This window comes from Argiope bruennichi, chromosome 5 (assembly GCF_947563725.1).
Source record: "Argiope bruennichi chromosome 5, qqArgBrue1.1, whole genome shotgun sequence".
NCBI lineage: Eukaryota > Metazoa > Arthropoda > Arachnida > Araneae > Araneidae > Argiope > Argiope bruennichi.
The window spans coordinates 1,297,949-1,541,741 of NC_079155.1; the positions used below are offsets into that span (position 1 = coordinate 1,297,949).

General features: G+C 30.3%; 5 protein-coding genes across 9 annotated transcripts; 1 reads left to right on the forward strand and 4 right to left on the reverse strand.

The window, feature by feature from the left end:
- Positions 1–52,030: 52,030 nt before the first annotated feature.
- LOC129969002 (uncharacterized) lies at positions 52,031–53,101 on the reverse strand. Its single transcript, XM_056083395.1, has one exon. The coding sequence runs from the start codon at positions 53,099–53,101 to the stop codon at positions 52,031–52,033; it is 1,071 nt and encodes a 356-aa protein (XP_055939370.1).
- A 17,510-nt stretch (positions 53,102–70,611) lies between these two features.
- LOC129969004 (uncharacterized) lies at positions 70,612–73,995 on the reverse strand. The gene is made up of 3 exons (XM_056083397.1): positions 73,619–73,995; positions 71,645–71,984; positions 70,612–71,475 (listed from the first exon to the last, which is right to left on the reverse strand). Exons 1-3 carry the CDS (start codon positions 73,993–73,995, stop codon positions 70,612–70,614), a joined length of 1,581 nt encoding a protein of 526 aa, XP_055939372.1.
- An 18,469-nt stretch (positions 73,996–92,464) lies between these two features.
- Positions 92,465–118,619, reverse strand: LOC129969489 (sperm-associated antigen 5-like). Of its 3 annotated transcripts, none has more exons than XM_056084085.1 (11): positions 118,511–118,619; positions 116,269–116,834; positions 113,504–113,761; positions 112,373–112,466; positions 111,139–111,490; positions 110,283–110,469; positions 108,628–109,277; positions 107,675–107,837; positions 102,451–102,636; positions 99,415–99,570; positions 92,465–94,860 (listed from the first exon to the last, which is right to left on the reverse strand). In XM_056084085.1, exons 2-11 carry the CDS (start codon positions 116,791–116,793, stop codon positions 94,747–94,749), a joined length of 2,685 nt encoding a protein of 894 aa, XP_055940060.1. In that variant the 5' UTR covers positions 116,794–116,834; positions 118,511–118,619; the 3' UTR covers positions 92,465–94,746. The 3 variants fall into 3 exon arrangements, with proteins under 3 accessions (XP_055940060.1, XP_055940059.1, XP_055940061.1); XM_056084084.1 differs by having other exon boundaries at positions 118,372–118,549; XM_056084086.1 differs by lacking the exon at positions 118,511–118,619 and adding an exon at positions 118,141–118,197.
- Positions 118,620–118,774: 155 nt separating this feature from the next.
- On the forward strand, positions 118,775–139,105 carry LOC129969008 (sorting and assembly machinery component 50 homolog A-like). 3 transcript variants are annotated; one of them, XM_056083400.1, is made up of 2 exons: positions 118,775–118,922; positions 137,534–139,104. In XM_056083400.1, the coding sequence occupies exon 2, from the start codon at positions 137,545–137,547 to the stop codon at positions 138,910–138,912; it is 1,368 nt and encodes a 455-aa protein (XP_055939375.1). In that variant the 5' UTR covers positions 118,775–118,922; positions 137,534–137,544; the 3' UTR covers positions 138,913–139,104. The 3 variants fall into 3 exon arrangements, with proteins under 3 accessions (XP_055939375.1, XP_055939376.1, XP_055939377.1); XM_056083401.1 differs by lacking the exon at positions 118,775–118,922 and adding an exon at positions 118,953–119,098 and having other exon boundaries at positions 137,534–139,105; XM_056083402.1 differs by lacking the exon at positions 118,775–118,922 and adding an exon at positions 123,295–123,417 and having other exon boundaries at positions 137,534–139,105.
- A 4,171-nt stretch (positions 139,106–143,276) lies between these two features.
- Positions 143,277–228,646, reverse strand: LOC129969486 (citron Rho-interacting kinase-like). Its single transcript, XM_056084080.1, has 40 exons — positions 228,545–228,646; positions 227,248–227,459; positions 226,897–227,072; positions 225,532–225,776; positions 223,094–223,187; positions 220,774–220,983; positions 216,528–216,684; positions 214,460–214,637; positions 213,696–213,951; positions 213,482–213,606; positions 209,029–209,191; positions 207,297–207,377; positions 197,436–197,648; positions 196,893–197,015; positions 189,731–189,826; positions 187,134–187,228; positions 186,869–187,001; positions 179,683–179,931; positions 179,146–179,199; positions 177,769–177,840; positions 176,387–176,503; positions 176,196–176,305; positions 175,473–175,556; positions 170,241–170,481; positions 168,203–168,343; positions 167,937–168,044; positions 167,652–167,811; positions 161,593–161,874; positions 160,793–160,958; positions 153,351–153,596; positions 152,860–152,968; positions 152,471–152,551; positions 152,238–152,385; positions 151,918–152,147; positions 149,452–149,560; positions 147,754–147,885; positions 147,479–147,559; positions 145,960–146,041; positions 144,459–144,656; positions 143,277–143,621 (listed from the first exon to the last, which is right to left on the reverse strand). Exons 2-40 carry the CDS (start codon positions 227,447–227,449, stop codon positions 143,486–143,488), a joined length of 5,883 nt encoding a protein of 1,960 aa, XP_055940055.1. The 5' UTR covers positions 227,450–227,459; positions 228,545–228,646; the 3' UTR covers positions 143,277–143,485.
- Positions 228,647–243,793: the final 15,147 nt, after the last annotated feature.

A 243,793-nucleotide genomic window follows, 5' to 3' on the forward strand; every position in this document is an offset into this window, starting at 1 on the left:
ATTTACTTTCCTAAGGCGTAATCGCATTTTCCAAGGCATTTGTTGTTGCAGAGATATTTTTTAAAGAAGTCCATGACACAATAATTTTTTCCTGTTTCTAATATGGTTTTAATTTTTCGCAATAGTAAAAATATAAAATATTTTCAAACACCAGTACGTAATTTTATTAACGTCATTTCGTACTTGCTTTGAAGCATTTGAATGTTAAATAATTTATGCTTGTACTCCTTTTTCCTCTGGTTTTAACTCTGTACTTAGTTAATACGTTGGAAGAACTCTCGCTGCACATGTCGTCTGAAAGCGTAGCATTATGCTTTACGGAGGCATCACATCTGTTTTTCCATCTGAAAGATATACGATAGATTTCTCACATCATATGACGCGTTCTTAGAAATGAATGCCAATTCCAAGAGATTTTTTCTTCTTACTTCGGTGAACATACATTTCTAATTTATATGTTTCTAAATGCTTACTTTATGAGTCTCTCAAAGGACGACACTATCTTACCTTATATAACAACAATTCAGTGAATATTTGTTACTTATACAGGGTGATTCAAAATTGATCATTCAAATCTGTTGGGAGGAAGTAAAGAAGGTGATAAAATTCAGCTTTACTATGCAAAAACCGCTGTGGATCTATGATTTCTGTTTGCGAATAGAAACGACTGCAGTCGGTCTTCATCAGACTTCAACATGGATCAATCTACACTGTTTCTACACCATGGATCAATCTACACTGTTTCTACACCATGGATCAATCTACACTGTTTCTACACCATGGATCAATCTACATGGATCAATGAACTGATGTGCGCCTAACATATGACAGAGGCAGGATAATTTAAAGAACACTGTATCACAACTACCGCAGCATCGCACGTAAACATCAGATTTATTTCCCGTCGATTCTTTTCTAACAGAAGGGAAAGGAGACGATTCGTGTATGAGATTCTGGTCGACGGCCGTGTGGATCTTACAGCAGGAATTTCTGTTTCTACTTGCAAAGTTCCTTAAATTCCTGGTTTTTCCCAACATGTTGGACATGTTCAATATGTTGTCGCTGTCGAGCTCGTGTTTTAGCTCAAGTCCATATTTTTAAGCATCTGATATCATGATGTATCAGCCATGAAGAGTTAAAAACGCTGTTTGGTTACCACTGGCTGTTTCTGTAACCTTTCCTTCAACTTCCAAGCATATTTTGGCTTCGTTTGTGAAATGTGCACCACTTTGTGAAATCGTTTTCTTTTGTATTTCCATTCCTAACTCAAACTTCAGAAAAAAATCGATTCTGATTCACCCTTTGTATTCATAAGAACGTCTCTAAGAAAAGCTGGTGAATCTTAATTTAGTTTATCTTTAGTTATATGCATGCCTCCGCTCTGTACTCAAGATTATTTTGGAACGAATTACAATTTTGTATCGTGATCAGACGATAAAGACAACGGCTAAACTACCACACATCTCTCGAAACTTTCACGCCACACTAGTGGAATAAAATAACATTTTGTTCCGATGGGCTTAATGTGAACGAAACCCTCTTACAAAGCGACTCTTTGGTGGAAGCGATTCTCGAACCCTTGACTCCAGACGCTGACACAGCACATAGAAACGATGCATTTGGCGAGATGGAAAAAAATGTGCGCTTTTCGTTTCTTTAATTGAGAATCTCATATGAATACCTTCAAAGGTCTTGAAATCAAAACATCAGATGTCGCCAAAGGCATTGCAAACCTCGAATTCACTCAGCAGTCAGCTGAACTTACGTAAATCAAAATGACGCAAAACATAAAAAAAAATTTCTAATATTTAAATTTGCATAATGTTAATAATAACAGCAGGTATGAAAAAAACATTCAAAGGAATTTTCCAAAATGAAATGAACTTGTTACAAAAACTACTTCTGGCATATAGAAGTGATGCGTATTATTATTAAAAATAAGAATAATTTTAATTATGCCGATAAATTCTTCAGATTTTTTTTAAATTTCAATTTCGTGTAATAATTCTGGTATAAATTTGCTATTGCATTCTTTGAACTGCTTTTCTCAATTTATCATTTATACCTTCTTTTAAAGCTAGTTTGGCTCCAAAACATTTTCAATCACGGGATGATAAAAAATAATAACAATAATTTTGAATGTTTGTCGAAGAACTGAGGCATAAAGACATTGATAAAACATTTTTTAGTTCAATTATTATCTTTGATATAATTTTAGCAATGTTCTCTTTTTCTCAAAATTTTATTACGTTTTACATTTAGAATCTTTAAGGCTTACTTTATGTAATTATTTTTATTGTAATATAAAAATGTTTTAAAGATGAAGATATAAAATCAAAAATTCAGAACAATATATTTTTGAGTTATCAGTTAAAAGCTATAGAATGAATGCAGTCGAGGAGCTAAAGGATTTATTATTTTACCATAGTTTTCGGTTGTAATTTTTATAATGAATTAAATTCTTAGACATGACCTAAAATATTTATGAAAGTTTTTATCTCTTTTAATTGATTTTCACTCAAAATATTGGAATATTTTGAAGAAATACATTGTAGAACACAAAGAATTTGATCTTGATTATCTATGATTTTAACGAATTACAGTCTTTTTGAAATTCTTAAATTTCTAAATAAAATATCATCAGAATATTCCTGAGTTCTATAAAACCATGATTTTGACCATAAAATACTCTCATGTTTAGTTTTAGGAAAATTCAAAAATATGAAATAATTATAATAATAATTGTCACAAAAATACGAAATATATAGTTTATGTACATTCTGTGTGCGTGTCTCAAACATATTTTTGAGGATAGGATAGGAAAGATTTGTTCGAAATTTTAGTTAGAATTTTAATTAATAAAATGTCAGGTGAGAGTTTTGAGATAACATATAAGTTGTAACAATAAAAAGGAATCAAATTTTTTTCTTTTAAAAATATTAGCATCGTAATTATTTAATCTTTTCTTAATTTTGATAATATTTTAAAAAATATTCTTTTGAATGATTTTTATCAAAAGAATATTTGTTGAAACGTTGCCATTCCAATAGAATTCGTACCATTTCCATTGTTTTAGCAAATCGCGTGATTTCCGTCCATTGCTGAAAGTTGAGAAAAAAATGAAATGATTCAAATTCCAATGTTTATAATCAGTTCAATCTGAATGAGGAATATGACTAAAGACAATTAGAAAATAGATAACAATTGTGTTTACAATGGCGCTATGATGTCATGAGGTTTGACTTCAATTGACAAGATTATATAAAATATAATCAATATCTCCGGCGTACTAATTGTTCGCAAAGGTGTCAAGTGTAATTATAAATTTTGAGGAAAAAAACGCCGGTAAAATTCTTCTGTAACACTATGCTATTTTAACTCTCACATTGCAAATATTAGAGTTAATGACCGGCCGTCCAGTATGCAATGGATTATATTTTTCTGGATTTTTTTACGGTTGATTATTTTTCTCAACTCTTCAATTCATGTATAAAAAGATTTTAACTTTTAAATTGCCCGAGCATTTTGAGTTTCTCAAGCTCCATAAAATTGAATTACCATAATTTTTGATCACGAGACTGAATAATATGATCACGAATCCAGAAGAAAAGCTGTATGTCTCATTTAGAAGCAGAAACTTTCCAGTTTCTTTTTCTAAATGAGACAAAATATCCATTTGGAATATATAAATAAGTAGAACAGGTTGCGAACTGTCTCTTTGTCTTCAGCATCTTCCCTCAAAGCACGTCGCTTGGGTTTCTAGTATCACACAGCTTCAAAATTGTAACAAAGATAATACTTTCCATCTAACTGCTACGAAAAAATAAAAGGTGTGAATAAATGAAAAATTCTCTATGTTTACTTATTTTTATTATTTCAAAATCCCTCAGCCTTTAATACTAAATATAATGCTAATCCTTAGCCTCCTTACTAATACTGCTTAAAGCGATTGCCTGCAATAAATAGAACACTTCTTTATTGACCAACCATTCCCCTAATTTAAAATGCTTCGTTCTCTCTTTAACTGTTTCATTGGATTTTCCACTTGATCTTTCAAACAGATTTAACGTGCTCTTCAAAATTCCTGAAAATTTACCTTGCTCTCTTCGCTCTGTTCTTTTCTATTGGATTCTTTGGCATCTGCCTAAAAGTTCCTTCGTAAAATTAATGAATGATTTTTATCAAATCAAAAGAGAACTATGCTACTCCAAAATATAAAAGAATTTTCAAAAGTGCTATCCTTATTCCTCTGCATAAAATTGTAGACCTTAACTTATTCCTTACATAGCATCAGTGAACCACAGTTAAGAACAATGCTTCTGAGCCATAAAACTAACATCTTTGCTAAGTCTGTAGCTCGACTATGTATTTTGAACGCCTTTTTTCCCGAAACTAAAATTTGACACGAAACAGCATTAACATTCACAGAGTAACATAATGAATTCCATCCATCAATTCATTGCGCTTTTCAGTTGTTGCGTTTTCATGCATACGAAAATGCAGACGGTCAAGCGTTTGTCTAATTCAGCTCAAAATTTGATAAATATCTACACTGCGGATGCTAAATCTGTAGATGAAATTTTATCTACCTCGCTTCATGTGTTTTTATAATTGTCGAGTTCATTGAATACCTGAACTGCAAAACAGGCTGATTTTTCTATGAATTGATTTCGTTCAAAGTTTCATAAAACTGAACAAATTTTGTCATATAATAAATATCAGTCGCACAGGTACCGCATATATATATATAGTTCGTAGAATACAAGCACTCACACGCAGACACATACACACACACGTGTGTGTGTGTGTGTGTGTGTGTGTGTGTGTGTGTGTGTGTGTGTGTGTGTGTGTGTGTGTGTGTGTGTGTGTGTGTGTGTGTGTGTGTGTGTGTGTGTGTGTGTGTGTGTGTGTGTGTGTGTGTGTGTGTGTGTGTGTGTGTGTGTGTGAATTTTATACAGGAACAGGGCTAAGCACTCTAGCTTTGTCTTCGTATCGCCGGTTTGCTCATTTGACAAGTGGCTGCAGTTTTCCAGCCTGATTTTCTAGGGAAGCGTTCAATTATTTCGTCAGCGGTGTGTACATTTGCTTCTGTAACAGTCGAACGGTGTCATCCGACAGTTCGGAGTTTCTCATCAACAACACTACCTGTTCGTTTGAATTTCTCGTGCGATTGCTTTATTGTAATCGGATGTGGATCATTAGCGACTTGGAATTTGCACTGAAAACTTCTTCTTATTGCAGTAATACACTCCCCCATTTGGTGAAATTCTGAAACAAGAAAAAAAATCCTTTCCTCCAACGAACAAGCTATTTTCGAAATTTTCAATCGGAATCTACATTTGAGCACTGTACTGCTCATCCAATTATAGAACATTCATTTTATTGTCGAAAAAGTAACTTTACTTATATATATATATATATATATATATATATATATATATATATATATATATATATATATATATATATATATATATATATATATATATATATATATATATATATATATAAGTAACCAAAAATATAAGCATTATGAAATTAAAATTATTTCGGAATCAAACTAAAAACTAAAAAAGTAAAAAATAGAAAAAAACACCATTGTATTTAGAGAGCGCAAATACAGCTACTACTAAAACACAGATGAATTTAGACAGTTAGTAATAAAAACCAGGTTAATAGGAAAAAAAGAATCAAAATTAAACAAAATAAAATAAGAATCTGACCTGAAAACTTTCTGAAGGGTCACCCTCAAGCAGGGATACAAAATAAGGGATTTTTTCTGTCAGGAATTCAGACTTTTGTCCAACAGTATTTACCCCTAGTGACCCGAAAATCCCCTGAAATTAAGCCTAAGAGATATACCATTTTTACAGAAAAGGAACAAAACAATGAATTAAAAGAATACGACCACTAATAAGCAAAAATAAAATAACATAAAATAACCATATAATAACTATCATAACCAATTATGAAAACAAAAAGGGAAGAATATACCAGCAGCAGACAAAAAAAATTTACATAAGGTGTCCCATTCATGTTTCCCGGGCCCTAAAATTGTTTTTGCTAACATCAGTCAAGGTAAAAATAATTGGAGGGTCTCAGCGCCATCTATTGAGTCAGTTAATATGCAACGGAAAGTCCATTTTTATTTTAGGCAAAGGATTAATCCCAAATCATCTCTTTTTTCATTAAAATATTAATATTGCAGTAGTTTCTGGAAAACTCGTTATTAGTTAATTTTTTTATGAAATTATTTGTTACTTCAATATAGGAAATTAGAATGAGAATTACAAAGTTTCGTTATTTTAAAGTTGGATTCATCCCTTTTATAGAAGATACCAACTCTTGTTTTATCATTAGTTATTTCGATTTTTAAATCCAGAAAGGTAGCCTCAAGTTGATTTATATTTCTTTCTGTTAGAATTAAATCTGTTGGATAGCAATTAGTCACAATATTGGAATTATCTAAGTTTATCAAAAGTAAGTCATACTTGTTTATAAAAATTAATTCCATTACAAACCTAATTTTCGGCAATATTAAAATTACATAATTCTAGCCAGTTATTTTAGGAATAACACCACTTAAATATTCGTCATATATTAAAGTACATACCTTTATTAATTTTTCATGAGGCAGATTGGTATATAAATTTTCGAAATCAAAGGTATTAAGTTTATTAATATTGTTATCTTTAAAAAAATCCTAAACTTCTTTGTTACTATTAATTATGATTTTCATCTTTGATTTTGTCCAGAATAATTTTTAAGTATTTAAAGAACTATTTTCCAGTATAGTAATTATAACTGCCAGTGCTACAAGTCACGAATTTGAATTTTAATGGTTTTTTATGAAATTTAACTGTTGGGAATAAATAAGGATAGTTTAGAGAGCAAGTCTTAATTTTTTTTTTTTTGGGGGGGGGGGGGGGTTCTGCGAAAGCTAGCATTCTTTTATCTAATTCCTTTTTCCCCGTGTTCTTTAAAATATAAATTGCATTAGAGTTATATTCATTAATTAATAGTTCTTTATAATAATATTTGCAAATTAAGCAGAAATTATTTGCTGATTTATCTATTACAGTAATAACAAATTTTTCTTTTAATTTTTTTATTTCTTTTTTTAATGTTTTGTTAAAATAACTTTCGCATTCTTTATCTCTGTCAATATCTGTATTCATTTTTGTTTTAATGTCCTCTAAAATTCTCACTTTCCATTCTCCGAAACCTTCTTGCTTACAACCGACCACCCTGCCACCAATGAACGTAGCAGTATCGAAAGGATTTGTTGTCGCCGACTGCTTAAGCATTGCCCATCCTTGCATAGACCGATTTGTCAAACTGACATTCTCTTCGAGGTAATTGGCCACAAAGTGGTGAATTACTGTCCTTCATCCTTATCTACAAACTCTCAAATGTTGGTAAAAAAAACTGACAATTTTTGACATCATGTCCTTCAGAGTTTTAAGATTACCTGGTACCATCAGTACTGTACTTAAGTCATTATTCAAAATTTTCAGGTTTTTTTCTTAACTCCGAGATTTCAATACATTCCTTTAAATAGTGGTAAACAGTACCGATTCCTCCACAAATGCATTTATTGTCCTGCATTCTTCCAAATATTCGGAAATATGCAGGAAATCTCCCATGTCCTGATATAATTTGAATTATCAGTGGATGGTATATTCTTATTTTTATTTCTGGATTAGGAATAAAATCGAAAGTTACTCTTCCGTTTTTGGACATATACCATCTGTCAAACCATTGCAGCTTTATTTCTTCTCTTAATTCCCATTTTAAGACACCATTTGATTTGAGGACAACCATATCAACACTCTCTTTCTGAGGCCACCAACTTTGCATATTGATCAGCCTTTTCATTACCATATATCACAATATGGGCCTTAACCCAACTCAACTCTATCCACTTGTTAGTTTTTACACTTTTTGTCTTTTCTTTTATCGTCCATATTTCCTTATTACAAATGTGAGATGATTGTATGGCTTGTAGGATTGGCAGAGAATCTGAAAAAAAGTGAGCACTTCTGTCCGTACTCCACCCTTTCACAGTATTCAATGTCCATCTTTAAAGCTTACACTTCTGCCTGGAAACTTGTGGCATGGTTCAATAATGTCACAAGACTTTTATCGATCTCTTTCTATAGTAGTATACTACTACTGCAGCTCCTACTTTATTTTCATCTTTTGAACCATCTGTAAAAATTTCTATTCCATCCATATCTAGGATTTTAATTTGAAAACCATGAATAAACCATTCTGCAGGATGTTATTCGAACTTGTCAAAATACATCTCATAATCTTTTTGGCTGAAGCATTTGTTTCCTATTTTAACTTTATTAGTAGTAGTTCTTATTTGAAATTTAGTGAATATTTCAGTTGCTCTAAGGTCCATTGACAAAATTCCCGTTATCACTTGAAGAGCATCTGCAGAAATGGTTCTATATGCCTCAGGCATAATGATGAGAGGGCGCCGTTGGATTGAATTTAATGTTTCTCTGATTTTCTTTAGCCTGTGTCCCCATGCTCCGTGCCCGAAAAGAACAAATGGCTCAATGTGTATTTCCTTCTCTATAAAATTTATCCGCAACTGTCAGTAGTTTATATGTTAATACATCCACTTTTTTCTTGACCTTACTAAACTGCGACGTAAATGTTAATTTACTGTCCCATGTAGCTCCCAAGTATTTAATTTGATTTGACACATTTATATTGTTATTGTCCATTTTTATGTTAGGCGGATCTGTTAACACATTGACTGCCGCATGACGCGCCAGTGCGTTACAGATAATATGTAATTGGACAAAACATCTATGTTATTAGATGAACCCTTCTCTGCTACAGTCAAGAGATAGCAAAGAAGGGGTCCTCTAACTAGATAGAGGACCCGAATACTGGGTGTGAGTCGTGGCAGCGAAAGTGTTAATTTTAAACGTTCTCCAAATGTAATAGGCATTTGAATTGTTTTTCTTTCATTAAACTCAAGTTTATGTATTTTGTCCCATTTTACTAGCCTATGAATTATTTGTTTTCCTTTAATTTCCAATTCATTTTTTTGTTCTTCCCGCGACTATTAGTAGCACATCATCGGCCTGCATAAAGCAGTTCACTGGAAGAATGATTTTAAATGCAGAATCATAACCAAGTTCCAGAATAACGGCCCGCTGCACGAGTCCTGTGGCACTCCTCTATCCATAATTAATTCCCAATTATTCTCTCCATCTTGGTAAATACATTTCCTTTCATTTAAGTAATCTTTAATCACTTCAAAAAGATTGATCGGGCAATTCATTTTTATAAGGGCATATAAAAGGCTTTTCCTCCATACGGAATCAAATGCTCCAGCTACATCCAAAGATATAACTGTTGTTTTTAGTTTTTGATTCATAGCGCCTTTTATTTTACTCCACAGTGCATTTTGGGCTGTTTCACAAGAGTGGTTATATCTAAAACTATGTTGATCATGATGTAGTCTATTTTGTGCCGTTAATAAGTGCTGTACTCTTTGAGTTATCAGCTTATCCAAGATTTTACTTGATGTTGTTAGCAAACAAATTGGTCTATAACATTTAGGATCCTCTACGTCTGTATTAGTTTTAGGAATTAAAATCAGTTTTGCAATCTTCCATTGATTAGGGAACGTACCTAATTCTAAGCACTTGTTGTATAACTCTAAAAGTATGAATGGATTCTTTCTGTTAATTTCTGCAAGCATCTCCATTGGGATGTTCTCTAATCCAGGTGTTTTCTTTTTAGCCATTTCATTAATCGTTGTTCTTATTTCATTTATTGTGAATATTTTATCTTTTTCCTTTGTTTTATATTCCTCAATACTTTTTCTCATTTTCTTCTGCTTTTTACTTTCTTGTTGGGACTGTTCCTCTTTGAAAAGGCATCTCACAATAGTTTCAATAGTTTCTTTTGTATTTTTGGCTTTTGTTCCATCCTGTTTTTTGACACCGCGCAAAACTGTTTTCCTTTTCATTTGATCTGCCGCTAATTTATAAGGTAGCTCAAAAGTGTTTATTCTCGTTATTTCGCTACATAACTTTTCAAAGCATTCTATACTTTTCTTTCTTAACATTCCTCTGTATATTGAATCATTTTTTTTTATAAATTTGTCTTCTCTTCATTCTCTCTTCAGTGTTTCTACATCGTTGGTATCTATTCCGCAAGGCTCTTGTCAGTTTTCTTTGTTTCTCCATTTCAGTGTCCCATCAGGGGACCCTGTGACGATTTGTCTCTTTACTGTTTGATCTTTGGCTAATTCCTTGAATGAATTCTGTAAATTTTTTAACCCATACTTCTAAATCTTTTTTAGGTTTAATCCTTTGCATTGTTTCTCTTATATTAGCATATTTTTCAGCCACCTGAGAACTAATTTTTCGAATTCTCCACTTCCTTAATTTACATCTTTCTGCTGAAAAACCTTTGCCACCCATATTAATTTGAAAATCCAAAAAGCCATGGTCACTCAGAGTACTTTGAATTACCTTCCAGCCCATTTCTTTGTCATGCAGGTCTTTATTTGATAAGGTGACATCAATCCAGCTTCTCCCACGTGCAGATTGAAACGTTGGCAATGCGTTTGGATCATTCCAAATAACAAGGTTCTTCTTAAAAAGGAATTCTATAAACGAGCCGGCTTCATCTTGTGGTCTATGATCGGGAATTTCATTTCCCAACAAACGACTATGAAGATTGAAATCTCCTCCAATAAGTATGGAGGATGTCCCCAACTGTTCAAACAGATTTTCATATTCTCTGCAGATTTCTTCTTTATTGTGAGCCGTTGAGAAGTATGCCGATACCATAGTAATTTCACTATTTCCCACTGATAAATTGGCTGCTACTATGTTTTCGCTAGTAAATCTTGTCAAAACAGAAATATCTTGGTTTCTTACTGCTATAATAGCCTTCCCGTAAGGGTGAGAAATTATTCTCCATCCTAGGGGAAGTCCTATTATTCTTCCTTTCATTGTATATGGTTCTTGTAACAAGTAAACATCTGGAATATTGTCTCGAAACAAATTTGGGAGTTCCTTTGTCGCATATTTACCCCTACCTATATTATGTTGAATAACACATCAAGAATTATCATAGAAAGGCTTATTATTCATAATTCGTCTGTTTAATCAACTGATCTCTCCCCCTGATAAATAGAGGGCAATTCTCCGATGATGCAATATGATCCGTTCGAATCATAATTTCTGTTCTTTTGCTATACTCTTTGCAGTTTCTGCATTCTGGATTTTGCTTTGTGCAATTTTTATAGTTATGCATTTTCAAGCACTTGGAGCAGCTATCTTCTTTTTGCATACATTTAGAAGGAACATGCCCATATTTGAGACATTTAAAACATCTAAAGGGTTCCACAAATTCTCTAAATCTATACGATCCGAAACCACACTGTAGTCTTGCTTTATCTTTAATTATTCGGAACGCTTTCGAGTCCAAATTTATAACCCAGTGAGACGAGATGCCTCTTCCTTTTTTCCTATATAGAACCCGAATATTCCCTATGTCATTGCTCAGCTTGATTTGATTGAGAAAATCCAATTCCTCCCTGGGTCTCTCACTCTTTCCCACATCATTTATAATGATTTGAGGCATTCTTATCTGTGAGTAGTAGCCTTGCATACATTTTGCAAATTTGTGTGACTGTTAACTGCATCTTTTAACTTTATTACCATTTCCGGTGTTTCAACTTGAACCAGAACTCCATTTCCCATTGCTAGTTCCAAACCCATAATTTTAATTTCCATCTCCTTTGGGCTGATAGTCGCTTCTAATGTCTTTCTCATTTTAATCGATGAGTCTCTGTAATTGGTCTAACCACCAGTGTGGGCAGGTTTGCTTTAGGTCTTAGCATTGGTCTTGTTTTATTATCGTTTTCATTCGGGTTTATCATTTTTTTGGGATTCCTTTCTTACCCTACCAACAGCTTTTTGGAGGCTTGGATCCTTCTAATAAAAGTTAAACCTGGTTTAAATGGATTTTTTTTTCCACTATGCCATCACTGTTTAGATTTTTAACCACATTTGCGAATGTTGGTCCAAGATTATCATCTGTTGAATTCAGTTTGATTGCTGAAGAATTTGACAAAACATTTAAAAAAAGTCTCTCAGTTCTTCAGCCGCGTTACCCTCAATCCTATATTTATTGATAATATTTCCAAATGTTTCCAATATTCCCAATGGTCCGAAGGGTTGCTTATTTTCCTCTGGTATTATTTCGTTTTCACTTGCATCCACACTCTTTGCCTTTTTAGTATTTGCAACACCATCATTTCATTCTTTCTCTTTGCCTTTACGAGGAAGGCACGGTCTTTTATCTTTAGGGCGATTTTCCCCTGTTTTCATTTTTACATTTTTCTTTTTCTGCTTTGTGGCCATTTGTATTTTGCTGTCTTTTGCATAGACGGTTCAATTATCTCATTTGAATCAGAATCCGATGATTTCTTTTAAAATTCTTTATATGTCAATCCTTTAATTGGAGTTGGTGTATCGGGGATTATCATTTCCACTCCTTTTAGCGTGTAAAATAAATTCTCATCATCAGTTAGAATATCGCTATTATCAGCATAGTGTTCTCTATCCATCTTATTTTTATCTGATCCAATTTTTTTTTTTTTTTAATTTTTTCACAAAGTCTAAATTTCTAGTGCAACAGAGAGTAAAGCTTAAGCCAGCTTTTAATGAAATATTTGGAAAACTTTCCAATTTTAAATTTGAATTATTAGAAACGAATGTAAAAAACTGTCCATATAAAATCTCAATCCATTTTTTCAGTAATAAAAAAACTATCTAAAGTATAACAAGAATTTCTTCTAATTAGATGCACTAAAGAGAACTGAAAATTTCCAAACAATTTTGTTGTCAACTAATATTCAACATATTTATGGACACTTTCCATCAATTGCAATTTAAAATTGGCAAAAAAAATCGCAAAATAATAGTTTGCACAATAAAGAAGTCTTTGTATACAGTAGGACAATATCCGAGTCCTGCAAATAGTCCATGCACTGAACGCAGATAATGATAGCAGTTCCTTAAATGGTAAACACACAACAAAATGGCCACCCAAACAAATGGGCGTTTCTGCCACAACTACACTTCAGAAAGTCAAAAACTTCTAAGATGCTAAAGAATTTTGATATAAAATTCAAAACCTGTTACCCCAGGGTTTCAGCTACAATTGATCACCACATTCACAGAAATGATCCATCATTTTTCATTTAATAGTCATATTTTGAAGAGCACAAGAAAATATCTAAACCGATCACTGCGGATCCGAATCCACTCATTCTCCGAAACCTTCCGCAGGTCAATGGTATTTTCTAGATAATTTAGCAATAAAAATATCCAAATCTTTTCCTATAGAAATTAAGATTTTATTATGGTTTATTTTTTTTCTCTTAATCTAAATTTAGTTCCTCTTTCCATTCATTCTCTTAAAGAGCTGGATTCAATCATTTTTAAATTACCTGTAATAATATGACCTTTATCCACATCTATAAAATCTTTATAGCTTTCTTTGTTACAGTTACAATCTGCTTTATTTATTTTATCTAAATGTTTGCTATGGTAATTATAATTACAAATTTGTTCCTTAAAGTTTATGTATAACTAAATACTATTGAAACAGTTGCTTTATCCGTTAAAGAAAAAAATATATTATTATTACGTACAATTTTAGGTAATTTTAGTTTTTCGAAGTTAATATCCAAGAATTTTATCACACAGAATTCTGTGTTTACATTATTTTTATTATTAAATAGTAAATCGTTTATTTCTAATACTAAGCTTACATACCAAGAATTATACATTTAGTGTACGAATTTTTAAACTTTAAATCACCGAATTTATTATTTATCAACCATTTAATTTTATTATTTCTAAAATCAAAAATACGTTTCCTAATTTTGTGAATGTTTTCACTATTGTGTTCCAGATTAATTCTAAAATTCCTCAAATATAATTTGAAAATTGCCAACTTTTCCTTTACCTCTTTTAAATCTTTTATTATAATTTTCTGTATTTCGAAAATCTTTAAATATATTAAATTTGTAATGAATGCAGTTATTGTTTAAATCTCCGTAATCTTCCCCATTTAATTTACTATTAAATCCATAAGGAAATAAAGTTTTTAGGTTACAAATATAAATATTTTCTATGTCTAATCTTTTGTTTAAGTCATTAACATTGTCTTCTAGAATGCAGATATTAATAGTATTCAAAGTTATGGTTTTGAAAGTGTTCTAGTTCAAAGTCAGCAGTCTTATTTTTTTATAAAATTTTTAATATCAGATCTATGGTTATTAATTCTTAAATTGAGTTCAGTGCTAGTTTGGCCAATATATTTTAAATTACATTCTAAACAATTTAAAAGATAAATCAAGTTTTTGTTTTTATAGAATGTTTGCAAGTTTGATATTTTTTTTATATGTTTAAGATTTTTATAACATAACAATTGTGGAAGTAACTTTTTGTCCGTGAATGCTCCTGACACAAAGCTATCCACAGTGCCCCTTGACCCCTGATTCTTATTTTATTTGGTTTAATTTTGATTCTTTATTTTCTATTAACTTGGTTTTTATTACGAATTGTCTATATATATATATATATATATATATATATATATATATATATATATATATATATATATATATATATATAATATAGACAATACGGGAAAAAAATGTCGAATTACAATGATTCTTGCAGAAAAATTATTCCTAAATATACATAAAAATAAAAAAATATTATAAATTTGATAAAAATTTCAGTTTATTTTGAGTGCTTTAATTTTACGATTTTTGATTATACTTCAAGAATTTCGATTCAAGAAAAATCTTGTTTCCTTTTAAATGCACACGTAAATGTGCTTATTAAATTGTTTCATTTTATCAGTAATATTATTTTTAATTAGATGCTTTAACATTTCAATGAATTCATTAATATCCATCATCTTGTAAAATGACGCTGAAACCTTCTGATTTTTTTAAAAATTCACTTTTGTAGTTCCCAATAACATTGGTAAAGATGTCTTTACATACTCAGTCAGGGTATCTTAAGTGAACCTTAGCATTCTAAGGTTCCTTAAGTGAACCTTAGCATGCATTAAAATGTTTAATTGAAAGCAAGCCATTCAGGGACAGGCTTGAGTCTGCTTCGAGCTTAAGACGTATCGCAGCAATGCTTTTCCTCTAGAGATGGCGCGTCAGTTCATCACTCTCCATTCATCCGTGGGTAACTATAATTAGCTGACTTATTTTATTATTTGAAAGCGCATTTAAAAATTGCCCAAAGGGACACATATCAACCGATTTAATCCTCACCATTTTTAAGAGGGTTTAACGGATAATAAGCATTTCGCAATGACAATGAGCTAATGCTTTTATTCCAGTATATTATATGTAAGTCAAACGATGAATGATGCGAAAACTGGAACAAAGGAACAACCAAATCCAACAAAGACAAAGGAAAGAAACAAGGGAGTTCTATAAAGATTCGAAAAAGACAGACGGTAAACAAACAACCAGATATTTTTTTCTCTAAAATTATTTTATATAACATTCGTTGCTCATAAAAATCAACAGCTGGTGCAATCAAAGCAGACGAAAGTGGATGGATCAAGCATAAAACATTTTAATATTACGATGTTAGATTCGAAATTAATTTTTAAGCAATTTAATAAAATTAGAAATAGCAAAACACTAAGTACAAATCAACTAAGAAGATTTTTTTTTTTTTAAGTTTTCTAATGGAAAGTGTCGTTAATGAAACATTAGATAATTCGAAAATGTCAATTGCTTCTTAAGTAGAAGTGAAAAATGCTATTCTGCAATTGTATCCTTGTCTGACAAACAAGAGGTCACTCTCGAAACCGAGAAAAATCTGCGCAGGAGTAATTCAGGGTCCCACGTACTTTAATATATTTATCAATGACATCCCTGGAATCCAGAAAACTAAAATCAGCTCATTCGCTGATGATATGATTCTGCTCAGCACAGCCAATCATCATGAATTCATCTGTACTACTATTATGATTGTGAAAGTTTGGTTGGATGGATGTTTATTAGTCAATCACGCCAGAACGGCTGAACGGAATTGGATGAAATTTGGCACAGAGATAGATTATAATCTGGAATAGAACATAGGCTACTATTTATTCCGGTTAAGTGCGTGGTTAATATATTGTTAATTAAAAACTAACTTTCCCGCCGAAAATTTTCATTTCCCTACAGCCAAATGAGAAAGGCTTCGGATGTTTTTTTTTGTTTTTTATTTTTCCCCCCCACACTAACGAGGTTAGGTTTAACATATTTTCTACCGATTAATTCAAATGATTGTGCTTAATTTCTTAGCGTTTGATGCATTTAAAATTAAACATTGCTAATTAATCGATCTCTCAGATTCATTCTGAAGTACTTTTAAATTACAATAAAGCAGAATAAACGAGATTAAAGTTTTTAATCTGCTTTGCGTTACCCCAACTGGCGTACAAAATTCACGCATTTGCGTTACGCCAACTGGCATTGAAAATTCACGCATGCGCAGTGTGTTCTGATTGTTGACAACTGTATTTTCATTTTAATTAAAAGTTTAAAAAATTATGTGTATTATACTGTTGTAGCTATATCAATCTCGATCGGTAAATTAAATAGATTTGACTTCATTTTAAAGAAATACGGACTTGATTTGCTGTTTTGTTTTATTTCAGGTACACAATATAAATAAATTGTTTTTAGGTTAGCCGTGTGCTTTTGTAATTAAATTGTATTTATGTTAGTTATATATTTTTCGTATATGCTTACAGTTTTAATTACATCGTTTTTATGTGAGTTTTAATATTTTTTATTTGTTATTATTTGATAGTTTTTCGAAATGCTTAGAAAACGCAAATCTAATCTTTCGAAAAGGAGTAATAAAGTTCGGGCTATGCAAGTAGCTAGAAGACCTGTTTGCAATTTTAGTGAGCACTTGCGGACTTCAAACCCCCTCCAGCTGTGGGATAAATACAAGGACGCTTTATCAAAAGATATCGTGCATAGGCTGGATGGCACTCACAATAAGCTAATCATTAACGAAGCTTTGGTATTGATTAAGGATAAAAGGATTTCCATATCTGGAAAATGTCTCACTGATATCGGCCTACCCCCACCGCAGCGTAGAGGTAAATTATCAAGCGAAGTTGTGAATGAGCTAAACTACGACACCGCGGTTTTAGAGCAGATCAAGGAAATGACATCACGATTACTTCCCGAGAAGTGTCAAGTCTACACAATTCTACGCCGAGTAAATAGTGGAGAGGAGGGATTATTCTTTCTTGACGCACCAGGGGGTACGGGTAACACGTTTGTGCTGAATTTTCTGCTAGCCCAACTTCGCAAGGACCACAATATAGCTCTGGCTTTAATTTCCTCGGGCATTGCTGCAAATTTGCTTAACGGTGGCCGGACTGCACATTCCGTTTTCAAATTGCCGCTTAATCTTGCAAGCGAAGATACCCCAACATGCAACATCACCAAAAACAGCGGCCGGGGAGTCTTCCGAAGAATTTTCCCATCCAGTGTCTACAGAAGATGACCTTATCATACAAGTTTTTCCCGATTTTGAGATTAATATAAATAATGAAGACTGGTTCCTCGAGAGTGCAGTGCTGTCGCCAGAGAACGAGTCGGTCAATAAAATAAACAAAAAAAATTTTAGACATGATCGAAGGAAATTCAAAATTATACACATCCATAGGCACTGTGATGGCTAATGACGATAGCACTGCCTACCCCGTTGAATTTCTTAACTCCCCAGAGTTAACAGGGGTACCTTCCCATAAACTGGAGCTTAAAGTTGGCATTTACGCTCTACTGATGCGAAATCTTGATGCACCCAGACTGTGAAACGGCACCAGGCTTCGTATAACAGAACTTGGCAGTACTATTATAAAAGCTACCATTATTACGGGAGGTGCTAAAGGAGACAGCGTTTTAATTCCCCGCATATCTTTTATTCCAAACATCTTGCTATAATATTGCTTCAAGAGGTGGCAATTTCCCTTAAAATTGGCTTTTACAATGACGAACAATAAATCTCAGGGCCAAATCTTAAAAGTGGTAGGCATTCATTTGAGTACTCCATGCTTCTCACACGGTCAATTATATGTTGATTGTTCACGTGTTTCAAGTGCCCAAAGCTTTCATGCACTGACGGAAAATAATGTCATTTAATGTTGTATACAAAATGGTATTGGAATAAAAATAAAATTTGAAATTTTCCCTTAGATCTTGGATCAATTATTTACAAGTTTCTGGATTATATCATATCAGACTCTGTTTTCAACAGCAACATAATGATACGGTTTGATAACAAATTACAATATGATCAAACAGTCAGTTCTCACACATACACATCAAAATTTCCACGTGTACGAAGTCGCGGGTAAAAGCTAGTATCAAATTAATTGCAGATTAACACCAACAAATGCCATACCGTATACTCCTCCTGAAAAAGAAGCCTTCCATCACCACCAAACTTGTTTCAAAAGACAATGGAGTAGCGATACAATTTACCATGGGGTCACCCTGGATAAGAACTTTCAAAAATCATATCAGCAAAATTATAAACAGCTATGAAGAAACGGAATATAAGCTTTATGCAATCTCAAATTACAGATCAAAACTTTCTCAGAAGAATAAACTATTAATCGGCAAGATCATATTGTATACTCCAGGATCTTATCTCATATGCATCACCTATTTGGGTGATTGCTACAATCACAGCACCAGAAATATTGCCAAATATGATTGTTCAGCAAATTTATAACATGCTTGGTTTATCAGAAACAATGACATCTGCAAAGAATTCAGCTTTGCAACATCGTAAGAATTCCACAGCATTCTTCGAGAAAATAGATAGAAACGACAACACAGCCATCAAAGAAAAGGAATCTTACGATTCGACGAAGTAAACCAAGAGACTCACCATCTCATTCGTATCTAAGTTTACGATAGCTTTAACACATCTTTTTGACTTTGAAACGTTATTACTGAAAAAACACTAATGTAAAATTCTGCTTCTTTTCGTTTCTTTTTTTTTCTCGTTGTTTGTTTGTTGATTTGTTTTTCTTTCTCTTGAAATATGAGTTACTACTTTTCATGAATCAATATTCATAAAACTCAACCACATGCTAAGTAAACTCAAAGCCTTGTTAATGCCCATATCATTTGCTCAGCCGGAAGGTTAAGGATCTTGAGTTCGAGAACTCCAAGACACATTCCTCAAAAGGCAAACTGACCTATTGTATCACTTCATGTGTTGCTGATGAATGAATTCCAAAAGTTCCATGTTCCGAAGGCAGATCTTATCTCAATAACTTCCTAACAAAATCTTCGTTTCAATAAATTGTTTCGAGATTTAACCTAAACGTAATCTAACTGTTAACTTTCTTCTGAAGGCGTTTCTTTGATCATTTATGCTTTTAAAAAAAGTCTGTTATATTTTTAATATTCATTTTATGATGTTTCATTGAATGAATAATAAATTCAAAAGAATTTATTGATTTTTCGATGGATGCCGTGTATATGTGGAATGCATTAAACAGATAAATATTGAAGCAATTAAATTGGTTTTTCAGTACCTGCTGTTCATCTAATTCCTTTTGAAGGAATTTTTATTGTATGGGCATCACCCCTTTAGGACATTTTCGATTCTTAAACAAAGAAAAATATCGCCATAAACAGCAAATATCGTCAGTTGCCTCTGCAGATGCTACAAACAAAAGAAGTTTTTTTTTTTCCTTACCTGATAGAGAGTTTCTCTGTATGAAGTATTTCTACAATACGAAAGCTATAACCTTTGCAAAACACGGAACGTTGGATACCCATAAAAAGAAATTCGGTCGCCAATAAAAGGTGATGGCGCCTTTTATTGGCGATAAAAGAAAGGAAACTTCTCGATAAATGTTGCTAAATCTTTTGATGTTTGTGCTTTGATTGCCTGCCGACGGAAGACCATTAATGGAAGAATAGCTTTCTGGATATATTTATTGAAATGTTTTCATACTACAATAGATTCATCTGTTGGGAGAGATAAATGGATGAAGACGACATCCCCTCCGTCTTCAACTTTCGAATTGTTTCTGTTGACATCCATTCCAATTTATTCTGGTAATATTGCGACTAAGTCACGAGAAAGTGCCTTGAATACGTTTTTTTTTTTTTTTTTTTTTTTTTTTTCCTCTCTCTCTTCACTAAATTTACAGTTAAAATTATATGCCTTTAGGGCACAAAAAATATATTATATTCTACAAACTAATCGAAGTCTTTTAAATAGAAAATTTTGAATGGCAAATTAGTAAAACTTATTCTTGATAAAATGCCTATTCTTTCCAGTTTATGAATTCACATCTAGCATATAATGTTACCTTTTTCATTCGATTTTTATAAATGTCTATTTCTTTAAAAAAAATTCTTATTATAATACATATGAATGCAATGAATTTGTCATATTATTTAATGTCATACACTTAAAAATCAAAAAAGGTTCCTTAATCGAAACATATTTGAATCGTAACAACTAAAAATACTTTAAAATCCAATTAGTTTTATAAATGTGTGAAGAATTTTTGTCAGAAGTAAATATCTCAAGATTGGATAATAACATAAAAAAATAAAAGTATATACTGAATATTTTAAACAAATTTTAAATATGGTAAATTTCCTAAAATCTTTATTCGTTAATGCCTATTTCATTCAGAATTAATATTCTATTCAATTAGAATGTCCTATTGTCCACTAATTAAACATATAATATTTGAAACGATTTTATCGCTAATATTTTAGAACCTTATTTGTTTTGACTAGTTAAGATTTCAGGATAAATTGTGTTCACAATAAGCCAACGTCCCCATGAGTCAACCCCCCCCCCGTCTTCTAATGATTTGGAACGTATTTTGACTCCTGTTTCTTGACGTCTCTCGAAAATTCTACATAAATGTGAATTCAAAACATTTTGAACGTTTGTCCCCATCATCTTTAAAAATAATTATGAATGGATGCGACTCATTTGATTTCAGCGTTATTTCTTTTAAATCCAGCCTGTCCCCTTGTTGTGGCAGTTTAAATCAGGTGATAATCTCGAAATCCTTTTGCAATTTATGGAGTTGCATTCACTACGCCAGCATTCAAGGTTGGGTTCTTAATAAATATAACGATAAACAACGCTTTAGACAAGAAAGAATTAAAAACTTAAAGATTTAAGAAAGTATGAGAAGAATTACTTTTTATATTTATTTAACCCTCACCAGCTTCCCCCAACCTAAAATCGTGTATGGTATGTGAAGGCTGGTAAAGAATATTCTCAAAGCATACATGCTACAAGACTATAAAGAAAATAAATGTTTCATTTCATTCATTTCAGTCATTCATTCAAATGACAAAAAAGAATCACGAAACTGAAACATACTGCATGCATACCAAAATTCAAAGAAATTTAGAAAATATTGAAAAAAATTTAATCAAAACTAACAACAAAAACAAAAATCAATACCGAACACTAACGAACGTGAAAAAATATATAGAAAATAATAACAAAAACAAAAAAAGTATATGTAAACAGAATATGTTAATTTGTGACACACTTCGAAATTCTAACATTAAGGATGTGATAAGAACATTTCATGAGAAGTTTTGAAAGGAGAGATTTGAAGGGAGCCTTCAGAGTTTTCTCTTTCTTGCTTCCGAATTCTGCTCTTCAAAAGAAAATGTTTAGCCTCTCCTTCTGCTGTTACCCTTTTCACTCTTCCAAGCAATCTCTTCTGGCACATTTTGAAGATACCCTGTCTAGAAAAAAAATCCGATTAAGGAATAAGTCACCTTTTAATCTCTTTGTGAGTTTTCAGAAAGAATCACAGAATTTCTTATAACTTTACCTATTATACCGTCCATACTTACAAAGGTCCTTAACTTTTTCTTTGTTTTTATTTCAGCATTCGAATTTTTTTTTAAATTGTAATCCATGTGTAATATTTTGCTTGCGATATTCATGACTTTCTCATTTACTGCCTGTTCCATGTGAATTTTTAACCAGCGTCATTTAATTTTTTTGCCATATTCAATTATTTAATTTCATTAATCATTTCATATTTTCCTTTTTTCATTCAGAGATTCCAAAGTGAGTTTTGAATCCGAAACGATTGCACTGTTGTTCGTTTGCTGTTGATCATATATCTAACAGCAAGTTTTATGAATAAAACATCAGCCATAAAGACCAAACAATCATCAGTCATTCTATATATTTTATTTTCAGATGCAATCTCATTAGCAAAACTTACAAAACCGCAACTGATCTTGTGATCTATTTTTGATCCGTCTGTTTAAATTATTTTCTCATTTTATTTTTCTTCAATGAAATTGTGAGAAGATTGAAAAACTCCGATAGAAAATTGTCTAATGCGAATGGGTCATTGGACTCAATAATATTAACTGAATTGTAAATGACTAAATTTCCCTCAATGTGGGTTATAACATTAATGTTTATATATTCAACATCTTCGTGAAGTGAATACTAGATGAATTTAGGTGAGAGTCTGATTATCATAAAGTTTATGACAACGTTAATTTGACTTCAAAGTGAAATACTTTCTAAAAGAACATAGACAATGGAACACGGTAGTCCACAAAATTCGAATTATTTTCAGTGATACATCTGAGGTTAAATTTAACGCAGTTCAAATCTAATAATAGGCGAAATTGAATAGAACTGTACCCCTTTCTTCAGACTCACCTGACTCAAAAAGATTATTTTTAAGTGTTTATGGGTAATCTTCCGCTTCAAAAATTTCCATTATTATTTCAAATTACTTATGTAAATTATTTCTATTTACTTAATTTGTATATGTAGTTTCCAACTGGATCGACTTGTGTGTCTTTAATCAATATCTTAGCATTGGACCAATATCTACTCACATTCATGGCTGTTCGTTGACAACTCGCTTATGTATTTGGCAGCAAGGGAAAATGACCATCAGTCTCCACTGAATGACAATAATTTTTTTCACCCAATGAAGCTGTGATTTTTTGGCTAACCAGGAGCAATTTATCTATTAGCCGTCTTATTTACAGCTATCAATGGTATAATCGAAATAATAATTTTGGTTGATCATTAGTCAGCTTCCAGCTTGATCGTTTACATTCTGAGAATCAATTTGGAGTAGTCAGAGCTTCACTAAGACAAAGAATGTTTTCCATATGAACAAAAATACGGTCTGATATTGACCAAAATGTAGACACACTTTTCCTTGCTTGTCCAATTTCTAAAACATTAAATTAAACAGGTTAAGACTTTGATCTGAAGAATTATTTTCGAGTCGTTTGCAACAACCTGAATGTAATTTTTTCTTACAATCATTTGATTGGCTTTAACGACAATGTTAGTAGATAAGAATGCTGTCTGGTGACATTTCTGTTGCATGAAGATGAGAAGAAGAGTTTCTTTCTATAGATTTAACTTAGCAACTTTGATAAGTTCACACAGCGCATCACTCATTATTTCGTTTGATTTTAAGACGAATGTGAGAGCAAAGTGAATCAATCAATCAAATTTATCTTTCAAATGCACTGAGAAAATTTAAAGAGAGGCTCAATGAAAAACTCCTCTTAGTTTAACTCATTTCTTAGAATTCCCTTCAGACTGAAGAACGATCAGGCTATTAAAACAGACTGCAATGAAGGATATTTATTGACCAAAGGGAAATATTCTGTTCTTAGCACCACTGAAATTTTATATACTCTCTCCCTAATTTTTTAATGGTTAAAGGAAGTTCTTGAAATGCACTCTTAATTCTTCCAGGCCTCTTAAACTGGAAATATTAATTCAGTAAGATCAGAGGAATTCTTGAGATAAAGACGTTATCGTTTGTTTACACTCTGATTCCCTTATTTTAATGCAAATTTATAATCTATACTCAACTCTCTCAACTACGTCAAAATATCTCTCCTAAGAAAAAACAATATATATGACAGCAGTATTAAAATATAAGAGGTTGATAAGTAGGTTCTTGAGAGGGTAGTCAGAAAAAGAAATTTTAAAATGTCTCTTGGAAACGCTTGTTACCCAAGAAATAATTATGTGTTAAATTTTAAGTTCTTGAGTCTCGTAGTAAGGAGATATTATAATGAATTTGTCATTGAGCTGTATTTGACTTTTTTTTTTATTTTGCACTAACCCTTAGCATTGCTGGGATAGATTTAGAATACGATGTTCATTGACACCCGAATGAATTTTTAAGCACTTTTCCTATTCTAATGATTTAGGAAAGAATATTCACTTCAATTGAATATCCCATGCTGATGCTGCTTTACAAATTCCTTTGATAGAGGAATTTGGGAACGATTCCGTTGAGAATTATTTCAAATAAAAACTGCTAAATCTTAGTGGGAATTTACTAACCGAATAGCGCCAACATTTTAATTCAATCGAGGACCTTCCAGCAAACAATACTAGAATAAATTTGAGACTTCAGACCTTTTGATCCGCTATTGAACCTGTGGTGATTTAAGACCACATTAAAACCAAGAAAGAGAAATTCTAGGGTCCATCTTCCCTATCCGATGGCGAATTCAGTCAGGCTGGATAACAGCAGGGGCAAGTGAAAGGGAATCGATAAATTTAAAAGGAACAAAAATGGATCTTCAATTATTACTTTTATCTGTTTAATATTTTCCGATATTGAATCCGTGTCGTCCTGTGTTCGTGAAGTATTTTTGATAGTAAAAATAATTAATGCAAAATAGGACTGACTATTTGATGCATACAACAACTGAAATGTGTGTTTGACATATTACTTTTTGGAATTTTCTTGTTTACGTTTTTCCTATTGCCTGCTCATTCATTATAAACCAATGATTTGTAATAAAATTTGATTTTAATGCAAAATTCCGAAATGATGCAAAGTTTAACTATGTGGCAACTGGTTGAGAAATGCTGATAGAAGCTATATGCTTCTCGCAATCATTCATAATTTAGCTATACCTTAGAAAAAAAGAATCAATTAGAATCTAAAATTAAAATGGAAGAGACAGGAAGGTTTTCTAAGGTTTCAGAACACAATTTATCATCAAACTTATTATTTTTTTTTGTGTGTGTGATCTCTCGCCAAATTTCGTAATACAGAAAATATAAACTATAAACTAATGGTGGGTGAAATGTATTTACCAATTGAACAGAAGCATATTTCAAATCAAAACATTTAACAGAAAAGCATAGCAGCGCCTAGAAGTCGATAGACCATAAGCGGTTATCTTAGCAATTATTACTTCTGAATTTAAAACCGTAAGGTGATTTTAGACATCAAATAAAACTATTTATACTTAATATCTAACTTAAGATTTACGCATTATCTTTTTTACTCCCAACAGTTGCTTTATATCTAATACTTTAAAAAAAATTTTAATTTTTAAAAGTATTTTTAAAAAAGAAAAAAAAATATGATTTAATATTGAAAAAAAGAAAAAAATTAACTATATTTGAAGAAGATATTCATGATGATGATTGATTTCGCTCTTGCTTCTTCAGTGAAGTCAAAAATCCAGTTGCATGAAATTATAATGCATTCAAGCAATAGCCAGATATATCTATAAAAAAGTAGAAGGGAAAAAGAAGAAATGAACATTTATCATGAATAAATTATAAAACATTGCATCGATGAAGGCATAGTTATAAAATAAAGAGATGGCAGTCATTTTGCCCTGCTAGTCGTCCCACCACGACGTTGGCTTTAAAACCTCCAACAGGGCAGTAGTCATTACAATATCAAATTCTGCGAAATTTCCAAGAAAGATCTTCATTTTCATTAAAAATGCACAAAGCATCATTATCATATTTATGTTTTAAAAATTACAGAGAAATGCGTAATTGGATATTTTACAGTATAATGACAGTAAATTGAGATATCTGTAATGAATAAAAGAAATAAAATATCTGAATTACAAATAATACGAATTTTAAAAATTAAAAAAAATGAAAAGGGAATTTCCATTGCCCTTTATTAAAAAGAATTTTACAAGTCAATCTGATATAAAATATTATATTGCCGCAAAAAATTAAGAGAAGTTATGAAATGGAATAAATTGTTGTTGAATGAGCATGAAACGCAAAACAGACGTTAACAAATGCAAATTCATTATAAAATTAAAATTAATACCATATGAAACAAAAGTTAATTATTTAAGACAAACAACAAAAGGAACAAGACGATTCAAATAATTTTAAAAGGTAATTTTTAAAAGGCATATAATTCTACGAGTATATTAAAAGGTGACAATATGGGAAAGAAAGTGAAAATTTTAATTTTGCATTGAAGTTGATAGAATAGAATAGAATTTTTATGGTAGCATTATTAATAATAAAATCACATGATCAAGAGATTTGATGAAACAATGATATAAATTTGAATTTTATTTCAACAATAAAGCACATTATTGCAAATAAAATGTCAAGATATTGAAATATTTTTTTTTAAATTATGGAAAAAATTGCATGGAAACAAAATTCGTAACACTGAAAAGCTCATATTTTTATTTTTATTCTGTACTGAATAAAAACAGATTCACATATTATATAATTGAGAGTTATTGCTTTTTTCAATTAATTTTTAATTACTTAAAAATCTAATTAAAATTTCGAAAAAAACTTTTCTTTGTGAGCTTTATCTGCCTAAGTACTGTATTGCTAAATTTCATGCTCGGAGCAATAATGAGAGAGTCAGTTATATTTGCCTTTTATGTAGGGGGACATTGATCAAGGAAACATCTTTCAGTTTGATCACTCTGTCTTAAAAGGGCGAATAAAAGATCACTTTTGTCACTGATGTAAAAAAATAAATAAAAAATCCTCAATATTTAAATAAGAAACTCCACGAAAGTCCACCATAAGTTAAAAACAGGACACATTTTTCTTCTTCTCGAACTTCATAAACAGTGAAAGCGAGAGAGGCGGTCAAATTCCAGCATCGAAGTTGGTGAGAAATAACATTCAGTGTTTCGCTCTTCTAAATGAAAGAGAAAAATATCTCTGAAGAGATACATCCCGGCGCCAGGACTCCCCAGAAATAACAACAAGGGTAAAAAAAGTTGGGTCGGATGGAAATCTGACAATCGAAGAGATTGACTTTTATATTGCTCGGCACACAAGATGTCGAGTCAATAAAATTCCAATTTCTGCCTTCTCTTCGCAGAAGCCTCAGGATATCGGGAGTTGAAAGAAAATATACTTCTTGAATGAGGAACTTAACTCTTCGATATTGAAGTTGAATCCTAAGTAGTGAAGGCCATTCGAGGCGTGGAACCTATGCTGGAAGCGCATACGAAACCGAAGATGGCAGATCTACTCCCATTCTCGGAGAAAATGCTCGGTCATTTCAAATTGTCACGAAAGCTACACAAAATTTCAATTTTCTTTTTTATATAAAATAAGCTTCTTTTGTCAACAAACATGTAAAACACTAACAAACAGTCGAGTTTGAAAACATGAGATTCGAAAAACCGAAATTATTATTCTTTGAATTACAGGTGAACGAAATTATCCGTTACTGAGCTATTGTCATTTTAAGCTTCGAGGTCTGGCAGATTCTATCCACAGTGTGAAGTACTTCTAACATTTGCAATTCTATATTTGCAATTTTGCATATAAAGATCAGAATTAAACTTCATTCTTTTCGATGGTTCCCTTCTTTAGTTAACGCATTCGCATGCCGATGGATGGATCGGCACGTTGTCATAAATTTCGAATTTGTGTTTATTGGATTCAAAGAAATTAAAATGTGGAAAATCAAAATGTTGAAATCGAATTTTTTGAGAACTACATTTTTTTTTTTTTTTGCATCTTTTGTATATTGGAAAAATTTCAAAACAAAAGAATATCAAAGTTCATAGTATTTAGATTGCCACAATGTGCGAGGTGTAATAGAAAGTATCGGAGTAATAAGAATTGATGACAGAAATATTTCAAGCATAACTATAAATGTAATCAACAAATCTATCTACGAAGGCTTTCGTTTATACAATCTAGTTGTACATTTTTAGAAAAACACATACACAATAGTTGGCTGAAGTAAATGTCAAATTACCTTGTCCCAGTATGAATTTCAATATGCCAAAACTACTGTTAAGCTAAGTTAGCCTATTGTTTCTGAAAATCGTAGCAATAACCTTTCCCTGATTTACTGGTGACTGTCGAGATCGTCAGACTGAAATAATCGAGAGACAACTATTAATATCATCGAACTCAAATGTGTCGCTGCATATTATTTGCTTATCCATCTGTACCGAAACATAACCTCGCAGCTTTCTGTTATGTCAGGCTTAGGAACTACAGACGGATACAAAAAACTCGATCCCGTTCACAGCACTATAGAGAAAAAAAAGTAGTAGAACTCAGAAAGCCCATTTCGATGGTATACCATTCAGAACACTTGACGTAAAAAAATGAGGAAAAGTTGAAAGATAAAAAGAATCAAGCAAAAAGGTTCGTTTCTTATAATTCTTTATCGTATTCATATTAACATGGTTAGATGTGTTCACTTTGCCCTGCCCACATAAAAACCTAATTAAATTTCAAATTATTTTTGAAATTTAATTACTTTGATAATTTGCCCCTAAATAAATTTTGTATCATTTTTAATAAGTTTTCTACAAATTTGTATATTCGTTAAAATGTTCTTTAGTTTTTTTCCTTTAAAATGGTTTATAACTTTTAAAGTATTAACAAGTCTTTATTTATTTTAGATTTCAAGGCTTACAATTTTTAGAGCTTTCTTTGATATTTGTTCATTTTGTGTCATGAAATATTGTAATTAAAATTTCTTTGAAAAGCATTTTCTTTAAAGAAATAGAAAAATTGACAAATAACTTGAATGAATTCATATTTTGGTGCTTATGACTGAATTATATCTACTGCAATACTGCGTCATTTACAATTCATCACAACTGTGATTCGATTGTTAAACGACGACAGCAGTTGTGTTATACAATCTTCCCTTTTCATTCTTTTCCGGTACACATTTCACTTTGTTCCTTTCATTCTGTTCTACAATACATACCACCGAGATTGTTTTTTTAACCACCGCTTTCTTTCTGCGGCACTCAATTTGAATAAGAATTTTCTCCTAGTATGAAAATTCCTGGTCGAAACAGACTTCCAGAAACAATATTTTCATCTTGTGTTTTTAATGTGCATGCATTATCACACTAAATTAAAATTTCAGTTTAAACCAGTTAAATATAACAAGTGCTGAAAAAAAATCATATAAATTTGTTCGGAGTGTTGTGGAATCAGGAACATAGATCTCAGATTAAATACTTCAATAATTGTTTGTAGTTCTTTATGCAAAATTTAATCAGCTTCAATCTATTGCATAAAATGTATGTATTATAATAACGCTTATTTTGAATAAATCCGGTGTGAGAATTTTTGTTTCGTTTTGCAGCCTTATTTCAAGAAGTGTGTTTTAAAATTTTCAACGAAACAAAATACCGAAGCATATTCCAGTGAATGAACAAAAATCATCCTATTCTCTCTTATAAATAAGGTATAAAGGTATTAAGGTGCAACAGCAGTGCGCAACGCTAGGTGTAAATGTTTGCAATTTTGTTACAGTTTGACATCAGTGATGTCCATAAAAAGCAGTTAACAATAAAAATGGACATTGATGATAATATAAATCAATAACCCCGAACAACATATCAGACCTATAACCACATTTTTTCACATCTGATCTCATTTCAAGTTTTCAATGAAAGGGGAAAGTAGAAATTTTCATATTCGAAAAAGTGTCGTGCATTGAAAGAAGCCAAATTTCACGATATGTCCCAACTAAACTCAAAACTATTCATGTATCATAATAAATAAATAATTGTGAAAAATGGTTGCATTCATCGTACGTACAATAAATATAACAGACTAAAAATGGCTTTCGTTTGGCTCAACTCGTTGTAAACTCATTATAATCGCAGGGCTTTAGGCTGCTTCTCCACAGCATAACTGCTTCCTTGTTGCCTTTTTACTTAATTATAATAAATGAAAAGTTTACCTGACATTAATTAAATAAATCATCACTTCGGTGATCCTTCTTCCCCACGAGGGACGGAATGCGATCGGAAAGTTTTTGCTCCCCAGACTTTTGTTTTCCTCTGCCTTTACCGATTTCCTTGGCCGCATTCATTAAGGCAATCGGGGTGTGGTATTGAAGAACAGTGTCCAAGAAAAAGAATAAGAGAGAAATTATCAGAAAGAAAGGAGAAAGAAATCAAAGGGTATTGGTGCCGAAGAAAGTGGGTTGCCTTAAAGATCCCGCCTTTCCTCTGTCACCCGACGCTTTGCTCCGACAGAAGACAATAGGTAATAAAAAATACCTTTAAGTCTAGAAACTCTTTCTTCGGCAAAATCTCGAGAACACAAATCAGTGTTACCGATTAATCGAGAATATTTCTTGGGGTCTGACCTCGACAACTAAAATTTTCAGGCGTGTCAGTCCTTAAATGATAAGATAACGTGAATATGGGTTTAAAGTAAATGTTGATTTAAATGTAAATAGAGATTGACTGGTTTTTTAATTTAAAAAAATCAACAAAATGAAATCTATCAGACATAACGTGGGATTTCTGCTAAAAAAGTTTATATATTTCAATATTTACCTCTCATTTACAAAGTCACAAAGTAATGGGGCCTACCAGTTTTTGTTAAGGCAGACAAAATATTATAGCGCCATTCTAGGGGATGTGTGGTGGGTCCATGTGTGTGTGCTTCGAAGGTAGAGCACTCCGTGCGTCATCTGGTTTTAATATTATTTTTTATTTTCTCTCAAAGAACAAACACATATGTACTGGTTTCTCCTAGGAATCCTCTAGGGAGGCAACTTAACGCTGTCCGGCGACAGGTTTTTACCTCAGATGTTAGCAAGGTTCCAGAGTCAAAGGATTGTATGAGACCTTGGTTCAAGGATGGATATAACCTCAAATAATAAAAGAAGACTTACCCATAACAGGCATTATCGGAAAACCCTCTCAAGGAGGTTACAGTGATCAAATGAATGCCAGGAAAGTAAAGAATTTACTTACTCTGTAACTCTCTTCTGAGCGGAAGGGGAATAATTCTGCTGGACTAATGAATTCGAAAGTCTAATTTCATCTATCTTATTTATTTTAGACAACGACCCATAAAACTTACCTCAGTCAAACAGTCTTCTTAAATGAATATTAATCTTTAATAATACTTCACTTATTTATATATCGGGAATACTGCATTCATTATTAGTACTATTTTAACTGTATTACCATGACAAAAATAATAAATTTAATGATGAGACTGAATTGCTAGAAGATACATCTCGGCATCTATCTTTAAAACACGTTTTGAGCATGTGAGATATTTGCTGAATTATAAGTTCATTATCCTTACTAAGCATAGCTGAAAGCCAGCGACTGAATTTAACAATGTCGAGAGAGAAATTTCATTCATTCTCTTCCTATTTAACTCCTTGTTATAAATGTGAGTGCGTTGGAGGAATTTGCCTCACTATTCGGATTCTATCGGTCTTTGTTGTTTCTCTACAGAAACGAAGATATTGGAAGCACATTCGAATTCCTGAACAGAACATCGGAGCATGAGAATGTTTTAAGTATCCGCGTTGCTTCATTTTTAAAATTTATTCCTGATCATAAAGCAATGAAAACATCCATCCAAAAACATATAATTCAATCCTATCTAAAATAGTCCAAGGTAGTATTGTAAAATATATTTTAACATATTCTTAAATTTTATTAAAATTATATAAAACTCATACGAAAAAAAAATTGGCATCACAGAACAGAATTTTTTCTTAACTTTAAGGACATATAAAAATATTCCATAAAAGTTTCTAGAGGGAGCATTTAATAAAGTTTTTTCTTCGTGGACATCTACCACTCGAGAAGTAACATGGTGCCAACTTTGTAGCTTTAGGTACAAAGGTATACTCTGTAAAGAGTTTGGACCAATAATTGTATCATTAAAGATCGTATCACGCGTTCCCAGGGATGAAATTTACAGATGGTAAACTAATCAATAAACATCAACTTATTAAAAACAATTCTCAAACATCTAATAATTTGCTGCTGTATTTAGTGACAGAACACTTAAAGAACACTTCCGTTACATCAATCGAGACTCTGAAACAACGCTTAATTGTTGAGAATCTTGCAAAAACACAAATTCTCTGAAATTTAATTTTGATATTTTATAATTAATTTCGCACAATGAAAAAGATTACATGGTATAAAAAAGTTTGCTAAGTATTAACTATCAGGTTGAAGAATCCTTTCAATGGCTCATCATTATTACTAATTGTTAATAATTATTACACTAATGAAGTTTTAAAAATGAAGAATAAATGTTAGATTTAATTTGGAAAAGTACTTGTTACTTTCAAAGTGCAATACATACCTACGTCTAGTTTAAAATAGTTGTAGAAATTAGTTTAATCCTTAATAATTCGATCCTTGGTTTCTCTGTGTATAAAGAAATGTTTATTATGAGAAAAGCATTTTCTAAACAATAAATAAAAAAGAATTGTACTCATTTGCTTATAAAATATTTAAGAAAAAAATTTTAAAACACAGAAAATTCAACTGCAGAATATTTATATGAAAAAAATAACGATATCCCTTTGAAACCTAAATAAGAAAATAAAATAATAAATCGTAAGAAAATAAAATATTTCGAATATAATTCGTCTTTGATGCAAAAGGCAAAATAATATAATATAAATAGAAAATAATGAATATGAAACTAATGATTTAATTTCTTGGATGTATGGAGAAGAAATTCATAGGAATATTTTGTTTTTATACGAAACATGGAATGACAATTAAACATTTTTGTTGCCTGTATGTCAAAAAAAGAGTATCCCAATATGTTATTTTTCCCTGACTCTAATATTTGTCTTTTATTACAAAATATCAATTGTAACTTTCATATAGACTGATAACATCCCTTACGTACTGAATATTCTTCAACTATGCGATGTCCGCCCGAAAATAATTCTGAATTGCTTCGATCCAAGATGCAAAAATATTTATTTCCAAAAATTGATAAAAGTTCATAATTACCGAATTTTTATTATTTGCCAGTGCGTGTAGAATAATGAAAATCACAAAGATGATCTGTTTTGCAGTGAAGCATTTTAAGGAACTTTCTAGAAAAGTAAATTCAGTCTATTAAGTTCGAGTGACAAAAAAAATTAAACTCTAAATACACATTAAAAATATAAAAAATTAAAACAACAAAATAATAATTTACAACATACTAATCAGAAGAGTAAAAAAAACTAGAGTGTTAAAACTAAAAATCATGGCTATAAAACAGAAACACATTTTTAAAAATAAGAATACTCGGTGTAAAATACAGTGAAGCTTCACTCAACGAATGATTCACATAACGAGCAACCCCCACCCCAAAAAAGGCTAATCCTTTAACGAGCGATGTTTTGCAGAATGAGTGGCCAGGGTACATCGTGACGTCACATACTGGATTGACCTGCATCAGTCTGTAGAGCGCTTGTTTGAAGCGAACCCTTACATTTACATGGAAGAAGTTTTGGCCGGATAGTATTGTCGAATACGACTCCGAAGGTTTTAGCAAGTGCGTGTGAAATTTTAATCAACGAAATTGTGTGGGTGGCAAGGGGAACCGCAACGACATCGATGAACTAGTGGAAGAACATTGTCAGAACTACCGAAGGACATGCGGAGCTGCTGCATTCTGTGTCATAGCAAAACTCTGAGGAGAAAATTTGGTCAGGAGACGAGGAAATAATAGAATCAACAACGAAACAACTTCTCAGTGAAATAAAGGCGTTACTAAAAGCATCAAAAAAGCTTATCATGCAGTCGCTGTGCGCGCTATGAATTCACTTAACGAAAATGTTGTTTCTCATATTCGACAAATTTTGAAGCGACATTGAAAAAGCAAATGTCTTTAGACAACTTTGTTGTGAATAAAAAAACATGCATTATAAATAATAAATCGCATTATTATAAATTCTTTGAGTATTTCTTTTCGGGACGTATTGTTTGTTTATCATTTTACATGGATTCCTAGAGAAAAAAAAATGTTTCTCTTCATGAACGTCTCACAGTGCAAGTGAGATGCGGAAACCAATGACACTCGTCGAGCGAGGTTCCAGTGTACTGAATTGAGATAAAATATAAAACAATTGTGATCCGAAGAGAAATAAATTATTCTGAAGCGAAAATTTCGTAACAAAAACATTGTTTAGCATTTGGAAGAGAAATTCTAAGAAACACGAACTTTTTCTATCGACAGAGTGAGACAAAAAAAAAGTTTCATGGACAAGCGAAAGAATTTCTCGAGTTCCTTGATTGAATCCGCTATATTTTCACTTAACTAAACCATGATTGTACTTTCGAATGCAAAGATGAATAACTGCGGGCTTTACACAGATGATGAAAAGGTAAAGAAGATTACCGAAGGCGACATGAAAAGAAGGAAGTTTGGATCGTCTGAGAAATAGATTAGTATGCTGTAAAAAGAAAATTTGTTGTTTATTCTTTAAAAGGTAATCCTGCGAGTTGCATAATAATCGCCTATCTTAGGAAAAGCAGAGAATACTCTTAAAAGTTTGTAAAAAGAAACTGGGTCTCCAAATAATCCCTTCCGAGCAGTCTATGTATTTTGCCAGAGATTTCCCATGTGTGAAATGAAGGACAACGGTTATGGAGAAAAAAGGAAGTAAATATTTTGATCACTTTTTAAAGTCAAACAATTTCTGACTCTCAAAGCAAGATATAAGTACGCAAAGGGAGATAACATAACAAGCGTGGACGGAATTTTGTAAAATGAATATTCTATTTGTAAAATGTAGAATGAAATTGCTTTTTAGAAGAATTTAAATTGAAAATATATTTATTAATTTAAATTATTATTAAAGTTAATATTTAGGTAGAATTTGCTAAAAATATTTTAAAGAACATTCTTGGCCTTATTTTTATTGTGCAATAATTATTTTTAGTCTACATGTTTGATTCGAAATTGAAAATTGCATCTAAATTAAAACTGCTGTTATGAAATTTTGAAATACTGATGCGACGTTAAAAATAAGATTTAGTTTTGGGTGAATCAAAAGGTCATCAAAAAGGTACGAAGATTAAGCTGTCGACAGCGGAGCTCCTAACAAACAGGCGTTTTGAAAAACTTTACCAAGCTCTTTGGAACTACTGTTTTTACATAATTGTCCTTTTAGCAGGTATAATTTGATATTTTTACCAATTTGTTAAGCTGATGCATAAATTGTAGGATTTTTTGAGGACGTTTGATGCTTTTGAATAGAAAAGTCATTTACCATCATTTAGTAGTTACAAAGCAGGCAAAATTATTACATAACAGAAGAATTTGTTTATTACATGAAGTTCAGTTTATTTGCCATATTAAGATTAACGCAACGAAAGCATGCATACACCATCACATGCAGTCCTGCATGATAATCTGCAGCTAATCTTATTTTCTGTCGTTCCAGATCCTATTTTTCTTGAAACTTCCAATTCAGAAAATTGTATGAATTGATTTCAGCTTAACCGACCATTCCTATTATTTATTTATTAATGCATCATTTTATATTTATTCAAACAGTTTTATTTCATGGGAAAATACTCTGCCTTTCTGATTGAGAGTTTGAGCAAAAATAATAAATACTTAAAGCATATGATGAAGCAGATATTAAAATATGCTTACAGAAAAATGATGGTGATGCCATCCAAATTCTAGATACAGCAAAGTTTGTCACTTTTTGAGGAAGAAAACTTAGAAATAACGCTAAACATATTATCATCATTTTAAATCAAATTTCTGCCTCTGTCGAATGCTAGAAGATAACACAGATGTTAACTGTTTTAAATCCATCTATTGTTTATAAAAATTATATAATTATATATTGTTTATAAAAATGTTCAAAATTGTGCGAAAAACTTCGGTATCAGTGTAGTCGCAAATGAAAAAATCTGCTTGATATGCTCTTACTGTGAAATTGTCATCTGAAAAAAAAATTAATATTTAAATTTTTTTTAAGGTATCAAGGATTCAAATATTGCAAATCTTTAACAATCAATTTTTAAAAATGCTGAATTTTTGCATAAGAAAATTAATACTATTCTGTTCCTGAATGAAGCAAGTATAATATGATTTGACACAATTTTAAATGATGCAACAGAAAAAAATCTTGGAAATAAAACATTACCGGAAGCACTACTTTGCTTGAATCAACCGAGCAAGAAAATGATATCCGAATCTGGCGAGAAGTATTGAGTTAAATAGATAACGGCGGACATTATAACAAGCCAAATTGCTATTCACAGAAACAGTCCGCAAATATTTCACGGCAGTCAATGTTGAACATCTTATCCGTAGCCAGCATCAAACAAAATCCTTCTACTCTGCAAATAAAACCAGGAGAAATGTTCCTCGGAGCAGATGAGAATGCTAATGAATGTTATTTCCAGTTCCGAAAACTTATCCAGACTGATTGAAAAGTGGGGGGACCAAAAAAGAACTTTGCTAAACTTCTCAAAAACAAAGAGCGGCGCACTGAAGCGTGACACTTTTAGTTCGTTTTGACTTTTGATGCGACAAGAAAGCTTTCGAGAATACAATGTTCAAGAGAAAAATAGAGCGAACTTCCCAGCATTAAATATTTGCTTCCGCTATTTGTGGGCCACTGTTTTCTTACAGCGTCATGCATGCAACTGTAATTTTTAAACAAATGTATTCGAAGTCTGCTGTGACCGTGATTTTGGAATGCGTTACTTTAAGGCTCTGTTTTGGATAAAAAAGAATTGTTATATTTGAAGTTTTTGTTTCACGCCAGAAAACCCCAAACATTTAAACTTAAATTAGGGTAGTAGATTTATAAACAAGTCAGAAGGATTTAAAAGAAAATAAATCTTTCTTCCTTTTGTTTTAGGCTTATTATAAATAGATTATTTATATTAGTTCTTTTTTGTTGTTTTTGTTTGTTTTCATGAAAGTTACCTGAATTCTTTGCATAATTTGCTATCGAAAGTTTTCACAAATAATTATGATATATCTATGCAAGTAATATGAATTGAGATAGTTAGAATATCAGAAGGAATATTTTAGCAATACAAAACAACTCAATAAAACAGTTACAAAATTAAAACATTTTCTACACAGTTATGAAACCCTCTTTGAGTTTGTCTGGACCTTGAAATTATTATTTGTCCCCACTCGTTAACCGATTATTTTTCAATTATGAATCATTCAGATGATTTTTCTCGTTTGACAGGTTTCAGGAAGATTTTTCTTGTTTCACAATGGACGGAAGACCCGATTATTGATAAAGAATGACTACTAAAAGATAAAATAAAAACGTATTTGAGGAAGCTCCGTGTGATAAAAAGTATTCTAAAGTTTCAACTTTATAGCATTAACATTATTTTACGGAGTTTCTTGGAATGCTTCCTTCTGCAACTGAGGGTGAAAGACAACGTTTATCTCCTTACGTAAATTCAAAATAAAATGACTTAAACGGAAACACTGACGCAATTATTAGTGTAAAATTTTGCACTGTAATTTTGTGAGTGTAAAATTTTGCGCTGAAAATTATTATTGATTGTCGCCCGCTATTCTTCTAAATATTTTAAATGTTTGAAATTGCAAACATGTGATTCATCTTCTTAGTTTATGATATCTTAGTATTAACGAAGCACTGATACAAATTAGTTCATAAACGTTTTCTCGCGCCTTGCAAACGGTTTCCCGCTACATCAAATTTAATATCCATGATTCTACCAAAATATTTAAAACAAATTACTTTTTCTTTTCAAAAAGACGTTATCAAATAAAAATGCAATTTCAAAATCCTATAGCAGAGTTTATTCTTATTTTGTGAGTTTTTAACATTTTCAATGAAAACGGTTACAATCTGTAACATAATAATAAATATTCTATGACGGGGCGCAAAGTTGTTGATCTTCTTCCATCTGGGTGCGATATTGTTGATTCGAAAATTCTCAAGCCAGGCTTCGTAATAATTGAAGTAGCAAATCTTTTACTGAAAAAAAATTAATTTTCAAAAAATATTGTGAGCGAAGTTTCACACAGAGAATATTTTCAAAACAACGCCAGGGAGCGACAACCGCTAATATTTACATAAAAGGAGGAAAGACTGTGTGATGCCGGGGTCACTGCGATGAAGATCCATCCTACATGACTGGAACAACTGAGATAACTGGATGTTCGGACGATTTTGCTTTTAGCTAAATAGGATTTCATTCTTCTTTATGTAGTTACTTTAAAATTGAGGCCTAAAAGATATGCCATTTTTTACAGAAATAAAACAATAAGTTACATAAAATACAACCTGCAATTCAAGCGAAAATTACAATAACATAATATAAACTATAAAAGAACATTCACAACTAATAATTAAAACAAAAAGGGGAGAACATACCAGCAGCAGGTAAAACATCTACCAAACAAAGTGGCCCATCATGTTTCCCGCGTCTTAATACTGTTCCTGCTTAGAAATGCTACGCCATTCAAAGTAATAAATCATTGGAGGATCTCAGCGCCACCTATTGAGTTAGTTAATATATAATGGAAAGTCTACTTTTATTAGTGTCAAAAAATTAGAAACGAATCAGCCCTTCTTTTATTAAAATTTCTATTTTGTAGTAGTTTCTAGGAAATTCATTAGTAGTTCTGTTTTTCATGAAATTATTTGTTGTTTCAATACAGGAAATTTTGTTATTACAAACTCTTTTAATCCTGTTAAATTGTGAGAAAATTAAAAATCTTGGAGTTTAGGTTAGAATGATAATTACTGAGTTTAAGGATTTTAAAGTTGAATTCACCCCTTTTATCGTAGATACGAACTAATGTTTTACCATTAGCAATTTCGATTTTTAAATCCAGATAGGTAGCTTCAAGTTGATTTTTATTTGTTTCAGTTAGAATTAAATCTTTTGGATAACAATTAGTAACAATATTAGTATTATCTAAGTTTACCAAAAGTAAGTCATCAATATATCTCCAACCGTTTATTAAATTATGTTTAATTATTTTTTTTTCCATCTCATAGTAATGTAGGAAAATATTGGCTAAAGTACTTGAGAAAGCTGTTCCCATTGGAATGCCCTTGACTTGTTTATAAAATTAATTCCATTAGAAAAGTAATTTTCGGTAATATTAAAGTTACATAATTCTAGCCAGTTATTTTTTGTAATAATATCGTCATTTAAATATTCGTCATATATAAAAGTACAGACATTTATTAATTTTCCATGAGGCAGATTGGTGTATAAATTTTCAAAATCATAAGTATTAAGTTTATTAATGTTGTTAACTTTTATCAAACTTATCAAAATCAAGCTTCCACTTATCAAAATCAAGCAAATACTCTTTGTCATAGAATTTATTATTTCAAATATTAATTTTTCGAATCAGATCATAATTCTATACATCGCAAATGGAATATGTATCCAGGAAGTTAGAGATATAAAAACATAATTAAAAGATATTAAATCCCCTCAACTAAAGTTATAAAGATCTATTTTTCACCTTTTCGGAATAGGGCATAATCACCTTTAATATAATATTCCAAAATCTGGATTAATATTTGCTATTTTAAAAACTCTCAACAAGATTCTTTCAAGCGGGGGGAAGAAAAAAGAAGAAGAAGAAGGTTGTGAAAACCGTTACAATTTGTTTTTTCCCTGCTTGATTCTAGTCAATACAAGTACTGTAGTGGCTTCCATACAATTATCGATATCTCTGAAATCTACCTTCTGTAGGGAGACATTAATATTTTTCTAATAAAATGTAATTATGAAAGAAAAATACTAACTAGTAGATAATTAAAATTCTTTGCTCAAACTTTTTTAGTTTTTAATTCAGTTTATAATTAGTTTTATGAGTTTATGTCCAGATAATAAAATTTTTCTGTAATAGGTGTTTCCAAGTTAGTTAGTTATTTCGATCTGAAATTACCAATCATTTTTTCTATTAATATATATCCATTCAATTAACTTGTCCAAAAAAAGCCTATAGTCAGAAAAGTATTCTGTTATTATATTATGATATGAAATAAAATTATGAATCATTTAATATAAACGAGCTGAAATGACATAAAAATGTCTTTTTACCGTTTAATAACTGTTTTAAATTGTATTTTTACCAATTAATTTTTAATATGCATAATATTTAAGAATTTAAATGACATAAATTGTAGATATATAACTGGGAATTATGAAGAGCTTACGCTTATTAAGAAACAGGCGCCTTCATTTTAGGAAATATTGGGATAATTCCTTCTTATCATTAGCAGCAATCATATATATCAAAAATAATGAAAGGATTGCTTTTTACAAGAATAGAATACAATGTCATGTCTAACATCAGCACAAAAATCTATAATATTTTACTTCTATTTATAAATAATATTTTACGAATTTTATACAATGTTTATAAGAATTGAAATATAGTTTTCAATTATCACTGGACAAAAACTTTAATGCATACAAAAAAATTTAATGAAAAGTTAAAGAAAATGATTGCAAAGAATATATTTTTAGAATAACAATACAACACCTGATTTATTTGAGTCGTCAAGAAGCAATTATCTGCAGCCTGCAATGGATTAAAATAATCTAATGTTAACACAATCGTAATCTTAATGTGTAGCAGAAATCGAAATGTTACAATTCAGAAAACACTAGTCAAATGAACAGCACTTTACTATAAAAATATTCCAAAATAAATCTTACGTGAATGCTAAAGGTGATACTGCAATTTGTTTTACTTATTAATTGATAAATTAGAAATATTATTAAGAATTTTGAGTTCAAAAATCCAAAACATGCGAGAGATCTTGAAAGTGTTCTTTGAGAAAAACAAAAACCGATTCATTGCGCATTCAAGTAGAGAAATGGCAGACTAGCTCGACGTTCATTACCCTATCTCGGAGGTCCCGCATTGAGCCGCATCACAGACACACAAACCTTGAACTCTTTGGCATATACCCAATACATACAATGAAGCAATTCGACCCCCAAATGGATTCAATTCGTATTTATTCTTAACTAACTTTTTATATTTTCATCACTCAAACTCTGAACACTATTAGTGATATTACAACTTTCAAATCCACATAGCTCCCTTACATGCTTTGGGCCGCGGTGGCCTGGTGGTAAGGTCTCGGCTTTGGAACCGTATGGTTTCAGGGCCGAAACCCAATTCCTCCGTAGAACTGTCGTGTAAGTGGTATTGGTGCACGTTAAATCCGTCGGGGCCAAATGTCTTCCCACTGGTGCGGTATGGAAATTTAAAGAGGGGGTGCCAGCTTAGTTGTTGTCCTCGTCATCTGATCGCGGTTCAAAATGACGAGGTCCGTCCCAAAATAGCCGTAGTGTTATTTTAAAATGGGACGTTAATATAACTAAAACTTAACCCTTACATGATTTTTAGGATTCGGTATCAAAGTAAACGCTTTGTTAATACAATTGTAAAATCGAAGGTAAAATTGCCGATAATCAATAGAGAATTGATATACTAGCTGCGAAAAACTTTTGCGACCATTTTTTTCATGGTTTAATATATTTATCAACTCCTCCATGAATCGACTCTAAAAGAAGCCTCTCTCTTTTTTTTTTTTTTTCTTTTTTTTTAAATTATGCATTGCATATACCAATCAGAAATTTAAGCTAAAAATAGAATTTGGTTGTTCCAGAAACAATTATTTTCAATTTTCCTTCACTTTCGTCTCACACTACGTGTAACAGCTGAAAAAAAAAAAATAGTGAAGCATTCACAACGAAAACAAAATATATTTATTTCACCAAAGGAAAAAAATAATACAAAACATCGCCATCAAAAAAATAAATTTAAACCCTTAATACTTATTTATATTTAAGAATTGAGGAGTTATCAAAATAACCATCTCAATATTTCATTTCTTCCGAGTATGTCCAAATTATTTCGAAAAAATGATGCATTAGCCAAAAATATTATTTTTCAAATCCACACTGAGCTAAGAAACCTTTGTTCATCAAAGTAAATTAAATTACGAGTCACTTTTAAAATATCTGTTTTAATCTTAGTGTATATTCTTTAAAGTTTCAGTTTTTAAAAACTTCACATTAATATAAATAAAAGTAATTGTGTCTATATACACATGTTTCACTTATGCGTCTAAATAATTGAATCGAATTCTGACAAATTTTGCAGATTTATTATTTAAAGATAAAAAAGAAAAAGAATATAGCAAACTTTTCAAATCACAAAAATTAACTAAATATTCATTTAATCAGAAATTGACGAAAGTTTTGCCCTTTTTATTCAATAACTTCCGATGAATTTTTTCAGAAATAAACATTTTTGCACTAAGTGAAAATTTAAAACTTTACCTTTCCAGAGAAATCAATTTTCTTTCTGGGCATTTCTTTTTTCAGTTGTTATTCCTTTTTTTTTTTTTAAAAATTAACGAAAATGATTTTGAGCAGAGGAAATATATATTTGTACACCTTAGATAATGGTAAGAATTTTACCTACTCCATCAATATTATTTTAAATTTATGTTTCATTTTATACATTCCTTTCTAACATATTTTCGATGACATTAAAGTATAACTTAATATTATCTAAAAGCAAAGATCAACCGCTTAGACGAAAGTAAGAATAATAAAACTTTACCGAGCAAATGAAACAGAGGTTCAACAACAGAAGAGGTTTTGGGATATGAGAAATTAATTAATTAAATTTTATCTTTCTTTCAAAGTAACTCAACAGAAAATTATCCCCCCCCCAAAAAAAAAATTTTTTTGTGGCGCCTTAAATTTCCAAATTTTTAAAACGAAACCCTTTTCATTTCAGTGCAATTTGTTTGTTATTTATTAATTTTAAAAATTTAGCTTAGAATATCCTTAAATAAGGAAGTTTGAATGCATTATTTTGCGCGGTAGTGTTAAGATTCCGAAGTCATTTATTATTATTTCTAAAATTTCTACTTGATGATGTGACTCGACTATAAAATAAAACTAATATTTCGTGAGAAATGAAATATTTTTTTATTGCTGTTGAATGAGAATGCATACAAAGAGATGTCGAGTAACATTGAAAGAAAAAAATTTAAAAAGTGGGCAATTAACAATTTGTATTAGGTAAACTTAGTTTATTTTCGTGTTTTTTATTAATGAAAAATGAACTGTTTAATAACTTGTTTCAAAATGTCATTTAAACCTTTCTTATATTTCATCATTTCTGAACAAAATTTTCAATGCAAATATGTTTACTATTATTAACTTATATAGAAAATAGGCTATTTCTGGTTTTAAAATCGTCTCTTTCAACTGGTGCTTTAATTTCAATTTTAAAAAACAGTTCAGACGATAAAAAGATTTTGCCGTAACTTTTTGAAGTGACTGCCAATTAACTCCGCAACTTTTGACCATGATAATGGCCAGATTCAAAGAAAATAAACATTTTTGTGTTGTATGCGTTATGTTCAAAAAGTTCCTCCCTTTCTCATCATGGCAAACTGCTAATTTGATGGGAGATGGTCTTTCTGCCACAAGGTACGAAGTTCGCTAGCAATTTACAGTGATGATCACAGTTACGATACAATGATTTACGATGATAGCTATTTGATGATGGTCCTCTAGATTCATCGACGAAGGATTGAGACAAGTTGCCATTAACCACTGGAGACGGGAGATAAAATAGGACGCTGTCGACGGCGCTTGGCTGATCATGTTACAAACTCAAGATGGAATAGTCCATTTAGACCTGCTTTGGATAGTCCTTTTTTAAGGAAATAGTGATGCTTTGTCAACACCCATTTTCAGGGTTAAATATCAGCCGTAATGTCGCAGTTCCCTTCCGGAACCAACATCTTTTATTTTTATTCGTCAGCATCGCCGTTGCTGACACAACCTTTTTTGCAAGAACGAAAGTCACCAATTTTGGCTTGTTAAAGTTTATATATTTGACGAATAAGCCCTAGTTTTCAAACCAATAAATGCAAAAACACCCAGTCGCCAAATCCATTTACACCTTCATACTTCTTGGAAAAATGAACGATACAAACACTTGTTTCAGTCAGTGGAAGTGGTACCCTCTAAACTTTCTTTCACACTCTCTTAAAAAAAAAGATCTTTTTCCTCTTCTTTCACATAAAACTACAGGCCTTGGGTAAATACACAAATTCCTTACATGTCGTTGGTCAGCGAATAGTTACGAAATATAAATCCAGTGAATCTGGCATCGTGATTGAATCTATGGCGAGACTGTATTTTAGAGCCTTTTTTGCCTGCCGATTGACCCCGAAATGACAACTGTCATAATAACATACCGAATTTCATTGATTTAAGTCATTGTGCTTGTGAGTTAGGGCTTTTATATGCATTATGAGTTATTGCTTATAAAGTACAGACAGGCAGACGGTTACCGCATTTATTTCAAACTTCAATAGATATTTATATTTTAGGTATTTAAACTATATACTAAATTTTATTTACCTAACTTTTTTTGTACTTGATCAGCTGAACAGATAGACAGATTTCATTTGAATGGATTTCGTTCAAAAGTTTATAATTTCAAAAAATAGATCGCAATTCCATATACAGTATAAGCTCAAGTCATTGTCTAATTATTGTGCTTACAGTTCAGTAAAACATAATGTGAAAAATATGTTTTTTGGAATCTGGAAGGTCTGGAGCGTTGTCGAAATCTCGAGTAAAATTTTTTTGAAGATTTATTTTGAGTACATTTAGAAGGTAAAAGACGTGAAAGGAAAATTCCTATTTTGTTACAGAAATTAACAATTCCTATTTGTTACAGAAATAAATCTGGTCTTCACAGTCAATACCCCTTCATTATTAATTGAATTTCAAGAAAATTAAAATCTAGAAATTAGATATACTGATACGTGTCTAATTTTTTACAATTCATTTTCAAGTCCGATGAAACTTTATGAAACGCATTAACATTACACCAGTCTATATGCAATTTCTTTTAATAAAATAATCGATGACATGTTACTAATAATTTTTGACATTTTGCTGAATAATAAAATTGTATAAGAAGAACAGAATAAACATATGAGTTCATATGTCCATAATTAATTCCTTATATAATTTTAAGTAATACATTTTTTAGGATTTCTTGAATGATAAAATTATAATTAAATTTTTAAAAATGTAATTCATAGTATGAGCAATTTAATGACAAGGTTTATTTTTTTAAAAATACAAGAAATTAAATTAAGATATATATAAATTTTAAACATTAAACATTACGACAATTTTGTACCTTATAAAATTTTATGCAAATTAAATTTTACTTAAAAAATTATACACGAAAGGGTTTTAATCCCATGTAGCACCCATCCAGTTATTATAAAGCATTATTATGATAGTATAACTTCCATAAAATAATTTTCAGTTATGACTTCAGAATATATTCGGCTTCCGACTGAATTGATTTTTTTTATTTCATATTAAACGTCTCCCGGCTTAAAATATCTTTATAAAGTAGCATGACAAACAAATGTGTTGTTGACATTATTTTATGCAAAAATCAACAACAATTATTGCTATGCAAATCCTGAAAGCATTTACGCTAAAGCGATAAGTGCTATGAATGAGTATAAATATTTTCTATAAAGGTCATTGCAATTTTGGAAGAGCATAGCCGTAAAACGTCCTGGCGCAGGCTTCTTCCCGGAAGTAAGCGTCGAAAAGTTTTTGGCATGCTTTCCGACACTTGGAATTGTGAATAACGAGGAGGAGGCCTCGGTTTTCTCAGATGGTGTCTCACTTCCGTTATGGAGACTCTCCTCGCCCCTCCGAGGTAATTTGCCTTGCTCCCTCGCAAAATACTCCGGGGCAATTGGAACCGTGTGGGAAAGAAGATAGGACGAACGCAATTTTCTGACATTTTCAAAAGTATTTTCACAACGGGTATTGATCAACCAGGTCATGGGAGACATCTTCAGCTGTTTAGATAAACACCGCGTCGGTTCAGGATCGCTTCGGTCGAGGTCTGTTTTTCTCTCGGACAAACTGAGCCGGAGTTTAAAAGCAAAAATCGGTATTCATGTATTCTAGTCAAACTTTTTTAAGCAGTGTTCATTGGTTACGTATTAAGGAAGTTTTAAATGGGAGAGAAACTTAGTGAGACATTTTTATTTTTGAGAAAATGTAGTATTTATTTATTGATAATCGGGGACTCTATTCGCTGCTTATTTCGACAGATCATCTGCCGTCGATTTTATTATCCTTTTTTTTTCGGATTCTTTCAATACACTCACAAAAGTTAGGTGGATGAAGAATATACAATCAAAATCTAACGGTAGTTCACGTGCATTTTCTATGAAGAGACAGTCTTACATTGTTCTCAGGATCCTGTAGAATGTGTATTGAGTTCGAAAATTCAAATGATGCGTCACATTTTACCAGAGTAAAAGTAGCCTACATTGATAGAAATGCAGGAAAGCTTGCACACAAAAAAATTCATCTCAGTTGGGAAATATTTCCAATGGTTATTCAGTAATATAAAGCAACATACCTTTTCGAAAACATAACCTATCAATGTAAAAGTTAATTAAAAACTGTAGAGAACAGTATTTTTTTATGCATTCCAACTCATTGAGCCATATGTGAATGAAGAGGTCGAACTTTTTGATTATCTTCTTGCCACTTTCTTTTGAAGCACAGATTCACGCCTCGAAGGAAGGTTCGAAATTCGTTTATATTGAAACTCGCCGTTGTCTTGTATTCACACTATTTGCCATTACGCTTCAAGCGGTCGTGGAAGTTTTACAAACCGGTACCAGCCCTCCCAAAGTAGCTCATATGTAGAGATGCAAACATACGAACTTTCCAAGAAACTGTTTCCAACAACAATTCATCATCATTAGAACAAATTAAATTTTCGTTGTTTTCCCTCACGCATCACGTGGATGACTTGTTTCTCATTCAAGCGAAACAATTATATGAAACCTTACTGAGTAGCAAGCTTAGTCTGTCGGATTAAAAAAAAAGCCAACATTCCAGTTACACATTCAATAAATTTGAAAAAAATTTAAGACAACAGAAAAGCAGTTTGAAACATATTTGCTTGTAAAGTAAAAAGAAAAGGCGAATGCTAAAAAGCGGATACGAATGTAAAATACGTTTCTAGAAATAAGAATACATGAAGTAAAAATCTCATTAAGATAAAATTATAAACAAAAACGGCACGAAGTAATCATCATCATAAAAATAATAATTCCGTTATAAAAACATCATTTAAACTAAGGAAGAAAATCTCTTATTTTAAACACCCCTGCGAACCTCCCGTTTATAAATTGCTATCAAAAGGAAGTTTCGTGGACGTAGAGATAATAAGAATTCGCGACTTTTTTTATTGAGTATTCTGATTCACTGAATGTTGATTACACTGTCGAATGCAGATGTTAATAACTGCTCTCATTATAACTCAAAATAATACAGAAATGAACACATTTTGGATGGTCTGTGGAAATAATGGACTGGAACGTGGTAAACAGAAGATTTGGTTTTATTATATTAATCTTAAAAATATTAGCAAAGGAAATATATTTTTCCTTCGTGAAGTTACGAACCAAAAGTTGAAATGCACAATAATTATATTCAAGGCCAGGGATTGCAATACCGGTATACCTGGATACCGAATACCGGTATTTTGAGCCATTTGTACAATTTTGTAATACCGGTATTCACAAGTTTAAATACCGTTTTTCGGTATTTACAAGAAATGTTTTAAATTGCATCCACTATATGTTCAGGGATCACCAACAGAGCAAAATAGTACACGTTTTTGTTTTTATGTCTCCCAAGCGGGCGAAATGAATTAGACTGTGAATACAAAGTTGGATCGTACAATCAAGAGAAGCGATAAAATATATGAATCATCCAAGGAGGCGAGTCAAAACTATCCTATTACAGCTCCGAGCGATACTGCACACGCGCAGGATTCATAGTCTGATTGATTGATTTGTGATGTTTTTTTCGCAATAGCCCCATTTGGCCATGCTGCGCCAATCCAATGGTAAAATATAAAAATAAGATAAAAAATAAGTTCAAATAACAAATTTAGTTAAATATAAAAGCTTATAGACCGAAAAAAATCTTATAAAAATGAGAATGCTTCAGAATTTTACAATTCCGGTTTCAAACAGAAAGCAAAACGGCAATTAAGAAAAGAATCAATGTTTGGGTACTATTGATCACAGTGAAAAACATATTGCACATACTAAATACAAGTATAAAATCTAATAGCCTTTAAAAATTTAAAAATATTTGGGTGGGGTTTTTCACCCACCAGGTCAGGCAGGTTCAACGAAGTTGAATAAAAAAAGCGAATACGTTGGGAGTTAAAATAGGTAAATTCAATTAAAATATGTTTAATAGTAAAATCCACATGACATGTGGGGCACCTCGGTACCGCTTCACCAAAAAGAAGATGTCTGTGCGTGAAGCGAGTATGTCCTATACGCAGGTGAGTCATTTTGACGTCAACCTCACGTACTGGGAGAACAGACCACAATCCAATAATTGGTTTGATGGCATGCAATTTATTTTCTGTTCGCAGATCCCACGTCAATTGCCAAAAAGAAAAAATGTGCTTAGCCAAAGACTTCTTAACATCGCAATAAGGAAGTCTCTGAGACAAAAAATTCGCTGCTGATTTTGCCATTAAATCTGCCATTTCGTTTCCAGCAATGCCAACATGACTTGGCACCCAACAGAAAATAATTTGAAAGCTCTCATCTTGTAATAAACGCAAGTTAAATAAAATTCTAACAGCAATTGGGTGCATCCGATTGTGATAGTGAGTTAGTGTCTCCAAAGCACTCATGCTATCAGTATAAATAAAAAATTTACGCTGAGTAGAAGGGGAAATTTTCTGTAGAGCATAGAAAATTGGCAACAACTCAGCAGTAAAAACTGAGCAGCAATTGTGCAGACGGTGGATCAGTGTATCAGATGGTAGAATGATTCCACAACCAACATGGCCATCTGATTTCGAGCCATCCGTGAAAATTGATGTGAAGGAAGAATACAGATAGCGATGATATAGAAACATCTGTTGGAAGACAGTCGGTGCTGTTGAAGATTTATCGAATCCTGAAAAGGGATTTAAAAAAGAAACTTGCGGTATATCCCAAGGTGGAAAACAAAACAAATCGGATGATTTAATAGCAATATTTTCAAGGCCCGAGTCATGAAGGGTTATTTTAATTCTCTCATTGAATGGAAGGATATGAAATGGACGGGCATCATACAATCTGCGAAGAACAGGCGGAAGTTTAATTTGACGAAAAGGGTGCTTTGACACTGACATGATTCGGAAATAATACGAAGCGGACAATTTGCTAGGCCTTAAATTTAAGGGCATTTGGTGACAGATAACATGCAGGCTCTCAACGGGAGAGGTACGAAATGCACCTGAACAGATTCGTAAGGCAGAGTGGTGAACTGTATCTAATTGCCACAAGACGGAAGCGCAGGCAGAACCATACACCATACACCCATAATCTATTCGGGATAGAATGACTGCTTCATAAATGAGGAGTAGGGAGGTTCGATCGGCACCCCAAGATGTTCTGGAAAGTACGCTCAGAACATTTAAGGATTTCTCACACTTCTTCCGCAGGTGCAAGATGTGCGGAAGGAAAGTCAACTTGCAATCGAAGATTATTCCCAAAAACCGTATTTCATTTACGACAGGAATCGATATATTACCAATGTTAATATTTGGATGCAAGTGAACGTTTCTCTTTCGGCAGAAGTGCACACATCGGCTCTTCTCCGGTGAGATATTGTGTCCGTTGTTTTTGCACCAAGCTACCAATTTATTCACAGCATTCTGTAATTGTCGCTCAATAAGGTTCATACTGCTTCCTTGGCATGAGATCTGAAGATCATCCACATAAAGATTTGCTTGTACAGATGAAGGCAAATGAGTTAAAATCTGGCTCAGATGAATAGTAAAAAGGGTAACACTGAGTACACTTCCCTGCGGAACTCCCTCAGCCTGAATAAAACTATTAGAATAAAAGTTCCCAACGCGAACTTTGAAGTTCCGATATGATAAAAAGTTCAATAAGAATATGGCCAGGTTTCCCCTAAAACCAAAGTTAAAAAGCGTAGAAAGTATGCCGTAGCGCCATGTACGGTCATATGCCTTCTCAATATCGAAAAATATGGAGACAAGGTGGTTCCTCCTTACAAATGCGTTGTGAATTTCAGTTTCCAGTAATACGAGGTTGTCAAAAGTAGACCGACCTCGACGGAAACCATTCTGCAACGTAGAGATGCATCCTTGTTTCTCCAATTCGTATATGAGCCGAGCATTGACCATTCGCTCAAAAGTCTTGCAAAGACAGCTTGTCAAAGCAATTGGTCGGTAGTTCAGAGGATTAGAAGATTCCTTTCGAGGTTTTAGAATGGGGACCACAATAGCCTCCCGCCATTGTGCAGGGTATGCCTGCTCAATCCAAATTCTATTAAATAACCTTAACAGGTTGCAAAGGGAAGTTTTGCTCAAATGGCGGAGCATATTGTATGTAATCCCATCAGACCCGGGACTGGAATCATGAGCATGAGATAATGCTGTTTCTAGCTCAAACATTCTAAACTCACAGTTGTATGGAAAGGTATTTCGTTCATTAAAACGCAAAGGCAGCTGTTCAGCGCGATTCTTAATTGCAAGAAAATCAGTGTTATACGAATCAATTGCGGAGACTTGTGCAAATGTTTGGCCAAGGATGTTGGCTACGTCTAATGGGGCAGAATACTTCACATTCCCTCTATTTAAAACAGGAATGGAGGATTCATGATATATCCCATTAGCAGCCTTTACCTTTTTCCATAGAATTTTGCTGGAGGTAGCGGATGTGATAGAGGATATGAATTGAATCCAGGATTCCCTCTGGCTACGACGGCGTATGCTACGAGCTAGTGCTTTGGCTTTTTTTAAAGCAACGAGGTTCTCCGTAGTAGGGTACCTTCGAAAGATGTTCCATAACTTTTTCTGCTGTTTGTGGCTGTCACGACAGGCGTCATTCCACCATGGTCTGCGAAATTTTCTTAGACACGGTGAACTTTTTGGAATAGTGGAAGATGCGGCACATATTATACTTTCAATGACATTTTTAACTGCTTCCGAGATGTCTGATGTATTGACCATTGTCTCTGTGATAGCTGCCATTTGAGAGAAAGCAGTCCAGTCTGCCTGCTGGAATAAGAAACGCGGAGGGCAATAAGTCTCACCGCCGCTATCAATATGGGAGACGATAATAGGATAATGATCACTATTATGTAAATCGTTGCTAACAGCAAACGTTAGAAACGGCAGAAGTTCAGGGGAACATATGGCCAAGTCAAGACTGTGGAAGGTACGTGTGGGTTCATGGAAGTACGTCTTTTCATCATTGTTGAGCAAACATAGACAGTTATTAGAGATGAACTGTTCTATTTGCTGCCCACGAGAATTTGTACTATTTGAACCTCACAACGTACTGTGGCCGTTGAAATCGCCAAGCAGGATAAAAGGCGAAGGAAGCTGGTCCACTAACTGGTCGAGATCTTGTTGACGAATGACATCATGAGGCGGTAAGTAAATACAGCAGACTGTGACCAAAGTTTTTACATGAACTTGTACAGCCACAGCTTGTAGAGAGGTGTCTAGGGTAAGAGGATTGCTCGGATATAAATTGGAAGTAAAGATGCAGACCCCTCCAGAACTATGAGCTCCACTGTCTGCATCTTTCCGAACACATTTGTAACCGCGTAATTTAATTGGGAAATTTGGCTTCAAGAAGGTTTCTTGAAGACCAAAACAAACAGGATGAAATCTGTTAATAATAGACTTGATGTCATGAAGTTTGGGCCGAATGCCGCGACAATTCCAACTGAGGAAGGTACCCATTAAGAGAGTAATTTGGGAGGAGAAAGAGAGGAGGCAGCTGTTGGAGTTGCATGATCATCGCAACTCATACCAAGCTCATATTCATCCTCAGACGGATGCAGTTTAATATCGGGGCTATTAAGTGTGTCACCAAAGATGGACTTCAAGTCCTTATGGACAACACCTTGCGTCGCTAACCCCAATGCGACGGAATTTTTTGATACAGAACTTTTTAGTTTCTTTCGTAGATCTTTTTTCGTTAGGCCACGTTTCGCCAAGTTTAATGTCAGCGAAGTCTGCGATTTGGATTTTCTTCTAATAGTTTTTGGATTATCAGTTTTGGTTTTCAGAGAATGTTCAGTATCGGAATCGGAAGTTTTTTCATTATTTGTTGTTTTCCTGGCATATTTTAAACAGTTCTCACAACAGCAATTCTCACAGAAAGTTTTCTTAACTGCCGAAGCATAACTGACACCAGGAGTTGGGGTTTGTGCCTTAACCCTGCGTCTGGCTTCGGGATAAGAAAAATCTTCCTTGAATTTTATTGTCATAACTTGCTTTTCCAGTGCCCAGAGCGGACAAGATCGAGAATATGAGGGATGATCGCCACCACAGTTTACGCATTTTTCTTCTGCTTTACACTGTTGGCTATCATGCCCTTTTTGTGCACAGCGGGCACATGTGAGAGACCCGCGGCAATTCATTTTAGAGTGCCCAAAGCGTTGGCACTGAAAGCATCTTAGTGGATTAGGAATATATGGCCTCACCGGTAACTTTATATAGCCTGCATATACGTACTCGGGTAATTTAGGAGCTTTAAAAGTTAACACATGATGTTTCGTCTCAAGTAGTTGTCCATCACGTCGTATGGAAATTCGACGTACTTGTGTAACACCTTGAGATTTCATTTCGGAAACAATCAACTCTACGGGAAGATTTAGTATTTCGCCGCAGGTAATGACGCCTTTAGAGCTATTAAGTGATTGGTGAGGGGTTACAGAAACTCTTATTGTTGCCAAGGATTTAAGTTTTTGTATCTGTTGTGCTTGCTTTCGAGAAGAAACCTCCACAAGCAAGTCACCAGATCTCATCTTTCGAATCGATGTAACTTCGCCAACTGTAGCATTTATAGTCTTTTGTACAAGAAAAGGCGAGACTGTTTCGAATGTTTCTTTATTTTCGGAAACTCTTTTTAATACAAAATATGAATCAAAATGTTCGTTGTTGAAGGAAATTGGTGCTTTATGATGCCCACTAAAGGGACCCATCTTGGGAGGAGCCATGCGATATTGAGGAAGATTCGGGCCTGACGGCATCGCCCAACAAGGGAAGGCAATTACCAGCTCTGGTCTTTCCCAGCCTCGGCATACACCTTAGTGCTAGCCGGAACCTATACGTTGGTTCCGGCTAGTTACCCCCGGGGACAGTGACCACCCTTAACGCCAAGCCCAAGGAGTAACCCCTTCGCTTGATCCCAAGCAGACTAGCCACTAAGGTGACTAGCTACTAGCCGATTGATGCACAGGGGACCACAGTGCACCACCCGTCTTTCAAATGGGTCGCCACGCACGGCAAACACGTGGGGTTATGGCTGTCCATGAGAAGCAAGAAGCAAACAGAGCGGCGACAGCTTCTCATGGAGAGCTCCCTCACTTGCCGTCGAGGGAAGGAAAAAACAGCAGAAAGCAGAAGGCGTAGGGGAGTTTGAACATGAAGGGAGTAAAGATCCCTGAGTACCTCGGGATTGGGACACCCGTACTCACCTATTGTAGGTGAGCCCCTGAGGGGCATTCATAGTCTGATATTCGTATCTGTGAAAACAAGGTTGTAATTGTGAAGATAGTGCGTAATATTTCGATAGTTTTTTTTAATGGGTGAGTCTGTTATTACATTGTATTTGCATATCACACTTTAGGTTGATTAAGTTGATAGGTGCAAATCAACAATTGTGCTATGCTCATGGAATTCAATTAGGAGTAATAGATGTATTATACCAAAAAAAAATAAAGAACAGAAGAATCCAAATACTGTGGATATAGAAACTTCGGATTCCGACTTTGAAGAGAGTGAGAGTGATATTGACAATGCAATTGTTGAAGAAGACATTGCTAATGAGGATGAAATATTAACCCATCAAGAATTGATTCCTATAATTTATAAATTTCGAAAATTTGTTAAGATATTTAAACGTTTTCCCCTACAAAAAGATGCCATAGTACAAAAATGTATACTAACTGAAAATAAAATAGAATATATTTCAATATTAGATTCTAAAATACGTTGGAACAATTTACTCCTAATGATGGAACGATTCTAATTTATTAACAGTTAATGCAACAATAAATTTCATGTTGCAGTCACTGAAAGGACAGCACACATCACTATCTGAAGAATTATATATTACATTGAAAAATCACACAGCAGAAAGGCATACCGAAATAGAAAATGTCTTACGGTATTTACATAATTATAATGATTTTAAAAATGAAAATGGAAAAGAAGAAAAGAGACTAACCAATTCAAATCTGATTAAATTTATAGTAAACTTTTTTAAAATTGTTTACCGACAAAACCTATCCACATTCAGAAGAATTCGGTACAGTTATTGAAAATTGTGATGACACTAATGTCGATAGTGAAAAGGATTTGTCTCTCGAACAAAAATTAGAATTAGCGATAAATAAAGATATTTCAACAAACCAAAATACAATACAGAAATCGGCTATATTCAAAACCATCCGAATAGAAATCGATTTATTTGAAGATGAAGGATTTAGAGGTAAATACTTGGAAAAAGTATAACACGCATTGCTAACAGTACCATCAACTATGCCGAAGATGCCGAAAGAGCGTTTTCGACAGCTGGTAATTTTTGCACAAAATTACTTTTCAGGCTTAATGACAGTACAATTGATGCATTATGTTTTTTAAGATCACATTTCAAAAATTTGTAATAGTACCACAGACTGAATAATGATATTTACACTTTTTTGTGATTTAACAAACTTTACTTTTTTGTGATTCTTTATATACTGTTATAATTTATAAGTTACAAATTACTTTTTGTGATATTTACTCTCTCTAATAAAACTGGAAAATAAAACAAAGAAACACCTGTATTTTCTTTCTTTTTCTAAAATTTCTATTACCGGTATAAAAACCGGTATCCCGGTATAAAGATCTAAAAAATACCGGTATTGAACTTTTGGTTCGATATTGCAATCCCTATTCAATCTATTATAACTATTGGAATAAAATGTAAAGATTTTCCACAATTTTGCAGAAAAAGTGGAATAGATAGTTTGAACGATTTAAAATATTACGCAGATTTTTCATTAAAGAATGATCATAATTTAATAAAAAATAGTTTCCGGTACTAATTCTCTACATTTTTTATGGTAATTCTAAAGTATACTTTCCATTACATGAAATTCACTTATTCCATATTTTTTCAGTCTTCAAACACATGATGAAAACTTTTTTAACAGATAATTTGAAATCGCCGCCACAATTTTCACCACCTCCTCCGATGATGAAAAACAATTTCTCTAGATGTGTTTCTTCAAATTTGGAATTTTTCGAAATGGATTAGACCTCAGGGGTCTTTCAGAATATCTCTGCAATATATTTCAGTAAAAGGTTCTTTATTCCTCAAGTTGCTAAAAATAACAGGATCATTCCTTTTCCAGTTTCTCTTCTCGATGTTGGTGATGAAGGAGACTTCCTGGTCAGTTTAATGAAATCAACTTTCACCAGCAATAATAGCATCAGCATTAAAGTGTGGCATCATTTTGCAGTCTTTGTTGTAACTCTCCGAACAAATCTCTTGAATAGTCTCGGAATCCACTCAGCACAAACAGTTGTCACATGTGCCGTGAGTGAATTTCAATAAAATGTTCAATCTTTCTGATAAGTCTTTTAATATGATTTGGGGATATTTCCTCTCTATCACAGTAGTAGTGTAGATATTCACTCCCGTTAAAGCGGTCAGCAGAATATCCAGTATCGCCTTTGAAGTACAAAAAACTTATTGTTTTAGCAATCTCTAGATTATGAATGACGAAATTATTAACCATCCATGTCGAAAATTTAAAAAATCTTGCACTAATAGGCAAAACACAGAAACATTTGCAGTACAACCATTACTTCACAACAGCAGTAAATATCATTAGGTTTCTTTTAAATATCGTGGAGTTTACAGTGGATAAAGAATGAGTCCAAAATTGGGTCACTTTCTGTAATAAATAAGAATTGTCCTCATTACAAAACAGTTGATCGAAATTTATTTTCTGCAATAAACGATATGTTTATCTACTTTACTCCATCTTCTGCAAAACTAATAATACTCATTTCAAAATTTTGGGATTTGTTCCATTTTTGAAGCTAGCAATTTATATATCGTGGCTTATTTCGATAACCTTCGATTATACACGGAGGACACCATTTAAGTAGAATAATTTTTTTTATCATTCATTACTTTTTTGCTGCCAGTTAAACTGATTCTTAAACAAAAATTCACTTATTTTACTTTTAAAAAATCTTTTATTTCATAAGGAATAATCTCCTTACATCATTTTAAGTTTGACTTTTGATCATTCCTTTTATTAATATTATTTAAATTTAAAAAGTGAGCCTTTAAACTGTTCATTCTTCTATTAGAGCTTCAGAATCCAGCATTTCTTCATCGTTTTTAAGGATTACCACCTGATAATCATTCATAATTTTGTTGTGAACTTTATCTGGTGCATCTTTTACTTTATTCAGCAACCCAAAGCTCTCGTGAAGATGCTTTGCAATCCCTTGTTATATTTTAATAGGGACCTTGTTCTGCGCTCCCGTTTATATCTAGACTTCTGAAACACACTTGTATGACTTGTTTTAAGCATTTCTCTCACACACAGATTATATTATTTTCTAAATATGCATTTCAAATTTTCAAGTATTTTTTTGTTTGCAACAAATGCCCGTTTCTTTTTAAATGTTTCAAGTTAATTGTTTTTTCCCTATAAAGAATTTATCAGATTCTGCAAAGTTTTTGCTATGTAGCTACTGACAGTTTCATCTTGATAGTATCAAACAAAAGATTTGGAATATGATGGAAGATTTGGCTTACAAATGAGAAGTATCTAATTTCGATGAAAGGTTAGTAAATTTCAGTTGAATCTTTTTCTTTTATTTTTATTATTGCAAAGTTTCTGGCTATTGAAATAAAATGCTAAAATTGTATTAACATTGCGAAACAGGATTAAAATTTAAATAGTCTTTGATAAGACTGTGATTTGTAATAGAATCAAACATTGAATTAGACTTCTGACTAAATACAATTTCGTTCTTAATTATGAACAATACGCCTGTGCGTGTTTTTTCCTTTGTTTGCGATTGTGTTTCCCTGCCTTCTTTGATGGTGGATTGTGCTTTACGATTATACTCCCCTGCCTCTGCTTGTGAAATCCAAATACTTGTCAGCATTTCTTAAATGTACCCTATTTTGAAATTAAATTTGCATCTTTTTTCCGTTCTAAGCAAAAATTGTGTTCCTTTGTACACTATATTATTATGCACAAACCCAGCGTGTAGTAAAAATAACTTTGTTTGCACTTATATCACCATAAGCACACAAAATAAGCATAAAATAAGCTTTTGGGGGGTAAGTTATTACGTTGAGTAAATCTGCCCTCGATTAGTCTTTGACGTGTGGAAATTTTACAACAAAGCAAAATAATCGGCTCCTTTTCAAGAATAAAAAGCATAATATTATCGACAGTAATTTTACTTTTTGTTACTAAGTTCATAGAATAAATGTGATGAAAATTCTAAATTCTACACAAAATATCCAGTGCTGTTGGATTCAACACAAGATATCCAGTGTGATAGATTATAGCATGCTCTCAAGTAAAGTTAGCCATTCGCTGAAGCGATCGATAAATATTTCACGGCAGCCAATGTTGAACATCTTATCCGTAGCCAGCATCAAGCAAAATCCTTCTACTCTTCAAATAAAACCAGGAGAAGGTTCCTCAGAGCAGATGAGAATACTAATGAATGTTATTTCCAGTTCCGAAAACTTATCCAGACTGATTGAAAAGGGGGGGGGATGAAATAAGGAAGAACATTTTCTGCTAAACTTCTCAAAAACAAAGAGCGGCGCAGTGAAGCATGAAACTTTTAGTTCGTTTTGACGGTGAGAGAGCCGTTGAAATACGCTTCAAGACTCGGCGGGGGAAAAAACGAGAAAGAGCTTCCTGGCGTTAAATATTTGTTTCGGATGTGAGAGTGCTGTTTCTGTATAGCTACAGACATACAACTGTAACATTCAAACAAATATTTTGCCACCACTGAAAATTTTACAATACGTTATTTCAGGATTGTGTCGTCAGTATTAAAAAAATATATATATTTCTTTCTCGAATGAATTCTGAAAACCAAACATTTTAACTTGAGTAAGGAATATCAATTGAAATTTCTTCAAATGAAATTTAAGTACAGTTAAAAATGGACGGTTTGTTGCACATTTATTATGAATGGAAAATTTAGAAGTCAGACGAAATTAATTGGCATTTAATAGCACTCGGTCTAGATTTTCAAATTTTCTGTGATCATAAAATTTAGATTACATTCTTATGGATGAAATACGTTGATCATATAATAATATGAATTTTCAACAAATAAAGATAACTCGATTATTTAGAGAGGAAACTATGGTACTATTTCAAAAAAAAAAAACATTACAAATTATCATGGATAAAAGTTTTTTTTTATTAGTGAAATAATGTTTTTTATAGTTCGATCATTAATTGTTATTATATTCATTATGGAATCTTAAAATAAACTTATTCCCTCAAATTCAATATCCAATTATACTACTAGCATGGACTTAAGACTTAAACAAATTCGTAGATCCGTTCATAAATAAATTCTGAAAAAATTACAATTTTGTATAATCATAGGGTAAAACACGAGTAAAATTTTAAAACTCTGCCGCATCAGAAATTGAGTGACAATTCTACTACAAAATTCCGTCTTTACAAACATAAAATAAGTCGAGTTGAATAAAAGTATGCTGTAGAAATAACTCGGCACTAGAATGGAAGACAACCGAAACGTGTTTTTCAAAATCAAGCATAAATAAAGTTCATGCATACCTTAAAATAAGGAAGCCTGCAAATAAAACTTTAAATTTGTATGTTGTCTATGAAAAGGAAACTGTTGCCGTACTATTCATTTCAGTTACTTTGCAAAGGTGTAAGAAAATTCTTTATTTTGTTCAAAAAGAAAACTGAAATGCAAGAGTGTTGGGGAAAATAAATGATTATTTTAGAACTTATATGAAAGTAATTTTAAAATTCATAAATAATTATTATCGTTTGCTATTAAATGGCCGTTTTTCTCTTCCACCCCCCTCTGCGAAGTTTATCAGCTTTTTATCTAAATCTAAACTCCTGTAACTCACTCGACGTAATTGCCACGTTGTTCAAGCGTTCTTATTGAATTGATAGTCGGAAATATGTTTTAATCAATTTCAACTTGGAGACAATTCTTTCTACAGTAACTGAAATTGCTACGAGAATCCATTGAGCAGTATATAAAATTGTAAATCCGGTTTATCTACAGCTGCAAGCAAGAAATTCAAGAATTTTCACAGGACTTTCAGTCTCCGGTGGAATAACAAGTTTTAGTTCGTCTATTCCCTCACAAAGTATACACTCTTCAATATACGCCAGTTTTAAGGTTATAATTTCATCTTTTTCATGTAGGAGAACGATCTCTTTCAAGTTTTCCTAGAGAGGCAGGTTTCGAGAAATGTGCAAAAGTCCGCCGCATAAATTGTGATTCAAAAACTTGCAGAGTTTTATATTACACGTGCGTCTATTCGTTGTTTGGAATTCAGATTCAACATCCAGACTTTTCACAAGCTCATTAGCATCAATCAAGGCTTCATTAAAATCGTTTCATCTGTATGCGCTTAAACACATAAGTAAAGATGTAAAGTTTTCGAAAAGAACGAAGCCCCCGACAATATTTATGACGCCGCTTCTTACTTACATAATTTACCTGAAAGAATAAAAAAATGTCGGAAAACAGGTGAAACAAGAAAATTATAATTACTCATTTGAATGAGCACCGCTTTGGCCCCGATTTTTGTGAAGCATCGCCAGTGTTGTAAAATTTTAAAGAACATGTTTGCAAAGCATTATTTTAATATCGGTTTAAGATTGTTATTGTTAGTATCTATATAGATATAACGCTAATGTATGTGGCCCAGAAATCACTCTTATTAGATATTGTCAAATGTAAACAAATTGCTATACGAAACGCTTAACCACTTCATTGAACGGTTTTACAGCCGCACTTCATTCGACACATTGCTAATCAAGACGATGCAAAATATTATTAGAAATGCTCTGAATAGAACTCACCAAAATTCTCTTTGATCAGAAGAAAGAAGATGCAAAAGAAATTTTTTTAAAGTAGGTGTTATACAAAATAATCGACCCTTTTCAACTGGGTCATGATCTATCTGTGCAAATGGATGATCAAATCTTCCAAATTATATCTGTATATTTATTGAACTATCTTAAATCTGCTAAAACAAAAAAAAGGCTTTTGAAAGCGAATAATGCAAATATAAGTAACGCAAACTAATGTAAAGAGTGGAATGTAATTAATTCGAAATTACAAGAGGAACTCGATTAATCCGAAAATTTCAATTAAGGAAAACTTGTAAAAACAACAAAAGAATGATGTCTTTAAAACTAAAAATGGCAAAGAGTCACTCATTCCTAATGCTTTTTTTTTGTTTTGTTTTTATAATTTTGATAATGGCAGTTTATAGTTTTGATAACGGCAAGTACATAATGAATAAATAATGAAAATTCAAAAATTGATAAAATAATACTGATTGATAAAATTTTAACGATTTTACTATAATAATTATCATAAACATATTAAAAATATTTTGAACATTCGGAAAATATTTACTGTCTTGTTGATTGAATGCATCGAATAAAATCAAGTGTGCGAGGAAATGAAGAACCTCAAAGAGTTCTTTATACATGATGACTAACAACATAAAGTGAAAAGGAATGCTCATAGAAATAATGAACACTATTTAGAGATTCAGAGAAAAATGTCTAAATTTGAAAGTCTTGATTCTAATCGAAGCAAAATAAATAAGACGATAATTGATAGAAAATCTGACTGGCCAGAGAAAAAAGAAATGGAGACGAATTTGAATTAATGACATTCCAATTAGCCAATTTACATTGTAATGATAATGATTTAATGCACTTTTTAAAGTACACACACACACACACACACATATATATATATATATATATATATATATATAGAGAGAGAGAGAGAGAGAGAGAGAGAGAAACAAAGCTTGTTTTAAACGAAATTTTTTTTTATTTTTTTTTTTATTGCGAGACAAAAATTGCTTTTAAAACCATGAGCTTTCATCCAAACGTTGCTAAGTTGACTGTCAGATGTGAACCAACTATGTACTCACCATTTTGCGCTTACCTGCGTTAGTATTGTTTAATGACCGAATAAGAAAACATACGTAAGAGAAGAGAAACATAGTAAAACACATTACGAAATGAAATGATTTCACGCGAACTGAATCCATTCTGTGATATTTCTTGCTCACCATACTGCCAAGTAGGTTATCCATCCTTAATATCCACTATTCAATATTTAAAGACAAGAAGTAATCAATTGGCAGTCAGCTTGCTGATGTATCATGAAAAACCTATTAATTGTAAAAGCAGTTTATGACAAGACTTTTGAATTTAATGCGAAAATATTCCAAACATCTTGTTTCCCTGTAGTGAAGTTAAAATTCGATTTTGTTCTAGGTATGATCTCTTGCTTGGTCAAGTAATCGAGAACTGGTGTCAATTTTAATAGTGTGTTTTGCAGTGACACCCTCTTCACTGCATTTCTTTATTTTCGTAATTGTTTATGAAAGTTCCATAAAAGAAAGTAAATTCGTGCCATGGAAATTTTTCAATCTAGGAAATTTTGTATCACAAAGGAGACATGATCAAAATTGCTATGTCACGTAAAAAGAGATCAACACTAGTTTAAGTAAACGTAGACGAAGTGCGATTCGCATTAGACATAGTACGCTTAGTAAACAGTTTCTACATTGATGAGTAAAGAGTGTTATTCACCTGATCCTTCACGGGCTGACTAGTTTGCAAGAGAAAAATGACGAGCTTCTCATTGCAAAAGAAAAAAGTTGAATAGTTTCTTTCGAAATTTGCTTTGTTTCGAAAGCTCTTGGGCAGTATAAATAAATAAAGAACCATTGATAATAACTAGTTATTTACATCAACTATTACCAAAATGGAAGCTGAATCCTTTATAAACATCCTAAAAATAGATAAATGCCGAATCTTAACAGAGTGCCCGATAAAAATTGGTATTCTGAGAAACAGTCGACAAATAATTCAATGTAATAAATGCTCAACCTCTTATCTTCGTCAGGTATAAAACAAAAATACATTCACTCGTCAAATAAGATGAGGAGAAATGCTCCACGGAGCAGATCAGAATGCTAATGATTGTTGTTTCCCAGTGCCAAAAACTTCTCCAAAATGGTTGAAAGAGACAAAAATCAAGAATTTATCTTCTGCTTAAGTCCTCAAAAATAAAAAACAAAACATCGATGCATGAAATTTTTAGTTCATTTCACCTTAGAAAAGGAGGGAGGAAAATTTCTCTTTGCTCTAAACAAATTCTAAAATTCATACATTTTTATTTTCAATTAGTCACCGTCTTTAAGGATTAGCTGTTACGTCGGGATTAATGCTCGCTTAATCTAATATATAAAAATCTCATGTCACGGTGTTTGTGTTCGTACTCCTCCGAAACGGCTCGACCGATTTTTATGAAATTTTTTATGTGTATTTCGTAGGTATGAGAATAGGTCGTAAAGTATATTTCATAACGCTAGGTAATTAGGGTGTTCCTATCCACGTTCACCGTACACTGAGGAGATCAACGCTTGCTTGAAATCACTTCCACTGTGGCTTAATGTTGAAAAAGTCCAGCTAATCTATCTAATATATAAAAATCTCATGTCACGGTGTTTGTGTTCGTACTCCTCCGAAACGGCTCGACCGATTTTTATGAAATTTTTTATGTGTATTTCGTAGGTATGAGAATAGGTCGTAAAGTATATTTCATAACGCTAGGTAATTAGGGTGTTCCTATCCACGTTCACCGCACACTGAGGAGATCAACGCTTGCTTGAAATCACTTCCACTGTGGCTTAATGTTGAAAAAGTCCAGCTAATCTATCTAATATATAAAAATCTCATGTCACGGTGTTTGTGTTCGTACTCCTCCGAAACGTCCCGACCAATTTTCATGAAATTTTTTATGTGTATTTGGTAGGTATGGTTGGTTGGTTGTTTAGTTTTTCTGGTTCAAAAGCCATATCTGGCCATGCTGCGCCAATCAAATGGTAAGAAGCATTTCAAAGATATTTAAAGAGGTTATTGCAATTAAAAACTAGGCAAGGTTAAAAATTCCAATCGCAAGCTGATGCATTAAAACGGTATTTAAAAAACATTCATGAAAAAAGTAAAAGTTCATAAACTGCTGATACACGAAAAAGATTCCAAACTGAACAAAACTTAAATAAAATGCAACAAACCAATGGTCTGTAGAAATTTAAAAATATTAGAGTGAGGTTTCTCACCCAGTAGTTCAAGCATGTATATAGACACTGCATTAAAAAATCGTAACCGTTGATTATTAAAAACAGGACAATCGATTAAAACATGACGTACACTTAAAACTGTATGGCATGTCGCGCATTTTGGACATGGTTCACCAAATAAAAGGTGTTTATGGCTGAAGCGTGTATGACCAATGCGGAGTCGAATTAATTTTACATCAAGCCCACGCACTGGGATGGTAGACCATAAGCGAATCATTGGTTGGAGAGAATGTAGCTTATTAGAAATCTGCTGATCCCAAGATCGTTGCCACAACACGTGAACGTGCCGAGCAAAGCATGTCTTTGCATCGCCATGCGGAAGCGCTCGCTCATGAAAAGTGCTTGAGGATTTTGCTGCAGCATCTGCCATTTCATTTCCAGGTATTCCGACATGGCTCGGAAGCCAGCAGAATAGAATTTTGAACCTTTGTTTTCAAGGGATTGAAGAAAAATCAGGATTACCAAAGCAACCGGATGCATTAGATTATTGAAGTTGGAAAGATATTCCAAAGCACTCTTGCTGTCAGTGTAGATACAAAAGGTGCGTGTACAAGAAGTTGAAATCACTTTAAGGGCATATGTTATTGCAACCAATTCAGCAGTCAAAAAAGAGAATGATGTGGGCAAACTGTAGCTATATGTCTGAGTAGGTAAAACAACACCGCTACCAACATGACTATTAGATTTTGACCCATCAGTGAATACTTCTGTGTACGAATAATACTGGCTGCGATGATCTTTAAAGAGCTAGAGCTTCTGAAAGATAATAGGTGCTGTTGTGGATTTGTCAAATCCCGTAAACGGGTTCAAGAATGAGAATTTTGGAGTATCCCAAGGTGGGAAATAAAAGTAATTAATAGGTTGAATTGTAGCCTCATGGAGTCCAGAATCATTCAGCAGAATTTTTACTCTCTCACAATAGGGAAGAATGTGAGAGGGGCGTGCATCATATAGTCTCCGAAGACCAAATGGTAGAGACAACTGCCTAACAGGGTGTTTCGGAATCGACTGCACTCGGAAATAATATTGTGCAATTAATTTCCGACGTCGCAGATCTAGAGGCATTTGATTGCAGATGACATACAAGCTTTCTACGGGTGATGTGCGGAAAGCACCAGAGCAAATTCTCAGTGCAGAATGATGCACCGTATCAAGCCTGCGCAAAACAGAAGGGCGTGCAGAACCATACGCCATGCAACCGTAATCTATACGGGATAAAATAACGGCTTGATATATTCGGAGAAGGGATGGGCGATCAGCACCCCAAGAAGTATTTGACAGCACTTTTAGGATATTAAGAGATTTTTCACACTTCTTCCGCAGATGAATATGCGGAAGGAAAGTGAGTCTTTTGTCAAAAATCACTCCCAAGAATCGCACGTCATCATCAACAGGAATGGCATTTCTTTGAATGTTAATTATAGGATCAAGGTGCATGTTTCGCTTCCGGCAGAAATGTACGCAACGACTCTTTTCTGGAGAAAGAGTGTGCCCATTTCTTTCACACCAGGAAACTAGTTTGTTCACTGCCTTCTGCAGTTGCCTTTCAATCAAGTGCATATTACAGCCTTGTGCAGAAATCTGCAGATCGTCAACATATAGTGTCCCTTGAACAGATGGTGGAAGTTGCTGTAGAATTTCGCTAAAGTGAGTTATAAAAAGCGTAACACTGAGGACACTTCCTTGTGGAACACCCTCAGCTTGGATAAAAGGATAGGAATAAAAATTACCGACACGTACACGAAATATCCGAGTAGTCAAAAAGTTCTGAATAAAAACAGGGAGGTTTCCTCTAAAATCCAAATTTAAAAATGTTTGAAGAATACCGTAACGCCACGTACGATCGTAAGCCTTTTCAATATCGAAGAAGATGGAAACAAGATGATTTCTGCGAACAAAGGCATTACGAATTTGTGTCTCCAGAAGAACTATGTTATCAAATGTTGAGAGTCCTCGTCGGAAGCCACTCTGCAAATGTGAGATGTATCCATGTTTCTCTAACGCAAACACTAGGCGGGCATTGACCATACGCTCTAGAGTTTTGCACATACAACTCGTTAGAGCGATTGACCTGTAGTTCAAAGGGCTGGCAGGATCCTTTCCCGGCTTAAGGATTGGAATCACTATTGCCTCTTGCCATTGTGTAGGGAATTTATGCTCAGACCAGATTCAGTTTTAACAAATGGGACAGTGACACCTCATCTAAATCGCGAAGCATACTGTAAGTGATTCCATCAGGACCAGGGCTAGTTTCATGTGTTTGATGCTAGGCTTTCTTCAGCTCAAACAGTTTAAAAGCGCTATTGTACGCAAGAGATCTACGTGCAGTAAAATTTAAATTAATTCCTTCCGCTCGCTTTTTGTTCACTTGAAATTAAGGACTGTACGAATTAATAACTGAAACTTTTTCAAATACTCGCCCGAGAACATTGGCAACTTCTACAGGTGAGGAATAAATTACATTTCCCGATTTCAACACAGGAAATGAAAATTCCGGATAGATTCCATTAGCTGCCTTCACTTTCCTCCATAGTAGTTTGCTAGAGGTAGAGTAAGATAAGACGTATTTAAGCCAGGATTCCCTCTAGCTACGCCGTCGAATTCAGCGAGCATAAGCTTTGGCTCGCTTAAATGCAACAACATTTTCCGTTGTTGGGTATCTGCGAAATTTGTTCCAAAGCTGTTTTTGTTTCTTATAACTGTCGTGACAAGCCTTGTTCCACCACGGTCTGCGGAATTTCCGTAGACGGGGTGAGCTTTTGGGGATACATTTATTTGCAGCTTTCATAATGCAATCGTGGACTAACTGTACTGCTGTCGAGATATCTGCTGTGTTAATCATATTTTCAGTAATTTTGGCCAGTTGTGAGAAATCAGTCCAATTAGCATGCTGGAATAGGAAACGAGGTCGACCTTGAGTCTTACCACCACCATCAGCATGGGATACTATTACAGGGAAATGATCACTCTCATGTAAATCGTTTCCAACTGTAAAATTTAGCAACGGAAAAAGAACTGGTGAACATATGGCGAGATCTAAACTGTGAAAGGTGCGTGAGGGCTCGTGGAAGTAAGTTTTCTCTTCGTTATTCAGTAGACAGAGAGCATTATTAGTAATGAAAACTGCTCAATCTGTCGCCCACGCGAATTTGTGCTATGCGAACCCCACAAGGTACTATGGCCATTGAAATCACCAAGTAAGATAAATGGTGCTGGAAGTTGCTCTACTAAAGTGCCAAGATCTTTTTGACTGATTGAATCATTAGGTGGTAAATAAACACAACATACTATAATTAATGTTCGTACATGTAACTGAACCGCCACAGTCTGCAAATTAGTATGGAATGAGAGAGGTGTGCTGGAAAAAGAATTGGAGGTCAGAATGCAAACGCCTCCAGAATTATGTGAATTAATGTCCGAATCTTTTCGAACAGCATTATAACCCCGCAATTTAAGAGGCATATTTGATTTCAAGAAAGTTTCTTGAAGACATAAGCAAGCTGGATGAAATTCGTTTAGAATGGTCCTAATTTCATTTAGCTTGGACCGAGTGCCACGACAGTTCCAAGAGAGGAAATGACCCATCAAGAAAACGTTGCATGAGAGGTATTAGGGACATTCGTTAGAGTCGTCGATAAATCTCAACTCATTTGGATTTCATCCTCTTCTTCGGATGGATGTAGTGCGATAAGTTCGGGACTTTTGGGCACGACACTGAAAATGGATGATAGATCCTTTTGGACTATACCCTGATTCGCAAGTCCCAGAGCGACAGAGTTATGTAAACTTGATGCTTTTATCTTTTGTGAAAGATGTTTTTCGGAAATGCCACGTTTCGAAAGTTTAAGCTTTAGTGATTTATTTGATTTCCGTTTGCGTTGAGCTATTTCAGGTTTTCCAGTTTCAGGAGCACTAGTTACGGACTTTTCAGTATCAGAGTCTGATTTCACAGGCGGCTTACTTTCATTGATATTTTTAATACAATTAATGCAAGAGCAATTTACACAAAACTATTTTTGCAAAACGGAAGCATAAGTTACACCAGATGTCGGTGTCTGGACATTGACTTTATGCCTAGCTTCAGAGTAAGAGATATTTTCTTTATGTTTAATTGTTAGAATCTGTTTCTCCATCAACCAACTTGGACATGACCTAGAAAATGAAGTGTGATTGCCATTGCAATTCACACATTTTTCTTCAGCGGAACACTACTGACTTTCGTGGCCTTTCACTGCACACCGGGTGCAAGTCAGAGTCCCGCGGCAGTTGGATTTCGAGTGTCCAAATCGTTGGCACTGAAAGAACCGGAGAGGATTTGGTATGTAAGGCCTCACGGCTAGTCTCATATAGCCCACTTTTACCCGTTCTGGTTGAATGTCAAAATAAAGTGTTTTGTGGGAAGGAGTTGTCCATCCCGCCGAATTGTTATACGGCGTACATGCGTCACTCCTTCTGGTTTCAATTCTGCTGTAAATTTGTCCAATGGGTCGTTAAATAGCTCGCCACAGGTTATTACGCCTTTTGAAGAATTAAGCGTCGTATGAGCGCTTACACTAACGGTTAGAGATGCTAATGCCTTCAATTTAATTATTTGTTGAGCTTGCTTGCGGCTACCGACTTCTACAAGTAAGTCACCAGAGCGAAGTTTCCGAGTTGAAACAACTTCTCCAAGTGCTCCTGTCATTGCTTTTTCTACTAGAAACGGTGAGACACTGATAAATGTTTCGTTGTTTTCAGAAATGCGTTTTATAATAAAGAATTTGTCGAAAGGTTTTTCAAAAAGGTTAACATTCTTTTGTTGCCCGCTGAAGGGAGCAAGGTTTTTACGGCCCATACGATATTGATGGGGGTTCAGGCCCAGCGGCATCGCCCACCAAGGAGCTCTTCTAGGGATGGCAGTAACTGGCTCTAGATATTCCTAGCCTCAGCACTTACCATAATGCTAACTCGTACCTATACGCTGGGAGTTACCCCCGGGGACAGTGACCACCCATAACGCTAAGCCCAAGGAGTAACCCCTTCGCTTGATCCCTAGCAGACTAACAACTTAGGTTGATAGCTACCGGCCGATTGATACACCGGGGACCACAGTGCACCTCCCGTCTAATGGGTCGCCACGCACGGCAAACATGTGAGGGTATTTGCTGTCCATGAGAAGCAGGAAGCAAACAGAGCGGCGACAGCTTCTCTGTAAGCGGTAATGTTGAAAAAGTCCAGCTAATCTATCTAATATATTAAAATCTCATGTCACGGTGTTTGTTTTCGTACTCCTCCGAAACGTCCCAACCAATTTTCATGAAATTTTTTATGTGTATTTGGTAGGTATGAGAATAGGTCGTAAAGTATATTTCATAACACTAGGTAATTAGGGTGTTCCTATCCCAGTCCACCGTACGCTGAAGAGATCAACGCTTGCTTAAAATCAACGCCACTGTGACGTAATATTGAAACAGTCCAGCTAAAAATAAACAAGCGCGTCCAAATGCTACAAGATCCATCTGCTGACACATTCTAGGACCAATTGTTAGATATCGGCGATGGAAAATTTGTTGTCTATGAAAATACTGGATGCATAAAATTGCCCACTAATTTCTGCACTGTCGTTGATTCGCAAAATGCTCTCATTGACCGCATATTTCCCGATGTAAGCACATAATACATAAATCATGCGTGGCTGGCAGAAAGCGCCATTTTGGCTGCAAAAAATGTGGACGTTGACGATTTAAACTTCAAGATACAGCGACTTGGTATCATACAAATTGTTCCATTTCGTACTTTGTACTTTACGAACCAGAAGTATATTAAAACTCGATGTTTTGTATAGTCATAACATGGATGAAACTTCTCTTCTTCCACATTAACACAAACGTTTTTTATAGTTCAAATATATACTCTCTTTGTTTAACTTCCCACATTTTCACTCAGAAATATATATTTTGCCGTAAATCATACTTATTAATATCATCAAAGTAAGAAACTCTACTCAAAAGCCATTCTGAAAATACCATAACATTATACCATTTTTTATTACAGTTGCCATTCGGAACTTACAAAATATTAAAAAACAAAGATAATAATCAAGTAGAGCATCAACGTGACATCCTCCCACCTAAGTTAATTTTTATCTTAAAATTTAACTTACAACAAATTATAATAACTATTACAATAACAGAATTATATAAAGAGTTCACAAGTCCAGTTTATGAGGCATTTTAATGATACGACCGCTTCTCGTTTTCCTTTCCTCCTCCGAAGGTTCAATATTGCAGTCCACTGAATGACTAACTATTGGTTGTTCACTTAATTTTGCATTTGGCAATTTCTCTCGAATTAGAACTGACTCTGTTGCTGACACTTCCAAAGGGTATAGGCGTTGTACCGGTCGAAGCAATTCCCCTCTTGAAGTTTTCAGTTTTACAAGTCTTGTAATACCATCTTTCCCTGGCATTACCTCTATTATTTTGCCAAGTGGCCAACTGATGCGTTTCGTATTGTCATTTCCAATTAATACAACATCACCCACTGCTACGGCAGAAGCTGTTTTATGTTCTGGTCTTTGAAGCAGAGCTCCCAAATATTCCGACCGAAATCTGTTTCTTAAGGCTTTCTGTAAATTTTGCCGATACTTGACACGTTGATTAAGACTCTGGTGATCAGCTTTATCACAATCAGGAACACCACTCACTTTGATATCCTGCAGGAACATTGACGGAGTCAATGGAACCAACTCTGCATCATTATCCGTGACATACGTCATTGGTCGTGAAATGATTATGGCTTCGCTATCACATAACACCGTCGTCATCTGTTCATATGTTAAAGAAGATCGACCTAAGACTCTTCTTAATAATCTTTTAAGAATACCGATCAGTCGCTCCCACCATCCACCCCACCAAGAGGCAGTCGGTGAGTTAAACTTCCACTTAATAGGATGAAGTCAGTGTCACTTACAATAAGGCTCGAATCCAGCTTACTCAGCAGATTAGAAGCACCCACAAAATTAGAGCCATTGTCACAATAGATAATGCTGCATCGTCCCCTATGGGCTATGAATCTGCGCAAAGCCAGTAAAAATGATTGCGTAGATAAAGAAGTCACTAATTCGATGTGTACAGCCCTATAGACAGCGCAGGTGAAGAGACATACCCAAGACTTCTTATTATCTCTGAGAAATAGTGGCCCAGCCAGGTCAATGCCACAGATCTCAAACACAGCAGCTTCTCGGATTCGGTCTTCCGGAAGAGATGCAGTAAGAATATCAAGCTTCTTTGCATAATGTCTCTTACAGACAACACATTTTGATAAGAGGGATCTCACTGTCTTTCTACCATGTAGAATCCAAAATCGCTCTCTCAAAATGTTAAGCAACATTTGAGTATCGGCATGAGCGTTTTTTACATGATAGTATATCACTATACGCTTTACAAGCTCATTTTTTGATGGTAAAATTGCAGACGTCTTAAAATCCTCGCTATCTAGTCGATATAAAATCCTTGTTTTCAACCGGATGATGTCGTTTCCATCCTTGAAGGCTCTCAGAGTTTTCAACTTTTCATCTTCTTCATTAACGAAGCTTTCCTTCTGTATTATTCTGATAACTGCATATTCAGCAACAGAAATTTCCTCGGAATCAAGGATTCCATATTTTCGATCATCCCTAGAAATACGACTGTTATTAATAAATCGAAGTATCCAGGCAACGATTCTTACAGTCTTGTGATAGTTCAAAAACTTTTAAATAAAGGAATTGTCAGTTTTTTGAAGGCTCACCATAGATGATACTATTTCCTTTCTCTTTTCCTTCAACACTTCTTCTTCATTTACGGTAGGTAGGTAGGTATGGTTTATTGGCACAAGAGCCATGTGAGGCCATACTGCTCCAGTCATATTCTTCATTTACGGAGAATTCAGATCTAGGCCATTTATCATATGGGTAATAGAGCCAAGGAGGACCATGCCACCACTCTGTCTCCGAGAGCTGTCGAACGGAACAACCTCTGGATGGTAGATCCGCCGGATTGATCGATCCAGGTACATAATGCCAATTTTCGGGTTTACTCGCCAATCTAGTTTCTCGTATCCTGTTATATACAAATGGTGTCCAGTTTTCGCTACCTTTTATCCAACAAGAGGCGGTACTGGAGTCAGTCCAAAAGAAAATTGGAATATTTCCTAATTTTAAATCTTCAATAACTCTTTGCACCAGTCTGGTACCAATAGAGTAAGCTAACAGCTCTAGCCTAGGAATTGTAATAGCTTTCAGCGGAGCTATTTTACTCCGTGCTTGAACCAACTGACATGAAGTTTGATGGTTGGGTTGACGGGGCGCCTAGCCCCCGCAGGGGCTTATCCCCGGTAAGGAGAGACTTCACAGTGCTTTGCTGTCTATACTTTGCCGTGGCTGTCTTCGACGAAATTTGGAGATGACGAGTGTCAGGACTCATTGTGATTGTCTGATATTGGGGGGGGGGGGTACGCTGCCGTTGGGCTTAGTAAGTTTTTACTGCTTGTGAGCTAGAATTGGCTATTGAGATACAGTATAATTTGAGTTTGAAAAAATAAAAGTTAGGAAGAAAAACTAAGGGGCTGAGATAAATTAAAGTAGTATATTACGGGGTCTTCTAGAGTTTGTAGATGGTTTATATTTAGGGATTTTAGCTATTGCTTCATTTTCATTCTTATCCATGTTTTTAAAGAAGTTAGTGGCTAGATTTTTAATGAATTTTTTAAGAGGGGGATAGTCTAGGCATAAGTACCTATTTGTATTGGGCATGTAGTATTTCATATTGCAGAAATTTCTAATTAAGTTATTTTGCTGGCGTTCAGTAAGTCTAAGATTAGTCTTGGCAGCATATCCCCACACAGGGCAGGCATAAGTTAATACTGGACGCAAGTAGGCAGAGTAAATAAGCATTTTATTTTGTCTACTCATTTTGGAGTTTCGAGAAATTAAGGGATAAAATTTACGAGTTAGGTCTCGAAACTTTTTAGCTGTGTAAATAAAGTGGGGTTTCCAAGTTAATTTACTATCTAGAATAACACCTAAATATTTGCATTCCTTAGACCACGGGACAGTTTGATTTTTAATTTTAACTGGGGAGAAATTCTTTTTACAGTTATTTTTATTAAAAACTATAGCTTCAGTTTTACTAGCATTTATTTCAATTTTCCATTCGACGAACCAGTCCTCAAGAGATTTAATATGTCGGTTTAAAGCTATGGTAATGAAATTTTGATTTTTGTTTCTAGCTAGTATTGCAGTGTCATCAGCGTACATGCACAACATAGTGTTAAATTGCTTGGGGATATCATTAATAAACAAGGAAAATAAAATTGGCCCTAGTTTAGATCCTTGAGGTACACCTGCAAGAATAGGTTTTACTTCCGAAAATTCATTGTTTATCTTGATTTTAAAGGATCTGTAACTGAGGTAAGAAATTATAATTTTGATAAGGTTTGGGGGTATGTTGTAATTAATTAGCTTGTATATAAGACCATCTTGCCAAACTCTGTCAAAAGCTTTCTGAATGTCAAGGAAAACCGCTGCAGTTTTTTGTTTATTTTCAAAACCTTCCTCAATGAATTCTACTGCTCTAATTAATAACTGACATGAAGTTCTTACTTTCACTTCTTAAATATATCCAGGTAGCATAAGCTGTTTTGCTTGCGTCACAAAACACGTGTATACTTAAACTGCCAGTATTATTAGGATCTTTTGTTAAACATCTAGGGATAGCAATTTTCCCAAGTAGACTCAACTGATTTCTCCACCTTTTGAACTTCTTAGAGATTTCTGTTGGCAATTCGGAATCCCAATTCGTTTTCATTTGCCACAGTTTTTGAAACAACAATTTCGGGTATAAGGACAAGTTACCTGATAGGGTCGAAAATTTTATGGACTTCTGATAGTATTTTCCTTTTAGTAACAGGTCCATTATCTTCACAATCTTCTTTTAAATTTACAGAAAGTGTATCCGAGTTTAAAGACCATTGCAGGCCTAATACTGGGACAATTTTATTTGTCACACAGGAAACCTCTTCTGTTGAGGAGTGGGAATAATTATGCTCCCACCCTCTTAGGTCGAACTTTCTTTCTAGCATAACATCTTTAGCCACTTGAATGAACTCATGTAACTCAGTCTCAGTTTGTAAACTAGTTAGACAATTGTCCACATAGAAACTATTTTTCAGCTTCTCTGCAACACCAGCAGGATATTTTGAGTTACCCATTTGTGCTTCCTCCAAAATCATTTCTAGATAGTACTGAATTACGGAATTAAGCAAGAACGAACTACTACAAATTCCGAAGACGACACGGCAGTGTCTAAAGTATTTCAGCTCATTTTTTTCGTTACACCAAAGAAATCTTAAAAATTCTTTATCATTTTCTTTAAGGCGAATTTGTAAAAAAGCTTTACGGATGTCTGCTGTGACTCCAAACTTGTTCATCCGAAACCGCGTTAATAGAGTAGGAATCATTCTACAAGATTTATTCCTTTCTCCAGACAATCATTTAAGCTGGAGGAGGCTTTCACTTTCGCCGAAGCATCGAACACAGGTCTGATTCTCGTCGTACTATTTTCTTTCACGACATGAGCCAGCAAATGAATCTCGTGCTTAGGAACTTCCTCAATTATACCCTCTCTTGCCCGTTCTTCAAATATTTGATTATAATCGTCATACATATTTTCTTCTTTTAACTTTCGCACAGTATTGCCCAGTCTCTTTAAAGCCAGATTTAAATTGTCAGGCAGTGGAGGATGATCTTCCAGCCATGGTAAATGTACCACAAAACGATTGTCTTTGTCAACCTGAACTGTTTTAAGAAAATGCTCTCTGGCGGATTCATGCAAGTCTTCTTTAGTTTTCCTATCCGATGGGTCAGTAATTCCAAGGGAGTCAAAAGTCCACAATTCTGTTATTGTTCTAGTAGTAGAAAGCATAGAATTAGCAACTGAGATTCCATTTTCTTTTGAAGAAATCTGGGGTATTCGTCTCATAATGGTCCATCCATTTCCATTGCTGTTAAGCCACAAGATAAAGATTTGCAACCACCAGTAATGAGTTTTCCAGCTACATCAGCTCCTATTAATATTTCGATAGGACCGTCATATTGTTCACATGAATACCATAGTCATTAAGTTCCTTTAAATGAATTGCAGGAATTGTCGGTGGGACACTTTCACAGATAACAGGTTGACTCAGTACTTTGAAATGACAGTTATAAGATTCATCACAACTTGTCAAATACAATGTAAACACATCGTGCTTGCACACTCCTGTGTTTTCTCCACCAAACAGAGAATGTTGAAGATATTCCCAGCTTTCCCTTTTATATTTCATCTCTCTAGCAGTATTTTTTAAAACGTAAGAGCGCTGCGAAGCAGTGTCTATGATGGCTCTTGCCTTCCGTTTTCCCCCATAACCTCTGATGAAAACTGTTAAGGTTAGTAGCATAACACTAGGACTTTTGGAAACATTTGCAAGCGCTTGATCAGGATTCGGAAGACTATCTACTTCTGCAGTTTCTTTTCCAGTAGAGAAAGATGTTCGTTGGTTTACGTTGTGAAAGAGTATAATGTGATGTCTTTTTCCACAGCCTAAACAAGTTACTTTTGAATAACATTTACGAACTTGGTGACCCGGTTTTAAGCACAGGAAACAACAACCTGATTTCTTAACAAGATTCTCTCTGCCCTTCATCGGCAGTTTCCGTACCTGCAAACAGTCAGTGGAATTATGTAAATTGTGGCAAAATATACACTGTCTTTGTTCTTTCGATGAAGTTAAAAGATCAGCTGCACTAGCTATTTGACGAGTGTCCCCATATTTGTGTTTATTATTTGCAGCCTTTTTCTCCTTGAATGATTTAAAATTAGGCTTGGTATCAAATCCAAAGTTTTTTGAGGCTAAAATTATACGTTCCTCTGCTTGTACTTCATCTTGAAGAAACTCAAGAATTGAATCTAGATCAGTTTTTGTAGTTGTTTTACTATTTTGATTTTCCTCATCCTGTGATCTACGATTTGTAGATCTATACCGTTCCCAGGCTAGAAGTGTTTCCTCAGGTAAAGCAGACTCAACAAGTGGGTAAAGCATTGCCGCATATTTATCCCTTGTTACTCCTAATATCTCAAGCGCACGGAGCTTTGTTTCCAATAAATCATAAAGATTTCTCAGAGATTTTTTCGGCATATTCTGCTTTTGAAGAACCAATGATAAAAGTGGTGTATAAGTAATTCTTGTATAAGTAATTCTTCTCGGCCGTAACGTAATTTCAATTGTTCTATAGCTTTCTCATAACTGTTTCCTCCTGGTGGAAAACTTTTAATTAATTCTTCAGCGACACTTCCTTTTTCCATACATTGGGATAGGTATGCAAATTTATCATGTAAATCTAAATTTTGGTCTTTATCGACTTTCTCAAATTGACCCCAAAAACTTACCCAGCTTCTTATATCTCCATTAAACGAAGGTAACTGAATTTTAGGGTAACGTAATAATGTATTCTGCTGAGAAACACCACAATTCGAAGAAACTTTTTCCATTCCTGCAATTGAAAGTTGTTGCAGTTTCAACTGTAACAGCCGCCAACGGTCTATATAGCTTTCAGATTCATCTATCTCTTTATTTATAACATCATCTTCAACGTTTTCAGAATTTATCATTAACATAGCTTTCGGCTAAATCCTAGAGACGGGTACCGCCAAGTTTGGCACCAAATTTTAAAGCTAAAGAAGGCAACCCCTCTACGCTTCCAATGTATGGCAACCCTGTGAAGAGAATGGGGTGATGTAATTATCAACTTTAATTTGATTATTTTATCAGAAGTTTCTAAATTTGTTTCTTCAGCATCGGACTCATTACATGCTTTAGTAAACAATCTCCTCTGCTGAGTTCTATTTTTCTTTGCGGTTTCCATTTCAGCTCATAAATATTCAAATACAAAAACCATAAATGCTCAGCTCAAAATAAGATAAACAAATAAACGAAATAAAACTCACTCAGTAATGAGCAGACGAGTACTGTCACGGACGCCAGATGTTCCGTTTCGTACTTTGTACTTTACGAACCAGAAGTATATTAAAACTCGATGTTTTGCGTAGTCATAAAATGGATGAAACTTCTCTTCTTCCACATGAACACAAACGTTTTTTATAGTTCAAATATATACTCTCTTTTTTTAACTTCCCAAATTTTCACTCAGAAATATATATTTATGGCGTAAATCATATTAATATCATCAAAGTAAGAAACTCTACTCAAAAGCCATTCTCAAAATACCATAACATTATTCCATTTTTTATTACAGTTGCCATTCGGAACTTACAAAATATTAAAAAACAAAGATAATAATCAAGTAGAGCATCAACGTGACACAAATCGATCGATACAGTTTGTGATGCTAACGAAGCTGTAAATTATCCAAGCGAGTTCGCAAATTGTACAGACTAACTCTATGGCAAAGGATACCGACGTGCTCTGATTCGTTTAAGCCTTGACAATGTTTTGCACTCATAATAGTGTAGTTATCGCTTATTTGGCTCAAATCTTGCAAAACTGTGCCAAACTGTTTCCGATCTTTGTTGATATTCTTGAATCCATTCCTAAATTATGTGATACAGAAATGCAAGAAATAAGTATTCAAAAGAAATGTATAAACTATTTATATATTTATAAATCTTAATATTAAGTTAATAACAAATGTCAAAATTAATAATTAGATTGTTCATAACTATATGAATCTAAATATCTTAACAAATATAGCACATTTGCAGATAGACATCTTATGGTAATAATTTGAATACGAAATTAATAAATAAATATCCCCTTATTTTATTTTGCATGAATATTCAATAAGAATTATAATGATTTCTATTCCGTTTAATGTCATCTAAATATCTTAATAAATATAGTATATTTGCATATAAATATTTTATGGTAATGATTTTAACGTGAAAATTTAGTAAAAAAATTGGTCGATCATTTTCCGTAAAATAAAAGCTTAATTTTCAAGTCTTATTTTAATAATACTCCACAGAAAAATTGCTACCTGTGCTAATTCTTTATTCACAAGATCTGAAATACGAAAAATAGCTCTATTGTCATCAAGCTCAATTATTTTATAATCGTATTTCTCTGGAAGATTTAATTTCCCCATTTTGAAAAATGGCAGGCAAAAAAAAAAAAAAAAAAAAAAAAAAAAATACGAAGACACCAAACAATGCAACAGGGTTGCAGCAGCTCCAGCAAAGAAAGTCTGTGCTAAATGAAATCGACCAATCAGAGCACGTCGGTATCCTTTGCCATAGAGTTAGTCTGTACAATTTGCGAACTCGCATTATCCAACAGAGTTTTTGAACTCACTGGATTTGCCAGGCATGTCACCATACCTTCTACGACTAAAAGTTGGATCTCTGGTTATTTTACTTCGGAATTTGAACCCACCACGGCTGTGTAATGGCACGCGATTGGTCATTATATAATTGTTGAAAAACGTTATCGAAGCCACCATTTTGAATGGCAAATTCCGAGCCGAAAATGTCCAATGATTCTCAGAAACGTGCCAATTGAATTCAAACGCGTTTAATTTCTTATTAAATTCGCATTCGCAGTGACAATCAATAAGTCGCAAGGGTAAACGATGTCTGTTTGCGGCTTAGATTAGGGCACACCATGTTTTTCACACGTGGCATGTTCTCGCGTGGGCAAACTATCGAGCTTTTTTGTGTTGGCTAGAGACGGACTGAGAAAAAATATCGTACACTCAATTGCACTTCGAAATGAATATTGATTTTCTTTATTTCATTTTTATACTTTAGGACAAAAAATATATTACTTTTTTCACTTTGCGTTTAACTTTTAAGAGATCAAACAATGTATATGTTAGTTATGTAAATGAAATACATTGTATTGAGAAAATGAATGGTTGGTGGTTGTTGTTTTTTTAATCGGCGATTATCATCTACAGCTCTCCATTCCTCTTTCTGTCATAGATCCCAACCCCACACACTTACAATGCATTCGTTAACAACCAAAATATTCAATAGAAATAATTTATAAGGCAGAACAACGTTTGCCGGGTCAGCTAGTATATACACTCATGTCCAAAATTAAGGTCACAAACATAAAATTTTCGAAAAATGAAAAACTATTCACTGTGTTGCCACGAAATTTGGCACAAAGGTACACTACAATGGAAGAAAGAACATAGACACATAACAACATGGAAACGATTTTAATTGGGAATTAAGAAACAGGGTCTATCAAAAAGTGTTACATTATGAATCAGAGATAAAGCATTTATCTCGGAAAAAACCTGTCTAATATGGAGTGTGACCACTGTGCACTGCTATACAAGCTTCACAACGAGCTTTCATACTGTTTATGAGTGTGTCAATAAATATTTGGTGCAACAAAGCCCATTCTTCCAAAACCGCGGCTTTTAACTCTTGGAGGGTATTAGGAGGGGGTTACGCTGTGAAATGGCTCTTCCGAGACTATCTTAAACATGTTTAATCGGATTGGAATCCGGAGACCTCGAGGACCAGTCCATAAATCGAATATCCTCTTCCTCAAGAAAATCCTCAACGATCTGGGCTCTGATTGGACGAGCGTTATCGTCCATAAACATGAAGTCTGGCCCAAAAGCACCCCGGAACAACTTCACATAGGCTTCAAGGATCTCATCCCTACAGCGATGTGCATTGACAATACCCGCATCGAAGACGTGCAGTGGTGTACGACTGCCCAACATTATACCACCCCAGACAAGGATTCCTCTGCCATCAAATCTGTCGATTTCTTTTACATAGAAGTGATGATAACGAGCTTCTCGCTCTCTCCAGATGAAGATTCGACGAGTGTTCCTCTGTGTGGGAAATCTCGACTCATCACTGAAAAGAACATGCCCCCATTCTTGTTGTGTCCAAGACTGATGTGTTCGGCACCACAACAACCGGGCTTTTCTGTTGGATGCAGTCAAAGGGACGCACTCAACTGGTCACCGGGCATAAAGGGACCTCTCTGCTAGACGTCTGTATACTGTTTGTCTGGAAATTTTTTCTCCAGACGCAGCAGCAAGGTCACGAGCAAGTTGAGGAACCGTTTTCAGCCTATGCCGTCGTCCGCTTAATGCCAAATAGCGATCCTGTGCGGGCGTCGTTGCTCACTGACGGCCTTGGCTGGCCTTCCTGGTTACAGTACCACTTGTTTGGAATGATTCCACAACCTGGATACCACTTTCGGTGCCACTTGTAACCATTGAGCCACCTCCGCTTGAGACTGCCCAGCTTCACCCCTGCCAATGGCTTTCCATCTCAAGGAATCGTCTATCTTATTATGAGAACTCATTCTCACTGAAAAAGGTTAAATTTTTTGTTTTAATGCAATATTCACAAAATTGCAGGCAAAAATCCCAGATGCCTAAACGGTCTAATTTCAGTAGTTCCTCAAAAACTACTGCTAAACAATAGTATTTCCCACAACAAAGGTTAATATTGTGTTACCGGTCCTTCACAATATATAAAATATAATTTGTTTAAATTTTACTGGTAGTCATTTAGAATTAATTTGAAAAACATTTTTGTGACCTTAATTTTGGACATGAGTGTATGTAGAAGTCGCTTTTTCTTGCACTTGCCTTTCTAAAAAATATCATTTTTAATGATTATTTCATTTTTTAAAGACACGACGTGCTGAAAATTATGCGTTTCTAGTAAGATTTAATTTAATCTTTTAATTTGAGCTTTTGTCATCGTGATGGCAACACACTGATAAAAGTTAATTTTTTCTATTCTCATACACTGTTGTATTTATTTTTTCGGGTGAAATAAACTTTGGGAAAATATGCTTAAAATATTTTTTGAATTGATTAAAATTAGAAACTTAATTTATCTGTTTAAAAATTGATAGTATTAAAAAGATATATTTTTTAACTTTCAGATGATGTAAAAAAAAAAATTACACTGTAATAATTTCAGGTTATTTCCGAAAAATATAAAATTTTGCTTAATTTTTGATTAATTGAAATTTTAATTAAAATTTCAGAAAAATCTCTCAGAGGTGCACATTCAGAGTACACATGTGCCGAACTCCGTAGCTATAGGCAAAACTGTCTGGTATGTAAAGCGTCAACATACACACACACAATTCTTCTTTATTATAAGTAAAGAGGATAAATATAAAGATTATCTAATCGCCTAAGGCGACTGTTTAGTTCACCGGATATATTGGTTATTTTTTATTTCATATAAATCGTTTAGATATAATTGAATGTCCATGATTACGTCAATTTTCTACTATTAACTCCATGTTTTTTTAATTTTTTTTTCTTAAGTTCATTTATAATCTATATGAACCTTTCTTATTGAGACAATCCCATTGAATCATGACGCTTTAAAACTATAAATGCTTGGTTCATCCGTCTTTTAAATTTCCTGGTATTGCAGCTTCACTTTTTCCGTTTTAGAAACTACAGCTATACTAAACAAAATCCATCTTCTTCAGCTTTCAACAATTAAAAAAAATCTCGCGATCAAACAGTTGATAAAACCATTAAAACGGGAACGAAATAATCTATTGTTGAAAATTAGGTAAAATAATATTTTAGATTAAAAAAATTACTAGAATTCAACAAAGGTCCCTACGATAATTAAATTCTCATCATTAAAAAAATTTTAATTTAAAATAATGCAAAATTAGTTTTTGTACATAATATAATTCCGGGTAATATTTTCGTATATTATCCGGAAAAAAAGCCAAAATTTGGGATAATTTGATTAAAATTCTAATGAAAAATTCAAAAAAAAAAATATCCGATGTTCACATTTCCGTTTTCTAATGTGCCATATTTGGTGACTCTGGGTCAAACGGTCTCTCCTGCAGAGAGCCAACACACATTCATCTTTATTATTAGTATAAACTAGTCGTCTCAGGCGACCAGCTGGTTCGCTCATTTATTAAACTGACATCATTAAAAAGATAATTTTTTTAAATTTTGAACAACAATTTATTTTTGTGCAATAATATTTGTGAAAGTTATCATAGAAAATGATAAAATTCAATTTAATTTTTAAATTTGTAATTAAAACTTCAAAAATTCGCGTCGGTCCACATTTCCACTCTTAAAGACATGCATGTGAAAATTTTGGTAACTGTAGGTCAAATGGTGTGGTGGTAGAATGCCAACATGCCCTCGCGCACACACACTTATATTCATCTTTTTTATTAATATAGATGTAGACTAATTGCCTTTAGCAATCAGCTAATTCACGAAAGATATTGGTTATGCTTCATTTAGTTAAATCGTTTAAACTAATGATGCCGTCAAATATCCGACATTAAAATCGTGTTATTTTAATTGTCTTATATGTATATTCTGTTTATTATGTATACGGACTTTTCTTATGGAGGCCAGTCCCATGATAACTTAGCGCTATTAAAAATGTAAATGGGCGATTCATCTGTCTTCTAAATTTCATGATATTGTAGCTTCACTTTGTAATTAGTCTCGTAAAGTAAAGAGATAATAAAAAAGAACCCTACTTCATTAGCTTTCAATAAACTAAAAAAAAAATTGCTTGAACTTCAGGATAACAATGTCATTTTTTATTGGAAACCAGGCAGAAAAATGAAAGTACCAAATTTTAGAAAAATTTGCATGTCTATTGAATTGATATCATTAAAAAGACACATTTTTAAGTTTTTAAATACAGTCTGAGAAATGATTTTTATGCAGTAATACTTTCGGAAGTGATTGAGGAAGTAATGACAAAATTCAAATTAATTTTTTAATTAATTAAAATTTTAATTTCTCCGAATTGCACACTTTCGATCTGCAAAGGATATATATAAATTTGGTATATCACATATATATACATTCTAACGCATATATATCATTAGTCAAATAATCACATATACATACATACATTCATTCTTTTTCTTTTTTTTTTTGTCAGTAGAGATAGAGATAGATATGAAAACAAAATTAACCGAATTCAAAAAAAAGCAGAACCAAATCGGTATTATTAAAAAGATATTCTTTTATCTTTAAAAAAGTGTAAAAAATCAGTTTTGTGCAGCACAATGTCTGAGAATTATTGCGAGGAAACTGTGCACATTTACACCATCCAAAGTTTATATGTGCCTAATTTTGTTCTAAGCGGGCCAGCCTATAGAGAGCAAGTATTCCCCTTTATATGCAAGTGTTCTCCTTTCAGTCTTGTTGAACGACACTTTTTCCTAGAAAACATCTGTAGCACCAATTTGAATGGATGGTTTAAGTTATTACTGAGCTGGCTATCGTTTTAAGTTGGCCTCCAACTACATATCTGAAGCTGTTGGACTAACATATGGTGTGGATGGAAGATGAAGTGCCGCTTTTTTCGTGTTGAAATAAAAAAACTATTAAGCTGAGAGGAAAGATTTAAATTGAAAAGTTATAGATATTAAAAAGACTGATAGAATGAGCTGTCGATGGCTTAAGAAAATCAGGAATAAGTTTTTTAAACTTACTGCTTTTTTACATTCTTGCGAAATTTTTGAAAATGCGCATAAATACATTCACTTAGATGGGTAAATAGATAACTAGCCGGCAAAAATTTCAGACCAATGTATACATTATTTTTTGAGAAATTCAATTTTGTTGGACAAAAATGTGTCACCGAAAATGCTTATAAGTACTTTTCTTTCAATCAAGATTCAAAGGCCGGATTTCTTTTAAAAAAATACAAAAAAATTATATTTGTAAAAAGAAAAAATCCTCTCATTTGGTGATGATTGTTTCCCAACAAGATTTAATAACAGTCTTCGGGAAAAGAACGATCATTGAAAAAATAAAAGCAGGCTTAATAACTAAGTCATAATTGTACTTTTTTTTTTTTCAAATCAATTATTATGATAGCTGTTCGAAATCCAAAAATAACATATTTCAAATCGGACACTTTTTGTCCGCAAATTTTGATTGACGTAAAAGTATTTAGAAACATTTTTCAATAGATTTATTTATTTATTTTATTTTCCCCTTATAAAGTCGAATTTTGCAAGAAATTGTGTAAATGCTGATCCGAAATTTTTATCGGTTATTTTCCTAAATGTAACAAGCCCTTCAGTGGAATTCCAAAAATTTTACTCATACATGGGGATTCCAATTAAAGTATCTCAATTTGGGACGCCCTGGCTAGAGAACCAGTTGACGTAACGCCTTCATATTTGGAGGATATACATTTCAAGTCATGGAAAATAGATTCGTGCAATAAAAAAAATGAGTTAAAAAAAGGCCGTTGGATGAAATGTGGCGCTACGATTGGTTTAAGATAATGAATATGAAACATGAACATCAACAATAAAGGGCAGAATACGGGGCATCTGTAATAAACTCCATTATTGTCTTACTAAAGCACAAATTTCGCTAGCTAGATAAAAATTCGAATATTGATATTGCAGGCTGCATTAGAGAGAAAAATTTGCATAATAGGCGAACAAAAGGTCGTTCCTAACGGATAAAAAGATGAACGTACAGATTTAGAACATTCTTAGGCTACAAACGATGGTCCTCTCTTTGCCGGAGCGTGCGTTGATACTAAAGTTATTTCACCAAAACAGCAATAACGCTGCCAAAGCACTTCGGGCAGAAGTATCTGCGTATGGGTCCAATAACACTTTGCGCTCTGCTGCGGATGGTCAAACATAACGAGGAAAAAGGCAGCTTAGCTGCTAAAGCAGGCTGTGGACGTAAAACACGGATACCGAAGGTAATTTAGGACATAACAACCTCTGACGTTGAGCAAGCCAATTCAAGCAGGAACATCTAGTGCTCAACTGGAGATGCCATACATTACAGTCTGGAGGAGCATGCGGATAGCATTCGAAGATCCATCGCTTGCAAGAGTTAAAACCTGCCGATAAAGGCGTACGTGAAGCGTTCGCTTTAACTTAACAGCCAAAGTGCCGTATCTGGTTCACTGCGAATCCTCACCAATAGATGCTCTTGCATTCACTGCATGTTGCTGTTTAGATCGTCTTCACAGCACCCTTTTTTTCTGTGAGGAAATCACTCCGCAGGGACCAACAACCTGTTCCGTAATCGCAGCACGTTATCGGGATTTTTTGAAAACTTTTGTCATTCCAGAACTCCTGCAGCGTGGATGCCACACTACAACAGTATTCCAACAAGATGTTACTCCTCTTCACATAGCACGTGCGGTTCAACAATTACTGCGATGTCATTTTACTGACGATCACATTATCAATCGTTCATTTCCTACAAGATGGCCTTAAAATTTCAATTTTTTTACAAACTTTAAGCTCTTTGTGGCACCTCAAGATGTGGTATTGAAATCCAATTTTTTTTTTTTTTTTTTTTACCTAAAAAACAACTTTTTCCCACTATTAGCAAACTAAAATGTAAAAAAAAAAAAAAAAAAAAAAAAAAAAATTTAATTAAGGCCATTTTCGTTCTGCCCTAGTGCATACTTATACAAAGGTGAACATTTTCTAAGCACAGGATTTTTTTTCTTCTCTTTTATTCATAGTTTCTTTTGAAAAAAATTTTACTAATTAATTTTAAATGCTTATTCTTTAAATTTTAATATTTATTTCTGCATTTGCAGGATGTCTTCCAATGTAAAATTTTGGATGTGATAAAAACATAGAAACGATCATAAAAATGAGAAGAAAAAAAACTAGCAATTCCAAAAACATTAAGTAAACTTTTTATATGACCAACAACAAAAATCATTGATCTTTTCCAAGATTTCTTAAAATTAATAAGTTACAAATAAATTTAGATAGATACAACAATTCTGAAATTGTCGATATTGGTATAGAAGCATAACATGTCCAAAAATTTTGTATTTGATTTCTATATAAGCAAGAACATGGCTGGGATGGAAAAATTAAATTTCTTCCTGCCCTAAGTCATTCTATTTAGTAATTCCATTTGCTATTTTATAAAGCAAAGAACTAAAGCATTCCTGTGACTATCATCATACGACTGGTATGAAATGGATGATAGAACATTGACATATTCTAAATGAGTTTTATAGATTATTTTTAATAGAAAATAATAGCAACGTTCACAAGTTATCAGACTAAAAAGAAATTGTCTTTTCACCTCTTACTTCTAAAGTTTAGTAAATAAAGTTTTTTTTTAACGTTTAACGTGCCTGAAAAAAAAATGCTTTTTAACCTATAAGCAAAAATTCTTACTTAAAAAAAATTACAGAAGAAAAGTTATAAATAATTTACGAAGGAATGAAAATGCTTTAACAAGTCCTAGTTTTCATAAAACAAATACAAATTCATGAAGTCAACAAACAAATCAGCTCTGTAGTAAGAAACAAAACGAAAATAAATATGCGGAAGCGTCTCCCCAAAGCTTTTTCGCATAGTCAGAAAATGCCTTACGTGGTATTCACGTACAATAATTACGAAATAGTAACCTTAGGCGTGATTCTATCGTGTGATCCTTGGCAAGTGTTTTGGCGATTAATTCCTGGCAGTATAAAGGCTGAAAATATCCGAAAAGCGAATTTCTGTTTTAGACGCATTCTTCCCAACTGATCAAAACAAAAATTTGACTGAAAACTAGACTTGTAGTCATAGAACAGAACAGAATGACGTCTCATACCCCGTCCCCGTGACCATTCCTGTCACCGAACGGTTTGGTGGGCATGTTGCGGGAATTTTATTTAAATACCAAAATATTTACAATAGAAAACAAAAATAACTATGTACAGAATTTACAAGCATATAAGAAATTATATTGAGACCGTTTACCTATATTTTAAACTTTGAAAAATTATTTGGAATAATAATATGCTATATGATAAAATGTGTAAAAATACACATATATTTTGTGTTCACTATTTTTAAGATATAGCAGAAGAGGATGCAGTTATAAAAAATCAGATGGAAAATAATTTTGTTAATGGGAACGAAGACAAACTCTGTTTAATTGAAATTTATAAATGCAAATAAATGTATGATAGGAGCTGTTTATTCCCTTAGTGTTTCCGAGTATGACACTTGATGTTGAGAGCTAAGTTGGCAAGAATAGATCTCTATTTTAACTTATAAATTTAATTATCCAATGGATTTTTTGCCTGGAGAGGAAGTTGCCTCTTTTCAACCATTCTTGTTCATGGCTTGGTGAGGGATTTTTCATATGCCAAGAGATTACGAGGATGCATTCCGAAGCATAATGAAGTGTCGTCCCAATCCCCACCACCACCACCACACAACTGCACTGATCACAATCAGACAGATTAAACCTTTTGAGGTAGGCATGAAGAGGTAGGCGTGTTCTGAGAAGAAAATAATATCCTCTCTGATCCAGTTAGTGGGGTGAAGGTTGAACTTTTCTGCCTGTGTCACCATTGGTCCAATATCTTTGCCATTCCTCTAGTATGCCTTTCCGGTGGAAGGCTTTTATATCTGGTTTAGGAAGCTTTGTTTGCATATAAAATTGCCCATTTCTCGTTGCTTCCTTCGCCAGATAGTCTGCTTTTTTATTGCCTATATTGCCTGCATGTGATTTAACCCATGAGACTTTTGCTATTGGATTTGAAAGCAGGACACTAAAAATTTCTCTTGTTATTGGGTTTGTACTCTTTGGATTAGAAGATGCCATGATACTAGCTCTATTGTCAACATGTATTTTAAAAGTACTGTTGTTTGGGAACTGAGATGCATATGAAGTGTGGTCAGTTCAGCTTCAAAAACAGTATTGTTGTCATTCAATTTGGCAGAACAGTGATAGGACCGAGAATCATTGATCAGGACACAAAACGCAGTTCCAATTCCATGTTCTGTTTTTTGAGCCGCCTGTGAAGATACTGATATTGTTCATTTGAGATATATGTAAACTGAGCAGAGTTTATGACTTAACTCAGCTGTAAAACTTTTGTGTTCTAGGAATGGCAATGTTTTTTTTTTTTTTTTGTAATATAATGGAAATCAAGAGAAAATAAATACTGGTAGTGCTCATGGTAACTAGAAGATTCTTCTCATATTATTTTTTACGATTTTAGTATGTCTCATTCATTTGTAGAACTGTGAGTTCATTTGAGTGAATGCATAAAGGCGTCCATGTATAATTTTTGACTTGCTAGTAACAATATATTTACTCCTTCATCTTCCAATGAGATTTGGTTGGGATTGAGATGCTGTCAGGGGTGAGTTGACCAGTCAGTTACTTTCTTCTCTAACTCTTCTGGTTGGATTTCTGTTATGTTGTGCGCAAGAGAGATTCTTAGGCGATATATTGAAGTTAGTCTGATTTCAACCTTTAATTGCATGTGCAGGGGTGGAATGCCGAGAATGGTTTGTAGCGTTGCTGTTGGAATTGTTCGATATGCACCAGAAATATAGAGAAGAAATGGTCTCTAAATGGAGGAGAGCTTCCTCTTCATCCTGTATGTTGGGTTTAAACACCACGCTGAAGAACCATGGGCAAGCATTCTCTCAACTACTGTCTTATAAAGAACTTCTCTGTGTTTCTGAGAGATTCCTCATGTGCTGCCAGCGATTATTTTGAGGCTTTGATGCATTTTAATTGCCTTTTCTCCTTGTTTTTCTATATGTTCCAGCCAGTTTAATCGGTCATCAACATGGATTCCTAGATATTTAAAATTCTAGGAATTCCTAGATTTGGTTCTCTTGATGATGTCTCTATTCCATCAATTTCTAGTGCCCTCTATGCTCTAACTTTCTTCTTATGTATTTCTAATTTCTCTGTCCACCCGCTTGGTTTCCTCCGGCAGGCTGGTAATGATCTCTTGAAGAGTTGTGCTAGTGAGGAGTAGGCAGAAATTATGGTGATGGGATATGAGAATGTTTGAATTTTTAAAGCTACCATGTTGACTTTTGTAGCCAATAGAGCAGGTATCGGCCGACGGGATGAAAATTGCAGCCTTCTGGTTTGTGGAACTAAACGTTTTCCGTGATTTTGGAATTCTGGGGATTTCGTTGTAATAATGATATTGTTCTTGCACTAAGATGATATCCGGTTTAACCGTGCTTGCTTGTAAATGAAGCTGGTTGGCTATATACTTACTAGGCTTTAGCTATATACTTACTAGGCATAACTTAAATAAATTCTTCAACCTCTAGAACATTAAAAATTTAAGTTCAAACGTTTTTCGATTCGCAATAAATATGGCACAGAACGCATTTCGTACTGCCCCTTCTGGATAACTATTCCAGTAATTTATTAAATAGCAATGCATATTGAAGGAAAAGGAAGCGAAAAAGAAAGAAAGAAAAGAAAATAAATCATTACACGTTATCTTAATATATGCTGGCACATCTGGATTCCTTTCTCAAATTGTTCACTTTTGTTGGCTTCCTTTTTTTTTTTTTTTTTTTTTTTTTTTTTTTTTTTTTGTACATCCGGTAAACAAGCCTTTACGATTATGATTTCGAATCGTATAACTTGCGGTGACACAAAAACAAACGAAAAAATTTCTTCGCTCTTCACGAGAAAAATTAAGCACTTTAAGAACCTTTTCTGAAAATTAAGCCGTTTTAAGGTGCTTAAAAGTGATTTTCAAATTTAAGCACTTTTCAAGACACTACACACCCTGACTCATATTGTAATTAACCCATAAATTAACCTCCGGGTTTTTTTCCCTTCCCATTTAAAAATAAAGCTTCTTTAAACAATATTCAATATTTAAAACGTATTTCAAACCAGTATAAACTCATATTTCTCAGCATTAAATGACCTTAGTGACTTCAATGATAAAGGTAAATTTATCTATTCAATCCAAATTATCATCGAATTAATATTACAAAGAAAAATTATTTATCTTTAAAGAATTTGTAATCATTGTCCTTGAGGCATAATTTAAAGCAACGCTTTACCGTTTAAATTAAGTAAGCTTTGTTGTTTAAACTTTTTAATGAAGTGTCAATCCAAAATACGAGTTGAAAAAATCTTCACACAGAAATTTTCATCATATTTCCTCAGAATTTTTAAGCGAAAATAATTCATAAGGTCGTGTTAATATGAATAATATCAGTGGAATTTGGAATATAATATATTTCATTAAATTTCAACAAATTTATAATAGCCTAATGGCTCATTAGCTTATTCTATTTCTCACTAATATAAACATTCAAAGCCACAAAAAATATTATGTGCATACATCGTTTTATGGAATATGCTTAATAGTTGCAAAGGGGTTACCAATGATAAATGTTTTATCTTCATTTGATTTAAACAAATATAATTGCTACTTGTAATATCTTTCATTTATAGATAAGAAGGCCTTAAGGTAAAAAATGATAACATAGTTGATTATCATACATGAGAAATAGCAATTATTGACTGCTCCACATTTGATTTGGCTTAAATATAAAATCATGTTGCTCAATTTCATATTAAATCGCATTCCCAAGTAAAAAACACAGAAAACAGAAATATAATACATATTTTAAACTTTAATAGATTTTCAATGCTCCAAAACACAGTAATCTAAGGAAGAGTTCAAAATATTTGTTTATTAAACTCACTTATAAATTACATAGTATGTAAATCTGAAATGAACATAATACTGATACACAAGCATGCATTGCAGTGCTAACATTCTACACTGAATGCCAAACAGATTCACATTACAAGGCACCTACATAGAAATTGAGGCAATAATCAGATATACTTATATATTAAGGGAAAAAAAATGCTTTGCTTTTCAAAAATCTAAGTCTTGAGTAATAGTATACATTATATTACCTGAAAAAGACTAGATATAATAAACTGTATTCCCTTAAAAGTTTCAATCATTAGTTGAAGATCAGCCTTATTCAAGTTTAAGAGAAACAAATGTATGTCTACATATATTGAAAAAGCTGTTACTTAAAAAAGGGAGAAAAAAATTATATGTAAACAAAAAGAATAAAGAATATTAATAATGATGATCAAAGTACTTTATTTTAAATACATGAAGTATATTATAAAATGTATCTTAGTAATTTTTATTTTGTAATATTGAAAAAGAATAGGCTTTCCAACTTTTTTAGTTTGTAAAGTTACACTTTAGAGAGGAAAATTGAAAATATAACAAGTTTTATTTCAATTAATTTTGAACCATAACACAAAATTTACTACCCAATAAAAAGACTAGAAATACCAGCCATATTTGATTAAACTTCAAAAAAAAAAAATCATTGTTATTAACAAAAATTTAATAGTTAAAAATAGATTAAAGCAATGCTACTCATATGTACAAATTATAAGAAATACCCATTGAACATTACACAGACTTCAAATGTTGACACATCTATTGCATTAAAATTGAGCATTTTAGAAAATATATGGAATATTTAAATTAAATTCATTATCATACAAAGAAATTTTAAAATTGGTCCTCCATATAGAAATATAACATTAAATAAATGAGCATTCACACGTTTTATTTCAAATATTGCATAGATAATATATAATTATCAGATTTTAAATACAAAAGAAATTTTAGCATCTGCTTTAAATCCTAATAAATTTAATATTGATTATCCATGACATTACATCATTAATAATGGATTCCAGAATATTTATCAATGTCATTATTATCTGATGAATTTTAAATTAATATCAAGTATTTTTCTAACAGTTGATTCTTTGAAAATGACTAGTTGATTGTATATTTGTATTATATTAATTAGAAACAAGCACGAGAAAAAAAGTAGGTAGCAAAATTTTACAGAAAATATGTTTAATAAATGTTATTCTTAATTGCATACAAAAAAATGAACCTAAATATTAAAGAAAATAGTAGTTTATATTACAACTAACAGAAGTCAAAAGTCCAGATTACATAGGACAAAATTGCATTTCAAAATATTGAGGATTTTACTATGCTGCTTATAAATCCTAAAAAGCTTTAAATAACACTGATCATGAGGTATCTAAAGAGATATATATATCAATCATTTAAAGATAAATATTAATTACAATTAGAATAAATTTATTTAATTTTTTATACAAATATATAATTAAATCTTTACTATAACAAAAACAATAAATAAATACGATTATTTTTTGCAACTAAATAAAATAAATTAATAAATATTAAATGAAATTTATTATAGATCAGTAATAAAGATTATCTTTTTGAAAAAAGAAAAAAAAATGAAGTATTTTATTCCGCATTTAAATGAGAGAAAAATGAGAATTAATAAATAATTCTACAGTAAATTATTAAACATGAAACAAATAACAACAAAGAAGAAAAAAACTTTATAAAATAATGAATTCTACTAAACAAACACTGAGAAATAAAATTTAATTAATTGAAAAAAATTATACAGAAAGTGTTTAAAATATTAAAAGTATTTTAGAATTATTACATAAAAAGAAAATTAATCAATCTTAAGACTAATATAATTCAATTGTGAAAATGATGAAATCCATATTTACATGGATATATGTCAGATCTGAATTATCAAAGAATCAAAAATTTACTATGAACAAAACTGACAATTTCAAATTAGCAACAAAATAATATTTACATATTACATCAACTTTACAATTTCAAAATGAAATGAATAATGTACATGCTAACAGTTATAAAACTGATAATGGAAAAAAAAAAAATCAACATTCATAAAGGAAAGAAGGAATTGAAATGGAATATGTCAATAAGACTAAAAAAAATACAAAAGAATAACTTTAAAAACATAGACAACATTTTTTTAAAAAAAGGAAATATAAAATGTATAAGCCCAAGAAATAGAAAAGAACATTTCAACAAAATTGAAATTTATATTTAAAAAAAAAGCTTTAAAACATGCACAAGTATAACAAAAGGAAACAAATACAAAAACAATAGAAGTATGACATGTTAATTATGATGAATGCAGAAAAATCAAAATGTCCTCCAAATACTGAAAGCAAACAAGAGATACAAGCAAAATAAATCAGTAGTTAGTTAATAATAATAGTTTCGGAAAATTAAACTTAAGTGCACAGAAAGTATAAAAATGTCTTTTAAAGAACAGCAACATATAAATTAAAATCTACATAAAATTCAATTTAAATTAAATTAAATAGAATTTTATTAATCTTAAAATATTTCATTTTATTTCTTAAATTTGTACATAAAAGCTAATTTATCATAAATAAAAATGTTACATTTTACCGAAGAGTTGAAAGAAGTTCCAACTTGAAAAATATAAATTGCTGTATTTTAATTTTTGTGAGCAGTTCCCTGCCTTTTGATTTAAGCATAACACTTTACTTATCCAAAATTGTATAAATATGATTAAAAAAACATCAAAATCAGCAGAACTGGGCTCAGAACGCTTGATAAAACGCTTTTAATTTGATAAAACTTTTAACTATACATTAAAAACAATGTAAATATTATTAGTTTTTCTGGAAACTATTAGAAGTATTTATAATATAAAAAAAAATTAAATAAGTTGAAAATGCCTAGTTAAAGAAATAATGATTAAAATTGTATTTAACATTCCTACCTAAAAAGGGCACTTCATCTTTGCTAACATTTATTTTTATCAGGACGGATATTACTAAAAGATTACAATGATTTAATTTACCAGTTTTTAATAAAATTATTTACAGGCACTTAAAGGAACAATAATATTACAAGAAAAATAAATACATTTATAAATAACCCAAAAATAGTGCTTCAACAATTTGATTAATAGAAATGACTGTCTGAAATTCTCTACATTCTATTTCTTTGAGTACCAAATACATGAAACATTGAGAACTAAAAGAAAATTAACCCAAAATTTTCACTCAAAGCCCAAAGCATAAAATTTACGAATACTTAAAAAGAATCCTTTAACAAATGCTTTTACCTGAAATCAGGCATCCAATTCTCTACTCCAATTTTGAAAGAAAATATAGTTCCTATCACAATAATAATGTTTAGTTTAACTTATAAAAATTGTGTGATGGTCTACTCCAGTTTCTAATATCATATTTAAAAGAAATTAATATTTTTAAAAATGTATTTTGGAAAAAAGATGAACATATAAAAATAATGAAAGCAACAGTGTTAAAGAAATGTTAGATACTTTTTAAGTTGTATTAATTCTATGATTCTAAAATTATTACTAAAAAAATTTATATAATTAAGAATGCATATACTTTGTTGAGATATATAAAAGAGTAAGATTACAATTTATAAGAATAGATAAATTTATCTACAAACATGATAAATTATATATTTTTCTTTAAAACTTTTTTTTTAAATAGATCAAATAATTTTCATTATAGATTACAATAATCAATTTGGTTGTCACAGAAATACAGCTGCATATAAAATTGTTCTTATCAATGGTTTTAAAAAGTTAAAACAATTCCCCACAGAAGAATGTCTGGCAATGTTAAAATTATACTAATATTTCCAATGAAAATAAAGCTCATGCCTTCAAAATTTCAAAATCATTTTTATAGAATAATTAAAAGAAGGGGGGGGGGGAAGGTAAGGGATATACAAAAGTATAAATATAAATGATCAAGGGGGGGGGGGTAAAAATCAGATAACACAAGAATTATTTTGAAAGATAAAATTTCTTTCAAATAAAAATAGAAATATTCAATTAATTTTTTATCAATTTATAATTAGATTCAAGTGATTTCAGTATTATCACAAAGAGTCCATCTTCTATTTTTCTGCATAAGTCTATTTGTCTATGAAATGCAACACACTTTCACAGAAAAAAAATTATACACAATATCCACAAAATCTTCAGATATTTTATTTTGTCATGAAATTTTGTGCTTAAAAATATCAGGATTCAAATCTGTTTGGTTATATCTTAAGTCTTAAACCAATTTCTTCTCAATAAAAGAAATAAAGAAACAAGTCTTTATATCCTGACAAAAAAGCATATACAGTATATATATGCGAGAAAGACAGAATTATATATGCAGGCTAAATTATACAAAAATCACATTAAGTAGTTTTCATGCCCTTTCAAAGAGTCATGCATAAAAGTAATAAAACTTCAAATCCTACAATTTAGTTACTATTTTTCCTGTTTGGAGTTAATATTTGATAAAGTACAGTTTCCACTGACTAGTGACAGTAAATTTTTTAAATCTTCATTCTTCTCAACTAATTCTGAATTGGTTTCTAGAGTCTGAAAAAAAATATGAAACATTTTTTTAAAAAAATTGCAAGCAATAAAAGGAAGCAGCAAAGTGCATCACATTTAATGAAAAAAATATGACATGCATTAAAATTATATCCATTTTATAACCCTAGTACTAAAAATGTCTGAAATTTTTGTTTTTTAAAAATCTTATGAATTAATGTTTGAAACAAACAAGTCAATTACAATTTAGAATTATCATGAACAATATCATTCAGAAAAAAAATTATGATAAGGTTTATTGAAAAACATCTGTATTATAATTCAAATGGTATTTATGCATATATAATGTGTTTGACAGGAATATTTTCTTCAAAGAAATGCCTTTGAGCACTAGATATTTTGTTTGAAGCATTTCAGGGTTGACACTAAAATCAGAAAAAAAAAAAATCCCTGGATATATATGCAAGATAAGAGGAAATGCACAAACAGCACTCATGTGCAATTTATAATGGAATAATATTTTGTTGTTTGAATGAATGGGAAATGCAAGGTTTTTCAATAAATATGGACTTGAACAAGAAGCACTTATTAAGTAGGTAAAATTTTTGGATATGTGTTCATAAATTTTTTATTGTAATATATATTTTTACAATAATATCTTCACATATATAAAACCATCTGCTAATTATTTTTTTTTCCAGTTCCAGTTCCTTATTCTAATATTAGTATTTTTTGTCAGTTTTAGACTTTTAGGATCATCAAACTCTACCACAAATAGTTTTTAATGTTTTTGCTTCTTCGATTATGCTTCTTTTGACAATGTATTGCATTAACTGTGTAACAAATAGAAAAGAATTTCATATAAGAAAGGCACAATTAGTTCAGATACCTGAATTTTTTAAAGAAATGGTGGAAGAATATTAGCAATATAAGAGAAGTTAATTTTAGAATCAATTTATCCTGACAAGCATTTATAATATTTTCACTCATGACTAGAGCTTTTTCATAGACACTGATATTTTCTAATCAGTGGAAAGAAAAAATTTCAATGAAAATTAAGAACTTTTTTGGAGATTCACGGAATTTTGTATGTCTTCCTTTTTTTGCATGATTAACATGTGCTTGTTTTCCCATATTACTTAAACTTACAGGGTGTGGCAAAGAAACTCGTACAAAGTTATTACATCATAGAATAGAAGTTAATTAATTTCTTTTTAATTTTTGTTCATTTCTTTTTTGTCTAGCACTTCAATTATAACATATTTTACTATGTATCTTTTAGTTTATGTACTGATTTTTGGCCTTTTTACAACACCAAGCAAAATAGATGCTATTTTAAAGTTGGAAACGAACAGTATGAAGTGGTTCTTTTGCTTAATGTGTCTCAGCAAACAGTGTTTGATGCAATCTATCGTTTCGAAGAACATGGCAATGTTGGTGTAGCAATTCATTATGAGTGAGGATAGAACCTGGAACCTTGTGGTTCGCAGCCGAGTAACAAGACCACAATACAAAAACAATTGCCCGTATTTCGTAGCTGTTATCTGACTTATAAGCTTTTCACCACAGTACTCTCCCTCGAGTTGGAGGCGAGACGAACGATTTGGCTGTTGAGTGGTAATGTATTTATTAGCTGCCGAGTCTAATGTGCCTGTACCCATTTGAGTAGCGCCAAGCGTTATGGCAAGCGTGTGTGGGTGAGTGTTGCTGCTGCGTCAAGTGAATCTGACGACTTTGGGTTGCTGTGGGTAGATGATGCCACAACAACTGTACAAAGGTTGAAGGTTCATCATCCAGGTCACCAATGTGGCAAATGAGTTGAGCGAGGATAGAACCTGGGACCTTGTGGTTAGACTCAAAGCTAAATACATCACCACTCAACAGCCATATCGTTCATATCGCCTCCGACTCACTGGAGGGTGAGTACTGTGGTGAAAAGCTTATAAGTCAGATAACAGCTACGAAATACGGGCAATTGTTTTTGTATTGTGGTCTTGTTACTCGGCTGTGAACCACAAGGTCCCAGGTTCTATCCTCGCTCAATTCAATTTGCCACAATGGTCAAAGTCCAGGAAGCGAACTAAAACGTATGATGAAAACTTTCAGTAGCCATAAGGTTATCAAAAAGCGAGTTCAATGAAATTCGAATGTTTCTATGAGAAAAATCGCTCGTGAACTGGAAATAAGGGGCCGATCAGTGCAACGAATGGCAAAATCAGAGCTTGGACTCAAGCCTTACACGGTCCAGAAAGTGCAGCTTCTCACTGAAGAAAACAAAGTCGTGCGGTTCCAAGGACACTGAAAACTTTTGATAAAGGCCGCATGTCAGCACTGAGAGAGATTCCTTTTCACTAAAGAGTAGCTCTTTACTGTCCAAAAGTTTGTAACCTCTAAAACTATAGGATCTGGTCTGTAGATGCACCAAGCACTTCAGCAATTGCTGAACATCACAAAAATGCAAAGTCGGTCATGGTCTCAGACGGAATTTGCGAAAGCTTCAAAACATCTCTGGTTTTTGCGGGTGAGGAAGCTAAAATAATTCAAAAAGTGTACCAGTGGGACATTCTAGAGGCTCTTATATTTCTGTGTCCCAAAATGCACTTCGGGGCTGTAAAGTGGGAATTTCAACAACACTCAAGACTAAAAAGACAGAAGAGCAGTGGAAGCAATATTTTTTGGAACTGATATCATCTGGAGAATGGGCACAATATTCGCTGAATCTCAATCCCATGATTAAAGTGTATGGCCCATTTTGGTGTCTAGGGCTTGCACTAAATGACATAAAAATCTGAACTCTCTAAAGCAATGGCTTCTGTGGGAATGGGATAGATTAAAGGAAGAAGACTTGCGGCCCATTTCTGAAAATTTCAATAAGCGTTTGTGTTTCTGTATCACTGCCAAAGACGGCCACTTTGAAATCAATTAAATTTATTAATTATTAAAAGTGTACTCTTATTATTATTTGTTATATTTTGTTCATTCATTTATTTTTAATCATTATATTAAAATTTAGTTGTCCGGGTTTTTCTGCTGCACCCTGTATTATCTTCTTACAAAGCGAGTGGTATGAAGCAAACAAATTTTGAAAAACTCTTCTAACACATTCAGTAAAGTCAGGATTGATATTTTTATCCTTCAAATTTGTGTTAAATAAGAAATTTAAGCAGCTCATTGTTTAAAAAAATCTCTAATATACTCTGAATAAGCTCACAATTCCTCAAATAATAAGCAAACCATTCAATAAACACGTGTGAGCAAATAAATACCATTGCGATGCTTCCGCAAATTGAATGTTTCTATTGATGCCACATCAATTTTTTCTATTCTCTCACGTAATTTCAGCAGTCACACACATCCTCATTAGCTGCAATCCAAGAATTTCATTGAAAGAGAACTGTCTCTCAAATCAAAATTAGACTGATCTAAATAGAAAAAAATGGAGAAGAGGCAGAAAAGGGACGAGTTCCGCAATTACGTAGTTGTTCCATTTTTGGTGCTATGGCTACAATCTTTTATTCTTGCAATGCTCAGAGATTGGAATTTTTTAGATGAAAAAAAAAATAATAACTCCCTGAATTTTTATGGTAATTTTCAAATTTCCCTGCATTTTCTATGTTTTTCAGATGATTTTTAAATTCCCTGTATTTTTTCAGTGCCATGGCAACTTTTATTTGCAAGACTTTTAAAAACCAAAAATTATTAAAAATATTTTATATTAAAATGTAGCCCTTTCACGACATCGATCATTTGTCACATTAGCCTGCAATGTCAACAATTTCCTTTTATGGAAGAAATTAGATATAACCTCACATGCTGAAGATTAAGAGATAGTACTGCCTTTCATCTGGCACTGTATCCCCAGAAATTGTTAGTTTAAAACAGACGTAAATACATTTGCAGATCTATCAAGTATCTAAACTAAATACTTGTTATTTTTGTCAATATTCTCAAGCAATACTATAGCTATTTTCTGCCAGTAGACAATGTCTTATTGGCAGGTAGCCCTTTCACAAATTAACAAATAAATTACACATAATAAGCTAAAAGAATTTCATATTTACTGTGCATTATTTGAGAAATATAGGCACTTTTGTTTGTTTGTTTACTGTAAAGTCACTATAAATACAGCTCTTATAATAAATTTCTTCAGAAAGTTAATTATCTGACTCATAAATTAAAAATGCAGAGAATAATCTTTTTAAAAAATCGTCAAACGTAAAAAAATAATATATTGAATCAAAATTTTCTTAACAAATAACATAATTCAAAACATATTTATTAAATGAGTAGATTTCAAAAGAAATAATTTGAAATACACCAATAGAAAGGAAATACACCAATACTTGTAAAACTCTCTTAAAAAATAAATTAAATCAAATATAAAAGACAAAAGCATTAATAAAGAGAATATTATTCCTTTTTTTAAATTTTTAAATTCAGCTCTATTGTAAATTTCAGTTCATGAATAAATTACAGAAATCTATTTGTAAACAAAACTGTAATTTCTCTAAAAATATTTTTTTTTTTAATTTAATGAATAAACAAAATATGAGAATTGAATATAATTTTTCCAGGTTGAACAGTTCTTATAATACTTACAGTAAAAACTTTTTCAATAACATTATCTAAAACTTGAATTTCTTTTTCTGCTTTCCTTAAATTAGATTCGAGCTTTGAAGTAGTTCTTGTGTATTTCTGAGCAAGTTGCTGCAACACAGCTTCTTTTTGAGACAATGTAGCTTTCAATTTAGCAATCTAAAATACCAATAAATAACAATCTAATACCAAAAACAATTGAAAATATGACAGTATACAATTGCAAAAGAAGTTTTTAAAAGGATAAATAAGCAGATAGAAAAGCTTTATTCAAAAATATTAACAAATAAAAAATAAAAATCCAATGTAATCCTTACTTAATCACATTTACTTTGGTCTGATTCAAAAATTCCAAATGAAAATGAATAAAAAATATATTAAAGAGATATATCAAAAATCACTGTATCTCACCAGTTCAAAAAAATGAGGTAGAATTGCATATATTACAGTATTTGTATGATATTTATATTTTGCATTCATTTATATTAAGCATTCAATAAACAAAATGAACAGTATAGATTCAAATTAGGATAGAAATACCAATGTTTCATCTCCAGTAAAATATATCAAACAAATATAGTCAGCTCTTAATAAAGAAAAAATAGTTTATAAGAATTTGTAAATTACTTTTTAAAAAATTCAAGAATTGTTAAATTACATATTTTAGACAAAGATGGAATTATATAAATTTAAATATATTCGCTATTAATGTTCAAATATATCAAATTACTTATTACTTCTCAATACATAAGTGAAGAGCAGTAAGGACAATTGTTATGCTTATCTTGCAGTTAACAAAACTTATAGTTTAAATCACAATTCAAGTGCCCTTACCATTAACAGTCGCATAGCTACTTCTAGATGCTGATTTCATACAAATTACAACTGAGTGTTCATTTCCCAAGCATTTATAGCTAGAACAATATTCATTAAAAAAATGTTTATTTCCATAAGAATCTCGAACCATGCTTTTGACTAATGCTTGAAAAAGTGAATGAGAAAATACAAACCAAGAAACTTATTTACATGTAAGCAAATTGAATGGCAACAGTGCATCATAAAAATATCTTTTTTTTATCATTTTGGGATAGTAATCTTTACTTGACAACAATTTCAATCTATTTAAAGCTGTTTTTTTTTTTTTTTTTTTTTTTTTTTTTGCATAAAATTTTACATTCTGGATTCCATATTTTGGACAAGTATTGTTAAATCTTTACTACACTTTGCAAAAAGACAAATTTTGATGCAAGAAACCTGTTTATATATATATATATATTTGTAACACCAAATTGTTCCACATTCTAATAAATAGCAACTGTACTATCCAGACACAAAGTTCCACAAAAATTCTAGGGAAGTTTTTCAATTTCTGAAAAATTTAGGTTATCTTCATTTCTTATTAGTAGTAGAAGTAACTATTAGTATTAGTAGTAACTTTCTTACTAGTAGTAGTGCACGTCGGATAAAAAAGAAAGATGAATCTTCTTGTTTTTTTCTCATTGTAAAATTAAATGTGTAAACTCATTTGCTTCATTTACAAAAACATTGTTGAACATTTAGTCAAAGTTACACTGTACATATTAAAATAAGCCAGGCATGAGAATAAAATTCTTTTACTTTATGAAGCAATGTTAAATAATAAAACTAAACAAGAGTATTTTGTTACCACAAAATAATTTTTTTTTAGAACACCAACAGTCTGGAAACATTTCTTTGATACTAACAAAAATGTGTATATTTGTATTTAATTATACAAATAATAATTCTCAACAGGCTTCAAACATCTATTCAGTTTTGAATCTAAGCATTGTGAGAAAAATGAATGGCTTAACAATACAATTTTTAACTGTTGATTCTGTTCAAGATTCTTTGGCAATTGCTGTAGTGATTTCTCTCCCTTCTCCCGCCCCTCAAATTACATAAAGAAAAAAAAATTATTGATTGGCACTGCACCAATATCAACAAACTTCTTTTATGTAAAATCAAATCATAAACTAAGAGAAATGAGTTGGAACATTTTTTTTTAAGCTAAAATGCAAACACTTTTCAAAACTTTTGTTGCACTGTACTTTGTACAAATTTCTACAGGACCTTTTACCCTTGTTTTTAAAAGAAAAGAGCTTTCTAATTTCAAACATTCTTTCATTAATATTTTATTTCAAATGTTAAAGCAAAAGCAATTTTATAGAACTTCTGCAACACTTGTTTAATGATATAATTTTGAGAAATGGTTTTTGAAAATTTTTCTCAAAGAAATCAAATAATTACAGAGAAGAAAATCTTAAAAATCAATTATTTATCTAAACAAAATAATTCGCCCGTCTTATAAGATGCAAAAAAAGAAAGAAAATACAATTAGATTTATTAGGTTATTTTATTATGAAATTAAGTTATGGAACAACATGCATGATCTTTGTTTCTTTGTTGACTATGCAGGTGGAATATTGCAACTAATCACTTTGAAAAAAATTCACAAGGTCTTATAAATTTCACTTAACTCCTTACTTTAACCCTTGATGTAATCTTCTTTCTCCAATATCATCTGATCTTATATGATTCACTTTTATTGCTACCCTTACAATAAAGTCCCTCTTCCCATTCTAAAGGCATGTTCTAACTGAACTTCTTCTGACATTATTTTTATCTCCAATATTCATCAGAGTTTAGTTACAAAGAATGATGATAAATGGTATGGGTGTAGTTAGATAACTAGCAAAAAATTATAGACAATTTGTTAAAAAATATATGCTGCACATGGCAATTAAGTGGTTTGAATTATGCATGAACACACTTTTAACGAAATCAATTAAATAAGTTTTTAAATTATTATACCGTATTCAATATATTTTATTACATTGTATTCAATACATTTTCAGTATATTTTTAATTTTGCTAATTTACTTTATAATAATACAAATATTTTATTTCAGCTACTGTACAAAGAAATCAAGTCATAATTTTTTATTTTACAGAAAATTAAATAACCTAAAACATTTATGATTATAACAATATTCCAAACTTATGGATAAAGGGTCTTACCTCTTGCTTTAAATTCAATTTATCACATATGGCTTGAGCATTTGATACAAATTCACAATTAGGATCTGAGGTTGCAACGTCTATCATCTGTTTGACTTCATTTGTAATTTGATTGGACTGCTCTTCATTAACAGCTTCTAAGCATTTAATTTGTTCCTTAAGTGACAAGTTCTTTTGTGTAAGAGCCTATGAATAAACAAAAATGCATATACAGAATTCATGACTAGACAAACCTCATTAAATAAACAAGAAATTTTCATATCATGCAGGCAAATGTTGAAAAATAAAGCATCTCAATACTGATATATCAAGTAAATGGATTATATTCAATCATGTATTGTAAAAAACAGAATTTCTTAACTAGTAAGCACAACTTCAAGTAACACTGGCATGAAAAAAGTTTGCATAGTCTCTTTCAGAAATTCTTATCCGATGATCAAATATTCAAAAAAAAGTTTTTAAAAGTGCTTTCATTCGAAAAAAATTCATAAAAACTGGTTTTATTTCTTTCTTTGTTCAAGGTTGCCATTCAAATCCCGGGGGGGGGGGATCCCTTGTTTTCCCTGTATGTATATTAAAGATATGAGGAAATGCAAAAATAGCACTCATGTGCTAATTATAATGCAATACGATTTTAAGGAATGGCAATTTTGATATTTACATAAAAAAAAACAATTTCTCTTTATTTATTATCTATAAATTAGTAGGACAAAATTTATATATTAAAGAGGGATATATTACTTATCATGCTCTTTATTGGTAAATCACATAAAATTAAGGACTTGGGTGAAATAAAACAAAACATTTTTATTATCATGATACAATTCATTTAATGATTGTTTAACAAGAAAAAACATTACAAAGCAAAATTATTCTTTTACTTATTCATTTTTGTCAATTCATGTATTTGAGCATCAATTTCTGCAGATTTTTCAGCTATCAGTTTCATGGAGCTAATCCTTAACAAATAAGGTATGATATTTTTGTACAGCTTAACGTACATTTTTTCACTATTTCACTTTGAGTGAATATATGTGAAAATATTTCTGAAATATCCTTGAATGCATTAAAGAATGAAAGTGATGCAACAAGTTTCAATGCCTAATAAAAATTCAATTTTAAATTATTGTTCTTGGACTATAAAGTTCCAAACTAACTTATTTTCGGATATAAAATTTGAGATTTTCAGACTTGAATTATCAAATTCTCCTTCATTCTTTTAGATAAAAGTCAAATATTAATTGTAATTTTTTTTGAACAGACAAAAAAAAAATTCCTTTTTTTGGCATGACTAATATGTGCCTGTTTTCCCATACTACTTAGGCTTATTATTTTCTTACAAATCGAGCAGTATGCAACAAATGGATTTTGCAAAACTCCTCAAACACTTTCAGCAAAATCAGGACAGATTTTTATCCGTCCAATTTGTATTAAATACACATTTTGTGCAGCTCATGGTTTTAAAAAAATTATCTAATTTACTCTGAATAAACTCACAATTTTGCTTAAACAAACCATTCAATAAACTCATGTGTGTGACTAAATATCACCACTAAGTGTCTGCAGATTGAATGTTGCTATTCCCGCCAAAGAAATGTATTGCAATCTTTCACACAATGACAAAAGTCTTGTGCATGCTCATTAGCTGTGATTTGGGAATCTTATGGAAAATAACTCTCTCACAAATCGAAACTGGACTGACCTATATAAAAAAAAAGGGAGAGTAGAAAAAGGTGCAAGTTTCAGCATTACGCAAGCACAAAAGGTATTATTTCATTTTTGGAAGCGATGACTATGATCTTTTATTCTTGCAATCTTTAGAGGTCTACATTTTTTAGATAGGAAAACAATAACTAAAAAACTTAAATTCCCCTATTTTCCGTTTTTATGGTTTTGGTCTAATTCACGACGACCCACATACATGAAAGGGTGTAAGACCTTGAAGGTCATCGGGGAGAGAATCATTATTTAATAAAAGGCTCACAGTCATTGCCAGAATATGGGTGGTATATAAGGGTATATATTACAGTTCAACTAATAAAATATTTAAATTAAATAGTTAGCAAACCAATTCTGGGCCCAAGTTGAAAAGTATATATAAAAAGTAGTAACACACTTAAGCATAAAAAAAATATCACAATGTCCAATGGATGGAAGACATAGTAGTATAGTAGACGTAGACATATAGCAATATCAAACAATGTACCAATATCTAAAATCATATATCCATCCCATTATATAAAGTCAAAAATAGATGAATAACACAAATACAAGGTGAAAATACAAAACAGATCTAGAATGACAAACACACAAAAATCATTACTAGAAGGTGAATCAAGACTATGAGCAGAAACATAGTTTTTAATAGCTATAATCCTACATAAAAAAAAAAAACAACTAGAAGCTGTGCCAGAATAATTACATAAATAAAGAATCAATTAAAACAAGACAGCAAACAATCCAAAACACAGATGCATCATCCTAGCATCCTCTGAATTTCCTCACAAATATCTTTCAAGACTTCACAAATCTTCTCAATAATTTTTAGTGAAGACTCGTTCCTGAATACACTAAAAAATCAATGAAGTTTGGATTCGTGAGAGAAGCGGGTGAGGGATACGGACAAGGAGTGTTCATTCAAAAGCAAAGTGGTTGGCATCCCCCAGACCACTGCAGATGTGGGATGGGCTGTTTATTATATGAAATCTATGTAAATAAAAAGGAAAGGGACCATGCCCAGAAACAAAAAATAATATTATTTATTATGCATTAATAGATTAAAATCAACTCTGGAAACATATTCTCTGACTCTTATACCTTTGATTGAGCCATTCCAATATCATTGCCATTCATCCAAAAAAAACTTTTTCAATTGTTTTCTTTAAATATGAATAAGGGGACGGAATTGCAATTAATACTCCCTCGGTTTTTGCAGACTTGGCATGATGGTTGGCTAACTCATTACCTGGGATACTGGCATGTGTTTTCACCCAGGACAAGCCTGCCAACCCTTCAGCCTTGATCATGTTTAATTTAATATCATTAATGAATTTCAAATTGTATTTCTTTTTCTTTAAAATTTCAAGTGATGAAAGGCCATCTTTAAACATTTTAATTTTGATGCAGTTTTCCAAAGCCCAGCTAGCTGCAAAATTAATTGCCACCAGCTCAACCTGAAAAACAGAATTATAAGGGGCTAATTTTAAACAATGAACTCTAATTAGGTTATTATTTTTTGTCAAATGTACACTGCAGCCTCAACCATACTGCCAAATCCAGAGCCGTCAGTGTACACTTCAAATTCAGGATTTTTGATACTATTTGGAAATGCAATTGTTTTATTTTCTATAGAAATATCATTACTTTTAATATCATCTAATTTATCAACATCTAAAATAAACCTAAAATTCGGAGACCTTTTTCCTTGTTTTTATGATCATTTCAAAATTCTCTGGATTTCCATGTTTTTCCAGGTTCTTCCAATGGTTTGGCAATCCTATTTGTAAGTTATTTTAAGTTAATGCTTCATTTCCCTACTTATTTTGCAACTTTAAAAACAAAGCAAAATGTTTTTGAAAAGGCAACAAGGAATTGTTCAAAAAACTTAATTTAAAAGAATGAATTGGTGATCTTAATATGCAATTAGGAATAAACATGAATTGAAAGTATTTAAAATAAGACATTCACTCAGAAATTACTTTTTAAAACAGTATTTTGAGAAAAATTTTACAAGCCTATCTTTTTTCTACATTATGACATTTTCCAACAAAGAATGGCTTTCAAGAAAAACTTATTCCAAAACATCTATATGTGTGTATGCAAAAGTGTGGAGGATTTCTGTATCGGAGAGTTGACAATAAAATCTGCACACACTGCATTTTTTTTTTTTTTTTTTTTTTGCACGTCATTTGCGTGAACACCCTTTTCCCCAATATATTTTTTTTTAAAAAATATATTAAACTAAAAATTCTTAAATCTTTTAAAAAAATTCTTTGTGCTTCAATCACAAAAATAATAAATTTGATTCCAAAAATATGCAAACTTCTATTCTTATAGGAAAGTGTCATGTCTGATACACTACATAAAATAAAAACTCTTCTTAAATCATTTTTAGTTCTTTATCATTAAATTAATTCTTTCCAAAGTCTCTCAAATAATAATGACAGATGAGATTAATGATAATGTATGAACTAAACTATTCTACAAAAAGAAAATTTCTCAATTCATACCTAGTCATTCTTTTTAAGTATTTCATATTGCTACCACATAGATTCCTTACACAAAGATCCAATTTGTCAGATGATTCCAAACAAATTCTAGAAGTGGCAAGAGATGATAATTCACCGATAAAAATATGGGCTCTGATGGTAAAAAACAGGACTTTTCAATCAACAACTTCTGTAGAGTCATTTTTTTAAGTATGTTGCATACAAACTTGATCTATCATATTATCAAGTCAATATCTGACATACTTACTGTTTACATCATCAAATAAAATCATAACAAAAAGTACATTTCACATTTTTTCCTTGTATAGAAATGATATCTTCCAATATTTGCAGATATGAATTTTCAGTAATGTTTGAGTATAGAGTTATAATTTGATGCAATTATAACACAGGCAAAATTTTACAAAAGTTACATCTTAAATCTTATCTGTCCAAGTCACAGGCCTTTTTAGGTCACAGGGTTCACAAAATTTTTCCAATGTCCTCATTTCTCACCACCAATCAATACAACACTCATATTTATCAAAATTTCAATATCAATTTTTTGAACAGTTATACTTTTATTATATACATTTCAAATGTCAGAAAATAAAAAAAATTATCCAAAGTATAATGCACATATTTGAATTTCTTGCACAAGCTTTAAATGTATTTGCAGAATATTTACAATAACATCCATACCACAACGAATCAGAACTTGTTTATATTTGTGGGGAGGGCATACTTATATTAGTGATAAATTACTATCCTCAATTCAGTGTAAGAAATCACTAGTAAATAGCTAAAGTACTTAAAAAGTTTTGTATTTTTGATAAGAAATATAAAAAAATAACAGCAGACTGGACATTTTCACACTAATTTATTAATTCCTACACATGTTTAACTGATGAACTATCTGAACTTTACTAAGTGCCTTTTACAACACAACAATTTTAAATTAAATATCTCATTAATGCATCTACATAAATAAAGTTTGAATGTATGAAATCACATACCTCTTTTTCTTCAGCAAATTCTTCTTGGACTTTTTTAAATTGCAATAAAAGCTCTTCTACTTTTCCATTAGCTCTTTCAACTAAGTAATCCCTATTGTTCAGTTCTGTTTGCAGTTCATACTGTTTTTTCTTGCTTAATCGAATTTCATCTTGTAGGTTAGATCTATTTTTAAAAAAAATAAAGATTAAATTCATTAAAACATTATATATCAACGATTTCATAGAAATTGTCAGAAGGAAAAGAACATACTGTCGGTAAAGACCATGGAATACCAATCTTTTACAGTAATAATATAAATTAAATATTTTAATTAATATGAATTCTAACAATATATACTAACTCATTTTTTTATATCTATCTGAAACTACAGCAGCACTAACTTATCTTGGAAGCTGTCAAGATGCAATCTAATATACAAACAAACAATTCATTGGTGTTATCTGTCTATTATTAAAAAAAAAACACACAAAAAGTAACTAGTACTTTAAATAAAAACTTCTTTAATTATTACTCATAAATCCAAGAGAACTCAAACAGAATAGTTTTGAAGGTAGTCCTGAAGAAATTTAAATTAATCTTTAATTATCTGCAAGCAAAAGTTGTTATAAAAATTATTCCCAATTAAAATTTATTAATAAAATTATTTAAATAATCTTTTTTTATCATTAACCAGCTCATCCTTTTATCAAATATTTTTCAATTTTAGGATTATGAAAAAATACTTAATGAAAAAGAGTTTCTGATCTTTTTGATATGGTTGAATCATCAAAGGTCTTTGGCAATTATACAGGAAAGCAAGTTTCAATCTCCTATTCCATCACATCCTTATTTCAAAAATTATTACTTTAAAAACACAAGCTTCTGTGCTAATTTTAGAAATTCTTATATTTTTTTCTATACCCTAAAAAGTTTAACAAACATTTAACTCACATGAAAGACAAAATAAACTTACTTCTCTTCATTTAGCTGTTTAACTTTTGCAACAAATTTCTCCTGTGATAGCTCAATCACCTTTCCTACTTTTTTCACCAACTTATCCATTTCACTCAATAATGTTTCAAATGAAGTTTTTTTTTCATCTTCAAATCCTGAATTTTCAATAAAAAGAGCATCTGATTCCAAACTTCTTTGTCGCACTGGACGGAAAGCAGTAGCCATTCCTATAGGTTTAAATGCACTATTAGCCACTGGAGAACTATCTTTGCTAGGAGAACTGATGCGACTCAAATCTCCATTTATACTACTTAAATTCTCAATTGAACTTTTAACAGAATCAGAATTTTGTTCAGAGGCTGGTTTCAATGGAATTTGCTTCAATGACTTAGATTCACTCTTAGCTGATTGTTCAAATGATTGAACTCGGGACTGCACAAGGGACATGGGACGTTCACTTTCGCTAGAAGCTGAAGAATATAAAGGACTGATAGGTTCACAAGCAAAAATGTCAGGTAATGATTTGTGAATGTCTAGGAATTTGTCATTTGAAAGAGAAGATTCTACTGAATTTGGAATTTGAAAATCAGATTTCAGAAATCCATTCTCTTTAGGAGATTCATTTCGTTCACCTTCACTATCACATTCAGCCATCACTTCTTCCAACATCTAAAAAATATATATATATTGGTATTACTTTTACAGCATTTCAATGATTTTACTAAAGAGATGAATTGATATAAATTAAGTTCAGTTCTTCTACACTAAAATAAACAGCAACTCCAATAGCTTCGCATGAAATAAAAAATAAAAAAAATAAAAAACATTGGAAAAGTATGACAAAGACAAAATATTTCTATAAATATAGGAAAGTACTGCAACAAATTCTCAAAAAGTATTGCTTAACCTTGCACGGATGAGTGCAATAAAGAAAATATTTGTATTTCTTTTTAGATGCAGAACCCCCCCCCCCCCAAAAAAAAAGAAAAAGATACTTTAGATTATAGAAATGAAAAACAGAATTTGAAGGAAATTCAGAAAATGAGTAAGAAAGTATTGGTAAAAAAGTTTGAATGTAGAAAAAATTCAAAAGAAAATCAGAGACTTCACAGAAATTGGAAGCAATTAATATTATATTAAATGCACATCCGATTTTAAATTATTTTCTTTAATATATTTCAGGAACAATATAACAGAAGAAAAATTAGTTTTCTTTTTGAGTAACAAATACAGGTGGTCTATATTTGTTGCACACAATTGTAAAATCTACCTCTAATTCTAAAAAGCACACTGATGGATGAAATAAACAAGACACAAAAAATATTACTTGAAATAAATTTGTAATAAGTTAATTAAAATTAAATACAATGAATAAAAAATGACTAAAAATCTATCATTGACAGTGTTGAACAGTAATACCAGTTTGTAAGCACACAGAATTTGCAACAATCTCCTCCCTTCTTTAACAAATATGACACAATAAAAATAAAAACAAAAAAGTAAAACATGATTCTATAATAAATTTCAAAGTTTTATATCTCGAAAAAAAAAAAAAAAAAAACTTTTCCACAGTTAACTCAAAAGTATGATCTTCTATAAAACTAATTATTACACTACATTAATGGTTTAAGCATATCAACAGTTATTTTTCTTAATATAGTCATAAACTATTACTTCTTTCTGTAGAGATAATTCACTAGCAGCAAAATCAGCAGCAGCAGTAAGAATGGAATGTACAGTCATGGACAGCTGAGAAAGGTGCATAGATATCATAGTAAGCTCTGCTCCTTGGCTGAGTAGCATATCGCGACAATTGCCCTGGGTTCGATCAAGTTCAGCTCTTAACAATTGAACCTGTAAGCTATGAAATTGATTTCATAAACCAAATAAATAAATACTTTCATGTTATAATTATAAACAAAGTAGCTACTTAAAAGCCTATTTATTTTAAAAAAAAGCAAAAAAATAAAGCAATCTATAAGCTTTTATTAATTACAAGAAAAGATTTAAGAAATATTTTGAATAGAAAATAAAATAGTTATAATTGAAAAGTAATAAAAGTGATATGATCGTGCACAATCCTAAATTAAAAAAGACAAAAAAAAAAAAAATCAAATATCATTATTTTTATGCAAGAAAAAAAAGAAAAAAAAATTTAAAACCAAAAGAGAATTTCTATATTCCTTGTCAAAAATTAATAAATTAAAAGAAATTGCTTTAAAAACCATATGTTAATAAAATGCTAATTATATAATAATTGAAAAAATTAATAAAATTACAAATGAAATAAAAAAAATTAATAACCAAAACTATACAATACTATAATAAAAATATTCTAGACTAAACAGCAGTAAATTTTATTGCAATTTTTTTATAGTTGAGAAGCAACAGTTACCAACTATAAATGATATGGTTAGTGGTACTATATTTGCACACTCCTTTTTTTTTATGCTCTCCCACAAATAAAAGAACAGTGAAATCATTAGTTTTATAAACAATCTAAAATAGGGGGAAAACTTTAAATACGTACTCTTTATCTTTAATTTTGAGGTACATTTTACGAGTATGATCCATTAATTCATTTGCTTTGCTATGAGCTTTGAACAACTCTGCTTTTGTAGCCTGCAAAGATTGTTCTGTTTCTTGGAAAGTCTCAGCTAAAGTTGATCTCTCTATTTGTAAGAAGTCAATATTTTCTTGAGCTTCACTAAGAGCTCTTCTGTGTTCCTTAAGCTGTTTCATCAATTCATCACGATGAAGTAAGGATTCTTCTAATCTATGCTGTTGATCTTGAAGGGCATCTTGACATTGCTGAAGTTCTAAATTAGTTGCTGCCAAATGGTTCTCTAACTCTTGCACTCTACCACTTGCTTCTAACAATTCTGATTAAAAATGTTTACAAAGAAAATTTATTGATCAAATTTTATTCATTTCATATGGTTTATATAAAGTTTAACAAGTAATATATATATATAAAAGAAAAAACATTTAAGTCAATTCCTACTTAGGTCAACAATTTTTTTTTTATTTTAGTTACTTTTTATTAAATGATTACAATTAATATAAATATGTATATACATATGACAGAATTACAATATTAAGTGGCAAAATAAAAAGCGAATTTCCTTGCAATCTCAGAGCTTGACAACATAGTGACGGATTTGGTGAATTTGGCGACCAAATAGAAATTACTGGACAAATTCAATTAATTAATTAATATTTGAAAAAAAAATGTATTAGCATCAAATGTCATCCACTAAAGTTTTAAAAAATTGTATTTGAACTTGAGTGGATGAATAAAAAGTATTCTATTAATGATTGAAAATTTGAACAAGGTATATATATATATAGGAAGAGTGTGAACTAATAGTAGGAATTGAAAAAGAAGTAAAAACACAATCATCAAAATATTTCATGTCAACTTCAAATAAAAATTCATCAACTAATAAGAAGATACTAATAATTCTTAAATATTATCTTTAATAGGCCTTTTTATCACTAAAGAAAAAAAATTATATTACTTAAGATGTATTTCAAATAATGATAATAAATGTAGATATCTAACAAATTGTAATCAAGATTAGTAATATACATGAAAACAAAATTCAACATAAGATAAGAACTGTTGACAAGAGTATTATTTTTGAAAAAAGAATTTTATTAAAAAAAATTATCATGAGAATAAGCAAAACACATTCTGACAATTTTAAAAACATATTTTAGAGAACTATTGTATAATGCATCAAAAGAAGAACCACATTTACCTTTCTCTTTACTATCTAATTTATCAATTAAGTCAACAATTTGTTGAGAAGCACCATTGCAAGCTTCATCTTCAACAAGCTCTGAATTGAGAACCTATATAATGATTTAAATATATGTAGATTAAAAAAATATATATATATATATTTTTTATAATACCTAAATCTATTTCACAACTAAAAAATGCTACTAATCTAAATCTTGTAAGATTTATTTTAGAAACTTTAACAGGAATAATAGTAATTCAAGGAAATATATAGTAAACATTCTCTTAAACTAAATAAGCTGAAGAAAATAAAAGAACAGTATATGCAACATATGCCATTTTCCCCTAAATTTCTTCATTTTCTATCCATAGCAGAAAATGATGCATTATGAAATATTAAAAAAATGAATATTAAATTTAAAGAAAATTCCCACATTCTCTCTGCATATACAAAAATAGCAAAAATTAATAATATGATATATTTATTTTCTAAAAAAGCAGAGCTAGATTAATCATTTTCCAATCAACTGAATCAACCTTATATAAGAAATTCAGAAATAAATTTTAAACAAAAGCCTTAAAGAAAGTGCAATTTAAATGGCTATGCTCAATTTCTATTCACCCTATCCTGTTAATCCTTAATGAAATAATAAAATTAAAAGTTACTTTGATGACTGTCAAAATCCACAGCAAATATGAATGTGATAATTGTGAATGCCTTGGGAAAAAATCGAATTAACAGAATTGGTCATCTTCATGCTTGGCAACTCTGCCAGGTTAAAAAAAGAAGAAAAAAAAAAATGACAATTTTTTATAATAAACTTAAACCTCTTTGTCAAATAATAGGTTTAAATTACAATCTGCTATACATACAATTTATATATATAACTGAAATTTCATTTAACTGTTTCTTTTAATATTTTGTGATAATCATTTATTTTCTTTATTAAATAAAAGTGATATAAATAATTTTTTATGAGTATATACTAATATGCTATTGATCATCAATATCTTATCAAAACAAGCAGTACAAATTATTGCCAATACTCAACTCACAATGATACAAAATGGGTTATATGTAAAATATTTATATAAAAACCTGACAAATACAGCAAGGAAAAAAAAAAATTTTCAACCCAAAACTTACTTGCTCCCAATATTTCCTCTGCAGTTTCCTATTTTCTTCTTGTAACTTAAGTACTTCAGAACGACAATTCTGAATGATGACTTCTTGAGCCTGAGCTTGGGATTGATCATTTTCAGGGAATGATGTGGATCCATCTGGAGAATTTTCAGGTATGGAAGCTAAATGAGAATCTGATTGTGACAGGTGTTGTTGGTCTTTTCTCAAATTAGAAACAGGTACATTTTCTAACAATTGCATTCTAAGTCTAGCATGTTCCACCTAAAATTAAATATAAAAAAGTTAACAGGTTTTCACTAAATCATTACTAATTAAATTTTATTATAAGTCTTATTATCTGTTTTTATTTATTTATTTATTTATTTTCATTTTCTTGAAGCATTAGTTAATTTTAAATACATCAAGATATGAGGCCCAACCATGAAAGATAACTTAAAGACATCACACTAGATTACTTAGTTGAATAAAAACAACTCATTATTAGCAATGGATCAGAGGAGACAAAAACAGATTGGTCATATATGGAATTTAAAAAAGATATATGTAATGATATTTTAAAATCCAATTTAAACTTAATTAATTTCCTAATTTTTTAGCTCAATTCAGTACATATTAACTTCATTCTAAAATATTTTCTTATTTCCTGATCCCAATTCCAGTTTTTCTATTTAATTAATGCAACAGAAAGCTTTGTAAAACTACTTTCATTATTTCCTAATTTTTTAGCTCAATTCAGCACATATTAACTTCATTCTAAAATATTTTCTTATTTCCTGATCTCAATTCCACTTTTTCTATTTAATTAATGCAACAGAAAGCTTTGTAAAACTGCTTTCATCGATGGCTCCCACACTCCATGTGAAGAGATAAAAATTGCTGATCTAAACAAATTCTTTTAAAAGGCCCCTATGATTCCCTTGCCAATGGTCGACACATGTAGGAAATCCCTATTAAAATCTCACAGTATATATTTACAAGGATAAAATTTAAATTAGTTTTTCCTCATTGCTTCTGCTTGTACATAAACTGTGCCTCCCGGGATGCAATAAAACAAAGTTAAAAATTCAGAATATCTGCGGAACTGCCTTCTGCTTCAAAAAATTATGTTTACATATATGAAATAGTTTACCATTCCACATATAAAGAGGGAGGGAAAAAATACTACACCATAGATATATATATATACGAGCAATTCATATTATTGTACACAGAAAAGTAATCAGAAAAGATTTGGTACTCTACCATTATATATTTATAATGAAAAAGCAGTTACTCAGAAAATATTTAACAAATGTTTATTCTTTTATAATCTAATATAATAGCATTAACTAGTATGACAAAAGATATCATTATTCCTTAATCATGAAAGATAAATCAAGTACTCTTTTCAAGATTAAAAAAGTCATTCTTCCTTTTTAGCAAAAAAATTTACAATGCATACAGTCCCATTTTCAAATTCATAACTAACATTTATGACTCTAGGCATATATGTGGAAATTAGAAATAAGTATTTGTTAATGATCTCACATGCATGCATATATATATAATACACAAATTAATTATTCATATGATAAAAATGATATTCAATTTCATAGGAAGTTTTTAATGTATTACAGTGCATCCATTTTACACCTGTTCATTAGTTATCACTGTTGAACACTAACACTAGTTTGAATTGTGTTAGAAACACTGATTTGATCTATAAAAAGATTTTGATGGGTAATTTTTACTCCAATTCATAAATGAGTCATAACACAAATTCAAATACTCAGTTATCATATTAATTTTCTATTATAGATAATCAAAAATAAATAACTTATATTTGCAATAGTTCAATTAAGCAAACAAATTACAGCTAAGGCCATATGAAAGGTTAGGCAAAATATTAATTTAATGAATATTTTCCTTTTAAAAGTAAATATAATTAGCCATTCTGATCCAATTTTATGTATATATATCAGTAATCATATACATGAAAAAAATTTCAAATGTATAGCACTGTTTAAAACCCTTCCCCATTTGTCATGTAAAGCTAAATATATTATATCTTGGGGAAAAGAAAACTTGCCATTATTAAATAATAATAATATAATTATTATATAAGAGAAAATGACATTAAATCAAAAATTAAATAAAATATAAATGTTTTAAAATAATTACTTGAAACATTTAAATAAAATTAATTGGTTAATTCTACCAGCAGGGACATAAATAAAAACCTGTCAAATATCAGTAATCTCTCGCCTTCACAATAAACACTGGTATTAAAAAAAAAAAAAAAAAAAAAAAAAAGAGCATGGACATTTAAGCTTGAAGGCCATAAGGCCTTATTAACAAAATAACGTATTTATACAAAATTTTTAATGATAATTTAAAATAAAAAATAATGTATGTAAACAAAGAAATCTAAAAGATAAAACATTGTTCAGCATCAAATATTATTCAATAATAGTATAAATATTAGTCATTTTCTAATAGCACATAGAAAAGGATTTTTCTCTATCAAACTGAAACCACATTTGCTCCCAATTTTTATTTTTCTACAAATTCTGATCTTTTTAATACAAGCTAGGCTAACAAAATGTGTATTAAATAAATTCTATTTATAGTAAATAATGTGCTAATTATGTACTTTAATAGTCTAGAGTTTATAACATAGCAATTTTCACTGATATAAAATAAAGAATTCAATTAAGGAACTAAGCTTGTTCAGTAAAAATGGATATGTAAAAGACAAAAATATAAAATAAATATCAAAGTATACATACTTGAAGTTTCTCATGTTCTTCTGTTAGTCTCCTAAGATGAGAAACTAGATCTGAATTACACCATGAATTTGCTTCTTGAGAATGGCTTTTATCACTATATAGACTTGTTGGAGAATCAGATGGTGTTCTATGAGTATCAGTCAATCCAGTGTTACGATTATCACTATGTTTTGTAGGCGAGAAACATGCACTAGTAGTCATTCTTTTATCGATTTCTACATTTGGCTTAGATTTTGCTGAGTTACCATCTAAATTTTCATTACTTTTAGAATTGAAAAATGATGGCTTAGGTTTTACTGCTGGTTTCCTAAACATTGAAAATGGAGGTTTAGTAATTGTAGTAGAAGATTGGGTCTTGGGTGCTCTGATGCTTCCATGACGAGTTAGGCTGCTAGTGCCTGAATCAAGTTTAGGTTTAGAAGAAGATAATCTCAAACTCTTGGAACGTACTAATGTACTACTTTTGCTCTGACTGGAGGAAGAAGATTGTGAGTTGGAAGCAGAAGGAGGCTGATTTGCAGGCATTTTGGCAATATTTTTATAGATTCAAGTTAATGTAACATTATCTGAAAAAAAAAAAAAAAAGAGGAAAACATCTTAGAAAATTTTATAATAGACGCATTTTACCTATATTGATTCTGAACTTCAGTCTAAAAGGCTGAAGACTGCGAGGGAAATTGATTAAGTAGAATCAAACCAGGTCAAGAAATTAAGTCAAACCAGGACAAACAGTTTAAAACTAAAATCCTCTACTATTTTACTACTGACAGTATAATGGAAATAAATAATAGTCAAAGATACATGATAATGATTATTTGCTGAAATAAAATATTTCTAGGCAGTAATTTTTAAAATTAAATCTAACAAATGCTTTTCAATATTTTTCTTATGTATAAATAAGCAAATAAATAAACAAACATGCTACAGTCCAAGAAATTCTTTTATTCTAAGACAAAAAAAAATAATTACAATTTAAGTAAGGCAGTAATTATGAATTAAAATATGGTTTAAACTTGCAAAATATAAAAAGCTTCAAACAAATATTCTTTAACAAATAGAAATGTTTTTAAATTATTTTCCTCATAAAAATATCACACACAAAAACATTCAACTGAAGAAACTTTCAAAGTTGAATCATTGGGACAACATGTTTAACATCAACATGGACAACATCTTTAAACAATAATTTTTGATGTTCAAAGCAAATAAAGAAATTTGAAATACATTTTTATATTTAAAGAAGTGTAGAATAACAATTTTAAAAAAATATTTAGTTCTGAATGTTATTTCTTTACCTCGCTATTTCGGAATTGAAAATTTCTCTACTGATAATTTTATAATAGAAAGTATTGAAATATTGTTCCAATTTCAGACAATGTATATTGTCTAAAGTGACAAATTAAAATAAATTACATAGATATTCATTAAATCTATCAAGTCACTGTAAACTGCATAAAGATAGAAAAAAAATGTATAAATAATAGGTATAAATTCATAAGAATGAAATCAAAATTCACAGCATTAATAAAGGATATTTTTGAAAATACCGTTATTAACATGAACTTTCACAAAGTAGATACGATCATACATTACTATATAGTTTTTCAGAATTAAATCCATACCTTCAGATCTCTTATTAACTGAATTCGTGATTCAACATAAATACTAGAAAAAAACTCAACATTAAAATAATGGTGGGAAAATCCTGATTGCATCCATGAGAAACACGAATTTCCATGCCAACAATTAAAAGAAATAAAAGCTGAATAATAAACAAGATGTTCTATCAAAAGCCAAACAATAATACCAAAATTTTCGAATAAATATATTTTTTAAATTGTAAATTACAAAAATAAATCGAATCTTATTAACCTACAAATTATCCCATGTGAGCAATCTCTACCGTCAAATTGAATTGAAAACTGGACAGAAAATAAGAAAGAAAAACAAAAGAATGCCAGACAGCATAGCTAATGAAATTTAAACCCTTACAGTTCTAGTAAATATATATATATATATAAGTAAGTATTTTGTGAGAAGCAAGGAAAAAAAAACAAACTGTATTACTATCATTACGGTTAAACAACAAATGTAAATACTTACAAGTAAAAATGCCGCGAAAGTAGGTTTCAAACTAGATTACAATGACCAGAGCAGTTCTAACTATGTTAAGTAAAGAGAACACACATAAAAAAAAGTTTTAAAAATTAGTAAGCGGGAAAATCATAAATATGTAACTCACGTTCGCATATTAGCATGTCCAGTACAAAACAAAATAAAAGGTAAAATTTATCATTATTTTACTTTTTTTTTTATTGTTCCCTCTCTTGTGGTTGCCCGTTAAAGTTTCCATCCAATGTAATGGGTACTTTTTTTCTACAAAACATTCTTGACAAAAAATTTTAAAAATACAATATTTTTACCCTAAATTTTTTAATCGTTCTTAATAAAAAAATAATTTTATAATTTTTTTTTTTGTTCAATCTCTTATATTGATTGCACATGAATTTGACTGAAAGTAAAATAGCGCTCTCTTTTATCGTTTTCGGGAAATTAATAAAACTCCTAAATAGTAATTGTTTGGTTTTGAGGTAAGGAACTTGTGTGGCCGGGAGATATCAAAATCAACAAAGTTAAGGTTGAGGTCATACAAGGTATTTAATTTCTATCATCTTTCCCTTGTGTATCAAAAATATATACCAGCAAAATATTGTATCTAACAAAGTATTTAAACATAATTTACAGATGAGTATAAAATATTTAAAATACTTTGATTCTTTTTTTTAATGTGTTTTGTCTTCGCTACTCAGAAACATTTATAAATTTTTTGGTAATTCACTGATATACTTGTTAATAATAATTGTTATTTTAATAATTTCTTCAATAAATAAATAACTTTGCTTCGTATAATGTGATCGCGTTTACATAAGCTAGCATTAAGCGAAATATATTTATCTTAGTTACATAACTTTATATTTTAATTATTTTTACCTCAAAGCAATTTGCTATACATATCTATATGTTGATTTTTTTTAAATATATCTTTACCTTTTTATATGGTAAGAGTATAATGAATTCTATTAACTTGATAATTATCAATATGTTTTCAAATTTGAAAATCTGTCATAAAATAAGAAACCATAGAAAGATAAATGAATTTTAAAAAGATTAATATTTCATATCTATATAAAAAATCGGTAAAGAAAGCTTCACAATGGTACTCATTTTAATTATAGAACTTTTTTATTATTACTATTATATTATTGATAATATATATTCATATCCATTAACTTTTTTTTTAAATACATGTTATAGTCAATTTCATAAATATCTTTATCTATGCCATGCTTATTTTATAATGATTGCATATTGCAGTTTTAATATTTTTTTCTGCATATTTTTATATGAATGAATTTTGAACAATTTATATAAATTGAAACTGACTGGCAATTCTTTTGGGATGAAAGTGTAGTTATGGAATCAAATTTGGTAAATTATTCATTGTTTTGATTGTGTGCGAATGCTTATTTTTTTTTTTTGTGAAGTTCACATGAGATTTATATTAATGTTATAATTTTCTTAATGGAATACGGGCAAAAATCTGTTAAATCTAGTTGATAATCTCAATATAGAGTCATAATTCTAAAGGGATAGTACTACATTGAAGCGTAGCAAACATTGAGGTCCATTTAAGGGAATAGTAAACTATATTTTAAATAAGTTTATTTTCAATATATATTTATTTTAGAAGTCAAATGAAAAAGCAAAAATATATTTTGTTTTGATTTTTTTATAAAAATGTACATTTAATCTATGTTGACTATTTTTTTCACTATATCTATATCACTTTTTTTTTTATTTGGCTGCAACAAAACAGAGCAATTAGCATACAAATTATAATAAGATATGCTAATATTATCATTATAATAATAAGATTATAATAAGATAACTTATTATAATAATAAGATATGCTAACATTTATCTATCAACTTGCTCTTTTGTATAAAAAAAAATTAAGGAATGCTATTTAGCAATCATTAACATTGAGTAAGCTAACTAATACCTGTATGATTCATTGTATTGAATGTTTAAGTCATTATATTTCTTGGAAGATTCTGGAGTCAATTACTTTCCATTTAAAGTTTCTGGATGCCACTTTTGGGAGAAAAGGCATGCATGTCATTTTAAGGCCATTACATATAAATATCTATAATATTGTGGCAACTGAATAACTTTCTTTGTATCTCCATATTTTCATAGAGATTGAATGTCTTAAGCCTTGCTTTGAGATATTAATGAACTGTTACTTCACAGTACAGTTGAATCGTACTTCATTATGTACTAAGCCTTTCAATGCTGCTGCACTATACAAATCCACTGTGATGTATATTTACTATTTGTGATAGTTGAGAGAACATTTGTCAAATCTTTCCTTTGCAGAAGATTGCCTTTTGGAAACTAGCAAAAAAGGGACGCCAGTCTTTGAAGGAAGGCATTATTGTGTAGTTTGTTATTTTGCAAGTGTATTTTTTTTCCCCTACTCTGAAACACTGCACTAAAGTTTAAAGTGCTTTATTGTTCTTTTTATGTGCATGTAAATAGAAAATATATATTTTTAAATCTGGTGTCATCATTTTAAAAAAGATGAAACAGCATAGCTTACTTCATTCAAAAAGCAAGATTAGAAGCCCTGCATTTATAGATTAATGAAGCTAAATTTATGTAAGTAAACCGAGGTTTGAAAGGAAATCAAAAGAAAAATTATTTGACGAGATGAAAGATGTTTTAGAATGTAAGGAAAGAAATCTCATAGTGGTTTTTATTTGAAATTGGTGAATCAGTTATTAGCATGAAGATAGATGAATTGAAAAAGAAATTCTTAAATAATAAGAAGTATTTAAACGATGAAGAATTTGTTAAACCTTTCGATGTCTACTCGAATATTATAAATAAGGAGAAAGAAGTTTATAACAAAGAGAATTTCAAAAAAGGGAATTATGCCATTCAGAAAGAGAATGCAAACTAGAATTTATGAGAATTTGAATGATGAGAAGTCTATTCCTAGTCTCGCATTAATAGAGGAAGTAAAATTATCTTTGATTTTTATTTATAATAAGCATGAATGTGTGTTGGCATCCTACAGGCTAGACTGTTTGGCCTAAAGATAACAAACTTGGTACATATATACTTTGGAGGGGGGAAATGTGCACGTCGGAATGATCTTTTTAAAATTTTAATTCAGAAAAAATTAAACAAAAATTTGACATTTTCTCGAATAACTTCCAAAACGCATTACAATACAAAAATAAATTTTATGTCATCCTAAAATTCAAAATAGTTAGTTATCCAACTATGTATATCATACTACAACATGATTAAATATAAAAAGAGAACATATAAATTTAAATATTTTACATAATAAAATGATAAAAATTTACATTCAGTTTCATAGTTTTGCTAAAATAGCTATCTACTTTAATTTTGCAGATCATTTCTTGTTTGCCTTATTTGTATCTGAATCTGTAAGTTAATATACTCTTCTTCTGGTTGTTGTAGAGTCAATCTTTGTTAAATCTTTTTTATCTGTAGTGTATCAGTAAATTGATGATACTTCAATGATGGAGAAAGGCCATGACATTTTTTTTAAACTTATTTTTACTTTATTTCCTTCTAAATCTAACTACTTATCTTATCCTATCTTTGTTGACATGCAACAAAGCTAACAATACATTCATGTCCAGATCATCAATGCTAATTCTAGTTAAAACTGTTTCTATTATTGATTTTTTTGAAAATGGATAAGTTTTGATTAAATCTCTAATTTCATTCACAAAACTGTAACTGTGAAATTGCTGAGTGCCCTTTATCATTGTTGCTGCTTCAAACCTGATCTTCAAAATTTTTTCCTTTGCCTCATATTTATCTTTAGTTGAATGCAAAAAAATTATGTTGGCAATATTTTCTTTAGTCCAATCATAAAGTTAGTGAGGAATCATTGTAGGCCCTTTCATAAAGTAGCCAATGAAACTAAATGTTTAACAGTTCTTCCAACATCTTCAAATGCATTTTTTCCAAATGATGATGCAAAGAAATTCCATTCTGCCTTGATACCAAAATTTTTCTCATGTTACAAATAATGAGAAAATTTGATTTTTGCATTGCAATGTTGCTCCATCAGAAAAGTCATTCAACTTCTCAGGCTTGTGGGACAGGTTCTATGTAAGAAAGTTAATCATGTGATATTGAAAGAAATTGACAGCCACTGTGCCATGCTCCATATAATGAAAAATGATAACTAAATTCAGGTGAGCCAACTTTTGTTTTCTTCATCAAAACACTAAATCTCAGATAGGTGTATTATTACATGAGCATTGTTTTCAGTAAAAGCCTTGTGTAGAATCTTGAAGTATAAAAATATAATTTTCAGCAAAATTGCAATGTACAATGCATTGATTTTGTGGTAAATTTCCTTTTAAGTGTCATAAACAGGAAAATTGCTGTATATCAATGAAATAATGTTTTAAAAATTTTAGAATTCTAATTCTAAATCAGAATTCTAAAATAAATTATCCATAAATTCTTTATACATTTTAAAATAATTTCCAGGACAATTATCCAGGATAATTATCAATCCGCATCCATTGTTTGTAACTCACATGCTCAAATCGAGTTCAAAAGTTCAAATACTTCCTCAAATTGAGTTTTTAAATTCATCACTTCCTGGGCAATTAATACAACCGTGTGAAATAACATTTTGATGTTGGGGTCTTAAAAATTAAGCTGCTTGTCACATTTTTATATATTTTAATTGGCAGCTCACCATTTGGCAATTAACACTGAACCATCATCCATTAGGCATTCTGATATATTATGTAAACACAAATAGAATGTGTTGTACTGGATCCAAGCAGAATACAACATTTAGGTCAAAGCTCACCAAATTTAGAAAATCCAATACTATATTGTATATTGATTTATAAGATCTCTCTTAAAAAGGTTTGAAATTGTTTTGTAATTTTTATATAAAAATTATCTTATATATTTGTTTTAAGTATTTTTTTTTTCCGGGTTTGCCTCCCTTACTCTTTTACACAATAAAGCATAAAAATTGAATAAGTTTTTTATTTCCGAAAATTGAGATATTGTAAGGTAATATGCATATTAATTAATTGTAACTTTTAATGATGCTCTTTTTTTTCTTTTTTTTTTTTTTTTCCAGATTTAGGAATTTTAAAAAACTTTTCCTTCCTGTAAACCAGAAAGTTATTCAAATAACTTTTTAGTTTATGTAAGAGAAATCAGATTGAGAAAATAGAATATGATAAATAGAAAATGACTTAAGTGCATCTATAATGTAGTTGGAGAGATAATATCAAGATTGTTAATTTGATTACCTTTTTAACCTTGAATTTTGATTTGTTCTCATTCGAATAATGTCCTGAAGTTCTATAAGATATATGTAATCTCCTCCTTCTATATTATGTTTCATATAAACCATCCTAAAGATTTTTCAAAGAGGATCAGAATATTTAATGTTTTTGTTCTTAAACATTAGCAGTTTTCATTTTTTTTAATCAATATTACTCAAAAGAGATCTGAAAAAAATCAGGTGCCAATTCTCTCCTGTTTGTGATGATGTTATTGATGTAACTATTTGATGTTTAACATTTTAACAATAATCAGTCTGTTTCTTTTGTTTATACCAGTTTGCTATAATCCTTAACTTGTGTATAATTGGATTGTTACTGTTTTTTTTTTTTTTTTTTTTTTTTTTTAGATTTGTTATTTTTAACTTTTCTGAAAATTTATTTGAAATTGAAATATTTTTGTCGTATAATCTGCTTATAAAGAGAGGAATACCTATTCATCATTATTTAAATGAATCCTTCATATATCAGTATTATATGGAATTATGAGTTGGATATAAAAAAAAATTCCTCTCAGTAAGCTAGAAGGCAAAGGTAGATTCCTTTTCATTTAAGTTCATATTTTCAAATTTCTTCCAATCCTTAAACAAAAAAACCGATGGCAATGGTCTTCCCGAAATATTCTTGCGTACTTTCCAAATGATTTCAAACATAAAATTGTGAACCTTTGATAAGGCCATGAATACCTTGAATTGCATTCATTAACGCCACGCAAAGTAATTATAAAACATAATCTGGTGATAGTTACAAAGTTCAGATCTTTGGTATGAATTTATCATTTTTACAGAATCTATTTTGAGAATAAGTGTTTTGGAACGCCTTTTTGCAGACCCATTCATACCAAAATTTGACACACAACTATATTTGTAGTCACAAGGCAATATAACGAATTTCATTAACTTAAGCCATTGCCTTTATGAATTATTGCATTTGCATGCATAAGGAAGTACAGAGCGACAGATGCGGTTCAAAATTTGATATTAAACTCTTATTTGAGATGCTAAACCTGCGTACCAAATTTTAGTTACATAGATCTTTGCATTTTGTATTTATTGAGTCCATTTGTACTCAACAACCAGACAGACAGATCTTCTTTGTACAGGTTTTGCTCAACATTTGATAGAAATTTACAAATGTGGTGAAAAGATCGTATATTAAATTTCATTTGTCTACCTCAAAACGCTTTTGAATGATCTTTTTTACAGACAGTCATAATGCCAAAAATACATTTTTTGGATTCTAGAAAATCCAAATCGAAAAGTTTCATCTGAACCACGATGCTTTTTTACGATTACAATACCTTTTCTAATATTATAAAAATAATATACGAATTTAGGTTAGTTACAGACTTTATATTATTGAAAAGCTTTGGAATATTTAACAAGAACTAAAAGTTTATTCCTGCATTTTAAACATGCAGGAATAAACAAATTATTTGCAAATTAACTATCATTTGCAAATATTGTTCTTTTAATTAAATGTTTAACGTTTTATAATAGAAATCGAGAATTTAACGTTTGACTTTTCATTTATATTGGAGGGAAAATTTGTCTGCTTTTCTTAAATTAATATTGGAATTAAGATCTTATTGTATCGTATTTAAATGTTTCAATTGTAGCTATTAATTAGAGTAAAGGTAAATGTATCATCAAGATTTCTTTTTTAAATATTCTTCGGCACTATTGTATTTATTATTAACTGCATGTCGTTTGCGAACTTTAGGCTTAAACGCATATCATTGGTGAATATAGTCAAGCAGACTAACGTAATGTCTTTGTTGATCTTTTTCGGCAATTAATTGCTATTAGTCGGTCAATAAAAGTACCCATATGTAGATTAAAGCCATAATGATTTTCTTTTATAATTACAATATTTTTTTTTTTTTCAATACAGTATACTCTTAGTAATGCGGCATACATCAAACCAAATAATTATCGAATTAACAAATAGCGAGGTTCACTTAAAAAAATATAAAGAACTAAAAAACACGCAGTTTCTGAAAATTTTTAAACTGGTCGTTTTTACATAATGTTGCTATCAAATCTTTCATATTTTTATTTGAATATTTTTATTCGAACTTTTAATCTTTAGTCCATGTGCATTTAAAGAATTTCAAACTATGGAAATAAAAGTAAATTTTTTCCCCCTTCAAAACTTACGGCATAAATTGTTAATATTAGAGACTGTCAAAATCAGGGGAAAATCACTTTTTAGCCCCTAACTTCTATGATATTGCAATTATCGAAACACTTTAAGTGCAAAAATATTTCATCTTAATGAAGCACTAATTTAATTTATTTCCCTATCTTCAATATGAAGGAAGTTATAGTGAAATGGAAATTTCGACTCCCTTTGAGTTCGAGATAGATGATCCATCTACGAACTCTTCCGAGGTTTTTACATTTCTTACAACATACTCCAAACCGGATGAAATCCAAACAAAATTGCTGTAGTTGCCTTGATCTCAAGATAATGTAAGTAAAGCGTTACATATATATTGTTATGAAATTTCCGGGTTCGTTTGGATAGTGGAAGTTATATGGTATGGAGAACGCTCAATCAGCAGTAGAAAATAAAACAACGACGTTTATTTACACGAAGACAGAACAAGGACCACAACTATATACAGCATAGAGAAGACAATTATCTTCAGCCGAGACGTGCATACAACAAGACTCTACTGCAGACAGTAGCGCACAGCGTAGTTCAGCACTAGCTTGACTCCGTAGCTGCTCTGCTAATCTCTGGAAGACTCCTTCATCGTCGATTCCGACTACTCTTCTGACTACCCTGGCAGCTGCAGACTCCTCCTTTTATAGGTCTCAGGAGGCGGAGCTAGAAGCCTCTCAACCAATCAGGAACTTTTGAGGCGTATCTCGGTTCCTAATGAACGGATCGGGAAAATTCTCGATGTTTCGGGTATAATCTATTTTGGTGCCAAAGTCGTCTCGTCGCCAAGCTCTGGGACCTCCGACGCGACACTCGGACTCCGTCCAATACAGATGACTGTAAAACCGTCTTTCTGATGATGGAACCAACTATGCTGGGAAGCAGCATCACAGATTTGTAACATTGTTCCCCGCCTAAGGACTGCACTCCCCGGGCAGTCCCACTTCAATCCAACAGCTGGCGTAGGCTTCCGAATGATGTGATGATGTTGATGCGTGTGGCGACTTCCGCACTTCCGAAGATGACATCATTCACTAGTTTGGCGGTCACTAACGATCCATCCGAACCTTTTCAATGCTTTTGACACGGACCTCTTCGTCGTTTCGGATGGTACACCCAGACTTGATTTCTCTTCTTAAAATGCAATGTGTCCCATGGAGCGAAACGCTGGATCGTAGTAGAGGCCTCCGGAATGAATTCTTGCCAGGCTGATCGGTTGGTCACTTTAAACTTCGTCCATCGAACCAATCGTATATCAGGATGATCCGACGGTGCCTTCTTAAGTCCACTCGAAAGCCAGGTATTCGCCTTCATCGCCAAAGCTTCCCCTGGAATATCTACGCCTATTCCCGGCTCATTCTCGACACTTGAGAATTGTCCGCAGCTCTCCACACTGGATCTTCTGCCTTTACGGGAAGGGCTCTTCTGCAACGACACTACTTGATCGGATACACAGCAGATTCATCGGCTCCTATTTGCATGACACTCCTCGAAAAATCCACAGCAAATCCGAATTATTGGAGGAAATTGAGACCGTGACTACAGGGATCAGAGATTCCAGCCATGTAGTCTTCTTCAGTGTCACTATGCCAGGAGATACCAAGATGCTTGCAGAAAGGTAGTTCCTTTAATCTTAGGGACGAATCCAATCCAAACAGAGTCGCATCAACTCTTGCATCCATAGGCATCGAGCACGGGTCGCCACCAACAGACCCGTCCGAAGAAAGTCCATCTTCTTCATCATCAAGCGCCTGCATTTTCGATTCCACTTCAGGGGACTCGTTCGGGGAAGACTGTTTCAGCTCTGCAATTATTTGAAAGTTTCCCTGTTCGTGCATCTCCTTATTGAACTTCGGTTCATCCTCCGGATGACTAAACTCCTTTTCGGTGACACCGGTCTTCATTCGATATTCAGTCTTTTCTTTTTCCACTTGGCTCTCGCTGCTTCCTCCAATTTCTTCTGTGATATCTTGGACGTCTTCTGTTTTATTACATTTATCTTTTAAAATTTCCTTCCACAACGAAATTCCTTTCTTTAATTCACTCTTCATTTCTTCATATCCAGCTTTCATTTCTTCCGTAAAGGCATCCATTTTTTGTAAAAGTTTCTCTTGTCCGGCTTCCATAGATTTCTTCATCTCAGCCAACAGAACTCACCATTACCGCTATCAGTCATTGTAGCCTGAGATCTCGTTTTCACCATACACTGCTGACCACTACCCCACTTCTGACACCAAATGTTACGAAATTTCCGGGTTCGTTTGGATAGTGGAAGTTATATGGTGTGGAGAACGCTCAATCAGCAGGCGGCAGTAGAAAATAAAACAACGACGTTTATTTACACGAAGACAGCACAAGGACCACAACTATATACAGCATAGAGAAGACAATTATCTTCAGCCGAGACGTGCATACAACAAGACTCTACTGCAGACAGTAGCGCACAGCGTAGTTCAGCACTAGCTTGACTCCGTAGCTGCTCTGCTAATCTCTGGAAGACTCCTTCACCGTCGATTCCGACTACTCTTCTGACTACCCTGGCAGCTGCAGACTCCTCCTTTCCTCAGGAGGCGGAGCTAGAAGCCTCTCAACCAATCAGGAACTTTCGAGGCTTATCTCGGTTCCTAATGGACGGATCGGGAAAATTCTCGATGTTTCGGGTATTATCTATTTTGGCGCCAAAGTCGCCAAATTCGTCGTCAAGTTTGTCGCCAAGCTCTGGGACCTCCGACGTGACACCTGGTCTCCGTCCAATACAGATGAATGTAAAATGGCCTTTCTGATGATTGAACCAACTATGCTGGGAAGCAGCATCACAGATTCGTAACAATATATATAGAGAGAGGGAAAGAAAAAGACTGTGTGGCCAAATTATTATAACCATTTGACACTTATATATAGATCGTCGATAACTTCTCATTGTTGCCACAAGAAGATGTGATGGCTATAAAAAACGAATGCAGGACATGTGAAATATCTATTGAAATGTGTTGCGAAGAAATCAGCAAAAAACCTTTAACTGAGTTTGAACGAGGAATAATTTTAGGCGATCCAAGTATCGGAACCAGTATCAGCAAAAAGGATGCACTTGTGAAGTATGCTGGTACAGCAGTTATTAATATTTGCAGAGAATGGACTATAGCTGAAAACCAGGTCTCAATGTCAAGTTTGGGATCGTTACAATCTGCTGAATCTGAATAAAGACTTGCCAGAGTTGTCCGTCCAACGGAAGTAATCTAGTAAGTCAAATTGTAAGGAATCTTAATCGAGGAGCAACAGCGAAGTTCTCCGAATGAATTGTTTACCGCATATTACTCTGTTTAGACTGTGGAAGCCGACGACCTGTTAGAAAGCCTCTACTGTCTGCTTGAAACAAGAGCCGGCATCTCCAGCTTACAAAGGAGTAAAAGGATTTCACAATAAATGATAGAAAAAAATCATATGATCCGATGAATCATATTTTTGATTACACTATGTAGATGGCAAGGTGCTAATATGGAGAAAACATCATGAAAGCATAGATCCTCAATTGCATTGCTACGGTACTTTAAGCTGGTGGAAGCAATATTATTGTTTTTCTTGCCATTGTATGGTCCTGTGATTACTATGGAACAACATCTGAACGCCCAAGGGTATTTAAGTATTAACGCAGATCAAGTATATCCTGTTATTTTAATGATGTACTATTCCGGGGATGGTTACTTTCAGCAGGATAAAGTTCCCTGTCATAAAGTTGGATAGTCCGCAGATGGTTCGAAGAGCATGATGAAGAAAAACTTTACCTGGCTTCATTAGATTCCAATCTAACTGAGAATCTGTAAGATGAGATTAAGTGGTGCATCAGACAATTGAATCCATTACCATCAAATCTTAAGGAATTGGAAATTGTAATTAGTTCACTGTATATAGTCCCAAATACCTCATACCACCTACCAATATCTCATAGAATGCATGCCAAGAAGAATCTTGAAGTATTAAAAGCAAAAGGTGGTCCAACATTGTATTGAAGGGGTGCTCATAATAATTTAGCCACTGAGTGCATTTATATATGTGTGTGTGTGTGTGAAGAACTGCAAAAATTTTCCCGAAGTCGCGTTTTGAGATCATTGCAATAGGTATTCCTATAGAAATCTATTTAATAGAAAGATCTTCCCAACAATGTTAACGACTGCCTTTGGGGAAAATTTTGTAATTATATGTAATAAAAATTGTTTATCAATATTGCAAGGGAAAATGAAATGTAGCTAGGTTTTACAGTGATGATTTTTTTATTAATTTGACTAAACTTATCGAATTATTTTAATAATTTCTTAAGCATTTTTTACCATTAATTGTATTTTTTAGTAGGTTTTTTTTTTCAGGCATTCAAATTGTTTTACTTTTGCATATTTTATACTAGCCGCCTTTGGCGACCATCCGATTCGCCAATCTAAATGTTAGTTAAAATTTTGATAATTAAATATTTTAAAACTTCAAATTTTGATAGTTATATAATTAATGCACTCATAATATTATAAAGGCCTTCAGTCATAACGTAATATGTATATCTCTAATTTTTTGTTAGCTCCCGTAGAATTTATACTTTAAATTAAAGTGGAAAGGATTAATCTGCAATTAATATAATAATATTTTTTACTGAAACAAAGTTTTTTTTTTTTTTTTTTTTTTTTTTGTAATATGATTACTGAAGACAGAGTGACTGGGCTTTTAAACTTTATGGGCACCACTAATAGCTTTCTTAATTTATGTAATATTTCAAGAATTTATCAACAAAATTTTCTCAGATTCATCATGACCAGATCGATTGATTAACAATGTTTAATTTTAAATGCATCAAACACAAAGAAAATAAAATGAATCGTTTAAAATAATCGGTTGAAAACAGGTTTAAAAAAAACTACTTAAAAAACGATGTACTTAAAACTATAAGCATATACAAAAAATATATAACTAACATAAATGCAATTTAATTACAAAAGCATGCAACTAACCTAAAAATAATATAAATCCAGTCCGCATCCGTTGTTAATAATTGTCAACAATCACAATGCGCATGCGTGAATTTTCAACGCCAGTTACGGTAACGCAAATGCTTGAATTTTTCTACGCCAGTTGAGGTAACGCTATGCAGATTAGTAATTTTTAATTTCCTTTATTCTGTTTTATTTTAATTCAAAAGTACTTCAGAATGAATCTGAAAGATCGATTCATTAACAATGTTTAATTTTAAATGCATCAAACATTAAGAAAATAAACAGAATCGTTTGAAATAATCGTCCGAAAAATCTTAAGCCTAGCCTTATTAGAGTGGGGGGAAAAAACTGAAGCCTTACTCATTTGGCTGCGGGGAAAATTAAAGGATTTTTTGGGCGAGAAAGTTAGTTTTTTCTTAATAATTAAAATTCTAATTAAAAATTCAAAAAAAGGAACCCCAGGTGCACATTCCCGATCTTCAAGGTATACATGTACCAAATTTGGTAGCTGTAGATCAAACGGTCTGGCCTGTAGAGCGCCAACACACACATTGAGCTTTATATAAGTATAGATTTACTAAATTGTGATCCAATCAGATAAGTCTAACTTAAAGGATATCTGAACAGTTCCTTTTAAAAAAAATGTAATTTATTATTTTAAATAAATTCCTCATAGGAAGACTATTTGTTGCAATAATTTCCATGATAAGACTTGGAGAAAATCTTCACTGATCATGATCCCTAAAAAAAAAATGGATGAAAAGTTCACACACACACATATTGTTGCGGAAAGTCCGCAAAATCAACTTGTTCCTTGTATGATGAAATATTTCAACAGGCTCACAATAATGACACACAGACAACAATGCACAGCCGAAGAGTACACAAGAACAGCAGCACCCGAGTACTAAATAACCATAGCAGCACGGCACGGCAGAAGATTGACTTCGCACAACTATTCACCTCTCTCCAACTCTGCTATTCTCCACTATCTACTTGCTGGATGATTCACTACTAACGCAATACTCAGTTTCAAATGATTAGCTACTCGGCACACACACAGCATCGATGCTGTGCTCAGTACTCAATTACAAGACTCCACACTTCACTCAATGCTGCTCAGTGCCCGACTAACTATTAATGTGAGCTCAATTCAAAAGACTGACGCTAGTTCTCTCAGCTTTTTATAGTTTCGGAGAAGGTTTTAGGAAGATGTTCCTAACTTACCGGAATTCCTAGAGATTTTGGAATCTTCTGTGTTTAAGCCAAGGCCGAGGGATCATTGATCTGGCATCAGAGCTATTTGTATTTCTGTTCTTCTTTACGATGGAATTGACTACAGTAGTCAACAGCATTACAAATTCGTAACATTATATATACACATTAGGGTGGCCCTTAGCTATAGGTTATTTCTCGAAATTTAACATTTTGTTCTCCCTCGCCCAAATCTTGTTCTAATTAAAAAAAAAATTAAGCTGCACTAAATTTTTTTTGAATCGGGCAACTATTAAGCGATTCTCGAAAGTTTTGTCCAGATGTTGGAACAATCCTTAAAATAACCTTAAAAACTATGTTACATAAATTTTAATCAGAAAATCAAAGTCCGGTACAGTAAGTGTACGGTGAAACAATCCAGCAGGTTCAAAAATGGATAGAGACGCTTTATTTTCCGCGAAAACACGAACTTGGAGACAACAAAACACAGCCGGAGCATACAAACTGCAAATTCGCAACAACCAATGGCAACACCACAAAGTTTAGAGAGTACTCACAGGCTTAGTGTCTTTACGAGGTATTCACGCTTCTCAAATCGGCTGCTTCTCTCAACTGATCACTCGCTTGAGCTTTTGATATGAGTAAAAGTTTGGAGCAAGCATTGTTAAAAGAATAATGGTATATAATTTTAGGAATAATTATATATATCATCAGGGGATAATTATACCGTGGGATTTCTTTAAAAAGTAGCAATTTTTAATAATCGAATATTATATTGGATCCTTTTTTATTTAACGCAATAAAGAGAATCCAATTAAATTGGCTTTTATCTATTAAATATATTTAGAAGAAGAATATGTACATTTAACAGAATAATAAAGCTATTAAAAATGAGTATAAATCGTAATAATACATCTTGATGTAATTATCAAACGACATGATTAAGTTTGATAATAATTATATGCTTAAAATTAATTAATTTTTGCATTCTTAAAAATTTTTAAGAATTAAGGTTAGATAGAAAATAGCCGCAAATATTTTTAAAGCACTTGTAATCTTTTTTCTATTCTGTTAGCGTCAAAGCTTCATAACAGTAATAAATTAAAAATAAATATCATTCGGAATGGTCTAATCGTTTTATAGTAAAATATTTTTGCTTCTCAAAAGAAATCTTATAAAACTTTACTTTCCAAGAATTCATTTATTTCGACATCCAAGAATATTGAAGTTTATTGTTTTTAATTTCTGTTTATATTTTCCAATTAAATATTGAGTAAAAATTACGTAATTCGATGCTGACAGAAATACTGTTAAACTATAAAATGTTAATCAATATTTGTGAGTCATTAAAATTATTTGAAATTCTTCGTTTCCGCACATGTAGGAAGTAAATAAGATATATTTTGCATCCAAAACCTATTACTTGATGCATTATATAATAACATTTTGATGCCAATTCATTTTATTCAATTTATGATGGTATGCAATTTTATAAAATTATAATTTTAGGAGATTAATTAATTAATGAAATTTGATACGTTTATAAGACTCATAATCAAACATCAGTAAATTTAAAAAATACAATGAAATATGATGATTGTAATATGAAAAATTCTTTTCATATTACCAACTGTGGAGTTCTTTATGTATTAATTATAAAGAGAAAAACTCGGTCTGTTTGTAAAATTAAATAGTTACAGCTCTACAAAGTATTTGTTAAGAATCAAAATTCCCATTTTTCATTAATTTCTTATACTTCTCTAAGTGGCAGTATATGAGCTGACAAGTAAAAATTCTAGTTAGCCACAATGACAGAGAATATCTTTCACAGTTAAAAATAGCGACTATTAATAACATATTATGACTATGTAAAGAAAGGATTTTTTTTTTAATTTCGTATTTTTTGCCGCTGACGAAATATTTTATATACAGGGTTAGTAAGAAATAAGTTACCCAATTTAGAGGGCTCTAAAATGCGTTCTATTGGTCCAAATAAGATAAAATTTGAACTACATATTATTCGGATGATGCGCTTTACATTTATTAATTAAAAAAGATTTAATACAAAAATTTACCAATAGATGGCGCCGTAACACAAATGGCATTTATTTGCATATATTGAAAATGTGAAATATAATTTGCGTTATAGTGCATGTCTATTACCATTATTCTTTGGATAAAAATAAGGTAAATTCTGCGCGAACATTAGTTTCTTCTCTGTTCATGATGCCTACGTTGCAAGAAAAAGCGCTACTGGTGAAGTTGTTCTACCAGAACCAATAAAACTCCGTTGCAGCTCTAACGGAATTTCTTCGTATGAAGCAGATACGAAGATGTCCAATGTCTCCAGGTGCCCTACGCAAGATGATGCAGAAATTTGAACTTGGCATTCTTCCAAATAGAGGACGAAAAAAAAATCCCGTCTTCCAGAGTCGAAAATGTTACGACCACGCTCGTTGAAGCCAGCAGTCAGTAGCCGCATAATAGTGTGAGTTTGCGTGTTCTGGATATGCCGTATTCAACTGTACGAAAAATCGTATGTCAGATTTTGCATTTTTATCCATACAAAATTCAGTCTGTGCACTTATTGCCGGACGGGGCTTAGAAGTCCGTAAAACTTTTGCACTTCAGTTCCTTGCTCGAATGGTGGTTGACACAACTTGGCCATGGAACATTCTGTGGAGTGATGAGACCCATTTTTGTCCCAGTGGGCAAGTTAACACCCACAACTATCGAATTCGGGTAGAGGAAAACCCTCACGTTATCCAGGAACAACCCTTGCATCCTGAAAAAGTGAGAGTATGGTGTGGTTTTACAGCTACCTTTATCATTGGACCGTATTTTTTTTGAAGAGATAACTTCAAATGTTCACATTTTTCAAGTACTCTTCTCGCTGTCATATAACTGGCAATGATCTTAAAGTAAAGCGAGCATTGAATTCATAAATTACCTTTGCCATCCGCCTAGCATGATCTACAGCTCCTGGAATTCTTCCGTTCTTCGGAATACCGCCAAGAATGATCAGAGTTAATAGTTAATTCCGATGATTCTCGATAATCATCTCGCTGCTGTTCCTACGCAGAAAAGAAATCTTCAAGAAATCAAAGAATGATAGAGCAGACATCATCAGGTACTTCATTGAACCCAGTTATATAAAGTTTCTTATCGAGTTATGTGCAGATTACTCTAAATCTTTTGAAAAGCGCCAAATCTGGACCAGACGTTTCACTCATCAGTCAGTCGAAACATCCCCACTAAAATGTGATAGCGGCAAAGAAGGTACTACTCATTACGATCGAATAGTTTTTTGAGATTTGTACAGTCGCTAATTATTAAATCTTCTTTGCTTGCTGTTGCATCACAGCATAATGCCAAAATTTTATCGGTTATTACCCTTCTTCTCCAGTGCTTGATAAATGTCAATTACGTGCTCTTGAAGATATTGCAATTCGCCCAGTAATTGCTTAATACCTGAAAAATTACTATTATTGCCAGTCTATCAATCTTTTCAACATCCGTGAATGCTAGAAGCAATTTTCCAACCCAGTGCAATACTACTTTTGTCATTCATTTAGGTTAATTTGATACCGAATTTCTGTGATTTAAAATTTTTTCAAAGGTATTGAAAACCATTTCATGAAGCAGACAATGGGCCTTTCACCAGCCAGTCACTACATAAGTGATCGCCACGGAACTAGAACTAGTGTGAATCAAATGTCTTAATTATTAAAATCATAACAAATAATAACCCACAGTTGCAAGCCGACTGTAATTAGACATAATAAAACATAACCTTAGTTATGTTTTATTTATTCCATTACTATTGTCAAATGATGACTAAAAACTAATAAAGGAACTTCCTAAAGATTTCTGTGGAAATTGCAGCAGTATTACCAAGGAACCTCTTTCATTCGCAACTGGCCTCGCAGCCTTCACAGCGAATGGCCTTCACGGCGAATCTTCGTGGTCAAAAAGGCGCTGAGAGAAATGGTGTCATGCTAGGTCGCAGAAAGGAAAATTTTCAACAAATTAAATTTGTAACAACAATAAAGATCGTCAGCAATGCAAATTTGCCAGAAATGAAAATAACAAAAACTGTCAGAAAAATGATTTTCTGAGCAAAAGTTCTAAAATTTCAAGGTCGATTAATCCTTGCAGTTATTCGATTGGTGGAAAAAAAAATTCTACCTATTTTTGTTGGTGGTGAATTTGGAGTTAAACGTTTAGAAAGTTGAAAAATAAAGGGGAAATTTCAGTAGATCTTCACCACTCATGGTCTCTAGAACCCAATATCACCTTTCGTTCAGAATGTGGGAATATGGGAATAATGCTTTGCCCATGTTGTTTTGTTAACACGATGATTAGAGTAATTTTGAATGGATTTTAACTTCACTGAGATATGTTGTAAGAAGAATGAAGATATTATATGAGTTCGTTGAAGAATCAACTGTAGTTCAGAGGGGTTGAAAATGGTGAGGGTTTAAATTTTCACACCCCCATCACCTCTTTAGATTTAAAAAAAAAAAATCAAATTAGGCGAGTTAGATTATCATTAAGGCAAATAATTTTTGTACTAAAAGTTTTTCGATTTTTCTGCTTTGAAGTTAGAGGCTGAAAAGATGATTTTCAACTCCTATCTCCGACTATTTTTTATATGATCGGTATTGCTACATTTCAATAAATCAGAAGTAACTTCTATGCTTACTTTCTTGTCTTAATTTAAAATTGTTTAATTGCTGAAGTTTAATAGCTCGAAGAGAACTAATTAAATAAAAATAATGGAGCAGAAATATTCATTGGCATCATTGTTATTATTCTTTTTGTAATCTAACAATGAAATCAAAAATTACATTTAAAAGCATCCAGATTGTTTTATTTCATATTTAGTATATTCTATAATTCAGTAAAACAACATCAAATTAGATTTTGAAATGACCATACATAATATCATCTGAAAGTTTTGCATTTCTTGTTCTGATGTCATATAGTTTTGAATGCCTGCTTATAAGATTTTGGTTAACATTCTAAAATGTAAATGTCTAAATCATTGCATGATGTTGACATAGAAAGCAGAATTGCTTAGAAGATTTTATAAAAGTCTGCAGTCTCGTGTTTGCTTCTTGCCATCTAACTTATGTTCAATTATTTTGTCGGTATTTTGAAAAAAAAAAAAAAAAATCATACGAAAAAAGAATTTTAAACATCTAAAGTGTTCGGTTCTTCCTCTTAATAATCTAGTACTTATTTTATTTTCTAATCTTGAATTTTTCATTGAATTTTATGTATTATTTTTCCTATTGTTTTTATCTTACCAGTTAATAAATTCAATTTATGTGAGATTACACTGTATATGTAAAAATGGATATATTAGAAAATAATTTTTTTCCCATAAAATATGATTTTGTGCAAATGATTCATTCAAATAAATTATTCTGTATAAATGGTAAATTTTGACAAATTCTTGATATTGTTCCATTCCAGATTTATTCGAAATGGGTATTGTCCATGCCAAAGCTCCTCCTCCTCCACAGATGAGGAACCTGAACCAAGAAGAATGGAAACCTCTAGATGAAGTTCCCGCTCGTGTTGACAAAATTCATTTTGATGGTGTAACTAAAACTAAAGACGATGTGCTGCTGCATGTCGTGTCCGATCTCCTGAGTGCTCAGACTGTCCAAGACGTCGTTTTGAAAGCTCACGGTGTACGGCAGCAGCTAGAAATGCTTCAAGCTTTTAAAAGCATTGACATTATTCTCGATACAAGTAGGGGTCCCGAGGCCAGTCCCGATGGACTCGAAGTCATTTTCAACATTAAAGAGAAATCTCGACTAGATGGAAATATCAATGTTCTTGCTGGAAACAACGAAGGCAGCTTACTTTTTAGGCTCCTGGCACCTAACATATTCGGTAGAGGTGAATCACTGTCCGCAGATTACCAATATGGGAAAAAAACTGTCGGGTTTAATGTAGCTACTTCAAAACCGTTCTTAAATTGGGCTAAACCAAGATTGAATCAATTTGTATTTGGTCAGACAGCTGATAACATATGGAGTGGTTTCCAAGAAAAAGTAAGAGGGATTGGTGCAGAATTTACTTTTGAATCTTCTCCCTTGGTGCAACACTCCCTCAGATGGGAAGGTGTTTGGAGAAATATTAGGTGCCTTTCCCCAAGTACTCCGTTTGAAGTGAGGGAAGAAGCCGGGCATAGTGTCAAATCATCCATTAAGCACATCTTATGCATGGATCAAAGAGATGACCCATGTCTTCCTACTCATGGTAGTTACTTTCGCCTATACCAGGAATATGCTGGATTAGGAGGAAATGTAGGTTTTCTTAAACACGAAATTCAATACCAAATCAATAAGTGCATTTTAGGGGACTTAGTTTTGCAAGCAACCTTAATGGGTGGTTTGGTTCGTACCATTGGTGAGGATAGTAATGTGAGAATTAATGATCGATTTTTTCTTGGTGGGCCTCTATCTTTAAGGGGTTTTGGATTTAATGGTGTAGGTCCACATGCACAGGAATGTTCTCTCGGTGCTGAAGCTTACTGGGCAGGAGGTTTGCATGCCTATATGCCTCTGCCTTTTCGACCTCTTGGTCAGACTTTAGACAGAATTGTCAGGACTCATTTTTTTCTTAATACTGGAAATATAGGAAATTTTGCATTTACTGATGATTATCATCATAATACCATGGTTCTATTGTCTCATTTAAGGTGGTCTTGTGGCATTGGTTTAGTATTCAATCTTGCGTCTGTAGCTCGCTTTGAGCTGAATTATTGTATTCCTTTATCTAGTCAGCCAGCTGACAAAGCAAAAGAAGGATTACAGTTTGGAGTTGGAGTAAATTTTCTGTGAAAAGATTACCATTTAATTTTTAGAATTTCCTTCCATTGAAGCCTCAAGATTTAAAAATGCTATCATAAGAATGTTATACAATAGAAATATTTTAACTACTTTTCTATGGATATGCTGAACCATACCTGTCTTTTTATGTTAAATTCTAAAAGTTTGGATTTCTTCTAAACTGATATATGTATTGTAATTTTATATTAGATAATAAATATTAAACTATAATAGTTATTTGATGTGTTTTTATGTACATTTTTTTGTGTAAAATAAATGAAATAAGTAAAATATTTTGTTATTCCCTTTTAAATTAATAGACCCTTTACTAAAAGCAAAATTTTAATTAGGTTATGTAACGAATTTTTATATATAATATCACAATAATATTAGCCTTTTATTATTTGCATTTTTTAGGCTTAAATACAATTCATAAATGTTGAAAGTTGTATCAGCCCTATCAAATTGGTGGTAATTTTAAAGAAATTTCCATGATTATATCTATAAACTAGGATGAATAAAATGCTATGTTTGTAGAGACCCGAAATAAATTTTTTTTTTTAATGTATTGCTATTGATTCTTTTCCCCCCCCCCTCAAAAATCCTAATTCATTTACGTTTAAATGGAATCTAAATTAGGCTAATCTGAATAGTGTTTAGAGAATTCCCATAGGAGTTGATATTCATTTTCTCTTGCTTTAGGCAGAATTTTTTTTATATAAAGAAAACTCCCCCCCCTTATAATTATCATTTAAATAATAAGAGTGTGCATGACAGTCTCTCATTTTCCGTGATTACTATCACTTCACTTGTCGTTAATAGTAACAGATTGGATAATACTCATATTTTCATTATTCTTAGAGCATGGAGAGGATTCCCATACATTCTCCTTCATAATTGTTTTGGAAACCTATTAAGTATCATTTGAAAACATTTTCCAATAGTGTTTTTCTGCTATTTTTTTATCATAACCTAGTGATCATTCTTGAATATATATCTTAACTTTTTGACGCGCGGAAATGTCCTTTCATGAGTAAGTTTTTTTAAAATGTTACGATGTTTCAAAATCCATGTTACAGCTACTAAAGAAATAAGCCCCAAAAGACTTTTGATCTACTTTTATTAAACTGGGAAAAGAAAAAAAAGTCTGCCTAGCATCAGTATTTGGTAAAGAAATTTTCTATAGTAAGAGGATACAGCTTTATCCTACAAAATGGTACAATTTGAAAACTTTATATAGCCGGTGAGTTAAATTTTATTTAATACTAGGTGCTTTTTCAACCAGCTGATTCATTAGTATTAATAGTTGCCAAAATTTTCAAATATTTTTTGTAACTTGTTCTTGGTTGTTCCTCAATAAAATATTTTTAAACTTAAAATTTAACAGAAAGTAATATGCAATATTTAAAAAGTCTTACTTCGTTCTATTCATTGTACAATGTAGCTCCCTAATTTTCTGTCATTTCTTCTAAAATATGAAAATATTCTTCTAATTTGAAAAGCTTTCTTGGTGAAACTAAACTTTTTTTAATTAAAATACGAGAATAAACTGTAGAATCGTTCAGCATTGAAATTCTTTGTGTATTAAATAATTTCTTTCATAATTTGTATAATAACTCAGATGGTTATTCAATAAATATTTCTCTGATTCAACCAAAAATTTAGTGCACAAAAAAAAATTTTTTTAATTATTTTCAGGCGGTAAAAAAGATAGTACATCTTTAAACATTCAGCTGTATTATATTAAAACATATTAGGGTTTAAAAAATGAACACACTTTAAAACAAAATTTCATCATAGCTTATTTCTGAAGTTAAATCTTAATTGAAAATATATCAAATTTCAAAAAGTGTGCAAAAACCATACTCTAAATAAAATTGGGAACTACCCATTAAGAGAAAGAAAAGCCAAGATCAATTGAGTAACTAACAAGACAATTGTCAGAGGGTGTAAAATTAAGAAATCATTTTGTTGCATTTAAACAAAAAGTAGTTTCTAACAAATTCTTATTCACAACGTTTTGAAAAATTACAACAGTTTCAATAAAATGAGAGATAACTATAGACTTTCAAAAGAAATAGACTTGCTCAATTAACTAGTGTGTTTTTTAAACAGAATAAATTATAATTTATCTCATATAACTTTTTTTTTTCTTTTGCATGAAAAGCAAGGAGTAGAGATTTTTAAATCATTCCTTCTTAATGTGAAAAAACTTTCAATTCTCAATTTTTCAAACTTTCAATTTCTTACTTTTCTGTTCTCACAAAAGTAATGAATACCTGACAATAGCATAGTTAGAGATTGTGTAAATTTCAAATTCTTTCAATAAAAGTATCGTATATATTTTAGAAAAAAAGGCGTTTTTCAAATATCTGGGCAGTAAAACAGAAACTACATTCCTGAGAAGGGGAAAAAAAAAAAGACAGAGTCTTCTGACGCCTGATCTTTTGGGAATTTGGACTAATGCTTTTGAATGTGCAAATAATTTTCATTAAAAATAATCTTATCATTGAAATTATAAGCAATAATATGATTTAAGATAATAATAACCAGCAAGCATCAATCAGATATTTTAATTTCTCACACGTTCGTAAATTTATATCCTTACTTTTAAATTAAGTGAAATAACTATGAGATGTGATATGATGAGCGAGAGATCTACGCATCATGTTTGTGAACACTCCCTGGTCACATCGGCTTACTGCATATTCATGATATTCCTTTTAGAAACTTTATAACAAGCATCTTATACAGGTTCATCTCACATTTTCGCCTTCTTTTCGAATGACAGCATTTAGATTCTTTACTTCAGTATGAAATTGTCACCAGCATTTGCAGCTGTGGTAAAATAATAAGAGTTTTTTTTTTTTTTTTTTTTAATAAAACAAATTTGTCTGATTATTTTCTGAACTCTATTCAGCGATGAAGAAGAAAGGAACTAGAAATGGCATTAAAGATAGAAAATATGGCTCTAGAATGGGGGGTGGAGTGAAGCCAGCAAATTCACGGGAACTTTCTTATTGAAACCAGGAAACTATAATTTACCACATTTTATTCACTCCCTTACTGTTATATTTTTGCGCGAGAATAAGAATGGAAAACAAAGCATGACGTGAAACTGAAAAGCAAAATTATGATAATTATAATCCCAAATAAATAAAAAAGGAGGGATTTTTTAAAGAGAAGAAAGAAAAACAATTGCTGACAGATGAGGAGGCGAATTTTATGATAATGATGATGTCGAGGCGGCGTTACAACGGAAAGGCGGAGTGCAGTAGCTTCTGAGAGTAAAGACCCGAGGGCAGAAGTCCGATTTCTAACTCATATGAAAACAAGATTGCACAAGCGCCTTTTTTACGAGGGGGGAGGGGACTTTCACAAACCGCAGAGATAGAACATAGGGTGAAGAACTACCAGAACTCGAATTCGGGACACCCAGATCACGGGGAAGATGTTCTACCCCTAGTCCAGGAGGCGAATTTTATAAAACCGAAAATACTCATTCATGTGTTGCCAAAAACTATTTATAGCGATACTGGACTCCAGAAATTTGATGCAGATTCTGGAAAGCCAATAATTTTACTCCCTAAGTCTTCAGATTTTAAAAACAGTCGGGACTCTTTTTAGACAACTAATAATATTTTACACTTAAACAAATGTTCATTTAAATCAAGATTAAGAAATGGCCTGAGTGAAGAAGTTTAGTGACTATTTATGCAATAAATTTAAATCAAAATGAAAGAATAATTGATGTCAAATTATAAGTTCAAATAGAAAAAATAAAAAATAGTGGGATACCTTATTAATACTTTTTTTTTTTTTTTTTTTTGTACTAAATACTTTTCTGCTCCAAATTCAGCTCTGAGGGGACATACATAATCACTTCAATTGGGCAACGAAGCTTATGAAAGGAATCTTGTTGATTTAATAAAGCTATCGTTTTTTGACCCTGTCATCTACCCAATGTGGAAAATCATCTGGGATGCCCATCTTATCTCTCTCCAAGTGCGTCAAATAAATTTATACATTTAATGGTTTTAGCTGTAAGTAATAATTGAAAAATGTCCGTAGGGATAAATTTTATGGACATCTGTTTGATTCCACACCAGACCATGCTCATTGTGTAATCAGTATGTGATTTGTATCGAAATATTTTCTTCGAAAAAATATTATTTTATGAGAAAAAGACAATTGCAGAGCGAAGCTCGATCTTCCAGATTTTGAACATTATACTGCACAATTTCAAAAGAAATATCCTGTTTTAAATATTATTTCTAACACTATTCATTGAAATTTCTGACCTTACATACACAAGTATTTCCTAAATTGCAACATCTAACATCATAATTATTTTTGTAAAAAAGACAAATTTGAAGTCATAGCTATACACAATTTTATTTATATATTAACATACAAAGAAAGCTGAATTATAGAAAATACATAGTAAAATATTATTTGCAATAAAATAGTTCTAATAAAAAGGTACATAAGATACAAAAATATCACATATTTCAAACACTTCCATAGATATAAAATCTTGTATTGAAGCTAGAAAATAGAACAAAAGTGCTGTACAACTTGGGTATTAGTTCTGAGAGGAAGCAGACTCTGTTGAAGATTTAGACACTATTGAACTTCTGTCATCAGAGGGATTCATTGAATTCGTAAAAGAAAAGTCCAAATCAACCATCTCGCTCTCTCCTACGCTTTCTTTTTCGGAACTGAAAAATAAGAAAATATGCCACACATTATGATTCAATACTACTATAGAATGAAATATATCTAATAGTTTTAAATATCCGGCTAACAATTTTGGTTATGTGCTAAAAATAACAATTGGGGACAAATTTGGTTTCTCCCTCATAATACTGTCTTAAAACAAAAAGGACTAAAATATTTTAATGCAAAAGTTTATTTTTCCTTAAAAAGGTATTTAGTTTTAACTTTCAAGTGCAAAAAAGTTTAATTTGCCAATGAAATATTTAAAAATGATTTAAAATATTGATTTATAAATAAATTTAAAATTTTGATTTATAAGTAAATGATTTATAAATTATTTTAATTTTTGTGTTAAAATAATGTTTAATATCATGTTGCCTTAATTCTTCAATCATACTTTTATTTGACAGACTACAGTTAGTATAAAAATTAAAAAATCAACACAATGAATGTACTAATTTAAAATTACAATGAGTGATTAAAATTAAGGATGAACATAACATTTCAACATAAATATTAAAAGGTTAAGAGAATATTTTAAAAGTCTAGTATAGTGCAAGAGAAAAATTTAAATTATTAGAAATTCTATCAGTCTTTCAAAATGTAGTCAGTATTTCAAATCACTTTTCTTAGTTTCATTTTTTTTAATAAGAATTTATTGAATTTGTAATAATTTTTTGTTCAACAATTTTTATCATATGCAAATATTTAAAAGGCAGGATAGCACCCCTCACTAAATTGCAGTTTTAAAAAATTTGAATGTAATTGTTTAGAATAAGATATTTTTGTTAAACTAACCAAATATATTTATATCTCATCAATATAAATAAATTTTCTACCTGTTTGTTTCAGTATACGTGACACTAGTTGCATCATCACTACTTGGTACTGGAAAATCAGAGCTTCCGATTGATGAACCATCAATAAGAATGAGTTCTACAGTTTTACGATAGGTGGAGGATATTAAAATAGATTGCTGCAAATAGGCTGGTCCCATATACAAAGGATTTCGAACCCGCATGGTGGATCGAACACCACTAAAAATATATAAATATAAAATTATGAACATATTTTATTAATGTCATATTGATAAAAGAAGTCAATATGTATTATCTGATCCAGAATATAAACGAGATAAGAAAAAAAATGGCCTAGCTAATAAAAAATCTGTCTAAGTAGAAATTCTCAATTACAGAATCTTCATGTTTAATGGAAAATTATTTAACAAGATTCAAATAGACTCTAAATAGTTAAAGTATATTTGGCATTAACATTATTATTTGGGGGGAAATCAGTCATAAAAATCTGAATCAATACATTTAAGTCATTTTTATTGAAAATTTCACTTTGCATTTATTTACAAAAATTAGTTACAAAATGCCAAATATTTAAGAAATTGTAATCAGACATGGCATAAAAAAAGCAGAACTTCATAAAATAATGAATTTTGCCAAGCATAAACATTGAGAGGCAACATAAATATGATTAACTGGGTAATAAAATAATTAAATTTATACAAAAATATTTGATATTAAAAATTTTATAGAATATTATTACATAAAAGCAAATTAATTCAATCTCATGAATGATAAAATCTGATTCCAAAAAAAAGTTGGAACCTGCATTTCCACATAAATGTATCATTGTCTGTATATTGGCTTAATAATTTTTACTCCCCCCCCCCCCAAAAAAAAAGTGCCAGAATTTCAGTTTACTATATTTTACTCATTCATATACATACATAACATGCTTATGATTCTTAATCAGCCACAAGTACTAAAAGTTTGATTTGTCAAATTAACATTTGCAAAATATAATTAAGAACAACTGAAATTGGAGAAAAAAGTGACAGTAAAAAATTCGGATGTAAAATTTATGAAAAGCATTTTCAAAATTATTCATAATTCTGTTCTTTCCCACGTATATTTAATTATAGTGGCTTTGCAATTTTCAACATTTTAAGTAATAGCCATCTGTGAGATAGAGTTAAATCAGCAATCAAAAGTCCCCTCCCCATCATTTTTTTGACATTTCATTCAAAGAATTTTCAGATTTAGTTAGTACCCAGTCATGAATTATTGAAATTTGAATTAGGAAATATTGATCATAGCACATTTAGTTAAGGGTCATGATCTAATTCAAAGCTCATTTACATAATTTTTATTTATCTTTTGTTTTTCATAACATTAATAAAAAAATCAAAATATTATGCCTTATTTCTTTTTATAATGGAGTTCTGCAGATGATTTAGGGAATAAAATAATTTTTATTAGTAATGAAAAGCAAAAAAATTAATTCATCAAATCTTTAAAGCTAATTTTGAAAATATCTAATACTTACACTTCAGGAATATCTGAAGGTGGTATTTCAATCACCTCAACTGCATTGAAATGAGTAATAAAGAGATATGGAGATCTATAAGCTGCAAAATAAATATAATATAAAATAATACAGTAAGTCATATTAAGTATTCATAAACTTAAATTTTCAAAATTAAAAAAAAATATCTGCAATCATAAAAGAAAATTAAATCAATTTCTAATTTTGAGCATTTTATGAAAATATGAAATTCTTTTGAAATTAATAAACTGATGAAGTATAATGGAGTGCAGAAATAAAATATGAACGAAGAAGCATTAAAATATATAATAATTATAAAAAGATGATAGTGATTTTTTTTAATATTATACTAAAAGCTCCAAAATCCAAGATCTGTGAATTTGCATCATACATAGTATTAATCAAATTGGATTTGAATGAATTAAGGCAGAATAAAATTATTTATTTCATTATTTATATATTTTCTAGATTATTTACTTAGCGAGAATAAAATATATCACAAAGAAACCATTGAGAAGAATTCAAATTAAAGGTGACTGAACAGGAAACTGTCAATCCATTTTTAAGTCGGATGGCTCTTGAAACCTCGTAAATCATTTAATTAAAAATCTGTCAACAATGTATTAATTGCTGAAAAGAATGTTGAGACTAATTATGATATTTAATAAGACTAACAACACAAAGAAAACATCACAACAATACAGAATATTGCTTTGGGGCTTAATAAAGTTATCAGTATGAACTGAAATAGATATGTACATTGGTGGAGGAATGAGAAAGTCATTCATTTAAAGGATTCTCTGATAAGACTAATCATGGACACACACTGTCATTCTTTTTCATTTAAATACGCTTGTTGTCTTTCCCTCATTTACAATAGGTTAATGGTAAATAAAATATAATAAATAAACTGCAATTGAAAAATGTATGACTAATCAATATGATGAGCCCAGTACAACAGTAAATAAAATATTTTCTTGTTATTTAAATTCTGAAAGGAAAGGGGAAAACACTACATGTTTTAAAAGTATTATAATGTTTAGCTTGTGCAGTAAAAGTCTAAAAGGATTTCTTGATTCTGAATTCTATGAAGTAAAAAGTATTATAAATACCAAAAAGACTATATTTCTAAGGATGCTTTTTTCTTTATAAAAGATTAAATTTAATTTTTAGAATGTGAATAAATTGTTAGTTATATTTTTAAAAACAAGTGATTTATTTTAAACATCCTATATAATGTGGTAATTTCACAAGGGATTAATTTAATGAAAATAAAGTAAAATTATTTAAAAAGCCAACAAAAATTCTTTTAAGAATAACTTTGTGAAGTGAAATCATTATTTAATATTAAAAAAATTTAATGACAATTTTTGTAAACAATTTCCTGTATTAATTTGAAAAGATATGTACTAAGAAATAATGAATGCAAAAGCAAATAAGCTGAAATATGACTTTGAAACACAAAAATCAGCCTCATCTAGGTGATGAAATGTGATATAGATTAACCTGTTAAACTTACCAAAAGCCAGTGGAAGTCTAGACCATTTTATATCATCTAATCTGGTTTTTCGTCCAAGATTGTTCACAAAAACTCCCATTTCTAGAAGATAAGACCAATCAAATTGTGAAAATTACAATGATAATAGCAATTACAATAGCAATATAAATTACAATGCTCAAAATATAGAATAATTCTTTAAAATCAATTTTTTAACAATTATTTTCAGCTTTAATTACAAAGCAATAAACAAAAAGAAAATGAATATTTTGATAACAACTATTGAAGTATATTACCATGGAAGCAGAGCAAAAATTCTTTATTTGGTCCATCAGTTGAAACTTGGAATATAGCTATTGGGAAACTTCGAAATTGCGAGGCACCATACACAAGACCAGCTAAAGATGCATCACTACCATCAAGGAATTCTAAAAGATTTTAGAAACTTCTATCATAAGCTTTAAAAGCAGACACATAAAAAGAATATGCCAGATTAAAGTTATGCCTTCAACATCTGAGGATTGTATATATTACACAATTTCATCTTTAATAAACTATCTTACTTTGGCATCATATCAACTTCCCTCTAAAGAGAGTATAGTTTAAGAACCATATAGATACTATTTATTTTGAAGTGTTGACAAATTTATGAATGGCTAAATGCAGAGATTATTAAAGAGATCACAATTCAGAATATTGGACCAATTTATCTTTGAGACAGATTATATTATATATAACATGATTTGAGAGAGCAAGCAGGGAGCTCTTTAGAAATTTTTACTCTTTATATTTTTAATGTAATAATTCAATGTTTAGATTTTGTTAAGATGTCTTTGTCCAAGCTATATTGAGAGCAGTGTAGTAAAGTGAATGCGAAGGCAGAAAGTAGGAAAGAGAGAACATAAGAAAATATTCAGAACTTATATAAATTTTGGAAAGAATTTGTTGGATCAACATTTTGATTTTGTGTGAATTATTAGCCCGTGCAAACCAGAAGTTTCAGAAAACACAGAGTTTGAGCAATTTGAAAATCTGTAGAAATTTTATATGTGTGTGTGCGTGTGTATCTAAAAAAACAAAAGAGATGAAGGTTTTATGAAACAACTTATTATAAGGTTTCAAGTTATAATTAATATATTAATAACGTGTAATAGGTGCATGGGTAGTATGGTAACGTATAATGGGTAGACTAATTTTATCTTAAAAATCAGTTCCTTATCAGTACTTTTTACACATCTTTAGAGAAAAAATAAGAACCAAGCTTATCCCAACATTTTTATTATTATTATAATAAAGTTGGGTCCAATTTTATACAAATACAAACATAAAATACTATCAGGAATCACTGAATGTTTTTCACCAACATTGAAACTGATAATTAAAATGTGTGTGTGTGTGTGTGCATGTTTGTATGTATGTTTCAATGCAAAGTTCATTTGAAAAAACTTATTGAAAGACTCATGGCATATCTGAAATTATCTAATTGCATTGCAATTAGCAGTGTAAGAAAAAAGAGAAAAAGGTTATATTGCTACTTCATTGACATTCTAATTCTTTGGAATAATGGTTAAGAACGTAAGTAAACAAATTTAGAACATAAAAATCATGCTAATTTTATTTAATATGTAAGTAAAAGATTGTTCAATAATTTATGATTCCACATGTTTACCTTTTAAATATTTCAGTTATTTTTTCATTAATCATTATTATTTTTTAATTATTTAGTTATTATTATTTATTTTCTTAAAAATTTTTCATTCAAAATTATTTTTTAGGTTTGTTTTAATTCAAATTAACAAATACAAAATAATGTAATAATTATTTTAAACAACTTGCACATTTTAAGTTTCGTTTATTCAACTGAGCTGTAACTACAACTAAGATGGAAATATAACAGATATATCAAAATCAAATCAAAAGTGGCAAGCTTAAGAAGTAGGGTTTTTTTTATTAAATATGCAATTTTAAAAACAACATTAAAATTAAATGCATACTTTTAACAGAATAACTTCCCAAACTTAGTTCATAGAAAATATCTGCACCAAATAAAACATTTCTTGGTGTAAAAAGAATGCAGCTGCATGGCTCTTTTGCTTCGAGAATCTGTAAAAAATTGAATAAAACAGAATCAGCTTCTTCATATGACAAATCATTTCAAATGATACAACACAAAGTAATGTATAGAATGACAGGCAACTTAGGACAAAATATGAAGTGAAACATTTCAAACAATTTATTGGAATTCTATGCATTGCCAGAAGATAACCTGGAAACATATAAAATAATACATCTGATGCTGTTTCTAATACTATACTGTGGAAAGAAATCTTCTTCAATTGGTCTAAGAAAAATGTCTCCCTTTTTTGTATTTCGGTCTATTTGAAAGTGATAAAATATACTATATCAGAACCTTGTTTAGCGAGCATAATTTGTTCCAGAATCTTCCTCATAATGTGAAATACTCGTTAAGTGAAACATCCCCCCCCCAATAGAAATCCAATAAGACAATGCAAGAAAAAAAAAGATATTTTTGTATTTTTATTGTACTATGTAGTCTTGACAAATGAATAACTTAAAATTATACTATCAACACACAAAGTTCATCCTAAACTCAATATTTCAACTAGTGCCTTCTCATTAAAGTTTTTTATGGTTTAGAAATCCATTTATACCATTGCATTTTTTCAATTAATCTACACTAAATCTTTTCAACATACGTTCTTTGTTAAAGTTTTCAACCACAATATGTTTATTAAGGAAAAATTTATTATAAAAGTAGACCTGGGCATGGAATAATATAATTATTTTAAATACCCCTCACAGTTTCTAACAAGACATTTGACCTTTTAAATGTTTTGACAAAATTCATCAAAACATGATAATAAAATTTACTCAAACTAAATAGCCAAATTCTACTAAAAATGGTTGGGTAATCTTGGTAAATAGCAAGAAAAAACTCAGTTTGATGGTTAGGGTTGTATCTTTGCTCCATTCGACATATCTAGATTTTGGTATAGGAAACTGACTCTTTTCAATATTAACAATATATAATTAGTTGTCACACATTTCATAGCAGCTGTATTCTCTAGCCATTTAACTTTGAAGAAATTTTTGGAAAGTTTTCAATATTATTATATTATATTATATTATATTATATATATATATTTAAAATTAATATCCCGTTTGATATTATCTTGTCATATTGGCAATAATTAACCAAGTTTATTAACAATGTTGGAAATTCTTTTTGCATTTCAACATTCAGTAACTATATGACATCCAATTTACTAATAACCATTTACCAAGATCAACAAGATCTTCCTCAAAACCAGTTTTTCTGTAGAATAATTTTTCTAAAATATATGACTTTAAAACGGACCATAAAAGTTGACGATACATACTTGGTTTTTATTTTTTTCATTTCAAAATTGAAAATGTCTGTCTTGCAGAAAAATACTGAATACTTTGTCAAACATTAGATTATACACATTAAAATCAGCTAAATATTAAAATAAAATGCTTTAATATATGCAGCAATTCTAAATGAAATTAAGTAAGAGCATTTTGTTAGCCTTCATGAAAGCTTTTAGGTAGTTTTGTTGTTTCGGAACATTTCTTATAACAAGTATGAAATAACCTTGCAAAAGTTATATGAATAATAATTCAGTCTACATTTTAAAGATCTTAGTTCTGCCACTCAGCATGATGAAAACAGAATGAATGGCATAATAATATTATTTCCAACTGTTGGAAGTTTCCTGACAGGTATGGTGAGGATTACTTACTCCTCTTCTTTAAAACAATATAGAAAGTAAAGATTAGTAATTCATTTGTTTCCATATCAATGCCCTTTTTTTCATTGGTGGAATATTTATTCGAGGCAAAGCAAAATCACAAACTGATTTTCTCTTCTCTCCCTAAATTAATGAATACACATTTTGCAAATTTTCAAAAGCTTTTCAAGTACCAAATGAAAAATCACATGCTTTTCAATGGTTTGGAGTACAGCAAAATAAAAAGAAAGGAGTTTAACTTCATTTAAAAAGTTTGAAGAACATCATTGTCTCTCTCCCTTCCTCCAATCAGTATGCAAGATCACAATTTTACATGACTGAAATGCTTGAGTATTTTACTTAATGAATCTTTAAAATGGCTTAGATGATACTTATGAATTTTTAAATATATCTAGAAAGAAAATATTAGTTATTTTCCAGATTAAAATTTTCAATTTTTCATTTATAAACATGGAATAGAAACTTAATTAGAACAACTCTTTAAATTTATTATTCCTTTCCTGGCAACTTTGACCAGTAGAAAAAAAATATATCTTTTAAAAGATGTTCTTTAGATGAAATTTCTGTTGAATATATTTGCAAACAAGGATGTTATTATTATTATTATTATTATTATTATTACTGTTATTTCAGATATTTAAAAAAAAAAAAAAAAAAAAACATTACTTTTTTGGAATAAAATTTCTTTGAGGTGGGATCCCATAGGCAAAGAAGCACATTATTAGAGGATGCAATGCATATATATGGTTTATCTCCTGATGACATTTCTTCAACTGCAAATAAATGGCAATCTTTCACATCACACACTGACTGCAGAGAAATTGGTTTGCTTGAAGTTCCATACACAACTGACAGAAAGTTATCTAGATCAGTTAGACTCAATTTCCGATCTTCACCTACAAAAGAAAAATGTTGCAAAGAAAATAAGTATTTTGAATTGATTACTTATGCTAATATTGTTGATCAAACACATCCAAGTAACTCACCATGTATTAGTATCAAAACTCCTATTTTAATAATGCATGCTATTTGGTACACATGTGAAAATCCATCAAGTTTCTGTTGCAAAGAACATGTAGATTTATTTACTATTTTTAATGCAAACAAGCCTTCAACAGCCCCCAGAAGCATTATCTAAAGGACAAGAATAACTAAATAAATCTTTTTAACTTATGTAGATGTTTATTATCAACATTTTAAATAAAAATAATTAACTTACATTGTCATCTAAAATAATTGTACATAAAGGATCAATCGACTTCTCACTTTCTAAAGTCCAAATCGTTTTTCCAGTCAATTTCTGAAATAAATATGTTTGAAAGTTATTCCTATGAAAGTTATCCCTTCAACTACAATTCAGTTTTATTATCAACAGTAAAATTATATTATATTATATATATATATATATATATATATATATATATATATATATATATATATATATATATATATATATATATATATATATATATATATATATACAGAGAGAGAGTGAGAGATTTTAATGATCAGAAAATGCATTTATTTTAATTATCAAGAAAAGTGCAAAACAATAAATGAATGTAATAAAAAAGTTAATTGCATATAGAATGATAGAAAAAAAATTACATTTTTATGAGGCTCATTAATATCAGAATTATTCCTTTCAGCTAAATTCTCAAGTACAGACACCCACATCTGCTTCTCATTAAAGTTAGATGTCATGATATACAAGCACCTGTAATGTATATGAAAAAAAAAAGGCAATACAATTGATTAAGAATTAAAAACATGTTCAAAACGAAATTTGAAATACAAAGGAACTTGCATTCTGAATTGATTAAATTACTTTGATATTTTATAATATCTAAGCAACAAAAATTGATTTTCAAAGAAAACAATGCTTTATGATTTCACCATTAGATGGTGATATTATAACACCATTAGATGGTGATAAATAGGTGATAATATAAATATGCTCAATATTTGCATTATCCCATTAATTTAGTCTTCTAAAATTATGGAATTATTACTGAATAACAGCAAACTAAATTGAACAAAACCAAATTTTTAAAATTCATCGAGTTAATTTTCAATGCAATATAAATAAAACTCTTTACCTTTGAGGCCAGCATGTTGTAAGTGGAAAAGATTCCAATTTTAAAACATATGGAAGATCTGAAGTTGCAGCAAATTTTAGTTCTGTAGGGGATACAGCACTAGTCACAACTATTTTCGCTTCACCAGAGCCAAAATCAAATACATTTGAAGCTTTCTCGATGTTGACATCATCAGCATTTTCAAATACATAAAGAATGTCATCAACAAGGCGAAGATATTTGCGATCCCAACCTTGCTTATTAGCTCTAGAGAAAGAAAGAAGCATATTAATAAAATCATACTATTGTAGATGCTTGTTATTTATACTACTGCACATATAATTAATGTTATTTATAAGCTACCAACATAAGCAACAAAAATGAAAAAAAAATTCTGAAAATTCAAAACCCCAAATATTTAAAAGGTAACAAAGATAATGTAAAAGTTACATCTCGAGTAGATTTCTATCTATTTTTAATCATTATGCATATTTCCAGATAAAAATTATTTTTAATTTTATTGTGGAGAGTTGATAAATATTGAGATAATTAAAATTGTTGCATACTTAATAATCTAAAGAATTAAGAAGACATAACTAAAATGGGATTTCTGATAAGAAAATAGAAATTTGATTCACTTCAATGACTCTGGTGCAAGATCCCTGAAAGATATAAATTATAAAGAAAATTAAAAATATGCATTAGAGCTAAATGCCAGAATATACTAGTAATGAAAACCTAAGTAAAAGCAATAAGAAGGAAAATGCCATATGTAATGTTGCTATGTCTCAAATTTGAAAAAGACCAGAGCAAATGAAATTAAAAAAAAATATTATGGAATATATATCTGAATGTATACTGACAACAAACAGAAAAGATCCCGTTAAGAGAAAATTTCTGCAAACATGTATGTTCAATATAAAGTTGTTAAAAAGATGTTACAGCATCTATAGAATTTAAAAATCCTTTTTGAAAGAATTGGTTTAGTGACAGAACTTGTTATTAATTTTAATATTTCATTTTTATCACTCAGAAAAGTATGCTGGCAGATTGCATATCAGTATTTAAAAAATGAATTGAGATAAGATTTGAAGACTGATTTCAAGTTTATCAGCTAATTTATTTTTGATATCAGTGGTAATATCAGTAGTGTAATCCTGAAATAAAATATAGATCCCCTTTTGAAAGTAAATGAAATCAAAAGTTTTGAACTTCTCTATAATACACAGATTATCAGTACAGAACTACTTAAATTACCAAGATTTTTAAATAAATGCATCAAATCGATTAGCGAATTCAATGCAAATCAATGTATTTGGACACACACACACACAAAAAAAAAAAAAAAAAAAAAAAAAATAGTGATGATTAAGAGAATACAAAAGTAAGAGAGTGCTGTCTGTGATGCCAATGTCAGCATTAATAAAAATGTATAGCTGACATGGTTAAGTGTTTAGTCATCCATAAAAGTAGTTCACAGAATTGATATAACCATCCAGCCATGTTATTATGATATTCACATGCATAATGAAAGTGAAATAAGGACTAAGCAGTCTATGCCCAGCTTCACAAAAGTTCAGAAAGAGTTAGGTAAGATATTCTGCTCTTCTTACATGGAGAACGGCCAATATTTTATGTGATTTGATAATTCTAAAGGAACATTAAGAACATTTATGCATGTGCATTCAAAATTTAGAAATTCATGATGGCCAACAATTAAATAGGCGATTATGACTACTATTTAATAATGTACTGTGTAAAGGGTAGAAGTCATTAGCTAAAGTATGGAATAAATTAGAGAGGGCTCATTTCATCTACAATCTGATAAAAATGGTTTGAAATTTTCAGCATACAAACTAGTTCAGAAAATGATTGAAACATTATATACAATAAGGTATATCTGAGCCATATACAACAATTTCATAATCTAACACAGACCTGAAGATGCTTTAACAAACATGAAGAAAACATGATTGGTCTGCACTCCATGCAATATTCAATAGAGTTCTTAAAATATCTAATAGACAAAAATGCCTCTTCCTTAAGATGATAATGTGCAAATGAAAAATTAACAATTTATCAAATATTATACTCCAAAATTTATATATATTGAATGCATATTAGAACATCATTCAAAAAGAAATTTAGATCAATATGAAGAGGTTGTTTAAAGAAATGTAAACTAACATTTTTCTACGTATGTAGAAATAGTACACTTTTTATTTGGTCTTTCAACAATGTTACTGATGCTTATCTGAAGCTGCATTTCAATAATTTGAATGCTGAGAGCAACGTCTGCAAATATTAATGCAACTATTTTTATTTAACTGGTGAAATAACTGAACAAATGAAACTGATACCTAAAGCAAAGAAGTTACTTTTAAAGCCCAGCCTTGAAGAATACCTTCTTTTCTATATAAAAACATTAGAATATGTATTCTCCAGGTTGACTCTTAAAAAGACTTAGCTCTAAAAAAGTCTAACTTGCTTCTAAAACGTGTATCCAAGTTTAACTTGCAGACAGTGAATGCATTAATGATACTACCTGAAAGCAGAGCCAGTTTCTGTCAATGTAAAGTAATGGGGGAAAAAAATATCAAGCTTAAAAGCTTTTTTAGCAGAAAAAGAAAAAAATTCCACTTGACTTTAAAAAAGGAAATAATAATTTAATGTCAAACTATATGAGGATGAAAAGCTAAAAGGTTCAATGATAAAATTTTTTAATAAAATAACCTCATTTCCCCAATACAGTTTCTTTGCAAGAAATAGTATAATTACATCTAAAGATCCTAATCTTTGATCTCAAGTGAAAACAATGGAAGATTTATAAGAAACTGAATAATTAAGAAATGTTTTAAATAATATATAAATATTTTACTTAACTTCAGATAATTTATATATAAGTTCCAAAGATTTATTTATAATTCTGAATAAATATGGACAGCAATAATTTATATTTTACATGATTAATTTCATCACATTATTCAGAACTTAATGATGCATGCATATAAATATTGCATCATTATTCATATACATATATCAAATATTTTGAGCAATATAATAATTTATATTTATTAATGTTTAATGGTTGTATAATTATCAATTTTATATTTTAAATAAAATAAACAATAACAACACTTATATTAAATATCTGGTTAGCAAGTTCCATTTTACTCATAAAAATTTAATAGACGATTAACATTTTGATTCTTTATTTACACACTTAATGTAGGACTTTAGACTTCCATGAAGATAAAAACATTCAAATATCAACAATAATCGCTCATTTTGAAGTCTTGCGAGCAAATGCGAACATTTACAACATTAAAAAGATATTTTGTTTGCCTTAGCTAATCCAAAATTTATAAATATCAAGATATTTAAAAAAATATTCAAGAAAAAAAAATAACTTTGCTTCACTATTTTTGCAAATGCATTGCACAATTAAAAATAACACAATTCAGCAATAAAACAGAACACCACTGTTTTTGAAAAATGATATGAATGTCACAAAGTTTTCTTTAGCCAAGGCAAATATCTCATAATATAATAATGAATCAAATCAAAAGAATTTGCTAAAAAATTAAATTCAGAACATAGTTTTTTTATGAAAAGGAAAGTAAGGGATTAAAAAGAAACCATTTAATTGTGGTCATGCACTTTGTCAATATCAAAGAACATCGACACCAGATGACTTCTTTAAAAAATGCAGTTTTAATATTGATTCCTACATATAATAAATTATCAATTTTTGACCAAGCTCTCAAAAATCCACTCTAAAAGAGAGAATTATATCCATTTTTTTCTAAGATAATATCAAGCATATATTTTCAATCCTTTTTAGAAACTTATACGAGCAGCTGACAGATGTTTTATATCAGATTTCATCAGAATCCAGTGCAGCTTTGTCTAATAGTCGATGATGATTTGTACAATTCAAAAATAGGCAGTCAGTGTTATAAAAAGATTGAAAAATGTTTTATTTAAAAATATAATTTTATTCATTCAATAAGGGTTTTAAGTATAAAGAAAGGTCCCGTATTACTTAATGATTATACAAAAATTTCAAGGAAATCATCCATTGTTTTAAGGATAATTAAGAATGACCAGACCATTCTTTTCCAAATATAAAATGCATTTATCAAGACAGATACTAAAAGCCTTTCAAACTTTGTCTCACATATATTTTGACCGAAACAGAAGAACTTATAATTAACACAAATTTCATCCAATTGCGGTATTTACTTTTCTATACAGCTCATCAAGCAATAATTTTAGATGTTTGAAAGAGTATTTAGATTTTCTGAATTCAGATGACATTTAAAAATATTCCACCTATTTTATTTTTTTTTTAATCTTTATATTTATTGAAACAATGCTCATTCTCTAATGAATACTTGAGGAAACCTAATTTCACACTTACTTTTCCATACTTGGGGAAACCTGATATCAATTTGGTAATTGTGATCAGGATGATGGTTTCAATAGCAAGTTGCTCACTTCATTAAAGATTTTCTTCATTTCGATCACACCACATTAATCAACATTTTCAGTGTGGAAATTGTCAGCTTTATAAATCACATAAAATAGTGTTTGTTGAACACTAACACAGTCAATGACATAGATAACAAATCATAGAAACAAAATAATATCTTCAAATCAATTCCAACTCAAAAATTAAGGTATGAAAGAAGAAACAACACACATAGTGCAAGACCCAGAAAGTTGAAACTCGTACTTTGGGAGTGAATATCTTCTTCATTGATAAGTATGCAAAGACAATGAATAGTACCTTTATTTCCCATCTATGAAAATAAGTATTTTGACTGTACAACAATAGATTAGGACCATAAAAATCTCTAAATCTGATAAAAAGAGCAAGCAAATCATTCATTAATCTGTCGAGATCTCTTTCATCAGCACTAGTACTAAATACAAAATACTGGAGGAAAACAGCTATAAAATTTGAATGCATAACTCTGATTGCTACAGATGTGTATCTAAAGGAATAACAGAAAAAGCAGAAGCATCGTAAGAGAATAAGAGGATAGAATTCCTCCAGAAGCATTTCCTTTTCTGATAAAACTATTTCTTTGCTTCATGTGATATCAATAGGTTTTGAATAGATCTCTTAAAGCACAATGAAGGTAGTATGAAATTCATGAATCAAATCATTTTGGCATGAAAACCACAGCAGTTTCACGAAAATAGAGATGTCATTAAGAGTAATTATTGTATGGAAATTTCATATACTTTTTTTAAACACATGACATTTTTTAGGTACAGAGGAAAAATCAATTTCATATCCAATTCAGAAAATGCATTTTGTTCCAGAAAATCTTGTGCAACAAAATTCTTTATCAACTATCTTTAAGAGACATTTTTATTCTGCATTTTACAGAATATATTACAGAATTATTGAGAATTAATAATGTAAGTTTCCTTTTCATACAAGTGGTAGTTATGGGAAAAGAAAAGTAATCAGATGATAATGTCAGAAATGGGCAGCATTTAAGAGTGGAGTTACAAGTAGTAGCATGGTATTTGTATCTGCTTGTTTCAAGCTATTTTTGCAGTGCAAAGGAATACAAAACTATTTCCTTTACAATTTGTTTTGCTTCAAGAAAATCCAGGCTTTTTTTTTTAAAAAATTTAACAGAAAATTACTTCTTTTTTAAAAGATCACATAGGACAAAAGTTAGAAAACATATCATGAGGAGTGGAATAATTTCTAAATTTATAAGTATCAGAAGTAAGTTATGACCAAATTTACAAACTGGGTCACTGGTACAACATGATTGTTGGAAGTGCTTACATCTCCAACATTTAAAACACCAGTGAGTCAATATGATCAAGATTTAAAACATATGCACAGTCTTAATGGATTCGATAATATAGGCATCTAAAATATCAAAGCAGTGTACTCTAATGGAATAAGTTGACTGTCATCCCAAATGCTTATATGATGAGCAGAATAAACAGTTTGTACATTTTGCTTCTGAAATATTTAATATCAGAAAGAATGCCATTTTGGAATATGATCCTTGCACTCAATGGTATCAATTTACTAACTACTAAAATGCCAGTAATAAATCACCACAATTTCATGATATTTTGCATTTATTTATTTATTTATATGTAGAAAGGAGACTGTATGAATCACTAATGAACATAAAATGCATAGAAATGGCCTGGCAACAAAAGATAAAGAACCGATATGATATTGATAAGAATTCACAGTATGACCATCATTTATGCCATTTGATTATCCCTGATGTTTCTAAATGTTATGAAATTTATTATTTTTTGTCTAAAATTTTTAGCAATTTCCATTTTCTTTATTTCACATCATGTTTTTAATAGTATATGAAAAATAATTTAATTCTTTCCAATTAAAATTAAATGAAAAAATAAAACAAAAAGTCATTTTTCACACATTAGATTTTAGATAAGCTTCATTTTTATAAACATTTCTACAATTTGTTTCAAATTTCTAATCAGTGTATAAATAACAGAAAATGAATACACATCTAATTGGCACACATTTCTAGTGTTGCCCATCTTTATGACTCATATTTCAGAATGGATTGTCAAAGATTTACTCATGAATGATGTAGTTGACATGTGCATTGGCAGAAAGCTTAAGAATGAAATAGTCTGTCTGTTTTTTTTTTGTTGTTGTTTGTTTTTTTTCCCCTAGTGGGATTTTCTCTATTTATACTGTTTACCAATAACTACATCACAACTGAACAATAATTCCATAAAAAAATCACTTAGAAACACACACAAAAAAAAACATTTACAGTGATGAAAACATGCATTTTTAAATTAAAATGAATATTGTATCAGATTAAAAAATTATTCAATGACAGTAAAATTGCATTAGTTTTTTTTTCCCCCACCAAACACAATAAAAAACATTTATGTGGATTGGCAGAATGCTTAATCCATTTATATCACACAAAAATGTTTTAGAATTTTAATTAAAGAAAAAAAAAGATGGCATGAATCAATTTTATAAATTTTTGTGGCAAATGGTTCCATATACATGTATTTAAACAATATGTATTTAAAAAAGAAATGTTACATGTATGTGGATTTTCCTTCCTTCAAGAAGAAAATTACAGGACAAATTTACCAATAATGTCTGCTTAATATTTTGAAGGTCCCATACTTTAGCTAAAATTCTACATTCATAATATTTCCTAATCCTCAGAGAGAAAAACATACATAAAATAATGCTTAAGGGAAATATTAATATTAGCCATAGGAATAATAAATATCTTTAATGTCTAATAAGGATAACAACTAACAGGTGATTATCTTCCAGTCATATTTAAACTTAAGGGACTCTGTATGTATCCATGCAAGTTACCATTCCAATGAGAAGAACAGATTTATCTTTCCTCAATTTTTTTGTTTAAAGTACAATCATTTTTTTTATTTATTTTATTGGTGCTTACTTTGGCACTTTTATCCACCCTTCTGCTTTACCATCCTTCAATTCAGGGGCTTTTCCTGTAGACTGCTCCTGAACAGCCAATTTGAAATGTTCCATATATTCAGATGGTAAACCACAAGTATTGGGCAGAGAAGTTGCACATTTAGGATGACAAGTCACTGAGCATTCTACATTAAAAACCATGTGTGAGGTAAAAACAAGTGAACGATTGAAATAATTATAAAATAGGAGAATAAACATATTTCAAGCAGAATAAATTTTAATAATAATTGAGAAATTAAAATGAAAAATATTATTCTAACTTTATCTTAATTATAAAAATGCCAAATAAAGAAGAAAAACTGAAAAACATTTTACAGTTATTAAATATGATTTCAAATTTGTCTTTTAAATATATTTCAAGACCTATGGCACTAAGCGTCTTATAATTTTCACTGTTTTTTTTTTTTTTTTTTTTTTTTTTTGAAATAATAAAACATCGAAAGTTAAAAGATCAACTAATGAAAATTAATGCTTAAAATGTATTTCATTAAAAATGATTCACTCTTATTAAGATACTAAACAGCATTCTTTTTTTCTCAAATTCATTACCAAGTCAAAATTTAATTTTGTATTTTACAACTAAATTATCACTCTCTGAAATCATTATTAACTCTGAAAATACTGAAATATAAGTCTGAACATACAACTGCAGAAAATTTCAATTTCCTAGCTCATTAAGAAGTCAGTAAAAAGTTGACTACACAATTCTATCCATGCAAGTATGAAACAAATTATGTCAATTTGCTAAATATATCATACCTTGGCATTTCACAAGTTGTCTTCCAAAATGAATTGAATCCAGACAAGTACAGCATTTGGTACTTCTCATGCACATAATTTCTATGAATCGATGAGGTATTCTATGCTTCATTCCAGAAGGTTTGATAATTTTATCCAAGAGCTCTTTTGATGTAAAAATAGGATTGTCTGACTGATCAGAATGGATACTTGGTGAAGCTGTTATTGCGGTATGCATAGCTCGAGACATTGGTGAAACAGGAATGTCAGTATTTGAAGGAATACTTTTTGATAAGTTGCTAACTATAAAATAAATAATTCAGAAAATGCAAATTTTGTAAGAAATATTAGCATTTAGATTTTTAAAAAAACATAATAATGCATTCTAAATCAAAGAAGGTTTTTTTTTTTTTTTAATACATTGAACAATGTTTCAGCTGGAAATATCAAGACTGATATTAAAGTTTATTGTAAATTATAATTCAAAGTCATAATGTATGTCCGAAACAAAAAATATTTTAAATGATCCCAATCTACCACTTTTTAGACAATATTTAACAATTCTACTGAATGTTTAGCAATTTATGTAAAAATTCTTTGGGTAACATCAAAATTTCCTACACTTAGAAAATGCAGCAAAGCACGGGTATACATTTCTCATTTATATTTCATTTCAACATTGCATTGTGAGTGTACTATATATACCTTGGAGGTCGGGTATGTGCACCTGGGTTCCTTTTTTGAATTTTTAATTATTAACTAAAAACTAACTTTCAGTCCAAAAAATCTTTTCATTTCCCCACCGCGAAATAAGTAAGGCTTCAGGGTTTTGTTTTTTTTTTTTTCCCACGCTAATGAGGATAGGCTTAATATTTTTCGACTGATTATTTCAAACGATTCTGTTTATTTTCTTAATGTTAAAATTAAACATTGTTAATTAATCGATCTTTCAGATTCATTCTGAAGTACTTTTGAATTAAAATAAATCAGAATAAAGGAAATTAAAAATTTCTAATCTGCATAGCGTTACCCCAACTGGTGTAGAAAAATTCATGCATTTGCGTTACCATAATTGCCGTTGAAAATTCACGCAATACAGATTCGCAATGCATTGTGTTCCGAATGTTGACAACTATTATCAACGAATGCAGACTACATTTAAATTATTTTTAGGCTAGTTGTAAGCTTTTGTAATTAAATTGTATTTATGTTAGTTATACATTTTTTGTATATGCTTAGTTTTAAGTACATCGTTTTTTAAGTAGTTTTTTTAACCTGTTTTCAACCGATTATTTTTAACGATTTTGTTTATTTTCTTAGTGTTTGATGCATTTAAAACTAAAAATTGTTAATTAATCGATCTGCTCATGATGAATCTGAGAAAATTTTGTTGAAAAATTCTTGAGATATTACATAAATTATGGGCACTAAAGAATATATTTCTTAAAGTTTAAACACTCAGTGACTCTGTTTTTCAGTAATCATATTATAAAAAAAATTCTTTGTTTCAGTAAAAAATATTATTCTATTAATTGCAGATAAATTATTTCTCTTCAGTTATAACATAATATATTTCTAATTTTCTGTTCAGAAAATTAGAGAGATACATATTATGTTATGACTGAAGGTCTTTATAATATTATGAGTGAATTATATAACTATCAAAATTTGAAGTTTTAAAATATTTAATTATCAAAATTTTAACTAACATTTAGATTGGCGAATCGGATGGTCGCCAAAGGCGGCTAGTATAAAATATGCAAAAGTAAAATAATTTGAATGCATGAAAAAAAAAATCGTATCTAAAAAAAAATCTTTGCTCTTATTTCATCCCAGGAGGCATAATTTATATATATGCAAGAAGTGACGAAGTACATCAATCTACAGCACGATACAAGAGCAAAAAGAGAAAAAGAGTCAAATGAAGCAAAAATATTTTTCACGATGATTATATAAAATGGGATTCTGATAGAGATTTTTTTACACATGTTAATTTAGGTAAGAGAAAAATAGGTATATTTAAGAAGAATTCGCTTAGCTTGACAGATTTTTTATCCTTTCGCTCAGAGCGTGTGAAAGTGCAGATTTAAGCATTTTTACAGATCTTGTGGCACATTAATTAAATAAAAAAGGCGGAATTGGATCAGGAAATAAGAGAACTTTTTAGAATTAAGTTAATATGGGTTGAATTAAGATAAAACTTTGGGTATTAATTAGGGTTTAATTTAGATATAGAGATAGATATTACACTCACATATATATTTGTGTGTGTGTATATTATTTATATATATATATATATAGTTTAAATCAGAATTAATATATCAGTATATATCTTAATTTATTCCAAATTAACATTCTAAATTGTTCTCTTATTTCCTGATCAGATTCTCAATTTTTTTAATTAATTAATTCTATACATGCTTTATAAAACTGTTTGTCGCAGCATTTTCCCCATGTTCTAAGTGAAAGGATAACAATCCTTAATGCGTCAGCATTCGTTTAATGATATCTTTCTTAAAGTTTCCCTTTCTTAAGACTACATATGTCAGAGAAACCCCTATCAAAATCTCACAGTAAACACCACTGAAATGAAAATAATTAGGCCTCTTTTGCATTTGTATTGCAATGTAAATGGATGTCAGTTTTACCAGTTTCTTATACATAAAATGTCTCGCATAGCAAAATAAATCAATTTTAAAATTTTAAAAGTTTCTGCTAAAACATGTTTACATATTATATTATATATATATATATATATATATATATATACACATACTTTAGAAGTGTATGTCATATTCATATATATACAGTTCAATATATATATATACACACAGTCCAAATGTAAACAAACCATCATACAAATTCCAGAATGCTTTAATGAATAATTTTACAGTTGCATTGAATTCAACACTTTGGGTGGCAAAATATTATTAGAAATGTTATGGAGATGATTTGTCATGTCACCAAATAATACATTCAGTCACAGGAAAAACGATATGAAAGAAATCAAGATTATTAGGTTTCAAACAGGAATTCTAATCGAATGCAAAAATAGTCACCAATTGGGCAATAGTTATGACTTACTCATGAAAACTAATGACCATATCTTACAAAACAACATGTTACAAAACTAGTCTTCGTATAACTTAAGAAAATTACCTTTTTAATGACAATTTCATTTCTATAGAATTTCCTCCTTAATTTTAGTAATAATTTTAATTTGATTCTATACATGATATGTCAAAGTTTTTAAATGGAAATTCAAACATTTATCAAAATTTTCAATATTGTGTATTTTTGCCAATCTTTAATTCCATTGTAAAATTGTCATTTCTGTTTATAATAAGTAATAAATACACTTTTTAATTTTCAGTAAGCTGATACTAACAATTCACGTTTCAAGATGACTTTTTTTTTTAAATGCATTCTATAAATCATTTCACAGTTCAAAAAGTTAATAATTTGGAATGAAGTAACTAGCCATCAGAAGTAGCTAGTTCTTTTACAATAATGTGATAACAAAGTTTTTTCATTTAAATGACAAAATTTCTGATAGATGTTATTTTTCTCTTTTATTAAAATTAGCAATTTTTTTATCTTGGTTATTATTTTTCCCATTTCTTTTCAAAAGAGGATTTTTTTCCAGAAAATAGAGAAAAAAATATCTTTCCCTCTCTTTTTCTTTCTTAGATGTTTGACTATCTTAATTCTTTTAATTGTTCAGTTTTCTCAGTAATAGCTTTTTGCAAGACATTTGTGGGTTTGTTTGTTTTTTAATTATTTTGTATTACAACTTTTTGAGAAAAAACATTTTAGTTTTACATTCAGTTTCAGAAATTTTCCCAATTTTTTAGAAATGTTTTCTGCTTCATTTTTATTTTTGCTAACTTTTAACATTTTTATTTAACAAACCTTTAAGTGTATTCACACTTGAAAGTCCAATATTTATATATATTCCACAGTACATATTTTCTTGGCATTTTGAAAAAGTTCTAAAACTTTTTCACTGAAATTACTTATAATAAAAATATTTAAATAATTCATTGATGATATGATTACGATGAAATATGATAAAGTTTATAGATGAGTGCCTATAGGGAAAAAAACAACATTTGGATACAGCCAGCCTCTCTGTTACGATAGAAGAGAGCTTTATAAAGAAGATTCATTGTGACTGTCTGCTAGTATATTTACCATCCATTACAGCGGCAATCGATTCTCTAGAAATAATAACCAATTTGAAGGGTCTGAAACACTACATTGAAACAGCTGATGCCTGAAGTCATCATTCTCGGTGCAGAAAAGTAACAGTGAGCTTAAGTAATTTAAAACTTGCATAATTTCTGGAAATAAATTATATTACCTTTAAAAAGAAATGATTTTTCTTCTTGCCAGACAAACAAATGAACATGAAAGAAGAATCAAGTCAATGAAAGAGATACTTTCCCAAAGCTAGCATTATGTTAGTAAGTCGAGGGAAAAGAAAGAGAAATATGAAAGATAAACTTCAGATGGTAAATATTATTTCCTTATCACAGAAAGATAAGACGGCACCATTAAGAAAATACATTCATACAAATTAGCAGATGTAATGTGAAAAAAATGCTTCCTTTTTAATTTTCACAAAGATAAATAAGCATCTGGATAATAAACATTTTTAAGGCCTTTATATGAGGATCATTAAAAACAAAATTTTTAAGAACTTTTAATGGAGCTAAGATGTTTTAAAAAACGTTACTATGTGTAGTCTATAAGTTATGAAGCAGCTAAAAAAACATAGATGATCATTAATATTTTTACTGAGTGCTTTAGAAAATTGATGTAGATATGACAAAAAGGGGGGGGGGCAAAAATTTTGCACTTATATATCAGAATTCTGCCCATCTTTAAGAAATTGATTTCCGGCAAAATGTGAAAATGATTTTCTTTTCTTCAAACTGTACAAGTAAACTACAATCCTTAGACATGGAAATTATGTTTAAAAAAATTTTTAATATACTACAGAAGGTATTTACTTCAACATACACATCAAAGCCTCATAAGAAGTAATACCCATGGAAAGATAAAAGTATTTCAGATGGTAAATATTATTTCCTTATCACAGAATCGTGCAAAATCTGAAGCAATAAAGAATTGTTTCATTAAAGAAAGGTATCTAGATCCAAAATAAAATTAATGAAATATCAATAATGAAAGGATGTCAACAAAAGAAATATTGAAACTGTGATCATGGATTATAAAGAATGGAATCTCATACAAGCAAAGCATATGAACTATGATACTGATACAATTTCAGATTTATTAATTAACTGGTGAATTGCAAAAAGACAATCATCTAGTGTTAATTTAAAGCATGGTGAAAAAGTGATTTCACCTCCCTTTAAAGATGTAATGGACTCCATAAAAAAATGAAGCACTCATGCTAAGTATCCAAATTTTAGGAACATAGAACTATATTTTCTGGATAAATAGATTCCAAGTATTTAAAACCTGTTTAAAACAGTACAATTATTTTAAAACAATTATAAAATTGTTTAAATTGCCACTTTGTGACACTGTCTTGGATTTTAAATGTTAAAATGATAAGTAGCAAAGGAAGAAATCAAATCAATTAAGGTGGAAATTATCTTATTTAGTGGGATAAGGGGGGGGGAGATATTCAGCTGAATAGCAGTCCAATTTAAATAGAAACTAAAGTACAAATGATTAAAACTAGCATAACGAGTAACATATTCATCATTATTTTATAAACAATAAAAATAAAGGGGGAAATAACATGCAAGTGTTCAATATCAATATTTTATTTACCTTATTAACAATGATTGTCATTCATAAATATTTATATGTCACAAAAAATAAAAAGAAATTGCATTACATGAATCCTATTGCAATAAATATTTTTTTAGTATTGAGAAATTAGCAGTTAGAAAGTACACAATATTTTTCTACATGCAACCATTATCTTCATCTCATTTATCAAACAAATATATTTAGATCATATAATAAAAATACAGATAAGATGTAAATGCATATCCATTAGCATAAAAAAATAATAAAAATTTTAATTTATAGCTACGTACTTTCTCTTTGCAAAGCCATTTTCTCAGCTCGAGCTTGGCTTAACTGATCTTGCAAACGACGACACCTACTTCTTTCTGTTTCTAATAATTTCTCAAGATCTCGAGGTGGTGCAGCTTGTATGGTATTTTCTTTTTTCCCAAACAATCGAGAAATGTTTGTCTAGAAAGAAATGACATTATTAATTATAATAAGATTAATTTAAACAAGAGAATTAATTAAACAAGAATTTTAACATAAAAAATTTAAAAGGAGTATATTAAAAAGATAAAAGGCATTTTTCATACCTTTTTCTTCTTTTCCATGTTTTCTGTTTTTGATTGTAAAAAATCTATCAACTTTATTTGTTGTGATATTGTTTCTTGGAGTTTAACTTTCTCATTGAGATGTTTGGCCTAAAATAAATAAAATGTATAAAACTTCATTAAAAAATTAACTCTTCAAAGAATAAATAAGTAAAGAGGTGTTAATATTAAAAACAGTTAAAAATACTGCAGAGTTGAAAAGCAAATTTTATAATGAATACATTTTCTCTGAATACATTTTAAAATACCTTTTCATTCTCCAATTCATTACATAATTCTTCAATATTCTTCTGATTTTCCTGTTGGTTATCTAAAGCTTCATCTAGGGCTTGAGTGAGCTTTAAGTTACTCGATTTCAAAGAAGATATCTGGGTTATATGACGAGCTGCCTAAAATATTAAAATATAACAGTAATTTTTACTTTCACAAAGTAAAAATGTTTTATTAGCTGTTTTCAGCAACCAGCTGTTCATCTTCATCTGCTTATTTAAATTAATAACCAAAACCAAAGATTTAGTCACATAACTAGAACTATTAGAATGATTTAGCAAATTTTTATTTCAAATTCAATTTAATAAATCCCTAAATATATCACCAATGATCTCCTGCTCTCCACTACCATCCATGTTGAAGAGAAATATAAAAAACATTACTTTTGCTGTACATTCACCCAGGATGCATAGTGGGAAACTGCTGCAAAAAGTAAGCAATTTAAAGCACTTTTTAAAAACCTTAACCCAAAAAAATTAAGCCCCTTTGTATATGTGTGCCTACATAAACTGTGTAGTTTTTAAACATAGGACATTTTCTGTTTTATAATATGCATAGTTTTTATCAAAAAAATTAAAAAACACTTTAAAATGTTTTTTTAGTAATAAATTTTAATATTAATTTCTGTATTTGCATAATGCCTTGTATTAAAAAAAATATGCCTTTTTAGTTTCTACAAATACATAAAAATGGTCAAATTATCAATACCAAAAAATTAAGAATAAAGATCTGTGGTCTTTTTCAACATTTCTTAAAATGAACAATTTATTTAGATGGGTAGATCATTTCTGAAAATGTCAATAGTGATGTTGAAGCATAGTATGACCCAAAGAATTTTGTTTGCAAAATATATGCAACAATAACTAAGATTTGATATAGCTGGGATGAAAAGAGTAAATTTCCTCCTGCACTTACTCAATATATTTAATAATTTTATTTGCAATTTTATAAAGCTAAGAATATTCAAATGGCAATTATCAATAAAACTGTCATGAAATTGATAATAAAACAATGTTAAGTTCTAAATAAGTCTTAAGGTCATTTTTTATTAGAAAAGAATAGCAGCATTCAGAAATGGTCAGACTATAAAAAAATTGTCTTATCACTTCTTACTTCTAAATTTTAGTAAATGCCGTTTTAGAACATTTACTGTTCCAAAAATTTAATTTAAAAACCCTGCCTTTTAATTAATAAATAAAAATTCTTACTTTAAAAAATTACAGTGATTATATATTTTAAGAATAAATAAAAATGCTTTAACAAGACTTAGTTTTCATAAATAATAGAACAAATTCATGGTTTGTTTTAAAAAAGCCAGTTATGTAATTAGAAACAAAATGAAAATAAAAATGCCAGTTAAAATACTTTTTAAAGTTTTTTTTTTTTTTTTTTTAAACCAGCACAAGACAATATTTATGTTTTAAAATTTTACAAAACTCAAATAAAGAATCTTATCCTATAAACTGCTTTAAAACTAAAGTTTAATTTAAAGCAAAAAAAGCATGTTTTCCTTTTATCATGGCAAATAATTAATGCAACAATTTGAAGAAGCAATGATATTATTTTGAATTTCATTATAATAAAAATCATTGTTACAAATTGTGTCCAAAACTAATTTTACAAAATTATACCAAAAAAAAATGCATGAATTTCTTCAAACAACATTGGTATCATTAAAAGCCATTAAAAAACTTTAAAAAGTGTAAAAATAACTTTTGTGTAATAATATGATTTGATGTTATAACAGAAACACGTTAAAATTCTCTTTTTATTTTTTTAATTATTACAATTAAAATTTTGAAAAATCTATTCTTAGTGGGCCTCTTAACCCAAGAAGTAACCTCCCAAATTTCATACTCCTAACTTATGCAAAACGTAAATATACTAAACACTCTATTCATCAACCTGATTGTGATAATATTGTTACTAACCAGACAATATTCTATAGCATATTCACAATGTCATATGTTATAAAAAAATATTGAAAATAGAAAAATAAATACAATTAAAATTTACCTCTTCTTTGATTTCACACAACTGGTTTTCTAAAGCAATGATTTTTTCAGAATATCGTTTGTCATCTATCTCTTGCATTGAAAATTCTTTCTGGTATTGAGCAACTTGATCTTCTAATTCTGCTACAACTTTTTTATAATGAGAAAGATTTTCTTGCAAGTTCTGAATTTCTACTTCATGTAAATAGTTTTGATTATCTAACTCAGCAGTTAATTCATTTATATGTTTCAAAAGTTTTTCTCTGAAAAGACAATATTATAAATTATTAACATTCATATCTATTCTGAAATGAATAAATTCACTTAATTCTACTGGTTTATGCACAACAAAAATATGTAAGAAACTTTACCTAAGATATCTTAAAAACTTTGTAAAATTAGTGGAGATTATAAAACAGGGGGAGGGATGAAAAGATTCCTTTAAAAAATAGTTTACTTTAATATAACATTAAAAGAATTTGTAAGAGGAAAGAAGAAATATTTCTCTTTACTAACCGATAATTTATAATTGAATGCAAAAAAAGAAAGAAGAGATGAAAAGAGTAATTAATTTAACATCATTTAACAATTGCCAATTAATAAAGAAAATATCTTAAATTTAATAATGTAAATTATAAAATTCTTATTTTATAAAAAGTATTGACTCCTTAAATATGTGTTAAAATAGATCAAATAATGTAAAATTTTAAAAATTTTAATATTTCAATAAGCAGAAAAAACAATGGAAAAAATTAATAATAAATTCAGAAAATAATAATTAAAAAATTGGTGACAATTGTTATAAAAATTAAAAGGCAAAAATTATGGAAAAAAACTCTTGAGTAACTGCAAGATAACTTTTTTTTTCTTCTGATAAGTGCTCAGAAGATATTAATAAGAAAATCAATATAAAATAAATTAAATTCTACAACATTATTAAATAGAACCCAGAATTAAAAAACAGAATGATTAGGCTAACTCAAAAATCTTTATAACTAATGTGGTAATTCTTTATCTAATATCTACTGGATCCACTTGCAAAATGATTTTCATGCTTTATCACCAACAATTCTTGCAATTTATTAATTTTTAAATCAAAACTAACCTAAAATTAAACTCAATATATGTTCTTGATTCAATATTTTATTAAATCTTTAATTGTTAAAATTTTGCAAATCATAATTAAAAAATAATATATTGAGAAAAATGAAATGCAAATAGTTTCTGCAAAGGTCTACCATAAAAATATGTTCCTTTAATCTAAACAACTCCAATGTCGAATTAGAATAAAGCAACATTAATGAACAGAACAATCGTTTTATGATAGAATACAGATGTTCTTTAAAATAAATGTTAAAATTTCTTAAAAACCAGTTGTCTTCGATGATCAATGGGTTCATTATGATTTATGGTAGCTACAAATTTCAATTAAAAATATTAATATAATGATATTACTATTATTAAATATTTTGAGTAACTTGATACCAACAGCTTTTTCGGAAAAATAAATTTTATTCAAATTTAGATAAGATATAACTTATACTTCTATTTTAGAAACCTTATAACGTTTTGTTCATTGTACAATGCATTTCCTTAATTCTCTGCCTATATTTTTATGCATGTAAGAACACATTTTTTTAAAAATTAGTGAAAAATTAAACAATGATGAAAATATTTCAATTTTTCACCATTGCTTGGATTTAAAATTAAACTTTTTATTAACATGAAGCTTTAAAATGAAACCTACCCAATGTACAAAAATAAACTGAATCTTATCCTGATCATCAACAATGAAAGAAACCAGAATGAAATATTAATGGCAACAAAGAAATTTACTGACATTCAATGATCATAATCAACAATGAAAAATATACTTAAAATATACTTGTAAAATATACAAAATATATAGAAATATACTTGTAAAATATACTTAAATATTTTTTTAATTAATTAGAAAAAGAAAACTCTAAATGTACCATGTAATTGGTACCATTTAAAAATAATTATTTGAATGTTTAGAGAATGCAAAAATAGCTTTTGTACTATATTTTTTTTAAGTTATGGTCAAAAATCCTCAAAATTTGATTTAAATTTTCATCAACTGATTTTTTTTAAAAATTGAAATGTACATTTTCACCTTCCAAATTATATATGTACCAAGTTTGTTGTAGGTCAAATGGTCTGACTTGTAAAGTGCCAACATCCACACTTCTTTTTATGATAAGCAGAGATTGCAATTTCAAAAATACTTTTTTTGTCCTCTCTCCCACCAATAAAACAATTTAAGATGCATATCAAACTATAAGAAAAAAATTGCAACTTTAGATTTTAAATTGAATAAATGTTTCGAAATTTATATAACTCTTAATTCAAATGTTATTCAAAACAAATATTTATTAAGAAATTAAAGACATTCATTTCTTGGACCATTTCATCCTGCAAATTTTCTTTTCATTCTTCTATCATCTTGCCATTTGCTATATTTCAATATTTCTCCAAAAGTTTAAAAGTTAATATGTAGGGTCTGACGGTTTTCAAATCCGGTTTTAAAAAACCGGTTTTTTAAAGTAAATTTGTCACATGTGAAAACCGGTTTTAAGAATTCACATTATTATGTAAAAATTAATTTTGAACTTATTTGATTTGCTATTCATTCAATGCAAAAGGAAGCAAACACATTTTTTCAACGTTGCAAGTTGCGTTGGCCATTGCTTGTGTGTGCACTGCACAGTTGCATCTCGAATTCATCAATTTATATTTTTCATGAACATCCCTTTTCACTTTCTTTTCTAGGTGAAATAAAAGTTTAATAAAGTTCATCTCTTGCTTCTCGTCGGATGTTTTGGCTATCTGTATAAAGTCGGTGCAAATAGAAAAGTCAGCAATTTGACTGGCTTGTTTCGAACAACGTATGAAAGGAATAAATAATTCCCCGTTTTCCGGTTATTGATCACAGTATTTAATGATATCATATAAAATTTTCTTCGTACCATTCCTGAATGCTTTTTTACACCACTTGAACTAGCTATATCAATTCGAAATATTCAATTAAACTAAAATGCTGTCAGAAATGACATAACACTCACATACACGTGGAAAGAAAAAAAAAAAGAACTAAAAAAGTATCTAATGCGAGAAATCCAAGGTCAAATATGCTCATCGTTCCGCATCTCACCCCTTAATGAAATGGAATTGTCGAAATGTGGTCTCAGAATCCGATCCATCTCGAGTCATGACAGGTTTCCTTAATATTATGAAGGTGAAAATTGGAAACAAAAATATAGTTGTTATATTTGGTAAAAATAACGTAAGTATTAAGTATGTTTCATTTTTATGTTTATATTTTCTATTTTACATTTTAAAATTTAAATTTTATTATATAAATTTCTTCTATTAAAAATTAGTGTAAAATAAGAAGTTCTGGGTTCTGTTTAATGGAATTTTAAATATTTTAACATAAATTATGTCTTTAGAGAACATCAGAATTAGATTAAGAAGTTTTTTTTTTTCAAAATTCCTAGAAAATGTGTAGATTAGATTATTTAAAATTGCATTAATATTAATAGTTAAAATAATTAAATTGTAAAATAAACGTCAAAAATATTTATTCAATAACTTCAATTTCATTTTTAGATAAAAATGAGCGAGTTGGAAGTTTAGGATAGTTTCAAAAAGTTCGGGATAGACAAGGCAATCTGAAATCATTGTAATAAAATGTTGAGCTGCAAAGGATCATCTACGAGCAATCTACACAATCATTTGAAAGCAGTTCATAAAATAATTATCAGAAATAATATAATTTTTTAATTTCTTGAAGACCCTGAAGAAAAACTTACAAATCCAAAGACACTAAAAGCTGAATTTTCATTATTTAAACAAATGAATAAAAGAACAAAAAACTTAGATTTGTAATTTGATGCCAAACTCAGTAATTAATGAACGAGCATTTTCAATTTCAGGCAATATTGTTGCCAAAATAAGAACGAGACATAGCCACCATTCAGTGGATATTTTATGTTTTTTAAAATCCTATTTTCTTAGGAGAAATTAAAATTAGTGAAAATAATATAAATATTATTTGAAATTTCTTTAATTTTGTTTTTTATATTTTGATATTGATTTCGTTTTTTGTTATTTTATATAAATTAAAATAAAATAAAATAAATAGAATAGAGAAAAATAAAATATTTTTCCCTATTCAATTTTTTTTAGAAAAATTCGAAAACCGGCTAAAACCAGTTTTTTTGGAAATATCGAATTCGAAAACCGGTTTCTCAAATAGTCGGGTTTTGTATAAACCCTATTAATATGCTAATTACAAATGCCTTCAATTCTTGTTTTTAAATGAGAAATATGCAAGAATAAGAAATCCAAATTTCTGCGTAATAATTCACCTGCCTTTCATTTAAATAGAGAATATCAATATATAGCCAGATGATTTGTTCATAATAATATCAGCTTCAAGCTTAATAATCAGGAAAATTCATGATGCTTTTCTGCAAATCTCTACAAAAATTTTAATGCTGAATAAAAATTTCGGCATTAAAATTCTAATTTTCATATGATAAATTAGAATTTATGACCCGATTGATATCTATATTTTTGCAATTGTTGGAAATAAAGGAAAGTTCAGTATTAATACAAATTCCAGCTTTTAAATTTATAATAATAATTGAGTTCATTCATTGAAATGGAATAAAAAAGAAGACAGAAGTACTCTCTATACATTTACATGAATATTTTCAAAATGGCATGCATTGTATGCATTTGAAATATCATTATTGGTCATGTATCTTCAATATATGTGAACAACATTTATCCTTATTGCGTTTTGATGTGTTTGTTGTCATTCTTTGTAAGCAAATAACTTTTAGTCTTATTCTTTTACATCCGATAAATGCATAACTTATTTTATAGCAAAAAGTTTAGTGTTATTCTTTTTTTTGGAATCCAAGCTACTGCATACTTCAAATGTATGTTTGTTACCTTTGCATAATTTTATCTGTAGTTTTTATGAAATTAGGCATCAATTTGTATATTGTGATTATGAAGATATATATTGCTTCAGTTAAGTATCTCGATCTGTGTATAAACAAACAGTGAAAACAATGAAAGAATATGTCATTTAATTAAGAAAAATGACAATTGTATTCTATTTTGAATAAATTGGAATCCATGAGTCTCTTTTACATAGGCAAAAGAATGTACAGCAAGAATTATTAATAAAACTCACTGAAGCATTTCCATCACTTACTTCTGGCTTTCTTCCTTCAGAACTCCATTTTCACTGTTTTTCAATTTGTTCTTTAAATTCAAATTCTCTGCTTCAAGTTTGTCACTAAATGAAAAGAATATATACTTAAATTCCTAACAGCATTCAAATAAGCAATACTTTTTATTATAAACTCAACATACTAACTATTTTCAAGTTTATTTCATATACATGAGAGAATGTAATAAGAAAAAAAGTACATCATAAGCATGGTGATAGTCCCAAAGCATTTTTGACAAAAATTTGGAAAATATGCATGGCCAACAAATAAAAATGCAATAACAGATAATATGTGGTAATATTAACAGTTAAGCACAATTAGGAAGTTATTTTACCTTTATAAAGAAAAATTAAAGAGCAATTAATATATTAAATGTTTTTAGAGTACTGAGTTGAAAGTCATTAATAAATAGAATGACAAAAGATTAAACAAGAAAAAACTAGGAAAATGCAAAAGATATTTTGGTATGATGATAAGAGCTCATCAAAAATAAAGAATCAGCAGGTACAAAATATAGAAGAGAGACTATTTCTAATATAATTATAATAACTACAATTATTCATTTTATTTTTATGAAGGAACTAATGCAAACTTGAATTAAAATATGAACAATCTTTGTCAAATAAAAATAATATATATGACAAAAATTTCTGAAGTAACGAAAAAAATCAAAATATATAAATGTAAGATGAAAACATACTTACATTTTAGAGTTAAGTTCAGAAATAGTACTTTCTCTAGATTCTACAATGATTTCAAAATCTTTAAGATCTTCTTCCATATCAATAACACTTGATTTAAGTATACTATTTAACTATAAAAAAAATTAAGCCATTAATAGAAACAAAATAGCACACATGGAAATTATTAGATTATAAATTTTGATATATTGTACCTGTTTGTACTTATTAAATTCATTTTGTTTTGTTGTAAGATCATTCTTTAAGATCTTATTTTCTTGAAGTAAATTGATTATCTTCTTATCTTTTTCTTCACAGTCTTTTCTTAGAGTCTAAAAAAAAAAAAGTTTTCAATATTATAATGTTCAGTATTATTATTGCTGCAGTTTTTATTTAATACATTAGAAAGTAGTGAAAATTTCATGATAAAAAATTTTTTTAATCCAGCATTTAACCAAAGTAGTAATTCTCTAAACTCACTTATTTTATAATCCTAACTAATAAGCCTTTTTAATTACAAATTAATAAAAATATACAATTGCAAAAATGACCAGATTTTAGCCTAATTTTGTTAATGAAAATATATCCTTTCAAATTTAATTAATGCTTTTCATAGTATACAAATTTGCATTAAAATATATTATTGCTTTTAGAAGTGGATTTTCATAACTAAAACTAATGCTGTTTCAAAAAGTAACATAAAAAATTTCAGAATTTTTAAATGAATATTGTAGCAGTTGCATTACTCTTATCTTCTCTTTTGGATACTAGATGGCGATACCTGATTATGTCATCCCATAATGCATTGCAATTGTAATTAGAATGAGATGTGACGCTGAACTGTGAAGCCGTGCGCGTGAATGTCTTGTCTTTGTGTTTGTTTAGTGTGTGAATGTGATTATTAAAAGAAATGTTCCTAAAAACATTCGTCCTGTTGCTTCCTGCATGGATCATAATAATCTACATACCTCCACATTGGCGCCCAACAGAAATGAATTTCTGATGAAACAGAAGTGAAGTCGTCCCGACAATCACAAGAAAATTTTCCCGCCACCACATTGGCGCCCAACGTTATCTTAACAATCCTCCCCCATACATAATAAATCCTCAGTTTAATATGCAAGGTATTGCATGAGTGGATTTGCATGGCATTAATTACTTTTTTATTAACATTGTAAAGTTTAATAATTTGTATCAAATTTCAACTTTTAATAACACAAACATTTTTTTTCCACAATTTCAATGCACATTTTAAAAAGAAATTTCTGGTTTAACATGTATTTAGTAAAAATAATAAGTTACTAAATAAAACTAATAAAACCTACCATTTACAAAATTGGCAAGTTTTTTTAGCATCCATATAAAATTATTATAAATAATAATAATAAATAAAATGAAAAATAAAAGTGACAAATCAGTATGAATTAGCAAAAAATCCTTTTCAATGAAAATAATATATAGTATTCAATGAAAATAATATATAGTAACATTTCAGAGAAGAGTAAAAAAAGCATAACTGAAAAACAAATTTTAATAGAGAAATACAGAGCATGTAATACATAGATGAATATATCTTTATAAAAAAATTTACATGCACCTCATTTCTTCGGCAAATTTCTTCATACTGCCCTTGTGTTTTTGCAAACTTTTGATTAACATCCTTTGAATTCTGAAATAAGAAAAGAAAAAAGAAGTACAAAAGTATGTTCGCACAATATGCAGGATAACATAAAAGCACATTTACTTCAGTATCATAAATAGCTAGATTAAAAAAGTTTGAAGCAATTATTCTGACATTCATTTGATTCACTTCAGAAATAAAGATTACAACTTTTACCATTTCTAGCAAAATCCATTTTTAATTATTTAATAATTACAAATAGAATTCTGCACTTTAATTCAATATTTCAAAATATGGAAACTTCCATAAAGCTAAAAAGGTTCCTTACAAATATTTTTATAAAATTTTTATTCACAAGTTTTTGAGATACCTGGAAATTAATAATTAATAAATTAATGAAATTAATAAAAAATAATAAATGAATAATTAATGCAAAACCAGGAATAATTATTCATTCATTTGTTTGTTTATTATTATTTCTTCTCAAACTATGGTTGTGAGTCAATTTTTGGTAACCCCCAAGAAGATCTCAAATGTCTGTGCACTTTTCACTTTAATCAATCCATCGGCAAATACACTACTAAAACTGAATTGCAATCTTTTGCAAAGTGATACAGTTCTAGTTATCTGTCCAACAGGCATCTTTCTACTGAAGTTTTGGAGATATTACTCCATTTTACATCTTCATATTATTGTGAATTTGAAATTTTGGAAATGGCAGGGAATTAAAACTAGTTGCAATTGTTAAACTTCTTGCACCTGAAAGTAAATCAAATTAACCTGGATTTCACTGCCAGTATCAATAGCAAACTGAAAATAAGCACAGATATGTTCATTTGTTTATTTTCTTTATAAAAATTCCTTTAGGGCCATGAAAACTTCTTTTGGAAAGAGAATATGTACTGTTTGTCTCTGAAGAAATTCAATGCACTGAGAATGAAATTAATCATTACAGATTCAGTTCCAAATCACAATGTTTAAAAGTGTGGCAACCACTGATATTAAACAAAGAAATTCAAAACACTTAAAACTTTTATTGATTATCTGATAATCAGATGTGAATTCCCCCCTCCCCAGAAGCTTAAAAATTAAACAAATATTTTTACAGGACTTGATCAATTATATCTTCATGTTTTGTTTTGTTTTTTCTTCTCCAAAATCATTTGATTGATAAATATTTATAAAAATTGGATACTTCAAATTCAGTTTTCATAGCTGTTTTCATAGCTGAATTTGAAATTTTTTGTAGTAAAACCAAAAAAAAGAAGCATTGTTAACTTAATTTTTAAAACGTTTTATTAATTGATTTTTGTTAATTTAAATTCTATTTCAAGCAATAATTTATTCACTTACCTCCCAAGTATCTTTCATTGTTTTTATTCTTTCTTCTAACTTCACTTTTTCGATCTGAAAGTAGTCAGATAAAAATGATTTTTTTATACATATATACAGTCTCATAATATTTAATTTCTATTAATTTCATTTTCAATTAATTGATTATATAAACATTGAAAATTATTGTAACATATTAAAATTACAACATATATTGATTTTTATGTGGTTATATGCACAGTAAACAAAGATTTAGAATAGGATTAAAATAATATTTTGCTTTATATTTTCAATTGGGGTATAATGAAAAAATGAAAGGAATATACAGCATAAAATAAAAGGAAATAAAATTATTAAACAAAAAAAAAATGGAGATGATTTATGTTTTAGTTAACATGGAATTCATCTATAATAAGGTTGGGAAGTTTTTTAATATTGTTAGTTTTGGAAATTATTCATAATTAACAGTTTTTGTGAAGTTCAAAAAAAAGGGGAGGGGATGGAATAATCTTCTGTTACCTAAAATTCAACATAAAAAGGCATTGAAATCATACTCACTTCATAAGCCTTTTCATTTTGAATTATTTCTTCTTTTATTTTAGTAACTGTACTCTGAAGTGAATTCAATTGCTCTTGCAAATCTTCCTCAATTTTAATTTGTTTTGTCAGTTTTTCTTCAGTAGTTCTCAACTTCTCACGCAATTCTTTGTTTCTTTCACGTAAAGAAGAAGTGACACTTTCAGCTTGCTGCTCCTTCCTAGTGGAAACTCTTAAATCCAGTTTAACTTCAGATAATTCATCTTCTTTCTGTAATTAAATACAAGCAAGATTTCTAAGCCAAAAATATTTTGTTTCAATAAAATTGTAAATGCTAAAAAATTTCAGTATTTTCCAATATTCAAAGGAAGTTCTTATCATTCTTTAAAACAAAATTTTGGAAATCATCAATTACTGATATTTCTATAAAAAAAAATTGATAGCAGAAAAATAAGAAGAAAAAAAATATTTTTCAACTTTTCATTTATTTACGACAGAAAAAGAATCAGTTTGAGGGAAAAAATGTCATACCAAAATGAATAAAATGGGGTATTTTAGTAAAGTTGAACTGAATAAATCAAATATAAAAAAGCAATTTTGTTTATTAAAAAATTAGGTTGATAAATCTTGCACAGGCATATCTCAATTTTATGTCATTTAGAAAAAATTGTTTGCAATAATGTATATTAAAAAGCTATTTTAATGTATATAAAAAAAACTATTTTAAAAATTGCATACTATATATATATATCAATGTAATAAAAATGGAAAAAAGTTTATCAAAGATCTGGAATTGTAAAAATGTGAAGTGCAGAAAGAAATGTTCTAAGTAAATTAATACTGTAATCCCATAAATATGCAATCCCATGTATTTCAATTATTATACAATAAATGCTTAGAAAAATTTTTTTCTTGTAATATTCAAAATGATTTTATAGCCTTCACTTACTGCTTACTGCCCCTGATAATTTTTTTATTTCTCAATTTTTGATACAATTAATTTTTTCAACATACTGATAAAGGTATTTTTCAAATATACTTATTAAATAATAATTACCAAAAGTAGTGTTGCATTTATTTATCAAGCCACATGAAGATAGAAATCAAAATTTTATAATTATAAAAACTTTAAAACTTAAGAAGAAAAAGAATCCAGGTAACCTGATGGTGCAATGTTGAATGTAAACCATTATATCAAATTAGGTGGCATTCTTGAAATTAATATAAATATTCTAAATAATTATATAACATTTCATCTTGAAGAAAATTATTGTATTAAGAAATATTATTTCCTTTTTATTATACTAATAAATGGGTATTTAATAATTTTATTTTTATTATTTTCCAATTTTTAGTCTTAAAATATTTTACAGTTTTAAATATTATAGAATCTAAAATTTATTTTTCATCTAATTACCATTCAGATGGCATCACCTCTACAAAATTCAATTTATAATGCTAATGAAATTAACTGTGATTGCTTGTGGAATTATATTAACATCTTATTTAAAAGCAAAAAAAAAGGATATTTTGGAATGGACCTTGTAATTTGGTATTCCAGACAGATGATGGGTATCAACCCAAGACGGCACTTCTCCAAACTTCTTCCACAGCACATCATGGATCAAGTTAATTTGATTATATAAGAAAAACAAGGAAATCCTGCCAAACTAAATGCTAAAATAAACTTTCCACATTTTGCAAAAAACATATTTGAACAGAAATTATATATGCCAACATTTGATATTCTTAGTAATAAAAATCCATTTTCAAAGCTAAAATTGCATAATTTTATTTTTCCCTCTCCTTTCCTTTTTGTCTTATATTCCATGCACTGAAAGTTAATTTTGATATGTTTAAAAAAATCAATAAAAAAATATTTGAACATCATTCAGAAACACATGATTTGATGATTAATTACGTTCGATGTAATCAATGTTGCAATTCATTCAGAACATGTGATTTTGATATTTTCTTCTCACCTATTTTTTTTTATATATATATATATATAATCATAGCAATTTTTTGGCAACTGTCACTTTTGAAATTATTTACTGCCTTTACTTTTCCCATCATTGATCTTTGTACATTATATATATAGAGTGTCCTCAAAATGTGGAAAAAATATTTATTTCCTTATATATTATAATTAGATACATTTTTTTTTCAATTCCAGAGTTCCATCAAATAAAATATTAAAATTCATGAAAATATTTTAGCTTCTGTAGAGGGCAGGGGATGAAAAAATTACATTTTCATATGGTCTTTCCCTATAGAGAAAAAAAAGTGTCAATGAGTAAAATATTTTTCTTACACTTATCTGTAAGGACACAATGTTTCATACATTTATGTGTAAAACTTGCTGAAATATTAAAAGGCAAATTTATTACCCATGAGCAGATGTTCAAATGAGACTTTTATTGCAATTTTCAGGGATAATATACGTATAACAAAAGATAATAAAAATAGCAGAATCAGAAAATAAAAATGCATTTATTAAATTTCAATAATTTAAAAAAATGGTCAGATAATGCATTGATTCAAGTGCATAATAATATGTTCAAAATAACACCAGCAACTTTACAAAGTTGCATTCTTTAATTATACTTGTGCATACAGGGCTGGCCATCTGGGGGGAGGGGGGGGGCAACATAATGAAGAACAAAAATAATGTTCTAAATGATAATGGAGGGATGGAAAGAAGAGAGGAAGAAATTTACCTGGAATAATCGATGGGTTTTGAAATATACAAAGTTTACAGAGATATAATGCAAGTGTGCAACCTATTATAAATATAAAGTAAGATCCTTAACCTCACCTACTAGGCAAAAAACATATATTACTTTGAAAATTCACACTATAAAGTGCTTAATATTGTTGGATTTAATCATGTCTGTGCATGGAAGTATACCTCAGGGTGTCAAAACCCGGTTTTTAAAAAAAGAAAATTAGCAGAAAAGAAAAGAAAAGCTAAATTTCAAAAGGTCATGAGTAGATCTGTTTTCTTGTTCACAAAGCAATTCTGGCAATGAAATTTCTTCGAATTCAGAAGCTACAATTCAAGGTCCATCTGTCGAAAAAAGTTCCACACAAACTACACAATCTTGCAACAGAAATGTAAAAACTGTGAAAATCTTTGAAGAACCGTATGTTTATACAAATGATTGAATCAGAAAATAACGACGAAAATAACAGTAACAAATGTGATCAAGTACACATAAGTGATAAGGTTTATGACCAAGCATTATAACTAATAAGGTTAAAATGTTTTGTGTTAAACACAGACCTGTAAAACACAAAAGAGTTTTTGCTAGGAATGCTAAGGTAGATCACTTTCCACTATTTACTACTTTAATAAAAAAGTGCCAAACGGTGAAATACAGCTTCGCGGCTGGTTGATTTATTCAAAAACGCAAGAGTTGTATTTTGTTTTTGCTGTACATTATTTTCCAGAGGAAATGAAAAATCAACATGATTTATAGGTGGTTGTAATATCTAGAGAAGTTTATCAACTGTAATTCAAGATCATGAGCATTTTATTAGTCATTTAATACATTTATTACTCAGAAAGAATTATTGAAATGACTAAATTTAAGTTCGACTATTAATAGAACAAATCGTTAATATAAATAAGGAAACAGGAAGACTTAAAATTATTATTTTAAAGAATTGTAGATGTAATTCTATTTTTAGCATGTAATAATCTTCCACTGCGAGGAAACTATGAAATAATAGAAACGCCTAATAATGGAAATTTTTAAGGTATAATCGAATTATTAAGTAAATACGACTCTGTCCTTATGAATCATATAAACAGAATAAAAAAATTCCAAAAATCAAATTGTGCATAATTTAGCACATACATCACAAGAACAAATTATTCCTGCATTAGGAAATGAAGTTTTTAACAAAATTAAAGATGATACAAAAGCAGCCACATATTATAGTATCCAAATGGATTCTACTTTTAATATTTACCATAAAAAATAAACTTCAGTCTTTATTAGATATATACATTTTGAAGAGAAAAGATTAAGTATAAAAGTGTCATTTATAGGGTTTATTGAAGTAACAGATGTGACTGACGAAACACTAGTTAAAGCTCTATTGGAAATATTAAGTTATTTTGATTTAGATAGTGTGGATTGTAGTGGAGAGGCATATGACAATGGTAGCAACATGAAAGGAAAATATAAAGGTGTATAATCTAGAAGAATTGCTCTAAACCCTCATGCAATTTATGTGCCTTGCCTATGTCGCTCTTATAATTTATTATTTTATGATGCAGTTTCCAGCAGTATATATTGTAGATTTCTTTTTGAATATTGCAACATTATACTGCTTATTTTCAGCATCTACAAAAAATGGGAAATTCTACAAAAGCATTTAAACATTACTCTTAAACTATTATGCGACACTCGTTGTGAAACCAAAATAGATATGGTTAAAGCAGTGTATTGATGCAAATAACAAAAATACAGAGGTATCCAAAGCTAAAAGTTTATTGGATTCAATATCAGAAATGACATTTATTTTACGTTTAATAGTACAGTTTATAATATTGTCCAAAATTAGAACTATCAATAAACTATTTCAAGTAAAATCAATTGGTCTCAATGAGGCTTTTAATTTAGTCAATAAAATTCAAACTGAAATTCAAAATTTAAGAACAAAATTTAACTCTTTTTTAGACAAAGCAAAAGTGATAGCACGTAATTTGAATCTTTCAGAACATTTTCCTGAAAAACGAATTTGAAAAAGAGAAAAATCATATTTCGAAACAGGAAGATGAAATTATAGAAAACCTGGTTGAAGAATTTAGGTGCTATTTTTTAATCTATAACTGATACCGTTATTATACAGATAGAAGTTGGATTTAAAAGTATGTCGAATTAATCACTGATATAAAAAATATAGAAAAACATAAATTAGAAATATGCTCCAAAAATTTTGTAACATTTTATAATAACCATGCAGATGTAATATAACTAAATGATTGTTTTGCTATGTGATTTGATTTTGAATGAAAGGGATGCAAATAACTCTAAACACATATTGCTTTATATACTAATTAATAGTTATAATGAATTATTTCTAAATGTATTAACTGTTTTAAAAGCTTTTTTTTTTTTACATTGCCAGTTACTATAATAATTTAGTGTTCTTTCAGGAAATTAAAAGAAATAAAGAATTGTCTTCAGATAAGCCTGTGTGCATAACGCATAAATGCACTCTCTATACTAAGCATCGAAAAAAAAATTGTAATTTTCCTGAAGTAATTAATAGCTAAAAAAACTTAATAAACAAGCAATAGTAATATGTGTTTGGGTTTGATTCCCCTCCCCCTTACTTTGCAAAACATTTAGTACGCCAAATGGTTTTTTTGCACCAGGATCCCTTCATAGAGAAGGACGGCTCTGTGTGCATATGCAAGTCATTCATTTGTGACTTAAAAACAAGCTTATTAAATTCTACAACAAGATTGGGACACAAGATTCAAGATCATGTATTCCAAAACCAATTTATTGTTTGACTCATTCGTAATGCCAATTAAAATTGACTCGAAATATCAGTCATCATTCAGATATTGGTATTCAAAACGGAGTCAACAAAATTTCTAAAAATGCCATGCCACACATTTATAGAAAATTACAAGTGATGATAAACCTCTGCAAAGAATAAAATTTTACTACTCAAAAAGTGAGATCTGAAGATTAATGTATCAATTTTAATTAAAGCTACATTCATCAATCCAAACTATGTTTTTTAGAAAAGAATGATTTGATTTAACCTAAAATAGGTCCCAACTGCGAAATATAATCATCCAGGTACCCAAAAAGTCGATAGTATAGTTGTAAAAGTAACTGATGTAACAGTTTATGGATCTTGTTTGAATGCAGCATGGATATTAGTAATAATGCTGAAATAATATCTAAACTGTCAGTTTGGGAAAGTTTAGCTCTGAATTCTCTGTCATCAAGTGTCAATTTCTGCATCAATTGTATAATTCATCCTTCTCATTATTCTCTGGGAAAATAAGGATTCTATAGTTTGTAATTGCTAAACCATTCTATAAAATTGCTATCCATATTGCAAAACTATTCTATAGATGCTGGAATGCTTCCATCTAGATTTGCGATTAGGCCTTTAAATATAAAAATAAGCATATTTCTGTAAATTATGTAGATAGAAATATGAAACTCTGTGTGTACATGCCCTATGAAACCATTTGCCCTATGAAAGGGAGGGGATAAGCTGCAGCAGTACACTTATAAACAAACTATTTAAATGTCTATATTCTTTTTAATCATTAAAAAAAACATAACACAGAGGCAGCTACCAAATGCTCAAAAACACAATTGGCAAAAAAGTTACAGTTCTTTAAATAGATATATAATTAAAGATGAATAATTTTAAAATAAATCCTTCATAAATAGTATTTAATGAAAGTAATTTTGAAACTCTCTAATAAAATAAGAAATAATTTCTGCTCATATTTATTACTGATTATGCTACTTATATATTGAAACATTTAAGCCATGCATTCTGTATGAACTACTACCAATTTGTATCAAAATTTGTTAAATCTTTGAGTGGATAAATCAGCTTTTTTTGTTTCTAATTTTTAGTTTTCAAGCAAATAATTCATATACTTTTTTTTTTTTTTTGAAATTATGTAGGTAAAATATTTTCCAGATTATTAACTATTTCCATTCCAAAAAAATTCAGTTTTCTACTTTTAGTTTGTTTGTTTTTTTTCCCCAAATTTAGTTTGAAAGCTCTTTGGCCTTTTGGAAAGTTAAAATAAAAGAAATTATACATGTGAATATTTGACTGAATGTTTGATTAATGTTTTATCAGAACAGTAGCAGTCAACAATCTATGATATAACTTTCCATACCTAAAAATCATTAAATAAAAATATTATTTATATCAAAAAGTATAAATCCAAAGATCAGAAGAAAATCAATTATCCAAATTATATAGAAATGATAACATTAAAAAAAATACTCATCATTATTATAATTTACCTATTTTAAAGTATACAAATATTGTTGAATCGCAACTCATTTTATAAGTTATCATTTATTACTGATTTATTTTTCAGAGTATGTAAATATTATTAATTCATTTAAAATAGCAATGAAATAATGAAATATATATTAAAATTTAAATGCAATTAATATTATTAAATTAAATTACATACCTCTTTCAACATCTTTTCAAGATCCTCTCTACTTTTAGCTCCGTCTTTTAATTTTGACACTTCCAAATTAAGCAACTCAATTTTTGTTTTCAAATAATCATTTTCTTGCTTTAGATCAGATGTAAGTAATATCCTTAATGGGGAAAAAAAGAAGAATACTTTCCAAATTCTTCTAAATAACATTCAAAATTATTCTTTAGATTTTAGAAAAATGTACAGAACTTTTAGAATTCAGGAGAAGTAGAGATACCATAATGTTACATACATTTCTTGTCTTTCATTTCTGCTATGAAGTTTCTTCTCCCATAGAGGTGACTTTTCAATACTTTGATTCAATTTTGAGTCTCCTTGATCCAAAACCTAAATCACGAAAGAAGCTAACATCTTAGTGACACTCAATAGTTTAATAATTCTTTAATATCGCTTTAGAGTCAAGTTATGCATTTCAAAGATTTTTTCATAAAAATCAAACATCTCAGAATTCATACATCTTTCACAAAAAAGGTTGTTTCATAAATAAAGTATTTAAGTTCATTTGCTTTCTTTTCTTTATTTGAAAAATTTTAGTTTTTAGGCATTTGAACTGAGCTCCCAAATTCTCCAGTGATGAAACCTATTGTTCCTGTAATGAGGCTGCTTGAGATTAAGCCCAAGTTGTCTTCAGAATGCTTCATTCTCTCAGATGGGGCGAACGAAGACCCCATCCTGGATCTTAAGGTGAGGTTGACCTTCTCAAGGTGATTATTCCTTGAGAAGGTGTGGTTGACCTCCTGAAAAAGTGATGATAGAAGGCTTCGAGCCAGATGTGCTGTTGGCTGGTCCTCCTGCCATTGCAGAACTTGTGAGAAAAGATAAGGAACACAAAAATATGATGTGGCAGATATTAATTAGGTTTCCTGGTGTTGACAATTTCAAGGATGATCCCAAATTCCACCGAGATGGGGAAAAAAAATATGCTTCCAGGCTGCAACAACGTTTGGGTATATGGTAATAGAAAATATCCTAGAATATAGTTAGGTAAAACAGTTCAACCCAGTAGAAGCATCACATAGGTCTTTGGAGATGGTCTCAAAGAAAACACCAAATAAAATAATGGTATAAAATCACTGATTAAAAGGACAGGTTGGTGAAAGAGATCTATGAAAGGAAAGCAGATCACATCCTTCCAGGAAATAATAAAAGTAGCAAGAATTTAAATTAATAAGATAAGCAAAATATTTAAATCTTATTTTATGACCAAACAGGGATAAATTTACTTGAATACGGGACATGAAAACACTACAGGGAAACATTATGGAAGTTTTGGAATTGGCAGCTGAACTTGGTAAAATCTTTAGCAAAATTAGGAATATTCCAGCCATCCTTAAAATTATGAAAAATAGGATAAGTTAAAGATCCCTGTGGAAACATTTAGGGAAGATTAATGCAGTCCACCGCAGACACTTAACTCTCTATCTAATACTGCAGGCTCAAGGTTTGCTAAATAGACATACTAAGAGATTAATATAATTGAACTCTGTTACAAAATTACAGATGCAGCATTTAAAATACATATAATGCATAAATTAGGGTAAGTTATTTCATCATATCTTATATATCTAATTAAAAGTGCATTTTTCCAGTGACTGATAAAACAAAAGTTTAACTGGAACAAGCATATAACTTACTTTAAGTTCCAGATTATAATTAACAAAGAATACAAATAATTAATACTATAGTACCCAAAAATTTTTATGAAATCTACTTGAAAAAAAATTTTTAAGTAGCTTTTTAAACAAATATAGATGGTATATTAATGCAATGTTTAGAAAGTAGTGCAAGAATAAAAAAAAATTGATTCTTCACTCCTTCAGACACAGAAACATTTGGGAAGACTTCCTAAATCTTACTATTGTCTGTATAAAGAAATGATATGAAACACTCAATTTTTATATAACTAGAAATAAAAATGCAAAGAGAAATGGAAACATTCATGATTATTACAGCAACTTCATATCCCTTATTCAAGTAAGTTTATCTGTTTAGCTATAAAAATAAGACCCTTAATTAATGACAATAAATAATAATTGATAAATATTTTCTATGATTTATTAGTAACTGCATTTAATTTAATCTCATATTAAGGAAAATAAACTATTTGGGAAGAAGGGGTTATTTGAGAATAGTAGACAATTTATTTATTTGGTTGATTGTAAGATTTCATTGCTGCAAGACCTATATTTAGCTATGCTGCACGAAGCTTAATTAAATCCTTAAGTTGCTAAGAAATTCTTAAGTTGCCTCCATAAAGACTGTTTTAATTTAAAATTACTGGCTAAGAAACTATCTTCAGTTTGAAAGGACATCACAAACATTGAACACCTTATACTGCAGATATTGATTCTAAAAGTTCAAAATTTGTCTTGAAGGTTATTCTGCAAAGCCATTAATAATATTAGGATAAATGGGGCAAAGGTCTAAAGCTTTGGAATTCCTCAAGTAAAGAGAAAAAAAATGGTAACAAAAGAGTGAAATAATAAAGATAAGCAACCATATGATTTATTGCCTTAAGGCTCCCAAGTAGGCCGATCATGTCTTTATTAAACATTATCACTTTAAATATTAATAGCTTCCATCAACTGTAACTAATAATTCCATCAACTGTTTTGTAAAATCAGATAAAAGAATGTATACAAATGCAAGTACTTTTGGGCCAACATTTAAAAGAAATAGGAGTTTAGGTACCAACATTTAAATAAAAGACTACTTTTGGATAAAAAATAGTGTAGGAAAAAAAATCATGAACTTATTTAAAAACAGCATATTTATTGAACTGTAAAAGTTTTCATGTTAATATATTCAATAAATTTTATTTTTATTTACCTTTCGTTTTGGAACCAAATTATTTTCCAATTCTTGACTTTTTTCAGCTAATTTAGTATTTGTATCCTTAAGCTTTTTCAGATCAGCTTCAAGTTCCTAAAAATTTACACATGAATAAATCAAATAATTTTAGCTGCAAGAAATTTAATAAATAATGAAATTATATAATTATGCAATGCATTTTAGAGTTAAATTTTTTTACAAATTTATTTCCTTACAAAAAATTAATCATTAATTTTGAAAACGCCATAATATTATCGAAAATCTGACAAGTAAATTAAGTAGTAATACAGAATAAATATTTGTTTCAATATTTTGCACTTGTTTTATGAATATAGTCACCAAAAACATTTGAACAGAAAATTCTATTCCAAGTGGCTGCTCCCATATAGTGATCATACCTCAATAATAACTTTACTGGGCATTGAATTTTTTACCCATAAACAAAATGTTAAAATAATCTCTCTTTTTAGCCATTCAAATTCCATCAAATCGCAGGTGCGATCACACGATCAGTTTTAAAAAAACCACTCATCTTGTCTCCTTGATCTTTGACAATTTATTAAGAGGTGAACAAAAAGTGCCTACATAAATACAAGACTGAGAATCAGATTAAAATTACTCCTCCCTCTCCCAATGGGAAGAAAAGAATAATCGTCGCACTCTATTGAAAAAGGAGGCTCAAACAGCTATAGCTACTTAACAAAGAACAAGAATCCATTTTCAACACAAGCCTAACTTGTTATTTGGGAAAATGACAAGAAAATAGATTGAATTTTCAATTATGACAATTCTTACAATTGTGGGAAAATTGAAATTTTAAAAAATAACACTAAATAATTATCAGATTTTGGAAAAATTGATAGCATATTGTTGATTTCTCTACAATAACCAGTAAATCAGTTAGAGATTTACTTTTTCAAATAAAATACAAAATTGTGATGAAAAGATTTTTAAACAAAAAAAAGTTATATTATTTATTTATTTGAAAAAAATTTATCTTTACTTGAAATTATTTCAAAAAATAAACAAAGAGATATTTAATCAAGGTATGTTTTTCTTTAGATAAGCCTTAACAATTTCTATGTAAGAAATAATGAAAAGTTTGTTTTTTTTTTTTTTTTTTTTTTTTTTTTATTAAAATAAAGGCGACTAGTCCCTAATAATGTGGAACTCTAATCCATTGTAATTAGCAAAAGGAATTTATTTATATCTTTTAAAATTTGGTCAAATATTCCTGTGACCTTCAGGAAATGATAACCAAAAAGCTATATCGCTGAGGGAAGGGGCACATTCTCCCTATTCCTTTCCAAAGAATTTTAAAAAATCAAAATGTAAAATGGTTATATATTGTTTATAACACAAGTTACGATTAAGATTTTTCATAAATGTGGTGTTTGTCATTATTCTATACATTATAATATTAAGTTAAAACTTATATCTGGTATAGTTTCATGTAATAATACATTTTACATAAAAATATCAGTAAAATATAAAATTCTTTCTATGAGGTTTTTTTTAATTAAGTGTGTTAAATAAACATTTAATTGGACTGTGAAACATTAAATTAAAAATATACACATTTATTTAAATATAGAAATACTGCACTGTTTTATGCTTTATTTTATTGTAATGTTCTTGAAAGTCTACATGACTTAGTTTAATTCTATGTGGAGAGAAAACCTGTAAGAATAAACCAGGATCTTCTGTAAATGTAAAATTTGGAATGTAGTATTTTAAATTAAAAATTCAAAACTATTAAAAGCATGAAAAAACTTTATATTGCACCTCAATATAATTTTATTTTAAATTACTGCAATCATTTTTTTTCTCTATCTAGATAATGTAATTGTTCTGACTTTGTAATATTATATCATTAGCTTCTTCATCGACAAGAGATACTAAAATATTAAACATAAATTCGACAAGACATACTAAATTTTAATATCTAAAGTATTAGATAATAGAATTTTGGATTCAGCAGTTGGAAGGTTATCAACTATCAGATCTATTACTTTGCAACTTGGATCAACTTGCATTTCAATAAAGAACCGTAGAATTGTGCAGTTATGGGAAATTGCATAGCATGAAGAAACAATCTTACACATGCTTTTAGGATTTATTTATAGAACTATCTAGCAATGACTTAGTGTCGCAACTCTAAGGCTCATTTCAGAATACTATACAAAATTGACATTTAAAATGTAAATGACAACTCAGCTCTGCAGTTTTGACATCAGTCAATTTTTTTCTATATTGTTATAGACAATGAAGTCATTGCAAAGATGGAAAAATGATTGTTCAACAAAGCAGGTTTAAACAACAAGAGAAAACACCTCAACCATAATTAAAGTAATTTGAACCAGTGACCCTAGCATTGTGCCTTATTCAAGAAAGTGCATATAAGTAATAAATCGCCTTTGGCAATCGGCATATTCGTCTATATTATTGATTTTTTTTAAAATGAAATATATATATATAACTCATTTTGTTATTCCATATGACTGAAGAACATGAATTCAATTTAATCAATTTACTACAAATTGAAAAGTATATGTATATTACAAAATAAAAACAGATGTAAAAATCTTACTGCATGATTGGTCAGAGTATGCAACTGAATGTTTTGATGGATGAGTTAGGATTCGAGCAAAACATTTAAAAACAATGTGTATCAAAATGAATTAAGCAATATTATTAAAGCTAAGTGAAAACAATTATACAGAAGTGAAATTGATATCATGAAAAAGATAATTTTTAGAATCTTTTGCAATGATACAAAGACTATTTTTGGAAGATATGGACGAATTTTCATAGACAAATCAACGATTATCTATTTGACAATGGTTAAGCCTATTTTTTTAAACTTTGGGTTTAAAGCTCATTACTTGGTTTAGTTTATATTTTTTTTTCTCTCTAAAAAATATAATACTTTATATTTTTTATTTTTTTTATATCTTTTTCTCTCTGACTAAATGGACTCGTCAATGACACAGCAAGCCTCTCCAGAACATTTCTGTTGTTGTTGCTAATCTCCATGGTCTGACTTAGACCAAATCCAAAAATCTGTTGACAAGAAAAAAGTCAAAAATGAGGAAGGGAGAAGAATAAATTTCTCCCTAATGAAATCCTAAACAGTCCAGAATATGTTCAGCAGAGGCCTGATGTTGGCAGCATTTCGGGCAAAGAGGGTAAAATTTTTAAACCCTGAGAAAAGAAAAGACATTTAAGGTGGCCACTGGCAAGGCGCAACAAGCAAGTGTTGGTTTTTCTATCACAAGGAAGAATTAAGGACTGGCCCGGCTTATTGGCTCTATACCAATCATGAGTAGGGGGAACCATTCAATTCTTCTTATTTAGGAATTTTGCCTGAGAGAACAATTCTAAGTATGTGAGCTCAACAGAAGATTTTTTATTTCTTTTATATCTTTTTCTCTCTGACTAAATGGACTCGTCAATGACACAGCAAGCCTCTCCAGAACATTTCTAATAACACTGAGCAATTTCATTAACTAAAAGAAGTGCTCAATTTAATGCAGCTGTAAAAATGTTCAGAGTCAGTCAGAAATTCATAGAAGGGCTTGTTTACACTTGATTATTGCTATTTGAAAATAAGCAATAAGAACGATTTCTATGCTATGCTATAGTAATGTTTAGATATGTAGATGTACTATAACCTTAGTTAAGAATGAATGGAGAGAGTCATATTTTACACTTTCTTTTAACTTATTTCAAGTTTGAAATAAAAGTTATATCTGTTCTTTTGGTAAGATGAAGTAGTTATTTTGCAGTAGTATTAATCGATCATTTCATCCTATACAACATTTTCACAGCCTGCTAATCTAGAACCATTTTGCAGGTAATATTGAAGAATGGAAGTGTTTAGGAAAGTGATTTAAATCTTCCATTAATCACAATTTGAGTGTTTCCAATATCGACAAACATGTTTACCAGTGAGGTTATTTTTAAGATGAATCCAGTGACCAGTTGATGGGATTAATATAACTGCAAGTATTTATAGAACAATGAAAAGTATTTTGATTAATAAATATGAAAATAATTACAGAATAATTCAGACTCATTTGCATGCTTTGGAAAATTAGATGCTAATTCAGGCCCCAATATTTTCAGTATTAAATAATTTATGCATCAAGAATAATATAATACAAGGTTTGCTAGCTCTTGGTGGAAATATTGAAAATTACAACTAAATTATAAAATCAAAAATATTAAGAGTCAGAAAATTATTTAAAAAATATTAAATGCATTTTAGACTATTAAATGCAACTAACCAAACTTTATTCATTCAAGTCTCAATGATACTTTGAAACTGGTCAAGAACTACTAAAATCTTAGTAATTAATTAATATCACCAGAATCTCATGCGTTAATAGAACTTGATATTCAAAGTATTTGGAATAAGTCTAAAATGCTAATTTTAACCTTTGTTACTGATAATAAAATACTAGAAAATAACACTAATCTGAGATGATCTAGCAAAACTAGATCATGTCCATGAATCCAAAAGTCAATGAATAAAATTGGGTCCTTTGAAATGCGAGAAGGTAAACTTGGTTTGTTTTGCATTATTACAGAAAGAATTTCCAGTTCTGCTGGAAAGTAAATGCATTGGTATGTACATTAATAACTGACGAGATAATTGCGATTATTTTCTGATAACTTTATTCTTAAATTGAAGAGATCCAATCAAGTTTCTATCAAAGCACCATCCATGGTTAAGTGGAGCTTCCCAAAACTTTATATCCATTGTTTTTTTTAACTGAACAGATTTCAAAAATAATCTTGGCCAAAATATCAGCTTTCATTGCCATTCAGCCTGACATAGGGCAGGATCCATTGAAAGTGTATGAAGTGTTACAAGAGCAGCTAAGAGACAAGACCTAAAATATCCAAATCTGTCCTGTCTCTCATATTTGTCCAATCAGAAAGATGCTGCATAGAGGTACGACTGTGAATTAAAATCCAAAATATCCTTAAAGTTCAGTTCAATAACAATGTCAATAAATTGTAGACCCTTATAAATTGCAGTAAACTCAGACCTCAATACAGAGCAGCTATCAGCATTTTTGGTGATAATATTGTTCGAACAAATGAAATTTTCCATGGGCACACTACAGAATTAGTTCCATCAACCTTGCTGCAATTAGTATACATATGTGGAATGTATTAAATAGCCTCTGGTGAATTTGTTTTATTAATTCAAGAATCTCCAACTTTTTATTCACCTTACTAAAAGCTGAACAAGCATGTAAATGCATTTTATCAAAATGAAACCTAAAGTCAAAAAAAGAGTTTAAAGAATTGTGAGAATGCATAAATTAAGGGTAGGTTAATTTCTTTCACCAAAGAAAATAGACTGTACCTCTTCACATGCTAGTTATTGGGCCAAGAATGAAGAAAGATAGAAGTTCTGTATTGGTCATAGTAATTGGAAAGCTTATGATAACATTTTGAAAGGCAGTAACTTCTTTTGAAGGAAAAGGGTGGCAAATATTTATAAAGTCATTTGGGCAGTTATAGCGAAGGCTAGTAATTATTCTAGCAACTTTTACTTGCAATTTTTCAAGCTTATTTAAATTGATATATGATGCACAAGAGTAAATGAGAAAGTTACATTCTAAAATTGATCATATATATAGTCCCTTGGTATAGAGATGCAAGTTGTTTTTAGGGTTTATTACCAGCAAATCAATCACAACTAGAGATTAATTTAATGTTAAGCCTTTTCCACATTCAGCCATCTAATTTTCACTGTTAACTAGTAATTATAAAGAAATCTATAAGAAGTAAAAAACTTGCTAAAATAACGAAAGATTTTGAGATATTAAAAGCAGTTTATGTCTCTTAGTAAATGCAGTAAGCATACCATGTATACATCAGTTCGACTGATATCAGCATTTTTGCGCAACATAAAAACTGGGTTTACAGCAATCCTTCCAATGATTGCTATCATCCGATTGAACTTCAAATTGATAATAATCTGTATTAGAGTATTATACTTACTAAGGCAACCAAATTATTATCATCAATTTACCTCAGTTTCTTCCAGACTAGGTTGGACTGTTAGTGGTAACAGCTCAAATGTTAATGTTAAAATGAGTTGATCAGCAGAATAATGTACATTTAGTGATTATATTAATGTCAAAGATTCAAACGTTCAGCTGAATAATCAAATTCAGTAATTTTGGAAATTTGAAGCATTGAGGATTTAACATCTTTATGTAATGTTGAGATTTTTCAAACATTTTTAGAATCATGTAAGATTGAAAATAAAAGACATATGGCAGTTGACCTTGTAAATAGAACATACTTATTACCTGTGACAGTAAAAGGATATTGCTACATAATGTTATATCCTTGCAAAATAATAATAATAATAATAATATTGAGTTTAGGACTATTTATATGCAAAATTTGTAATCAAAATTGCAAATCAATAAATTGCTCCCACAATATTAGATGTTTTTTTGTTTTGTTTTTTGTGGAAGAAAATGGAAATACAAACCTTATTCTTTATCAAGAATTGATGAACATAACATCTGCAATTTCCATGTCATTAGGAAAATGGTGGACTAATTCTTCTATTTTGCAAAAGAGATGGGATAAAAAAAAAGAGTTGTACTTGAAAAAAACTAATCAACTTTTAAGAGTGTACTGGAAAACTAATGAAAATACACTGCAATTTGATGTATAAGTGTATTCCAAAATTCATAAAAGAAGCCTACAGCAATGTCACGTAAAACCACAATGCTTGCCAAAGTGTCTTCTTAATGTTTTAGCAGGTTTCTTCTATAGCAAAGACATTAGCAAGTGTCTCACCCCCCCCACACACACACACACTTCCTGGTGATTCCAGCTATTTATTTTACAATTTCATTTTATTTTTTACAAAAAAAAAAAAGTGCAAAAGTGTTTTTACAAAAAAAAAATGTTCTTTTTATTTTAAAGAAACATACAAAATGAAGAAATTATAACTTTGAATGTAATGAGAATTTAAAAAAAATATTGGAAATAACACCTTTATTTCTACAATTAATAAAAATTTCATATTGTCAATCTTTTATACAAAACCATAAATCTAATCTATTTATCTATATTATTTGAAGAAATTAACACAATCTCTACTGTGCAGTTCACTGACCTGTATTTTTTGCTTGAGTTCAGCATTCATTTCTTCTGCTTGGAGTAGTTTCTTCTGAGTTTCTGCAATGATTTTACCTTTACTTTCCAACTCACTTTCATATTTCTTGATAGAAGTCACAACCTAAAAATTTATAATTTTAATATAATTTCACCAGGGTTTTATTTATTTGTTTGCAATCTTTGTTATTAATCCAAAAAAATGTGGAAGTTTGGTAAATTTGCTAGAATGGAACCTGGGACCTTATGATTCACAGCCGAGTAACAAGACCACAAGACAAAAGTAATTACTTTTGTCGTGTAGCTGTTAGTCGGCTTATAAACATCACCACAAAAGCATTGAAGGATCTGAATAAATTATCAGTAAATGTGAACTTTAAAGCTAAAAAAATAATGAGAGTTGAAATTTTTTTTTTTAAGTTTCATATATTTTTTAAATAAAAACCATTGCTGAAATAATACACAAAACATTTTAAGAATTGTTTTTAATTGTGTTGCTAAAATTTCTTTAGTATAAAGTTTTTAATATTCATATAAAATTTACCTTTTCATCTAGATCCTGAAAGGATGCTTCAAGTTGTTCTTTTTCAGTTTCAGCCATTTTTGTTTCCAACTGTACTATCACATCTTTCAAAGATGAAACTTGACTTTCTGCTTTTGTTTTAGCAGCCAAAGCAGCTTCTAATTCCTTCTCCAATTCTACATTTTTCTTTTCTAATTTAGACACCAATTTCTTTGTCGCAACATGCAACTCAGACTATAAAAACATATTACGAAAGTTTATAACATCTTAAGTATTATTATAGCTGCATTTGAGAAAAAAATTCATATAGTTAAAATTTTATTAAAATGTTAAAAATAAATTTATTTTATACATTTAATATAAATTTTAGTGCAATAAAAATGTCAAAAAAAAAGTTACTGAAAAAAAATGACAGATTAATGATATTCATTATCAAACTATATTGCATAAATTATGATAAAAATAAACCATGCAGAATTCTTTAAAAAATGGTATAAAAAGAAATATCATAACATACCAAAATCACATAAGCACTTTGTAGTTGATCTTAAATAAAACTAAAGCAGATTCTTCTTTATTAATTCATTGTTTTAACAATATATGCAAATCATATATAACATTTTTGCTGACTTTTGCATAAATACTTTATTGACTTAGAAGATTTATTTTATTGATTATTTAGAAGTAGTTTCAAGAATAGGGTGAGTAGACAAATTTTATCTTTAAAAATAAGCAATTTTAAGTACCTTTAGAGGAAAAAAAAGTTAAAGAAACTAAATTAAGTTATTAAATTGAAGTATGTGATGTATTGACGATATTAATTGCAAAACAATTTATCCAATTTTATACAAATACTAGTTGATATACCGGTGTTATTAGGAATTAACAAGTTTTCATGCACAACATTTTTAATGTAGAATTTATTTTTGTATAAAATTTTATAAGGTGCAAAATCTTTTTCAAAATATATGCATTTGAATTTTTAAAAAATGATTTAAAATAACATTGGTAGTGCAGCTCACAGTCTTAAAGTTGCCCAGCAGAAAAATACCTACAAACTTCCTAATTTCAGAATTGGCTGTATTACATTTTCTAAAGAATTAATAACAATTTTGAAAAAAAAAAAAAATTACACCAAAATGAAATTGGTATTGATGAAAAGGCAAAATTTGCAATTTTAAGATGATGCAAATTTTTATGGAAAAAGTTCCACTGAAGTTTCTGGGGGGAGAGACAATGCTTTGGTTAATTGCTCATAGCTTGAAGTGATTGTTTTCATCAATTCGCTAGCAAGAGCTTTACTTTTCCTGCCCGACTGACTTATGCCAGCTTTTAAATACCATTAAATCGCTACTTAGAAAGAAATGAAGCCATGGGGGAAGAGAAAAAAAGAATATATTAAAACAGAAATTTTAAAAAATAGTGGTAAAGTAGTTCAAATTAAACATTAATTCAAATGCATTTAATTTTTTTTGAATAAGAAATGAAAGAAATACTGTGCAGAAATGAATTTGATAATATTGAAATGGTATAATTTTGAATTTTTAGATAGTTTTAAACTATTTCATCTGAAATAAATTCACCTAAAGTTACAGAGGACAAGAGGCAAAATTCTAATCAATTTCTAATTATCTAAATGTACAATTAATTTTGAAATACTGAAAAGTCAGCAGTATTCTTTCTCTTCTTAAATAATATGTATGCAAAATCTGGTTAAATTCAATCCAGTTGTTTAGAAAATGTGGTACATAAATACATATTCTTAATTACTTATTCATATTAACATAGAATATCAAAAATAATTGCAGATTATTTTTCAGAAACACTGAAACTAAGTTATTTAAATTATTTTTCATGTAAGTTTCTTATGAAAAATTTCACAAAAGCACCTTCATTGCAAAGCTAAAATTGCTTTTATTATATTGTAGTTAATTATATTCACTATAAAAAATATTGCATCACCACTTTATGAAATTTTTTTTAAAAAAAGATGAAAATAAAAAATAAACAAATTTAGAATGTAACAAAGGATATAATAAACAAATCTAGAATATAAAAGTCATGTTAATATTATTAATTAAAAAAATAAAAATTTTCATCCTTTCAGAAATTTTACTAATTTAATTAACTGGTTCAGTTTTTCTCATTAATAGTTTCTTTCGTTTTTTATCGTCAGAAAACCAAATACCTGAATGGCATGCAAGCACTTTTAAGGACCTTATTTAAAAGCTATTAAAAATAAGATGAAATAAATGTTTAATGATGTTATGCACCCCATGAAGAATACCTCTAGAAAAGTTACTTTATTTTATGAACAAACTATATTGTATTATAAACGGCAAAGTGATTACTAAATACTATAACATTTCAGAAAAACTAATTTCAATAATTTGGAAAACCAATTTATCGCTATTTTTGCAATTGATAATTCTCAATTTATGTAGATTAGATTTTTGATATAAAATAAACGTTTAGAATTTCATAAATGTAAACCAAAAGGATAATGATTGAAGAAATCCTTAATCATTGATTTTCTGCAGGTAAAAAGTTTATGCAATTGAAGTGCCTTGGATTTAATAGAACCTTTATTTATAGAACCATTAATAGATTATTGGAAACTAATAACTGTAAAGATTAGTCTAGATTTAATTGTCCATACTTAGTTCATGCAAAAAAGTACATCAAAAAACTCATTAAAAAAATATACAAAAAAAAATTTGCAGCATTCTGCAAATAAAATAGCTGCAGGAAAGAGTACCAGCTCCTAAAATATGCTAATTATAAAAATAAAAAAAAAATCTGAATTTTAAGCTTTATGGCAAAAGAAAAGTTCAAGGTTCATTGCACATAAATATTTTTTAAAGAATTGTTGAACAGGGAGAAAAAAAAGCAAAAGCATGGTAGCAAAAGTGTAGAAAAATAATATTTTGTATTGAGCAATATTATAATGTTAAAAATGATGTTGTATATGCACTAAAGATACACTTAAAAATCTTGGAACTTTTAAATGCTTTCAGAAAGTGAATTTTGTTGTTTGGGGTTACAACATCAAACAATGGGAATTTGTCTCTGAAATTCAGATAAAAGAGTAGGAATCGATGTAGAATGTAAAAAATATGGCATATTAGCTACACATTTATTGCCATAGGCTGACATATAGTATCACAAAAAGAGCCAGATATTTCAAGAAATTATATATCATTGTATCAAGCTGGGAAAAAAAATAATAAATTTTAAAAAAGACTTGCTTTCAAATCAATTGCCAAAATTTTTCTATGCAAAAATTTGTGCCAATCTTTTTCTCAGTATCTAAATTATTCATACCACTGAATTTGGGAGGTAAAGTAATTACTAAAGAGTATTACCCTCGGGGGGGGGGGGGCACCTCGAAATGAGTATGAGATGCTTCCGGCATGGTGGTTGGATCTCGCCACCCTGGAGGGTACACTAATAGGTGGGGGATCTGGCTCCTCCCATCGATAATGGGACGTACTTCCTTCGGGGAGGGTTGTACCGTGGCCGGTGACGGCCCTCAGGACTCAACCACAGTTCCCGCCAATTGCTGTTGCGGCGGTTCGGTCATTCAGTTTTATGGTTTAAATCCGTGTGCCTTGGGGCGGGTCGGAGAGTTAGATGGTTGACTTACTAAAGAGTATACAGGTTAGAGCTTTCTCAAAGCTTTCATACTCCATAAATGGGAGAGATTATATCTTTAAATTATTCTTCCCACAATCAGATAATGTAAGCAATTATCTTTGAGTCACTGATAACGATGGCAGTTGATTCAAATAAAATTATTTTAAAATAAATTTCCATATAGACTATCCTTTGTATTGTTATATAATGATTAATTTTATATTTTACTTATGATTTCTATTTTATATTTGCAAAATAAAATGGATCAATACCTGTAACATTATTTATAACCACTTCATATAAAATTTGCATTCAAAATAACAGAATAGATATCCAAATGCATAGAATAGATGCAAATTTATGCAAAAGTATTTTTGGATAAAATAATCTAAAAGTGAAAGATATCAAAGTTTTCTGTTGTGGAAGCAATAAAATAAATTCTAGAAATAGAAGTAATACAAAATTATATTAATTATAGCAAATTAAATTCTAGCAAGAACGAAATAGGATGGGGGGGGAAGTAATATAGACGAAGAGGGGAGAGGAAATTTAGAATTTGCATAGCTATAGAAATGTCATACTGAAAATTAAATATTGATTTGTCTTTGCTTTTCCATTTGTAAATTATGCTTTGCTGTTATTGTATTTTAGAAATAACTACAACCCAATTTTCTTATCAAGAATTTATTTTGAAAGTGCTAACTAATAATAAGATTTCCACTCAAATTCTCAGGAGTTATTGGTTCATGAAAAAGCTATTTTTTTTTTTTAGTAACACATATTCAAAACTAATCCAAATAAATTATAGCTAAAATAACCATAATTTTAATATTTAATGCTAATTATTTATAAGTTTCTTTAATGTTATAAAGAATTAAGCATATCCTACGGAATTTTATTAGTTCATTTTCTTCATGCAATATAGTTAGAAACTTAATTTTACTCATGTGGATGACAGAGTGATGTGTTCAATAAAATATAAAAATCCAAAATTGAATAATGCATTGTTATTACTATAAAAATAAGAGTTTTATTTATTTAATTGTCAAAAAGGGTTTTATACATATGAATTCCTCATTATCCAGATGAAAAAATGATGCATAAAGAACAAAAATAAATAAATAAATGAAACACAAAAGTTTATTGAATTGCACCATTTGTTCAATGTGTATTTCAATTGTGTAATACATATATAAAAAGCATGTTCCAGAGCATTCAACAGCAGCTAAAAATATTTCTTGAAGGATTGCAGGAACATGATGTGTTATTTTCAATTCAGGCAAACCCTATACAGGGTGTGCAGTGAGAAACTTTTAATACTTTGAAAGTATTAAAAGTTTTACTTGTAATACTTTTAAACACTTTTTAAGCACCTTATTCTAAAAGATTAAGCACCTTCGTACATGTATACAACCATAAACGGCAGACTTTTTTTAAGCAAAGAATGTTTTCTGTTTTATAAATTAAGCATAGTGTTTAGGGGGGGGGGATCATTTTAATTTTAAACATGTATTCTTTAAATTTTAATTTTTTTTCTTCTGTACTCGTGCATCTATTGTAAAACAAAATATGTCTATTTGGTATTGACAAAAACATAAAATTGATCAAATTATCAATGCCAAAAAAATTAAATCAACTTTTATACATTAATAATAAAGATCTGTGATCTTCTTCAACATTTATCAAAATTACCAAATTAGCAGTTTTTTTAGATGGGTACATTATTTCTGAATATGTCGATAGTGATGGAGAAGCATAGAATTATGAAAATTTTGCATTTGATTTTTATATAGGCAACAACATGGCAGGGATGGAAAGAACAAATTTCCTGCTGCACTAATGATATTTCATTCCAAATGAGTTTTATTTAGGTTATTTTTTTAAACAGAAAAGAACAGCTGCATTCTGAAAGAGTCAGACTATTAAAAAGTTATCTTATTTCTTATTTTTAAAGATTAGTAAAGGCCTTTTTTAAGCATTTGATATTCCAAAGATTTAATAAAAACCTATATTTAACCTATAAGCAAAAAATCCTACTTTAATACATTACAAAACAAATGTTATTATATAGTTTACGAAGAAATCAAAAGGCTTTAACAAGTTATAGTTTTCATAAATAATGGAACTAATTTCATGAAATTAAAAAAAAAAAGCCAGTTCTGTAGTTAGAAGAAAAATTAAAATTAAAAAAAAATGCCAGTTGATACATTTTTTAAAAAGTATTTTTTGAAACAGCACAAGATAATATATTGCATTGCTTCAAAATTTCACAAGACTCAATAAATAACGTATCTTATTCAAGGAACAGCTTTAAAAAAATTTTTTTAATTTAACTAAAAATACCCTCCCCCCCCCCTCTTCAACATGACTTTAACAGTGGTAAAAATACCAAAATGATTTCAAGGAGCAATGATATTGTTTTGAGTTTCCTATTAATAAAAATCATAGTCGTAAATTGTGTCCAAAATTAATTTTTTTTTAATTATTAAAACCAAACAAAAAAATACTTTCATTCAAACAAAATTTTTATTATAAAAAACTATTTTTTAAACATTTAAAACAGTGTTAAAATAATTTTTGTGCAATAATATGCTTTGATGTTAAGGTGAAAACACAATAAAATTCTAGTTTTGAGTTTTAATCAAACTTTGAATTAAAATTTTGAAAAATCCTTTCCTAATATCCATGAAATAATTTCCCAAATTTCCTGCTCCTGACTTCATCGGTATATGCTGTGCATTGCACTTTCAATTCCAACAACCCTTTTTAAGTAAAGAGAGATTTTATTGGTAAAAAATTTCTATAAGAGTTATAAAAAGGGAAAAAAGGAAAAATCGTTATAAAATAATAGAATCTAAGATCGTAAGAAATGCAAGTTCAAAAAAATGTTTTAAAAAATGTTTAAATACTAGATCCATTAGATTTTTTTTCTTTGAACAATCTAAAATTTGGCAAGATTAGTCCAACAAATAAAAATTTTCAAATGAAAGAGAACATTCAAAAAACACTATGAACAAAATCCCGATCATTGAAAATTTATGGCTTCAAGTTAAAATCACAGCATACTAGATCTTATGCAATTGGCTAATGTAATTACATACCATAATTGATTATAATACAATATAGTATACATTAAAAACTCTTTAATAGGTGGTATAAGGAATTGCTCCAAAACGACACATTAATGAGAATGATGACCGAATGCGTAACTTTCTATTAAAGAGGCTTCACTAAGAGTATTTTTAGAGCAGTTTCACTCATGCTTGGTGTATCTTTTTGGCATACCAAATTCATTCTACAGTATTTTTATATTTTGTTGATCAGATCAATATGCATATTCTTTAATAACATATAAAAAATTAAATATATTTATCAAGCATAACTAAAATAAATTTTACAAGATCTAAAATACTAATAATTAAAGTTAGAACATTTTACAAATCACAAGGATGGTGTGAAAGTTGCATTGGGTAGGATAGAACCTGAGACCTTGTGGTTCGCAGCCGAGTAACAAGACCACAAGACAAAAGCAATTACTCGTGTTTCGTAGCTTTTATCTGGATTATAAGCTTTTCACCACAATACTCTCCTTCCAGTGAGTCGGAGGTGAGACAAACGATATGGCTGTTGAGTGGTGATGTATTAGCTCTCGCGTCTAATGCGCCTGTACCCGTTTGAGCATTTCAGTAGCACCAAGCGTTATGGCGAGCGTGTGTGGGCGAGAGAGTGGTTTCTGTTGCTTCAAATGAGCCTGACGACTTTGTGTTGCTGCGTCAAGCGAGTCTGGCGACTTTGGGTTGCTGCGTCAAGTGAATTTGACGATTTGGGTTGCTGTGGGTAGATGGCGCCACAACAGATGTACGAAGATTGAACGGTCATCGTCCGAGGTCACCAATGTAGCGGATTGTTACGAGTGAGGATAGAACCTGGGACCTTTTGGTTCGCAGCCAAGTAACAAGACAAAAGCAATTACTCGTGTTTCATAGCTGTTATCTGGCTTATAAGCTTTTCACCACAATGGAACACTATGTATTTTGTATTGTCCCTTTCAGATAACTATTCAGTATGTCAAATAACAGCAATGCACATTGAACAGAAAAAAGAGGAAGTGGCAAAAAAGGGTCATTAAGCATTATCTTAATATGTGCTGTAATTCCTGAATTCGTCCCTTTTTTCGGTTTCCTTTCTTGATACATCTGGTAAACAAATTTTTATAACCATGCTTTCAAATTATCATATTCAGTGTGTGAGGAAAACAAAACAAAACAAAAAGGTTTCTTCATAATTCTCAAATAAATTAAACACTTTTTAAGGACCTTTCCCCAAAATTAAGCACTTTTATGGTGCTTAAAAGTGATTTCCAAATTTAAGCACTTTTCAGGACACTATGCAATCTGCTATATGCTTTTTCCACAGACATCATCTTCTAAGAATCTTCCCAAACAGAAATCACAAGGATTCGGATCTAGAAAACCTGAAAGCCAGCAGTCATAAAATGTTTTGATATTGCCCAATCATTTCTAAAGTGAGCATGAGGCAGTTCTTTTATGTTTCAAATAATATGGGCTGTTGCACCATTTTCATGAAGACAGCGATTCAAACTTCCTTGTTCTTTCAAACAATAAAAACTCACAAATAGCAGACATTCATGACAGAATACTCTCAAATTTTAAGGAATGTACTCCTCAAAAAGAAAGGAGCCAAGAATGAAATCAGCTGTAAAACACACCCTACAGTATTGTAATCAGAATGCAGAGGTAGTTTATGCACACTTTTGAGATATGAAGTATCCCATAAGTGACAGTTCTGAATATTCACTGCACTGTCTCTGGTATTTTATCTGATCAATGCTTTGTTTTGAGCTCTGAGATTCAGCTTTTGTACCATGTATGAATACTATTTTAAAATGAATCACAAAACCTTTCGGAACGTACATCAAAGGAGAGATAAATCGCCTTACTCTGCTTCAACATGTGTCAAAGAATTTTGGGAATTAGACACTTCTTCAATCGTAGCAATATCGATTTCTTCCACACTTTCTTCTAAAATACATTTTCATTCTATTCTTGGATGCACATCCAATTTCCTAGTCTCTTCAAATTTAATAATCATCTCTTTCAATCCATTCTTCGATGTAAGATCTTTTTGCGACCTTTCAAGAACTGATATTCTTGCAGTGCAGCTAAATCATTATTACAGTTCTGATAAAAACACTTGACCAGTAAAACTCAATATTTCTTCTCTAAAGGCATGATAAAAAATGATGTTATAGCACTAGCTACGGTCATTTTTAAATATTCCTAATTTGCTAAATGACCTTTCTATATTGACATGAAAAACACTACATAGTAGTCAAAATTTAAACTATTTTATCATTAGTATAACTCATACTTATTTTTAATAAACTATTATTAATATTTATTTTCTCCATGGTCCATGTAATGTATAATGTGTAAACCAAGTTTCAAGGAAGTACATTAATCAGAACTGGCTCTACATATATCTGAGTAGGGTCACTTTAATTATAATTACTCTATATCTTAAGAAAAATAAGTTTGTCAGAAATTTTTTTCAGATATTTCACAGATTTATCTTGGTTGATGTATACATTTACTTTAAAAAATATTTTATTAAAATCCATTTGCATGATTACTAATTGCAGAGAAATTTGTGTTATTCTCTGCTTTACCATTTTCATCAACACAGTTTCTGAAAATTCTCAAAAATTGGAAGGAAGGGTAAAAATTTCAGGAAAACAAAGTTTCAAAAACATTTTACAAAACAGATGTTTACAAAACAGATAAAGAAAACATGTTTCTCATAAACAAAAAAAGCATTAAAAATATATTACCAATATTCTAATCAAAGTGGGACTTTATTTAAAATAAATATAAGATAAAGATATAAAAAAGAATTGAGTTAAATATATTGAAAAAAGATTAGAATACTAAGAAATCATCAAATTATGATCAACAGATTTGAATTTTAAGAACACTAACAAAGACGATAGGGATCCTACGTAACAAAACTCTAAATCGAAATCCATCCTCATAATTGATTTTATAAATCTCTTAAATTTATATTAACATGTATCACTTGAATTCCAAAACTTAAAAAGAATGATCATATTAAGTGAAATACTAAAGGACAATAGCAATTAAATCTATTTGGTATTTTTATCAATAAAAACATTTGCTTTTTAAGAATATGTGTGTTCAAAAAGACATGAATCGAAAAGATACCTACATTTTCAGTAAAACTACCATTAAGAGAAGTGCTGGTAGCAGAAACATAGGAATCTGAAGTTGATAAGCATTGCTGTTCTTTCTAGAAAGTAAATATATATATGTATATATATACACACACATTATATGAAAAACAATATTCTAAAAAATAAATCTACTACTGTTTCTCATTTTAGTACATGATGGCATTGACTTTATTTTCAATTGAAAATTACACATAAAAATACAATTAAAAAGCACCTTTTTTTAAACTGTGTAATCTTTCCTAACAATAAAGGCAAATGCACTCCACTGGCTCTGTTCGATTTAAAATTGCCAAATATATTTTAAATTGCTGGAATATACAACGCAGAGATTTGCTAAAATTTTCGCCAAATGTAAATTGAATGAAGCTTTAGTATTTTTAAGGAGTAATTACCAAAAAATATTAGTATACAAAAACTAATTTTACACTGTCTACAAATTAATATATATCTTTTCAATTACATAAATTAAGTTGCCATGCAGTTTTCTCCCTTATTTTTATAAATATGATTCACGTCTCATTATTGAAGTGAAAATAAAATTTACTTCATTGAGCAAATTATGAAACTTCATATTCTTTCTTTGTTAAAAAGGTTATTATTTCTCAGAATGAAGAATTTCACATTACATTCTATCTTAATCATTAGAGAATTTTTATCACTCTTGGATTAGATTTGTCATGAGATATGCTAGATATACATAAATTTTTAAGGGCTTTGAAATAAATCATGAAGCTGTAGATACATTTATTCAATGAAATACATAAAACAAATTACCAATAAAATTAATTCAAAATTGAATATCTATAATGTATTAAAATGAATGAATCAACTGGTAGTTAATAAAAATTAAAAAATTTATAAATGGTATAAAAAATACAAAGCATTTAAAATCATTGATTTATCATTTTAATAATATCATAAAACACACATTATTTCAAATCAGTAGTAATACTCTGTTTTAAACTGTCATGTAAACAATATATCTTCTCTTTTCCTAATGAGAATTTACATCCCTTAAAAATACTGATGAAAGCGAGAAAGGAAGGGGCAAACTTTCAAAGGTGGCAAAAAGTCTGCAAGAAGTGACCCTATTCCTGATTTCCTGTGATACATAGTAACACTATATAACATATTTGTTTCATTTCATAGAATAATGAATGAAAATTGAGTATGCATATGTATAAAAAAATTTTTTGTCCAAATTTCGATTCAAATCTAAAATTTTGGTCACAAACCACCCTTTCAAATTTCATTTATCTAAGTCATTGTGTTTAAGTTATTACATTCATATGCACATATGTAAACAAACTGACAAATGGTAACCATCTTCAAGGATTAGTTCCAAAAATAAATACACATCTACATTTCTTATGATAAAATTAGGAGCTAAATTTTATTCAATCTAATTTTTCTCATTTTCGACATGTTCATATTTTATCCAAAATTTGGTAAAATGCTAAAAACATGGTGTTAGAGCCATGCATTCAATCTCATTTCAATTCAATATGTTTACGAATATTGCGTTCACAAAAAAACTGCAATAATGTGTTTATTAGAGTCAGGATGGTTTAAAATGTAGAGATTCATCAAAATCCTGACGTCATTTAATGATCATAATACTTTTTCTATGTATAATAGAAAGGAAGACTGTAATTCAAAAAGGGAATGACATTTAGTTTCCAATATATATTTTTAACTATTACACACCTCTTTTAACTTTTGCTGACACTCTAACAAAACATGCTTAGTACTATACAGTTCTTCTAACAAATCTGTCTTTTCTTGAAGAAATTCTTCCATTCTCAAAGTTGCTTCCTCAAGCTTTTCTTCTAAAGTGAGTTTTTCATATTCTCCATGATGAAGTTCATTGCTAACAATATATGAGAAAAAAAAAGTTTTCATAAAAAAATATATAAAATAATTAAATTGCTACCAGAAAAGAAAATGCAACTCAAATTGTTTTCAATGGCCACACTTTGTTCAAACAAATAGCAGTAAACTATTTCTTAAGAGAAATGTAGAAAAAAAATCAGCAATCAACCGAAACTTTGGTATATTTTCTAATAAAAATGTTACAAACTGTAGGTTAAAAATTGTGATTGTAATGAATACTAACAAAACAAAAAGTGAAAATTTGCTTTTTTACGCACCTTCATGCATGCATGCATATGTAAATCCACAGATTTTCTTTCTTTCTTGGAATAATGCACAATTTTCATAGAGAAGTTATAATTTCTTTTTTATTTTAAATGTCAATTTTTTAAATTTTAATATTTATTTTTGTATTTCCACAATGTCTTCTATTATAAAATAAATTATATCTTTTCTAATTTGGTAAAGAATGATAATGTAAATTAACATTCCTAAAAATAATTGAATGAACTTTTATAAGATTAGCAATAAAAAATCTGAAATCTAATCTTAGAATTTTTAATAATAATAAGTTATCAGTTAATTGGGATAGACACATCATTTCTGAAAAAGCTAACATTGATGTAGATTAACATAACATGAGCAAAAAATTTTAGAAGGCTGCAGCAAAAAAAACTTTTTTTGCACATTTTATATGAAACCTGGAATTAAAAAACTAGAGAATGCAATTTAAAAAAAAGCAATTCATATTTCCCCAATATTAAAAAATAATTCAATAAATTTTTAATATAATAATGTTTTGTTATTTTATTGATATTGATGCTTAAAATATCAATAAATAAAGTATACTGATATCAATAGATTCAAACAATCTGAAAAAAAAAATTGACACAAAGTAACTTTTTATATCTTAATTGTAATATTCTAAATATGATATGGCAATTTCTAAAAATAGTTATAATTTTGTTTGGAGGTTGAAATGCACCTCTTCACTTACTGAAAATATCAACATTACCTTTAAATAAAAAGTGATGCATGAATTGAAAACTCTGGAAATTTCTTTATAAGATAATCATTAGAATACATCTATATATTACAAATGCTGGAGATTTATACAACTGGTGAGGTGAATATATCTTTGATAAAAATGAGTTGACAAAGAAATTATTCAAAACAATGGGAGAAGTTAATTTTCCACCAAAACAAATATCTAACTAAATTAAACAAATAAGTTTGGAATTTAAACAAACAAAAAACATAGTCACAAATTTTTACAATTTTTAAAACTTACAAAAAAAAATTTTCCAATTTTTTTTATTCTCAATGCAAATTTTAAAATTAAAATGAAAAAAAAATCGTCAGGATACATTTCCCCCCCCCCTTTTGTATATTGCTGCCCAAGGTAAGTACTCTGATTTCAGGTTCATGTCAATCACATTTAAATTCTACCCTTAACATTTATAAATGAGCATAATCATTATCATGTTTTGTAATCAGAAAAAGATTGGCACTTAAATATGAAGAAAAAAAAAAAATCCCTGTTTTTTTTCCTGTACGTATATTCAAGATAAAAGGAAATGTGCAAATAGATTTATTTGCCAGTTATAAAGCGATATGATTTTAAGGAGTGAAAAAAGCAAGGAAAGGGAGCAACAATTCAACATTATTTGAAATAATAGCATATTAAAAGATTCATATTTACATACAAGAAAAGAAAAAACAATTTATCTGTATTTATTATTAAGAACTTAACAAGACAAAATTTATATCTTAAGGGGGGGGGGATATTACTTCTCATGCTCTTTAACTATATGTCACACAAAATCAAGGACTCGGGCGAAATAAAACAAAATATTGTTACCATGATACAAATTATTTAATGATTACTTAAGAAAAAGGCATTACAAAGCAGGATTACATTTTTTTTATTTATTCATTTGTGATAATTCATGTATTTGAGCTTCAATTTCTAAAACTTCAACAGATTTTTCCGTCAGTGTTTTTATGGAACTAATCCATAAATAATAATGCCTAACATACATTTTTTTATATATTTCACTTTCAGTGAACATATGTAAAAATATTTACGATATATCATTGATTGCATTAAAGGACAAATATGATACAACAAGTTTTAATGCCCATAAAAATTCAATTCTAAATCATTGTTCTTGTACTAAAAAGTTCGAAATCGGGTTTTTTTCGGATATTAAATTTGATGTTTTGAAATTGGATGTGTCATTTTCTCCTGTATTCTTTTTAGATACTAAGTCCAACATTACTGATGAATCTTTTGAGTTGGCAGGCAATCTTGTAAGTTTTCCTCTTTTGGCATGACTAGAGAGTGCCTGTTTTCCCATATTACTTAGGCTTATTATCCTTTTAAAAGCGAGCAACACTCAAAAATTGGATTTTGTGGAACTTTTCAAACACATTCAGCAAAATCAGGGTTGATTTTTTTATATCCATCCAATTTATATTAAATGCAGATTTTGAACAATTCGTTGTTTTAATAAAATTCTCTAATTTATTTTGAATAAGTTCACAGTTTCTCAAATAATAAGCAAACCATTCAGTAAACTCGAGTATGGTAGACTAAACATCACTGCACTGTTTCCGCAGATTGAATGTTGCTAATCCCACCAGAGAAATGTATTCTATTCTTTCATACAGTTACAACAGTCTTGTGCATACCCATTAGCTCCAATTCGGGAATTTCATGGAAAAAGAACAAATGTCACAAATCGGAACGAATGATTATACAGGGGAAAAAAAGGGGAGAGAGCAAAAAAGTTGCATTAAAGGATATTACCGAATCGCAAATGGTATTGTTTTGCTTTTGGAAACTATGACTTTGATCTTTTATTTTGCAATCTTTAGAGATTGGCATTTTTTTGGATTCTTTGCTTTCATAAATTTAACATTGCTATACCCGTCAGACATGTAATCTATTGTTTCCCGCAGTTAGAGAAGTCATACATGTTCATTAGCTGCAATTTGGAATCTCATGAAAAAAGAACAGTCAAGTAAGTCAAAACCGGAATGATCTATACAGAAAAAAAGGGGAGAGAGTAGAAAAGAGGCAAGTTTCCATATTACATAATTGTGAAGAATATTGTTCACTTTTGGAAACTATGTCTACAATCTTTTATTCTTGCAATCTTTAGAGATCGGCATTTTTTGGATGGGGAAAAAAATAACTAAGAAACTTAAAATTCCCCATATTTTCCCATTTTTATGAAAATCTTCAAGTTTTCTTATATCTTCATGGTTTTTTTAAGACAATTTTTAAATCCCCCCCCCCCTTTTTTTTCCCGGTTTTCCATAAACTCCTGGTGATGTAGCAACCCTGTCAGACACTTGGACTAACGACAACGTCAATAAAAGTCTCAGTATGAAGGCAATGGTTAATTAATGCTTACAATTCTATAATTATACATTCAATTCATAATGTATATTAAAGTATCTCACATTTTTTCTAATTTTCTAAGTATTTCAATAAACAAACTCAGAGTGTATAGAGCAAATATTATTAACTATGTAAACACAGTCCCCCCCCCTCTCCTTAAGAAACTTCCTTTCCTGTAATGAGATTTTTAAAAAAATCGAATTCTAACTTTCTTTTCTTTGTCAATGGCAGTAATTTCTTTAGCTGTATTCCTCCAAAAATAGACATTTCTTTTAATCAATTGTTGTTGTTTAAACCTTCAGCACACTTTTGCACATAAATTACTAGCAGTAAACTAATTAATTAATAATATTGCTGAAATATAATAAACAAGTGCCCTAAAAGAAGGAAACATAAAAAAAAATGCTAAAATCCTTTAAAAACAAACTTATGTCATTTCTAGTAATACATAAAATTGTCCCTGAAGATAATTTTTTTTTTCTCCACCTAGGCAAGTAATAGAGGGAAGAAGAATCAAGTTAATGAAATGATTAGCAATTTTCAAGAATTTTTAATGACACTGTGTATTCACTTCTAATCAGATCAAGGATTTCACTCAAAATTTAATCAAAAATATAAAAATCTGATTTAGGACACACATTAAAATTTAGACATCCAATAATAAAGCATATCTGAATTATTGCTTTCAAAGAGAGAAAGATGGACAGACATAATTTCAAAAATGTGTTTATTAATTTTGAAAGATTTGAAATACAATGATTCATGAAATTCCTGTGGTTGAATTTTTTTGATGATTATAATACTTTTTCGTTTGCATATTTCATATAGGAAAAAGTTTTAAAAAAACTATTTATTGGTTTAAATTGGACTGAATTATACCTTTTTGCTCTCAATCGAAGTGCATCTTGCCTCTGACGCCCTTTCATACAACGAATAAGATGGGACGCTTTCTTTTCTGTTATTGCCTTGAGTTCACGTTCATAACCCAGAAGATGCTTTATTTGCTAAATTTATCATAAAATAGATTCTGTAGCTTTGTGAATTAAAAAATACATACAATCAAAAAGCAAAAGAAAAATAATGTTTAAAATACCTTTACTTCATTCTGTAATTCTGCTATTAACTGGTCTGCTAATAATTTATCAGCCTTCAAGATTTCGATTTCACTAACTTTAGTTTTCAAATGAGCATTCAATTGCTTTATTTCATTCTTTAATGAAATTTCTTGATCCATTAAATGCATATTTTTTTTTTGAAGTGAAGCCATTTCTCTTCTTTTAGAATTAGCATCAATTTCATTAAACGAAGTGGAAGGTGATTGGAAGCCCAAGTCGTCAGAAGAAGACAGCCTAAATAAAATTAATCTGAAGTTAATTAATTAATTAATATGAAGTATAAAAAGCTACAATTAAAACTACTATAAAAGATATCAAGAGTACTTAATGTTTACATGTCTCCCCCTACACTCATAAAATATAATATATTCCAAAGGAATGATATTTTTTGAAAGATCCTGAACAAATAAATGTCCTTAAAGTGTACAGTACTAACACAACAGAAAAATATTTTGCTACAATTTATAAAGGAAGAACTGTATTTACTTTATTTCATAACTTTACTTTATTTTATAACCAAAAGTAATCATTTTCCTTTTACTAGAAAATTTCATTAAGAATCTTCACAATTTAATGTGAAAAAAAATGCATTTTTTATTTCATTTTAAGATTTAAATAATTAAAATAAAAATTTTGTGACTAAGAATTTCTGTTTCACTAAATTTATCCTAACATTTTATTTGTTAACATGTAATGAATTAAAAACAAAAATCTATAAGACCAAAAAAATAATTTTAAATACCTTTCAATAAGTGTTTCAAAAGGTGTAGTATATGTGAAACCAACGAATGGCAAATTTTTCCCACTGAACTCTCTTTTTGTAACAAGTTCACTCATATATAATCGTGTTTCTGGTTCAAAATCATCAAAATTAGAAGTATCATCAATGCCCGATACCAATGGAACATATGGAGGTAAGGCTAAAACAAACCAGTAATTAGTTAAAATTTATTATGACCAATTTTATTTGCTTTTCTAATTCAGTTATTATACCAAAATAAGATCAATTTGTATATTATTAACATATCATTATACAAGAAAGAAAAATCATAAATAATCACTAGACAAACCTAATGTATAGGACACAAAATATAACCATTTTGATTAATTCGTCAGTTATCAAACTCTTAAAAAATTAAACATATTTTGGAGAATTTTCTAAGTTACTTAAAACAGAATATTACAAAAAAAAATTGCCTTTAATGTAAAAGATTTTGTGTTATGAATACTAAATGCAAGTATGCATACATGAAAAATGTCAATTAATGACGTGAATAAGCCAAATTAATGCTACAAACAAATGCAACAAAGAAATTTTTTAAGTACAAAAAAAAAAGAAGTAATTTTTTTTCTCAATATATAGGATAGCAAAAACACAACATGAATCAGCAATTAATTTGAACTCTCTTAAGTTCTGATAAACTCATAAACCCTCTATAAATATAACTAAAGTGAAACCTGTATATAATGATATTGTTAGGATCTAAATAAACATTGTTATAGCGAGGTTAACAATTTACTTCATATCATAAGAACTTTAAAATAAAAAATTTTCTAACCATAATTAAATATAAAAGTAGATTTTTAAAAAAAAGACGTGTAAATTTATTTCATAAAAAAAAAATTTTTTAATGTTTTATTTAAAAAAAAAATTTTTAATGTTTTATTTAAAAAAAAAATTTTTACCTAGTAACCTAGCAAAGTCACAAATTTTGACTTTTCAGAAATCCTTGTCCCATTAAAGGGTTCATTTTGCTTTCTCATCTTATGGAACCGTTTTAGTGTAGTTTTGTAATTGTTATCCTTCACAGCACTTTTAAATCTTTTTTTAACTTTAAATCTTTTTTTAAATCATTTAACATTCATTTTACATTTTCTCCCACAGCATCTTCAATAATCTTTCTTTAAAAGAAATAATAATTATTGTTGACAACAAAATAATCTATTTTTTGCAACATCAACTTGCTTCCATCCTTAATTTATGAGATGAATTTTAAGTATTCTTCAAATGCCAATGTGTTACGCTTTGCCATCACTTTAACACATAAAAAATGAATGGGAAGAAAAACATGGCCAGTCCAGAGTGAGCAATATATCATCTACAAATAAGTTTCAACAATGACCACTTGCAAAAAGAGCACCCCCTTCCTTCCCTCAATCTCTCCTGTCTAAAATAATCCCCGAAAAAATTAAGGAAAATACTTCTCATCCACAATTGAGGGGTTAGATTGAATTGAAAAAGCAAATGAATTGACAAGGAGGCAGGAACTACAAAGATTTGACATTTTATGGGCTAACAGTCATTGATTTATAAATTATGTATTCCATAAACAAAAACATGCACATATTTCAATCATTACACCCACTGCTTCCCTTAATCTCCCTACTACAAAAGAGTCAAAACAGTGGAAGAGTCAACACCTGAACAGAGAGGCAAATCTTATTATCTCAAATTCTGGACAATGGAATGATATTTTTCAATTAAAAAATTGGGCTCTATGTTAATCAGCTTTCAAAAGAGAAAAGATCATTGTACACAAGCACAGACAAAAAAAATGATAACCACCATTGTACACAGGTTTAAAATACATTGAATAAATAAGAATTTTGCTGAGACCAAATGAAAAAAACCATGCTGGAGTAGTTATCTTTATAGGCAATATCGTTATAAACATTCATTCTATATGCATTTCATTCAAGAGAGGATTTGTGTTTGGTTAACGTTTACAAAATTGCTGCTGGCAATTTTTAAATTTCAGAAATTAAAAATATATATTATTTCCTAAATATTTTATAATAATTATGCTTACTATGACGTATGTTATTCCAATCAATATCTGTAAATAAAGGATGTACAATTAATTTGTCATAACTTAAGCGTTTCAGAGGCTCTTCAAGTAAATTCTTAATCAAATCAGTCATTTCATTTGATACTTCTGAAGCTTCAGGTGGGAACTTCAATGCATTCTGAAAATAAAATAATGCATAATTTACTTAAATAATTTTTCAGGGTTATCTTAATTATACATTTTGATACAATTCAATAAAATCATTACCAACATATATTCATAAGCCAAATTTACATGCAACACACTTTTGCTAAAATGCAAATGTCAGCTAAAAATCAACCACTACTAAAAATTATTTCTAAGCTATTATGCATGCTGTCGTAATTCATAAACTATACAACTATAAGGTTACTACACACACATACTGAGAGGCCAAATTATTATGACCATCTCCTCACTACATTGTTGGACCATCTTTTGCCCTTAATATTACATGGATTATTCTCGTCATGTACTCTATGCGATATTGGTAAATGGTATGCGAAATTTCAAATCATATCCAAAGAACTACACCTTTCAATTCCTTAAGATTTGATGGTATTGTATCCAATTGCCTGATGCCCTGTTTTATCTCACCCTGCAGATTCTCAATTAGATTAAGATCTGAAGTTATGTAAAGTCTCTGCCATGCTCTTTGAACCATTTGCAGAAGTAACTTGCTTTCAGATAACGAACATTGTCTTGCTGGAAAAATCTATCCCCAGCAGGGTACAGCATTAGCATAATAGGATGTACTTGATCTGTAGATCTGTTTAAATATCTTTGAGGATTCAGATGTTGTTGGTATTACTATTGGTATTACATAAGTAAACTAGCTAAGAATGAATTAATAAAAAAACTAGCTCCATTAAGTCCATTAAAATGCAATATAAATACTTGTGCACGAAGTTGCAACCAATCAAAAACTTAGAGCATGAATGTCATGTTTATAAGGAATATAAAAAAATTTGCATGACGATAAAAATCTTAATTTCCAACATGCACTCTGCTATCTGCATAGTATAATTGAAAATGCCTTTCTGCAAACCACAAGACTTTTTTCGAATCATCTACTATCTAATCCTTATACTCCTTTATGAACTGGAGACTTGGCTTGGCTTGATTTGGTTTGATGTTTTATGGCACAAGAACAAATATGGTCATACTGCACCAAACAAATTCGTTTCTAGTTCAAAGCTTAATAAAAACAGTTTCTATTAAAATGATGCAAAAATAACAATTGGTAAAATGATGATAAGTTACAAAATGTTACAACGAAGCAATGATTGTGTCTCGTTAAATTAAGGAATAAAATTCTATAGATTTTAAAAACACAGAAAGGTTCTCATATGGGGTGTCTGTCAAGCTACAATAGCAAAGTTATTGCTGTTGTTTTGAAGTAAAACAAGCACTGAGCATTAAAATATGGACATTCAATAAGGATATGATAAACTGTTGCTCCACAGTCACAATGCAGACACATCGGCGTTCGATCATTTAATAATAGATGTTTATATGTGAAGAATCTAGTGTAACCAGTTCTCAGACTAGTTAAAACTGTGTCAGGTTTTCAATTATTTAAAGAAGGTTAATTTTCTATGATATGCTTATAAGTATGAAGTTTGTTTAGAGTTTCCGAGTCCAATTGAGTTTGCCAGTTGATATAAAGACAACATTTAGCCTCTTTCTTCAAATCAGAATATGGGCGTTTCTAAAAAAAGTTGCGGATTTGACACTCTTACGAGCCTGCTCATTACTATATATTCCAACATGGGATGTTATCTAGCAGAATAAAACTCTAAAGCCTCAAGAGAGAGTCTTATAATATGTCTAAAATCTCTAAAATAATTGTGTAAGTATGATTTTGAAGTGATTTTAAAGACTGAAAACACTTAAAGAATGAGTATAAATAATATAGCTTCCACTACATCTATTTAAAATCTCTAATAAAACATGCAAAGCTGCAGTAGTCTCAGCAGTAAAAAGGAAACATGAATGAAGTTGAAAAAATGAAATTTTATCTGAAAAAAAACCACAACAAATGAGGCTTGGTCCTTACCTTACCTTATCTTAGTTTATTAATTATATCAAGTCATTGTAACTTTAAAATCTAATCATTAGGAGTCCTTAAATTAATTTAATTATATTTATATCACATTTTGAAGAAACACAAGAGCTAATTTGGGATGAATTACATAATTCTGAGTTGTGATCAAATGGTGAGGATGCCACTAGAGTTGGTATCCCCTTTCTTCCAGCTACATCAAGAATTTCTCAAAATCAATCTTTACAGATAGTACTATTTGTTATTGTACCAACATAAATATGTCATTCATAGTCAAAAGAATTATAATCTCTTTTTTTTTTCACTATAAAATCAAAATAAAACTTACATTTTATAAATTATATTAAATTAGAGAAAATTTAGCTCTAATAAAAAAAGAATATTCTTAACTAAAAAGCAGAGGTGGCAGTAGCAGGGGGGCAAACTACAACTGACAAAAAAAAAATGCAATATGGTAGCTTTTTAGCTACACTAAAAGAGTTTAACCAAGTAAGCACTAAATTTGTTAAATAAATTGCTTCCTAAATTATTCAATCTTTGCATTCAATATTATAACTATGTAATCAGTGAACATATCATTTTTTTTTTCTTTCAATTACTATTTGCATCAAAAACTATTTGATTTCAGATGTTTCTAAATTTTTAACAGACTTTATATAAAAATGCCTTGATAAAAGGATGATTAAAATTGTTATTCATAGAATATTCATATATAACACATTAACCCCTTGACATACAAATTTACTTAACTTGCTAATCAGATGGCAGATCTTATATGGGATAATTATTGTTATCCATAGTTATTTTAAGCCCTGCAATAATATAAGGTCATTTGAGGTAATGATGTGTTTTCAATTGATTTTTGCATTTTAAATTACTTAATACTTTCCCTTCATTGCAGATTTAAAGTTAAAAATTTAGTAATTCCATAGCGAATCAGATTCATCATTGTATACGAAGAGGTTAAGAAAAACCAATGCATGCAATTGAAGGGATAAAACTCACTTTTTGGGAGAAATATTAGCTCGCAATAACTTTGAATTAAAAAGTACTTAACCATAAGAACGCATGCCTAAAAATGAAGATAGGGGAATTCATATTCAAAATCAAATTGTTTCTTAATAAAATTTACTAGTTTTTTAAGCCTAAATATATATTGAAAAATAAATACATGGGAGATCTAATGTTTAAGCAGTCTGTTTTTTTATATTTTTGAATATTTTTCATGTCTTACATAAAATAATAAGTTTGTACATATATTTAAAAAATATTTTCTCCAGTATTCTTAAGAAATAACATCATTGTATCTTTTCTGCATTCTATATCGATCGTGTCAGAACTATAGTAAATTTTTGGTGCATTAAATGTAATTTGTTGTATTTTTGTTGCACACTTATTATTCTTGGATTCAAAACCCATCTGAATTCCCACTCGTTGCTGCAATCCTGATTTAACAAATATTTTAGGTAGGGGAAACTACACTAAAAAAATCGATTTTTTTTTTTTAATTTTTTTTTTGTGAAAACCGAATATTTTTGATTTATTGTTTTAGAATTTGTTCTGAAAAAGTTCCTTTTCTAAAACTTTTCTTTGAACATTTATTTTATATAGCTTCTGATATAAAATAAGAGCATGCATTTGCTCATTTAGCATGACACATTCTGGCTCAATCTGTGTTTATCTATTCATCAATCTAGAAAGGAACATAACACATTTTTTCTAATTTTAGATCTCAGAGAAATTAAATCTCAACAGTCTCATAAAGAAATAGACTCAAATATTGACAATTTTTTTATGGTCATTAAAAGAAACCAAGAACATTTTTTTTACAAATTCCTTTGTAAAGATTTAGCAATGAAAGAAAGGATCACCATCTGAATTAAAAAGAAGCTAAATAACACTTGATTTTCTTTAATTAAATGTAAAATTAATTATTATGAGTTATTTTGAAGCCAAATGAGAGATATTGTGCTGCCCCCCTGTCGGCACTGTCTTGCCTCCCCGTCAGCAAATCTCTGCCGCCGCCTCTGCTAAAAAGCAAACATTTAGAACAGAAAATGCATATTTTATTTAATAATTCTTCATGTGCTTCTTCAAATATAAGTAAAACATACTTTTTCAAACACAAATAAATAGAAAGTATGACAGAAAAAAGATATTTACCTTAAAATTCATTATGTTATTGTAAGTGACTAAAACAGTGTCACTAGTAAAAGGAGTTGAACCAAATACCATTTCATAAGCAACAATGCCCAATGACCACCAATCACATTCAATTCCATAACTTTTGCTTGATGCTGGTCCAGCATTCATGGCTGTTAAAACTTCTGGTGCAACATAATCTGGTGTACCAACAGGCATACTGCTGGTAACCTATTTTTTTTCAAAAATAAAAAGTAGTGTTTTACAGAAAATTTTTTCATAAAAAAAAAGAGAAGCATCATAAATTATATTCTTATAGATCAGTAAAATATTCCCCCAATCATATTAAAATACATATAAAGTGCTGGCAAATTTCATAAACTTTAGAGTTGTTGCAATTTTTTTTTTTTTTTTTTTTTTTTTTTTTTTTATGTTTGACTTAATTTTGTCTCATATTTTGATAATTTTAAATTTTTGAGCACACTATAAGTCTTTTTGATTGGATTTTAGCTTGAAATTATGAGATAGAATTCTATTTTAAAATAAATAAACACAATTAAAACACTTTGAAACATATTTTTTACTTACATGCATGTTGACATTTCCCACATTCACACCACTTGTAACATGAAAATTATTTAATGTGGATTATTTAAATTTTGTAACTGCAAAAGTTCTGTTTTAGTAGCAGTTGATATAAAATTGCACCAATATTACAATAAAACATTTAATCTTTACAATCTTTCTTTTATTGAATTCTTCCCATTAATTCCGTCTTTATAGCAAAATCGTTAGTGATCCAATAAAACCAATACTGACTTCTCAGTCTTAGAAAACAGCAACACTCCTATAAATGGTCCTGTTTTAAAACAAAAAGCCACAGAAATTGCATCTAAACAAAGAATTTTATAATTCTTAACTTCAAATCAGTGAACAAAGCATTTTCAATTTGTCCTACAAGTTTGTTTATAGTGAATAGGTTTCAGTAGATTCTGAGACTGTCCAAATGAGGATGGAAAAAATATTATTGTTCTTGATATAACACTATTCAAGTAAAGACATTTCAACAACAAGTTAGAATTGTTTTCCAAACTTCTTCCTGGTATGATTTTTACAACAACATGTGAAAACTGTCACAATAGAAATTATCATAATTGTGGTTACTGTTTTACTATGCTCAGATTCAGATGGGAGTAAAAATGCTACTAGTTGTAGGAAAAAAAAAAAAAATCAAAGTGTTTCAAGAATCTTAACTTTTGAACCGAACCTATCTCAAATAAAAATATCTTGAATGACATGAAATTTTTTAAAATACCTTCACAAATTGGATAGAAAAATGTTCTCACAGAAATGTGAAATTCTTTAGTTCAGTGATCAATGTGCATGCACATATTGAGAATTAAAGTTAAATAATATACGAGTGGAATTTCTCCATGCTGATTGCACAAACAAAGCTCAAACTAGAAATCTGAGGATTATATGATTCAATTTGCAACCAACTTCTAAAAAATACTCTTCTATGTTTAGAATCTGCAGATAAAAAATAGTTGATAAATGTATTAGAAGTGTTTCATATGATTTCTTCAGCATGGGTGAGAGTCAGGAGTAAATATGTCTTAGTTGTAATAAGAGTTTTTTTTTTTTTTTTTTTTTTGTAAAAGATAAATAATGTAGTTTTGTAATAAGTTTTTTTGCAAAAGGTAGTTTGCTGGAGGTCACAGGCGATGAATTCGAGAATGAAAATTCTAATGAAAGAAAAGAGTTATTTCTGCTTTCATATGACTTTGAGGATAATGTAACGTGCAACATAAATGTCCTTACATCAGAGATTCAGATTCTAAATTATTTGATAGCACAGAATCAGATAGTTTCAGAGGTGACAAAAATGATAATGAATGATATGGAATTCCTTCTGCAAAAAAAAGTCATCCAATCTTTGTAAATATTAAAAACATTCCTTTCGAATAGTGAAGGCCAAGATCAAAGTTTACTAAAAATTCATATCTATTGCAAATGTGATAATAAAAACAAGACAACATAAAATAGCAGATTTCTCTAAAAAGAATTTTAGAAACTGATGTCCAAACCCTGAAAGCAGAAATCAATTGTATGTAACCTAAATTAGTTTTTATTCCATGGTAAGTATTTTGTTTTTGTCATACCCCAATTTGGCATTTTCCTACATATAGCATTGATTTCTTACTGATCCCTTGAATGGCATTAATTTGAGGTTATATAGTATTTGCATTATCAAATAAGCATTCCTTTGTTTCATTACAATAATTAATATATTGATACAAATTTACTTCTAACATAATATGATTATGAAACAAATGCTTACCAGTTTATGAGTATTAAGTTTTGAAGAAGAGCCAAAATCTGCAAGCTTGATATGCCCAGTTCGATCAATTAAAATATTATCAGGCTTTATATCTCTGCAGAAGAAAAATTGAATTAACATGCATAAATAATTAAATTTCATTTAATTTTTATAAAGATGCAACTGCAATGACAACTCAATTTGGTGCCATATAGAATGCTATGAATGACCATGTAGAAGTTATAACATATTTCTAACTTTTCAAATGTCACTTATTTTTGTGATGTCTATCAACATAGAAAATGAATTTTTAAAATGTATACCATATAAATGAAACAAAAACTGAAATTTACAATATGAACACAAATTATGGAAATAAAATATCGAAAAACCTATTTCTGTTTCTAGGAACAAAAACAAGAGAAAAGACTAAAAAAAGAAATGCAATGAATTGAGGGCACAGAATTTTTGGAAAAAATATCACAATAATTCACAAACAAAATTATTATTGGCATTCATATTGCAAACCACATAATTCAGCAATTAAAAAATCAAATCCTTTCATGAGTTAATAACTAAAAAATATTTCTCAAAATTACTAAAATTGTATAAAAATCATAATTTTATTCTCTACATCACTTGAAAAGGGCTCCTAACTCTTAAGAAAAAAATTCAACAACTTTAGAACTTTCAAAGACCTTTCTATCTAAAAAATTCTAAGGTCCATAAAATTACTGCTTTTAATATAAAAATACAAATAATGAATTTAAATAAAACATTTTCATTATTTAATATACAAATGCAAAACAGCTTTCTTGCTCTTCCCTTCTAAATACTTATGGGAAGAGCACTAAAGGCTCTTAAGTCGTTATGCTCAACTTAAGTTAAAAACAAATATTTGCAACTTAAAGTAGGTTTCTAAGATCACTACGCAAATGCCTTTATTGTTAGCCACAACACAATAATTACTAAATGCTAATTTCACACAAAATATTAAGGATTCTGATTTCACAAACACTCAAAATTTAAATGAAACTAAATTCATTTTAAAATGTTAATTTATAAGAATAACACAATTTTATTTTTGACCAGTGCTTGTCAGAATGAGGGGAGTTTGGAAGCAAGAGATAGATACAAATTAAGAAATCTTTATTTACATTTAGAGAAATGAATAGAAACAATGCGAAATTAAAATATTTTAAATTGTTCCATTAAAGTTTCAGCTATGAGACAAACAAAATTCTTCCATGAATAGCAGTATCAAACAAAACTATTTGATTCTACTATGCATTGAAAATCTCTATTTTCTTCTGTTTTTTCATCTAGTTTATTTAAAGATTTCAGTAGAGTAAAAACTATCTCTTAAGTTTAGCTCCTTTTTTCTCTCTAGTTTGTCTACAATGTTTGTTTCCTTATGTTTTTCAGTTAAGCTAATAGACCGAATCTGTAACAAATAAAGTTCATTTCTGGACTGCCTAGCGTATATTTTTTAGCCGTTTCACTTTCAGTGAACATAAGTGAAAATATATCCGACATATCATTGAATGAATTAAAGGACAAATGTAATACAACAAATTTTAATGCCAATAAAAATTCAACTTTAAATTATTATTATTGAATTAAAAAGCTCGAAATCGGTTTATTTTCATACATTAAGTCTAATGTTTTTGAATTTGACAAGTCATTTCTTTTACACACTAAGTCCAGTATTAAAGATAATTCTTTTGCACTGCTACACAAGTTTTGTATGTTTCCCTCTTTTGGCATGATTAGTAAGTATGTTTTCTCATATTACTTAAGCTTATTATCTAATTACAAAACAAGCAATGCACAACAAATTGATTTTGTGGAATTTCTTGATTGATTTTTTTAATCTGTTCTACTGGTATTACATACAGATTTTCGGCAACTAATTGATTTAAAAGTATTCTCTAATCTATTTTAAATAAGTTCACAGTTTCTCAAATAATAAACAAACCATTCAATAAACTCAAATATGGTGGACTAAACATCACTGCAATGTTTCTGCAGGTTGAATGTTGCTAATCCCACCAGAGAAATGTATTCTATTCTTTCATACAGTTACAACAGTCTTGTGCATGCCCATTAGCTCCAATTCGGGCATTTCATGGAAAAAGAACAGATGTCGCAAATCAGAACTCGAATGATTATACAGAAAAATAAAAGGGGAGAGAGAAAAAAGGTGTTTCGCATTACAGAATTGCAAATGGTATTGTTTTGCTTTCGGAAACTATGACTTCGATCTTTTATTCTTGCAATCTTTACAGATTGGTATTTTTTGGAGAAAAAATAATTAAGAAACTTAAAATTCCCTGTTTGTATGAAAATTTTCAAATTTCACTGCATTTTCCCAGTTTTTGGACAATTTCCCTGATCTCTGAGTGGCATGGCAACCCTGTTATGGTGATCATGCATAACATAATATTATATGTCCTTACCTATGAACATATCCCATAGAATGAAGACTATGTATAGCTAACACTAACTCAGCCAAATAAAATTGGCTCATTTCTTCAGGTAGAACATTATCATATTTTTCAAGCAAGGATAGCATATCACCACCAGGATGAAACTCCATGATTAAATACAAGTGTTGATTGTCTTGAAATGCATACTGCAATTTAGTTAACCAAGGACTTGTGGTCTTAGCCATAATATCTCTTTCTTCTTCATAAAATGCCATCTATAATTAAAAGTTTCATTAATCATAAGTTAAATGTTAAAGCACAGTGCAATGTACTACTAAAGAAATACGAGAACAAGCAAAAATAATTATATTAAAAGAATTTAAAATGGAAGTAAATAAAAATATCCCTTAGATTTTAACATATCAATTTTTATAAGTTCACAGTCCAATTTTCTGCAAGATTTTAAAAACACATCAGATATTATATAAAATCTAGAAATAATTTCTAAAGAATTAAAACATAAAAATCTTAATAAATGTATTTTGATTTTTACATCTATTTCATGAAATTTCAAATTGCTCAATGCTAGCAAATGATAAAAAACAAATTCCAAATATGAAAAAATGTTGTTATTAAAGATAACTTTATAAAAAACAAATTCCGAAATCCTCTACAACTGAAAATTTTAACAAGTTAAATTCATATTACAAATGATGAGGTACCCTATAAAACATGGAATATATGATGTACAATAACTGCCACTGGAAAATCAAACTAAAAAATAAGCAAATCATTGACAAAAAATGTTAAGATACAATGTGAATAAAGTCACAAGATTAGTTTTATTTAGTTCATCCTATCCTAAGAAGAAGAAATAAATAACCACATATACACTTAACTGAAAAACAGCTGAGAAATTTTAGGCCATCTATCAGTTGATTGTTAAATATTTATTTTATTCACATCTGCACACATATCAGTGATTTATGTAGTATAATTTTCAACTTAAAAACATACACAAAAAAAATTATTAAAAAATGCATTAAAATTTTATTTTTAATGACAAAAAATTGTTAAATTGTTTTAAAAAATGAAGAAATACAATAATTTATATCAATAGTAATTAATAGCACAAAAATTAGAACCCATTTCACTTTATTTCATTATATGTGTGAGGTATCTACACTAAAGTCTTATGTCATATCATTCATTTAGTACTGCAGTAAATATTATAAAAAAAATCTTATGAAAAAAATCAGTAAAATAAAATTTATGAAAGATTTTAAAATATGCAATGCATAAATGAAATTAGAATTCAAATATAAAAATAAATAATTTCTGAAACGAAGTATTGTTTTATTTGTTAAAAAAGAAATGCAAGAAGAAAAATTTTACATTTTGCTGTGAAAGTGTTTCTTGCTTGCGTAGAACTTTCATGGCATATACATCTCCAGTGGCTTTCTCTCTTACTACTTGTACTTCACCAAAATGACCTCTTCCAATTATCTTTTTCACTTCAAAATCTCGGAGATTTACACGAATGGATTTTAATTCAATCATTAAGTCTTTAACTGTTTGAAAAAAGAAAAAAAAAAAGGAAGAAAAATATTAATAACTAATCATTAATATCAGGGATTAAAATTATAAAATTCTAGTTGTTATAATTATAACTTGTTGTTACATTTTAGTTTATAACAAAATCCATTATGAAATACATTTATGCTCAATTATAAAATATATACTTACATTTATCAACAAAAGCTGCAATGTGTTTATCTTTACGTAAATAGTCCACATTGCACTCCTCATACAAAGCAAATAAAATATCAAGTAATCCATCTCTGTGTATCAAATACTTTTTGGGGAGATTATAATTAGATTTCCCAAGAATCAACTGATTCAGTCTCATAAAACGAGTAGCAATTGATTCCTGAACTTGATCAGCCATGATAAACACTCTGAAAAAAACAATGAACATTAAAAATAAGAAAAGTTCTATGATACTAAACATGTAAATATTTAATGTACCATAATTCTAAATTTGATGTTTTTAAAAATTAGCAAATTGCTTGAAAATAATTTTAACAATTTATTTTGGAATAAATTAAATTCTTGATCAAAAAAATTAAAAAGTTCATCATTCTTCATCAAAATTTCATAGTTTATCTTTCATCTGCCAGAAAAGAATAAATTATATGTTACTTTAAAATTTAAAAAATATATATTTAAATGAAAAAATGGCCAAAAGAATAACCCCTAAATTAAAGCTATTTAATACAAAAAGTTTATGAATCATCAATTAATTTAATTTTAATGAATTTAAAATTTAAAAGGCCTACAAAGAATTTAATAATAATTTCTTCTTAATATGTACAGTTTAATGTACAGATAAAAAAGTCTAATAAAATATTTATTTTATTTATCTTTAATTTTTTACAAAGAGATCCTAAATTTTTAAAAATTACCATGCATATTAATATTTGATAGTTTTAACTTTACATCTGACAAAAAAAAATTATATGAAATTTTTAAATGAGTATATTTATGATGTAATATATGAATGTTTTTTTTCATTAAATGGCATGAGTTAAATTCTAGATTATTGCTGACAATATTTCAGCTAAAATGAATAACTGGTTATCCACCAAAACTCTTTGGAAGAATCGAATGAAGTATCAAGTGAAAAAAAAAAAAGTGAATTCCTTTTATTAAACAAACATTAAAAAGTTAATATATTATGTTAAATAAATCTCTAAGTTTTTATGGGTTTTTTTTTTTTTGGGGGGGGGGGTACAGGTTTAAAAAATAATCTATTTAAATGTAAAATTATAGAATCTGATAAAAGTAGTAGTTATCATGCGCTTAACAAGTAACCAAAATTATTTAAAAGAAATAGAATTATAACAGTTGATAAGAATTAAGTAATTATTTACGAATAAAGAAAATTGTGTAAAAAAGATGTAAAACCATCATTAATATAAGTAGAAAACGTTACCATATTAAACTAGATTAGACAATAAAAATCAAAGAAACATATACATACTATTTAAAAATCCAAATAACAAATATTTCACAGACACCAAAACAAAACATTCTTATGCATACATCTTTGGTTTCATTAACGGATTTCGGAAGTACAAATAAACCGCCAGTCTGAAAAATGAAATAAGATTTGACGTCATATAAATTTTTCATTTCATTTCATTTTCATTTCTACACCGTCAATGTTGCACTAATATCATGCCATTCTTTTATGAATAGGTGAAAAAAAAAATTTTAATGTATATTTTAGGAATTATGAAGGCATTAAGTTTATGCTTAAATTTATGACCGCATATACTAGAATTTTCAAAATTTCATTCATAAATTGATAATTTTTCACTTATAAATTAAAATTAAATATAATAGTTAGAATCTTACGAATTATCAATACTTTTTCACGACCAAATCAATCGTCTATTATAAGTTGAAGCTTTTTCAAATATCTGTCAAAGTGCTCCTATGTATCCAAAACGGACAGAAGAAGATCCCTCTCACTTCTCCCGAACTTTGTTTTCCATTGTTCCACACTTTCGGAATGAGTCTCAATTCAGTCTTTCTTGTCACAATTTCAGTCTTGTCATCCATTTCAGAATAATAATCACTTTAGAACTATTTGTTTTTTCGTTGAATTTCTTTTTTTAAAAAAATCTCTTAATAGAACTAGTTCAGAAAAAATTAATTTCTTAAATACTGTCATTTTGTTCTTTTCAGAAAAGCGATTGTTAAGAAGTTCTAGGAAATTATTGGCAATATAAAGAAGTAAGAAATACTGAAAGTAATAACTAATTTTTCCTATGGAAATGATCCTTTAAAAATTTTTTTTAATAAATTAAGAAAGAAATTAAGTGAATTCTATCTCTGATTAATTATAAAAAGAGATGATGATTTTCCATTTATCAACGGACTTTGGAAATGGGAATTTATCAATGGAAACTTTACAAGGTATATTTTTCCTTCCAAACATTATTTTCTTGATATATCTTTGAAAAATATTTAGATTCCTTAATTATGAAACATTGTTAATATTTTTCAAAATTCTACATATGTTCCAGTTATATCATAGGATCAATGAGGTTAATTAAAAACAAATTTTGTAGACTTTATCATTTTCTACTGTTTAAAATGATCTTATGAAAAGGGAAATAGCCCTAAGTGTATAATCACTTACATAGAGTAATTAAACATTTATGTTAAATAGGGCAGGGCCATGACCAAACTTCGTCATTGCATTGCGATATATCAACCAAGATAAATCGGTATTTATCGATATATCCTGATTTTATTATTTATTTAATGCAGTAATAAATTATAAGCACTCTTAACATCCTGGCAACAGAATTTTTCCAAAATGCGAGTTATTTTCACCTACCTTGTTAATTTTCGTTTAAATGATAAAAATACCCGTGTTTTTTTTTTTTTTCCTTTCAATAAAATAATTAAAATATAATGATATCACTCTTAACGTCCTGGCAACAGAATTTTTCCAAAAGGCGAGTTATTTTCGCGAGTTCGCAAATTGTACAGACTCGTGTTTTTTGCCTTTCAATAAAATAATTAAAACATAATGATATCAAAATGTTTTCAATAGAGATAGCTTTTTATTTTATTTATATCTACATTTCTCAATATATCATAATATTTTATTTCTTAATAATGAAATAATTTTTAAAATATTTTTATTATTGAAGGTGGAATCACCACACTAACAATAAAATAAGAGAGTATACTCAAGCTGACAACATTTATAAGCTTTGTATAAATACCAATAAAATTATGCAAGATTATAAAATTCTCTGAAATAATTTAAAAGGAGGACATTTTTTAGACAATTCGAAAGGCTGAATATTTAAAAAGACAAAATTATTTTGAAATTATGAAGGAGTGTAAAAGAATTAATATATTATTCAATCATTGACTCTGAAATAAACCGAAGAAAAATCATTTATCACTGCAACACAATATGTTCTCTTAACTTTGCCTATTTTATCAGCATAGAACCAATTTCACTGACATGCCACCAAAACGAAAAGGCGAATATTGCCAGAACTGATCCTCTATGTTTTTGGAAGTTCGATCAACATTGAAAGCTCGATAAAATTCGGTAAGCATGAAAAATTAAATACTTATAAAATTACAGATAAATAGATTTATCACTAAAAATAATCTTTATCATAAATGTAAAGTTAAATAAATTAATAAAGAATATATTGAGAAATACAAATGAAGCAATATTTTTGAGGTGAAAATATATGAAAAATTATTTCATTTTGAAAATATATAGAAACAGATGAAATAAAAGGTAAAAAAGATAAACATGATAGCACACCAACACATATGTCACTCACATACAATCTGAAAAAAATTCGAATAATAGAGGTCTATCAATCCATCAACATACTGTATGCCCCTTCCCGAAGTCGTTCCAAAGCGTTGTTTATGATTCCAATTGGAAGATCTTACTCTCAATGGCATGAATGTTCGATCAAAATTAAAAGTTCTATAAGTATCGATTGTTCGATCAAGCTGGGTTAGGATCGTGTGCTCCATCAAAATTGATGAGCATCCAAATTTAGCCAGTGATCAAATGACAGGTGTATCGATTTGCAACTAAAAAATTTTGTTATCATAAATAAAAAAAATCATAATTTTATGAAAATATATTATGAAATAGAAATTAAGCAATGTTTTTAGAGTTAAAAATTATAAAAATTATATAATTTTTTAACTATAAAATAAGCTGCTAAAAAAAAAGCATGTGAAATAAAAAAAAGAAAAAAGAAAATCCTTATAAACGTCAAAATACATATTCCATTATATTACAATCTGCAATAAATCCGAATAAAAAAGACTATCAATCTAACAATATATACGTATGTTCTTTCTTGAAGTGCTTCCAATGTGATGTCATATAAAACATGCCGACCGTTAGATTCAGAGCTACCAGCCTTGACACATACATACATTGAAAAATCAAAATGTGCAATCTGTGAAATGTTATTAAAATTAAAAATAAAGCAGAATTTTGGTGATAACTTTCGAAAATATAACAGCATAAAAATGATTTTTATGTAATTTAAAGTTTAAAAAAATGTCTTTTTCAATGGTACCAATGTTTTAACATATAAATATAGTTACTATTTTTAATGATTTTTTTTTCATAAAAATCTTCTAATCATGTTTTCCAACTATTTATTTTGTAAAGTAAAAATAAAATTTAACCTGCACGAGTACATTATGCATGCCTGGAAAAAAATGAACTCTTATAGCATGTTGTTGACAAGAGCTGATATTAAAACTCTTATTGTAAACTAAACCTAGAAAAGCACAATTTTCAGCATGTAATGATCACATGAATTATCATTTGATTTCATATGAAATTTAATACATTTGAAATGGTACATTTTATAAAATAATAAATGCTGGAAAACCTTTTCTACGACCTTTTAAAATAACTATATTATTAATTCAATAGTTCAGTTTTATTTCAGACAAATATAACTTAATACATGCAGGATATTCATTGTAATCAAGGCTAAACAACTCAGTTCTAACATTTTAGTAATAGACATATGCATCTGATAAACCAGCAGGAGTGTTTCCCCAAAACTTTCTCACATAAATGTATTATGCCAGAGAACTAATAACTTTTGGAGTCAATTTAACATTTTTACTGAATATATTGTGTCATCCTCGGTGAGTTATTTGGTGATTAGTCCCTGACATGCTTTAATAGTACCCCAAAATCGAATTTGTGTTTTAGACACGTTTTAATCAACCGACTGGAACCAAAATTTGACACAACATTGTGACATTTGTAGTCACAAAATTCTGTATCAAATTTGATATACAGGGTGTCCCATAAATATTGGGACAAACTTTAAGGAGAGGTAGGGGACATCACAAAGATTCAGATTTGCATAGAAACCCGTGGTCCGAAACGCCTTCATTCGGCGCTAGGTGGCGTTGTTCACAGTAGCATACAAGGAAGCAGACCTGCAATCCCTCAGTCATTTGAGCTGCGATCGCCCGCAGATGGGGTGCCATGGGGATTCTCGCCAGCCCATAAATTCGCATTGTGTTAGTTGAACATCTCATCTCGCGGTAAGTAAGCTTCATCCATCATTTAAATGTAGCATGGGAAATTCGCATTTTGGCAACATTGATCGAGATACCATCGTGAAAAACGTTCACGAAGTGGGTAATCTGCGGGGAGCAGTAACTGCACGCTTTGCAGATAGTATGGGTGTAAGCCTTCACGTTGCAAAACACGATGAACACTATTCCGAGATCCTCCAACGGCAGTACCGACGGCTCGTACGCTGGCACTCGGATTCCTTTTAACGTAATCCAACACATTTTATTCCATCCTGGGAGTTAAAGTCACTCGTGGCCTGCCCTCACTATGTCTATTACCTCGTAACGACCCATATTCACACAAATTGCGATACAAATTACTGAATATCCGGCGGTCCAGTGCATCTCTCTGTGGGTACCTTTCCCAATACAACCTTTCAGCCGCTCTTGCAGTTGCTTCTGCCAGTCCATAAATTAGGTGCATATCTGCCAGCTCCGTGTTCGTAAAACGTTCCATACTCCTCTGCGTGCGGTCTGCAAGTCTGCTTCCTTATATACTACTGTGAACAACGCCACCTATCGCCGAATGAAGGCGTTTCGAACCACGGGTTGCTATGCACATCTCAATCCTTATGATGTCCCCTACCTCCCCTTAAAATTTGTCCCAATATTTATGGGACATCCTGTATTTTACTCACTGCGTTTTTGATTCATAGCATTTAAGTGTTTCTGAAAGTGAAGACCAAAAGACAGTCAACCCCTATTTCAAAGACAGTCAACTGTATTTGGCTCCAAATTTGACAGGTGTCTACACTATAAATGTTAAATCTGTGTGCAGAATTTTATCTATCTAGCTCGCTTCATTTTGCAATTCCCGAGTGAACATTTAATCGAACAACCGGACAAAAATTGCCTGCCAATTTGGTGTAAGGACCGTATACCAAATTTCAACCGTAAAATTCACAGTGTTTTTGAGTTATCTTTGTCGCAGATAGACAGACGGACATTCTCTAAAAATGTGTTTTTCGTTCTCAGGAAGGTATAAAACATGGAGATTCGTCAAAATCTCCACTTCCAATTTTTGCCGATTACTCCACCTTCTCTGTACTACATTTGCGAGAAAGTAAAAAACTGGTCAATATCTAGGAAGTAATTATATTTTATTTTATTTGAATCCATTAATGTTCTGATGAAACATGAATTTTAATTTTTTATACAGATCCTCTGTTTAGAGGATCTGTATAAAATCTGTGAGTCAAATTTAAAATATTCTAGAGAAACTAATATTTTAAATAATAGAAATTTTATTCTTTTCCGTCTAAACTGATTGAATTATGAAAATGTTAATATCTTTAATTTATAAAAATCGGCGATTTTAGGCGTCCCCATTGACCATCTTGAAGAAAATTTTCCAATCAGGACCCGGAGTTTTCCCCAAGGCTGATTGATCGAAAATAATGAAATTGTTGATTGTCCTAAAAAAATGATTTTAATGAATGAGATCGCAAGGGATTAGTGGATTGTAGCATTGAGTTTCAAAATTATTTTTATTGAATATCATCAGTAGGAGCGGATGACTGCATAAAATTTAACTTCATAACTGTTTTCTGAAGTACATTTATTGATTGAAATTGCCGCATTTAAATCTTTTTGAAGGTATAACTGAATTTTATAATGAATCAGAGTAACTTTCATTGGATAAAAAATTATATATATATATATATATATATATATATATATATATATATATATATATATATATATATATATATATATATATATATATATATATATATATATATATATATATATGTCGAAAATTAAGGTCACAAACATAAAATCTGAGAAAAATGTAAAATTATTCACTGTGTTGCCACGAAATTTGGCACAGAGGTACACTACAATAGAAGAAAGAACATAGACACATAACAACATAGAAACGATTTTAATTGGGAATTGAGAAACAGGGTATATCAAAAAGTGTTACATTATGAATCAGAGGTAAAGCATTTATCTAGGGAAAAGCCTGTCTAATATGGAGTGTGACCACCGTGCACTGCTGTACAGGCTTCACAACGAGCTTTCATACTGTTTATGAGGGTGTCAATAAATGCTTGGGGCAACAAAGCCCATTCTTCCAAAAGAGCGGCTTTTAACTCTTGGAGGGTATTAGGAAGGGGGTTACGTTGTGCAATGGCTCTCCCGAGACCATCCCAAACATGTTCAATAGGATTCAGATCCGGAGACCTCGAGGACTAGTCCATACGTCGAATATCCTCTTCCTCAGGAAAAACATCAACGATCTGGGCTCTGTGTGGACGCGCATTATCGTCCATAAATATGAAGTCTCGTCCAAAAGCACCCCGGAACAACCTCACATAGGTTTCAAGGATCTCATCTCTATAGGGATGTGCATTGACAGTACCTGCATCAAAGACATGCAGTGGTGTACGACTGCCCAACATTATGCCATCCCAGAAAAGGATTTCTCTGCCATCAAATCTGTCGATTTCTTTTACGTAGGAGGGATGATAGCTAGCTCCTCGCTCTCTCCAGATGAAGATTCGACGAATGTAACTCTGTCTGGTAAATCTCGACTCATCACTGAAAAGAACACCCCCCCATTCTTGCTGTGCCGAAGACTGCTGTGTTAGGCCCCACAAGAACCGGATTTTTCTGTTGGATGCAGTCAAAGGGATGCATTCAACTGGTCACCGGGCATAAAGAGCCCTCTCTGCTAGAAGTACTGTTTGTCTGGAAATTCTTATTCCAAACGTAGCAGCAAGGTCAAAAGCAAGTTGAGGAGCCGTTGTCAGCCTATGCCGTCGTGCGCTTAATGCCAAATAGCGATCCTATGCAGGCGTCTTTGTTCTGTGATGGCCTTGGCCAGCCTTCCTGGTTACAGTACCACTTGTTTGGAATTGATTCTATAACCTGGATACCACTTTCGGTACCACTTGTAATCACCGAGTCACCTCCGCTTGAGATTGCCCAACTTCAAGCCTGCCGACGGTTCTCCATCTCAATGAATCGTCTAAACGATTATGAGAACTCATTCTCACTGGAAACATGTTAATTTTTTTGTTTTAATTCAATATTCACAAAATTTCAGACAAAAGTCCCAGATTTCCAAACGGTCTACTTTCAGTAGTTCCTCAAAAACTAATGCTAAATAAAAATTTTTCCCACAACAAAGGTTAATATCGTGTTGCTGGTCCTTCACAATATAGAAAATATAATTTGTTTAAATTTTGCTGGTCGTCATTTAGAATTACTTTGAAAAACCTTTTTGTGACCTTAATTTTGGACATGAGTGTGTGTATATATATATATATATATATATATATATATATATATATATATATATATATATATATATGTGTGTGTGTGTGTGTGTGTGTGTGTGTGTGTGGGAAAAGGCAACGACCAGCATTAATATGTGAAATATATTTATTAAGATTAAAGTACAAAACATTACTACATAGAACATAAAAGATACATGAGCGTGAGCTGCACGTCTTGCAGTCTCACTGCCCAACTCTCGTCTGCCAATAATGGCGGGAAAGCATCACGTGATTAATGACGTGACGCAACATGGCCAGCATGGCGCCATACAGGATACGGGATCTGTCAGCACTTCCCACATCGGCCATCATGACAGGATAGGCGACCTCGCCTTATGGTATACAGTACAATGAAGTAAATATATAAAACAAACAGCAAATACAGGAAAATAATAATATGTAAAATTGAAATATTCACAAGATAAAACAAATAAAATAGTCATACCATCCGTGACAGCATAAGTATATAGCAATACAATAGCGTGCACTGGAAATATCGAATAACTAACTAAAAATAAAAATAATATTAGTGTTGAACATATAAAAATATAATAACACAAAATAAACAGAGAGAAAAAATCAAAGTCTATATCGTCCAAATATACACACACAAAAAGAAGGCAAATAGTTCTCTTTTTCTTTAAGTAATGTTCAGTGTTTTCTTTTGAAACACAATTCAAGTGATATGTTCTATATTGCTGGACCATGGTTTCATATATTCTGCACAAGTTGAAGTTTTTGATGGTCCATCGAAGAAATCACACTTTTCAACATCGTATGTGTCGTTTGCTTTGATTTTTATCACTTTATATGGTCCGAGAAATTTTTGTTTCAATTTCTGACCAGGGCCAAATTGAGTGCGCTTGATTGCGACGAGATCATTCAATTGAAATTTTTGAGCATGTTTCCTACGCAGATTGTAGGTACGGCGATTTTCTTCTTGGATTTTGAGGATTTGTTGTTTTGCATCTTTACGGAGTTCATCACGCTGTTGGAGAAATGCAGACTGGATCTCTTCGTTGACGATTTCGAGGATTTTTATATCATACTCAGATTTCATTTTAGTTCCAAACAGAATTTCGAATGGAGTAGAATTGATACTTCGTTGAAATGTAGAATTAATAATTTGCTGAACGGAAGCAACATGGCTATACCATTTCTCAGGGTTTTCTATGGATAGCTTGGAGAGTACAGATATGATAGTAGAATTAAGTCTTTCTACCTGACCGTTTGATCTAGGAAGTCCAGCTGTAATAGCAATATGGGTGATATGCTGATGTTCACAATATTCTTTGAATGACGTAGATGTGAAAGCGGTACCTCTGTCCGTAATAATCCTTGAAGGATTACCGAAAACTGATCTTTGGCATTCGAGCTTATTGAGAACTTCAGCGGTGTCGGTGGACTTGGTCGGGTAAAGCCACACAAACTTCGTAAAGGAATCGATGATTGCCAGAATATGCTTATATTTCTTAGAAGTGCTGGAAAGAGGACCCAAATGATCAATATGGTATGTATGAAAGGGAGTATCGTCTTTGTCAAGTGGATGCAAAGTGCCATCTAATTTGCCACGTTTTCTGTTATTTAGAATGCATGTTACACAGTTGCGTATGCATCGTTCAATTTTCTCTTTCAAGTTCGGAATAAAGAATTCTTTGTTTAACATTTCCTGCGTGCGTTTTACTGCAAAATGGCCTCGTTCATGACAGGATTTAATAATGTTGGCCTGCATATCATCAGGTACGACAAATAAATCGATTCCGTCTAAGTTCTTATATAAAATGTTGTTTTTGACTATGTAGTTCTCGTAAGGTGCATTTTGAAGTAATGTTTTTATAGCTGTAATATGCTCATCTGTCTGTTGAGCTTTGAAAATTTGAAGATTGACACAGTCTTGAATGATCATGCAGCATGGGCTTCGGCTAAGAGCGTCGACATGAGTCATCTTTGAATTATTTGCGTTCATTGCACTTACGATAGTTTCGAAAATTCGTAATTTTTCTTTAAACTCAGAATAACATTTTGCACCATAAAGAATAATTTTATCAGAAGGGGAACCCTGTATCCCATTTATTGTGTATTGAATAACAGAACATTCATCAATAAGGGTTTCAGACTGATTCGCAATTTCACGCATGGCAATAAAATATTGCATAAAAGTTTCATTCGAGCGCATTTTACGTCTTTCTAGTTGTTTATGTATTTCAATAGAAGTTACTTTATCGGAAAATTCATTAATTAATGCACTTTTAAAAGCATGATAGGAATTTAGATTTCTTTGAGAGAATAAAAAAGATTTAGCAGTACCGGAAACTAACCTCTTTGCAAAGATTAATTTTTGTTGTTCGCTTAAAGAAGGAAAAAGCGAAAAATTCTCTTCAACATCACAAAAAAAACTTTTAATCGAATAAGAATCATTTCCTGTGAAGTTTCTACAACTACCACAGAGATCGCGTAATAAAAAACAAAACTGAAGGTTTATTTCATTCATCGTTTGGTTATTCGAGGGATCATTTTCGAGTGATTCTCTTTTGGCGCCAGTAATTAATGCCTGACTGTTATTTATTAATGTTTCGTCTGAAGTTACGGGGATGGGGAAGGAAGAATTATTACCCGTATTACTCATAGAGCTGTTATTAATAGATGAAGTTTCGGTTTGAGAAACCTTTTGAGGAGACAAAGGTTTTTCTTCTGTTTCCGATAAAAAACTAATATCTAACGAGTTCTGAAATTCATTTAAATTTGTTAGGGCTTTAAAAATATTTTCACACATAGCATCTTTGTCGGTCTCAGTTACTTCTAAGTGTAATAAATTAGAAACGGAGATAAAATCAGATAAAGAAAAAATCTTCAGCAATTCTTGTTTATGTTTTTCTACATCTAAATTTTCAAATCTTTCAAAATTTCTCATTCTTTTTCGAGAAGAATGGTCAAAATTACTGTAACCTAACACAGAGTTAAGCAATTTTACGGAATTAGTTTTTGCATATTTAAGGGAGTTAGCGATTAATTCAATATCGCCTAGTTTTAAAGACATTGTAATGAATTAAAACAGAACTAATGCACATTCACTCGGGATTAAAATTTAAAGGGAGAATGGAATAAAGTAACGTACTATATTATAAATTACAAACTTGGGAAAAAATTGCGCCTACCTGGTTGGGAGCAGTCGAATTATTCACTCTTAAAAGTTCCTTTTTTTTAAAGCAGCCAGTATATGTCAGCACAGTTGCACAAGAACACGAAGTAATTGAACCTTTAACGTTTTCACTTGAATCATATCCATCCAAAACGTGCACTAACGTCCATTCACCAGTCCAGTAAAATATCCACGGCAAAAATCCACTCTTATCAAAATTTTTAGCATCAATTTAACGTCTTAAATTGTACTAACGTCCACAGCTTTTTCAACAATTTGGCGGGATTTGCTAGGGGTATTCACGAGAAAGGCCGAGCCCCCAAAAATGTGGGAAAAGGCAACGACCAGCATTAATATGTGAAATATATTTATTAAGATTAAAGTACAAAACATTACTACATAGAACATAAAAGATACATGAGCGTGAGCTGCACGTCTTGCAGTCTCACTGCCCAACTCTCGTCTGCCAATAATGGCGGGAAAGCATCACGTGATTAATGACGTGACGCAACATGGCCAGCATGGCGCCATACAGGATACGGGATCTGTCAGCACTTCCCACACACACACACACACACACACACACACACACACACACACATATATATATATATATATATATATATATATATATATATATATATATATATATATATATATATATATACAGGGTAGTTATAATTAAAGTTACCCTGTTTAGACCTTCGTAGTGTCGTAGTGTCCACTCTAGTGGTAGGATGTAGAAGAAACTTGATACTTAGGTTGTATAAATCATGGGGAACAGAAATCTGCAATAAAAAAAATTAGGTCCAATTTCAACCGCCTGGTGAGAAGGCGGCGCATAAAAAATAAAAAACTCAATTTGGAACTTAAAAACTTTATTTGATTACAATATACGTTCAATGTGCATTCCATTTACGTCAAGCATATGTTCAAAGCGTGTTATGGCGTGTTCAACAGTGGCACGAAGGGTATCTCGATCAATTGAAGCAACATGACGTGTTATACGATTCATGCAGAGTCCGTGTGCTTCCTCCATAGACACGATCTTTCAAGAATCCCCACAACCGGAAATCACAGGGATTCAAGTCCGGAAAACGCGAAGGCCAGGCAGTTGTAAAACTTCTTGAAATTACCCATTTGATCTTCAAAATAGGCATGAAGCAATGCCGTCACTGGTCGAGTAATGTGAGGTGGTGCACCATCTTGCATGAAGACAGTAATCCCTAAACATTCTCGTTCTTGTAACGCAAGAATGATTTGCTGCTGAAGAAGGTCGCGGTAACGGGCACCCGTAACGGAACACCTTTGAGGGCCATAAAGCGTGTTCTCCTCAAAAAAAAAAAGAGAGAGAGAGAGAGAGAGAGACCAAGAATAAAATCAGCAGTAAAACCACACCATACAGTAATGTAATCAGGATGTAGAGACTATTCATGCACATCATTAGAGCTTGCAGTACCCCATATGCGACAGTTCTGAGTATTAACTGCTCCGCCTAGGGTAAAATGAGACTCGTCCGACCACAAAATGTTCCAAGGCAATGAATTGTCAACGGCTATTCTGGCTAAAAAATTCTAGCAAATTGATTTCGTTTCTTCGTGTCTGCAGGATTCAGCGCTTGCACATGATGGATGTGTATGGATACCACTTTACAATAGGTCGAAGAACTTTTCGTACTGTAGACCAAGGGAGGGACAAATCACGTGTCACCGCTTGAGCACTTGATGAAGAATATTACGAATCAGACGCTCTTTCGACACGGCAAGAGCGACATCTTCCGCAGTTTCATTTGAAATCCGTTTCCGATCTCTTCCTTGTACCACACTCCACTCTCCAGTCTCTTCAAATTTAATAATCATCTTTTCCCAAGCCTGCCTGGACATAGGCCCTTTTCGTAAGTCTTTCAAGCGCTGATATTCTTGCAGTACAGCTGACAAATTATGCTGTTCTGATAAAACAACTTTATCAGTAAAGCTCTTCCTTTCTTCTCTAACGACATGGCGAAGAATGATTTTGCGGCAGTGAGTACTGGCTTTTTTAATTACTCTAAATTTGCATAAAGGCCTTTATCGTACATGAAAACCGCCATCTATGGTCGAAATTTGAACTAATTTTTTTTTATTGCAGATTTCTTTTCCCCATGATCCATACAATCTAAATATCAAGTTTCTTCGACATCCTTCCACTAGAGCGGACACTACGTTAGGTCTAAACAGGGTAACTTTAATTATAACCACCCTGTATATATATATATGTGTGTGTGTGTGTGTGTGTGTGTGTGTGTAATGATATTTTAAGCTCTTAATTTTAATTTAATTAATTTCCAAGATTTTATCTTAATTTAGCCTATATTAAGTTCATTCTCTTATTTCGTGATCCAATTCCACAGGGTATCACTGTCTCTGTAACTATCCTACCGTGGCAATTGTCAAGAGTAATTGAAAATACTAATCTTTTTTTCAGAAAGAAATCTAAAAATGGTAGCTGGATCATACTCGTAGCCGTTAGATCCTACAGATCTAAGAAATATGTAACTTCGCAACGTTTTTTGAAAATAACTATAGGGAATGAATGATATCTAGGAAAGAATTTGTTTCAGATTTCAGTTTGTCAGTATTTTTTTTTTTAATAAGATAGGGAGTGAATGAAATAAAATTCAGAAAATAATGCTGAAAAAAGGGAGAAATGTTTATTGTCTTCTTCTAGTGTGCAGTAAAAATGGTACACATTTCCCAACGCGCTAAGCCGTCACCGTGCGAACTGTCATCAACGTTTCAAGATGCCGGAGTCCTGGCCTTGAGGTAGCGTGTCTTCCCCCTGATATGATCGTCCCAGGTTTGAGTCATGGTTAGGGCATGGTTTTTAGCCCCCCTCCCCCCTCTAGAAAGGGGTTGTACAAGTGAGTGTTATCTTCATATGAGCTAGAAGCCAGACTTCTACCTTCGGTTGCTTAGGGGCCTTTACCCTCAGAAACTCGCCTTAAAATCGCTGACTTCATCGGTGGGCTTGTCTATGGCAACTGCCATAAGTAACAATAACGTTTCCTTTTTGCCCCTAATTACCTTACCTAATCCTACCCTTTTCTAATATAATAGTGAAAGATTTGTAGTGTTATTTTCCAATTTCAGAAAGGGTTTCGCTTTTCCCTATTCATTGAAATGTACGCCGATTAAAAGGATTGCAGTTACCGAAACTTTACTACATCCAAAACGTCCATGAAAAAAAAAAGATTTATCATACATCGTGAATCACAATTTCGTCTTTTAGTTATAGCCCTACATCACAGCATGTGAGCTGTGATATAGGGCTATAACTAAAGTGTTGGGAGTTCCCCAATGGTGCAGCGACCATGAGAACGAAAGCATTTATGCCTGTTTTAAAAACAGATATGTGTTGGGGAGAGGAAGTAAATACTTTGCCACAAGCACGATTTGCATTGTCCATTGATTAGACCATTGATCGTAACTGGAGGACGCGCAATAATGCAAGACACCAGTTCCCTAGCAAGCCACTGGTTCTTCGTCTTTTTTTGCAATTTTAGCCACTCTTTTTTCTAGTTATTGTTAGCCATTTTTTTAACTAAACAAATATGTTTTGAACGAATGGAAAAAAATTTCGATAAATGTCTCATTGATATGCGCTGTTGTATAACATTCTATTTTCCGATTCTCGTTTAATATTTTTAAATCAAAAAGAATATGATACCCGAAGCTATTTGACATCATATGTATTTACAAATTTTTTTGGAAAGATTTTTATAAAGAATTTCAAAAAATTTCTAGTTTTTCTAGTTTTTGTAATGCAATTGTTAGAATAAAAAATAAAGTAATAAACCAACATTTACAATTTTAAAAAGCTAATAAAATATCGTATTGTTACAAAAAATTTTCTACAACAAAATACCGTCGATCAATCATAATAACGTAATGCATTTAATCGCTATAGTTCAGCAGCTTGCTTGCCATCTAATCCTCCAGTTTCTTTACTTGTCGGCGACTCCGACTCCTCTCACACATAATTTCTGACAACCCACACAATTTCACTGCAGCTTCAGAGTGCCCGTCTTTTATAGTTCCAGGAGGCGGGGCTAGAGTCTTCAGACCAATCAGGGCTTATCTGAGTGTATCTTGGTTCCTACTGGATGGATCGTGAAACTTCTCGACCTTTCCAGTATGATCCATTTAGTCGCCAAACTCGCCAAATTCGTCGCCAAGCTCAGCAGGCACAGGACAAATCTTACAAAGGTTTTAACGGTGTTTCCAGGATGACACTATTCGTGCCGGGTAGCAAAATTACAGATTTGTAACAGTATCTACTAACTTATACCGAGAGATGTTGCTCACCGCTGTACACTTTGCAGATCCCCGAATGAAAATTATTTAACAAGAGATAAATGGAAATATATTGGGACTCTTGATGAAGCACGGCTTTACTTAAATGATTGTAACAAAGATAGTTTTAGTATTGACGAAAAGTAAGGGGAAAAAATGCGCAAATTTGATTTTCGTCAATACAAAGAATGCTTCAGCGCAAAGTTTATGATTCTCTCAGAGTTTTCCTACAATGGGAAATAAAAAATAAAAATGAGGGGAAAAAAAGTTTAAATCAACTTAACGTAATACCAAGAGAAAATTTTACGCCCGATATTTACAGAAGAAATTCTATTTTTTCATCCTTCACTTTCAAAGAATGA

What these genes read in the sequence shown, in the direction of transcription:
- LOC129969002 (XM_056083395.1), bottom strand. Translation starts at nt 53,101, where the DNA reads ATGAGATCTGGTGACTTGCTTGTGGAGGTTTCTTCTCGAAAGCAAGCA.
- LOC129969004 (XM_056083397.1), bottom strand. Translation starts at nt 73,995, where the DNA reads ATGATTTTGGAGGAAGCACAAATGGGTAACTCAAAATATCCTGCTGGT. An exon ending in AAAATTTTCGACCCTATCAG is followed by an intron (nt 71,985 to 73,618) that starts GTAACTTGTCCT and finishes TACAATTCCTAG; the next exon opens with GCTAGAGCTGTTAGCTTACT. An exon ending in GGCCTAGATCTGAATTCTCC is followed by an intron (nt 71,476 to 71,644) that starts GTAAATGAAGAA and finishes TTTATTTAAAAG; the next exon opens with TTTTTGAACTATCACAAGAC.
- LOC129969489 (XM_056084085.1), bottom strand. Translation starts at nt 116,793, where the DNA reads ATGCCTGCAAATCAGCCTCCTTCTGCTTCCAACTCACAATCTTCTTCC. An exon ending in ATTAGATAGTAAAGAGAAAG is followed by an intron (nt 111,491 to 112,372) that starts GTAAATGTGGTT and finishes ATTTTTAATCAG; the next exon opens with AATTGTTAGAAGCAAGTGGT. An exon ending in AATTGAATTTAAAGCAAGAG is followed by an intron (nt 99,571 to 102,450) that starts GTAAGACCCTTT and finishes TTGGTATTTTAG; the next exon opens with ATTGCTAAATTGAAAGCTAC.
- LOC129969008 (XM_056083400.1), top strand. Translation starts at nt 137,545, where the DNA reads ATGGGTATTGTCCATGCCAAAGCTCCTCCTCCTCCACAGATGAGGAAC.
- LOC129969486 (XM_056084080.1), bottom strand. Translation starts at nt 227,449, where the DNA reads ATGGCTGATCAAGTTCAGGAATCAATTGCTACTCGTTTTATGAGACTG. An exon ending in ATGGTAGTTTTACTGAAAAT is followed by an intron (nt 197,649 to 207,296) that starts GTAGGTATCTTT and finishes ATGTTTTTATAG; the next exon opens with TCTGAGTTGCATGTTGCGAC. An exon ending in AGAAATGAAAGACAAGAAAT is followed by an intron (nt 187,002 to 187,133) that starts GTATGTAACATT and finishes TTCCCCATTAAG; the next exon opens with GATATTACTTACATCTGATC.